The sequence below is a fragment of the Xyrauchen texanus genome, chromosome 5 (assembly GCF_025860055.1).
Source record: "Xyrauchen texanus isolate HMW12.3.18 chromosome 5, RBS_HiC_50CHRs, whole genome shotgun sequence".
Taxonomy (NCBI): domain Eukaryota; kingdom Metazoa; phylum Chordata; class Actinopteri; order Cypriniformes; family Catostomidae; genus Xyrauchen; species Xyrauchen texanus.
The window spans coordinates 21,873,843-22,162,200 of record NC_068280.1 but is presented as its reverse complement, the minus strand read 5'-3'; the positions used below and the strand labels follow the sequence as shown (position 1 = coordinate 22,162,200).

The following is a 288,358-nucleotide window of genomic DNA, read 5'->3' as shown; positions in this document are numbered from 1 at the left end:
TTATCATGTTAAGAGATTGTGCGGGGGAAGAAGCGAGAGTGTGAGGATCCAATTGCACTAATTTAATAATGAAAAAAAGAACAAAATATAATGAAGGTGGTGAACATATGAAGAAGGTAACTTAAACTACACAGCAGTATGCTGGCTAGTAACACTATATACAGACATATGAACAAGAACTGATGAAGAATAAGGGAAACATAAGGGCTATATATACACATGAAGACTAATGACTAAACAAGAATCAGCTGGAAAAAAATAGGGATGAAATCAGGAACACAGGCTTGACGAGGAAGACCAAAATACATTTAAACATAAGAGTCCTTGGAACATTTCAACATAAGAGTCCTTGGACACAGAAGGATGACAAAAAGAGGTTCACACTGTGACAGAACCCCCATCCCCCCAAAAGGGCGATTCCTGGTGCCCAATGACGGATGGAAATGAGGGCAGGACCAAGCAGAACAGGAAGGATCCAGAGGATGATTATGAAGCCAGGAGCAATGGGAGGAATCTGCAGATGATCAGAAGGACAGGGGAGGAGTCTGAGGACGATCATGAGGTCAGGGAGGAGTTTCCAGGAAGGGAGCGAGGTCCGGAGGTTTGGGAGGCAGCTCCAGGAAGGGTATGGGTCTGGCGGTTTGGGAGATGGCACCAGGAAGGCAACTGGCTAAGGTTCAGGACACCGGAATGGAACTGGCAGAGCCACAGGTGGCGGAGCCACAGTTGGTTCAGGGAGATGAGTCTCAGGAAGAGGGGCCGGAGGTGGAGATGCTGGAAGTGGAATCACAGGAGGAGCAGACGGAACCAATGGAGAAGTCTCTGGGGGAGCCTCAGGGGGAGCGGACGGGAACAGGTGGAGTCTCTGGAGGAGCAGGCAGAGTTGTGGACGTCTCTGAGGGTTGAGTTGTGGAAGACACTGAGGGTGGGTCACCATGGTCAGAAGCGCTGGCAGCAATTGCCCTTGTGGCAGGGAGAGCTGGCAGTGACTGGGAAACGGCCTCTGTGGTCGTTAGCACAGACAGTGATAGGGGAACGGCCTCCATTGCTGTGAACAATGGTAGTGACAGGGGAATGACCTCCGTGGTTCTGAGCACAGGTGGTGATATGGGAATGGCCTCTATGGTCATGAACACTGGCAGTGACAGGGGAATGACCAACGTGGTTGTAAGCACAGGCGGTAATAGGGGAACCTCGTCCATGCCCATGAACAATGGCAGTGACAGGGGAACAACCTCTGTGGCTGTGAGTGCTGGCAGTGACTGGGAATAGGAGCCCTTCTTCTCCACCTCCTCTTCCAGACAGCTGTGAGAACTGCTTTTGGAGACTCTGAAGGTGGAGCAATTGGAGGCTTGGAAGGCAGAGCCATGGGAGGCTCAGAAAGCAGAGCCGTGGGAGGCTCAGAAGGCAGTGCCGTGGGAGGTGGAGCTGTGAGAGGCTCAAAAGTAAGGCGGAGCTGTGAGATGCTCGGAAGGAAGGCGGAGCTATGGAAGGCTCGAGGGGCAGAGCCATGGGAGGCTTGATGAAGGAAGGCGGAGCTGTGGAAGGCTTGGTGAAGGAGATATCAAGGACTACAGAGGCTGGGGAGAAAGTTGTCTCCATTGAAGGGAGCTTGGAGACCACTAGAACCAGAATACACCCCTCCCCAAAAAAATTCCTCTAGGGCTGGAGCATGTGTGAAAACTGGTTCTGGGATGGACATAGATTCAAACGCTGGCTCTGGGATGGACGAGGCTTGCAACGCTAGCTCTGGGACGGATGATGCTTCAAACGTTGGCTCAGGAACTAGCTTGTTCACTGTAGTCTACAGATCTAGCCTACAGTAGGAGCGATGGAGGAAGATGCCCATGCCTGTCACGGTCAACGAGCCAATGCCCACACCTGCCACGGTCAATGAGCCAACGTACATGCATGCCACGGTGAACAAGCTAGTTCCTGAGCCAACGTTTGAAGCCTCATCCATCCCAGAGCTTGCGTTGCCAGCCTCGGCCATCCCAGAGACAGCATTTGAAGCCATGTCCATCCCAGAACCAGCTTTCATGCCTGTAGTGTTACAAGCCAGCATATTGCTGTGGAGATTTTTTAGTGGCTGATCCATTAAATATCAATGCTAGCTCCATAAATTGGACCAAGATCCAGGGGCTTTTGCCACATGCATAAGGGACTTCATTCATTCCAATTTTGAAAATGGCTTAACAGCCCACATCATTAAAGTTCACCTCATTAGACACCTCACAGAATTCGCTCACATAATCCTCCAGCGAGTGATTACCCTGACGCACCCGGAAGAGTTTTACCGCTGGATCCATGTTTTGGTCTGTTCTTCTGTTAAGAGTTTGTGCAAGGAAGAGGCGAGAGTGTGATGATCAAATTGCAGTAATTTAATAATGAAAAAAAGAAGAACATACAATGAAGGCGGTGAACATACAAAAAAGGTAACTTAAACACCACTATATACAGACATATGAACAAGAACCAACGAAGACTAAGGGAAACATGAGGGCTATATATACACAAACTAATGACTAAATGAGAGATAGCTGGAAACAATGAGGTCTGAGATCAGGAACACAGGCTTTACGAGGAAGATCAAAATACATTTCAACATAAGAGTCCTTGGACACAGAAGGACGAAAAAAAAAAGGGATTCACTCTGTATTATATCATCAACTGTGAATAAATCTGCTCAAAATTGCTATATTTGACCTTGTTTCGATCCATTTTGAGAGAGCCAATTTTGGTCTGAACATTTAACACAGGAAGCTAATAACATACTGAGCCTGCAGAGACACCTGATCTTGTAGAAAACCTCATATACCACTTGCTCCTAAAATGTCATTCTGTGACAACTTCCCTTTTTTCCACCAAGACTGAAAAGATGGTATCTTTCTCTGTTCGGAACTCTGGGTCTCCATTTCTCCTGCTCATATGGTGCACTTCCGACTCTCTTCTGCTGGTTATATTTAATTGAAATCCTGATTAAAATTTAAAGACTCCATTTGGCACAATCCAAGAATCTCTTTTTGTTTGAAGCATCGAGATATGCGTCTTTGAAGGCTGGGTCTACCTAGAGGTGATGTTGATATATGCTGATATATGCTGATATATGCTGTTTCGGTTTTAACTTCATCTGAATGTAATTTTTCAAGGTGTAAGGGAGAGTGGGTAAGATAAGCCTTGGGGTCAGTTGACCCAGCCCCTGTATGTAGGTAATTGTATAATTTTTTCTGTATAAATCATTTATATCAAGTTGGGATACGTACAAGCATGTGGGAAAATAGTTAGATAATGTTGTTATACAAATAATTATTTAACATTTTAAGCATTACACATCACGTGTGTTAGTGTATATCCAGTGTATAAGTTCCCAAATTTGATAAGCACAATTTTAGCCCTGAATAACTAAGTTACAGTATGTGCTTTTTTCCAAAATGGTCACAATGGGGCAAAATGAGTAAATGAGTAAAACGAAGAGGCTGGGGAAAGTTGAGCCACTGTTTGTTTACTGAACCAAATTTTTTCTAATAATCGTTTTGGTGTATAATGTCTGTAATTAAAAGAGGACCTATATTAGTGTTTTTTTCTGCCAAACATTTAAGTGAAACTATAAGTTTATATCAAAACTAATTTGTTCTAATAACTGCTCTGTGTATAATGTTTGGAGTTAAAAGAAGATCTAAGGAAGTGAGTTTTCATTTTCTGGCAAAACCTTTAAGTATTTACTGTAGGATATGCTTAGTGATTTATCCAAATCTTTCCATAATTTAATGCAATGGCAGCCTCAGTGTTAAAGGAAACTTATAATTGATAAAGAATAGATTATAAATTATAGATAACAAATTATGTTTAATTTTATAAAAAACAATTTCACTGGAAAAATTAATTTGGTCAATTTATCCCACATGTATGTTGGATTAAATAGATATGCAGAAGAATTGCAGTGACATGATTTGAATCTAAGAATACCCAACCTTTGCAATCCCGAAATTCTTCACCGTCATAAATTAAGCAACTCAAGCATCGAGCTTAGTCTGAAAGGCCCCTCAGCGTGACCTTCTGAACTTCCACAAAGAGTTAAACCAGACTTTCCTTTGTAAGGCATCCAAAAGTCCATCAGATTTGCACGACTCGAATACTAAGACATTTCATCTCAATCCAGGAACATTTTACACAAAGTCACAGTACTTTACCGGATTAACCTTCTAAAATTTACAGAATGCATTTAAATCCAAGATTTATACAATACCTAGTCTTGCTAGGTAATTCTGACAATTGCTTTGAACTGTGGTAACATTTGGACCCGACAAAAAACAGTATAGACTGATGGAACTCTTTCAAATGTGTGCAATCACCTAATATTGATAAATATAATCTTTAATTCTGTATGATTTATCTCATTCTACAAAGAATGGTAATTATAAGGTTTAACTTGATAAAATGCAATGATGTGTAAAGCCAATATGATTTTGTAACCAGAGATTTTCATGTTTTATTACCTACACGTATAACATACATAAAAACATGTCATGTCATCAAAATCTGATGACAAAGATTATCAGGTATCTTGTACCATTCTCGAGATATGAGAGTTCATGATTAAGTATGCACTATTTTTGAGCGGGAGATTTGTAAGACTCCGAAACAAAGTGTCACAAATCAGCTGTCGAAAAGGACAGCCCAGTCGACCACGTGACTCTGAAAAGTCAGTTCTGATTGGCGCAGGACACCCTTGGGGGATGCTCCAATACTCAGTTCAAATAGTTCCAAACAGGAAGAACTCGCTCTTCTTGGCTCTTGGTTTTCCTGTTGCTCTTGTCTCCTCTGCTCTGCTGACTTCTCAGACGTTGTGCTGACTCCATGCCATGTGAGGCCCACGGAAACTCAGAACTTGACGTCCCGAGAAGGAGTGAGAAGGCCTCGCTTCACAGCTAACATCATTAATACCAGACAAAAAACTTCGACCATACAGAAGTCACAACATCGACAGAATGAACATTCGACCAAAAACCGAGCAACATAAAGGATGCCAGGACACGCAAGTAACACCTCCAGTTTGTGCTCAAAGGGCTGGTGTATTGATTAAATATTTTGAGTAATCCGATAATCAAATTGATGTACACTCAAATGAGGATAAATGGTTTTTAAGGCATTGTCGATAGACTCCATAAAGTTCACTGTATTGATCATCTGTTTCACATTCTGTCACTACTCACCAACCTGTCTCATGTATATTTATGTTAGATTAGATTTATGTTTAGAATAGCAATAAAGTTTGTCTGTATTCAAAGATGATTTGACTGGTATTTTATGATAAAATAATCTTGTCACTGTTTCTGAAAAGTTTCAGCTTCAACGCTGTACCTGAATACGTGTGATATTATACTCATTAAGCCATGAGAATAATATTGTTCCAATAAGTTAATTAATCATAATTCCCTTATCAAAGCTAATTCCTTACAGTAGAAAATGTGAGCAGATAAAACTAGACTTATTATTTGAAATCGTTATATTACGGTTTCAATGGTGGAGAATCTTAAATGACAAATAATCTAGTTACACGTCTGCATCTTTCATATATATGTAATAACCCTAAATATTTACCTTCTGACCAGGAGCAACGTATCCCTAACTTGTGGCAAGTTGAGCCAATGGATAAACATTTTTAAAGATCATATGTTTGTGGTGTTTTGTCACATAATTATTTTTTTTTATACCAAGTGATAGCAGACACCTTGCAATAAAAGTAGCTCTATTTATTTTACCCTTGTCTATTTTTTATATAGGAGACAACATATGTAAAATCGGCTCATCTTATCCCATTCTGCCCTACAATGAAAGGCACTGCACCGATCTCAGGTCAGTATTAAAATTTGATAAAAAAACTAATTAAAGTGAGTGGATGCAAAATGCACAATTACAAATATCTGGTCTCCTGTCTCAAGCTAGTACTTAATTATTAGTAATTAGTAAGTATTAATAAATATTTTTTGTGACCAAACGTCATAGCATTACATTATATGATTTACATTTTAACATAATAAAAAATGTAGTATAATCTTAACATATTGTACATCTTGGTTTGGGTTAGTGGTTACACTTTGGAAAAAAGTATTAACATTTTAAGTTTGTTCGTTTATTTTGTCGTGTCTTTTAGCGATTATCTTCAATTTCACTATCTCATAAAATCCAGGGCCGATTTCTCTTCCCAGTCCACCCCTGGTCACAAGCTTAAGAATGAGTTGTTTTTGCAGCTTAGTTTCAATAAATGCTATTGTTGGACAGGGGAGGAAGTTTTGAGTTTTGCAAGTAACAGTGTGTTTTCGTAGTACGTCAAGCTCTTTTATCCCAAAATATCAAGGACAATTTGATTCCTCATGACATGACCCATTTAAAGACCAAACAGAAACTACTGTATATGTTTCTCTTCTTATAACCACATTTTAAAGTAAAACATTCTGGTCATTGTTTAAACATCTTACCAAATTAATCTCATATTTAACAGTTCCATTTAAATATTTTTTTAAATAATGAAAGAATGTGCACAACTAACCCCCTTTAGCCCAATTTGCAGAATTATTTGCAATCACAGAGTCCAGTGGGGAGTAATTAGTACCTACTGTATGATAGCAAACATCTCCCTACATTCCTGTGTGCACAGTTTTTTATCAATTTGCACAAATGAATTGCTTCCTGTCTCTGTAAAGAACCCTATCTCCCCCAACATCTCACTATATGTTAACTCGCTGCTACTTTGAATTGGAAACCTGACAAATAAATGCTGTCATACATGAATTTGTCTCATCTGGAGCTAAAGATTTTATGTACATGACATTCTAAGTACAGTTATTAGCTAGAGAGTCTGCTTGCAGTTCCTCACCACACGCAGCCTGTATGGTCAGGCAAGGCAACGTGCTCCGCAGAGAGAGGATCAGATCCTGCAGGCACAGAAAGCATCAAAGCCTCGACTGGTCGACCCTAGAGTTTCCCTCTGTGCCCCTGAGTCAAAGATAAGAAAGACTTAATAACAACAGCAAATCACAAGTCTTGGAGAGAGGATAGGGATGGTGAAAGTCCTAAAAATATACTGGTTTATGTAAACTCAAAGACATAAGAGCATGGAGAAGGGGGCAAAGAGTTTGATCCATGATGCATTAAGATTAAGATTCTGATTATTAAGTGGGGTAAAATTCTCCTTGATTGAGAATTTACCAGTGTGTTTGTATTTTAAATGTATTTTAATTTAGAAATTTCTATATGCGACTATGATAAATATGAAATATGTGAGAATGTGAAATTAACATGTTAATGGGTACTCAGTATCATATATGCCAAAGAGATAGGAATTTATTTAAAAGATGCTAAGGGTTTATATTTACACATACTTTGCTGAAGCTGTAGAAAACATATAAAAGAGAAGAAAAAAGCTCCAAAAAGGGATGGGAGCTACAAACCAAAGATATACAGTAGGGATCCCCTAACCTAACCCTTTACCTAACCAGGTGTGGAAGTGATGCCCCCTTTTGGAGTTGGCACAACATCCTTTTTAAGATTAAGATTAAGATTAAGATATACTTTATTGTCCCCGAAGGGAAATTTGTTTTGGACACTGTCCATTCCGTAGCTTTACAGAGACAACACAAGACAGTTCACAACATTTCCTCAACACATACTTCTCCCGAACGTTCTCTCATATACATTTAGTAGGTACATATGTATAGTAGTAAACACATTAACCCTTCCATTGGCACAAGGCCCATAAAATGCGCAATTGGCATACTGCACACTCTATAGTCCCCATAAAATACACAACTGATATATTCCACATGGCCTATATGACACACAATTGTCATACTGCACACTATTAGCACCCCTAATATACACAACTTATGTGTTGCACACTCTATCTAGCCTACAAAATACACAATTTACATATTACTCACACTACATATTAGCGTTAATAAGCTTAATGGACAAAGGTACGAAATAATTTTTATAACGGTTTAACCTACATTTAGGAACTCTAAATCTTCTGCCAGAGTGTAAAAGCTGAAATTCTAGATATGAGTCGAGTCAGAAACTATTTTTTGTGCCTGTCTGATAACCGGCTGCTCATAGATTTTCTGGAGGGGCAGATAGTTTTTAACCCCCATAATCTTCATAGCTGTCTTTACTTGACGAGCGATCTGTGATTTTGATTGTACTGTCAGGTTACCATACCAGCTTATAATACCGTACTTTAAAATAGTCTCTAATATTGCGTGATAGAATAACAACATACATTTTTGTTCTACTCCATACAATCTGAGTCTTCGTAAAAAATGCATCCTCTGCTGGAGTCTGGAGCAGACAGTATTTACATGGTCCTTCCAGGTCAGTGCATTATCAATATGTACACCCAGGTACTTATAAGAGCTAACCTGAGTAATGGGTACACTATTAATTACTACAGGCCTGGTGTCACCTATAGTTTTTGGGTCAAACACCATCTCCTCAGTCTTAGTTACGTTTAGCATAAGATAATTATCATCGCACCACAGAACAAATTCCTCAATTTCTGTATGATACGCAGCTGGACTTTTAGCTTTATGCATGAGGCCAAGGATTGCTGTATCATCAGAAAATTTTATAATATAATTATCAATATGGTGTCTGAGGCAATCGTTAGTATATAATGTAAAAAGGGCTGGTGAACTGACGCAGCCCTGCGGGACACCAGTGCTGATTGGCCTGGGTTCCGCAAGAGCATCATTCACTTTAACCTGTTGAGTACGGTTTGTTAAAAATGAAAAATACCAGTTAAGAATAAAATGGTTAACATTCATATGTTTCAGTTTCTGAATAAGCATGTGAGGCTGTATAGTGTTAAAAGCCGAACTAAAATCAACAAATAAAATACGTGCATAGGCTTTGGTGTCTTCAAGATGTTTACTGACCAGATGTGAAATGCTACTAATAGCATCATCTGTGCCACGCCCCTGCCTGTAAGCAAACTGAAACGGATCTAAAAACGCAACAACATCTTTTTTAAGAAATGACACCATTATCTTCTCAAAACATTTCATAACAATAGAAGTTAGCGCCACAGGCCTAAAATCATTATTCACCTTTGGGCATGGTTTTTTAGCTACCGGTGTAATTACTGATTTCTTCCACAGAGTGGGTATGACATGCGAGTCTACTGATTTTTGGAAGATTGGAAACCATGCAGGTGTCAGCTCATCTGCACATGTCTTTAACAAAAATGCTGATATTCCATCCGGTCCCATTGCCTTCTTAGTACATAAGTTTTTAAAATGCAGTCTTACCACCTTGGGTTCTACCACCAACCTTACATCCTGCTCTGTGACTAAAATTGTCTCTAAAATATTCTTCCCTTCAAAAGAGAAGTCCTGAGTTTCAAATCTCAGATAAAAGTCATTCAATTCTTTAGCTCTTTGCAGGTCATTTGAAGTGCTGATACGTTTTTGAGCCGGTGTCATATTCGTGATTGCCATCATCGTGTCCCATAGGTTTTTTGATTTCTTTTCTCTAAAATTTTGTTCGATTAGTTCTTTATGTCTCTTCCTGGCTTCCCTGAGCAATTGATTAAGCTCGGCTTGCACTATTTTCAGTTGTGCTCTATCGTGGTTCTTAAATGCCAATTTCTTGCGGTTGATACAGTCTTTAACCTCCTTAGTTATATATGGTTTGTTGTTAGGATACATAATTATTTCTTTTTGAGGTATAACATTCCACACAAAATTTTATGTAATCCGTAACCGTCTCTGCTGCTTTATCCACGTCCAGTTCATGAAAAATACTCCACTCTGTCAAGAGAAAACAGCCTTTAAGGGACTCTATGCTGTCACTCGTCCGTATCTTCACAGTCTTGGTGTATGGTTTACTGCTTTTAAGGACAGTTTTGTAAGTAGGAATGAGATGTACTACATTGTGGTCCGAATTTGCTAACGGGGGTTTAACCCTGCTCATATAAGCATTCTTCACATTACAATAACACTTATCAAGGATTCTATTCTCTCTTGTACCACATTTAACGTACTGTGAGAATCCCGGGAGTGACAATTCCAATTTGCAGTGATTAAAATCCCCTAAAATCACAACCGCAGCCTCCGGAGTGCGCAGTAACTGTTGATGTACGCAGTCAGTAATGTGTCCTGCAGCTTTTGCAGCGTTCCCACTTGGAGGGACATACACACTGCAGAGGATGATATTGCCAAACTCTCTGGGCAGATACAGAGGTCTTAGGCTCAAGCACATTAATTCGACGTCGGGATTGCAAATACTTTTCCGCAATGTATGTTGCCTGCACCATTTATCATTAATAAAGACACAAATACCTCCGCCTCTGTCTTTACCTGACGTCTCACTCCTATCGGAGCGAATGAAAGAGAAACCCTCCACCTCACACAGTGAGTCAGGAACATCAGGACGCAGCCATGTCTCCGTGAACACCATTATAGATGACTCGCGGTAATCATAACAGGCTGAAGCGTTAATCCGTAACTCATCCATTTTCCTTTTCAAAGATCTCACATTACTGAGGATCATGGAGGGTAACGGTGGCCTGTTACCTCTCCTTCGGAGACGCTGTCGAATACCTCCTCTCTTCCCTCTTCTCCGGGTTCGTCTCCTCGGGTCCGAGGACCGTATATCCTCAATGAGGTCGGGCGGTAGATGGTCTCCCACAGCGCGAAGGGTCAGCAGCTCAACTCTGGTGTATGACAGCGCCAGACTGTTTCCTTTGGTTTGGCATGGCCGGAGGAGTTCCGCAATAAAAAGTACCAGTAAAAGTTTTTCCAAGGTCGTCATTGTGTCGACTTTACATACACTACATATACACACTTCCACGGAGATTTTTTAAACGTACAGTCTTACACAAAATAAAAACAAAACAACCAAGCTACAGTGTGAAACAAGAGTCCGTGTCGCAGCAGTACCGCGCCACCGGATATCAAATATTATAACTTTTGGAGTGACTCTGCCTATTCTGGAGTAACCCTGTAATCTTTGGGGATTTCACCCCCATTTGGAGATTTCAGGTCAGCAGCTATGTCTACTTGTGGTTCCCCTTCTGTCGCTCTCTCTACGTTGTGTCAGAGAAGCGACACTAGGGGTCTCTCTTGAGCGCCGATATATGCCTCTGTTCTATGAAAACAGGCCAATGAGAAGTTGGCAGACGGTATTTGCATATCCCGCCCCCGGACATACGGGTATTTAAGCGGGGCAAATATGGAAGTTCATTCAGAAAATTTATTCGGAGCCGATGGTCGTGTATGCAGTTTGCTGCGAGTTACAAACCAGTTCCTGCTATTCCTCTGATGCTCTGCATGCTGTTGGATCTGACAGCACACAACAGCGGCTTTCTCCTTTGTGCACGGCTGTGCATTCTTGCCCCTGGGCGCTTCGACAGCGCAGACAAACTCAGAAAGAGTTTTACAAAAAAGAGTGATTATATTAAAAGAGTAATTTCCTCTAAAAGAGCAAAACACAGCGCCGTTGAACGTACTTTTCTGGACGCGTCTTTCTCAAGATGCCTTTCTGCCCCTGTGTTGTTCCTGGATGCGGTAGAGTGCTCTCCGCTTCAGACAGCCACATGCGTTGTCTCGTGTGTTTGGGCAGCGATCACACCGAGGCTGCGTTTGTGGATGGTTCATGTTCTCATTGCGAGAACATGACAATGACAACGTTGCAGTCGCGGCTTGCTTTCAACAGAAAGCAAGCCACTCCAGCCACCCCCCTCATTGCTCCTTCTTCTCACGGGATTGAGGACGATGCGGTTGGCGATTTGGGGATGGCAGCGGGTGCAGCTCCGCCGGGTACGCCCCCTCGGACCACCCGCCCCCCGGCATGCTCGTTGACTCCCAGCATTGTATCTGACGCGGAGGACTCCCCTGGGCTGCTGCTTTCGGGCCTGCACGCCCAGGCTGAGGACGATGCGCAGATGACCGACATGCTTTCCTGGGCCGCCGCTAGCGTGGGCTTGGATTGGAACCTTCCATCCTCCCCACAGCCATCACGGCTGGACGACTGCTTCCTGGGGTCCGGGCGCTGCTCACAGCCTCACCTCCCCCAGTCCCGTTTTTCCCGAAAGTGCATGATGAGCTGACGTCATCGTGGAGAGCTCTCCACTCCTCACACCTCCATTTGCTCATCCGCTCTCGCCACCCTCGACCGTGGAGCGCGCCACGGATACACGCTGATTCCCCAGGTGGATAGGGCAGTTGCGCTTCGCCTATGCCCCGGAAACCCTACCACCTGGCGGGGCCGCCCTGTACTCCCCTTCCGGCCCTGTAGGGCAACATCCTCGCTGACAGCGAAGGCCTACAGCGCTGCTGGACGCGCCGCTTCCGCCCTGCATGCCATGGCCCTCCTGCAAGTCCACCAGGCCAAGGCACTCAGAAATATGCATGGGGTGGCCCTGATCCCGACACGCTGCAGGAACTGAGAGAACCGACCTTGCCCTGAGAGCGACGAAGGTCACAGCACGTCCAGGAACGTCAACTGTGGCTGAACCTGGTCGAGATGCGTGAAGCCGACAAGACTCGCTTCCTCAGCACCCCAGTCTCCCAGTTTGGCCTCTTCGGCGACACCGTCGAGGACTTCACCCAACAGTTCTCCACGGTGAAGAAGCAGACAGAGGCCATCTCTCACATCATGCCCACGCCACAAACCTGCCACCCCGGGCCATGCCCCGTCTGCTCACTGAGGGCGTCCCCCTGCGGCTAAGAGACACTCTGCTCCGCCTCAACCTGGGCCCAGCTCTCAGCCCCAGCATCGAGCACTCCGCGGGAAGCGCACGACCCCTGTCTCCCGGACCCCCTCGAGGACCCGGAAGGCTCCCAGGCGCTCCTGAGACAGCCGACCCAGAGTCCAAGACGTTAGCTCTGGAGGTGGTAAGACCGCTCCGTCCCCGGTGGAGGGCCGGGAGGAGAATATTGTGCTTTTTCATTTGCCTAACAAGGGCTGCGGTACCCAAATTCTCAATAAAAGAGCTATTTCCTTTGTCTCTGGGTCACCTGGCCCGCAAATGCCATTCTCAAGGCACTTTGCTTCCAGATCTCAACAGTCCCGGCTTCCTGAATGCGGTACCCCCGCCCTCAGCCCCACGACTGTTCCCCGGCCGGCCGGTTCAGATGAGTCCAGAGGACGCCAACATCAGACCTCCTCCTCAGTCACGAACCCGCCCCCTGCCGGGTGCGCGGAGCAAGGTAAGTGCTTCGAGTTTGTTCTCAGCACCAAAGCCTTGGGATGCACCACTGCCTCCCGACGCCATATTACCTGTTCCGCCCCGCTGCAAAGCCCCACCGGGTATGTCCAAAATACTCGTCCCCTTGGTGCCCCTAGCACGGAGTTTAGAGGCGTGGCTTTCACTGCCCAACCCGTCACGCTGGCTGGCCAGGACATTCGACTCGGTTACGCAATTCAGTTTGCCAGGCCTCCGCCCCAATTCGCGGGCGTCCGTTTTTTCCGCAGTATACGGCGAACATGCCAAATCCCTGCACAGTTTTGCCATGGATTCAGCTGGACTCAGGGCCCTCTCTCTCAAAACGGCCCTGCTGATCGCGCTCCATCAAGAGGGTCGGGGACCTGCAAGTGATCTCTGTCAGCGACACTGGCCTGGAGTTCAGTCCGGTAGACATATACGTGATCCTAAGACCGCGACCGGGCTACGTGCCCAAGGTTCCTACCACATTCTTCAGAGATCAGGTAGTGCAAGCGCTGCCCCGGGAGGAGGCAGACCCAGCCCTTTCGTTGCTGTGTCCAGTACGTGCTTTGCGTATCTATCTGGACTGCACACAGAGCTCTAGACGTTCTGAGCAGCTCTTTGTCTGCTTCGGGGGACAGCAGAAAGGGAATGCTGTCTCCAAACAGAGGCTTGTCCACTGGGTTGTCGATGCCATTTCATTGCCTTATCACACCCAGGCCATGCCCCTTGCGGGTTCGAGCACACTCAACCAGAAGTGTTGTGTCCTTGTGGGCACTGGTCAGGGGCACCTCCCTAGCAGACATCTGTAGAGCAGCAGGGTGGGCAACACCTAACACTTTCGCGAGATTCTACAATCTCCGAGTTGAGTCAGTATCGTCCCGTGTTTTCTGAGCCCGTAGAACTTGGTAAAACGCTGACGAACTGGCCGGGTGAATCGCTTGCACCTAGCGCCCTTCCCCCTAACCAGGGGAAACAGTGCGCCTTCGTTCCCAGGAGATCTCAGGTTTGGGACACTGGTCGATTCCTCCCTAGCCCTCGTGGGTCGCAGTTCAGCGGAGGAACTTGCTGACCCAAGCCACTGCGTTTACCGCAAGCTACCCTGTACTGGTATAGGTGCTCCGCAGGTAAGGCCTCCTTCGGACTCCCCCTGTGTGTAACACCACGGTTCTGTCCCCTCTGGCGAGATGACTCCCGTGTTTCCCTTAGGCAGTCATGGCTGCCTCAGCTGCCGTGCTGTATGTTCCCCCCTCTATGAGGCTGGATCCACCACCGCACCGACTTTTCCACATAGGCCCTAAGCAGGCCTCTTTTGCCACTTAAACTTGCCTCCCCTCTCGGGTAGGCGTGGCCTCCGCAGGGTCTGCCTCCTCCCGGGGCAGCGCTTGCAGGTTCACCACCTGATCCCTGAAGGGCGTGGTAGGAACCTTGGGCACATAGCCCGGTCGCGGTCTTAGGATCACGAAAGTATCTGCCGGACCGAACTCCAGGCAAGCGTCGCTAACAGAGAACGCATGCAGGTCCCCGATCCTCTTGATGGAAGCGAGTACAATCAGCAGGGCAGTCTTGAGAGAGAGGGCCCTGAGTCCAGCTGAGTCAAGCGGCTCGAAGGGGGGGTCTCTGGAGTCCCGTAAGGATGACCGAGAGATCCCAGGAGGGGAACAGGTTAGGCCGGGAGGGAGTTATCCACTGGGCACCTTTTAGGAACCTGACGATTAAGTCGTGCTTACCAAGAGACTTGCCGTCTACCATGTCGTGGTGGGCCGCGATAGTGGCGACATACACCTTGAGGGTGGAGGGGGACAGCCTCCTCTCCAACCTCTCCTGAAGAAACACAAGCACTGACCTAACTGCGCACTTCTGCGGGTCTTCGGCTCAGGAAGAACACCAGTCCGCAAACAGATGCCACTTTAGAGCATAGAGATGCCTGGTAGAGGGGGCTCTGGCTTGATTGATTGTATCTATGACGGTCGGTGGTAGGCCGGCTAGATCTTCCGCATCCCGTCAGGGGCCAGATGTGGGGGTTCCAGAGGTCTGGGTGCGGGTGCCAGAGCGTGCCCCGTCCCTGAGAAAGAAGGTCCTTCCTCAGGGGAATTCGCCAGGGAGGGGCTGTCGTGAGGAGCGTGAGGTCCGAAAACCAAGTCCGGGTGGGCCAGTAAGGGGCTACCAGAATGGCTTGCTCCTCGTCCTCCCTGACCTTGCATAGCACCTGTGCAAGAAGGCTCACTGGGGGAAATGCGTACTTTCGCAGCCCCGCCGGCAAGCTGTGTGCCAACGCATCTGCCCCGAGGGGAGCCTCTGTCCGGGCATAAAGCTTGCCTGAGGACTGCTGGGTGAAGTTGTCAATTGGTGTCGCCGAATGGACGGAGCTGGGAGACGGGGGCGTTTGAGAAATCGTGCTTTGTCTGCCTCCCGTACTGCCTGTCTATCGTTGCGTTTCTGGACCACGGAGTGGCCATCGCCTGTTTGAGTGCAGTTCCTGCAGCACGTCAAGAACAGGACTACCCAAGTGCAGATTTGAAGTGCCCTGGCCCGGTGGACTTGCAGGAGGGGGCCATGGCGTGCAGGGGGAGCGGTCTGGGACCGTTCTACCACCGAGGGTAGCGAGAGCGGAGGAGCGAGGAAGCTGGGCTTGCTCAGCTCGTCATGCACATCCGGGAAGGAATCCGGGGGGGGTGCGCGGCTGTGAGCGGCGCACATGCCCGCGGAACCAATTAAGCCCGGGAAGCATAGCAGACCTTCTTGCGCCAGGCTCAGACTGGGCGGAGACCGAAGGTGGCGGCCCAGGCGAAGTTATTCGCGATTCGGCGCCACTGTTACGCTCTCCGATGCAGCGTTGATGTCATCATCCAATGCCGGGAGCTCGAGGACCGGGCGGTAGGCTGTTAAGCGGACCGCACTAATCCCGAGCTCGGGGAAGCAGGCAAGCATGCCGGGAGGCGGGAGGTTTTGAGGGATTTACCCGGCTAAAGCGTCCCGTTATTCTCCCCAGATCGTTCTCCATCGCCAGCGGCGCCTGCCTCAATCCCGTAGGAAGGAGGCGAGGTACGGGGGGCGGCTGAAATGGCTCTCTCTCACTACAAGAGAAAGCAGAGATCGCAACGCTGCCGCAGTTATGTTCTCACTCTGAAAACATAACCCATTGGAGAGAATGCTCATCCCGAGCTCGGACGGAAACAAGCAAGCATGCCTGGGAGGCGAGGGGTTTCGAGGGGGTTCACCTGGCGAAACGGAGCCCGTCACTGTCCCCAGATCGTTTTCATCGCCCGCGGCGCCTGCCTTAATCCCGCAGGAAGGAGGCGAGGCGCGGGGGGCGGCTGAAGCGGCTTTTTCTCACTACAAGAAAAAGCCTATGACCGCAATGCTGTCATGGCTATGTTCTCGTACTGAAAACATAGACCATTCATAAAAACGCTGCCTGTGTGTGATCGCAACCCAGGAATGCAAGGCAGTTTTTATGGCCGTCAGAGGTGGGGAGAATCAACGCAGCCAGAAACTACACAGAGGCGAAAATCGTCTTTAAAAAGACGCTGCCCTGAGAAGGACGCTCAACGCCGCTGTGTTTTGCTCTTTAGAGCTAAATTCACTCTTTTAGAATAACTCTTTCGAAGTTGTCTGCGCTGTCGGCGTCCAGGGGCAAGAATGCAGAGCCGTGCACGAATGAGAAAGCCGCTGTTGTGCGCCGTCAGATCCAACAGCATGCAGAGCGTCAGAGGATTAAACAGGAACTTGGTGTGTAACTGCATGCACGACCATCGGCTCCGAAGAAATTTTCTGAATGAACTCCTGTATTTGCGCCGCTTAAATACCCGTATGTCCGGGGGCGGGACATGCAAATACTGGTTGCCAACTCTCATTAGCCTTTTTTCATAGTCCAGAGGTGAATATCGGCGCTCAAGAGAGACCCCTAGTGTCGCTTCTCTGACACAACGTGGAGAGAGCGACAGAAGGGCAACATGCATTTAATGACAGCAAGGACTTCTTGGCTTATGATATTATTCCTAAAGGTTGTGCACTTTGAATTGTGTTCTATTACTGAAATAATGTTCTGAGATTACAGCATTCGAATAAGAATTATATGTGATGCGCAATTTACTCTAAATGACGTGGACAGACACATTCAGTAGTCAAATGTACCATTGGGTGTTGCTTGCCCCTTTTAATCCACCGCCGAATCAACATGATAACCCAGTTTGTGGTCTTATATATTTTGTTATGAATAATACAACTGTCTTTTTGCAGTTTTTTTGAACGATAAGTCGAATATAAAACAAAATTTAAGCTCTCAATTGCACATTTTAGTTTTCAGAATCAGAATCAGAAGATTCTCAATTGCACATTTTAGTTTTAAAATGTAAATAAAAGATCTGATCCAATGTATCAAAGAGTGTTTTACTGTGGAACACTCCAAAATATTTAGATTTTTTAGTCTATATATTCAAATTAATCCTGGTAAATATATCCAGTAAAAATATATATTTAAAGATTTGTATAAACATCCTTAATTTATTTTTCTTTACAATTACATGGGAAGCATAAATTGTGTTAGTTGTATGCTGTGAACACTAAAAATGTATTTCCCACTTACATTCAAAATATATCTGAAAGTATGTCTTTGGGATTTACAGTTACATTTATGCAATTGGTAGACACGACATACGCTGGCCACCAAAATTTTGGAATAATGTACAGATTTTGCTCTTATGGAAAGAAATTGGTACAATAATTCACCAAAGTTGCAATCAACTGATCACAGTGTATAGTCAGGACATTAATAACGTGAAAAAATTACTATTACAATTAGAAAAAAGAGTTCAGAACTTCTTAAACTACTTGAAAGAGTTCTCTTCAAAAAATTCTCCATGTGCAGCAATGACAGCTTTGCATTTCCTTGGCATTCTAGCTGTCAGTTTGTCCAGATACTCAGGTGACATTTCACTCCACTTCCTGTAGCAATTGCCATAGATGTGTCTTGTCGGGCACTTCTCACGCACCTTCGGTCTAGCTGATCCCATAAATGTTCAATGGTGTTAAGATCCATAACACTCTTTTCCAATAATCTGTTGTCCAATGTCTGTTTCTTTGCCCACTCTAACCTTTTCTTTTAGACTTTCTTTTTCAAAAGTGGCTTTTTATTTGCATTTCTTCCCATAAGGCCTGCACCCTTGAGTTTTATCTTTACTGTTCTACATGAAACTGGTGTTGAGTCGGTAGAATTCAATAAAGCTGTTTTGAGCCATCTATTTCTCAAACTAAAGATTCTGATGTACTTATTGTCTTGGTTAGTTGTATCTGGGCCTTCCACATCTCTTTCTGTCCTTGTTAGAGCCAGTTGTCCTTTGTCTTTGAAGAATGTAGTGTACACCTTTGTATGAAATCTTCAGTTTTTTGGCAATTTCAAGCATCATATAGCCTTCATTCCTCAAAACAATGACAAGTTTCTAGAGAAAGCTGTTTAATTTTTGCTATTGTTTACCTAATATTGACCTTAAGACATGCCAGTCTATTGCATACTGTGGCAACTCAAACTTCATTTAATGAGCCAAATTGTTTTCAGCAGTGTTTGATATAATGGCAAGTGATTTTCTAGTACCAAATTAATAATTTACCATGACTATTCAAGGATAAGGAGTTGGAGTGATGGCTGCTGAAAATGGGGCCTGTCTAGATTTGATCAAAAATATAATTCAGAAGTCCAATACATTTTTCAATTTGACTCATGCCTTTTTCTGAGGGCATACGATAAGGTTTGGTGAGAAACAAACCGAAATTGAATTGATTATTAAGTGGAAATCTTGACCAATTGTTTGCTTTTCTGCACTTAAAAAAGTGATAACCTACTTGATTTAAACCATAACAAATTATTTTTTCAGATTAAATATAAATATAATATAAAATTTGTATGCAGAGAAAAGTTAATTTAGATGTTACCGCATAAAGCAAATTTTTAGGTTAACTCAAAAAACTTCTATGTTACAGATGTAACCTCCGTTCCCTGATGTTGTGTCGAAGTTTCGACACTAGGGGTCTCTCTTGAGAGCCTTTTGCATCTCTGATCTATGAGAAAAGACCAATGAGAAATTGGCAGACAGAATTTGCATATCCTGCCCCCGGACATACGGGTATAAAGGGAGGGAAATTTGTCTGTTTCATTCAGGATTTTTCTGAGGAGCCGGCAATGAGGTTCAGCCGCAACAGTGGCTCGGTTCAGCGACGTGGCCGGGAGGACACAATGTCTCGTTCCCTCCATCAGGGAACGGAGGTTACATCCATAACCTAGACGTTCCCCGTCTGTCGGTCACTTCGACATTGTGTCGAAGAAGCGACACTAGGGGTCAAATTTAAATCACGCCATGCACTGAACCGTGTACGTGTACTGTTGACACAGGAGCAGACTTTTCATACTTTTCTTTCTGAGCCTATCCACACCACATTACATAAGACCTCAGAATATGCTGCAGTGTGCCTATGGCTAGACAGAAGTAATGCTAATCTGACTGCCATGCACAGGAATAGCCAGAGGGTTGAGTCTTTATTGTCATTTATATAATGCCATATCTGTCCTACTCAAGAGAATTCCTTAAATATTCACATACTGTATGTCTCAGCAAAAGCTAGCATCAAGTCATGCAATCAGTTCAAATTGGGCTTAACAAGGGCTGAATGAGTTAAAACAGTCTTTACAGGTTTTATCTTTTTATCTTACATTTCAGGTAAAAATGACCTACAAGATGAGTCTTACATTTGAAATGCATTATTTAAGGCCATTCTGCCTACTTTACAACTCACATCTCTGGTTGCAGACAAGATTGAAGGCCACAATTACTTGAGAACAAATTCTCACAGTGGCTGGCACATTTTAACTGCCTTGGCAAAACAGCTGCATGTTATTGTATGTCCTTTTGATTGCCAGACCCTCAATGTCCATATAAAAAAAATGTGTAGACCCCTGTTAACTGTCATTTATCAAATAATTAGCTCTTAAGCTCACATTTGATATTGCCAGCAGACATCTCACCCTGTATCTCAAGACTTGTTGCCTACTGAATCTAAGCAGGGCTGAGCCTGGACAATACCTGGATGGGAGACCTTCTGTGCTAAGTTTGCTGCTGGATGAGATATTAGAGAGTCCAGCAGGGGGGTGCTCACCCTGTGTAGGTCCAAATGTCCTAGTATAGTGATGGGTACACTATACTGTTAAAATGTCTTTTGGATGAGATGTTAAACTGAGGTCCTGGCTCTCCATGGTCATTAAAAATCCCAGGACACTTCTTGAAAGGAGTATGGGGTGTAACAGTGTAACCCTGGTGTCCTTGTTGAATTATCATTTGCCTTTATCAGTCATGGCTTCCTAATAATCCCCATCTGTTAATTGGCTCTATCAATCCACTTTCTCCTCTCCTCCAATAGCTGGTGTGTGGTGAGCGTACTGGTGCACTATGGTTGCTGTTGCATCATCAAGGTGGATGCTGCACACTGGTGGTGGTTAAGGAGAGTCCAATTGTCACTGTGTAAAGTGCTTTGAGTGTAGTGTCAGAAAAGCGCTATACATATGTATCTCAAACAAATTGAATATTGTGGGAAAGTTTTTTTTTCCATAATTTAATTCAAAAAGTGGAACATTCATATATTCTAGATTCATTACACATCAAGTGAAATATTTCAAGCCTTTTTTTTGTAATCTTGATGATTACATCTTACAGCTCATGGAAATCAAAAATCCAGTATCTCAAAATATTACAATATAGAATTTATATTACAGAGATTTTGACATTCTGAAAAGTATGTTAATTTTTGCACTCAATATTTGGTCTGGGCTCCTTTTGCATGATTACTGCAAATAAATATTGCTCAGAGGTCCAAAGTCCTCTTTTCAGGTGAAAGTAAATTTTGCATTTAATTTGGAAATCAAGGTCCCGGAGTCTGGAGGAAGAGTGGAGAGGCACAGAATCCAAGTTGCTTGAAGTCGAGTGTGAAGTTTCCACAGCCAGTGATGATTTAGGGTGACATGTCATCTGCTGGTGTTGGTCCACTCTGTTTTCTCAAGTCCAGAGTCAATGCAGCTGTCTACCAGGAGATTTTAGATTACTAAATGCTTCCATCTGCTGACAAGCTTTATGCAGATGCTGATTTCCTATTCCAGCAGGACTTGGCACCTGCCCACAGTGCCAAAACTACTAGTAACTGGTTTGCTGACCAAGTGTGAACTGAAACACATATTTACACCTCTAAAATGCTCGGCTACGCCACCCCAAAGGCAACATTACCAGGGAATCGCCTTTCAGGATGATTTAAAGCACACAAGTTCGGTTACGGCTGAGTCAGGATCAGAAACAGAGGCGTAGTACAAAAAATATAATTTTATTAACAACCATTGAACAGCATGTACCAGTAGTCAAGTAAAAAAGGGATATCACACACACACACTGCTACACCTGCTCCAGGGCTGGGAACCACTCGCCTATCCTCAAGAAACCATGGCAACCACACGTGCACTCACACTGCACCCCAAATGTGAACCACCGCACGCGGAAGAGGAGACCGCCACCAAGCAGAGAGGAAGGCTCGTCCACACACACACACACACATGGATCTGGGTCCCCGACCCCCTGGAGAGAGAGCAAATGTACCAGTTAAACATACACACGTATTCTCCTAAAACTTGGTACTCAAAAGAAAAGAACATGCAATCATAATTCACAACTGAGTAAATGCACAAACTGGGTCAAAGAGAAATTACTTAATGACTGATTTAAAATACTGGGTAAGCAATTAACCAGATCACAAAAAAACTCAAATAACCCACGAGAAAATAATAAGAATAATAATTATAATACATAACCATGTTGACAAAAGAAAATACAAAAAAAAAGAAAATCCACATTCAAGGCCAACCAAACTCAGGATGTTAAATAGACAGATTCACAGAAACGTGGCTAGCACAAATAATAAAGAAAATAGATGCACAAGAATGAATCATCAACCATTTAAATTGTACCAGATCTCATTCATAGATATCATAAAGAAACAAAATAAAGGAATAAACCAATTAAAAGGAAACATTAAAACACAAAAGACTTTCCATCTTGACATTGGCTAGTGAATGGTCAAACCGTTTCGTGGATTTGTGGAGGAAGAGAGAGAGCGAGTTACGTTGCAGAATCTGCGACACACCAGGCGGCCACCCCAGCAGACGTTTAAAAGTGTCCAGCTTCGGAACTCACACGTAGTATCGGCAAACGCCACACAACAGCACGCGAGCACTGATCACAGGCAAGGCGCAGTCGATCTGACGATCTACAGCACACTGCTGAGTGAGATTCAGCACGCTTCAAGCGTCGTCATGCGAGGATGCATCTGCCCAAATCCCAACAATAAGAACAGCAACAAAGAAAGCAGCACTAACGACAGAGAACAGCAAACAGAAAGCAGCACTAACGACAGAGAACAGCAAACAGAAAGCCCACTGCAACGTCTCGCACTCTGTCATATCACGGAAAGATAAGGAAAAGATTAATTAACCCACCCCATAATAACACGAGTAATAATAAAACCAACCTACCGGTTTGAACTTGCGGTACACCAGTGATTCAACTCAGGACACTAAAACATCCTATTGCAACGCACGTCGCTATACTGTGTCACCGGAGTCCTCAGTCCACACTATAGGGGAAAGGAGCCAGATAAGTAAATAAAAACTTTACTCAATATCAACCCGTAGAAGTACAGCCACAACTGCAGCTCCTTACCAGACAAAACACTTCTGTAACACGCCGGAAATGGATAACGTCACTCGTGACGATGGGACGCACATCCCAAAGACGCTACCGCGCTGCTTTTATAGTCCAACTAAATCATGCGAAATAGACCTGCCCTGTCATTATGCCAACGGCAATTACTAACAACGGCTACAATCTACCCCCCCTATTGTCGTCGTCGTCCCGACGAGGATCCAACCTTCCAAGTGTACCATCTGATGACAAATCTAACACCAAGGCCTAAATACGGCTCCGATGGAGTTGGATGCTGATGCAAGAGAACTACTAGATCTTGCCTCCATTCCTACCGCTTGCGGCAAGTGATGCACATTAGAATGTCGTCCTGCCCCCATTCGTCTTGTTCTACGCAGGGTTACCTCAGGCTGGTCATCTGGACCTCCTTCGGTAGGTCCAGGTACCGGTAAAGGACTCATGCCACCATCACTGACCTCAACCTCTGCTGAATCAACTGTACCGGAAACGGGAACATCTACCAGCCTCAAAGGAGACCTACTCAAAGTAACCCCCTGATCTACTGTGGGAACTCCTGATACCACATAAACCAGGTCTCCTTCTATTGGCTCCTCCGCCTCGACTGCAACCGCAACTGGCGATTCAACCTGAACCTCAGGGAGGTCGGGTGCCACCTCTCCCTGGGCTCTGGGTTTCAAAGATGAACGATGGACGTGCCGTACCTTCTCCCGATCCTGCTCTGGAGCTATCGTATACACAGATCCACCCACCGGTGGTGCCTTAACAACCCGATATAAAGTGGAACTCCACAGATCATGTATCTTATGACGACTCCGGACCCTGTGATCACGCAGGTAAACCAACTGACCCTCATACAACGGCAGTTCCTTGACCCGCCGATCATGTTTAACCTTACGCCGGTTTGCGGCCACCTGCAGCCTATCTCGTGCACCCTCAAAAGCAACCCTTAAACGTGCCTGGTGCTCCTCAACCCACTGATGCACTCTACCTGCAACTGGCTCTTGTACTCTACCGAGCAAAAAGTCGATGGGCAACCTGGTCTCCTGCCCAAACATGAGAAAATATGGGGACTCTCTCGTGGCCTGATGCGGAGTAGTATTATAACAAAACAGAACTTGCAGTAAACATGATGCCCAATTTCTCTTTCTCTCAGGGGACAAAGTTCGCAGCAAGTTGAGTAATGTTCGTTTGAACCTCTCACATTGACCATTGCCGGCCGGATGATAGGGAGTGCTGCGAGACTTACTCATCTGAGACTACACAACTGCTGTATTAACTGAGATTCAAAGTTGCGGCCCTGGTCGGAATGAATCCGGCCAGGGACCCCAAATCTGAAAAACCACTCGTTTACCAGAACACGGGCCACGGTCTCAGCCTGCTGGTCCTTAGTGGGCACAGCCACAGTGAATTTACTGAACACATCAGTCATCACCATCACATTCTCTTGTCCTGAACGAGACGGCTCTAAGATGGTAAAATCAATAGCCACAATCTCGTTCGGCCGGGAAGCCAACAGATGCCCCATGTAATTCCTTGCAATCAGTGCCACATCCTTGGCCAGTTGACACCGCTCACACTCAACCCAACGAGCTACATCGGCCGACATACTGGGCCAGTAGCACCGCTGCCGCACCAGCTCAAGGGTGCATTCCGTCCCCTGATGACCATGGTGTTGGTGCAACTGAACCAGCACTTCTGATTGCAGTGCCACTGGCAACACCAATTGGAATATTACCTCCATCTGGACGGAAAATTTTACGATGTAATAGACCCTCCTGCTCACTCAGTCGGTCCCATTGTCGAAGCAGCATCATGACAGGTTTAGCCAACTGTCGCCACTCTCTAGGCTCTGGACGTTGCCCTCGCTGCCAGAACCTCCTCACTTCCCCGATAACTGGGTCTGCCGCCTGCAAAGCAATAAGATCGGATATGGAACGGCTAAGCCATGCCTGTATAGCCCCCTGCGTTGCGGCCCCTCCTGACTCTAAGACCGCAACTCGCCTTAACAGCTCTGGAAAGTCAGACCCCAATGAGTAGCTACCTTTTCCTTCCGATCCAACCCCACGTAACCGAGAAAGAGCATCGGCATTCTGATTGGTCTTACCTGACCGGTAGTGAATCTCAAAATCGAATGCTGCTAACTCAGCGGCCCACCTTTTCTCGGTGGCCCCAAGCTTAGCTGTCGCCAGGTGACTAAGCGGGTTGTTGTCAGTACGTACCAGGCACTTATGGCCGAGCAAATACTCCCTGAACTTCTCACCCATAGCCCACTTAAGGGCCAAAAACTCCAAACGCATGGAACTGTAAGTAGCGGAATTACGCTCAGATGGCCTGAGGCTTCGGCTCGCATAAGCGACGGGTCTAACTTTACCATCAAATTCCTGTGAGAGTACCGCTCCCAGTCCCACGTGACTGGCATCGACCTCTAAGATAAAGGGCCGGGTAAAATCTGCATAAGCCAACACTGGTGCTGTAGTGAGAACCTGTTTCAAAGCTTGGAATGCTTCCTCGCACTGCTCTGACCACACTGCGGTTATTTACTGGCCTCGCTTACTGGACTTACCTCCCGTTAACATAGCCACCACTTTGTGTAACGGGGCTGCCAACTTGACAAACCCCTCTACGAAACGCCTGTAATAGCTGACAAAACCCAAAAATGTTCGTAGCTCTAACACGGTCATAGGATGAGGCCACTGGGATACAGCTTCAATCTTCTTTGGGTCTGTTGCCACCCCACGAGAAGAAATCACATGACCTAAGTAACTCACTTTCTCTTGAAAGAATGCGCATTTCTCCAACTTTACCTTAAGTCCCTCTGCTTTCAACCGACCCAACACTACCCTGAGTCGCTGCAGATGTTGCTGCACGGACGATGAGAATACGATAATGTCATCAAGATATAACAAAACCGACTGATGCCTTTGGTCCCCAAAAAGTCGTTCCATCAAACGCTGGAACGTACTGGGCGCATTGCATAGGCCAAACGGCATTCGATTCCATTCAAAGAGCCCGAATAGTGTACAAAAGGCAGTCTTAGGACGATCAAGCTCGGACACTGGAACCTGGTTGTAACCGCTGGTCAGGTCTAACGTAGAAAACCAACGGGCACCGGCTAAGGAGTCCAACGTTTCTTCAATCCGAGGTAACGGGAAAGCATCTTTGCGGGTCTTGGCGTTAAGTTGGCAGTAGTCAACACACATACGGAGGCTGCCGTCCTTTTTCCTAACTAGTACGATTGGAGAGGCGTAGGGGCTGCAACTCTCCCGAAAAATCTGTGCATCGTGCAACTGACTAATATGCATTTTTACCAGCTCATATTCTGATGGTGGAATATGCCTGTACCGCTGTTGGACCGGAATATCATCGCTAAGAGGGATCTCATGTGACAAGAGATTAGTACAACCTACCTCCTTCATGGGTAGAAAACACATCTTGAAACTCCCGGAGTAATGCTCTGACCTGCTCTCGTTCCTCTGCAGTTAATGCACCCAACTCAACAGATTCAATCTGTTCTGGTATTACTGTGGCGGAGACACTACACGATGCTGCCTGGGTGCTCGCTATAGGAACCTCCGTTAACCCATCGGGTAGGTCCACCAAATACACCTCTCGCAGTGTACCTACTATAGTAGAGGGGTAAAGCACTACATCAACAGTCCCCACGTTCACCACCGGTACATAAACGGTACCCCCAGTTATTCGCACCAGCGAAGAAAAGGCCAATAAGCCTGCAGGCAAGCCTATCTCTGGAGGCTCAAAAAGTACTGTACTACCCGTATACTGGGTAGAACATGTAGCTGCTACGAATTTGATAGTGCCAGCTGTAATACAACATGTACAACTTCCTCGTACTCTCACCTTACTGCCCTGTTCAGCAGTGCGAATGACCTGTTGGCATTCTTGGAAGGCATGGATAATCTTAGCATCCTGCATTACTGATGGTAGGGTATATAACATCGACCCATAGTGTCCGAAAAGGCCCTGGTAACAACGACTAAGCACATTCATTCCTAGAATACCCGGGGTATCGGAGCTACCCCCGGGGGGATCTCAGACCACTAGCACGCCGCATCCCTGGACAAGATTACCGCAGAGTTCAACATCCACCTCCCAGTAGCCAATATAGGGAATCTCCAGCCCATTAGCTGCTATGAGCTGCAGCCAATGGCACGACTGTAAACGATCCTGGCCCCATGGTTCAAACCTAAGCCGAAAACAGCTCTCGGTAATGGTTGACACCATGGACCCAGTATCGATCAGACAAGGCACAGGAATTCCCCCAACCTTAACAACTAAGTGTGGACATGAGGACACCAAACGGGACACAAGTTGCTTATCATTAAAAACATGCAAGCCACGAGTTTCCCCTTCCGGACTGTGGCTTCGCAGCCCGGTGGGAATTAGTTTTCCAGCGGCTGAGTGCTGGACGCTGGCCTAAATCCACCAGAATCAGAAGCAAATGCCGGTGGCAGAGGGCGAGGGGGATGTCGTTCACCATCACAATTTCAGGCAATATGACCGGATCGTTGGCATCTCCTACAAATTACGGTAGTTGAACGAGGCACATTTTGATTATGGGACACAGCTCGAGTGAGTTGATCAATCTGACGTTGCTGCTCACGCAGCAATTCCCGCAGTTCGGCAAACTCACCCGACCGAACCCCATGATCCAAATCGGACCCTCCCCGAACACCATACTGAATGCCACTTATCAACGGTACTGATACCTCGCATATCCAACAACGTTGCAGTGGGCTGTCGTCAAACCAATTGTTTCAGTTCCCGACGGAGTGTATTATCAGACACATATTCAACAAATTGATCACGTACGACGATATCAGCATTGGGAATGGCATGTGGAGCTTGACTTTTCACTTTATCCAACAAGCTCATCAGGCCCAGGGAGAACTCTAGTAATGTTTCTCCCTCACGTTGCCGGCGAGAAAAGAACGCCTCCAGCAACGCAACGTATGAATCCGCACACCCATACACTTCGTGAAGAGCAGAAATGATCTTGTCAGGATCACTCCTGTCTGCAAGAGAACGATACTTAATTTCGTCACGGGCCTCTCCTTCCAGATTATCATATATGAAGAAGGCCTGTTCGGTACGTGACATATTACGAGTGCGCATGCACGCTTGGACCTCTTCGACCCACTCATCGATGCTAACACCAGTCCTACCATTAAATCTTGGACAGCGCCGTTCTCTTGGAACAAACACGAATCGTTCTGATGCGCTGTCACTCCTATCAGCCAACTGAGGCGTAACCGGTTGTGTCACACTAGTAGAGGCAGCGCCAGGATCACGGGAATCAATCGAAACTCGCTCCTGCCGCAGCCTCTCATTATCTGCCCATAATTGAGCCACTAAATCTTGCATTTCCCGCAGCTCATCCTCCATGATGAAACAACACAAAAAGATTACTTACCCAAACGGATTGACCAATAAAACAGCCACCACTGTTCTGAAGAGAGGGGAATGAAAAAAAAAGAGAAAGAGGGAGAAAAAAAACACCAATGTCTCAATCTCCTAAACAACAGCCGTATCCTGCCGCCCTACGCCAGATTGTGGCAGCTCTATGGTTTGACAGGGGGAGTGTAAACTGAAACACAGATTTACACCTCTAAAATGCTCGACTACGCCACCCCAGAGGCAACATTACCAGGGAATCGCCTTTCAGGATGATTTAAAGCACACAAGTTCAGGATCAGAAACAGGCGTAGTACAAAAAATATAATTTTATTAACAACCATTGAACAGCATGTACCAATAGTCAAGTAAAAAAGGGATATCACACGGCAACCACACGTGCACTCACACTGCACCCCAAATGTGATCCACCGCACACAGAAGTGGAGACCGCCACCAAACAGAGAGGAAGGCTCGTCCACACACACACACACACGGATCTGGGTCCCCGACCCCCTGGAGAGAGAGCAAATGTACCAGTTAAACATACACACGTATTCTCCTAAAACTTGGTACTCAAAAGAAAAGAACATGCAATCATAATTCACAACTGAGTAAATGCACAAACTGGGTCAAAGAGAAATTACTTAATGACTGATTTAAAATACTGGGTAAGCAATTAACCAGATCACAAAAAAATTCAAATAACCCACGAGAAAATAATAATAATAATAATAATAATAATACACAACCGTGTTGACAAAAGAAAATACAAAAAAAAGAAAATCCTCATTCAAGGCCAACCAAACTCAGGATGTTAAATAGACAGATTCACAGAAACTTGGCTAGCACAAATAATAAAGAAAATAGATGCACAAGAATGAATCATCAACCATTTAAATTGTACCAGATCTCATTCTTAGATATCATAAAGAAACAAAATAAAGGAATAAACCAATTAAAAGGAGCGAGTTACGTTGCAGAATCTGCGACACACCAGGCGGCCACCCCAGCAGACGTTTAAAAGTGTCCAGCTTCGGAACTCACACGTAGTATCAGCAAACGCCACGCAACAGCACGCGAGCACTGATCACAGGCAAGGCGCAGTCGATCTGACGATCTACAGCACCCTGCTGAGTGAGATTCAGCACGCTTCAAGCGTCGTAATGCGAGGATGCATCCGCCCAAATCTCAACAATAAGAACAGCAACAAAGAAAGCAGCACTAACAACAGAGAACAGCAAACAGAATGCCCACTGCAACGTCTCGCACTCTGTCATATCACGGAAAGATAAGGAAAAGATTAATTAACCCATCCCATAATAACACGAGTAATAATAAAACCAACCTACCGGTTTGAACTTGCGGTACACCGGTGATTCAACTCAGGACACTAAAACATCCTATTGCAACGCACGTCGCTATACTGTGTCACCAGAGTCCTCAGTCCACACTATAGGGGAAAGGAGCCAGGTAAGTAAATAAAAACTTTACTCAATATCAACCCGTAGAAGTACAGCCACAACTGCAGCTCCTTACCAGACAAAACACTTCCGTAACACGCCGGAAATGGATAACGTCACTCGTGACGATGGGACGCACATCCCAAAGACGCTACCGCGCTGCTTTTATAGTCCAACTAAATCATGCGAAATAGACCTGACCTGTCATTATGCCAACGGCAATTACTAACAATGGCTACACATGGTATTACTGTGCTTGATTGGCCAGCCAACTCGCCTGATCTGAACCTATGAGAATCTATGGGGTATTGTCAAGAGGAAAATGAGAGACACCAGACCCAACAATACAGACAAGCTGAAGGCTGCTATCAAAGCAACCTGGGCTTCGATAACACCTCAGCAGTGCCACAGGCTGATTGCCTTCATGCCATGCTAAATTGATGCAGTAATTCGTGCAAAAGAAGCCCAGACCAAGAATTGAGTGCATAAATTAACATACTTTTCAGAAGGTTGACATTTCTGTATTATAAATGCTATATTCTAATATTTTGAGATACTGGATTTTGGATTGCCATGAGCTGTAAGCCGAAATCATCAAGATTACAACAAAAAAGGCTTGAAATATTTCACTTTATGTGGAATGAAAGTTCCACTTTTTGAATAAAATTTAACTTTTCCACAATATAATTTTTTTTTGAGATGCACCTGTATAAATGTAAAGATCATTCATTAATTCATTAAACAGCCTTGCCGATGAAGCAATGCAAGATAATACAGCACTAAAGAGCAGTTAAACTCTGTGAACTGCAGCCTTACTGCTTTGTACAAAGCATTTATACATTGAATATCTTCACAACAGCTTCATTTCCAATGCTCTTCAGGCCATAGATGTGGGTGTTTGTAATGGCTTTAGTTGAAGGATGATTTACAGGTGAATGCAGTGCAGTCTGAATACTGTATACTTCTCTAAAGGTCAGCGGGATTGTGAGAGAATAGGAGTAGCACTCTGAGTCATATCATGCTGCCTGTTCCTCTGGGTTGAGCTTGTCCTTTTAAGCTGATTTAGGATCGGTGTTCTCATGAGTAGATTTTACCTTCATGGTGAGTGGAGAACACGCACAACAGTTTTTGGATCAGTGTTAATGAGAAATCCCAACCGACTCCTTTCATGTGCATTCAGAGCACCTGCCTGATTTTGTGTGACTGCAGAAATAAAAAGGCATCACAACGGGAAGACAGCTAGCATAAAGAACACAAAAGTCATCACACAAGACACTGAGCATGCAGCTTCTCTGCCTGCCATCCATGCATACTAAATACACTCCCAGTATTGAAGAGATGTACATGCTATCTTTGTAAGAAAGGGTCTGAATGCTGATCTCTGTTAGTGTGAAATTGGAGGTAGATCTGCAAAAATGTACTAATAGAAATTCTGACATTTGTGTCCCACAAACTCATTCTCCATGTGTGGAGATTTGTTAAGATTCCATAGGGCATTCTCAAAATGTAGAACAGAAAGCCCATTTGTGTTCATTAAGCCTGACAGAGAATAACTCTACTTGAAAATCCCCATTGGATTATTTAAATTGCAAGGGCAACATTGAAATAAGGAAGAGCAGGGTGGCTCTACTTGAATTCAGTACTCTTTAGGGGAAAGTCTTTTTAATTAATAATAGTTTCTGCACCATTTGTGAAGGACTAATCTCGATGAAGTCTGTGCTTGAACATGGTGTAATAAGCACTTATTCGGGTAATGTGCCGCCCCATTACAGTATGCCTGCTTGTACTTCATCAATTAACCCAACATGCTTTTAGCATTAGGACTAAGTTCTAGTTTGAATTAGCCAGCACAGGAGGATCTGAACACACTCACAAGTGGTGTGCGCTTAAACAACAGTGGAAGAATTTACACATGGGCAGATTCACTAAACAGTTGCACCACGTTTGCGCATGATATTCAGCGCAAATAACTATGTCTAATTCACTAACCACCTGCAATCACGTTCAGCGGCGCAATCAGCATTGAAATTGCGCTTTGTCTTCCATATTTAAATTAAGTCATTGTCATTCCTTTCCCTGCAAACACGCCTCCTTTTAATGTAAATTAGGCTCATTAAAGATTGCACTTCATTCACAAAACTGCGCAATTTACATCACGCTATTACCACCAAATAAAAGTAGGCGGTAAAATTGTGAGATGTTTGTGAACATTTTCAAATGATAATTTCAGCAGTAATTAATCAAATTATAACCTGGCATATATCCAGATGTGCGGTGTCATCAAGCACACGTTCTGCATTTTTAAGTGATACTGTTCAGTCCCGGCAGGGTGGGTCATATACGGTGGTCTGTGGCATCCTTGGCTATATTGCGCTAAGAATCAGTCCGCAAGATCAGAATTGCATGTGCAAATTGCATTCAGCAGCAATTTTGTGGGTGCGTTTTCACCGTTGCCTGATCTGTATAATTCCTTTAGTGAATCTGGTTTTTAATGGGCACAGTTAGTGCGTGCAAAAAAATGCCACTTTTAGCGGTCACAGTTCATTCTTAGTGAATCTGCCTCACAGAATAGAATGTTAACATTTGTTCCCCATCTGTCGCTCACGTCGACGTTGTGTCGAAGAAGCGACACTAGGGGTTTCTCTTGAGAGCCTTTCGCATCTCTGTTCTATGAGAAAAGGCCAATGAGAAACTGGCAGACAGAATTTGCATGTCCCGCCCCCTGACAAACGGGTATAAAGGGAGGGAAATGCATCTGTTTCATTCAGAAATTTTCTTCTGAGCCGACTGGTTGTGTATGCAGCGAGCTGCGAGTCACAGTCTGTTTCCTTCCATCTCTAAGCGATTGCTGTTGGATCTACGGCGCAAATCAGCAGCTTTCTCCCTTCTCTGCACGGCAGTGCAGCTTTCCCCTGGGCGCTTCGACAGCGCAGTAAAAGAGTTTATTTCTCTAAAAGAATTATTTTCTCTAAAAGGGCATATACACTGCTGGCGTTGAACGTCCTTTTCAGGACGCGTCTTTAAAAAGATGCCCTTCCGCCCCTGTGTAGTTCCTGGATGCGGTAGAGTGCTCTCCACTCCTGACGGCCACAGGCGCTGTCTCATATGTCTGGGCAGTGATCGTACCGAGGCAGCATTTGTGGATGGCTCATATTCTCACTGCGAGAACATGACCATGGCAACGTTGTGGTTGCATCTTTCCTTCCTCAGAAGGAACGCAAATCCAGCACCCCCGCATCACTCCTTCTTCCCATGGGATTGAGGATGACCCGGCTGGTGATGGAGGCGATTTGGAGATGGCAGTAGGCTGGGTTTCGCCTGGTACGTCCCCGCGAAGCACCCGCCCCCAGACACACTCGACACACTTTTCGGCAACACCATCAAGGACATCGCCCAGCAGTTCTCAGCAGTGGAGGCCATATCTCACATCATGCCCGGGCCATGCCCCGTCTGCCTGCCGAGGGCATCCTCCTGCAGCACCTAAGAAACACACAGCTCCGCCTCAACCCGGGCCCAGCTCTCAGCCCCAGCGTCGAGTACCCCGTAGGAGGCGCATGCCCCCTGTCTCACGAACCCCTTCGAGGACCCGGAAGGCTCCCAAGCGTTCCTGAGACGGACAACCCAGGGACCAAGACATTTGCTCCGGAGCTAGTAAGCAGACCACTCCGTCCCCCGTTGGAAGGCCGGGAGGGGAATCTTCAGTTTATTTACTTTGCCGCACCCCCTTCGGGCTGCGGTACCCACATTCTCAATAAAAGAGCAATTCCCTTTGTCTCTGGGTCACCCGGCCCACAAATGCCATTCTCACAGCACTCTTCCACCACACCTCACCAGTCCCGCCAAATTGGACGCAGACCTCTAGCCTCCAGCCCCACGACTGTTGTCCCCCGGCCGGCCAGTTCTGACGAGTCTAGAGGACGCCTCCGCGGAACCTACTCCTCCCGGCCAATCCTGTTCCCCTCCTGGGATCTCTCAGTAGTCCTCTCGGGCCTTCAGAGACCCCCCTTCAAACCGCTAGAATCATTTGGACTCAGGGCCCTCTCCTTGAAGACGGCCCTCCTGATCACGCTTGCTTCCATCAAAAGGGTCGGGGACCTGCAAGTGTTCTCTCTCAGCGACACCTGCCTGGAGTTCGGTCCGACAGACACACACGTGATCCTAAGACCGCGACCAGGCTACGTGCCCAAGGTTCCTATCACTCCTTTCAGGGACCAGGTAGTGAACCAGCAAGCGCTGCCCCGGGAGGAGGCTGCATAGCAATATAGAATATAGAATATAGAATAGCATGAAGCCACCACATGTGCTGTCTCTGCGGTAACGCTCTACAAGCCACGTCATAAAGAGGTTCACATTAAGAGGTCAGTATGAACAGGAACGATTGGGAAATACAGAATGGATTTCCCAATTTATCGACAATTTACAGGAACAGTAATTAATTCCATTATGTGTGATAATAGTATATATCCTCAGGGCACAAGGTATACACAGGACAATAATCCTGGTGATCGGTTTAACAGCTTGACAGTATAAATGTCATTTCTGGCAAATTACACCACAAAGTTTAATGTAATTTTAGTGCTGATTTGTGAATAGTAGCAAAATGGATACAAAACGGAAAGCCCTTGCATGTGTGAAGAGCAGATGTGGTACATTTATTAGAAAATGTCTTTAGCAATATTACTGCTTCATGTGTGAAAGTGGCTACTGAGTCGAAATCAAATGAAAACTAAATTAAATTGAAAGGACCAATTAAAAAATAAAACTAGAATAAAAAATTCTAAACTATAATAACCCTAGCTCGCCATAGGGAAAATTAGCACTTAATCACAAATCAGTTAATCACTATTACAACAATAAGATTGTATGCAAATAAACTCAGCAAAATACGAAATACGTCCTCTCACTTTCAACTGCTTTTATTTTCAGCACACTTAACATGTGTAAATATTTGTATGAACATAAAAAGATTCAACAACTAAGATGTAAACTGAACAAGTTTCACAGACAAGTGACTAACAGAAATGGAATAATGTGTCCCTGAACAAAGGGGGGGCCAAATTAAAAGTAATAGTCAGTATCTGGTGTGGCCACCAGCTGCATTAAGTACTGCAGCACACCTCCTCCTCATGGACTGCACCAGATTTGCCAGTTCTTGCTGTGAGATGTTACCCCACTCTTCCACCAAGGCACTTGCGAGTTCCCAATCATTTTATTGAGGGAATGGTCCTAGCCCTCACCCTCTGATCAAACAGGTCCCAGACGTGCTCAATTGTATTGAGATCCAGGCTCTTCGCTGGCCATGGCAGAACACTGACATTCCTCTCTTGCAGGAAATCACACACAGAACGAGCTGTATGGCTTGTGGCATTGTCATGCTGGAGGGTCATGTCAGAATGAGCCTGCAGGAAGAGTACCACATGATGGAGAAGATGTATTCCCTGTAATGCACAGTGTTGAGATTGCCTGCAGTGACAACAAGCTCATTCCGATGATGCTGTGACACACCGCCCCAGACCATGATGGACCCTCCACCTTCAAATTGATCCCGCTCGAGAGTACAGGCCTCGGTGTAACGCTCATTTCTTCAACGATAACGCATGTCAGACCATCAGACCTGGAGAAACAAAACCATGACTCATCATTGAAGAGCACGTTTTGCCAGTCCTGTCTGGTCCAGCGAAGGTGGGTTTTTGCCCATAGGCGGCGTTGTTGCTGGTGATGTCTAGTAAGGGCCTGCCTTACAAAAGGCCAACAAGCCCTCAGTCCAGCCTCTCTCAGCCTATTGCGGACAGTCTGAGCACTGATGTGGATTCCTGGTGTGACTCGGGCAGTTGTTGTTGCCATCCTGTACCTGTCCAGCAGGTGTGATATTCAGATGTACTGATCCTGTGCAGGTGTTATTACACATGGTCTGCCACTGTGAGGACGATCAGCTGTCCTTCCTGTTTCCCTGTAGCACTGTCTTAGGCGTCTCACAGTACGGACATTGCAATTTATTGTCCTGGCCACATCTGCAGTCCTCATGCCTCCATGCAGCATGCCTAATGCACTTTCTTGCAGATGAGCAGGGACCCTGGGCATTTTTCATTTGGTGTTTTTCAGAGTCAGTAGAAAAGTCTCTTTAGTGTCCAAAGTTTTTAGAACTGTGACCTCAATTGCCTACCCTCTGTAAGCTGTTAGTGTTTTAACGACAATTCCACAGGTAAATGTTCATTAATTGTTTATTGAACAAGCATGGAAAACTTTGTTTAAACCCTTTACAATAAAGATCTGTAAAGTTATTTGGATTTTTACAAAATTATCTTTAAAATACTGTGTCCCGAAAAAGGGGCGTTTCTTTTTTGCTGAGTTTATAAACAGTGAAAGGAACTGGAGCAATATGCTGCACTATAGTGCTGGCTTAACCAATTTCTTCACATGTGCATAATTCATAAATACACAGTCCAAAGAGGCACGGACAGCAATTACACCTAGGCGAGTAAATGGTCTTGAACTTAATTACATGTGCAAAGCACGAATATCACTGTCAGTCTTTTATCATTGAAGTGTCGGGACATAGCGACAGCTTCTGGGCCAGTGACATCCACTCTTGTGGAGCCTTGAAAATGTCATTCACATCCTGGAATGTGGCTCTGATGTGTCACCATGGCAAAGCCTTTGGCTTTTTTTTTTTATAATTTTTTTTATCAGCACCTTCCAAAGCCAAGGACTCTAAAGCATAGAAAAATGAAAAAATGTTAGCAGGGGATTTAAAATGACATGGTGCTTTATGAATGTAATACATATTTCTATATACTTACTCTCTCTTTCTCGCTCACTTTCTCTCTTTGACAGGCCTTCAAACATTTACAAACATTACAGTCCATTTACAACTTATTTTGAGCCAATTTACACTGCGGCTGTCTGATGCTATAAATCAATTTCTCACTGGAAATAGAAAATAAGTTCAACTCAGTCTGAATCTGTTGATGCTATTGAGTACTGTCTTGACATAGTATGCACAAGGTTGCAGCTGCCAGCGTGAAGTTTCTTGGTTAAGTATCACTGCATAAAACAGGCTAAAGTCTGTTTGAAGATGCTGTTTACACAAACTGATAAGTCAGACTTATGAGGACAGAAGGCAAAGATGGAAGACCAAAACCACAGTAGTGTCAGGGGACACATGAGACAGTTTCACATCATAAGGCAGATTGTTTTCATAATTGAATTTCAAGAGTTAATGCTACACCAAACAAATATGGTTGTTAGTTTATGTAAATTGAGGGTTGCTGGCTGAAGGCTGAATGCAAGCTGCAGGAATTAATTTCCAAACTACAGGGTGGCACATGATCAACAGCAATCAAATTTCAATTAGATTTTACCACAGTACATACAGCTTGGTTAACCATGGCAGTATTGAATGTCGCATATTTTAATAAGGCAGTTTGCCTAAATAAATATGCAAACAGAGTAAGAGCAAAATAGAATGAAACATAAAATGCTTAAATAAAATAAACCTATAGAAGGGATGTAAAATTTTGTTTGTGTTCTTGTTTAACAACTATATTGTAATGTTTGCAGGAACGAGGTGAGAGAAGGATGATCTATGTGCAGGCTTTTTAATAAAAGCTCAGAGAAATAAACAAAGAACTCAAAACACAACCACAGAACAAACCATTACATCCATGAAGGAAAATAAATGAAAAAGACAAAGGTAACATGAGGCTATTATCACACAAGACTTAACAAGGGTGACAAGACACAGCTGGCATTAGTCATGGTGAACATAGACACAACCAAAACCCAAAACCAAACTTCAAACTAAACGTCATAGTCCTCCTAGCAACCTCTAGTGCCGCAAGGGCAAATGTCTCAAGTGTTAAAGAGCCTCCCATCTTAGGAGCAGGAAGGCGGAAACTCAGGGGCAGAACCTCAGGAGGTGGAAACTCAGAGGCGGAGCCGCAGGAGGCAGAGGCTCAGGAGATGGAGCCACAGGAGGCAAGGGTTTATGAAGCAGAGCCGCAGGAGGATCAAGCAAGGCAGTAAAACTTGGAACAGGATAGTGAGCGCTGGAGAGGGGTCACACTGGAAGTGTGTGGGTGACTGGTGTCTGAAAGGTGCTGGTTGAACTGAGCAACAGCCTGGTGGTCTGTGTCTGACAGGTGCTGGCAACAATATTGAGTAAAGTGCTGGTCAACAGCTGCTATGGACTGGAAAGGATAGTGGACATGACAGGGGACTGAACAGACTTGTCAACAGCCTCAGGAAAATGGACAGCCTGAGGAAACTGGACAAACTCGTCGACATCCTCTTGGAACTATTCTTGACAGCCTCAGGGAACTGGACAGGCTCGTCGACAGCCTCAAGGAACTGGACAGGCTCTGGGATCTGGATAGAGTCAGGGAACTTGACATCCTCATCGACAGCCTCAGGGAACGGGACAGGCTCATCAACAGCCTCAGGGAATGGGACAGGCTCGTCTAGAGCCTCCATGGCCAGGAGCGCTGACAGAGACTGGGGAACTGCCTTTTTGGTCGGGAGCATTGGCAGCAACTGGGAAATGGCCTCTGTGGCCAGGAGCGCTGGCAGCGACTGGCGAACAGCCTCAGTGGCTGGGAGTGCTGGTAGCGACTGGCAAACAGTCTCTATGGACGGGATTGCTGGCAGCGACAGGGGAATGGCCTCCATTACTGGGAGTGCTGGCAGCGACTAGAGAACAGCCTCCATGGCCGGGAGTTTTGGCAGAGACTTGGTAACAACCTCTGTGACTGGGACACTGGCAGCGATGGGGAATGGCCTCCGAGGCTGGGAGCACTGGCAGTGACATCAGGTGCTGGCTTTGGGACAGCCCGAGGCTTCAGCTGCTGGCTCTGGGACATACAAGGCTTCAGGAACTGGCTCATTGACTGTGGTAGGCTTGGGTGCTGGCTCATAGACCGCGGCAAGCGTGGGCACTGGCTCATTGTCCATGGCAGGGCGCGGGCGCTGGCTTGTTGACCGTGACAGGTTTAGACGCTGGCTCTTTGTCCATGGCAGGCGCAGGTGCTGGCTCATTGACCGTGATAGGCTTAGACGCTGGCTCGTTGACCGTGACAGGCGTGGGCGCTGGCTCGTTGATCGTGACAGGCGTGGGGTCTAGCAGCATCATGGGATTATCATGCCAAACCCCACAGTGTAGAGGAAGAATGTGAACTTCAAATCGCAATCAATGAAGTCCACCAAGAGAAGCTCATAGCTGCCTCCTGGATTTCACAGGCTCATTAAGTCTGAACTGATAGCAGTCCTTGAGTTCAATATCTCCCCAATTGAGAACTTGGGTGAGACCGCAAAACTGCTCGGTATATTGCTCGATGGTCCCCTCTCCTTGTTTGAGAGAAAACAGTTGAAAAGCTGGTAGATCCATAGTCTTGGTCAGTTCTTCTGTAACGTTTGCAGGAATGAAACGAGAAGAGGATCTACTTGCAGGCTTTTTAATAAAACTCAATGAAAAAACATAGAACTCAAAACACAACCACAGAACAAACCGTTACATCCATGAAGGAAAATAAGTGACAAAGACAAAGGTAACATGAGGGCATTATATACACAAGAACAAGGGTAACAAGACACAGCTGGGATTAATCATGGGTAACACAGAGAACAGAGACACAACCAAATCCCAAAACCAACCTTCAAACTAAAAGTCTTAGTCCTCCTAGCAACCTCTTGTGGCCGTTAGGGCAAATGTCCCAAGTGTTACATATATACTGTAATTTATAAGGGAAGAGTTACTTAAACTGGAAACATCAAAACAAGAGAAATGTAAAAGAAAGGTCATTATTTTGTCATTACAAAATTTTACAATTCCATACAGAACGACTTAATTCCAAAATCTACACTGGCATTCCTCTGACTTATAAAGAAATTCGGACTGGCACCAGCAAGTCTGAGTTTGTCGAATCTGGCAAACCTTAACTGTGAGGAAAGCACAGTGAAACTCCTTGATCTTTGATGTTAATCAGATAAACCCCCAAATCATCACATGACTGATAAATTGAGGGACTCTTCTTTGGACTCAAGATGGTGCCGAGTATGGCTGCTGTGTTGCGAGCTATGACAAAACATTGCAGTTTTTTGTTTGTTTTGTTTACAGTTTTTTGTTTTTTTGTCTTGGATGTTGTCTGCCTTATTGTGTACGACAGACAAACGCTTTTGGACATTGGTTCTGCAACTGTACACCTAAAACCGGACTTCAAATTCCTCAATGCGGACACTCTGTTTACAAACACGCCAGCGGAGCCCTTTGTCTGGGCTGCCCGGCTGCAGAAATGCATAAGGAAAAGGGGAAAAATAGCCAGCGTTCTCATCAGAGTAAGACGTCGCGCAAATCGACCCCCTCTACACAGTATTCTACTGGCAAATGTTCAGTCTCTGGACAACAAGATCTGCGAGCTAAGAGCGTGGAGCTCTTTCCAACGAGAGATGAGGGACTGCTGCATTATCTGCCTTACAGAAACTTGGATGCAAGACTCGGCCATCGATCCCGCGGGGTTCTCCGTACAAAGAGCGGACAGAGCAAAAGACCTCTCAAGTAAAAGCAGAGGTGGTGGTGTATGTTTTATGATCAACAAATCCTGGTGTGATCAGAGGAACGTAGATTTTATCAAGTCTTTCTACACTCATGATCTGGAATTTCTCATGCTTCTGTGTCGACCATTCTGGCTACCGAAGGAATTCACAGTAGTCATTATCACCCCCCACAAGCCGACACAGACCGGGCACTCAAGGAACTGTATGGGAGTATTAGTGAGCAGGAAACCACGCACCCAGAGGCCGCGTTCATTGTGACCGGGGACTTTAACAAAGACAATCTGAAAACAATCGCACCAAAATACCACCAACAAATCCTGGCTCAAACTCTGACCCATTGCAGTTTGCATACCTCAACAATCGCTCCACTGTTGATGCCATTGCATCTACACTACACACTGCTCTCTCCCACCTAGAAAAAAATAACACATATGTGAGAATGCTGTTTGTAGGCTACAGCTCAGCATTCAACACCATAGTGCCCTCCAAGCTTGATGTGAAACTCCGGGTTCTGGGCCTAAACAGCTCGCTGTGCAGCTGGATCACGGGCTTCCTGTCAGGCAGAGGTCAGGTGGTTAGAATGGGCAGCAACATCTCCTCATCACTGACCCTCAACACTGGAGCCCCACAGGGTTTTTTCTCAGCACACTCCTGTATTCACTGTACACACATGACTGTGTGACAACACATCACGAGCCAGCGCCCATGCCCGCCCCGGCCAACGAGCCAGCGCCCATGTCCGTTTCTCGAGCCTCCCAGAGCTCTACCTCCCAAGCCCCCCAGGGTTCTGCCTTTCAAGTCTCTCGAGCCTCCCAGAGCTCTACCCCTCGAGCCTCCCAGAGCTCCGCCTCTCAAGCCTCCCAGGGCTTCTCCTCTCGAGTCTTTCAGGGCTCCCTCTCCTTCCAAGCCTCTCAGGGCTTCTCCTCTCGAGTCTTTCAGGGCTCCACCCCTCAAGCCTCTCACGGCTTCGCCTATCGAGTCTTTCATGGCTCCACCCCTCAAGCCTCTCACGGCTTTGCCTCTCGAGTCTCTCAGGGCTCCTCCCCCTCCCAAGCCTCTCAGGGCTTCCCCTCTCGAGTCTTTCAGGGCTCCTCCTCCCCTCGAGCCTCTCAGGGCTCCGTCCCTCGAGTCTTTCATGGATCCACCCCTCAAGCCTCTCACGGCTTCGCCTCTCGAGTCTCTCAGGGCTCCTCCCCCTCTCAAGCCTCTCAGGGCTTCCCCTCTCGAGTCTTTCAGGGCTCCTCCTCCCCTCGAGCCTCTCAGGGCTCCTCCTCCCCTCGAGCCTCTCAGGGCTCCGCCCCTCGAGTCTTTCATGGCTCCACCCCTCAAGCCTCTCACGGCTTCGTCTCTCGAGTCTCTCAGGGCTCCTCCTCCTCTCGAGCCTCTCAGGGCTCCACCCCCAAGCCTCTCGAGCCTTCCAGGACTCTGCCACTAGAGCCTCCTACGGCTTCGCCTCTCAGGCCTCCTACGGCTCCCCCTCTCGAGCCTCTCACGGCTCTGCTCCCAAAGACTCCAGAGCTTTCTATGGCTCTGCCTCTCGAGCCTCCTACGGCTCCGCCTCTCGGGCCTCCTATGGCTCTACCCCCCGAGACTACAGAGCCTGCCAGGTTGTCGCCTCGGGGACCTCCCACGGCGCCACCTCCCTTGGCTCCACCTCCAGAGCATTCCAGGCCTACCACACTAGAGCCTCCCACGGCGCCACCGTCATTGGCTCCACCTCCTGAGCCTTCCAGACCTACCCCCCTAAAGCCTCCCTTGGCTCCACCTCAAGAGCCTTCCAGGCCTTCGCTCCTAAAGCCTCCTTCGGCTCCACCTCCAGAGCCTTCCAGGCCTTCGCCCCTAAAGCCTCCTTCGGCTCCACCTCCAGAGCCTTCCAGAACCCCACCTCCAGAGCCACCTACAGTGCCGCCTCTGACGGCACCGCCTTTCACGGCTCAGCCCGGACTTTCTGACCCCCTTCCTGTCCTGTGGCCTCTTCCCTGGCCTCCGGACCCTATTCCTGTCCGGTGGTCACCTTCCAGACCCCCGGACCCAGTCCCTGTCCTCCAGTCGCCTTCCAGACCCCTTGACCCAGTCTCTGCCCTATGGCTGCCCCCTAGATCTCCCGACCACCCGCCTGTCTGCTATGTCCCCCTTGACCTTGCCATGAAACTGCCCATTGACCCCATGGACTGTCTCATTTCCCTCTGTGCCCCTTGGACTGCCCTCAATTTTGTTTGTGTTTTGTGGGTTGTCTGTTCAGGGGTTTTTTGTTTGTTGGGATTGTCCAGCACCACTTCCCAGAGGTCGCACTCCTCGCAACCGAGCGCGGCCGTCAGGAGCCGTCCGTTTTAGTACTCCCCTTGGGGGAGTACTTTCACAAACCCCGCTCCCTCGCTCCGCCCCCTCGAGCTTCCACGCTCGTTCCGCCCCCTCGAGCTCGCATGCTCGTTTTGCTCTCTCGAGCTCGCATGCTCGTTTTGCTCCCTCGAGCTTCCACGCTCATTTTGCTCATACGAGCTCTCATGCTTGTTAGCTGGTCTCCCTCCTCGGGCTCACATGCCCACTCTCCTATCACCAGTATTAGTTTCACCCGCACTCGTCCCAATCACTAGATCATCAGTTTCACCTGTACTCGTCTTATCACCCCTAACTTAAATAGTTCCCCCATTTATATCACAGCACATTCGTTTTACACCCGTTGGTTATTGTATTTAGTTTCCCGTGTCTTTGCCCCCCCGCTAGTCTCGTCTAGTTTTGAACTCCTCTTGTCCTCCTCTTAGCTTGCCAGCTCCCCTTGTTCCCCTGTCTTTTGCTCCCCACTAGTCCCGTCTTGTTATTCTTATTCTTATTACCCCGGCTTTGAACCCCTACGCTCTTGTTGACCACTCTCTCCCGGATTTGCCCCTCCATTCTATTCTGATTCCCCGGCTCCGACATCACGCTCCCCTTTGACGCCTCTTCACTGGATTTGCCCTGTTTGTACTGTTGCCTGCCTTTGTTGGAATAAAGCAGTTTTCTCCGACATTGTGACTGTCTCGTCTTGTGTTTGTGTGTGCGGGTTACATTAATACAACTTGCATTTTTTAAGATTTATACATTTTATTTGGTTAAAGATTAGGCAATTCAGTTAGATGGAAATTTGTTATTAAATTGAAATGGATACATCTTAAAAATAGCTTAAAATATTTTTTTGGGTGTTACTGTAATTTAATAAGAAAGTACAAGTGTTTGGTACATATTATACTTTTAAATTACAGAGTGATGTTGTGAAGTCTGTTGGGGTTATTTGTAGTTAGTTCTCTTATGAAATTCATGATTAAAATGTTTTGAGCGGGAAACTCACAAACCTTAGAACAATAGGTTGTAAATTAATTATCTTGAGGGGAGAACAGAAATGACCATGTGACTTAGCAAAAGACACTTCTGATTGGCTCAAGACACCTTTGGGATGCGGTCACCCTCAACACAATAGAATTTCCCCGCCTAGGATGAGCTCTTTCTTTTCTTTTTCTTGCACACACATGATGGGGAGTCGCAAGTCTCCCTTGCGGAAAGCCTCAATTCCAGGCTCCGCTTGGTCATTCCATCACCCATCCGGCATCCACGATCGATGCAACAAAGGTTTTTTATGGACCCAGCCAAAGAACCAAGGCAGCGCATCACAATGAAACTTCACTGAAAGTTCTGGTGTTTTATTAGATAACTGGGTAACCCAATCTAAATCGAGGCATACTAAATTAAGTAATGTTGATTCTCAAGGCATGGTCTGTAGACTCCATAAAGTTAATTTTTCTGTTACAGATTATTTACAATTTATATTTTGTCAAAGCTCACTTACCAACCCACATTTATGTTTGTCTGTGTGTTAGAATAGTTGTATGTTAGTTATGTTGTAGATTAGTTATTAAAGTGTTGTTTGTATTCAAAGATAATTTGACTTTGTATCTAATAAAATCATATCAGTCCCTAGAAATCTGTCGATCTTAACCCATTTAATCCCACCGGTCACAATAGTGACCGTAAATGTTTTTTTCATTTCTAAGTCTATAAAAATGTTACTGAATGATCTATCAATGCATTTCCAGCAGATATTAAAATAATAAAGGGTCTCAATGAAATATGTGCAGTGTCGCATGTTTACTGTAAATTGTCACATGACCAGAGCTGTTTACTTCCTGTTTGTGCCAAGAGAAGAGGATGGCAGCAAGAAAGCTCCCAAAGAAAAGGTTAGTAAAGTATGTTAACATAAAGATAGGACATAGATTTTTGGTACACATCATGTTTAAGGTGTCTAGTATTGATATATGCATTTGCAATTACTCAACTTTGTTTAATGTGCTCATAGAACTCACAAACATGTCACCGGCAACAATAGTGACCGGTGGGATAACCCATTGTATATACATGCTAATACACATAGCCTAACTGTTCTACCTTACTTTCTGCTGCTATCTAACTTTCTACCTAATTTTACACACAGAAACACACACACACACACACACACACACACACACACACACACACACACACACGGACCCAAGGAAGACTAGCTAGCTAGCTAATTCTGCTGCTACCTAGCTACCTACCTACTGCAACTTTCACACACACACACACACACACACACACACACACACACACACACACACACACAGACTAGCTAACTAATTCTACCTAACTTTCCACACACGCACGCGCACACACACGCAATTACAGGTAGGCACGCACGCCACACACACACACACACGGACCCCAGGAAGACTAACTAGCTAACTACCAAACTTTCTGCTGTGTTTTCTTTTAGACTTACTTTGAGTCAAGTTCTTGATTTGTTGGATCAAGATGAGTTCCCAGACAAGGCATGCTGCAATTATCCCTCAAAATGAAAAAGATGCTGTACTCAGTGATTGTGACAGTGATGGGTCTGACATGGACTATGAGGGGGAAACAGGCCATTTGCCAGCAAGGCTGTTGAATGCATATGCAGAAGTTATGCAAATAGAGCATGATTGGAATGATGACCTCCCCTTCACCACACCCCCTTCCCCTCCCCAACCTCCTTCCCCCTTCCCCTGTTCCAGCTCCCCCACCTCCTGCCATAAAAATGAAGGCCAGCTAGAAGACCCAAGGGCCTCTAAGCACCAGAGGGGCCAGCCAGAAGACCCAAGGACCTCTAAGCACCAGAGGGGCCAGCCAGAAGACCCAAGGGCCTCTAAGCACCAGAGGGGCCAGCCAGAAGACCCAAGGGCCTCTAAGCACCAGAGGGGCCAGCCAGAAGACCCAAGGGCCTCTAAGCACCAGAGGGGCCAGCCAGAAGACCCAAGGACCTCTAAGCAGCACCAGAGGGGCCAGCCAGAAGACCCAAGGGCCTCTAAGCAGCACCAGAGGGGCCAGCCAGAAGACCAAAGGGCCTCTAAGCACCAGAGGGGCCAGCCAGAAGACCCAAGGGCCTCTAAGCAACAGAGGGGCCAGCCAGAAGACCCAAGGGCCTCTAAGCAGCACCAGAGGGGCCAGCCAGAAGACCAAAGGGCCTCTAAGCGCCAGAGGGGCCAGCCAGAAGACGCAAGGGCCTCTAAGCGCCAAAGGATTCAGCCAAGTCAGCCAGAAGAACCAAGGGCAAAACTGCAAGTGGTCAAAAATAAAGATTGAGTATTTAAGCGATCCAAGAGGCCTTCTACTGCGGCAATGTTGGAACTTTTAAAAGTGATAATAACTAGCCTTTGATATAAGGAATTTATACACTCTTATACACACACACAAAAAAAACATCCCCCATTTAGCCTTAACAGACTGTAGGGGCAAGTGCTGTTAGCGAGCACCTATGAAGGCCGGAACAGTACACAAGGGGGTGGGTGGCCAGCACCACGCCCGACCGCCATTGTGTCCCCAAGTGGTGATGTTTACACACCACACCAGGTACTCATTTTAGGCTGAGTCGACCTAGGGCAGGCCCAGGACCGGTTCAGATAATTGTCACTGGTGTTGGCCATGAGCAGGAATGGAACTCAGTTCGCCAGGTTCGTAGCGCAGCGCGCTAACTGCTACACTACCGCTCCACACACACACACACACACACACACACACACACACACACACACACACACACACACACACACACACACACACACACACACACACACACACACACACACACACACACACACACACACACACACACACACACACACACACACACACACAGAGGTCAAATAGACCTATATTCAGTCTGTCCAATGGTTGATACAACACCGTATCCCACCGGTCACAATTGTGACCGATCATAAAACACACTTTTTCACACACTTTTCCATGAAAATTTGTAAAAATGATGATTGATTGTTTCAAAGGGATACTAATGACACATGATTTGGATATGTTTGTGTCTGGGAAAAATTTGGGATTAAATGGGTTAAAAAGCTGCATTGCTCATAAACAGTATTTCAATCTATTTGTGAAATAATTTTTAATGGCCATGAAAGTAGTATTACTGTAAGAATTAGTCTTATTGCTTGCCAAAGACTTTGATTGGACCTAAACATTAATTATTTGAATATTCCCCAAATCAGTCGTTAATCCCCATATTGAGCTAAATCCTTGCTTAAATTGTTGGAAAATGACACAGACATAAACTTAAAGCCATACGCTAACCATTATTCAAATTTCCTACATTTAATTGATGGAACTAAATTTCAAAACTAATTACATATAGCAAGTTGCTACATATATTTGTGGATTGAATACTGGTAGATTCTGAAAACAAATTATTTATTTGTTTTATCCTACATATAATTGATGATGAATGCTGGCAGTTGAAAATATACCCTGTCACAAAGTTGCTAAGTCTTTACCAAGTACAACTGAACTCAGTGTTTTAGTTCAGTAATGGAAATAGAAATGATAATTTAATTACATGTGATAATTCACCCCAAAAATGCAAATTATCTCATCACAAAGATTATTAGAAGACTATTTCAGCTCTGTAGATCCATACAATGCAAGTGAATGGTGACCAGACATTTAAAGCTCCAAAAATCACAAAGGCAGCAGAAAAGTAATCCATAAGACTCCAGTGGTTTAATATATGTCCTCAAAAGCGATATGATGTGGGGTGTGGGTGAGAAACAGATCAATATTTAAGTCCTTTTTCCCTATAAATCTCCACTTTCACATTCTGAAAATAAAAGTAGAAAAAAGTAGTTTTTGTGATGGAACAGCTGAACGACCTCTTTGCTTTGGGGAGAGTTGTATTTGCTGTAAACAAACAAACAAACAAGCAATGGTACATTCTGTTATTAAAGCTGCCAGGAGACGTCATAGAATTAGTGCAATAGCTCACATAATGAGGGCTCAAATGGCTATTCCCATTCGCCGACAGCCTCCATATACCTAGGAGCGCCCGAGCTTAAAACAGTTCTGGTGGATTGTGAGGACCCACTTTAATGACGATCTGTGGTTAAAGCAGTTTTGACTAACCAGGGCTATGTTTGAAGAATTGTGCACCATGGTCTGGCTTTTCATTGAGCCAGTCACGTCAAGCTCTCGCACACCTTTACCACCCGACGAGCACATTGCCATCACCTTAATGTGACCTAGATTTGCAGAATTCTTGCTAGAAATCAAGCACATAATAAGTGTAATGAAATACATTAGCGATAAAACAAAATGCATTTCTTTTCTCACTATGATGAGATCTATCATGCCCAATGGATGATGTGAATGTGATTTATTTTCATCTAATTTATTTTATTTGTTTTGTTATTTTATTGTTTTAAATGGTTTTTTTCTTGTGTACAAGTGATGTAAATTATTATGTTTACAAATATGCAAGCTTTCATTGACACACCTTTATTGTACTATTTCATTTTTATGTATTTTTTCTTCAAATGAAATGTGTAGGCATATAAAAAGTTGGATGGAAACGCAGCTTGTTTATTTCTAAAATAAAAGCAGCTTAACATGAAATATTACACTGTTTTCATCACAATAAATCTTTATTTTTTTCTTTCTTTCTTTGTGTGTGTGTGTGTGTGTGTGTGTGTGTGTGTGTGTGTGTGTGTGTGTGTGTGTATGTGTGAGCGTGTATTTATCACTTTGTGGGGACCAAATGTCCCCATAAGGATAGTAAAACCCGAAATTTTTGACCTTGTGGGGACATTTTGTCGGTCCCCATGAGGAAAACAGCTTATAAATCATACTAAATTATGTTTTTTGAAAAGGTAAAAATGCAGAAAGTTTTTTGTGAGGGTTAGGTTTAGGGGTAGGGTTAGGTTTAGGGGATAGAATATAAAGTTTGTACAGTATAAAAACCATTATGTCTATGGAAAGTCCCCATAAAACATGGAAACACAACATGTGTGTGTGTGTGTGTGTGTGTGTGTGTGTGTGTGAGTGTCAATGTCAATTTTAGAAGCTGCTTTTATCTGCCAGTGAAAGTGTGTAAAAAATTCGTCATAGTGTCGGAAAGAAGGACACAGGAACTGTGGGACTTAAACTCAAAGGTATGACTTTTAATGAAACAAACTAATGAAAGCTTTTCAGCATAACGTTCATCAGCACACAGTTTAACCCAGTCTCTTCCTGACTGGTGCTCTTTATCACTCTCCTCACTGCTTACTGCAACTAGAAACAGGTGTTAGACATTATCAGAATCAGGTGCGTGCGCCCTTACCGCTTTCTCTCTCTTTGGACGGACGCTCGACCACACCCCTGCTGCCACAGAATGATATTAATTGGCTACATACGGGAGATACATTTTGTTACATACGATTGTGTGTATTGACTGAGAACGTGTTGTTGGTAACAGCTGTGTACCCTCTAGTTTTTTAATGGGGTCACTTGTCTGAAATGTATCTCATGATCTTAAAAACCTTTTTATCTGAAGGCGTATGCTTAACTGTTTGAAGTTAGTTTTGTAGACAAAAATATAATTGTGCCAACATATGAATTTATTTAATTACAAAACTAAATGTATATATATAAATAATACTTAAGAAAAGCAGCCACTAAGTGCCCAGCATATAGATGGGAACTCTATATGTTTAAAAAGCATCCCAGGGTGATGCCTCAAGGAGATAGTTGAGAAAATGCCAAGAGTACATTTCTGCAAAATCTAGGCAAAATGCAGCCACTTTGAAGATGATAAAATATAACATAGTTTTGATTTATTTTTGATTTATTTTGAATTCCCATATTTCCATTACTATTATTCTAAAAATAAATAAATAAAGAATGAGCAAGTGACCCTATACTTTTGAATGGTAGTGTATTTTATCTGATTGAATGACTGAATTACATACCAAGTATGTTAAATGGAAATTAGACAAAACTATACAAATTGTGAATTTTTTATGTAATTGTTTACTTGAAAATAATTTATGGTTGCCATAAAGCATATATGTTTTATCCAACTCACATATCTTGTATAGTAATATTAAACAATAGAAGGGTACCGTAGTAGTCAAATGTATTATATTATATTACTGAATGATAGTAATGAATAAGCCTTACAAATACTTCCTTGCCTCTGCATGCCCATGGTTGTTATACACGTTTCAAGCCAATTTAAATTAGTCTGTGGAGACATACAGTGGACTAAAATAAACAGTGTTTCCTCATACCAGTGAAATCACAACCCTGCTGTGGATTGCACACCCTCACCAACCAGCATATTCACAATTATAATTATAGTGTGTGTGTGTGAGGGTGGGTTTGGGTGGTTTATAAAAATGTTTAGGTTACAAACTGGTAATGACAAGGGTATTATGCTATAATGGCAGTATATGAGGACATTTCTAGTGTAGGCTACCCATAATTCAAATACCGTAATTTCCGGACTATTGAGCGCACCTGAATATAAGCCGCACCCACTGATTTTTAAATAAAATATTATTTTGAACATAAATAAGCCGCACCTGTCTATAAGCCGCAGGTGCCTACCGGTACATTGAAACAAATGAACTTTACTCAGGCTTTAACGAAACTCGGTGTGGCAGCGGGGGCGTGGTCAAGCGCCCGTCCGGGAGAGAAAAGCGGTAAGGGCGCTTACACCTGAGCTAAATTATGTCTAACACCGGTGTCTAAAACATTTGCAGTAAACAGTAGCCTACCAATAAAGTAATTGGTCACTATCTTCCTCGTCCTGTGCACTGAAACCACTGAAGTCATCTCCTTCGGTGTCGGAGTTGAATAGCCTCAGATTTAGTTGTCTTTTTGCACTGAGTCAATTCCTCACGCTGCTGTTTCCAATGTCTTATCATCGACTCATTAAGACCAAGCTCCCGTGCAGCAGCTCTATTTCCTTTTCCAACAGCCAGATCAATCGCCTTCAACTTGAAAGCAGCATCATATGCGTTTCTCCATGTCTTTGCCATGGTGAGGGTGACAAAATTACTACCATAATCAGAATGACGGGAAGTTTGAGCGTGCTCGATTTAATCTAAACAGTAAACAAAAAAAGTTGTTTTGACCTTAACCCGTTCGGCAATTTCATTGGTCTAATGAAAGCTTCACTCCGCCAAAAAACTGAGCACATCACAGAATGTTTTTTTTTTTTTTTTTTTATAAAATTTGAAAGCGGGAAAAATCCATATATTAGCCGCGTCATTGTATAAGCCGCGAGGTTCAAAGCGTGGGAAAAAAGTTGCAGCTTATAGACCGGAAATTACAGTATCTTAAAAATCACTTTTTTTATGTAAAAATGCAGAAGATATTTTGTCAGTGTTAGGGTTAGGGGATAGAATCTATAGTTCATACATTGTAAAAATCATTACGTCAATAGAGAGTCCTCATAAGGATAGCCGCACCAACATGTAAGTGTGTGTGTGTGTGTGTGTGTGTGTGTGTGTGTGTGTGTGTGTGTGTGTGTGTGTGTTTTTGTGATTTACGAGGACAATTTTGTAAGTTACAAATTAGTAATTACAAGGGTATTATGCTATAAATGTGATTTATGAGGACATTTCTAGTGTCCCCATAATTCAAATCGCTTATAAATCATACTAAACAATGTTTTATTGAAAATGTAAAAATGCAGAAAGTTTTCTGTGATGATTAGGTTTAGGGGTTGTGTTAGGTTTAGAGGATAGAATCTATAGTTTGTACAGTATAAAAGTCATTATGTCTATGGAAAGTCCTCATAATGATAGGTAGACCAACATGTGTGTGTGTGTGTGTGTGTGTGTGTGTGTGAGCGTGTATTTATCACTTTGTGGGGACCAAATGTCCCCATAAGGATAGAAAAACCCGAAATTTTTGACCTTGTGGGGACATTTTGTCGGTCCCATGAGGAAAACAGCTTATAAATCATACTAAATTATGTTTTTTGAAAATGTAAAAATGCAGAAAGTTTTCTGTGAGGTTTAGGTTTAGGGGTAGGGTTAGGTTTAGGGGATAGAATATAAAGTTTGTACAGTATAAAAACCATTATGTCCATGGAAAGTCCCCATAAAACCTGGAAACACTACATGCGTGTGTGTGTGTGTGTGTGTGTGTGCCTGCATGTTTATGCATGTTTATCCTACATGCATTAAACATGCATGTTTAGCCTACTCTTTTATAAACCAACACACAGGTGACAAGGAAATAAAGGAGTAAATGAGACAAAAGGCTGCAAAATATAAGGATTATTAAACTATGATTGAGTTCCTTTTTATCACATGACAATAACTACAATTTAAAATCAACTATTCATTTATGTCAGTTATAAATATCCACATAGGCTTATACAATTTTTCAAATGTTGCTAAGACAACATGATTAGTGTAGCTCCAATAGGTTTCACACTAAAATCCAAGATGCTGCCACAAGTGCTGTTATAAAACATGGAAATTATTACTTATGTAAGAATACAATTATAGTTTCTATGTCCTTCTACACTTATTTTGGTTAAATCATCAGAATATTTTTACAATTATTCGGGCGTATTCATCATATTTTCCTAAAAATGTGTTCAGCTTCAGGAACACTAATAGACTCATACACATCAGGATTTATCTCTATTTAGCAGTTAATCACAGCATCACAAAGCCAACAGAGCTGATTTTGTTCCACTTAAAGCAATGGGCATGAGCACCTAGAAGATTCTACAGCATTGTGCAAAAGACAGACTACTCCAGAAACCAGACCCAGATATAGAAAAAAAGGGCAATCATTTAAACAATGATTTTTTTTTTCTTGCCAAAGTCTAGCCTACTTTTGGCTCCCACTGAAAATATGATTCCACTTAACTTTAACTGAAAGATGAAAATTCAGTTTCAGTTAATGTAATCCTGCTTGGAGGATAGTGTAAAATATTTGTGGCTCACTGTCCTGGGTGAAGGGCTCAAGGCTTGACCTGAGAATGAATAACCACCAAAAGATGCCAGAAAATGGGACAGCGAGCTGTTGTCTACGGAGTCTTGTATTTGAGATGAGACTAAGTACTTTACAGTGCCTCTTGTACCCCCAAAAATTAGTGTGAAATTTTGAAATGTATTTCAGGGAGGGGGAGGCACTTGCTGAGGCCAGTGAGAGGTGGGCAGAGGTGCCAAAGTATGATAGAACATGCGGGGGCTGCTAGTGGAGGGAGCCTCGCACTAGGGTCCATGCGGGGGATAGGAACCTGGGAGGTGCAGAATGGGTATAGATGGAGAATGAAAATAGGTGGAAGCACTAAAGAGACAGTGGCAGTTAGGGCCACATATAAATGAGCTCTGAGATCTGAAAAGCACTGGAAGGATCATTATCACCGAACGGGTGGGCCGCCCCTGCATGTCCTGGACGGAGGTGTGAATCCTAGCCACCCAGACTGAACAATTAATTCTCCCTCCAGGCTTGGTGAGTTTGAAGGATTGACTCCTGCAGTTATCGGGCAAACCTAGAGGGACGGAGCACTGCTTCGCTCGAGCTGGAAAGCCCAACCTGCGATTGAATGGGGAATGAGCTCTGTGAGAGCTGAAAAGTGCTGGAGGGATCATTATGCCTGAACTCTGGGGCCCATGATACAAATAAACGTGATTTAGCCCGCACTGCATTCGACCGGGAGAACCCCAACTGTGATTTGCATGGGAGAGCCCTTGAGTGCTTAAGACAGGCAAGTCCTGCATTGTGGGATGGGGGGCTACCGGACCGGGGTGGACCCAAGCTGCGTCAGGACGGTGGGCGGCCTATTGGGAAGTTAAGGATGAAGCAAGTATTCCCCTTACCCTGAATGTGTATGTTTGCGTTTAGCTAATTAGGGCTTGATGTGCTGTTGTAGCCAAGATATGCGTCAGATGACCAGTGGCCCAGTAATCATATTTGGTGTTCAGGCAGGCCTTTATGGGCTGCTGTGGTTGTGGCGCTGATGCGACAGCAATGGCTTGAGTATAGTTTATCTGAGGTGCCGGAATGTTGAAAATGAAAATTGGGTTCCCTGTTTTGGTTTGGTCTGATTTGCTTTGATTTATGAAGTATCTGATGTGTCGTTGTCTAGGATGTGGAGGTCTGAAATGGTGGGATGGATTATTGGGTCGAATTTTGTCATGGTGGTGAGTTCAGAGCAATGGAGGAAAGGCAAGGATGAACATGGTGTCCAATGTTTTTGAGGTGCTTAGATAAATGTAGCCCTGTTTTAGAGTGTTTAGGCAATGAGATAGTAGATCGATAGTAAGTAGTTTTTTGGTTTTGTTGGGGTGTGAGGCTAAAGAGGATACAGAGATGGAAATGGCAGATTGTAATTTAGTTGGAAATCTTTGAAGCATTTCCAAGCTGTCTGATATGTTTTTAGTGTGAGGGGGCAAATGGATTGAAGATTGGAGTCCTGGGGGGCTTGGAGAAGTAGTCTGAGAGGGTGATTTCTAAGAATTTCAGTTCTGAATGAGGAGAAATTGGGGTTGGTGTCGGGTTCGCTTCTAGTGCCAAGGATCTCTGAAAGAAAAAATTTGAAAGAGTCAGCAACACGTTTTTTTGAGCCTGGAATGTGTTCTACTGTAATTATGGTTAGCTGAGGAGGGATTTGTGGCAAAGTTTGCTTGCAGAGGCAGCCTCGTGCAGGGAAAGGTTCTGGAGTAGGAGATGTTAAAATGTTAGAAGGGAGGGGGTTAACGCGATGAGGGGAATGGACCTGGAGCGGGTTTCCCATCAGAGGAAGCTTTGTTTGGGAATCTGCTCTAGTGGCCCATGGATAGGAAGTGGTAGAGGGATGGATGTTGGCAGAGAGAATAGGTTGCTTGGAAAAACTAAGGCTTCTGGAACATATGAGTCAATGTCAGGATACATGCTTGCATGGACATTTGTGATATGAACAGGATGAATCCTTGAGCATGGGACCACACAGCGTTTAATGGTTGTGCATACGATTTATGTGAAAATGTTTATGATGAATTTACTGAGCTCGCTCCAAGCTGCGAGCAGCTGGATCCGCTGACATGGGCCCACACGGCATACATTGGTAGGATAAATGGGATGAATCCTAGAGCATGGACTCACACTGCATTTAACAGGAAGACCCCATGTTTTCGTCTGAAAAGTTTATGCTGCATATGAGCAAGAATTCACTTAGAATTCACTGTGCTACAAATGGGTTGAGTGTGGAATTTGACATGAGGGCATATGGTAGGCTATTTTCTAATTCAATTGATTGATGCAGAGATGCAGACTTATGGTGAACTGTTCAGGGAAGACCTGAAACAGCCTGATTGTTGTCAATTGATAGGTGGGTGATGGTTCATTTGGTATGAGTGGCATAATATGGGTTACGGAGCCATGGAAGCTGAGACACATGGTCTGAAAGATGTGCCGTGGTTGTGGCACGTGAACGGTTGTGGTGCTTGGACAGCGTGTTTGCGTTTACGTAAACATAGCGTCTGCGGATACCTGAATGTGAATGTTTGCTAGATTAAATGTCAGGAACATGTGTGAAACAATGGCAGGAAACTTGCTTGCATGTGCACAGGAATGACATTAATTAGAGTTGATTTGTCATGAAATTGGAAGGCACCTTAAACTGAGTGCCCAGATGAATACCGTAGTTTGATGTTTGTTAACTTAAGTACATGGTTTGGAGCTTATTCATCTATTTCCGATGTAATTGAGTCATTTGATGACTCTGTATTAGTGGCTCAGGTTGACACATCTCGTTTGATGAGGACGTATGAAATCGTAAGAGTTTGTGCCTGAGAGTTTGATTTATAGATACTATATAGAGCAAAGTTTACAGTAGTGTGGTGAATACAATGATTTGTTTAAACTGATGACTTGCAATAAATTCTACAGAAAAGCTGAAATATTGGAATATTAAGCAAGGCTCTAAGCTGAGTCATTCAGTGTTGATTTAAACCTGTTACTTTAAACTTGGGTGGAGCGTAAAATTATGACAGATTATGGAATGCTTTTAAGATCATGCAGCAGTTAAATTGTATGGCCAAGCTTGTATATAAAATGTGTAATCCAGTGATTTGGTTAAACGTAGAGAAGACTGTAAAATAAAATAATAGACTGATTTGACCTGAGTGAAGCGATTGTTATAACGGGAGGTAGGAAAGTCATGTTATAGTGTAAAGATGAGTGAAAGTTTGTAGCAGCGCTTGCTTCATGTTATCGGGGCTATGTGGCAAGCTCGAATGCTGAGAGTAGAAAAGGCGAGTTTGCGTAATGATTATGAACGAGTTGGGATGTGGCGTGTGATCTGCATCTTGCGGAGCCAAATTCGGCTTGTGTCTGTTTTTTAGACAGAGGCTGTGTATAACTGCACTTTGCTGTGGAATCGTCAGAGTGAGTGCTGCATTGCAGCGAGCTCATGCTAAAATTTCTGCGTTGGTTAGAAAAGAAGTTGTAATTAGAGTATCGGTCGTTTGGAAGGAGTTCGCTGTTGAATGATTGCCCCTGTGTTTCCAATTGGATAAATCATACTCCGAAGGGCACTTTGAAGGGAGAACGATCGTGATATTCATGTTAGAAGCTGACAAACAGAATCACTGAATGAATTTCACTCTAAACAATCTGCGCTGCAAGGAAATGAGGCTGAAAGAATCAGCTGTGCAGGAGAACCAGATTGAAACGCTGGGGAGCGTTAGAATGATGATTAAATTAAATAGTTAATCTTTGTTTCCGTCGCATTCAAATGAAGCTGTAATAGGGCTCATGTAGAATGAAGCCAGCGAAGTGCCCATTTACGGAGGCATGGACCGATCCGGGTGGAAAGTTTCGATAAGAGAACATATGAGCAGTCGTAGAGAGCTGTTTGACATGTATACAGAGCCGAAGCAGCCAGTTTGTGGAAGCAACTTCACGCTATAGACTGCTTCAGCAAATGGAGCATAAACAGAAAGACACTAATATAACACTTAACATGGTAGCGGTCAATATTGCAAAAAAACAAAAACAAATGGGGCAGCTTCTGTAGAATAACGAGATTGTTTGGATGGAAGAGATGCTCTAATGAAGGCGAATGCTTTGCAGCGAAGTTGCATCAGATGATCGAATCACTGCCTGGGTCTGTTTGTGGGCAATGGGCGGGGCAGAATGCCGGTAGACCTGACGCCATGCAGAAGTAAGCAGCTGTTTATATATGCTTAATTTACCAATGTGATTGGACAGATTAAATTACCTTGCTCCTCCAGAAACTTGTTTATAAAACTCAATTTTGAATTTAAAAAAGTGTTACAATGGAAACTTAAAAAATTAGTTCACATTTCAGAGCACTTAAAGGTACATTTAGACTATGTCACCGAGAGAACAAATACTGTCACTGGCTTTTCCTATCCTTCAGAAGACTAAGATGAGCAGAGGAGCTGGTATTTGACCTGAAATAGATTTTTATTTGTTATTTATGCAACTGCTGCAGGTCTCACAGCACGGACTGTCAGGAAATAGATGATATTAGCCTGGAGGTGTTAGATAACTAATTTAACCCCAGACATTAATGCTGAGTCTGACAGATCAATCAAGAATATGCTACATTTTCTGAAGCTTATGATATTCTCTGGTTCTGTCAGCCTGGTCCATCAAATGGAACTGACAACATTAGTTGACTCAATCAAGCTTCAAAAGTTATTGATGTTAATTATAGCGGATTATTCTGAATTTAAGTCTACTTTACATTTTCCTATAGTGTCCAAGTTTTTGTTAAATACGATTCCATACATAAGATACCGGCTCAGGTCAGTATTACATAAAATGGGAGAATGTAATTTTAGGAAAATATTTATGATAGAAGAGAGGTTGATTGTGGAGTCATGTATTGACTCACTAACCCAGGCTAGTTTGTTGGGATATTTTTGAATTGTGGGATATTGCATAAAAAATGCTTGATGGAAACATGATGTGAAAAAAAGGTTCCAAATTGCACATACAATCTAATACACTCACTTGAGGGTGAAGCATTTTTTATTAGTTAAGAACACAAGTGCATGAACTACAATGGAAACACATTAATTTAATTAATTCCTATATCATTTATATAGAAATATAGTTGCACATAAAAAAATATGTCTTTTCCTCAACAGCAATGTGAATACATAATTCACTCAGCAAATAACATCAATATCATTGCATAGTAACTCAAATGTTTCTATTTTGAGCCAGTTTCCCTAGAAGTGATTATTTTATTCTCTTAAACACACAGGATTGAAACATGGCTTCATTTGCATCTTTTTGCGATATTCTAATTTTTGCTTTAATTAAATTTGCAACTTGGATGGAAAGATCCAAGTTGTCAGTGCTAGTGTCAGTCAAGAAAGAGCATAGACTGAGTGACTTGCCTTATAATACAACTGTTTAACAATAAGGAGTTTAAAGTTTTAATTCCTCCATCACGTAAGAAACGTATGAAATTGCCTGCCAGACCAGCTCTGTTTAAAATTTTTGAGTGCAGATTTCCTTGTTTGTTGAATGTTTAGATTTTATGTGTCAGTTTCAGTTGAATGAAATTCAAGTTATAGTGTTATGTGGACTGCAGAAAGCTTACTGTACATTAGCACTCTAATCAAGAGAAATACTTGCTTTTTTGCTTTTTTTTTTTGAAGTCTACTTGCTTTTTTTTTTAAGTCTTCAGGATGTTTGTTTCTCCTGGTTAAGTTAAGTTTGTATGTTATCCTTGCATATTGGCTAAAATATGATTCAGTAAAGAGCGCAACACTTGGGTTCCATAAGTAAAGATCCCATTTTTAATTATAGCTTATAAACCTTTAAAGACAGACCTACAGTACCATGAGCTCTGAGGTTGTTCATCAATAGTATATGCCACTGTTGAAGCAGCCAGTCCCCGTTACTTCAGGTTCATTGTTTAAAAATTATGTTTAATAGAAGAATTTCTGGTGAACAACAATCAATGGTCCAGCAGAGAAAGATCCACCAATCAGAAAACCACGGCCAACAAAGCCCACCAAACTAGCCAAGAAGAGACAGTCCATCCATCCATCTTCAACCGCTTATCCGAAGTCGGGTCGCGGGGGCAGCTGCTCCAGCAGGGGGTCCCAAACTTCCCTATCCCGAGCCACATTAACCAGCTCTGACTGGGGGACCCCGAGGCGTTCCCAGGCCAGTTTGGAGATGTAATCTCTCCACCTAATCCTGGGTCTTCCCCGAGGCCTCCTCCCAGCTGGACGTGCCTGAAACACCTCCCTAGGGAGGCGGCCAGGGGGCATCCTTACCAGATGCCCAAACCACCTCAACTGACTCCTTTCGACGCAAAGGAGCAGCGGCTCTACTCCGAGCTCCTCACGGATGACTGAGCTCCTCACCCTATCTCTAAGGGAGAAGCCCGCCACCCTTCTGAGGAAGCCCATTTCGGCCGCTTGTACTGCATGACCTAGTTCTTTCGGTCATGACCCAGCCTTCATGACCATAGGTGAGGGTAGGAACAAAAATTGACCGGTAGATCGAGAGCTTTGCCTTTCGGCTCAGCTCTCTTTTCGTGACAACGGTGCGATAGAGCGAGTGCAATACGGCCCCCGCTGCCCTGATTCTCCGGCCAACCTCCCGCTCCATTGTCCCCTCACTCGTGAACAAGACCCCGAGGTACTTGAACTCCTTCACTTGGGGCAATACCTCCTTCCCTACCTGGAGTACGCACTCCATCGGTTTCCGAAGAGACAGTGAATGACACAATTGAATCGGTCTCACTTCACCATCAAACTACTTATATATTTGTATATATCTAAATGTTTTTTTGATAAATGTAAAATATACTGTTTCTGTTTCTATACTGATAATGATAAACCTAAATCAATAGTTTTATAAATATCCATAGTTTTTTATTTATGTCAATTGCAATGCTTTATTGGATTGATAGATTGTGTCTATCCATTGTCTTTTTGACAGATTTTCAAATACTTGTTAACTTTAAATCAAAGTTTATAATGTTGTGATACACCTTGGAGCTGGTTGGTTTGGTTTATGGCTTAGAACTCTTTTATGAAGTATTTTATGTAAAGCCTATGGAAAAAATACTTTCTGAATCCATAAGGTGGAAAAGTGGGTGGGCACTGTTACGCTCTATTGAGAGGGTCACTATGGAGACAGCAATGATATCAGCCCAGCAAAAGGTCTATATTTCTGAAATTCATTCAAATGTAATTAAATATTTGTTAATACTACACATTTTACAAGAGGCACATGATCAACCCATGACCTTGCTCTTGTTCATGCAACGGCTAGCCAGGCTTTACTTTCTATATATCAAGTGCAACAAGGTGTTACAGTGGAAGAGATAATAACTCTCTCTACAACTGAACAAATTCATTATTGGTTGGAAACAAACAAATGAGATAAAATTGCCACAATGAGATACAATAGTTGTTTTGCTGTCTAGAAAAAGGGAGGTTGTTTTCAGTCCTGCTGCGTAGCATGCTGCAATCTGTAAGCACTGATTCGCAAATCGATCAAAGGGCGTGGATATCTTTTTGATTAAGAACCTTAATATGTCTCTCTCACTGTCTATCTATTTATCCTTCTTTCTTTCCATGCATTCTCTTCTTACTTAAATGACCTCTTTCTTTATCCTGCGCTTTCTTTTTCGTTTCTCATTTTCTCTTTAAATCTGCCTACCTAATCTTAATTTCCTTCAGTTAGAGGAAGTTGTCCTTTGCAGAAAAGGAGTATTGCTCTTGTGTGCACTGCTGTCTGGAGAAACTCATGGGTTTGTGATGTAGGGAATGCATTGAGCACGGCGTTACAGATGGGCTGTAGGATGCGTATTGATCGGACCCAAAAACTCATCAAGTCATTCCAAGAAAATGTCCCATGGATTCAGCGGCCTGGACATCAGTCTATAGCAACTGATGAGTCTATCCCATCCTTTTGGAGGCCAAAGCTACAGTCTAACATTCCCCTGATCCATCCTTATCAAATGCTTATATTGTATTTCTGACAGGTTGTTGAATTGTTCTTAGAAAAAAAACCTGAATCATTGGAGGTTGTCAGTGATGAAGTACAAAACATGTGCTTAGAATGTAATAGTTTGTCTTCTACTAATCTATACCCATTTATTCCTGTGTAGTCAGAGCTTTAATAATACAAAACTAGATGACACCTATTATTATGACTCTCCCACTCAAGTTATAGTCACCAAACACCAATGGTATGTGGTGGACGTTTGAAATGAGGAGGCAGAGGGTCATCTCAGTCTTTGTAGTACCATGTAAATTCACATTTCAGTTCCATTTGATGTTTACATAGTTATATATGTACTGTATATCACAATAGTATGTAAAACACATATGATATGTATGTATACAGTATGTATGTATGGTGTTCACTGAAATAAAAGAGTCACGTATTACATGACACATACTACACATGAAACAACATATATTTCAAAACAATACAAAAATGGCTGTTTTCATATATGTAACACTGTGGAGGTGGGGACATGGTGGACGATCCTCCGGAGAGAGAGAAAGTGGTAAGTGTGCACATAACTGAGCACTATATATCTAACACCTGTTTCTGATTGCAGTGAGCAATGGGCAGAGTGAAATACGGAGGTACCCTGCCAGAGACAGAGAGAGAGAGCCATGCTTCAACCACCAAGCTGTCTGTGTTTTTGAATATGCTGAAAAGCTATTTTTGATTAGAATTTTAAAGACTGACCTTTTGAGTTGAAGCCTCATGTTTTCCTGTTTCATCTTTTATCCCACAATGAACCCGTTACAAACAGATATTTTCCCAAATAATAGTGGAATTCTATTATGTAGCCTACGTATGCCAAAAGAGATGAGACGATACACGATACTGAGTTCACGAGAACGAGGCGGTATTTTAACACTATATATATATATATATATATATATATATATATATATATATATATATATATATATATATATATATATATGACTGGTCTTTTATTTGACTTAGGGATGGGCAAACCACTATTTTCTTTTCGATCCGATACCAAGTACTTTTAGGCCAGTATTTTTACAGTAAATTATTAGGCTGCTTTGTTTTCCTTTTAAAAATGAGTTAGTATAAGCGACATATAAAACCTCAAAATTGACCATAGATATAATTATATGGCTACTATTACTAAAACCAAGTTATAATATGGATACTACAGTAATGATGTAGCAAACCCATGGTTAATTTAATCGAAACATTTGTTACTGCCAAAATAAATCAATAAAAAAAACAAAAACATGGTTACTACAGTCGTGGTTACTAGTCATGTTTAATACAATATTACTACATTAAATCCATGGGCAGTTTTCATGAGGGTATCATTTATCAATGAGGATTAAAGATTATCAATGTTTACCAACACCTCTGAATTTAAATAAGCCTATAAAAATGGTCACACAAGCCCATTATAATACATATCATGTCTAGGTTTGTCATTACTTGGTGTAAAATAACTCCAGATGCTGTTTTTCTGTCATTACCTTAGGAAAGCAATGTTCCCTCTTTGAACGAGCTCTATTACTGAAAGTGTGATCACTGTCTGCTGGTGTATTTTAGCATTTCTGCGTGTCAAGATAAGCGGAAGAAAAAATAGGTCAATGATATGAACAAATGTAACAATTTGCTCATATTATTGTTCTTTTCCACTTCGAAGCATATGAGATACATTAATATTCATGTTATCTAAATAATAATATCACTCATTAAAAAAAACCCTTCAGAATCTATATTTGTATGTGAGAATCGATATTCTTGATATCCACCGGGTACCCAAAATGTTGCCACACAAACGATTTAAATGTGGCGGGGGCAACTTCTATCCTAATTTCACCCTAAAATTCCATCATGCTGATATCGCAAGACAGCTTTTCACCTCGACAAGAAATATCATCACGTTGTAAAATTGCAAGGTCTTGTTGCACCTCTACAAAATATATATAAACTATGTTCCCTGTCTGTCGCTCACTTAGACGTTGTGTCGAATAAGCGACACTAGGGGTCTCTCTTGAGAGCGTCACGCATCTCTGAACTTGAGAAAAGGCCAATGATAAATTGGCAGGCAGAATTTGCATGTCCCACCCCTGGACATATGGGTATAAAGGGAGGGTAATGCGTCTGTCTATTCAGAAATTTTCTTCGGAGCCGACCGGTTGTGTGACCATCGAGCTGCTATTCACAAGACTGTTCACTTCATCTCTATGAGCGTATGCTGTTGGACTTACGGCGCATATCAGTGGCTTTCTCCTTCTCTGCACAACAGTGCAGCTTTGCCCCTGGGTATTCTCTATAAGAGCAATACACACCTGCCGTTGAATGTCCTTTTCAGGACGCGTCTTTTTAAAGATGTTTTTCCGCCCCTGTGTAGTTCCTGGATGTGGTTGAATTTCTCTCCACTTCTGACAGTCATAAGAGCTGCCTCGTGTGCGTGGGCAATGATCACACGCAGGCAGTGTTTTATGAATGGTTATGAATGCAGGCCTCAGCAGTGAAGAAACAGATGGAGGCCACATCATGCCCCACCGCCGTTTCAGCGCAGGCCTTGCTCCGTCTGCTCGCCAAGAGCGTCCCCCTGTGGCTTCCAAATGTCAGGCAGCTCCGCTTAAATCTGGCCCCAGCACTCAGCCCCAGCATCGAGTGCCCCACAGGAGACGGACAACCCAGGGAACAAGACATTTGCTCCTGAGCTGGTAAGCTGACCACTCTGTCCCCCGGTGGAGGGACGGGAAGAGAACCTTCAGTTAAAAGTATTTTCTGTGCCACACCCTCTTCGGGCTGCGGTTCTCACATTCTCATTAATAGAGCAATTTCCTCTCTCCCTGGGTCACCTGGCCTGCAAATGTCATCCTCACGGCATCCCAGCGCCACACTTCAGCAGTCCCGGTACCCCTGACGCGGACCCCTCGTTTCTGGACCCACGATGGCTGCCCCCCGGCCGGTCGATTCTGACAAGTCCAGAGGACACCTACATGGGACCTCCTCCTCAGTTACTACCCGCCCCCTGCCGGGTGTGCGGAGAAAGGTACGTGCTTGAGTCTTCTCTCAGCACCAGAGCCTTGGGATGCACTTTTGTCTCCCAACGCCACACTACCAGCACCGCCCCACTGCGAAGCTTCACCAGGTACGTCGAAAACGATTGTCCCCTTAGTGCCCCTCGCACGGAGCTTGGACACGTGGCTTTCATTTCACAAGCCAGGACCATCTGACTTAGCTACGTGATTCATTTCGCCAGGCCCCTGCCCCCTTTTTACCCTGCGTGCGGAGATCACGATCCTTGTGACTTGTGAGTTTTTAAACAGGCCTTGCACAAACTCCTATTCAAAATGCTCACTCAAAGACACATCTTAACTTGCGTCCGGCATCAAGATTGGTTCGCAGCAGTAGACCTGAAGGACATGTACTTCCACGTCTCTATCTTGCCTCGACACCGACCCTCTCTATGGTTCATGTTCAACAGAGGTATCAGTACAAGGTCCTCTCTTTCAGCATGTTCCTGTCCCCTCGCGTCCTCACGAGGGTCACAGATGCAGCCCATGCTCCACCAGAGGAAGTGGGAATTCGCATACTCAACGACCTCGATGACTGGCTCATCCTGGCCCACTCCCGAGAGTTACTATGCACCCACAGGGACCAGGTGCTCAGGCTTCACTAATGAGGGCACGCAGTCAGTGCTGAAATGCCTCACCTTGTTCAAGTCAGTCATGGTGGTTCCTCTAAAACATTTCCAGAGGCTCCTGGGGCATATGGCGTCCTCCGCACTGGCTCCATACTCGAGTCCCGAGATGGGCATGGCGCCGCGGCACACGTGGTGTGTTCACCCCAACCTGCCGGCAGACTTTCATACCCTGGACAGACCTCTATTTCTTGCGGACAGGAGTCCCTTAACAGCAGGTGTGCCGACAGGTTCTGGTTACCACTAATGCCTCCAAACAGGGTTGGGGCACCTTGTGCAATGAGCACAAAGCCGCTGACTCCAGGAAAGGGCCCCTGCTGCGTTGGCACATCAACTGACTGGAGTGGTTCCTTGCACTAATTCGGGGAAAGCACGTCTTGATCTGTTCAGACAACACCGCGACGGTAGCGTACGTAAATCGTCAAGGTGGCTGCTATCACGGCCCACCATGACGCAGTGGACGGCAAGCCCTTGGGTAAGCGCGACTTGATTATCAGGTTCCTTATAGGTGCCGGAAGTTGTATCCTCCCCGGCCAAGCCTGTTCCCCTCCTGGGATCTCTCAGTGGTCCTCTCGGGCCTTCAAAGACCCCCCTTCGAGCCGCTTGGCTCAGTTGAGCTCGAGGTCCTCTCCTTGAAGATGGCCCTCCTGATCGTGCTCGCCTCTATCAAGAGGGTTGGGGTCCAGCAAGCGTTCTCTGCCTGGAGTTCGGTCCGGCAGACACTCACGCCACCCTAAGACCATGACCGGCCTACGTGCCCATGGTTCCTACGGCTCACTTCAGAGACCAGGTAGTGATCCTGCAAGCGAAGCTGCCCTGGGAGGAGAAAGACACAGCCCCTTCGTTGCTGTGTCCGGTATGTGCTTTGCGTATCTATTTGGACCGCACGCAGAGCTTTAGACGTTCTGAGAGGCTCTTTCTCTGCTTTGGTGGACAGCGGAAAGGGAACGCTGTCTCCAAACAGAGGCTTTCCCACTGGGTGGTTGACGCCATAGCATTGGCCTATCACACCCAGGCCATGCCCGCCCCCTTGAGGGTTCGAGCACACTCGACGAGAAGTGTGGCATCCTCGTGTATATGCAGAGCAACTGGTTGGGCAACACCCAATTCCCTTACGAGATTTTACAATCTCAGGGTTGAGTCAGTTTCATCCCGTGTTCTCTCAGGTCCGAGCCGGTAGAACCAGGTAATGCGGTAACAATTGACCGGGTGTACCACTTGCACCTAGCGCTCTTTCCCTCCACTGAGGTAATATCATGCGCTCTTATCCCAGGAGATCCCTCTAACTTGGCCCCAGGAGATCCCTCTAACTTGGCTCACTGGATGACTCCTCCCTAGCCCTCTGGTCCACGAATACAGCGGAGGAATTCCCAGACCAGACCCACAATGAGTACTCAAACTACTCTGTACTGGAATAGGTGCTCCACAGGTCGGGACCCCGTGTTGACGTGTCCCCCTGTGTGTATTTTCTGCGGTACGGTCCCCTTGTGAGGGGACCCGCGTCTCCCTTGGGCAGTCTTCGCTGCCCCCCCGGTCGCCGTGTTTGTTGCAACTCCTCCCTCCCAATGAGGTACGATCTACCACCACGCCATTCTCCACATTCGACCTGAAATCCCATGTGATGTATTTCACCACCCTTTACCTCCCCCAGCCTGGGAAAGTGTGGTCTCCACAGGGTCTTTCCCCCTGAAAGAATAGGAATTTGGCTTCCATTATGCGTGTGATAGCATTAAGATGGCCCCAGCCAATTTAACTCTATGCAAGAAACGTAGAGAGAGAAAAGGCACGGCTGGCGCGGCTTGCTCCCATGCTTGGCACGTCGCCTTGTGGGGAAACAAGGCAACGTGCCAAGCATGGGGGCAAGCATGGGATCAAGCCGCATATCGCGGTGTAGGGAACCAGAAGGTTATGACGATTTTATGGGGCGTTGGGGAAGGGTACATACAGTCTGACATGGCCTGTCGCTTTGGCATGCAACAGCCTGCCAGCATCTGTGTCAGCAGCGCACATACATGGTTCAGCGCATGGCGTGATTAAAATTGGACCCCTAGTGTTGCTTCTTCGACACAACGTCGAAGTCAGCGACAGACGGGGAATGTCCAGGTTACTATTGTAACCTCTGTTCCCTGATGGAGGGAACGAGACGTTGTGTCCTCCCGTACACATTGCTGAACTCTAATTTTTAATTAAGCATATCAGTTTGCATATGACCAAAAATGGTGATGTCAAAGTCGGTTCAAGCAATCTGCGGATACCTGCTGCCAGCATGAGACTAAAGTGGGCATTATTGCATTAACAGAGTGACAGAGTAATGACCAATCAACTAAATGTGTAGACATTGCTTCCTCTTACATGACTTTACACCTGTATTTTGTTGTCACACCCCTCAAATTTATGCCACACAGACCTAAATGAGATCGCAATGAGCTGAGGGAAGGAGTCAGAGACCCCCCCCTAAAAAGCTGTATCTATAAACATAAAAAATTATTCAACTAACCTATTGAGCTTTCCTTCTGATAAACATTCTTTATTATTATAATTTTTATGTATATATAGTATACCCCTGAGATGAGTTCTGAGATCAATTTGGGAAAATATGTTTTCAAAAGGCTGGAATAAACCAAAATATGATAATCATGTTAGAAAATAAAGGACTTGTGCCTTCACTGCCTCAATACGCCCTGACCACAGTTCTGAATCTTGGCTCAGTGTTGTGTGTGTCCACATAGAATATGTGTTTCATATACTATCTCACATACACAAACACTGCCACAGAGATCTTGTCAGCCATGGTTCCAATCACCTCCACATTGTGCGAAGGATGGGGCACATGGAGTGCTGCGTACTGCAATACATACCTTACCCACAAATTTCTGTCCTTCAAAAGACAGTTTAGATGATTCATAGCGTACACATTTGGAATTATTCCTCAACCCCAGAGCCTTCCATGTATGAATCAGAAACCTGGCACAGCCAAGAGTCAAACAAACAAACTCTCAAAACAATATGTCCCCATAGTGACTTTTTACCAGCGCCACCAAAGAGTCATCCTTGGTCTGTTACCTGCATCACCAAAACACCGCCCTTTGTTTATATTTAAAATGACATTCTGATGCCGTATTCAACAAATTTGAAATTTTTATCATTTTTATCAATTTATCAGTTTTTTTTTTTTTTACATTGTTTGTTGGTTATATTGTTGCCATATTGGTGGTTAGGTTTAGGTATATGGGTAGGGTTAGGTGTTTAAAAATATACATTTTATAGTATAATGTAAATAAAATTATTGTGACTACATTTATCTGCCAGTTACATGTTTAATATTTGTATTAAGTAATTTAGTAATATGATAGTATATTGTAACAAAGCTCAAATATTTATAAGTATAATGAAACATACTTCATTTAAAGAAGGGTGATAATCCAAAAATTGCAGAGCATGTGACGGAGTCATCAGTACTAAGGTGAGAACGGAATGACAAGGAAGTTTTTGTGATGCATGAAAAAAGTAGATGTGACATATTCGTCATGAGACTGCCCTGGTCAAGGAAAAACTCATTGCATGTGCAGACATTCAGCAAGCCATGGGCTTTTAATAGGAGTTGTCATTTGTGCTGATCTGAGACCATTGTTTTTTTGTTGTTTTTTGCTGTAACCATTGAATGTGGAATACCCAAAAAAGGAGGAGGGTTGTGATCTTGGGTAAGAAAGAAATGGCAACTTCAACCAAGACCAACAAAAGGCTATGGCCATTTATGAGCATGACTGCAAGGATTAAATGTATTATGTTATGAGAGATCAACATAGATGGAAGCACTACCTTTTCATTTCCACAAGCAGAATTAATTTACTGTACACTTCTATCTGGCTTGACTAGCTAACATAGCGGAAGACCAGTTTAGGTTTTAGACTGTCTGGGTTCTGAAAAGAGAGCATTATTGTATTTGTGGAATTCTGGGTTGGATGCAGTTGTTCAGTGCATGGATTACATCAGAATTGCATTTTAAGTCGGCTTTGACTTGATTTAGTATTATGTATGGATTAAAGTGTTTTTTCAGACAATGCATCTAGGTTTGCCGTTTATTGGTGTAAATATCTGAGATGCTCTTCCTGGTATTTGCTAAAGCTATTATTCCTGCTTGTATGGCATCGCCAAGAGAACACCTGCAGAACAACTTTGTGCTTGAGCTGTCCAATCCTTTCTTGCTGCCCTTTCACTTCCTGCTACTTCTTGAGCTCATTCTTCATTTTGCTTTTATCATTTGGAACTGCCAATATATCACCAGTGTACCTTTGTGTCTTTGTTCATTGTCACAATGTTGGGTTGTTTGAGCAGTACATGCTTATCTGTCTGGATCTGGAAGTTCCACAGGATTTTAGCCTTTGCTTTTATCAATTCCAATGGAGTTTCCCATTTGAACTTGACTTGGAACTTCAGGCTGTGCTCTAAATAATCCAGTATAAAATCGTGTTGACTTTGTTTCTAATCAGTATATGCTGTGATGTTGCATCTTGCTTTTAGGATGTCATTGTCTCTATTTATCTAGTGATGTTTTCTTAAATGTTTTGCACTTCAGGATTGCAGGTTGACACTTTATAAACCCCGTTACCCTCTGTCCAAATTGTAGATACTGGACTTCAGGTGCAATGCTCAGGTGCATTGTAGAGTTTTCCAGTCTAGATGTGGATGGCTTTCATCTCTTCTCTTGTTCAGTTTACAATGGTTTGACTGAAGTGTCATTCCCATTCAAACCAAGTTGATTTTGAATCCAACATATAAATAAAGCATTGTAGGAGAAAAGTCTAGGTTACTGTTGCAACCCTCCATCAGGGAATGAGACGTTGTGTCAAAGAAGTGACACTAGAGGTCTCCCTTGTGAACCTCACGCATCTCTGAACTTGAGAAAAGGCCATAGAGGAATTGGCAGACAGAATTTGCATGTCCCTCCCCTGGACATACGGGTATAAATGGAGGGAAATATGCATTTGTCCATTCAGGTTTGGCACTGAGGAGCCGAGAATGAGGTTCGGCCATAACAGTGTCTCAGTTCAGCATCGTGGCCGGAAGGATATTGTGTCGAAGAAGCGACACTAGGGGTCCATATTCAATCACACATGTGCTGAACCGTGTATGTGCATTGCTGATGCAGGTGCAGGCAGGTAGTGCGTGTACCCTTCCCCAATGCCCCATAAAATCGGCATAAACCTTTTAGGTTCCCAACACCCCAAAGGGGGGAACAAAGCGATGTGCCAAGCATGGGAGCCATCTTAACGCTATCACACACATCAGGGAAGGCATTCTTTTCCAACTCCTATTCTTTCAGGGGGAAAAGAGGTATGAGGAGCGGGGACTGCCCGAGGGAGATGGGGGTCTGCCCATAGGGGGACCGTACTGTATAAAATACACACATTGGGAATAATCCACACAAGGGCCCATCCTGTGGAGCACCTATTCCAGTACACAGTATTTTTAGTACCCGTAGTGGGTCTGGTCGGGGAAGTCCTCTGCTGAATTTGCAGACAAGAGGGCTAGGGTGGAGTCACCCAGGGAGCCGAGTTAGTGGGATCTCCTGGGATAAGAGCGTACGTGATCGCCTCAGTGGAGGGGAAAGGCGCTAGGTGCAATTGGTACACCCGGTCAATTGTTCTGCGTTACTGAGTTCTACCAGCTCGGACCTGAGATTGAAAAATCTTGTAAAGGTATTGGGTGTTGCCCAGCCCGCTGCTCTGCATATGTCTGCTAGGGAGGTGCCTCCTCCCGGGGCAGCTTTGCTTGCAGTTCACTACAGGTGCAGGTCCCTGAAGGGGGTCATAGGAACCTTGGGCATGTAGCCCAGTCTCGGTCATAGGACGACATGGATGTCTGCTGGACCGAACTCCAGGCAGGTGTCACTGAGAAAGAATGCTTGCAGGTCCCCAACCCTCTTGATGGAAGCGAGCGCGATCAGGAGGGCTGTTTTTAAGGAGAGGGCCTTGAGCTCAACTGAGTCAAGCAGCTGGCAGGGGGTCTCTGAAGGCCTGAGAGGACCACTGAGAGATCCCAGGAGGGGAACAGGCTTGGCTGGGGAGGATTCAGCCTACGGGCGCATCTAAGGAACCTGATAATCAAGTCGTGCTTGCCCAAGGATTTTCCATCCACTGCATCGTTGTGGCCGTGATACTGGCTACATACACCTTCAAGGTGGAGGAGGACAGCCTCCCCTCCAACCTCTCTTGCAGGGATGAAAGCACTGACCAAACTGTGCATTTCTGTGGGTCTTCAGACTGGGAAGAACACCAAATTGCGAACAAGTGCCACCTTAGGGAGTAAAGGTGCCTGGTAGAGGGAGTTCTGTCTTAGTTCATCGTGTCTACGACTGCAGGTGGTAGGTCTAGGGGACAGACATGGAGGTTCCAGAGGTCTGGGCGCGGATGCCAGAGGGTGCCCCTTCCCTGAGAAAGCAGGCCCTTCCTCAGGGGAATTTTGCCAGGGAGGTGCTGTCACTAAGGTGACTTGTTCCCCATCCTCCCTGACCTTGCACAGCACCAGTGCAAGAAGGCTCACTGGGGGAAATGCATACCTGCGCAGCCCCCGGGGCCAGCTGTGTGCCAGCGCATCTGTCCCAAGGGGGGCCGCTTGGGGGTGGAGCCTCCACTCTCCACAGAGCGAGACCTGTTGCGACAGCGCATCCGCTGTCGTGTTGAGGTTGCCTGGGACATGAGTGGCGTGCAGCAACATATGTTGCTGCTGACTCCAAAGGAGTGGATGGCGGGCGAGTTGTGACATATGACGAGAGTGCATGCGGCCTTGATAATTTATGTACGCTAACGTTGCGGTGCTGTCTGAATGGATCAAGACGTGCTTCCCCGAATCAGCGGGAGAAACCTGCGCAGGGCAAGGAATACAGCCAGCAACTCTAGGCAGTTCATATGCCAATGCAGCGGGGGTCCTCTCCAGGAGCCAGCTGCTGCGTGCCCATTGCAAACGGCGCTCCAACCTAGTTGAGAGCAGTGATTTTCCTTGTTATTCTCTTCTATCCTCCTAGCAAATATATGTAGTCTCTGTCCCTACCTCTCCTGATATACAGCTTGATGCCATCCATGTGCAATAGGATGCACATTCTCAAGTATAGCTCCAGTCTTCAAACTGTTTCCATATCTCAGTCATAACCTGTCTGAGGGGGTTAAGGTCTATGCAGATCATCAACAAGGATAGCACATTAACTTGGCAGATGCCATGCCTCATGATCACATTTGCAATAGGCCTATGATTTGGCCTTTTAGTGCAGTCCTTGCAAACAGGGACAATATACTATAGCACTTCTGACTTCCTATACATAGTTTAGATGTTGTCCATACTGATTTCCTTATATCAAGTTGTTTGGGGACAGAATTGTTCTGCTATGGTGCAATCAGTGAGATGAGGTCATGACAAACAATGACAGATGGGGAGTCATAGGGAAAAGTTTTTTTTTAATTTGATATAAATAAAAATGTATTCTGCTCAGAACAGTTAAATTATTTTACATGTTTTATATTTTTAAACTAATTCATAACTTGACCTAATATTTAAGCAGAATTTGATAAATATGGCAAGTTATGAATTTATATGATGTGGATTCAATTGACTAACACTAGGAAACAGATTTTGTATAGCACATTTAAATGCGAATCAAAATGTGATAATTTACCTAAATTTAATGAATAATGATAATATGTTTTGAACATAATTTTTTTAAAACAACATTCTATAATTAATTTGTTTACACATTAATTAAAAGTGCCACTGTTCTATAAATAAATAATACAATTACTTTATTGTTGCTTTGCATCACTGGTGACCTAAGGCTTTAAGACATCAGCTGTGTTAAACAGCCACTGAATAATTTTGCAATTCAGCACTGGATGAAGACCTATTTTTACAAAGGTGTGCATTTGTGCTCACACATGCATGCATTCAATGTCTCAATACATGTGAGTGTGTGTGACTTGGATGTACATATTGCCTGTGAGAACATTTATATGAATAATCTCTTTTTATGATTTTTGTTATATGTTTGTCTCTGTTAGTCTCTTTGTGAGGTGTGAGGAGCCAGAATCACCACATCTGAAATCAGATCAGTCTTCTGCAGGTTCCCTTGTGTAAACAAGGAAGATGTCCATACCAACACTAATGATCCACCACCATTTCTAAAGAAAGTGGGACATTCTCTCTTAACCATATAAAAAAACAAATCTAGCAAATACAAACATCTTAGTTTTACAACTGAGGTATGCATTACTTAAATATGTTTTCAACATAATATGCATTTGTTAACTTTTCTTAATTACTTCTATCCTAAATATATCTGGTGACATTCACATTTTAAATGCTACTGCCATAATTTAATAGAACTATATTTCTATCGGGAAGACACGCAGGCTTGAGTGAAGTTTGAGATGCCATTTATTTGATAGATCTAAAATGGGAGGTGATGTCTCTCTCTTTGGCATAGGCCCCATCCGGCAGTCCGAGGGAGTTGTACCCGGAACCGTCATGTCCTGCCGGAGATAGGAGGCAGGGGCGAGGAGCCTACCCCCCCTGCGGGACAGGGCTTAACTGGTGGTGGTGGGGAGGTGGAGGCTGCAGTGTTAGCACACCGAAACAGCAATGTGATAGATTGTGAGCGGACTTATAAAGCATTGGCTTACGTGCGATTGGCTAGGAGTTACCCAGCTAATGATTTGATGATGTACACCTGCTGGTCTTCCCGCTAGAACTACGCTCCACTTCCATTTCTATCGGGAAGACACGTAGGCTTGAGTGAAGTTTGAGATACCATTTATTTGATAGATGTAAAATGGGAGGTGATGTCTCTCTCTTTGGAGTAGGCCCTGTTCGGCAGTCCGAGGGAGTTGTACCCGGAACCGTCATGTCCTGCCGGAGATAGGAGGCAGGGGCGAGGAGCCTACCCCCAAAAGAGATGATCCAGTTTGGTACGAACCAGGTCTTGTGTTGGGTATTCATTCTGGAGGAGGAATTAAGAGATGCGAGCGTCAGAATTTGACATGAAATTTGCAATACCACAGGATTTCATCCCTGTGCATTTCCTCTTTATCCTTGAGTGTGATTTTTGGGCACTCCGTCGAGAGCCCCTGGTTGAGCAGAATCTTTGCTTTAGGCCGGCATTGATGTGCAGTGTCTTTGTTGAAAGATAAACGACATTTGATATGAAAACCCTCCGGCGAGGGAAAGTTGTTTGAGGCATCTTTGCCGAGGGGGACAACATGTGTAGAGCCATACGATAATGTCAACGTTGCGTGCAGTCTCTTCGTTGAAGACATTTGGTATGAAAACCCTCCGGCGAGGGAAAAGTTGTTTGAGGTATCTTTGCCGAATGGGACAACGTGTGTAGAGCCATACGATAATGGCGACGCTGCGTACGGTCCCTTCGTTGAAAGAAAACAACACTGATATGAAAACCCTCCGACGAGGGAAAAGTTGTTTGAGGTATCTTTGCCGAAAAGGTGAGCAACATGCATAAAGCCATATGATTATGGTGATGTTGCGTGCAATCCCTTTGTTGAAAGAAAACATTTGATATGAAAACCCTCCGGCGAGGGAAAGTTGTTTGAGGTATCTTTGCCGAAGGGGACAACGGGTGTAGAGCCATACAATAATGGCGACGTTGTGTGCGGTCCCTTCGTTGAAAGAAAACAACATTGATATGAAAACCCTCCGACGAGGGAAAGTTGTTTGATGGTTATCTTTGCCAGAGTGAACAGCATACGATAATGGCGATGTTTTCGTGCCATACCTTGTTGAAAGCCATCAAAAACCTGGGAATGTGTCTGGCTGGGATGAAGTTACAGAAAATGCTCTGCCATGTCAGACGTGTCATAGGGGACATGATGGTTCGAGGAGGTTCAGACTTTATTGATTGTAGTAACGACTGCGGAATTGTCGCATGACTACGATGCGTTTGAGTTTCTGGAGGGAACCCATATGACGCTGGCCGTGATGATGGGTGTGGAATAAGAAAGGCCTATTTTAAACTTCTTTTGTAGATGTAGCTTGCTGTGTCATCGAGGAATGAGGCTGCAGTGGTTCTGGGAATGTATTTCCTATTTCTGAACTCAAACATACATTTTACCCCATATAGGGTAAAGAACAATTTCAATGGAGGGTAGAGGGGAAGGTTGTTTGCTGGACCGTATGATGAAGTGCTGTACGAATGACGAGGAAGGATTTGAAGCTTGGGTCTTGGTGTCATTTCTTTCTTCCCTCCGCTGAGCCGCATCGAGACTGGGATTGTAGATCGAGAACATTTGTTAAATACATTCAATTATGAAATATCTAGCAATGGAATTACTTCCGAAGAGAGCGTCTGGAGCGTAGGAAGCTATATTGAAGAAGGTATAATTCTGGCCATTCCCCTGTGAACAATGGTCCTAGACGGCAACCCCTGAATCCTATGGAGGGAGCCATGTCGGAGAATAGGGGCGTGTCATCCGGAGATTCTTGCCAGCCATCATCGATTGGTGGGTAGGAGAGGCTGTCTATGGAATGAGCTAGTGTGAGGAGGTGGTAATACGGCGGAGTGGCCTTGAGGAATGATAAGCATGGCAAAATTGAGGTGGCCTAGTAGGGCTGGAGATTGCGTTAGGAGACCCAAACTGACCAGGGAACGACGTGAAAATAGACCTGATCCTGTCATGTTTCTTTAGGAGGGAAGCTTGCATGGTTAGAGAATGTGTGTGATGTCTAGAATTCCAGAGACATGGCTCATTGTGTTTTTTTTTCTCTCTCTCTCTCGCTCTCTCCTCCCTCTTATTACTCGAGCTGGAGCAAATACGATGAGAAGAATAATGTCTCAGCTTCATGAGAGTTTAGTTGTTGGCTGTAAAAGGAACATAAGAGTCTTCATGTACTCCCGGCATAGAGCCCTGAAGCTGCAGTGGACAGTTTAGTTTTTGAAGGAGGTGTGCCCCGAAACATACAAAAATGTGTACATGTTTGTGCAAATCATCTTGCACAAGACTGCTTTGTGAATGTGTGTTGATATGAATCGGGATCTTCAAGAATGTGATTCTCGAGCATGGATCAGTTCCGGCTGTTCATGTCCCACCTTTACGACCTGAAGATGCAGTATCGCACTTTATATTTTGTGAATATTTGCAAATCTCCTTCCGAATGTGCTTGACAGCTGATTCGACGGCTGATGTGCCAAGTTACCATTGTCTCTGACATATTCCGGAGACCAGATACATGCATGCCTAAACATGTATGGCTGAATTCCAGCATTTACGCTGTCGATCATATTGGTTCTGATTACTTGTTGCTGTAGTGGTTTGACCATGATGAGTGAATGATTTGTGAAGACATGCCAACGAATTTCTGCTCTATGATGATGCCTGAATGATAATAAAATGAAAGTATGCCATGAGATGGGAATTACTCGCTGTATGACCTGATCATAGCGAAATGCCTTACGCTGGTGGTAGATAATCTGATGAATAGGGGAAGCAGTGCGGAGCCTACCGCTAGGTGTCAGAGGCGTGCTGCAACAGTGGTGCTAGCGATGAGAACATGGAAGTACGTCTGTAGTAAGAAAATGCTGCGTTTTATGGATCGCGTAAATGCGCCCTTGGAGGTGCTCTGGGAACCTCATTGAATGTTGTACCGAACTAAGTAAATTCTTTCGCAAGGCTTGATGAAGGCTATATTAACCCGTTGATACGTATTTGTTTGCACTCGGGAGTGACAATCACTCTGCTTACGTTTAATATATTTGCATTCTGATATCTGCATGGATGGATATGCGATTAATGTTAATGGATTATATGTCTGTTCGAAGGTCTAAGTGTTCGACGTTGATATCCGATCTCTGTTGCATGATAGCAGTCCTCCAGAAACAGCAATTTGTTTATTTGTGCCGGAAGTGCGGATGACAACATGCAATATCAAAAACGGGACCTCATACCTTATTATGAAATAGCGATCGCCAGATGAATCCAGTTCAGCCTACTTGGGTCAATTGTCCGTGACAGAGTTAATTCTATAACGTCCAGTAGCACTTGTACGTAACTACAAATCTTGATATGTTCTCCATTGTTTACATGAGATCTCACCTGGAAGAATTACACTTCATAGTCGTTCTTCGACAGACTATGAAATCTGAGCAGCATTCCTGTTGTAAAACTGTATATTATCTTATATATGAAGTCTTCTAAACAGAACTAGAAAAAAAGTTTGTCGAGACAAACTTTAAGTTGGCTTGTGAAAGTTTGGACCAGAACGTTTGAAGAAGTTTAAAGTAGTTTGAAGTTTAAATTAGTTTAAAGTAGTTTATAGTTTAAAGTAGTTTATAGTTTAAAGTAGTTTAAAGTTTAAATTAGTTTGTAGTTTAAACTAGTTTAAAGTTTAAAGTAGTTTGTAGTTTAAAGTAGTTTAAAGTTTAACTTAGTTGCTAGATAGATAGATAGAGAGATAGACACTCAGATAGATACATAGATAGATAGACACGTTTTTAGCATGTTTTAGCACTTTGCTAGGCAAAGCTAGCATGTGTTAGCATGATGCTAGCATGTTTTTAGCATGTTTTAACACTTCGCTAGGAGATGCTAGCATGTGTTAGCATGATGCTAGCACGTTTTTAGCATTTTAGCACTTCGCTAGGCGATGCTAGCATGTGTTAACTTGATGCTAGCACGTTTTTAGCATGTTTTAGCACTTCGCTAGGCGATGCTAGCATGTGTTAGCATGATGCTAGCACGTTTTTAGCATGTTTTAACACTTCGCTAGGCGATGCTAGCATGTGTTAGCATGATGCTAGCACGTTTTTAGCATGTTTTAGCACTTCACTAGGCGATGCTAGCATGTGTTAGCATGATGCTAGCACATTTTTATCATGTTTTATCACTTCACTAGGCGATGCTAGCATGTGTTAGCATGATGCTAGCACGTTTTTAGCATGTTTTAGCACCTCGCTAGGCGATGCTAGCATGTGTTAGCATGATGCTAGCACGTTTTTAGCATGTTTTAGCACTTCGCTAGGCGATGCTAGCATGTGTTAGCATGATGCTAGCACATTTTTAGCATTTTTAGCACTTCACTAGGCGATGCTAGCATGTGTTAGCATGATGCTAGCATGTTTTTAGCATGTTTTAGCACTTCGCTAGGCGATGCTAGCATGTGTTAGCATGATGCTAGCACGTTTTTAGCATGATTTAGCACTTCGCTAGGCGATGGCGATGCTAGCATATGTTAGCATGATGCTAGCCCGTTTTTAGCATTTTTTAGCACTTCGCTAGGTGATGCTAGCATGTGTTAGCATGATGCTAGAACGTTTTTAGCATGTTCTAGCACTTCGCTAGGCGATGCTAGCATGTGTTAGCATGATGCTAGCACGTTTTTAGCATTTTTTAGCACTTCGCTAGGCGATGCTAGCACGTTTTTATTATGTTTTAGCACTTCGCTAGGCGATGCTAGCATGTGTGAGCATGATGCTTGCACGTTTTTAGCATGTTTTAACACTTCACTAGGTGATTTTAGCATGATGCTAGCACGTTTTTAGCATGTTTTAGCGTGTGGCTATGAAGATTTTAAGTCATTACTTTTTGGCTGCTTGATAAAATAAATCCTCTAAGGGAGAGAGAGAGGGAGAGATGCAGGACTGACAGGCCCTTTTTGTCTGTGTGTGTGAAAATGTCAGTTTGGATTTAAATTTCTGAACATTCCGCAATGTTAAGTCAATGGGATTTTTCCAGTTTTTGATCATCCGCTGTGGGAAAACTGTAAGTCCGATCAGTTAGAAAAGATATAGCACACTATTCGGGATTAGTCTGAAGGTCTGTGCCGAGTTTGGTGCATGTAGCTTAAAAGCTCTAGGAGGAGTTAGTCTTGGTAATTTTAGTCTCAGAAGAATAATAATAACTAGATAGGTACATTTCCTGAAGAAAATGTGAGTGGTGCTTGCCGTGGCAAAACTCGTCAAATAGCCTGCTTGAAAAGAACAGAAATTGTGGTCATAAATAAATCAACCCAGAAGTCTGTATAATTTTCTGGTGCAGAAATATGTGATTTGTTACTAGGTTGCTAGGGTAAGCCCATGTGGTTGCTATGCAGTTAGCAAGGTAATACAATACATGGCTCCTTTCCATCCTGAGTGAAATAATTCAACCCAAAAATCTGTACTGTTTTCTGGTGCAGAGATATGTGATTTGTTACTCGGTTGCTAGGGTAACCCCATCTGGTTGCTAGGCAGTTACCATAGTGATACTAATCAAGTCTCCTTGCCATCCTGATTGAAATAAGTCAACCCGGAAGTCTCTACGTTTTTCTGATGCAGAGATATGTGATTTGTTACTCGGTTGCTAGGGTAACCCCATCTGGTTGCTAGGCAGTTACCATAGTGATACTAATCAAGTCTCCTTGCCATCCTGATTGAAATAAGTCAACCCGGAAGTCTCTACGTTTTTCTGATGCAGAGATATGTGATTTGTTACTCGGTTGCTAGGGTAACCCCATCTGGTTGCTAGGCAGTTACCATAGTGATACTAATCAAGTCTCCTTGCCATCCTGATTGAAATAAATCAACCCGGAAGTCTGTACTCTTTTCTGGTGCCGAGATATGTGATTTGTTTCTCGGTTGCTAGGGTAACCCCATCTGGTTGCTAGGCAGTTACCATAGTGATAGTAATCAAGTGTCCTTGCCATCCTGATTGAAATAAATCAACCCGGAAGTCTGTACTCTTTTCTGGTGCCGAGATATGTGATTTGTTTCTCGGTTGCTAGGGTAACCCCATCTGGTTGCTAGGCAGTTAACATAGTGATACTTATCAAGTCTCCTTGCCATCCTGATTGAAATAAGTCAACCCGGAAGTCTCTATGTTTTTGTGATGCAGAGATATGTGATTTGTTACTCGGTTGCTAGGGTAAGCCCATCTGGTTGCTAGGCAGATACCATAGTGATACTAATCAAGTGTCCTTGCCATCCTGATTGAAATAAGTCAACCCGGAAGTCTCTACGCTTTTCTGATGCAGAGATATGTGATTTGTTACTCGGTTGCTAGGGTAAGCTCATCTGGTTGCTAGGCAGTTACCATAGTGATACTAATGAAGTGTCCTTGCCATCCTGATTGAAATAAGTCAACCCGGAAGTCTCTATGTTTTTGTGATGCAGAGATATGTGATTTGTTACTCGGTTGCTAGGGTAAGCCCATCTGGTTGCTAGGCAGTTACCATAGTGATACTAATGAAGTGTCCTTTCCATCCTGATTGAAATAAGTCAACCCGGAAGTCTCTACGTTTTTCTGATGCAGAGATATGTGATTTGTTACTCGGTTGCTAGGGTAACCCCATGTGGTTGCTAGGCAGTTACCATAGTGATACTAATCAAGTCTCCTTGCCATCCTGATTGAAATAAATCAACCCAGAAGTCTCTCTGATTTTGTGGTGCAGAGATATAGTTACTGCTAAACGGTTGCTAGGGTACTCTGTTTAGTTGCTAGGGAGTGGCTTGGCAGCTGCCAATCATGAATCTCCAAAGGCTGCTTGTCAGTATGAATGATATAAACCAACTCCCATGCCTCTGTGACATTCAGAATGGAAGATATCCCTCTATGGATTTTGGTTGTTAAGGTGCTCGACAATGGTTGCTAGGGAGGGGCTAGGAAGTGTTGATTTGATGCATGATTGGCTGTTTGCTGTCCCGAGTCAAACGAGACCACCCTTGTGTTTCTATGACACTTCTATCCGGAGATATCCCTTTGATCTGTTTCAATAGAAGTCTATGGGACTTGTTGCTAAGGTGCTCTTAATGGTTGCTAGGGCGTGGCTTGATAGCTTCACAATGATCCTGAGAGACTGATTGGTCGTCTGAGTAAAATGAGCCCACCCCCTCGTCTCTATGACACTGTGATCCAGAGCTATGTTCAATACAAATCCCTATGCCTTTTCATTTCATGGGCCGTCCTACACCATTATAAGTCAATTGGGGCATTTTTGGGCAGCTCCTGCCCCCAGGGGTGCAACTTTTACCCCATATTGAGGTATGCTCTTACAGAGCCTGCCAGCCTCTTCAAATGTGGCAAATCACACGTTTCTGTGAAATCCTCGCTCGGAGCTGTGACGCCTCAAAGTTTGTCACAATGTTAAGTCTATGGGATTTTTCGGCCGCTTTTTTGCCCCTGGGGCAAATACCGTACCCCGATACGCTTATAAAAGTCATAGCACACGTGTCCTCAATAGGCCGTTCGATTTGACACCTCATTTGTGGGTCTACGCCAAACGGTGCGGGACGAGTTAGGTGCCGAAGTTTTGTACGGAGATAGAATAATAATAAAAAGAAGAAAAATAAAAATAAAAATAAGTATGTGAGATTACAATAGTGATGCTTTGCAAGCACCACTAACTAGAAAAAAAAGTTCGTTGAGACAAACTTTAAGTTGGCTTGTGAAAGTTTGGACAAGAAAGTTTGAAGAAGTTTAAAGTAGTTTGAATTTTAAATTTGTTTATAGTTTAAATTAGTTTGAAGTTTAAATTAGTTTGTAGTTTAAATTAGTTTGAAGTTTAAATTAGTTTAAAGTAGTTTATAGTTTAAAGTAGTTTATAGTTTAAATTAGTTTAAAGTAGTTTAAAGTTTAACTTAGTTGCTAGATAGATAGATAGATAGACAGACAGACACTCAGATAGATAGAGAGATAGATAGATATTTACCCTCAGATAGACAGATAGATAGATAGATAGACATTGAGCCTCAGATAGATAGATAGACAACAGACAGACAGAGAGACAGATAGATAGATAGATAGATAGATAGATAGATAGATAGATAGATAGATAGATAGATAGATAGATAGATAGATAGATAGATAGATAGATAGATAGATATTGACCCTCAGATAGATAGATAGATAGATAGATAGATAGATAGATAGATAGATAGATAGATAGATAGATAGATGGATTGATGGATTGATTGACTGATTGATCCTTGCTACCCTGAGTCCCATGAACAAAGCCAGAAGTCTTTATGTTGTTCTGTTGCAGAGATATGTGATTTGTTACTTGGTTGCTAGGGTAACCCCATATGGTTGCTAGGCAGTTACCATAGTGATACTTATCAAGTCTTCTTGCCATCCTGATTGAAATAAATCAACCCAGACGTCTCTACAATTTTCTGTTGCAGAGATATGTGATTTGTTACTCGGTTGCTAGGGTAACCCCATCTGGTTGTTAGGCAGTCACCATAGTGATACTTATCAAGTGTTCTTGACATCCTGATTGAAATAAACCAACCCAGAAGTCTCTACGATTTTCTGGTCCAGAGATATGTGATTTGATACTCGGTTGCTAGGGTAACCCAATGTGGTTGCTAGGCAGTTACCATAGTGATACTTATCAAGTCTCCTTGACATCCTGATTGAAATAAATCAACCCAGAAGTCTCTATGATTTTCTGGTGCATAGATATGTGATTTGTTACTCGGTTGCTAGGGTAACCCCATCTGGTTGCTAGGCAGTTACCATAGTGATACTAATGAAGTGTCCTTGCCATCCTGATTGAAATAAGTCAATCCGGAAGTCTCTACGTTTTCTGATGCAGAGATATGTGATTTGTTACTCGGTTGCTAAGGTAACCCCATGTGGTTGCTAGGCAGTTACCATAGTGATACTTATCAAGTCTCCTTGCCATCCTGATTGAAATAAATCAACCCAGAAGTCTCTCTGATTTTCTGGTGCAGAGATATGTGATTTGTTACTCGGTTGCTAGGGTAACCCCATCTGGTTGCTAGGCAGTTACCATAGTGATACTTATCAAGTCTCCTTGACATCCTGATTGAAATAAACCAACCCAGAAGTCTCTACGATTTTCTGGTGCAGAGATATGTGATTTGTTACTCGGTTGCTAGGGTAACCCAATGTGGTTGCTAGGCAGTTACCATAGTGATATTTATCAAGTCTCCTTGCCATCCTGATTGAAATAAATCAACCCAGAAGTCTCTACGATTTTCTGGTGCAGAGATATGTGATTTGTTACTTGGTTGCTAGGGTAACCCCATATGGTTGCTAGGCAGTTACCATAGTGATACTAATGAAGTCTCCTTGCCATCCTGAGTAAAATAAGTCAACCCGGAAGTCTCTACTGTTTTCTAGTGCAGAGATATGTGATTTGTTACTCGGTTGCTAGGGTAACCCCATCTGGTTGCTAGGCAGTTACCATAGTGATAGTAATCAAGTGTCCTTGCCATCCTGAGTGAAATAAATCAACCCAGAGGTCTGTGATATTTTCTGGTGCAGAGATATGTGATTTGTTACTTGGTTGCTAGGGTAACCCCATCTGGTTGCTAGGCAGTTACCATAGTGATAGTAATAAAGTGTCCTTGCCATCCTGAATGAAATAAATCAACCCAGAGGTCTGTACTATTTTGTGGTGCAGAGATATGTGATTTGTTACTCGGTTGCTAGGGTAACCCCATCTGGTTGCTAGGCAGTTACCATAGTGATACTAATGAAGTGTCCTTGCCAGCCTGATTGAAATAAGTCAACCCGGAAGTCTCTATGTTTTTGTGATGCAGAGATATGTGATTTGTTACTCGGTTGCTAGGGTAAGCCCATCTGGTTGCTAGGCAGTTACCATAGTGATACTAATGAAGTGTCCTTTCCATCCTGATTGAAATAAGTCAACCCGGAAGTCTCTACGTTTTTCTGATGCAGAGATATGTGATTTGTTACTCGGTTGCTAGGGTAACCCCATCTGGTTGCTAGGCAGTTACCATAGTGATACTAATCAAGTCTCCTTGCCATCCTGATTGAAATAAATCAACCCAGAAGTCTCTCTGATTTTCTGGTGCAGAGATATAGTTACTGCTAAACGGTTGCTAGGGTACTCTGTTTAGTTGCTAGGGAGTGGCTTGGCAGCTGCCAATCATGAATCTCCAAAGGCTGCTTGTCAGTATGAATGATATAAACCAACTCCCATGCCTCTGTGACATTCAGAATGGAAGATATCCCTCTATGGATTTTGGTTGTTAAGGTGCTCGACAATGGTTGCTAGGGAGGGGCTAGGAAGTGTTGATTTGATGCATGATTGGCTGTTTGCTGTCCCGAGTCAAACGAGACCACCCTTGTGTTTCTATGACACTTCTATCCGGAGATATCCCTTTGATATGTTTCAATAGAAGTCTATGGGACTTGTTGCTAAGGTGCTCTTAATGGTTGCTAGGGCGTGGCTTGATAGCTTCACAATGATCCTGAGAGACTGATTGGTCGTCTGAGTAAAATGAGCCCACCCCCTCGTCTCTATGACACTGTGATCCAGAGCTATGTTCAATACAAATCCCTATGCCTTTTCATTTCATGGGCCGTCCTACACCATTATAAGTCAATTGGGGCATTTTTGGGCAGCTCCTGCCCCCCAGGGGTGCAACTTTTACCCCATATTGAGGTATGCTCTTACAGAGCCTGCCAGCCTCTTCAAATGTGGCAAATCACACGTTTCTACGAAATCCTCGCTTGGAGCTGTGACGCGTCAAAGTTTGTCTCAATGTTAAGTCTATGTGATTTTTCGGCCGCTTTTTTGCCCCTGGGGCAAATACCGTACCCCCGATCGCTTATAAAAGTCATAGCACACGTGTCCTCAATAGGCCGTTCGATTTGACACCTCATTCGTGGGTCTACGCCAAACGGTGCGGGACGAGTTAGGTGCCGAAGTTTTGTTAAGAGATATAAAAATAAAAATAAAAATAATAAGTATGTGAGATTACAATAGTGATGCTTTGCAAGCACCACTAATAAAAATAACTAGATAGGTACATTTCCTGAAGAAAATGTGAGTGGTGCTTGCCGTGGCAAAACTCGTCAAATAGCCTGCTTGAAAAGAACAGAAATTGTGGTCATAAATAAATCAACCCAGAAGTCTGTATAATGTTCTGGTGCAGAAATATGTGATTTGTTAGTAGGTTGCTAGGGTAACCCCATGTGGTTGCTAGGCAGTTACCATAGTGATACTAATCAAGTGTCCTTGCCATCCTGATTGAAATAAGTCAAACCGGAAGTCTGTATGTTTTTGTGATGCAGAGATATGTGATTTGTTACTCGGTTGCTAGGGTAAGCCCATCTGGTTGCTAGGCAGTTACCATAGTGATACTAATGAAGTCTCCTTTCCATCCTGATTGAAATAAGTCAACCCGGAAGTCTCTACGTTTTTCTGATGCAGAGATATGTGATTTGTTACTCGGTTGCTAGGGTAACCCCATCTGGTTGCTAGGCAGTTACCATAGTGATACTAATCAAGTGTCCTTGCCATCCTGATTGAAATAAATCAACCCAGAAGTCTCTCTGATTTTCTGGTGCAGAGATATAGTTACTGCTAAACGGTTGCTAGGGTACTCTGTTTAGTTGCTAGGGAGTGGCTTGGCAGCTGCCAATCATGAATCTCCAAAGGCTGCTTGTCAGTATGAATGATATAAACCAACTCCCATGCCTCTGTGACATTCAGAATGGAAGATATCCCTCTATGGATTTTGGTTGTTAAGGTGCTCGACAATGGTTGCTAGGGAGGGGCTAGGAAGTGTTGATTTGATGCATGATTGGCTGTTTGCTGTCCCGAGTAAAACGAGACCACCCTTGTGTTTCTATGACACTTCTATCCGGAGATATCCCTTTGATCTGTTTCAATAGAAGTCTATGGGACTTGTTGCTAAGGTGCTCTTAATGGTTGCTAGGGCGTGGCTTGATAGCTTCACAATGATCCTGAGAGACTGATTGGTCGTCTGAGTAAAATGAGCCCACCCCTCGTCTCTATGACACTGTGATCCAGAGCTATGTTCAATACAAATCCCTATGCCTTTTCATTTCAGGGGCCGTCCTACACCATTATAAGTCAATTGGGGCATTTTTGGGCAGCTCCTGCCCCCAGGGGTGCAGCTTTTACCCCATATTGAGGTATGCTCTTACAGAGCCTGCCAGCCTCTTCAAATGTGGCAAATCACACGTTTCTACGAAATCCTCGCTTGGAGCTGTGACGCGTCAAAGTTTGTCTCAATGTTAAGTCTATGGGATTTTTCGGCTGCTTTTTTGCCCCTGGGGCAAGTACCGTACCCCGATCGCTTATAAAAGTCATAGCACACGTGTCCTCAATAGGCCGTTCGATTTGACACCTCATTCGTGGGTCTACGCCAAACGGTGCGGGACGAGTTAGGTGCCGAAGTTTTGTTAAGAGATATAAAAAATAAGAAAATAAAAATAATAAAATAACTAGATGGGTACATTTCCTGAAGAAAATGTGAGTGGTGCTTGCCGTGGCAAAACTCGTCAAACAGCATGTTGTAACTTGAAAATAACAAAAATTATGGTCATAAATAAACCAACCCAGAAATGTGTACGATGTTCTGGTGCAGAAATATGTGATTTGTTACTCGGTTGCTAGGGTAAGCCCGTGTGGTTGCTATGCAGTTACCAAGGTAATACAATACATGGCTCCTTTCCATCCTGAGTGAAATAAGTCAACCCGGAAGTCTGTAGTGTGTTCTGGTGCAGAGATATGTGATATGTTGCTCGGTTGCTAGGGTAACTCCATCTGGTTGCTAGGCAGTTACCATAGTGATACTAATCAAGTCTCCTGGCCATCCTGATTAAAATAAATCAACCCGGAAGTCTCTATGTTTTTGTGATGCAGAGATATGTGATTTTTTACTCGGTTGCTAGGGTAACCCCATCTGGTTGCTAGGCAGATACCATAGTGATACTAATCAAGTGTCCTTGCCATCCTTATTGAAATAAGTCAACCCGGAAGTCTCTACGTTTTTCTGATGCAGAGATATGTGATTTGTTACTCGGTTGCTAGGGTAAGCCCATCTGGTTGCTAGGCAGTTACCATAGTGATACTAATGAAGTCTCCTTGCCATCCTGATTGAAATAAGTCAACCGGAAGTCTCTATGTTTTTGTGATGCAGAGATATGTGATTTTTACTCGGTTGCTAGGGTAACCCCATCTGGTTGCTAGGCAGATACCATAGTGATACTAATCAAGTGTCCTTGCCATCCTTATTGAAATAAGTCAACCGAGTCTCTACGTTTTCTGATGCAGAGATATGTGATTTGTTACTCGGTTGCTAGGGTAAGCCCATCTGGTTGCTAGGCAGTTACCATAGTGATTCTAATGAAGTCTCCTTGCCATCCTGATTGAAGTAAGTCAACCCGGAAGTCTCTATGTTTTTGTGATGCAGAGATATGTGATTTGTTACTCGGTTGCTAGGGTAAGCCCATCTGGTTGCTAGGCAGTTACCATAGTGATACTAATGAAGTGTCCTTGCCATCCTGATTGAAATAAGTCAACCCGGAAGTCTCTACGTTTTTCTGATGCAGAGATATGTGATTTGTTACTCGGTTGCTAGGGTAACCCCATCTGGTTGCTAGGCAGTTAACATAGTGATACTTATCAAGTCTCCTTGCCATCCTGATTGAAATAAATCAACCCAGAAGTCTCTCTGATTTTCTGGTGCAGAGATATAGTTACTGCTAAACGGTTGCTAGGGTACTCTGTGTAGTTGCTAGGGAGTGGCTTGGCAGCTGCCAATCATGAATCTCCAAAGGCTGCTTGTCAGTATGAATGATATAAACCAACTCCCATGCCTCTGTGACATTCAGAATGGAAGATATCCCTCTATGGATTTTGGTTGTTAAGGTGCTCGACAATGGTTGCTAGGGAGGGGCTAGGAAGTGTTGAAGTGATGCATGATTGGCTGTTTGCTGTCCCGAGTCAAACGAGACCACCCTTGTGTTTCTATGACACTTCTATCCGGAGATATCCCTTTGATCTTTTTCAATAGAAGTCTATGGGACTTGTTGCTAAGGTGCTCTTAATGGTTGCTAGGGCGTGGCTTGATAGCTTCACAATGATCCAGAGAGACTGATTGGTTGTCTGAGTAAAATGAGCCCACCCCTCGTCTCTATGACACTGTGATCCAGAGCTATGTTCAATACAAATCCCTATGCCTTTTCATTTCATGGGCCGTCCTACACCATTATAAGTCAATTGGGGCATTTTTGGGCAGCTCCTGCCCCCCAGGGGTGCAACTTTTACCCCATATTGAGGTATGCTCTTACAGAGCCTGCCAGCCTCTTCAAATGTGGCAAATCACACGTTTCTACGAAATCCTCGCTTGGAGCTGTGACGCGTCAAAGTTTGTCTCAATGTTAAGTCTATGGGATTTTTCGGCCGCTTTTTTGCCCCTGGGGCAAATACCGTACCCCGATACGCTTATAAAAGTCATAGCACACGTGTCCTCAATAGGCCGTTCGATTTGATACCTCATTCGTGGGTCTACGCCAAACGGTGCTTGGGACGAGTTAGGTGCCGAAGTTTTGTTAAGAGATATAATAAAAATAAAAATAAAAAGTATAATAAGTATGTGAGATTACAATAGTGATGCTTTGCAAGCACCACTAACTAGATAGGTACATTTCCTGAAGAAAATGTGAGTGGTGCTTGCCGTGGCAAAACTCGATCAAACAGCATGTTATAACTTGAAAAGAACAAAAATTATGGTCATAAATAAATCAACCCAGAAGTCTGTACGATTTTCTGGTGCAGAAATATGTGATTTGTTACTCGGTTGCTAGGGTAAGCCCATGTGGTTGCTATGCAGTTACCAAGGTAATACAATACATGGCTCCTTTCCATCCTGAGTGAAATAAGTCAACCCGGAAGTCTGTAGTGTTTTCTGGTGCAGAGATATGTGATTTGTTGCTCGGTTGCTAGGGTAACCCCATCTGGTTGCTAGGCAGTTACCATAGTGATACTAATGAAGTCTCCTTGCCATCCTGGTTGAAATAAGTCAACCCGGAAGTCTCTACGTTTTTCTGATGCAGAGATATGTGATTTGTTACTCGGTTGCTAGGGTAAGCCCATCTGGTTGCTAGGCAGTTACCATAGTGATACTAATCAATGTCTCCTTGCCATCCTGATTGAAATAAGTCAACCCGGAAGTCTCTACGTTTTTGTGATGCAGAGATATGTGATTTGTTACTCGGTTGCTAGGGTAACCCCATCTGGTTGCTAGGCAGTTACCATAGTGATACTAATCAAGTCTCCTTGCCATCCTGATTGAAATAAGTCAACCCGGAAGTCTCTACGTTTTTCTGATGCAGAGATATGTGATTTGTTACTCGGTTGCTAGGGTAACCCCATCTGGTTGCTAGGCAGTTACCATAGTGATACTAATCAAGTGTCCTTGCCATCCTGATTGAAATAAGTCAACCCGGAAGTCTCTATGTTTTTGTGATGCAGAGATATGTGATTTGTTACTCGGTTGCTAGGGTAAGCCCATCTGGTTGCTAGGCAGTTACCATAGTGATACTAATGAAGTGTCCTTGCCATCCTGATTGAAATAAGTCAACCCGGAAGTCTCTACGTTTTTCTGATGCAGAGATATGTGATTTGTTACTCGGTTGCTAGGGTAACCCCATCTGGTTGCTAGGCAGTTACCATAGTGATACTAATCAAGTCTCCTTGCCATCCTGATTGAAATAAATCAACCCAGAAGTCTCTCTGATTTTCTGGTGCAGAGATATAGTTACTGCTAAGCGGTTGCTAGGGTACTCTGTTTAGTTGCTAGGGAGTGGCTTGGCAGCTGCCAATCATGAATCTCCAAAGGCTGCTTGTCAGTATGAATGATATAAACCAACTCCCATGCCTCTGTGACATTCAGAATGGAAGATATCCCTCTATGGATTTTGGTTGTTAAGGTGCTCGACAATGGTTGCTAGGGAGGGGCTAGGAAGTGTTGAAGTGATGCATGATTGGCTGTTTGCTGTCCCGAGTCAAACGAGACCACCCTTGTGTTTCTATGACACTTCTATCCGGAGATATCCCTTTGATCTGTTTCAATAGAAGTCTATGGGACTTGTTGCTAAGGTGCTCTTAATGGTTGCTAGGGCGTGGCTTGATAGCTTCACAATGATCCTGAGAGACTGATTGGTTGTCTGAGTAAAATGAGCCCACCCCTCGTCTCTATGACACTGTGATCCAGAGCTATGTTCAATACAAATCCCTATGCCTTTTCATTTCATGGGCCGTCCTACACCATTATAAGTCAATTGGGGCATTTTTGGGCAGCTCCTGCCCCCAGGGGTGCAACTTTTACCCCATATTGAGGTATGCTCTTACAGAGCCTGCCAGCCTCTTCAAATGTGGCAAATCACTGCGTTTCTCACGAAATCCTCAGCTTGGAGCTGTGACGCGTCAAAGTTTGTCTCAATGTTAAGTCTATGGGATTTTTAGGCGCTTTTTTGCCCCTGGGGCAAATACCGTACCCGATAAACTTATAAAAGTCATAGCACACGTGTCCTCAATAGGCGTTCGATTTGACACCTCATTAGGTGGGTCTACGCCAAGCGGTGCTTGGGACGAGTTAGGTGCCGAAGTTTTGTTAAGAGATATAAAAATAAAAATAAAAAGTATAATAAGTATGTGAGATTACAGTAGTGATGCTTTGCAAGCACCACTAATAAGTATGTGAGATTACAATAGTGATGCTTTGCAAGCACCACTAATAAGTATGTGAGTTACAATAGTGATGCTTGCAAGTACCACTAATAAGTATGTGAGATTACAATAGTGATGCTTTGCAAGCACCACTAATAATAATAAGTATGTGAGGTTACAATAGTGATGCTTTGCAGAGTATCACTAACTAGATAGGTACATTTCCTGAAGAAAATGTGAGTGGTGCTTGCGTGGCAAAGCTAGTCAAATAGCATGCTATAACTTGATAAAGTATACTAGAAATTCTGGTCATGAAATAAATCAAACCAGAAGTCTGTATGATTTTCTGGTGCAGAGATATGTGATTTGTTACTCGGTTGCTAGGGTAAGCCCATGTGGTTGCTAGGCAGTTACCATAGTGATACTAATGAAGTCTCCTTTCCATCCTGATTGAAATAAGTCAACCCGGAAGTCTCTACGTTTTTCTGATGCAGAGATATGTGATTTGTTACTTTCGGTTGCTAGGGTAACCCCATCTGGTTGCTAGGCAGTTACCATAGTGATACTAATCAAGTGTCCTTGCCATCCTGATTGAAATAAATCAACCCAGAAGTCTCTCTGATTTTCTGGTGCAGAGATATAGTTACTGCTAAGCGGTTGCTAGGGTACTCTGTTTAGTTGCTAGGGAGTGGCTTGGCAGCTGCCAATCATGAATCTCCAAAGGCTGCTTGTCAGTATGAATGATATAAACCAACTCCCATGCCTCTGTGACATTCAGAATGGAAGATATCCCTCTATGGATTTTGGTTGTTAAGGTGCTCGACAATGGTTGCTAGGGAGGGGCTAGGAAGTGTTGATTTGATGCATGATTGGCTGTTTGCTGTCCGAGTCAAGCGAGACCACCCTTGTGTTTCTATGACACTTCTATCCGGAGATATCCCTTTGATCTGTTTCAATAGAAGTCTATGGGACTTGTTGCTAAGGTGCTCTTAATGGTTGCTAGGGCGTGGCTTGATAGCTTCACAATGATCCTGAGAGACTGATTGGTTGTCTGAGTAAAATGAGCCCACCCCTCGTCTCTATGACACTGTGATCCAGAGCTATGTTCAATACAAATCCCTATGCCTTTTCATTTCATGGGCCGTCCTACACCATTATAAGTCAATTGGGGCATTTTTGGGCAGCTCCTGCCCCCAGGGGTGCAACTTTTACCCCATATTGAGGTATGCTCTTACAGAGCCTGCCAGCCTCTTCAAATGTGGCAAATCACTGCGTTTCTCTGAAATCCTAAGCTTGGAGCTGTGGCGTCAAAGTTTGTCTCAATGTTAAGTCTATGGGATTTTTCGGCGCTTTTTTGCCCCTGGGGCAAATACCGTACCCGATAAACTTATAAAAGTCATAGCACACGTGTCCTCAATAGGCCGTTCGATTTGATACCTCATTAGGTGGGTCTCGCTAAGCGGTCTTGGGGACGAGTTAGGTGCGAAGTTTTGTTAAGAGATATAATAAAAATAAAAATAAAAAGTATAATAAGTATGTGAGATTACAATAGTGATGCTTTGCAAGCACCACTAACTAGATGGGTACATTTCCTGAAGAAAATGTGAGTGGTGCTTGCCGTGGCAAAACTAGATCAAACAGCATGTTGTAACTTGAAAATAACAAAAATTATGGTCATAAATAAACCAACCCAGAAATGTATGCGATGTTCTGGTGCAGAAATATGTGATTTGTTACTTTCGGTTGCTAGGGTAAGCCCGTGTGGTTGCTATGCAGTTACCAAGGTAATACAATACATGGCTCCTTTCCATCCTGAGTGAAATAAGTCAACCCGGAAGTCTGTAGTGTGTTCTGGTGCAGAGATATGTGATATGTTGCTTTCGGTTGCTAGGGTAACTCCATCTGGTTGCTAGGCAGTTACCATAGTGATACTAATCAAGTCTCCTGGCCATCCTGATTAAAATAAATCAACCGGAAGTCTCTATGTTTTTGTGATGCAGAGATATGTGATTTTTTACTTTCGGTTGCTAGGGTAACCCCATCTGGTTGCTAGGCAGATACCATAGTGATACTAATCAAGTGTCCTTGCCATCCTTATTGAAATAAGTCAACCCGGAAGTCTCTACGTTTTTCTGATGCAGAGATATGTGATTTGTTACTTTCGGTTGCTAGGGTAAGCCCATCTGGTTGCTAGGCAGTTACCATAGTGATACTAATGAAGTCTCCTTGCCATCCTGATTGAAATAAGTCAACCCGGAAGTCTCTATGTTTTTGTGATGCAGAGATATGTGATTTTTACTCGGTTGCTAGGGTAACCCCATCTGGTTGCTAGGCAGATACCATAGTGATACTAATCAAGTGTCCTTGCCATCCTTATTGAAATAAGTCAACCCGGAAGTCTCTACGTTTTCTGATGCAGAGATATGTGATTTGTTACTTTCGGTTGCTAGGGTAAGCCCATCTGGTTGCTAGGCAGTTACCATAGTGATTCTAATGAAGTCTCCTTGCCATCCTGATTGAAGTAAGTCAACCCGGAAGTCTCTATGTTTTTGTGATGCAGAGATATGTGATTTGTTACTTTCGGTTGCTAGGGTAAGCCCATCTGGTTGCTAGGCAGTTACCATAGTGATACTAATGAAGTGTCCTTGCCATCCTGATTGAAATAAGTCAACCCGGAAGTCTCTCGTTTTTCTGATGCAGAGATATGTGATTTGTTACTTCGGTTGCTAGGGTAACCCCATCTGGTTGCTAGGCAGTTAACATAGTGATACTTATCAAGTCTCCTTGCCATCCTGATTGAAATAAATCAACCCAGAAGTCTCTCTGATTTTCTGGTGCAGAGATATAGTTACTGCTAAGCGGTTGCTAGGGTACTCTGTGTAGTTGCTAGGGAGTGGCTTGGCAGCTGCCAATCATGAATCTCCAAAGGCTGCTTGTCAGTATGAATGATATAAACCAACTCCCATGCCTCTGTGACATTCAGAATGGAAGATATCCCTCTATGGATTTTGGTTGTTAAGGTGCTTCGACAATGGTTGCTAGGGAGGGGCTAGGAAGTGTTGAAGTGATGCATGATTGGCTGTTTGCTGTCCGAGTCAAGCGAGACCACCCTTGTGTTTCTATGACACTTCTATCGGAGATATCCCTTTGATCTTTTTCAATAGAAGTCTATGGGACTTGTTGCTAAGGTGCTCTTAATGGTTGCTAGGGCGTGGCTTGATAGCTTCACAATGATCCAGAGAGACTGATTGGTTGTCTGAGTAAAATGAGCCCACCCCTCGTCTCTATGACACTGTGATCCAGAGCTATGTTCAATACAAATCCCTATGCCTTTTTCATTTCATGGGCAGTCCTACACCATTATAAGTCAATTGGGGCATTTTTGGGCAGCTCCTGCCCCCAGGGGTGCAACTTTTACCCCATATTGAGGTATGCTCTTACAGAGCCTGCCAGCCTCTTCAAATGTGGCAAATCACGCGTTTCTCTGAAATCCTAAGCTTGGAGCTGTGGCCGTCAAAGTTTGTCTCAATGTTAAGTCTATGGGATTTTTAGGCGCTTTTTTGCCCCTGGGGCAAATACCGTACCCGATAAACATAAAAGTCATAGCACACGTGTCCTCAATAGGCCGTTCGATTTGATACCTCATTAGGTGGGTCTCGCCAAGCGGTCTTGGGGCGAGTTAGGTGCGAAGTTTTGTTAAGAGATATAATAAAAATAAAAATAAAAAGTATAATAAGTATGTGAGATTACAATAGTGATGCTTTGCAAGCACCACTAACTAGATAGGTACATTTCCTGAAGAAAATGTGAGTGGTGCTTGCAGTGGCAAAACTAGATCAAACAGCATGTTGTAACTTGAAAAGAACAAAAATTATGGTCATAAATAAATCAACCCAGAAGTCTGTGCGATTTTCTGGTGCAGAAATATGTGATTTGTTACTTTCGGTTGCTAGGGTAAGCCCATGTGGTTGCTATGCAGTTACCAAGGTAATACAATACATGGCTCCTTTCCATCCTGAGTGAAATAAGTCAACCCGGAAGTCTGTAGTGTTTTCTGGTGCAGAGATATGTGATTTGTTGCTCGGTTGCTAGGGTAACCCCATCTGGTTGCTAGGCAGTTACCATAGTGATACTAATGAAGTCTCCTTGCCATCCTGGTTGAAATAAGTCAACCCGGAAGTCTCTACGTTTTTCTGATGCAGAGATATGTGATTTGTTACTCGGTTGCTAGGGTAAGCCCATCTGGTTGCTAGGCAGTTACCATAGTGATACTAATCAAGTCTCCTTGCCATCCTGATTGAAATAAGTCAACCCGGAAGTCTCTACGTTTTTGTGATGCAGAGATATGTGATTTGTTACTTGGTTGCTAGGGTAACCCCATCTGGTTGCTAGGCAGTTACCATAGTGATACTAATCAAGTCTCCTTGCCATCCTGATTGAAATAAGTCAACCCGGAAGTCTCTACGTTTTCTGATGCAGAGATATGTGATTTGTTACTTTCGGTTGCTAGGGTAAGCCCATCTGGTTGCTAGGCAGTTACCATAGTGATACTAATGAAGTGTCCTTGCCATCCTGATTGAAATAAGTCAACCCGGAAGTCTCTATGTTTTTGTGATGCAGAGATATGTGATTTTTACTTTCGGTTGCTAGGGTAACCCCATCTGGTTGCTAGGCAGATACCATAGTGATACTAATCAAGTGTCCTTGCCATCCTTATTGAAATAAGTCAACCCGGAAGTCTCTACGTTTTCTGATGCAGAGATATGTGATTTGTTACTCGGTTGCTAGGGTAAGCCCATCTGGTTGCTAGGCAGTTACCATAGTGATACTAATGAAGTCTCCTTGCCATCCTGATTGAAATAAGTCAACCCGGAAGTCTCTATGTTTTTGTGATGCAGAGATATGTGATTTGTTACTCGGTTGCTAGGGTAAGCCCATCTGGTTGCTAGGCAGTTACCATAGTGATACTAATGAAGTGTCCTTGCCATCCTGATTGAAATAAGTCAACCCGGAAGTCTCTACGTTTTTCTGATGCAGAGATATGTGATTTGTTACTTTCGGTTGCTAGGGTAACCCCATCTGGTTGCTAGGCAGTTACCATAGTGATACTTATCAAGTCTCCTTGCCATCCTGATTGAAATAAATCAACCCAGAAGTCTCTCTGATTTTCTGGTGCAGAGATATAGTTACTGCTAAGCGGTTGCTAGGGTACTCTGTTTAGTTGCTAGGGAGTGGCTTGGCAGCTGCCAATCATGAATCTCCAAAGGCTGCTTGTCAGTATGAATGATATAAACCAACTCCCATGCCTCTGTGACATTCAGAATGGAAGATATCCCTCTATGGATTTTGGTTGTTAAGGTGCTTTCGACAATGGTTGCTAGGGAGGGGCTAGGAAGTGTTGATGTGATGCATGATTGGCTGTTTGCTGTCCGAGTCAAGCGAGACCACCCTTGTGTTTCTATGACACTTCTATCCGGAGATATCCCTTTGATCTGTTTCAATAGAAGTCTATGGGACTTGTTGCTAAGGTGCTCTTAATGGTTGCTAGGGCGTGGCTTGATAGCTTCACAATGATCCTGAGAGACTGATTGGTTGTCTGAGTAAAATGAGCCCACCCCTCGTCTCTATGACACTGTGATCCAGAGCTATGTTCAATACAAATCCCTATGCCTTTTCATTTCATGGGCGTCCTACACCATTATAAGTCAATTGGGGCATTTTTGGGCAGCTCCTGCCCCCAGGGGTGCAACTTTTACCCCATATTGAGGTATGCTCTTACAGAGCCTGCCAGCCTCTTCAAATGTGGCAAATCACTGCGTTTCTCTGAAATCCTAAGCTTGGAGCTGTGGCCGTCAAAGTTTGTCTCAATGTTAAGTCTATGGGATTTTTAGGCGCTTTTTTGCCCCTGGGGCAAATACCGTACCCCGATAAACATAAAAGTCATAGCACACGTGTCCTCAATAGGCCGTTCGATTTGACACCTCATTATGTGGGTCTCACTAAGCGGTGCTTGGGACGAGTTAGGTGCGAAGTTTTGTTAAGAGAATAATAATAAAAATAAAAATAAAAATAAAAGTATAATAATAGTATGTGAGATTACAATAGTGATGCTTTGCAAGCACCACTAACTAGATAGGTACATTTCCTGAAGAAAATGTGAGTGGTGCTTGCCGTGGCAAAACTAGATCAAACAGCATGTTGTAACTTGAAAATAACAAAAATTATGGTCATAAATAAACCAACCCAGAAATGTATGCGATGTTCTGGTGCAGAAATATGTGATTTGTTACTTTCGGTTGCTAGGGTAAGCCCGTGTGGTTGCTATGCAGTTACCAAGGTAATACAATACATGGCTCCTTTCCATCCTGAGTGAAATAAGTCAACCCGGAAGTCTGTAGTGTGTTCTGGTGCAGAGATATGTGATATGTTGCTTTCGGTTGCTAGGGTAACTCCATCTGGTTGCTAGGCAGTTACCATAGTGATACTAATCAAGTCTCCTGGCCATCCTGATTAAAATAAATCAACCCGGAAGTCTCTATGTTTTTGTGATGCAGAGATATGTGATTTTTTACTCGGTTGCTAGGGTAACCCCATCTGGTTGCTAGGCAGATACCATAGTGATACTAATCAAGTGTCCTTGCCATCCTTATTGAAATAAGTCAACCCGGAAGTCTCTACGTTTTCTGATGCAGAGATATGTGATTTGTTACTTTCGGTTGCTAGGGTAAGCCCATCTGGTTGCTAGGCAGTTACCATAGTGATACTAATGAAGTCTCCTTGCCATCCTGATTGAAATAAGTCAACCCGGAAGTCTCTATGTTTTTGTGATGCAGAGATATGTGATTTGTTACTTCGGTTGCTAGGGTAAGCCCATCTGGTTGCTAGGCAGTTACCATAGTGATACTAATGAAGTGTCCTTGCCATCCTGATTGAAATAAGTCAACCCGAAGTCTCTACGTTTTTCTGATGCAGAGATATGTGATTTGTTACTCGGTTGCTAGGGTAACCCCATCTGGTTGCTAGGCAGTTAACATAGTGATACTTATCAAGTCTCCTTGCCATCCTGATTGAAATAAATCAACCCAGAAGTCTCTCTGATTTTCTGGTGCAGAGATATAGTTACTGCTAAGCGGTTGCTAGGGTACTCTGTGTAGTTGCTAGGGAGTGGCTTGGCAGCTGCCAATCATGAATCTCCAAAGGCTGCTTGTCAGTATGAATGATATAAACCAACTCCCATGCCTCTGTGACATTCAGAATGGAAGATATCCCTCTATGGATTTTGGTTGTTAAGGTGCTTCGACAATGGTTGCTAGGGAGGGGCTAGGAAGTGTTGAAGTGATGCATGATTGGCTGTTTGCTGTCCGAGTCAAGCGAGACCACCCTTGTGTTTCTATGACACTTCTATCAGGAGATATCCCTTTGATCTTTTTCAATAGAAGTCTATGGGACTTGTTGCTAAGGTGCTCTTAATGGTTGCTAGGGCGTGGCTTGATAGCTTCACAATGATCCAGAGAGACTGATTGGTTGTCTGAGTAAAATGAGCCCACCCCTCGTCTCTATGACACTGTGATCCAGAGCTATGTTCAATACAAATCCCTATGCCTTTTTCATTTCATGGGCGTCCTACACCATTATAAGTCAATTGGGGCATTTTGGGCAGCTCCTGCCCCCAGAGGTGCAACTTTTACCCCATATTGAGGTATGCTCTTACAGAGCCTGCCAGCCTCTTCAAATGTGGCAAATCACTGCGTTTCTCTGAAATCCTAAGCTTGGAGCTGTGGCCGTCAAAGTTTGTCTCAATGTTAAGTCTATGGGATTTTTAGGCCGCTTTTTTGCCCCTGGGGCAAATACCGTACCCCGATAAACATAAAAGTCATAGCACGCGTGTCCTCAATAGGCCGTTCGATTTGATACCTCATTAGGTGGGTCTACGCCAAGCGGTGCTTGGGGCGAGTTAGGTGCCGAAGTTTTGTTAAGAGATATAATAAAAATAAAAATAAAAAGTATAATAAGTATGTGAGATTACAATAGTGATGCTTTGCAAGCACCACTAATAAAAATAACTAGATAGGTACATTTCCTGAAGAAAATGTGAGTGGTGCTTGCCGTGGCAAAACTAGATCAAACAGCATGTTGTAACTTGAAAAGAACAAAAATTATGGTCATAAATAAATCAGCCCAGAAGTCTGTACGATTTTCTGGTGCAGAAATATGTGATTTGTTACTCGGTTGCTAGGGTAAGCCCATGTGGTTGCTATGCAGTTACCAAGGTAATACAATACATGGCTCCTTTCCATCCTGAGTGAAATAAGTCAACCCGGAAGTCTGTAGTGTTTTCTGGTGCAGAGATATGTGATTTGTTACTCGGTTGCTAGGGTAACCCCATCTGGTTGCTAGGCAGTTACCATATTGATACTAATGAAGTGTCCTTGCCATCCTGGTTGAAATAAATCAACCCGGAAGTCTGTACTCTTTTCTGGTGCCGAGATATGTGATTTGTTTCTCGGTTGCTAGGGTAACCCCATCTGGTTGCTAGGCAGTTACCATAGTGATAGTAATCAAGTGTCCTTGCGATCCTGAGTGAAATAAATCAACCCGGAAGTCTGTACTCTTTTCTGGTGCAGAGATATGTGATTTGTTTCTCGGTTGCTAGGGTAACCCCATCTGGTTGCTAGGCAGTTACCATAGTGATAGTAATCAAGTGTCCTTGCGATCCTGAGTGAAATAAATCAACCGGAAGTCAGTACTATTTTCTGGTGCAGAGATATGTGATTTGTTACTCGGTTGCTAGGGTAACCCCATCTGGTTGCTAGGCAGTTACCATAGTGATAGTAATCAAGTGTCCTTGCCATCCTGATTGAAATAAGTCAACCCAGAAGTATCTACGTTTTCTGATGCAGAGATATGTGATTTGTTACTCGGTTGCTAGGGTAACCCCATGTGGTTGCTAGGCAGTTACCATATTGATACTAATGAAGTGTCCTTGCCATCCTGGTTGAAATAAATCAACCTGGAAGTCTGTACTCTTTTCTGGTGCGAGATATGTGATTTGTTTCTCGGTTGCTAGGGTAACCCCATCTGGTTGCTAGGCAGTTACCATAGTGATAGTAATGAAGTGTCCTTGCCATCCTGAGTGAAATAAATCAACCCGGAAGTCAGTACTATTTTCTGGTGCAGAGATATGTGATTTGTTACTTCGGTTGCTAGGGTAACCCCATCTGGTTGCTAGGCAGTAATCATAGTGATACTAATCAAGTGTCCTTGCCATCCTGATTGAAATAAGTCAACCCGGAAGTCTCTACGTTTTTCTGATGCAGAGATATGTGATTTGTTACTTTCGGTTGCTAGGGTAAGCTCATGTGGTTGCTAGGCAGTTACCATAGTGATACTAATGAAGTGTCCTTGCCATCCTGATTGAAATAAGTCAACCCGGAAGTCTCTATGTTTTCTGATGCAGAGATATGTGATTTGTTACTTTCGGTTGCTAGGGTAACCCCATCTGGTTGCTAGGCAGTTACCATAGTGATACTAATCAAGTCTCCTTGCCATCCTGATTGAAATAAGTCAACCCGGAAGTCTCTATGTTTTTCTGATGCAGAGATATGTGATTTGTTACTTTCGGTTGCTAGGGTAACCCCATCTGGTTGCTAGGCAGTTAACATAGTGATACTTATCAAGTCTCCTTGCCATCCTGATTGAAATAAATCAACCCAGAAGTCTCTCTGATTTTCTGGTGCAGAGATATAGTTACTGCTAAGCGGTTGCTAGGGTACTCTGTTTAGTTGCTAGGGAGTGGCTTGGCAGCTGCCAATCATGAATCTCCAAAGGCTGCTTGTCAGTATGAATGATATAAACCAACTCCCATGCCTCTGTGACATTCAGAATGGAAGATATCCCTCTATGGATTTTGGTTGTTAAGGTGCTCAACAATGGTTGCTAGGGAGGGGCTAGGAAGTGTTGAGGTGATGCATGATTGGCTGTTTGCTGTCCGAGTCAAGCAGAGACCACCCTTGTGTTTCTATGACACTTCTCCCTTTGATCTGTTTCAATAGAAGTCTATGGGACTTGTTGCTAAGGTGCTCTTAATGGTTGCTAGGGCGTGGCTTGATAGCTTCACAATGATCCTGAGAGACTGATTGGTTGTCTGAGTAAAATGAGCCCACCCCTCGTCTCTATGACACTGTGATCCAGAGCTATGTTCAATACAAATCCCTATGCCTTTTCATTTCATGGGCAGTCCTACACCATTATAAGTCAATTGGGGCATTTTTGGGCAGCTCCTGCCCCCAGGAGTGCAACTTTTACCCCATATTGAGGTATGCTCTTACAGAGCCTGCCAGCCTCTTCAAATGTGGCAAATCACTGCGTTTCTCTGAAATCCTAAGCTTGGAGCTGTGGCGCGTCAAAGTTTGTCTCAATGTTAAGTCTATGGGATTTTTAGGCGCTTTTTTGCCCCTGGGGCAAATACAGTACCCGATAAACATAAAAGTCATAGCACACGTGTCCTCAATAGGCGTTCGATTTGACACCTCATTAGGTGGGTCTACGCCAAGCGGTCTTGGGGCGAGTTAGGTGCCGAAGTTTTGTTAAGAGATATAAAAATAAAAATAAAAATAAAATATAATAAGTATGTGAGATTACAATAGTGATGCTTTGCAAGCACCACTAACTAGATAGGTACATTTCCTGAAGAAAATGTGAGTGGTGCTTGCCGTGGCAAAACTAGATCAAATAGCCTGCTTGAAAAGAACAGAAATTGTGGTCATAAATAAATCAACCCAGAAGTCTGTATAATGTTCTGGTGCAGAAATATGTGATTTGTTAGTAGGTTGCTAGGGTAACCCCATGTGGTTGCTAGGCAGTTACCATAGTGATACTAATCAAGTGTCCTTGCCATCCTGATTGAAATAAGTCAAACCGGAAGTCTGTATGTTTTTGTGATGCAGAGATATGTGATTTGTTACTCGGTTGCTAGGGTAAGCCCATCTGGTTGCTAGGCAGTTACCATAGTGATACTAATGAAGTCTCCTTTCCATCCTGATTGAAATAAGTCAACCCGGAAGTCTCTACGTTTTTCTGATGCAGAGATATGTGATTTGTTACTCGGTTGCTAGGGTAACCCCATCTGGTTGCTAGGCAGTTACCATAGTGATACTAATCAAGTGTCCTTGCCATCCTGATTGAAATAAATCAACCCAGAAGTCTCTCTGATTTTCTGGTGCAGAGATATAGTTACTGCTAAGCGGTTGCTAGGGTACTCTGTTTAGTTGCTAGGGAGTGGCTTGGCAGCTGCCAATCATGAATCTCCAAAGGCTGCTTGTCAGTATGAATGATATAAACCAACTCCCATGCCTCTGTGACATTCAGAATGGAAGATATCCCTCTATGGATTTTGGTTGTTAAGGTGCTTTCGACAATGGTTGCTAGGGAGGGGCTAGGAAGTGTTGATTTGATGCATGATTGGCTGTTTGCTGTCCGAGTCAAAGCGAGACCACCCTTGTGTTTCTATGACACTTCTATCCGGAGATATCCCTTTGATCTGTTTCAATAGAAGTCTATGGGACTTGTTGCTAAGGTGCTCTTAATGGTTGCTAGGGCGTGGCTTGATAGCTTCACAATGATCCTGAGAGACTGATTGGTCGTCTGAGTAAAATGAGCCCACCCCTCGTCTCTATGACACTGTGATCCAGAGCTATGTTCAATACAAATCCCTATGCCTTTTCATTTCAGGGGCCGTCCTACACCATTATAAGTCAATTGGGGCATTTTTGGGCAGCTCCTGCCCCCAGGGGTGCAGCTTTTACCCCATATTGAGGTATGCTCTTACAGAGCCTGCCAGCCTCTTCAAATGTGGCAAATCACTGCGTTTCTCACGAAATCCTAAGCTTGGAGCTGTGGCGTCAAAGTTTGTCTCAATGTTAAGTCTATGGGATTTTTAGGCTGCTTTTTTGCCCCTGGGGCAAGTACCGTACCCCGATAAACATAAAAGTCATAGCACCGCGTGTCCTCAATAGGCGTTCGATTTGACACCTCATTAGGTGGGTCTACGCTAAGCGGTCTTGGAGACGAGTTAGGTGCGAAGTTTTGTTAAGAGATATAAAAAATAAGAAAAATAAAAATAACTAGATAGGTACATTTCCTGAAGAAAATGTGAGTGGTGCTTGCAGTGGCAAAACTCGATCAAACAGCATGTTATAACTTGAAAAGAACAAAAATTATGGTCATAAATAAATCAACCCAGAAGTCTGTACGATTTTCTGGTGCAGAAATATGTGATTTGTTACTTCGGTTGCTAGGGTAAGCCCATGTGGTTGCTATGCAGTTACCAAGGTAATACAATACATGGCTCCTTTCCATCCTGAGTGAAATAAGTCAACCCGGAAGTCTGTAGTGTTTTCTGGTGCAGAGATATGTGATTTGTTGCTTTCGGTTGCTAGGGTAACCCCATCTGGTTGCTAGGCAGTTACCATAGTGATACTAATGAAGTCTCCTTGCCATCCTGGTTGAAATAAGTCAACCCGGAAGTCTCTACGTTTTTCTGATGCAGAGATATGTGATTTGTTACTCGGTTGCTAGGGTAAGCCCATCTGGTTGCTAGGCAGTTACCATAGTGATACTAATGAAGTCTCCTTGCCATCCTGATTGAAATAAGTCAACCCGGAAGTCTCTACGTTTTTCTGATGCAGAGATATGTGATTTGTTACTTCGGTTGCTAGGGTAACCCCATCTGGTTGCTAGGCAGTTACCATAGTGATACTAATCAAGTCTCCTTGCCATCCTGATTGAAATAAGTCAACCGGAAGTCTCTACGTTTTTCTGATGCAGAGATATGTGATTTGTTACTCGGTTGCTAGGGTAAGCCCATCTGGTTGCTAGGCAGTTACCATAGTGATACTAATGAAGTGTCCTTGCCATCCTGATTGAAATAAGTCAACCCGGAAGTCTCTATGTTTTTCTGATGCAGAGATATGTGATTTGTTACTTTCGGTTGCTAGGGTAAGCCCATCTGGTTGCTAGGCAGTTACCATAGTGATACTAATCAAGTGTCCTTGCCATCCTGATTGAAATAAGTCAACCCGGAAGTCTCTACGTTTTTCTGATGCAGAGATATGTGATTTGTTACTCGGTTGCTAGGGTAAGCCCATCTGGTTGCTAGGCAGTTACCATAGTGATACTAATGAAGTGTCCTTGCCATCCTGATTGAAATAAGTCAACCCGGAAGTCTCTACGTTTTTCTGATGCAGAGATATGTGATTTGTTACTTCGGTTGCTAGGGTAACCCCATCTGGTTGCTAGGCAGTTAACATAGTGATACTTATCAAGTCTCCTTGCCATCCTGATTGAAATAAATCAACCCAGAAGTCTCTCTGATTTTCTGGTGCAGAGATATAGTTACTGCTAAGCGGTTGCTAGGGTACTCTGTTTAGTTGCTAGGGAGTGGCTTGGCAGCTGCCAATCATGAATCTCCAAAGGCTGCTTGTCAGTATGAATGATATAAACCAACTCCCATGCCTCTGTGACATTCAGAATGGAAGATATCCCTCTATGGATTTTTGGTTGTTAAGGTGCTCGACAATGGTTGCTAGGGAGGGGCTAGGAAGTGTTGAGGTGATGCATGATTGGCTGTTTGCTGTCCGAGTCAAGCGAGACCACCCTTGTGTTTCTATGACACTTCTATCCGGAGATATCCCTTTGATCTGTTTCAATAGAAGTCTATGGGACTTGTTGCTAAGGTGCTCTTAATGGTTGCTAGGGCGTGGCTTGATAGCTTCACAATGATCCTGAGAGACTGATTGGTTGTCTGAGTAAAATGAGCCCACCCCTCGTCTCTATGACACTGTGATCCAGAGCTATGTTCAATACAAATCCCTATGCCTTTTCATTTCATGGGCCGTCCTACACCATTATAAGTCAATTGGGGCATTTTTGGGCAGCTCCTGCCCCCAGGGGTGCAACTTTTACCCCATATTGAGGTATGCTCTTACAGAGCCTGCCAGCCTCTTCAAATGTGGCAAATCACTGCGTTTCTCACGAAATCCTAAGCTTGGAGCTGTGGCGCGTCAAAGTTTGTCTCAATGTTAAGTCTATGGGATTTTTAGGCGCTTTTTTGCCCCTGGGGCAAATACCGTACCCGATAAACATAAAAGTCATAGCACACGTGTCCTCAATAGGCGTTCGATTTGACACCTCATTAGGTGGGTCTACGCCAAGCGGTCTTGGGACGAGTTAGGTGCGAAGTTTTGTTAAGAGATATAAAAATAAAAATAAAAATAAAAATAATAAGTATGTGAGATTACAATAGTGATGCTTTGCAAGCACCACTAACTAGATAGGTACATTTCCTGAAGAAAATGTGAGTGGTGCTTGCAGTGGCAAAACTAGATCAAATAGCCTGCTTGAAAAGAACAGAAATTGTGGTCATAAATAAATCAACCCAGAAGTCTGTATAATGTTCTGGTGCAGAAATATGTGATTTGTTAGTAGGTTGCTAGGGTAACCCCATGTGGTTGCTAGGCAGTTACCATAGTGATACTAATCAAGTGTCCTTGCCATCCTGATTGAAATAAGTCAAACCCGGAAGTCTGTATGTTTTTGTGATGCAGAGATATGTGATTTGTTACTTCGGTTGCTAGGAGTAAGCCCATCTGGTTGCTAGGCAGTTACCATAGTGATACTAATGAAGTCTCCTTTCCATCCTGATTGAAATAAGTCAACCCGGAAGTCTCTACGTTTTTCTGATGCAGAGATATGTGATTTGTTACTTTCGGTTGCTAGGGTAACCCCATCTGGTTGCTAGGCAGTTACCATAGTGATACTAATCAAGTGTCCTTGCCATCCTGATTGAAATAAATCAACCCAGAAGTCTCTCTGATTTTCTGGTGCAGAGATATAGTTACTGCTAAGCGGTTGCTAGGGTACTCTGTTTAGTTGCTAGGGAGTGGCTTGGCAGCTGCCAATCATGAATCTCCAAAGGCTGCTTGTCAGTATGAATGATATAAACCAACTCCCATGCCTCTGTGACATTCAGAATGGAAGATATCCCTCTATGGATTTTGGTTGTTAAGGTGCTCGACAATGGTTGCTAGGGAGGGGCTAGGAAGTGTTGATTTGATGCATGATTGGCTGTTTGCTGTCCGAGTAAAGCGAGACCACCCTTGTGTTTCTATGACACTTCTATCCGGAGATATCCCTTTGATCTGTTTCAATAGAAGTCTATGGGACTTGTTGCTAAGGTGCTCTTAATGGTTGCTAGGGCGTGGCTTGATAGCTTCACAATGATCCTGAGAGACTGATTGGTCGTCTGAGTAAAATGAGCCCACCCCTCGTCTCTATGACACTGTGATCCAGAGCTATGTTCAATACAAATCCCTATGCCTTTTCATTTCAGGGGCCGTCCTACACCATTATAAGTCAATTGGGGCATTTTTGGGCAGCTCCTGCCCCCCAGGGGTGCAGCTTTTACCCCATATTGAGGTATGCTCTTACAGAGCCTGCCAGCCTCTTCAAATGTGGCAAATCACTGCGTTTCTCTGAAATCCTAAGCTTGGAGCTGTGGCGTCAAAGTTTGTCTCAATGTTAAGTCTATGGGATTTTTAGGCTGCTTTTTTGCCCCTGGGGCAAGTACCGTACCCCGATAAACTTATAAAAGTCATAGCACACGTGTCCTCAATAGGCCGTTCGATTTGACACCTCATTAGGTGGGTCTCGCCAAGCGGTCGTGGGACGAGTTAGGTGCGAAGTTTTGTTAAGAGATATAAAAAATAAGAAAAATAAAAATAACTAGATAGGTACATTTCCTGAAGAAAATGTGAGTGGTGCTTGCAGTGGCAAAACTAGATCAAACAGCATGTTATAACTTGAAAAGAACAAAAATTATGGTCATAAATAAATCAACCCAGAAGTCTGTACGATTTTCTGGTGCAGAAATATGTGATTTGTTACTCGGTTGCTAGGGTAAGCCCATGTGGTTGCTATGCAGTTACCAAGGTAATACAATACATGGCTCCTTTCCATCCTGAGTGAAATAAGTCAACCCGGAAGTCTGTAGTGTTTTCTGGTGCAGAGATATGTGATTTGTTGCTCGGTTGCTAGGGTAACCCCATCTGGTTGCTAGGCAGTTACCATAGTGATACTAATGAAGTCTCCTTGCCATCCTGGTTGAAATAAGTCAACCCGGAAGTCTCTACGTTTTTCTGATGCAGAGATATGTGATTTGTTACTCGGTTGCTAGGGTAACCCCATCTGGTTGCTAGGCAGTTACCATAGTGATACTAATGAAGTCTCCTTGCCATCCTGATTGAAATAAGTCAACCCGGAAGTCTCTATGTTTTTGTGATGCAGAGATATGTGATTTGTTACTCGGTTGCTAGGGTAACCCCATCTGGTTGCTAGGCAGTTACCATAGTGATACTAATCAAGTGTCCTTGCCATCCTGATTGAAATAAGTCAACCCGGAAGTCTGTACGTTTTTCTGATGCAGAGATATGTGATTTGTTACTTCGGTTGCTAGGAGTAAGCCCATCTGGTTGCTAGGCAGTTACCATAGTGATACTAATGAAGTCTCCTTGCCATCCTGATTGAAATAAGTCAACCCGGAAGTCTCTATGTTTTTGTGATGCAGAGATATGTGATTTGTTACTCGGTTGCTAGGGTAAGCCCATCTGGTTGCTAGGCAGTTACCATAGTGATACTAATGAAGTGTCCTTGCCATCCTGATTGAAATAAGTCAACCCGGAAGTCTCTACGTTTTTCTGATGCAGAGATATGTGATTTGTTACTCGGTTGCTAGGGTAACCCCATCTGGTTGCTAGGCAGTTAACATAGTGATACTTATCAAGTCTCCTTGCCATCCTGATTGAAATAAATCAACCCAGAAGTCTCTCTGATTTTCTGGTGCAGAGATATAGTTACTGCTAAGCGGTTGCTAGGGTACTCTGTGTAGTTGCTAGGGAGTGGCTTGGCAGCTGCCAATCATGAATCTCCAAAGGCTGCTTGTCAGTATGAATGATATAAACCAACTCCCATGCCTCTGTGACATTCAGAATGGAAGATATCCCTCTATGGATTTTGGTTGTTAAGGTGCTCGACAATGGTTGCTAGGGAGGGGCTAGGAAGTGTTGAAGTGATGCATGATTGGCTGTTTGCTGTCCGAGTCAAGCGAGACCACCCTTGTGTTTCTATGACACTTCTATCCGGAGATATCCCTTTGATCTTTTTCAATAGAAGTCTATGGGACTTGTTGCTAAGGTGCTCTTAATGGTTGCTAGGGCGTGGCTTGATAGCTTCACAATGATCCAGAGAGACTGATTGGTTGTCTGAGTAAAATGAGCCCACCCCTCGTCTCTATGACACTGTGATCCAGAGCTATGTTCAATACAAATCCCTATGCCTTTTCATTTCATGGGCCGTCCTACACCATTATAAGTCAATTGGGGCATTTTTGGGCAGCTCCTGCCCCCAGGGGTGCAACTTTTACCCCATATTGAGGTATGCTCTTACAGAGCCTGCCAGCCTCTTCAAATGTGGCAAATCACTGCGTTTCTACGAAATCCTAAGCTTGGAGCTGTGGCCGTCAAAGTTTGTCTCAATGTTAAGTCTATGGGATTTTTAGGCGCTTTTTTGCCCCTGGGGCAAATACCGTACCCCGATAAACATAAAAGTCATAGCACACGTGTCCTCAATAGGCGTTCGATTTGACACCTCATTAGGTGGGTCTCGCTAAGCGGTCTTGGGGACGAGTTAGGTGCCGAAGTTTTGTTAAGAGATATAAAAATAAAAATAAAAATAAATAAGTAAATAACTAGATAGGTACATTTCCTGAAGAAAATGTGAGTGGTGCTTGCCGTGGCAAAACTAGATCAAACAGCATGTTATAACTTGAAAAGAACAAAAATTATGGTCATAAATAAATCAACCCAGAAGTCTGTACGATTTTCTGGTGCAGAAATATGTGATTTGTTACTCGGTTGCTAGGGTAAGCCCATGTGGTTGCTATGCAGTTACCAAGGTAATACAATACATGGCTCCTTTCCATCCTGAGTGAAATAAGTCAACCCGGAAGTCTGTAGTGTTTTCTGGTGCAGAGATATGTGATTTGTTGCTCGGTTGCTAGGGTAACCCCATCTGGTTGCTAGGCAGTTACCATAGTGATACTAATGAAGTCTCCTTGCCATCCTGGTTGAAATAAGTCAACCCGGAAGTCTCTACGTTTTTCTGATGCAGAGATATGTGATTTGTTACTCGGTTGCTAGGGTAAGCCCATCTGGTTGCTAGGCAGTTACCATAGTGATACTAATGATGTCTCCTTGCCATCCTGATTGAAATAAGTCAACCCGGAAGTCTCTACGTTTTTGTGATGCAGAGATATGTGATTTGTTACTCGGTTGCTAGGGTAACCCCATCTGGTTGCTAGGCAGTTAACATAGTGATACTAATCAAGTCTCCTTGCCATCCTGATTGAAATAAGTCAACCCGGAAGTCTCTACGTTTTTCTGATGCAGAGATATGTGATTTGTTACTCGGTTGCTAGGGTAAGCCCATCTGGTTGCTAGGCAGTTACCATAGTGATACTAATGAAGTCTCCTTGCCATCCTGATTGAAATAAGTCAACCCGGAAGTCTCTATGTTTTTGTGATGCAGAGATATGTGATTTTTTACTGGGTTGCTAGGGTAACCCCATCTGGTTGCTAGGCAGATACCATAGTGATACTAATCAAGTGTCCTTGCCATCCTTATTGAAATAAGTCAACCCGGAAGTCTGTACGTTTTTCTGATGCAGAGATATGTGATTTGTTACTCGGTTGCTAGGGTAAGCCCATCTGGTTGCTAGGCAGTTACCATAGTGATACTAATGAAGTCTCCTTGCCATCCTGATTGAAATAAGTCAACCCGGAAGTCTCTATGTTTTTGTGATGCAGAGATATGTGATTTGTTACTCGGTTGCTAGGGTAAGCCCATCTGGTTGCTAGGCAGTTACCATAGTGATACTAATGAAGTGTCCTTGCCATCCTGATTGAAATAAGTCAACCCGGAAGTCTCTACGTTTTCTGATGCAGAGATATGTGATTTGTTACTCGGTTGCTAGGGTAACCCCATCTGGTTGCTAGGCAGTTACCATAGTGATACTAATCAAGTCTCCTTGCCATCCTGATTGAAATAAATCAACCCAGAAGTCTCTCTGATTTTCTGGTGCAGAGATATAGTTACTGCTAAGCGGTTGCTAGGGTACTCTGTTTAGTTGCTAGGGAGTGGCTTGGCAGCTGCCAATCATGAATCTCCAAAGGCTGCTTGTCAGTATGAATGATATAAACCAACTCCCATGCCTCTGTGACATTCAGAATGGAAGATATCCCTCTATGGATTTTGGTTGTTAAGGTGCTTCGACAATGGTTGCTAGGGAGGGGCTAGGAAGTGTTGAAGTGATGCATGATTGGCTGTTTGCTGTCCCGAGTCAAGCAGAGACCACCCTTGTGTTTCTATGACACTTCTATCCGGAGATATCCCTTTGATCTGTTTCAATAGAAGTCTATGGGACTTGTTGCTAAGGTGCTCTTAATGGTTGCTAGGGCGTGGCTTGATAGCTTCACAATGATCCTGAGAGACTGATTGGTTGTCTGAGTAAAATGAGCCCACCCCTCGTCTCTATGACACTGTGATCCAGAGCTATGTTCAATACAAATCCCTATGCCTTTTCATTTCATGGGCCGTCCTACACCATTATAAGTCAATTGGGGCATTTTTGGGCAGCTCCTGCCCCCAGGGGTGCAACTTTTACCCCATATTGAGGTATGCTCTTACAGAGCCTGCCAGCCTCTTCAAATGTGGCAAATCACACGTTTCTCTGAAATCCTAAGCTTGGAGCTGTGACGCGTCAAAGTTTGTCTCAATGTTAAGTCTATGGGATTTTTCGGCCGCTTTTTTGCCCCTGGGGCAAATACCGTACCCCGATAAACTTATAAAAGTCATAGCACACGTGTCCTCAATAGGCCGTTCGATTTGACACCTCATTAGGTGGGTCTCACGCCAAGCGGTCGTGGGACGAGTTAGGTGCGAAGTTTTGTTAAGAGATATAAAAATAAAAATAAAAAGTATAACTAGATAGGTACATTTCCTGAAGAAAATGTGAGTGGTGCTTGCCGTGGCAAAACTCGATCAAACAGCATGTTGTAACTTGAAAAGAACAAAAATTATGGTCATAAATAAATCAGCCCAGAAGTCTGTACGATTTTCTGGTGCAGAAATATGTGATTTGTTACTCGGTTGCTAGGGTAAGCCCATGTGGTTGCTATGCAGTTACCAAGGTAATACAATACATGGCTCCTTTCCATCCTGAGTGAAATAAGTCAACCCGGAAGTCTGTAGTGTTTTCTGGTGCAGAGATATGTGATTTGTTACTCGGTTGCTAGGGTAACCCCATCTGGTTGCTAGGCAGTTACCATAGTGATACTAATGAAGTGTCCTTGCCATCCTGGTTGAAATAAATCAACCCGGAAGTCTGTACTCTTTTCTGGTGCAGAGATATGTGATTTGTTATCTCGGTTGCTAGGGTAACCCCATCTGGTTGCTAGGCAGTTACCATAGTGATAGTAATCAAGTGTCCTTGCGATCCTGAGTGAAATAAATCAAGCCGGAAGTCTGTACTCTTTTCTGGTGCAGAGATATGTGATTTGTTACTCGGTTGCTAGGGTAACCCCATCTGGTTGCTAGGCAGTTACCATAGTGATAGTAATCAAGTGTCCTTGCGATCCTGAGTGAAATAAATCAACCCGGAAGTCAGTACTATTTTCTGGTGCAGAGATATGTGATTTGTTACTCGGTTGCTAGGGTAACCCCATCTGGTTGCTAGGCAGTTACCATAGTGATAGTAATCAAGTGTCCTTGCCATCCTGATTGAAATAAGTCAACCCAGAAGTATCTACGTTTTTCTGATGCAGAGATATGTGATTTGTTACTCGGTTGCTAGGGTAACCCCATGTGGTTGCTAGGCAGTTACCATATTGATACTAATGAAGTGTCCTTGCCATCCTGGTTGAAATAAATCAACCTGGAAGTCTGTACTCTTTTCTGGTGCCGAGATATGTGATTTGTGTCTCGGTTGCTAGGGTAACCCCATCTGGTTGCTAGGCAGTTACCATAGTGATAGTAATGAAGTGTCCTTGCCATCCTGAGTGAAATAAATCAACCCGGAAGTCAGTAGTATTTTCTGGTGCAGAGATATGTGATTTGTTACTCGGTTGCTAGGGTAACCCCATCTGGTTGCTAGGCAGTAATCATAGTGATACTAATCAAGTGTCCTTGCCATCCTGATTGAAATAAGTCAACCCGGAAGTCTGTACGTTTTTCTGATGCAGAGATATGTGATTTGTTACTCGGTTGCTAGGGTAAGCTCATGTGGTTGCTAGGCAGTTACCATAGTGATACTAATGAAGTGTCCTTGCCATCCTGATTGAAATAAGTCAACCCGGAAGTCTCTACGTTTTTCTGATGCAGAGATATGTGATTTGTTACTCGGTTGCTAGGGTAACCCCATCTGGTTGCTAGGCAGTTAACATAGTGATACTTATCAAGTCTCCTTGCCATCCTGATTGAAATAAGTCAACCCGGAAGTCTCTATGTTTTTGTGATGCAGAGATATGTGATTTGTTACTCGGTTGCTAGGGTAAGCCCATCTGGTTGCTAGGCAGTTACCATAGTGATACTAATGAAGTGTCCTTGCCATCCTGATTGAAATAAGTCAACCCGGAAGTCTCTACGTTTTTCTGATGCAGAGATATGTGATTTGTTACTTGGTTGCTAGGGTAACCCCATCTGGTTGCTAGGCAGTTAACATAGTGATACTTATCAAGTCTCCTTGCCATCCTGATTGAAATAAATCAACCCAGAAGTCTCTCTGATTTTCTGGTGCAGAGATATAGTTACTGCTAAACGGTTGCTAGGGTACTCTGTGTAGTTGCTAGGGAGTGGCTTGGCAGCTGGCAATCATGAATCTCCAAAGGCTGCTTGTCAGTATGAATGATATAAACCAACTCCCATGCCTCTGTGACATTCAGAATGGAAGATATCCCTCTATGGATTTTGGTTGTTAAGGTGCTCGACAATGGTTGCTAGGGAGGGGCTAGGAAGTGTTGAAGTGATGCATGATTGGCTGTTTGCTGTCCCGAGTCAAACGAGACCACCCTTGTGTTTCTATGACACTTCTATCCGGAGATATCCCTTTGATCTTTTTCAATAGAAGTCTATGGGACTTGTTGCTAAGGTGCTCTTAATGGTTGCTAGGGCGTGGCTTGATAGCTTCACAATGATCCAGAGGGACTGATTGGTTGTCTGAGTAAAATGAGCCCACCCCTCGTCTCTATGACACTGTGATCCAGAGCTATGTTCAATACAAATCCCTATGCCTTTTCATTTCATGGGCCGTCCTACACCATTATAAGTCAATTGGGGCATTTTTGGGCAGCTCCTGCCCCCAGGGGTGCAACTTTTACCCCATATTGAGGTATGCTCTTACAGAGCCTGCCAGCCTCTTCAAATGTGGCAAATCACACGTTTCTACTGAAATCCTCGCTTGGAGCTGTGACGCGTCAAAGTTTGTCTCAATGTTAAGTCTATGGGATTTTTCGGCCGCTTTTTTGCCCCTGGGGCAAATACCGTACCCCGATCAGCTTATAAAAGTCATAGCACATGTGTCCTCAATAGGCCGTTCGATTTGACACCTCATTCGTGGGTCTACGCCAAGCGGTGCGGGACGAGTTAGGTGCCGAAGTTTTGTTAAGAGATATAAAAATAAAAATAAAAATAAAAATAATAAGTATGTGAGATTACAATAGTGATGCTTTGCAAGCACCACTAATAAGTATGTGAGATTACAATAGTGATGCTTTGCAAGCACCACTAATAAAATAAAAATAATAAGTATGTGAGATTACAATAGTGATGCTTTGCAAGCACCACTAATAAGTATGTGAGATTACAATAGTGATGCTTTGCAAGCACCACTAATAAGTATGTGAGATTACAATAGTGATGCTTTGCAAGCACCACTAATAATAATAAGTATGTGAGATTACAATAGTGATGCTTTGCAAGCACCACTAATAAGTATGTGAGATTACAATAGTGATGCTTTGCAAGCACCACTAATAATAATAAGTATGTGAGATTACAATAGTGATGCTTTGCAAGCACCACTAATAAGTTTAAGTAGGATTTCAGTAAGTTGGCTCTCACAAGCCAACTTAATGAGCCCATCTCAAAGTCCAAACTTTTATTTTTTTTTTTTTTGAGATTGTAGTTTTTTTGCTTTAAAATAACAACATGTATTAATTCTGAAACTTGAGAAGTGAAGCCCAAAGTGTCTTCTTTCAAAAGATACTACAACTGTGTCCATACTCCAGGGGAGCCAGTAGATACAGCCATTTAAGTTGGGTATGTAATTTGTATGGTTTGTGCTCGGGTAGGGGGGGCACACATCAACAGGTGAAACTGTGATGTCATGCTCCCTCGGAATACTCACATCATGGGCTCGGTCTTCCTAGTGAGTAGGGCATAGGGATGATGAATTGGATTGGAACGCACCCGTTGCGTGATTTGGGCGAAGGCGGCCGCAAAATGGGGGAATCTTACTGAATGAAGTAATGAGAGCCCGTATGATAAGCATTGACTGTACATGATGATATGCCTGAATAATTATCTTAATTCCCCAATGGGGAACGCTCGGGCATGCAGACTGTGAATGACAAGTGAATGAACCTTGACCGAGTTGCCCTCATGAGATTACGCGATTGCCTGCCATACTTTGAGAGTGAATGCGCTGTTGACATGAAATACTGGCATTTGATATTGATGCGAATGCGTTATGATGAACGTGCAGCGTTGCAACTTCGTGATGAACAGGTAGCATGGCAACGGAAGGTCTAGACCAATGACTAGATCTGAATGCATTTGATGGATATGAAAATGACTTCGCTTATTTCTGATGGAAGCCGGCTGCCGCCTGAGCCGATGATTTTGCAGGATTCGTGGGGTGCGCGCTCCTTCCGCGCCGGGTCGTGCAATGCGATTGAGAGAGATCTCCTGAGTGAATGAGATATGGGTGAAGATCCGTGTTTGAAGTTGGCAGAAGTTGAGATGAAGTGACGACGTCGTTGAAAAGGGAAGGCGGGCTTCCAGAGATGTGCTGTGCACTGGTTGTGGCCTGGAGAGTTTGAAATGCATCTAGTTGCAGTGTTAGCACACCGAAACAGCAATGTGATAGATTGTGAGTGGACTTATAAAGCACTGGCTTACGTGCGATTAGCTAGGAGTTACCCAGCTTCCTGCTAGAACTACGCTCCACTTCCATTTCTAAATACATCATGTGCAATGTAATTCATTCTTTGGTTATAACATAGCTAGAAGAGTTCAACACTTTGTTTGTCATCACAGTTAATATATTTGCCTGAAGGCACAAAATTATACACCCAGGTGAAATGGAAGTACTAAATATTTATGTTTTGCTGTAGAAGTGTTAAACAAATATGTTTTATTCATTTTTATCTGATATGCCTGATTGAATTGTGTCACCATATTCACGAGTCAGTGACTAACATTTTTATGTCCAAATTGTCAAACTTGCTAACTATGATACTCAGACAAGCAGGCAGGAAATTAAACGTATACTGAGTATACTGAGAGTCTGTCACATTTTAAATAAAAACTTGTTAAGTGATTAATTAACAGACAGACAGACAGAAGAGGAAAGTGAATGCAAGGATACAATTATGAATACACCATTAGAATGAAAGAGGCACTTCTCAACATAAACAATTTGACTGGTCTATAAATTATTAACGGTTCAGGCCAAACCACATCATCTTTATCCATCAGCATGTTCCATTTTGACATTGATCTTTTTCCCCTTTGCCTTCCATCTCTGTTGCTGCTAAAGGAGAGCAACACCACAGTGCTTATTTTAGCTGCTCTCTCAATATGGAAATCATTCAGTATTAGACCACTCAATCTGTCCATCAACCCCTGTGAGACTGGCAGATGTCATAGAGGATTCATATCAAAGATTGTGTGCGAATGAGTGCATGGATGTGCAACAGTATGTGGAGTGTTTCTGACTGACCTGAGATAGTATGGACCCTGTGGTCAATGTCTGCACAAGTCTGTTGGGTGAGGAATGGGTCACATGCTCTGTGTGTCATTTTGCACCTTGTTTTGCCCTTTTTAACTCCTCACATCCCTGTGAGTGACTGTGAGGTCATGTGAGGAGAGATTGGAACAATTTAACAATAAGAATGGGCCTAAGTCCATGACCAGTGTTAAAGAGTTTAGGCCCAGATGAACTTGTACATATTTGTTTATGCTTTGCAAACATAAACATCATGGCTTTGTATGTAACATTTACATGCAAGTTTGGATAGACGCTCAAACTTACAATCTTTGATTATCGGTAACAATTTACAATAAGGTTTCATTTGTTAACAACATTAGTTAACATTAACTAACAATGAACAATACTTATTAAGCATTTATTAATCTTAGTTAATGTTAATTTCAACATTTACTAATACATTTCTAAAATCAAAAGTAGTATTTGTTAACATTAGTTAATGCACCATGAACTAAGATGAACTAACAATGAACAATTCTATTTTTATTAACTAATATTAACAAAGATTAATAAATTAATTAACAAATATATTGTTAATTGTTATTTCATGATACATAATGCATTAACTAATGTTATTGAATGGAATCTTATTGTGAAGTGTTTCCTGATTATCTAAAATATTATTTTTTATTTTTTATTTTTTTTTACATATTTACAGCTTATAAATGTAAAACAAAAATCTGTCCATTACCGGAAGCCAGTGATTATAGTTTCTAAAGTTATAAATATGGATATTTATTTACAAAAATGCATCGCTTTGCTTTAGAAGGCCCCCCTGGAGCCGTATGGATTACTTTTATGATGGATGGATGCGCTTTTTTGGGCTTCAAAATCTAAGGTACCATTCACTCCCATTATAAAGCTTGGAAGAGCCAGGCTATTTTTTTTATATAACGCTGATTGTGTTTGGCTAAAATAAGAAAGTCATATACACCTAGGATGGCTTGAGGGTGAGTCAATTATGGGATAATTTTCATTTTTGGGTGAACTAACATTTAATGTAAAATGCTAAAGTGTATTACTTAGTTTTGGAGTTAACAGTGGATATTCTGTATCCCTCTTGATTTTGAACATGTCTCAGTTAAGTGTGATGTTGAACATGCATGGATTTTATAAATTGACAGTGTATATTATACATATTATATATAGGAATTACTATACCAATTTAGAGTGCAGCCCTCAAGGCTACATAGGTCCAGCTCCAAAGTTGCGTAGACATTCTCTAGAGTTTAATCAGAATGGTGCCAAAAACAAAAAAACATCCAGTGAGTAGAAGTTCTGCAGAAGGAAATACCTTGTTGACGAGAGAGGTCAACGGAGAATGGCCAGACTAGTGTGGGCCTACAATCTGTGCCCCTCAGCAGAGATTCATCAGACCAGGCTATGTTTTTCCAATCTTAACTGCCAGTTTTGTTGATCCTGTGCCCACTGCTGGCTCAGCTTTCTGATCTTTGCTGACAGAAGTAGAACCCAACGTGGTCTTCAACTGCTGTAGCTCATTTGCCAAGGTTCGACGTTTTGAGCATTCTGAGATGCTTACTTCTCTGAGTTGTTTTCTGAGTTACTGTAGCCTTTCTGTCAGCTCAAACCAGTCTGACCATTCTCCATTGACCTCTCTCATCAGCAAGGCATTTCCGCAGAACTGGCACTCACCGGATGTTTTTGGCACTGCACTGAGTAAACTCTAAAGACTGTTGTGCATAAAAAACCAAGAGATCAGCAGTTACAGAAATAACTAAACCGACCCGTCTGGCACCAAAAATCATACCACGGTCAAAATCACTGAGATCACATATTTTCTCCATTCTGAAGGTTGATATGAACAATAACTGAAGCTGTATGACCAGTATGATTTTATGCATTGCACTGCTTCCACAGGATTGGCTGATTAGATAATCACATGAATAAGTAGTTGTAGAGGTGTACCTAATAAAGTGGTTGGTGAGTGTATTTGTATAATATAATATATATATATATATATATATATATATATATATATATATATATATATATATATATATATATATATATATATATGTTATGTATACCCTGTCTTGTTTCACTGTTGCCCTTTTGTTTGCCATTTTTGTCACTTTTGCATTTCTTAGTTTTCACTTTAGTCCCTTATGTAACTCCATAGTCCCTTTGTTAGCGTTCGTGTTTTCTGTCATTGTTTTCACCTGCCCTCATTAGTTTGCCTTTTGCTTCTGTTAATCACCTTGTTATCTTGTTTGAGTTCTGTTCGTTCATTGGCCCCTTTTTCCCATGTTTATGTATTTATACCGTTCCTTTGTTCAGTCCTTGTCTATCATTGTTTGATGTCAGCCTGGTTGTGTTTCCTTCCCGAGTCCTCTGTTTGTTTACATCGTGTTTAGTTAGCAGTTTTTTTATGTTTGATTTCCCCATTGTGGGTTGTTCCTTTGTGTTTACCTGTTTGTTAATTAAATAAAGTTTAAACTGCGTTTGGATCCGCATCTCCTCGTCTGCCTCGTTGCTCTAAGCGTTACAGAGCGATAGACCACACATGGATCCAGCAGCTATCACGGGCCAAATGCCGGCTGCTCAACTTGCGGCAAGAAGACCAGCCTTTGGTAGACCACGCTCTCTACTTTCTCCTCCTGGCGACCTTCACGGACTTCCGGACTCCGCATTGGTGTTTTTTTAAGGACAGCTTAAATCCCTCGCTGAGGGGCGGGTGCCACAGGCAACACCCGGCTGCACTCTCCGCGACTACCTGGAGACGACCCTACTAGCGTGCAGCTCACCGCTCCCTGTCACACCAGCCTCACCTGTCAGCGAGCAACCCCCCACGCCAGTGGCTTCTCTTGAACCTGCACAGTCCACTTCGTCTGCCTGGAGGAGGAGGAAAAGACAGGCTTCCGCCTCCCGGCCCACACCTGCCCCGGTCTGCAAGCCAGAGCCCACGCGTGTCACAGTGAGCGAGCCAGCGGCCACGCGTGTCACAGTGAGCGAGCCAGCGGCCACGCGTGTCACAGTGAGCGAGCCAGCGGCCACGCGTGTCACAGTGAGCGAACCAGCGCCTACGGCCTCTACCGTCAGCGAGCCTGAGCCCTCGTCAACCACGGTCAGCGAGCCTGAGCCCTCGTCAACCACGGCTAGCGAGCCTGAAGCCACGCTGACCAGGAACAGCATCCCAGCTACGCCAGTCGTATCAGCCCGGAGGAAGAGGAGAAAGGGAGTGGTCTCTGCACTCCAGCCTCCGCCTGCCGCAGCCCCATGCCCTAAACCCCCCTTGGCTCTGCCCTCAGCGCCCGGCGAACCCAAGCCGGCACATACCACGGTAACCAAGCCAGAGCCTGTAGCCTCAGACGTCAGTGTGCCAGTGCCTGTAGCCTCAGATGTCCCTGAGCCAGCGCCTGTAGCCTCGACCGTCCCTGAGCCAGCGCCTGTAGCCTCGACCGTCCCTGAGCCAGCGCCTGTAGCCAGGACCGTCCAAGAGCCAGCGCCAGTGGTCATGCCCGTCCTAGAGCCAGCGCCTCCCGAGCCTTCCAGGGCTCCGCCTCTCGAGCCTACCAGGGCTCCGCCTCCCAAGTCTCTCAAGTCTTCCAGGGCTCCTCCTCCCGAGCTTTCCAGAGCTCTGCCTTCCGAGTTTCCCGAGTTTTCCAGAGCTCCGCCTTCCGAGTTTCCCGAGCTTTCCAGAGCTCCGCCTTCCGAGTTTCCCGAGCTTTCCAGAGCTCCGCCTTCCGAGTTTCCCGAGCTTTCCAGAGCTTCGCCTTCCGAGTTTCCCGACCATTCCAGAGCTCCGCCTTCAGACCTTTCCAGAGCTCCACCTTCTGAGCTTTCCAGAGCTCCGCCTCCTGGGCTTTCCAGAGCCCCGCCTTCCGAGCTTCCTGAGCTTTCCAGAGCTCCGCCTCCCGAGCTTTCCAGAGCTCCGCCCCCGAGCTTCCCAGGACTCCGCCTCTCAAGCCTCTCGAGCCTTCCAGGGCTCCGCCTCTCAAGCTTCTCGAGCCTACCAGGGCTCCGCCTCTCAAGCCTCTCGAGCCTCCCAGGGCTCCGCCTCTCAAGTCTCTCGAGTCTTCCAGGGCTCCGTCTCTCAAGCCTTCCGAGCTTCCCAGAGCTCCACCTCTCAAGCCTCTTGAGCCTTCCAGGGCTCCGCCTCTCAAGCCTTCCAGGGCTCCGCCTCTCAAGCCTCTCAATATATATATATATATATTGTAACGCTTGAGCAACGAGGCAGACGAGGAGATCTATAAAATATATATATATTCATCTTTTATAGATGTTTAAGATCCCTTAACCCCACTCTACCCTTAAACCTAACCCCTTTCAACAATATAGAAAACACAACAGACAGATACATGTATAGGGACAATCATTTTAATATCAGCATACTGTTAAATAGACATTTTTGAGATGCTAACTACACCCCTACCCCTAACCCAACCCTAACCATTTCCTAACATTATAAAATAACAACAACAACAACAATGACAATATTTGACTGTTCTGGATGCTATTGCAGATTAGGGCTGGGCGATATGGCAAAAAATCTCACAATATTCTTTTTCATATCATTCGATATCGATATTTATCACGATATTCAATCACATTTGCACATTGCATATTTTTTGGAATTTCCAAAAAAAGAAGAAAAAACAAAATCCTAAACAGTCTAAATAGTCTTTAAAAACTGCGTTGGGGCCCAGACACAGCCAATGCAGTGGTGTCTGAGGGATCTTCTATGAAAATATTACAATATTTTATAGAGTTTATCAATTGAGTGCAGTTGGATATGAATGTTATAAGATGATCTGTTCATTTTGAATCATAATATAAGGTGTATATATATATATATTTTTTTTTCTTTTTCTTAACATTAAAATTATTTTCATATTTCTTTACATACAGATATCCAAGTATGGGGGCATAGAAGCCCTTGTGACTGAGGAATGATACTGTTTGGGTGTTCAGGGATATCTTCAGAGAGAAACATTTGAAAATGTAAAAATCTGAAAGGACCATTTTTCTATTTTCATTAAAGTGAGAAAGACTAGGCTACAAACTAGTAATTGTTTTGTCTTTCATCCTTGTTAGAGATGATGAAATCTGAATAATTTCACAAAATTAGAACAGAAATCTATTTGTTTATTATTAAAGGCTTGGAACATGCTGATTAATAAAACTAAATTTAGAAAGAAAAAACGTTATGGTCTAAACTTAAAGGCACTCTGGAAACACGCACCTCATGTTTACTCACACATGGGGAAAAAAGGAAGTGGGTGCGGACGGGCATCAGTGAAGAGTGTTTCAGTGCTAGAGAAAAATATTCAAGAATACAGCGCAGAAAGATCAGTCATGATGTAACCGGCACTGTTGTTTTGTCGCGCATTCACTAGAGAGGATGAGAGGGTGTAACCCTCGTCACTCACATTCGCTCAGCACGTGGCAGTGGAAACATACGGCGAAAGCCAAACTGCTAGCATTTTTAGAAACACGCATGTCTAAATGTAGAACGCAGGCTAAATATAGAAAATTACTCAAAAGCTTATCGTCGATATCATGGAGATTTTTATTAATATTGATATCGTTTTATCGCCCAGCCCTATTGCAGATGGAGATGAAGATCATAGAATGAAGACTTAAATTCGATCAAATGGTAAGTCGGAATGTTGCCTCCAAATGTTCTGGTAATCGGCCCCATTATGCTGAGTTACTGACAAACAGCGTCTCCCATCAGACATTTGTACATTGATTCCAGCATGTTTACCTACTCCTGAAGTGTGTTGCATCAGCTGGGTGGGAGACCCGGGTTCTCCTCCTGCATTGAAACAAGGAAGTAATCGTGTTCACATAAACTGTGATGAACACAATGCGGAGGTTACATTTTTCCCTCTAAAAATTTATTTTTAATCCACTTAGGTTCCGGTTTGGGGTAGAGTTAAAGGAATAGTCCACCCAAAAATGAAAATGTGTTCATTATTTACTAACTCTCATGTTGTTTGAATTCAATATGACTTTTTAACTTTTTTGGTTCACAAAGGAGACATTTAAAAAAATAATCTGTTTAGTGATGTCATACAAAGGCACAATGGTGACCAACTCTTCAAGCTTCATAAAGGACACAGACGAATTATTTGGAAGTCTTATAAATAACTGTATATGACTCATGTCTTGTTCTTAAGGGATACAATAAGGTTTGGTGGAAAACAAATTGATTATATAATTGATTATAGTGAAAATCTTGACTGACCATTGCTTTCATGGGCACATTCATAAGAGTGCATGAGAGAAACGGTTATACTGCCCCCACTTGCTAAATGGGGCATTCAAGCAAAAACTTGCTTGTCTGGTACAATCGAAAGAAGACCACCACAGAGATATGAACAACAAAAAACAAAACACAGCTGCAAAAAAACAGAGAACGAAACTTACAAAGCATGTCTGAAGAGTTTGATGTCAGAGAATAGATACTTTTATATGCCAAGCCTTATTTGTTTGAACCAAAGTTTTTGGAAATCGAACTGAGAGAGATTGAAGAGCCAATCTTAAACAAAGAAGCCACAGTCAGACAGAGGGTCCAGGAGCCCACAGTGTTTCCGAGGTTTTGGATGTTTTGGCTTACCAAATGTGAACTGGAAGAATTGGAAACAAAGGCAGAGGCAGCTGCAAGTGTCATGTCTTCTTGATTTGGAACAGGTGTATGTGTGACAAAACTCATCAAGCTGTTTTTTGACAGAAAGTGATATGTTGGCTTCAATATATTGTTATGACTAGACACTCAGTATTTTCACTATCCAAAATCCCCCATCCCACAAAAAGTAATAAAGGTAACTGGAGACTGTACTGCATGCATTTGTTTGGACATTTTATTTGAACAAGAGTGATATGGATTTAAGTCACCTTTTATAATATCTGATGGCAAACATGGCCAGTTAGCACAGGAGTAGGACAGAACAGGTGGACAAATTTGTAAATAATTTGTCCACTTGTCCATGGAAGCACATATTTTAACCCCTTCAACCATTCTTACTTGTACTTGCCCAAATTAAAGTTTACCAATGTTCTTTCATTGTTTAACAGTGGCATTTGTAATGATAAGGACAGGTTAGACCATGGATGGCTCACAGTACTGTGGTTAGGCTAATGTAGATAGTCTATAAATTATAGTATTTGTTATGATTAAACTCAGTAACAATTTACTTTCATTGCACCTTTTTCTATAAATAAAAAAATACATGAATCTTTTTACCATTCATTTTAGAAAGAAAGTCCCAAGGGTTTGGATCAAGACAAAGGTTGAAAAATATAGTGTTTCCCACAGGATTTTGTGAGAATATAGGGGGTGGACCTTATGTATGGGGAAGGGGGGTCCGGGGGCATGCTTCCCCATAATTTTTTTTTGTACATTTTAAAGTTAAATTCTTCCATCTGGTGCACTTTGAGAGTAAAATTATGAGGCTAGTGTTGTGCTCTTGTAAACAGTTCCCTTCTATCACTCATTAAACATTGTGTTGATGAAGTGACACTAGAGGTCGATCTTGAGAGCCAGAAGCACCTTCAGATCTTTGAGAAAAGGCCAATGAGAATTGGCGAGTTGACTTTGCATGCCACTCCCCCGACATACAGGTATAAAGGGAGGCCAGCAGGCAAATTCATTCAGATTTTTTCTTCGGAGACGAGTGGTCGCACTATAGCAAGCTGAAGTCGTCTGCTCATTTTACCTTCTCTCTCTATGGTGCTTTCCAGCGGTCTCTCTCCATTCTGCACTCCACTGCAGACTACACCCCTGGGCGCTTCGACAGCGCTTTGAAAAGAGTTTATTTTCTCTAAAAGAGTTGTGCACAGTGACGGTGAAATTGTATTTTAAAGATGCAACTTTTTTAAGATGTCGTTCCTTCTTTGTGCAGTTCCTGAGAGATCCGAGAACCAAGTCTGAGTGGGCCAGTAGGGGGCCACAAGAGTGACTTGTTCCTCGTCCTCCCTGACCTTGCACAGCACCCGTGCTAGAAGGTTTATTTGTTCTATCTAGACTCCACTGCCGTTTTGAGGTTGCCCAGGATGTGAGAGGCACAGAGCGATCTGAGTCGCTGCTGGCTCCAAAGGAGGAGATGGCGGATGAGTTGTGACATATGATGGATTTATATATTATGAATTAGCGGGAGAAACCTCTGTAGGGCAAGAAATACAGCCAGCAACCCTAGGCAGCTGATGTGCCAAAGCAGTGGGGGCCTTTTCCAGGAGCCAGTGGCTGTGTGCCTGTTGAACACGGTGCCCCAACCCTGTTTGGAGGCATCTGTGTTAACCTGAATGCGTCGGGACACCTGCTGTAAGGGGACTCAGAGGTCTGTCCAGGGATTGAATGTCTGGGGCAGGTTGGGGTGATGAACACACGGCACTATGCCCATATCGGGACTCAAGTCTGGAGCCAGTGCTGAAGCAGTCTCATATGCATCAACCCCAGTGGCACGACCGCTCTGTCCGCCTGGGAGACCACCGAGTACCTGTGGGCCACTCCGCCATTGAGGGTATTGAGAGCGGTTGAGCGAGGAGGTCGGTTGCAGGCAGTGAAAGGTGCCCTCTACGACCTCGTCTGCTCATCATGCAACCTTGGGGGGTGGGTGCATTGCTGTGAGTGGCACCCAGACCCGAGGAACCAGTCATCTAGCCGTGAATGCTGTGGGCAGGACTGAAGGTTCCAGTCGAACTCCTCGCTGACGGCAGCCCAGTCAAGCATGTCGGCCATCTGGGCGTCAGCCTCAGACTGGGTGTACAGATCTGAGGGCAGCAGCCTAATCACCAATTCAGACGCCAGAACACTCCCCAATGCAGCAGTGAGCTCATCATCCAGTTCGGGGGCTCAAGGGGATAAGCAGACTAATCTCAAGACATCAACCAGGAAGTTAAAGCTTGGTCGCGCAAATGGGTCTTCCAAATGGACAATGAGAGGCATGAATGACTAGACTAGACTTGACATAAGCAAAACATGACTAGAATAAAGCTTGACTATGACTTGACTATAGCTTGACCAAAACAACAGAGTTACATTAACAATACTCCACAATGGACAATGGCAACGTGAGGGGTTAAATATATGACATGGGGAACATAAACCAATGAACAAACTGAACTCTAAACAAGATAATTAAACAATAAACCAATGAAAATAAGACACATGATCATGGAGGGAAAAACAGGTCATCACATGACTAGGGGAACACATGACATGAACAGGAACTAAACGTTTCAAAATAAAAGACATGGAATCAAGACATGAACAAAAACACATCTAAATATGACATACCACCCCAGGGGCGGCTCCAGACATCCCAAAACAAAAACACAGTGCTCAAGAGGTAACAGGAGGTATATGGGGAGGGGTGGGGGGCTCTGGCAACTTGACGTAGCAGGGTATGGAGCATGGGATCAAGGTGGAGTCTGGGGGGGCTGGGGGGGGCATGAGAGGCTCAAGGTGCAGAAACAATGGGGCTGCAGACCAAGGTGGAGTTGTAGGGATGGAGGTCCCCTGTGGAGCAGAGGCAGGCCTGGACCGTGGAGCAGAGGTGGGCTTGGACCGTGGAGCAGAGGCTTGCTTATGACATGCATGGAGCAGTCTGGGGCTTGGCTGTGACATGACATGGAGCAGACTGAAGTTTGGCTGTTACATGGCATGGAGAAGTCTGGGGCTTGGCTGTGACATGACATGGAGCAGACTGAAGTTCGGCTATTACATGGCATGGAGAAATCTGGGGCTTGGCTGTCACATGGCATGGAGCAATCTGGGGCTTGGCTGTGACATGGCATGGAGCAGACTGAGATTTGTCTGTGACATAGCATGGAGTAGTCTTAGGTTCGGCTGTGACATGGCATAGAGAAGTCTGGGGCTTGGCTGTGACATAGCATAGAGCAGTCTTTGGCTTGGCTGTGACATGGTATGGAGCTGACTCTGGCGTGGCTGTGACATGACATGGAGCAGGCTGAGGCTGTGACATGGCATGGAGCAGGCTGAGGCTGTGACATGGCATGGAGCAGACTCAGACGTGGCTGTGACACGGCATGGAACAGACCGAGGCATTGCTGTGACATGGCATGGAGCGGACTCTGGCGTGGCTGTGACGAGCCCTGGAATGGACTCTGGCGTGGCTGTGACATGGCCTGGAGTGGACTCTGGCGTGGCTGTGACATTGCCTGGAGTGGACTCTGGCGTGGCTGTGACATTGCCTGGAGCGGACTCTGGCATGGCATGACCTTATATAAAATACATTTGTACTATAACGCTGACTCCTCCTCTTCAGAATCTACCACCATAACAGGGATCAACAGTAAGGATTTTTTTTTATTTTTATTTTTTATTGCTGACTGAGACCCGGGAACGACTTCTGTGGTTGTGGGTGTGAACATAGTCTCGGCAGCAAACTCTGTGGTCATGGGCATGGACAGAATATTGGGAATGACCTGTGGTCATGAACACAGGCTGAGACTCAGAGACTAAATCCCATCTCCTCCTCCTCCTCTGTGAGGTCGAAGTTGGCGGTGCAGGCTATGGGACAGACGAGGCTGGCAACGTTGGGCAGACATGGGCGTTGGCTCATTGGACATGGCTGGCATGGGCTCATAGGCAATGATGTGGGCTTTGGCTTGGAGGCCATGACGTGAAACTCTGGCTTTGGGGCCCTGACGTGAAACTCTTGCTTGGCGGACATGACGTGAAACTCTGGCTCGGTGTTTCACATCATGACAGTTTTAGAGTGGCCATCACAAAGCCCTGACCTCAATCTGACAGAAAATGTGTGTGCATAACTGAAAAAGCATTGTGCGAGCAAGGAGGCCTACAAACCTAACTCAGAAACACCAGTTCTGTTTGGAGGAATGGGCCAAAATTCCAGCAACTTATTGTGAGAAGCTTGAGGAAGGCTACCCAAAACATTTGACCCAAGTTAAATAATGTAAAGGTAATGCTACAAAATACTAACACACTAGGGATGTACTGAAAGAAATAAAAGCTGAAATAAATAATTCTCTCTACTATTATTCTGACATTTCACATTCTTAAAATAAAGTAGTGATCCTAACAGACCTAAGACAGAGAATATTTTGTACGATTAAATATCAGAAATTGTGAAGAGTTTAAATATATTTGGCTAAGGTCTATGTATATTGTATATTTTATTTGTATTCGTGTATTGACGCTGACTACCACCCCTGGAGTCGCAAGTTCGAATCCAGGGCATGTTGAGTGACTCCAGCCAAGTCTCCTAAGCAGTCAAATTGGCTTGGTTGCTAGGGAGGGTAGAGTCACATGGTGAGTCACAACGCCACCATGAGGACTTAGAGCGCACTGGGAATTGGGCGTTCCAAATTGGGGAGAAAAAATAAAAAATAAAAATAAAAATATATATATATAAATATATTTATGTATACAGTGTTTCCATGGCACCTATAAAAATATATTGCTAAAAACAACATTTGTATGTATTTATTTATTTATTTTGGTATGGTGAATAAAATGTTTGCTGGGTAAGTAAAATTCTGAACTACTGGCCTGATTGGGCCAGCAATAAAAAGAAAACATTGAGCCCTGTTACGGTGGTAGATTCTGAAGAAGACGAGTCAGTGTTATAGTACAAATGTAATCCTTCATAATAAGGCTGTGATGTTTCAACAAATTACTTTCTCCTATGTCTAATTTTACAGCAGGGATTTTCAAACTTAAAAAAATTATCTCATCAACACATGTCACTGACACGTCACTTGGTTTTTACAATTTACATCTAGTTAAATTTATAAAGAAAATTGTTGGGGAATTAATTCAAGGAAGAAAAAATTAGTATTAGGTCAGAGGGCATTAATAAATGATTATTTATTCATACATATATTAATATTTAACCAGCACATTAATATTTATTGAGACTAAAAAATCCATATTTATCATACAAAGTAGATGCATTACAGATATGGTAGTCATTTTTCTCTGAATCTATTCACACAGATTATCTAGCGCATGCTTAATTTCATCTCTCACTCAAATATCTTGAAAAATAGAAATGGAAACAAAAAAGAAAGAATACATATAAAATATGAATTACAATTCAAGTCTGTTCACAAAAGCTTAATTATTTAGACATATGTTATCGTTTAGGCCCCATTAAAAAAAAAAAGACTTGTCAATATGGAACAAGTGAAAATTGCTCTGCAACGATTTATCCGGTATTATTGTTATTTCTCAGGTATATTTGTACACCTATTTGTATTTAAGCTTTCACCCCAAAAGTTGAACCTTTCGTCATGGTTTGATGCACTTAAACAGTGCACCTTTTTACTGGACTGTACTGCTACCAAATGTAATGTAAAACATCAAATCAATACATATAGAGCTATGCCAAATCCTGAACATTAAATATTAAAGAGCATTCTGCTCAGTCGCTCTCTCATTCATTCTGACAGGCACACTTCAGGTGTTAAAGCTGATATGCTATTCCATACTGGCCGTAGCACTTGGCCAGCTCTCAGCAGCTATTGATGTGGGTGTCATGTCTGATACATCATGGGCTTTCCACTAGAGATGTAGCAATTGTTACATGGCTGCGGGACGCAGCCAGATTAAATGTGCAACTACATTTGGGGTCAGCAAGCACTAGACAGATCCCTGATATTAGACTGGGAGGTGGTAGACAGTGAGGGGAAATGAGACTCAGTTGCAGCGCTAGAAGTGAAAGAATCTGAGAGATGAGAGATGTGGTAAAGTTTCTCAGGAGGAAAAAGGGAAAATGCTGTTATTGGCTGATTTAAATGAAATAGTCAAAGAGGTAGAAGAATGGGCTGCACTCTCAGCTCTGATTTGGGGACTAGGGAGTACACTTTATCATTATAAAAAAAAGATTTATCCAACACTAAAGACCAAACATAATCTGTACCATGTAGTGTATTGTGTAAACTGATTATTATATTGCCACGTCTCTTTAAAAATACTTTTTTCAGTTTTAGTCAGAAGGTGGAAATATTTATGTCCTCAGGCTTTTGCTGGGGAGATAAAACAATAAAGCATCCAGCATATGATTACCTTTTAAAAGTACTACTTTGTAACAGATAAGAATAGGGAGTAAACAGTGGCAGGGATCTACTCACATCACACTCGCATGGGCCCACGGCTGCCATATGAATCCATTTGCTGCCCTGAGGCAACAAAGTTCATCCGCGGTGGGAGTTTGAACGCCTGGAGAAATGAGCGCCCCTGGTCTTTGATCTAAGTCTTATGCGTGATTGTATCAATGTGATTTGAAGCACTTAGGCACGCTCAGTAATTTCCACTATAGCCACAGCAGCTAGTGCATCAGCCACTGTTTATTGTGCCATCCAAGCCGCACAAAATTCATAATGGCTCCCATTTTTAATCTAAACATTACAACTGTAAAGATTAAAACAAACTGGTTAATACATGTTAATGTGCTTTTATAATAGAGAGAAAAGCCTTGGCAAGTCAAAGTTCCTTGTCATTCCAAAAGTCTAATGCTGACCTCATAATGTGAAGTCTCACTGATCTCAGTAATTCTGGGAAGTTTGTGTATGTTTTGGGATTGGAGAGTTTCTGAAACATAGTTGAATGCAGGGGCGTCATGCACTTTGTTTTTGAGGGGGGCACCAATGTCAACCCCATCAACAAAACCCACTTTTTTAATAAAACAAATACATGTTAATATCGTTCATGGTTGCATTTGGTTACATTTTATGAGAAGTGCACGTCTGATATTGCCAGTCAGTTTTACTTCACTTTATTTGCCATTTTTCATACAGAGCACAAGTTGGTGCAGAAGGCACAACTGCTTTAGCTCCAGTGGTTAAACCAATGTCTTCAGAAGCAATACAATAGGTGTAGGTAAGAAACAGATCAATATTTAAGTCCTTTTTTTACTATAAATTCTTCTCCTTACCCAGTAGGTGGCAACATGCATTAAGAATGTGAATTGCCAAAAACTAAAAAAAAAAGAATGTAAAGGTGAAAGTGGAGATTTATAGTAAAATAAGACTTAAATATTGATCTGTTTGCTTTTGAAGGCATGGATTTAACCCCTCATGTCTTATGGTTTACTTTTATGCTGCATTTATTTCCTTTTGGGGCTTCAACAAGTTTCATTCATTTGCATAGTGAGTACCTACAGAGCTACAGAGCTAGCAGCTGGTGCCAGCCAAACATCATTTCAGTCTATTATGATGGACTTCAGAGGATGAACTGATGCCAACTCCAACCATAAGACATGGGATTCATCATATGCAATTGCCTGAACCTTGGACTTAGGATAGACCTCACCAAAATTACTGATCTCTGCCTGCATCACCTCGGTCTAATGACAGACTACACTCCATCCATCCATCCATCCATCCATCGTCAACCGCTTATCCTGTGTACAGGGTCGCGGGGGGCTGGAGCCTATCCCAGCTAACATTGGGCGAAAGGCGGGGGACACCCTGGACAGGTCGCCAGTCCATCGCAGGGCCACACATAGACAGACATACACTCACACTCACCTCCACATCCACATCCACATCCGACAGCATCAGATACCACGCCCTCCGATGCCGCGGCAAGCTCATCTGCTTCCATCGCAAGAGGGTCGGCAGACTGGCTGTGAGGCGAGTCGCCGCCACCTCGAGCACGGATGGGAATCAACGAGCGTGCTGGGGTGCGGGTGGTCCAAGGGGGCGTACCCGGCGGAGCTGCACCCGCTGCCATCCCCAAATCGCCTCCATCGCCAGCCGCATCGTCCTCAATCCCGTGGGAAGAAGGAGCAACACGGGGGGCGGCTGGAGTGGCTTGCTCACGGTTGTAAGCAAGCCGCGACCGCAACGTTGTTATGGTCATGTTCTCGCAGTGAGAACATAAACCATCCACAAACGCAGCCTCTGTGTGATCGCTACCCAGACACACAAGACAACGCCTGTGGCCATCGGAAGCGGAGAGCACTCTACCGCATCCAGAAACAACACAGGGGCGGAAAGGCATCTTTATAAAGACGGCGTCCTTAAAAGGGCGTTCAACGCCGCTGTGTTTTGCTCTTTTAGAGGAAATTACTCTTTTAAATAAAATCACTCTTTTATGAAAAAAACTCGTGAGAGTTTTTTAATCTGCGCTGTCGAAGCGCCCAGGGGCAGGAAGTGCACAGCCGTGCAACAGGAGAAAGCCGCTGTTGTGTGCCGTAGAATCCAACAGCATGCAGCAGAGGGATAGCAGGAACTCGGTGTGTATACCCAGCAGTTGCAGACACGACCATCGGATCCGAAGAAATGTTCTGAATGAACTACCGTATTTGCGCCGCTTAAATACCCGTATGTCCGGGGGCGGTACATGCAAATACTGGTTGCCAACTCTCATTGGCCTTTTTTCATAGTTCAGAGATGAATATTGGCGCTCAAGAGAGACCCCTAGTGTTGCTTCTCTGACACAACGTGGAGAAAGCGACAGAAGGGGAACTGATTGACTGTTCCACAGAGATCAGACATAGATCAGACAACTGCACTGAAGTTGATACAATTAATTAATTGTTATTACATAACACTTTCTCTGAAATGCTCCTTTCACAGAAACGCTATCTCCGAAGCAGCCACGGGACGCCGCTTTTAGCGGAATATGTGATTTGTCTGGACTTACAAAATTTAGACATGTGAATAAAGAGTTTTGACACAGACATTAATTCTAACATGCAATAATAATTTAATGTAATTATTCAAGGTACAAATACGTTTTTGGAATTTCCAAAAATCCACACAAAATCCTCTTGTCTCAAAATCTAAGGGGGCATATGCCCCCTCAGACTGAATGGGCACAATGCCTCTGGTTAAATGAAGTGATTATTGGCATTTCTGTGTATAAAAGACATACTAGGCATATATGTTTTTATTATGTTCACTACAGAAACATCTTTACCACAAACACCTTGCAATTATAAAAGTTAATTCCAGCTGGCTAAGGGTGATAGAATAAATGCGGCAATCTATTGGCTGTAGGCTTTGTAAATGTCACACAGTGCAGTCCAATGGCAAGTGGAGAGAGAGAGAGAGAGAGAGAGAGAGAGAGAGAGAGAGAGAGAGAGAGAGAGAGAGAGAGAGCGCCTGGTACAGCCACAGTCTCTCTCCCTTTAATCTCTTTTTTTTTTTACCAGACCTTGCTGCATCTTTCTCTTTCTATGGAGACATTCAGAATCTCTACAATGAACTGTTTCTCCGCAGTGATTTCAATGAATTATCTAAATCTATGTGGGTCATTTACATCAGATATGTTACCGTGTCCCCGGTGTGCCACCTCTCTCGGAAGGCAGCATCACGTTGGATTTTAACAGGGGTAGAACGCAGTTTGATTTTTTTACCTTGTGTGGCACATACATTTTTACCAAACCGCAGGAAGTCGGGGCGGCAGGACAGAAGCCGTACTACCGCAAAGGTAAGACATACTAGCTACCGTGGAAGTCGAAGTATCTCTATTTTGTGCTTACACGGAGGTGTACGGTTTGCCTGATGTCGCGTACACGTTTATTTGCAGGAGGCTCCAAGGCTTTAGTCACTGTCTCTCTGAAAGCACTGCTTAATCCGGACGAACGATAAATGTTTACTTTGTGCATTTAATTCGGACTACACGCGCCTGTAAAAGGGCAGACCATATATGTTTAACAAAATGTACATGTACACTTCTCCCCATCGAAATAATTATTGAACCTGATATTCTACCCTCTATTATTTGTATCCCTTTACGTTTAGATATGAAGCGCAAGTACACTGCATGGAAGAGCCGGCTGTCTTTCATATGAGTCATTGTAAATTCATGTACGCAGTTGGAGACTCGTAGTCTCGTAGGGTGCTTTGGCAAGGGGACCTTGTGGCAGCAGTATTTTAGAAGAACGTTACTTACCTGTGGCTAACCAAAGCTACGTCGCACTGACGATATCTCTCCGGACGGAGAGAAATGTTGTATGATTGTTGTCTCGTAGCTCTTTTAATGCACATCCATATGTGTAACATTTTGTCATTTCGATCTTACAGATGTGGTGGAGGCAATTTTTCATAATTTCATTGCTCGAGAGCAAAATAGTTGCTCGGCCCCTGGCAAAGGTTTGATAAATGTGTGGTTACAGTATGTTACTTCAAATACAGAGCAAATAAAAATGCAATTTGAGGTAAAGTACCGTTGCAGTTTTTGGCGGGAAACTAATGTTTCCCTCAGATTTAAGATTTGGTTTGGGGATATGGCGTGTTTTGTTTTTTGTTTTTGTTTTTTTGTAAGTTTATACACCTAGTTTTGGCTTTGCTAAGAGACGCAATAGATTCTCAAAAGATGCGGTGAGGACTTTCATCACAAGCATCACTGTTTCAACACAAGCTGTCCCTCTAGTACAGCTGTGAGCCACAAGGTGGTACTGTGTGGACATCTCCTGCATGTCCGTGTTTTTTTGGGATGGAGTGAAAAATGAGCTACCTCTCGAACATTCGCACTATACCGCATTTTAACCTTCACTTCGTTTGGGACTGCACGAGCAGTAGGAATAGCTCTTTAAACATGTGATGTGGTTCTCGAATCACGTATGAATAAAGTGCAACTTGAAAATCCCTGGACTAGACTGATTGGGAGTTTTATTATTGTGTCTATCTATAACAGAGGCTCAAATAAATTATGTGTCTCAGCCTCAGGAAATTAGAAATCGGGCAGTTAAATTGATAACTTTGTTGTAGGTTTTGGGGGATAGGAATCACTGTTTACTAAAATATGCCACAAACATATTTTAATAAGTGTGATGGAGCTCCATGTTTTATATATTGCCATTAAAAATGGTGCTTTAATGAACAATATTAATTCTGGTATCGCTGCAATTTATAGGTGCAGACCAGAATGGAATTAATCTCTCTTTCTTGCTCTCTCACTTGCTCTTTGGATCAGTGGTTAGCTGTCAGTGTGTTCAGTTCTGTCACCTTTGATATATATTTACTCTCTTTATTTTCTGGGGTTCCTTTCCTCATTCAGTCAACTGACAGAAAGATGGAGTGAGAGAATATGGCTCAGATAAAACTAATTTGCCAGCCCAGACCATGTTGAATAAGTCATAGCAGGTGCATTTGCAGCGTAATCACACCACATTTATACAAAGTTCACCCAAAGGTCACGACGGTTTCTATACTTTATCTGTTGTTCAGACAAAATGTCTGTTGGTTTGAGTGATTCGATACTGTCTCATCTGTGTTGCAAGTCACTTTTGAACTGTGCTATTGTTAGAACCTCCTTGAAGCAGGTCATTTATTATAATTAACATGCAGAGGAAGACCCAGCACCCTCATTTACATTTGTGTGCATTATCTTCGGTGATCACACAGGCAGTGAATGTTATTTTCTCTCGTTTTATTCTCATCTCTCCCTATTTGTGTCACGGTATGGGACGCATTTAAATGAAGTGTGTGAGGTGTATTTAAGATAAAAAAAAATAAACTACCCCACTTTATTTTGCTAAATATATTTGAGATAAGCCCAGCAGCCATTTTGTTTGTCTGGGAAAGTGCCCAGACCAGGATATAATATTGTAAAACACTAACAATTTATTTTCATACACATTAAGCTTGTTTTCCCACATTGTTATTCACAATCTAACGTCTTGGGCTCTGGGTGCGTTGTCCCATGTAATTACTGAATGGCATAGAGGTGTTAGTTAGGGCAAGTTTCTTTTGGACAACTAGAGACAAATTATTCTGTGTTTGTCTTTGTATTAAGGTGTTTCGTCAGAAAGTGCCTCCATATTAATGCTGCCTTCACGTGCTCTCGATATTATCGTAAATACTTTCCCACTCAGGAATTTACCGTAAAGTTTTCCACTCGGAATTTGCTCATGAACGACCCCTCAAGTTGTGGTTACAACTGGGAAACTTGGTGATAGACAAATTTTTATACCAGATTTTCCTAGTTGAGAGGAGATGTTTTTAATTCAAGTTTTAAGCATAGGTTTTATTCATTTTTCTAAATATAGCTAATTGTTAGTGTCGTTTCGGTCATAAAAATGTATTTATGTCAGCAACCATTTGATGCATGTTGTAAATTTTCACACTGTGAAAATTGCTTGTATGTGACCAAAATTCCATTATTATACTGTATACTACTAACTGAGTAATATGTATTATTATGTAAATTATGTCAAAATAAACGTTCCTAAAAAAATGTGTGAATGAACCTGGTATCGTCTATGTTTCCCATTCTTTCCGACTACAAAGCACTTGATTGTGACATATTCGTAATTACCACTTCAGAAGCGGGAAGTAGGATAATTTCGATAGCACATAAAGGTAGCATAAGCCTCTTCTTGAAGTTAAACATTGCTTGAACATGTAGCAATATTGGGTTAAATTTACTGAATAAATCCCTCTTGGCTGGTCTATCGACACTAGAAGCAGATTACATGGATGCTGGTGGATGTATAGCCTTCTTTTATGCATTGGAAATTAAATTGCCTGCCATACATTCAGGCCCATCTGCCTCAGAGGATATAAATGTACTTGAGGGAGACTGTGAAATGCCCATTCCAAATATACTATATTTATGATATAGGTAAAGAAAGTGAGCTAATGGAAACTTAGAGCTAAAAAAAAGTACCTATTAGATCACTGTGAACCTTTTGATGGATAGAGCTGTCTTCCTTCTTAATTTTTTACCAAGTCCATTAAAATCTGATTCATTTTAAGTTTTCTCAAGCTTTTTGTTTGTAGCCCTTCATAAAGCACCCATTGTGGAGTGCTTACAGCTCTGTACAAGCCTTGATATCAGGGCTAAATTATGGTCTTAATTTAAAAATAGAAAGGAGTTAAAAACCCAAGGGTTTCACTAGATAGGCATTTCTCAGACCACCAATAAAGATTTCAAAACTTGTCGTATGTAGGGACTTGAGACTTGTAAAAATCTTACTCCTTCATTATATGCAGTCTTAAAGGAGTATCACATTTCAAATACTTTTAAATCCCTGTAAATATTTATCAGAATAACGGTTCGCAGTGTATCAAGGGATGTTGTCTGCATTGCTGAGTATAGAATACAATGTTTTCATGTTTTGTTTTCTCTGGTGACTCTCAGTGCTTAAAAGATTGTATTATTGTATAGCATTTTGTTATAGGGAGGAAAAGAGGATATAACCCTAATCCTTGTGTAATTTAGCATTCCTCAACACCAAGTAAGGTTAATGTAACTGTCTCAGTCTATTATAGTGTCATTGCTGTGTTCGCACAGTTACATTTTCATGAATTATTTCATCTACATCCTGATTTCTTCTAAAATTGCTTGGCGATGTACAGAAATTTAAAATTATTTCAATTAATCTTAGATTCTTGAAAGATTATTTAGAAAGACTCTGAAACAGAAAATGGCAGTGTAGATGCAGGGGCGAAAATTTCATCAAAATGTTGGGGGGACAATAAACATCATTTTAAGAATATATCATTATATTATTTACAATACACATATTTTAATGATATTTTAGGGGGGGGGGGGGACAACCCTCAGATGGGGGGGGCTGACCCCAACCCGTGATTTCCCCCGACCCCCCCGCGATTTCCGCCTATGTGTAGATGTTGAAATAATCCTGATAAATGTAATGTGTTTATGCTCTTGTATAAACAAACTTTGAATTTTAGATACTTATCCAAGAATAGTGCTTGTAGGAAGCTTCGCCATTCTCTTTTACTGACAGTGCTATTAATGAAGAGATCAGAGAGAATGAGAGAGTTCATAGCGATTAGATTTACTCATGGCACAGTCATTAAAATGGCTTTCCAGTGTCTCCAACAAGTCAAGTTCACTAATTTGTGACATGCGTGCTTGATCAATGCACATGATTAACTTGAACCTTATATGAAGTTAAACAAATTCAAGCAATGGTTTTGTGTTGCTGATCTGTGATCGAAGTCCAAGTGTATCAAAAGCACCAAGTGAATATTACATTAGGATCTTCTTGATCCTCCCTCCTTATTTTCACACCCACTCCTCTCCTCTTTTTGTCTGTCTCTCTTCCTGCCCTTCATTCTTATGGAGGAAAAGCATGGAGCAGTAGTTATTCAAATTCTCACTCAGGGTAGCAATTCTTCTGCATAATCTGCTCTCAGCTTTGTGTGGTTCTTCTGTTTGTTCATACAGGTGGAAAGATTATAATTTGTTAAGATACTAAATGTGATGCAGACATGTGGTTTTACTATTCACATATATTTAAATTTGAGGCAAATTTGTATTAATGTCTAGTCCAATAAACTGTATGTCTCAAAGGAAATGTTTGTTGAATGCTTTTGATTTATTCCGGAGGATATTCCTAGAAAGATTCCTGGAAATACTATGGCCTTTAACGTTGCCACAGTAAGAGGCATTTTAGAACCAATGTCTTTTATATATTCGTGACATTCAGTCTTTCATAATTACATATAATATTTTCTTGTTGCTAAATTCCTAAAATTGTAATTGAGCAACAGACCACGATGGACAGATCCAATTTAGATCTATGTAGTGATGTGATGAAATCTTCACATACTCTCCAAAGAACATACTGTACATCCAGAGTTCAGAGAGAGAGAGAGAGAGAGAGAGAGAGGGGAATAGATATTATATAGAGAGGATTCAATTATTGCTCTGAATCCAACATAACTGCCCAATCATTGAGGCTGTATCAGTCATAGATAGACAGTTCCAAGGCAAATAGATATATAAACGTTCTGAGCAACCTTATCCAGTTGAATTAACCTCGAAAATGGATATACTATATCTCTGTATACAATGCAACATTATGTACACAGTTATATGAGCCTATCAATTTACCAGACCACTTATAAACCATAGACCAGTCAATGTGAACATAGAGTTATATTTCATATTTGCCCATTCTTTTAGGTTTTCTCCATTCAGCACAAGGTTACCTTGGTGTTGCAAATGCATAATAAAGAGAAGTAGAATTCCTATGTTTGTGTATATAATAATGAATGTGAATTTAAACAGGCTGTTATTTCTTTCCTGCAGGCAAACCAATAAAGGAGGAATGGAAAGGAGGGAGTAGTTACAGCCGAAGACAGTTTAGGGGAAACATCTACATTTTGTTTTTTGTCTAAAGGATATTATTTAAAGAACAGTGAAAAAATAAATAAATTGAGATTATAAATGCCCTCATGGCATTGGGGAATGCCATGATCGTTGATCTGATTGGTGGGTGTGCTATCCATCATCGTTTAATTACAGCCTGAGGGTGGGCTTTAACTTGGCAGTGGGAGAAGGGAGGTGTGGAAGACTGTGAATTCATCCAACTCTGCCAACCGCAGCTGGACCATGTCACGGCTTGGAAGAACCCCATGGATACCTCTAATCATGGTGCATCCACTGGCCACCCTTCGCTTTTTTACATGGATTGTGCTTGCAGATGCTTGGCTAGCCATAGCACAGGCACAGCAGCACCCTATTGTCACAACAAACTATGGCAAACTGAGAGGCTTGAAAACAGCTCTACCCAATGAGATTCTTGGGCCTGTGGAACAGTATCTGGGAATTCCCTATGCCCTTCCACCCACAAGGGAGAGAAGGTTTCAGCCCCCTGAGCCCCCAATATCATGGCCAGGGATTCGAAATGCCACACAATTTGCTCCGGTTTGTCCTCAGTTTCTGGAAGACCGTTTTTTACTTAATGATATGTTACCAGTATGGTTCACGGCCAACTTGGATACTGTGGTTTCCTACGTTCAAGATCAAAGTGAAGACTGCCTGTTCCTAAACATTTATGTACCCACCGAGGATGGTATGTTATTTATTTACTCAGAAAATTTGTTATGTTGTGTATGTTTTCCATGTTTTCTACTTGGCAACTTTTATTATCCTAGTTTGTTTGTTGTTATATCTTCAGATAGATCATGTTGTTTGCTTCAGCAAAACCTGCTTAATTACCATCAACATCCCTCAGGATCAGAACTTGATATAGAACTATGAAGACTTTCTGAGTTCAGTATATTTTGAATTCCCAGAGGGCTTTTAGTCATATTGTTGAAAACAAGATATTGTTGACATTCTTAAAATAGGTTCAAGTTTTTTTTCACAATTAGTTAATGGATAAATCTAAAGGTCACCATCTCTAAAATGGTACAGGGAAAGTAAATATTTTGCCATTTAAAATATATTGATTAAAGCTCATCTAAGGGTTTAAGTTTATAATTTTCACTTTTTAATGATTTTGTCTATGGATGTTTTGGCTATTTCCTCATACTTGTTTTAACTCATAGCAATTTAAATGTAAAGCTTCAATCAGCGGCATTCCAGAATGTTCTTTTCACTAAGTCAAAAATAATCAAAGTTGTAACCCTGTAATAATTCTCAGATAGCTATATATGGTAATCAGTGGTTTGCGATTTTCCTTTACTGTAGTCTCAAACTGAAAGACAGTGTGCTAAATTAAGCTTGGCCTCTAGATTGACAGAATAAAGAAGAGAAAAAAGGGATTAACTTTTAACACAATTGAAAATAGGGGTGCATGCTATAACTTATCTTGTGCAATAACAAGAGTCTTGATTATTCTGCTATTTGCTAAGAAATTCTAGAGAAATAGAGAATCTACACATTTTGCTGCAAAGTACACAATGCCCTGCAACTTTATATAGTAATATAACTAATAATAAATGTAGTTGAACTACACATTAAAATAGCTCATTAATAATTTTGAATCAACTGCTGAGTTTGAGCCACAAGTCACCACAGGTGCTGACTTAAAATCCAAGTTAAAATGCAGTCTAAATGGTGGTGTTTCCATGTCCATGTGCAATAAATATATTTTTAAATTAAACAGATTGTGCCAGAATATTTCAGCTGCTTAAAGTTTTGCTTAAAGTCCCTCCTGTGTTATTGAAATGCAGTTCTCTTTATGCCATACTGAAGACAATCATCCTGTTAGCTTTCAAACTCTAACTGCCCATCATACCTTGGCCCTCCAAATTGCCCTTTTCAAAATCCTGTGTAGTATGGGAACATCCTGCCATTTTACTGAAAGAGAGACTTACTCTGCAGTTGTCTCTCTCTCTCTCTTGAAACAGGATGACAGATAAAAAAATCCCTTTAGTGCAAATATCAAATCAAAAGCATGATCTTCAAGGCTAGAATTGAAAACCGGGATCAACTCTATCTGATCTTTAGTTGACTTTGGGAAAAAAACAGGTTTGAGATGGATAAATTCTCTTTTTGTTTAAGTGGCCAGCATCTTTTGTTAGCTAAGCACACAAAAGAGACTGCAGTGATGGAGTCAGCTTTATCTCTCTATGCAGTAACAAGGAAAGGCTGTGGAGGTTGCATCCTGTTTTGCTGTGAATTGGTCATAATGAATGCCTCAGCTTAAAGGAAGGTCTGGGTAAAGAGACAATGCATGCTTCCCTCCACTCTTTAATTGGTAAAGCTCACCACTTTTGTTTCCATTGGACTATTCAAAAAACCTATTTAGAGACAAAGAAAGAGATTGAAAAAAGGAAGTCATGACAAATCAGTGCTTGTTATCCTCATTGTCTGTTTCAGTGGTCTTCTTTAACCTAACATCTGCAATCCTGTCTTCTTTTAAAGGTAAATGAGATTTACAGGTGTTAAATTGGGCTTAGAAAAAAACGAATTCCTGGCCATTCCATTTCTTATGTGCTCCAGCCCAGCTTTTGTATGGTTCAATCCACTCACTGAACTTAATATAAAAAGCCTGTAAAGCTGTTTAATTTTTTATAATTTAGTCACTAGTGACTGAACTGGTTTGCCATTTTTGCCTCATTGAAGTCAATACATGTTCTGTTTTTTGGGGGTAGTGCAAACACTGGTTTACCTAGGTGTGTACTGTACATGTTTTTTTCTTCTTTTTTTTTACTACTAAATTAAACCAATGACTGCTTGTAATGGAGGTGCTTGTTGCAGAAAATGTGCTAGTGCATGCCAGGGCCAGTTGCATTCCCACTGTCACATCATTGGGGCCAACGGCCAAGCACCATTGGCCTGCCAATTACCCTTGGGCCTTCCCTACAAAGGAGGAAGCGGGAGCCAGGTGAACAGTTCACGGAAGACTTTAATTAGACACTTTCACTTGGATACAACATAAACCTGCATTTCAGCACACACTTGACAGCACACACACACACAGCTCCGTGTGCCCCTCACACTGTTGGCCTTCCCGGCCCAACTTATAGTGCACACGTTAATCAGCGGCATGTGTCTCTCTCTGTCGCTCTCTTTAACTGGTATCTCCAGCTCCTCTTTATCCCTCTCCTGGCTGACTTGGGTAAATCAGTGCCAAGAGTCCATCCTTACCGTTTTGTCTGTCCCGGTCTCACTCTCTGCAAACGTCACTTGGCCTTTGAGGACACCCCCATCACCACAAAGGCCAACTGGGGATTAAGGTGGGGTCAAAATCAAAGGCAGAATTTAGCTGAGTAAAGACTCGCTATTCACTGACCAAAATAAGCAAACAAACAGCAACTTCAGTCACCACCATGGTAATTTCGAGGGCTAGCTAGTCTCCAGAGTCCGATAATCAGTATGAGTTTCCCTCTAGCTTGTGAAATTGGCTGGGTATTTGACGATGGCACGAGGGTGATATAGTAAGGGTGGTTTTAGGGCAATGCTGCAGGGCATTAAAGATAGATTTTGGTCTCATGGCTCCAGATACAAAGCTATAGGCCCAGGCTGACCAGTTGATAGCCCTAGCTCTCAGTGGCTCGATAGTGGCACAGCTTGTGATACTCAAAGTCCGGCCCGCAGGCCAAATCCATGACATAGCTTTATGACATCAAATAGCATTGCATTGCATATGTCAGTGCTTGTTCTGGAAGAGAGACTCAGCTACTGTTAATGATGGTGAGAATAACATCAGGAATTTAAGCACAAAAGGACAATATAGTACAGGTTTAGTTAAAACGCTTAATGTGATTTTTGTACATTTTCCTTATGAAAACACTATTTAATGTAAAAACGACAACACTGTAATCCAAGAAGATATTCTTCATATGCTGTCTATGAACTGATTTGCTCAATTTGAATGGCAAGCTAGTTCGTTGAGCTTTAAAAATGGAAAAGGCTCACTCTTAATTATGGGGAAGAAACACTTGACAGGAAATATTGTCTTTCTCTATTGATTGCAGCTTTGTTATTTTGGCAAAAAGAAGTGTTTATTAAAAGTGAATTGTGATTGAAATTTGGTTCTCCATAGGCAAAATGGAGAACAACTCCATAGTTTTTCATTTCATTTCATCTGGGCCACTCGTAACGAATACGCAACATTTTTGCATCCATCAGTGCCGTTTTCAAATTGTTTTCCTTTCTAAACAAGCTCTAGGTGGAGCTCTTTAATCAGTGTCTCACAACGGAACCCTGCTGGAAAATTAAAAACAATGTCCCTATTTGGCCGAGAGAAAGTTGGCCACCCTATGTCTCTCGAGTATGAAGAGAATGGTGGGAAAAAAATTCAGTGAGCTGCAGTACTGTGGGTGAAATGCCTTGTTAATGAGAAGGGTCAGAGGAGAATGGCCTGTCTGGCTCAAGCTGACAGGAAAGGGACAGTAACTAAAATAACCATGCATCAGAAAAGCATCTCAGAATTCACCACGTGTCAAACCTTTGAGTGTTTGAGCTACATCAACAAATGAGCACTTTAAGTTCACTTCTCTCAGATAAGAACAGTAAGCTGAGGCTACAGTTGGCACACACTCACCAAAACTGGGCCACAATGGAAAAACATCACCTTGTCTGATGAATCTCGATTTACATGTAGCTGGTAGTGTAAGAATTTTGTGCAAATAACATTAATACATTGGTTTATCCTGCCTTGTTTTTGTGGTTCAGGTTTGTGTGTAGGGTGTGTAAATGGTGTAGTGAATATTTTCTTGGCACACACCAGGCCCATTAATAACAACTGAGCATTGTTTAAATACAACAGCCAACCTGAGTATTTTTTATGACCATGTGCATCTCTTTATGTCCATAGTCTACTTGTCGCTCTGATAGCTACTTCCAGCAGGGTAATGAGGCATATCACAAAGCTCGTCACCTCAAACTGGTTCCATGAACATTACATGAAGTTTGGTGTATTCCAGTGGTCTTTTGGGAACATCAGATTTGCTGCATGAATGTGCAGCCGACAAATCTGATGTTACTTTGTGTTGCTATCATGTCTACATTGGACCTGAATCTAAAAAGAATGTTCCTAGCATCTTGTAAAATCCATGCCATAAATAGTTCAGGCTGTTTGTGGGGCAAAGAGGTGTCCTACTCAGTTGTACCTTAAAAAGTGGCCATTGAGTGTATATTTGCAATTAATTCTTCAGCTTTAAAAGCATCAATATAATCAGGTTTGGCAACATGCTTTACATGAGGTGAATCTTTGATCTTGTACAGTCACATACTTTATGAAAATCTGTAATTTGACTTTTAATTAGTTGCTGTCAATCACCGGCTTGAACAATTGGCTATTTCTCTGGGTGTTTTGTGTTAAATAATTAGAGGAATGGGAACAGTATCGACTGTTGGGTAGTGAGATGTCCTTTGAAGCTCAGCCAAAAAGGTATTCAAAGCTAGTGTAACTTTGTTCCTCATATTCTTGAGGTTGAATTATTAATGAATATAATTTAATGAGTTCCTGAACCAAGGAATTATTAAATGTGCCTCATACTTGCAAAAAATACAGATTCAACCTGTTTTGAGACAGTGGTACTCAGAATAGGAAGTAGATCAGTATGCATGCTACCACGGTAACTAGATTTTTTGTCTCAAGGACTAACAGTCCATTTTTCAAAAGGAATGGCACAACCATCCTTGTCTGAAATAATGATAGGAATACCAGTAGCTCCTTAAGATGTTGTTTATTGCATGCAAAAGAGAGAAAATATAATTGCTACAGTCTTATAGTTGGTGGATATCGTATTAGTGTCAGTGTGTTTTCTTTCTATTTTATCCAGTTTCCCCAAATATAAAAGACAATCACGTACAAACATTATACATTTTCACCCAGCTTTTGACCATATAATTAAATAAAAAATGAAACCGGGCTGTCCATTGTTTCTTTGGAAATAATGTAATAATAGAGATGGTGTCATGTGTATTTGTTTCATGTTTTTCATGTCTATTTTTGAAATTCTATTTCCTGTTTCATGTCATGTGGTTCCCTTGTCATGTTATTTCATATTTCCCTCCATGTTCATGTGTCTTGTTTTCATTGATTTATTGTCTTGTTATCCTGGTTCCACCTCTGTCTTCTGATCCCCCAGCTCCCCCTTGCTCCTCTGAGCCTCTGGCACCGTCTTGGTCCTCCCTGCCTCCAGCTCCACCCTGGCCCTTCGAGTCTTCGGCTACTCTCCGGGTATCCAGTTCTCCATGGCCCCACCCCTCGAGTCTCTCACGGCTCCGCCTATCATGGATCCGCCCCTCGAGCCTCTCATGGCTCCACCCCCCATAGGCTCTGCCCTGATCCCATGTTCCACGCCCGGCCAAGCCATGCCTCAAGACTTTTTTTTAATTATAGTTCCTGTTTCATGTCATGTGGATCCCTTGTCATGTGATTTCATGATCCCTCCATGTTCATGTCTTTTGTATTCATTGGTTTATTGTCTTGTTATCATGTTATCAGTTCTGTCTGTTCATTGGTTCCCTCTTCATTGTTTTACCCCTTGTCCGTGTATTTAAGCCCTCATGTTGTCTTTTGTCAGGTATTGTGTGTTTGGTAACGTTGTCAGTTTATGTCAATTCAAGTTTATAGTTAGGGTTTTTGGGATTTCACGTTTGTTGATAAATTGCACTTGGGTTCTTCAATTCATCGTCTGCCTGCCATTGCCAGCAACGTTACAGATGGTTACAAGCTAAACAAATATATGCATTACTGTGCTAAGAAATCAGTACATATTAAAGATTGTGTGATGAGCAGGGCCATAACCACAATATACATTGAGGGGGACAAGTCCCCCCCAATAATCAGATATGGCCAGATTGTACACCCCAATAATTTATATCCTATTTGCTGTTCTACTGCAGTTCATTATGCACCGCTTTGTAATTATCATTAAGTTGTTGCAGGAATAACATGATGGTTTAAAAAAAGTTACATTTTTAGCATGCTCAGTTGTCTAACACCACTCGTCAATGTTATTTGAGACTGTCACAAATTGATGAAGGCAGGACAAAAATGTCAGAAGCTAAGTGGGAACCTTGCGGATTATTTCAGTGCCACACATCAGAAAGCAGTTCAGGTTAAGAGTGTTAGTGTAATGTAAGATATAACTAAAATAAAAATTTTAAAAATTGCCCTCTATTTTAGGATTGAAATGTTGTAAAGTTTAGCAAAATTTGTTTAGCAAAATTTGCATGTACAGTATGTGATTTGTATGTCATTCACAATTGTGATTGTGAAAACATTAATGGAGTACTTTTCAGCATATCAGGCTCAAGACAAAGAGTGAATGTGTATATTGTAAAGGAATTTAATGAATCTGGCAGGCTTTTGAAGTAGCTTTTTAGAAACTTCTCTTGACATTGTCTAAGAAAATGATATGTAAAACACAAAGTAGAGCGTTATCACTCTCAGATTAGAAAAAGAATATGGTAAGACTTGTGACCTTTTTGTGTTTTTAGGACAGTGTCACATATTTTTAATGCAAAAAGTATTAGTTAATAATTTAAAATAAATGTAAGATTTTCTAAATAATTTCTTTCGGCCTTAAATTAATTCTGAATTTTGAACAGCATCTCCAAAGAGTCTTCTTTTAAAATAGACCATTTTATTTTGAATATGGCCTTGTCAGGTCTGTGAAGTGTTTTTGTATGGAAAAGAGCAGCACTATGGTTCTTGAAGAAAAGATTTTGTTAAAGTTTTACTTGGGGAAAAAACACAATGAGGGATGTTCAACTTGAGGGTAGTAAATAATTGTGTATTTTCTTTTTGCTAACCAGCTGACATTGTCCTGACATTTTACAGATACATCTTTGATGAAAAGAAGTTCAAATTCTATTAATCTTTTCTTTGAGACAGCACAAAAAGAAAGAAAAGATTACTGAAACAGGAAAATTACTATGCAGATACAGCATTTGTCTTGTACTGCGTTAACTTAAAAAAAAAAATAAAAGTATCTTTTAAAAACAAAAATTATTACATTTTGGGATTTTGCGCAGTTAAAGCCTTTTTTCAGAAAATTGTTGCATTCAGTGCCTTAACAATTTGAAAGGACCAAAGAGGACCTTTATTTGTGACCTCAACACCCACAATCCCGCACCCCCAAAATGGTTTGGCCTTGGTGTTCTCTGTGCTTACGGATTTTACGTAAACATGCAAAGATGAATGTCGTATGTCTGTGATTTCAAGCCAAATCCGACCCTTCATTTAAAAATAAAAACAATTATTTTAGGATTACCATAGTGAATCGGGTTAAGGACAGGATTTTTAACACTTTGTATTTTTTTATGTACCCGCTCAATAATGGACTTTTGTTAATTTTAACCAACAAAACTCTTATGTTGTTCAGCTTTATGTTATCATCATTAACCCACTCCTTCCTGTTATAGCTCCTAAATAAAATATAATATCACATTTTGGTCTATTCATCTCACAATGTGATCGTTTGACTACACAAGACTTTGAATATAGTGCATGAGTCATATTGTTTCCTTTTACTATGGTTTTATGTTTTGTTTTGTTTCATTTTTTTTTTTTTTGTCCTATTTTAAGCTTTAAAGCCCAGAGTCATTATTCACTTTTTAATTATGTATAAAAAAAGCTGTGTGAACTAGTCCTTAATCAACACATTTCATCAAATAATTATAAACATAAAAAATCATAACATAGATACCTAAGACCATAAAATATAATTCCACATTCAAGTGCTTTACTACTGTATGTAATAAAGTATTTATTAGTGCATTCGACAACAGGGAGCAGGCTGATTTGCTGAAAGACATTCTAGAATGAAAGTATCAACAAATCAACTTGTACTGTCAAAGAAATGTAAGCGCAATGTAGTTCTAGCAGGAAGACTCACAACTGTACATCATTGCACCATTAGCTTGGTAACTCCTAGCAGGTCAGATGTCAATCATTGCTTTTTAAGTCTGCTTACAATCTATCACATTGCTGTTTCAGTGTGCCAACACACCACCAGTTTAGTTCCATCTTGCATGGGGTAGGCTCCTCGCCTTTGCCTCCTATCTCTGGCAGGATCTGACAGATCGAGTATATCTTCGTCTGACTGCCAGACGGGGCTTACACCAAAGAGAGAAATTACATTCCTGTTTCTTAATCATCAAATAAATGTCCTCTTAAACTTACTCTAGTCTGCGAGTCTTCCTGATAGAAACAGCTTCTCTGCAGTGTAATTCTTTGAGAATCACAAACAATACCACAGATTGTAGCCAGTAGGACTTTCAGGATATGACATTTGAGTCATTGAGTCTAACAGCTGAAACCGGGATATACAATTGTCAGAACACAGTTACACATTTTGTGAAACTAGGATTACCCTGGGTAATCTGGGACATCCGGTCACCTTAACTTTATTAAAGTGTTCTTGAGTTTTACTTGTGTTTTCAGTTTTCTTTAATGTGTTTTTATTTTTAGACAGAACACTGGATTTCAGCATTCTTGCTCAGATAGAAAGATTTAAAACAATGTACAGTTTTATATAGATGCCATTGGCTTGTTTTTTCCCCATTTTCAGATTAGGCTCACCATTTGAATATGAAATTAATTTATATTTAGCATATTTAGAAAATTCTTCAAAATCTCATATACAAACTTTTAGCAATTAAAATTATTCTTGCAGACTTGAATGAACAATGAGTGAATGAAATATAATTAAATTATTCTCATTTTAATTAATTAAATATTGTAAGCACATTATGCTAATCTGTTTAAGCCAAAATAACCATAACATCACTTATGTAAAACTAAAGCTAATACTAAAAGTCTCTAGGATAGAGAATAAACATTTATGTGTTAGTTCATGTACTTTAAGCTACACTAGTCAGAGGCACCCATGGGAACTTTGCAGTGCACCTTGAATTACTTATTTATTTATTTAAAAACTTATTTATTTAATTACTTATTTATTTTATTTAATTTACTTATTTTATTCAGTCGTTATTATGCTGTGTTCCGTTCAAGTCGTATGTGAGATATTCTTCTTGATATCTCTGATCTCCGACCATAAAGGCATTCATTTGCCAGATGTTTGGAAGATGACGTTTAATTAAATAAAACTGCTGTTCTCCCGTTAGCTTAGCAGGTGTTTGATTGTCACCAGATACGTCTCCTTGCAGCCCAATTGAAAAACAATCCTGCAGTGTTAGCATTGTATGATTATAAAAAGAGAGTATAATTTACAATCTTTTGAACACCTGTCTCTGCAAATGTTTGTTAAAAAAGCTTTAAAATCATGTAATGTAGGAACATTAACTTATTGATCAATATTATTTAATAAAAGTATCATGAACTTTGCATATCTCCCTGGATACTGACATGTTTGTGTGACGTCACACACCTGCATCTCAAAATTTCTGCAAAAATGTCCAAGTTGGAATTCCGACTTCAAGTGGCATTCCACTGCAATTTTCCCTAGTAGGAAGACTTTCCATGTTGAATGTAATGCAGCATTAAACCTATTATGACATGAATTAGCTCATGGGACAGCAGCATAATGAATTATAAAGTTTATTTTGTGAAGTTAATTCCTTCAGCCATCTTTAAATTATTAGCTGAAACTGCCCACTGTATAGTAAACTAGGTTCATTTTATACATTAAAAGGTCTACACTGTAAAAATAAAAATATACTTGAGACACTGTTACGTCCCTGTGTGACGTTAATGGATTTCTTTTGGAGTTTTTTTTTCCTCTCCCTTTCTCCTCTCGGTTTCTGTCTTAACCTTTTTGCAGAATCTGGTTGGTTTACTCTACTGCCAATCATCCGAGTTGATAACATCACCGTGATGCCTACGCCCATAACCGGAAGCCCGCGATCATTTAAAAGGGCACGCAGATGCCAACCCAGGGAGCTCGCGCCGCATTCAGATTCTTCCGAATGCTTTTTTAATGTCTCTCTTGATGTTTCGATTGACTGTGAGTTTTGACCGGGTAAACGTATTTTTGGACAGTTTCAATGTGCTTGTGCTGGCTGGGTGGAAAAGGGAGTAGGTAAGTTCTGTCACATGATATAAATTTTTGCTCACGTAGAATGAATTACTGTATAATCACACAAGGTTAGGGGCAAGTGCCACCCGCTGTATTTCTATTTCGGTCAGTTAGTATAGTATAGATATAACGTCACGGACGTTGAAGATTTTTGTTTCAACCTTTTCTTTTTCTGCGTTAGGTAGGCTTACTAAACTAAAAGATTAGGAAGATTGGATGTTTTGTTTTTATTCATTTCTTTGATTTGGCACTATCCAGTTCCCTTTTTCCTCCCCACCTGCAGTGTTTGATGTGCACAGTGAAATATAGTAAAACATAACCATTCTTTCTGAATGGCTTCATATTGTAAATGGTACAAGGTTGGTATTGTAATAAATCTGTGAATATACTTTTACTACACTGTTTCCGTCTACCTCATTCACCCTCTCCCACTGTATAAATGGTGTGTTTTGTGCTTTCGGTGGGACAATGTCGCTCTCCCCACTACCTAGACAACGATAAACAGGGGAGGGACGTAACAGACACCATTTGGGTTTCCTCAGATCCCCATTTGAGAATCTCTAAGCACTCTTTCAAAAAGGGCATTTCCTTCAAAATAGAGCCCATAAGTTAATATAAGAACTCTAAAAGCTGTCAAAGGTTCCCACAGTAACCCCATCATAAAGCAAAGGTTTTAAGACACTTGAAATAATACATTATAATATTTGAGTCTCCTTCAAAAGGGTGCTTGGAGATTCTGCCGAGGGTTCTGCCAGTACATTTTTATTTTTGTTACGGTGTTGTTGACATGCACAGCTTGAGTTCTATAACTCTACACTCACCTGACCACTTTATTAGGAACACCTGAACACCTACTTATTCATGTAATTATCTAATCAGCCAATTGTGTGGCAGCAGTGCAATGCATAAAATCATGCAGATACAGGTTAGGAGCTTCAGTTACTGTTCATATCAACCATCAGAATTGGGAAAAATGTGTTCTCAGTGATTTCGACCATGGCATGATTGTTGGTGTCAGACGGGCTGGTTTGAGTATTTTTGTAAATGCTGCTCTCTTGGGATTTTCACACACAACAGCCTCTAGAGTTTACTCAGAATGGTGCCAAAAACATCCAGTGAGTGGCAGTTCTGTGGATGGAAACACCTTGTTTATGAGAGATGTCAGACTGAAAGCTGAGGCTGCAGTGGGCCTACCATCTGTGTAACTCAGCTAAAATCGAAATTCATCAGAAGTTTTTCCAGTGTTTAACTGTCCAGTTTTGGTGAGCCTGAGCCCACTGCAGCCTCAGCTTTCTGTTCCTAGCTGACAGAAGTGGAACCCGAATGGTCTTCTGCTGTTGTGTCCCATCCACCTCAAGATTCAACATGTTGTCCATTCTGAGATGCTATTCTGCTCACTACAATTGCACAGAGGGGTTATCTGAGTTACCGTAGCCTGTCTGTCAGCTTTTTGGCACATTCTGAGTAAACTTTAGAGACTGTTGTGTGTAAAAATTCCAGGAGATCAGCAGTTACAAAAATACTGAAACAAGTCCATCTAGCACCAAAATCCTGCCACAGTCGAAATCACTTTTTGTGGACCATTTTGATAGTCTATGTGAACATTAACTGAAGCCCTTGACCCATGTCTGCATAATTGTATGCATTGCACTGCTGCCACATGATTGACCGATTGGATAATAGCATGAATAAGTAGGTGTACAGGTGTACATACATAATAAAGTGGTTGGTGAGTGTAGATCAGTGGTTCTCAACCCAACTCTGCACATTTTGTAGATATGCCTTTTCAGACACACCCAATTCAGGTTTTGTAGTCACCATCAATGATGAGCTGAATCAGGTGTGTTTCATTAGGGAGATATCTAAAATGTGCAGTGTTGGGGGGCCTCCAGGAACTGATTAAAGGTGAAGTGTGTATTTTCTTATATGCAAATACATTCAATCTTAGCATAATGTACAGAGATGTCTATATGGATATTTGTATGCTTACATACTAAAAAGTATACAAACTTTGCAGCTTTCAAGATATTGCTGTGTTTGTTTTAGCGGTCCAACATGTCACCTTGTGTTTCAACCAATGGCTTTAGTTTTGAGCTACCCAAAACTACCCATTTTTCTGAGCAATAATAGGGGTCAATGGGGTAGTAGGAGTTTTTGGAAAACCTATTTAGAAATAGGGCTGGGTATTGATACAGAGTTCTCGATTCGATTCAGATATAAGCTTTTGATTCAATTTGATTCTAATTTAGATTTTATTAGATTAGATTACAATTAATTTGGGTATATTTTAGAAAATATAAATTTTACACATCATTACATCATTTGTTTTTTGGTAACATTTCAGCTTTTTAAAAATGTACACATTTTATGTATTCCATCAATAAACATGAAATTGCATGTATTATATTGCATATATATATTTATGTGTGTGTGTGTGTTGGGGGGGGTTATGTGGTTTACGTAGACAATTCTTTTAGGTTACAAACTGGTAATTACAAGGGTATTATGCTATAAATGTAGTTTATGTGGACATTTCTTGTGTCCCCATAATTTAAATATCTTAAAACATATTAAACAATGTTTTATTGAAAATTAAAAAACACAGAACGTTTTTTGTGAGGGTTAGGCTTAGGGGTTGTGTTAGGTTTAGGGGATAGAATATATAGTTTGTACAGTATAAAAATCATTATGTCTATGGAAAGTCCTCATAATGATAGGTAGACCAACATGTGTTTGTGTGTGTGTGTGTGTGTGTGTGTGTGTGTGTGTGTGTGTGTGTGTGTGTGTGTGTGTGTGTATTGTTTACATGCGTAATTTGTACATTGACTTTACACTGATGTTGCTGTCTCTTTAAGAATACTGGCAGTTCAGCGAGCATCAGTGTTTTTTGGTTGAGCACATATTATGGATTGGAGTCACACAGTCTCTTTACAGCATCCATGCTACGTTTGATGAGAATTAAATGTTTCTATTTTTGTCGTTTTTTACAAATGCGTTGCGTGGATCTTGTCTTTGGACACATTACATGGAAAGAGTCAAAACAAACATTTACTCTCAACCAGTGACGTGCGGTGATGTCTTAAAGAGGCTAGGCACTGAGTTATGAAAGCCAGATTACCTGATTTATTGTTTAAGATAATACGTAATAACAGTGAACGTTACGCACAAGCGCGGCATATCAAGAAATGTACAAATCAGGATGTTTATCGTGTGTACTCTCTCTCTCTCTCTCTCTCTCACACACACACACACACACACTCACACACACGCGTAAACAGTGAACGTTACGCACAAGCGCGGCATATCATCGGCAATATCCCGCTGAAGTCCAAACAGTCTGACTGGTTGAAAAAAAGCAGGCAGGGATAGCAGTACAGCCGCTGATTGTTAGCACAGCCACATAGCCAATCTTTTCTTACATACCAATCAGTTTGAAATGATCGGATACTTTTTGGGCCCTTTTGCTGTACTAGTCCATATAAGGCTGGTGTAGACCTCCCTCTTGCAATTAACTCATATTTTGAATTAAAATCGAGCTTGGAAAAATTTCTTAATTCCGTGATTACGGCCGGTGCTGTCATTTTGATTTTGAATTTGGCGGGGATTAGGCATGTACGCTAGCTGTGGTGTAATGACGTTAGCTACGCAAATGTCCAGGAATATCTCGATTTTAATTGGTCCATGTCTGATACGTAACGGAGATGATTACGGGCATAACATATTTACGTCAAAAGGCACAGCAGATTTGTGCTTTTTGCCGTACATGTTAAAGAATACAGGATCGAAGTACGCATGCACAACATGGGTTTTCCGCTTGTCGTCCGCTTGTACCCAACCCTATTTGGGAACAATCATTACATTCAGCAGTTTTCTCAGAAAATACACACTTTACTAATCTTAAACCTCTTCAGTTTGGCTGTGGAGATCATGTTAATGTAAAAGATATATGTGGATGGTACCTTGGTTTCCCAGGTTTTCCTAAGAGCACACAACGGCATTAGATGCTGGAATATGTCTGAGTGATTGCACAGCAGTGTGTAGTGTGTAGACCACTGGATTTTCTCCCTCTGTTAGATAGGCAGTGAAATGTGTGGAAAACCAGGGGTAAGTGTCTGTGGAACAGGTCAACTATAGAAAGCAAATAGAAAGTCTCAGAACTGCACTACTGGGGGACACAACACGTGGGGCCATGGACACACACACACACACACACACACACACACACATTCAATTACACGTGTACACATACACCTACGGACATACACATAATCATGTGTATGGGACCACACACATTCCTACATGCTGCAACCTGTTAGAGTATCCCTTGCCCTTCACAGATAAGTGAACTGCAAAAGACTTTACATAGCAGTAGCGATATGAGTGCATTTATAATGTCTGTATTACGCATTTACATGCAAATAGGTTGAACCGGGGGTCAAGGTTGGGCTGGTTAGAATGGGCAGTTAGGGCTCTTAAAAGCGTTATATGGGCTTTTGCCCATCCGCTGCATATTATGCTAGTGAAAGACTTGAGTCTGCGTGTTCTTGTGGTGCCATCAGCCAGTCAGCCTTGTTATCATGTCAGGATGTTATTTTCCTGTAGCTCCAGTGTGATTAGTCACATGGCATTTATGGTTTAGTTGACTGGCTCAAAACGTGTTGTGCCCAGAACTGAGAGCCCATGAGCAAAGATGGCAACATGCAGGTTGTGTACTTAATTAAATAGCCTGAGGGCCTTTTTTGTTCGCAATGTTGTGATACATATCAGTGTTAAAATAAATCAGATTCAAAGAGTGATACTTCAACTGATGATACTTAGACAAATACTACAATATTATTTTATAACACTTCATAATATCTGCCAAAAATAAGCAAATCTAATCTATAAGTCTAATCAGATGTAATCTATAGGCTTTTACTTTTACTTAATCTGTGTTGACTCTGACAACAGTAAAAGTGACATTTAATATTTTACATGTTTGCCATTTACTATGACAAGGAGGAGGGCGTGGCTGGGCTGTGATAGTGCATGGCCGGTGCTGAATCAGCTGATCAGTGGGAGATCGAAATAAGGGCCGGACGGAGACGCTGGTTTGGGAGAGGGACGCACACGGTCTCGTTGCATGTGTGTCTGTTCGGTTATGTTTTAAGTTGTGTTTTATCATTAAAAGTTTATGTTGATTGTTCAGCCGGATCCTGCCTCCTCCTTGACCATCCTATGTGGTGTGGTGGTGTCCACGCCGCTGCCATCTGCCTGGGAACGGAGGGTTCGCTGCCATCTGCAGTGAAGGGGAGGAGCGGTTCCATCCACCAGGGGCCGGAGGACTGGTTGCGCCCCGGGCTGAATCGGGCGGGGGAGGAGTGTGACGAGGAGGAGGGTGTGGCTGGGCCGTGATGGAGCTGATCAGCGGGAGAGCGCGATAAGGGGCGGCTAGAGACACCGGTTTGGGAGAGAGAGATGCACACAGCTGCATTGTGTGTGTCTGTTTGTGTTATGGTTTAAGTTTGTTTTATGTAAGTCAGCCGGTTCCCACCTCCTCCATGCCCATCCTTATGCTGTTACATCTACTTCATGATTTTCAATTTCTTGATTGTAGTCTATATTCTGCAGACATTTGGCAGCTCTGCATTCAAATCATGAGCCAAGAAGTCCAAAAAAAAAGAACATTTTGTAATCAAACAAGTTCTAATATTTCATATCAGGCACTGATAGTGACTTTCAAAATTATTCAGACCCTCTACACATTTTCTCATTGTACTGAATAACAAAAGCACTGAAAAGAGAATATTTCCTATAATTTCAAGTTTAATAACCTAAACTTGAAATTATGTTAATGTATCATTGATTATTTTAGGTTACACATTATTCTCAAACCTTCAATCTCAGAAAAATCCCAGTAAACTCACTTTACTCTTATATCATTATTAACCTTTCACTTATAGAGCTAAAAGCATTTGAAAGAAATGCAAATCTGGGAATGTAGATGTAATTGGAGATGTAATTAGCTACAGGACAGACAAGGATACAACAACTATGCTACTTTTTACGTATCATATTTGATGCTACGCCTGATCAAACAAAAAAAAAGGGGGCATGTATATATAATCATGATAAACTATGAGTGTGTAATGTTTAATTAGCACATTGTTCACGAATACACTATCTGTCGCTTAATCACCTTTTGGCAAGGTTATTAAATGTTGTTTTTTCAGTCCAACCTCATAATCCCTGTAGTGTAGTGCTTATGGCCCAGCTGGGTAGGTGCACTGTTCACACTCTAGTGATTTACATACTACTTGCTTTTGTTTGTACAGCTTGACATCTCACAATCCTGTTAACTGAGTGAATATTGGAACCAGCATGCTCTCTCAGTGTGAGCCAATGTTAACACACAGTGCCGTATATTTTACGAGCCATGGTCATTTACAGAAATACTATTATACTCCTTTCTCATTTGCTAAAATAAATAATTTTCCTTTATTCATTTATTTTTTATTGGTCTAGACACCTTTTTTGATTTTATAATGAGAAATATGATTTACATTTTTATATTATCTATCTATCTATCTATCTATCTATCTATCTATCTATCTATCTATCTATCTATCTATCTATCTATCTATCTATGTATGTATGTATGTATGTATGTATGTATGTATGTATATATATATATATATATATATATATATATATATATATATATATATATATATATATATATACTAATGATACTACTATTCAACTATCTACTTTTCCCTTGCCCAAATAACAAATGAATGATTCCTATTGTTTATCATTATGGTGTTAGAACAGTTATGTTCTCACCAGATTTTCTTGAATTTCAAACAAATCATTTTTGAAATAATGACTTTTTTGTAAGCTGCTGTTTTGTAAAATCTTTTCCCACCTTTATCCTCTTTACTTTTCCCCTGTTTTTGACAGTAGGAGCCAAAACAGTCAAAGGAGATGATTTCATCAATAATGAGGGTGGTGAGCATAAAGGTATTTTTTATGTCTTTTCCCATTTTTCCTTGAGACAAAGAGAGTGACCAGCCTGATACTTCTGCATGAAAGCGAAACCTATCAATTTGTCCTTTAATTGATTTTTATAATTTTTTTTATTTTTGGCCATCAAAGTGCACCATAATTAAGCACATCTTGGACCCCCTTTTTGACACCTCTTTCTTCTTTGGAGTTTCCTAGCACATTGTTGAAGGAGTGTGTGAAAAGCTAATGTTGGCTGAAGAACATTCCTAAAATAACAGGTTCTCACATAGACATTACCTTCTCCCAGTGCTGCAAAGTGAAAGACGGTCGACTAAAAATATGCATGCTATTTTTTTTTCCCACTAGAAGTAATTATTAAACAGTCATATTCCCCTTATTTTCCCCCTCTGTTTTTTCTTCATTGCCCGGTGAAGCATGAGCACTAACCTGTATTGTTTTGACAGTAAAAATCTGTTCATTTGTAACTCCTGTCAGATGCAGTGTAGTAGCAACTCTTCTCACTGTAATATTAATGGCTTGCTCCTTTGCATGCCATTATACTTGGACAAATAGCATTTGTAAGACATGATGCATTTTAAGGCACTGAGAAAGTGTAGAGCGGGATGAATGAAAGCAAAATTAGTATTTTGTAGTTCTCTAGGCAGCACAGAGGCAAGGTCAGTGATACCCGTACATGTCTGGTAATGTCATTGATTTATATTGGGTAAATGACTTAAAGGTTTTTTCATGTTGTGTTTGACACGTTTGATGAATTTTTGTAGTGGATTCCGCTGTGGTTTGTGAAGTTGCTGTTGGGGAGTCAGCTGTCATGATCTGTGAGTGATATATGTGGTCATTGATTGGTGCCTTCCAGGCATGCTTTACAGTTTGATTGTCCTCTGTACTTTTGCTGGGAGAGCCACTACAGGTAGCATTTTTACCACTCGTTCTCACTTCCATGGTGTCATATAATGCCACTTGTGCATCACTATATAAACTCCAAAAGCGCCTCTCAGCATTGTTTATTCCAGGCCAGTCACAACTTCAAACTTTGGATATTATTGCATTTTTTTAACTGCAATATATTTTTATGTATCATATAAAGGAAAAAAAATGGTGAAGTTACATTATAATACCATATCTATATTTTAGATCTTCTAACATTAAACCTAACCTCTCAATGATATAAAACATGTAAGACTAAAGTACAGTTACAATAATTATAGCACTATAAAACTCAGAGTCTTCTGAAGCCAAAAAATAGCTACAGTATATGTGAGGAACAGAGTAAAACTTAAGGTTGTACAATAATCACTGACAATCTTACCCTTCGTGAAGGATATCACATTCACATCCAAACGTTAGCATGTTACAATCGGTCATAAGACATGTGAGCCAATAGCATTTCACAATACTTATGTCAAACCTGTTTCGGAAAGTTTCTTGAAGCGGCAGTTGTTTAATGTTTAAATAAGTGCAGGATTTTTTATGGTGGCTAGGGACCATGATCATTGAATAAAGATTATTTTTTTCTAAAGATGTGGGCCTGTTTCCCGCACAAATCAATCATATGGCTTTGTAAGACTCTAAGAACATACAGTACCTGGAAAGAAACACTTAAACTCAGCAAAGTGAAATGTGCACAGAATACACATTACCCACAGCAAACAAATAAATGAGTTCAAATTGAAAATCATACCCCATAATATCATGCCATGATGACAAAATTCTGATGCCTTTTACATCAGTCTATTGATAGTTTGGGATTGAAAGGTTTCTCATTGAAAACCATCGGTTTACTGACTACAGCTAATTTGTGACTCTTTTACTACAGTCAATGGCATTGCGAAAAATCTGAGCACAGAGCAATTGTGCTTTTGGTGAATTGTATGTCACTCATACTGTGAAGCGATCAGAAACGTCGACATGCAAAGTATACTTTGGCCTTTACTTTGACAATTTTGAGATATAATAAAAAGCACATTCCTCCCACTGTTTAAAAAAGTTTGTCTTTTTTTGAGGTAAGATCTAAATTAAATGGTCGTATTCTAATCAGAAACATGATTTAATTAATGAAACAATTGGACTGAATTGGATTGCATCAATACAAATTTTTTTATGGATTTGATAAGGTAGAAATAGACTTACCGTACATGTCCACTAGAATATTTAGAGCAGAGCTGAGTGGGCAATTTCTATACATTCCTATGGGAGTTGAGCACCGCTCTCATGCAGAGGCGACAGCCAATAACTATGAGCTGAAGCTGTGACGCCTGTCATAAGCGCTTTTAAATATACCTTTAATGCTCGAGTTTCTCCTGGATTCAGTGATTTAATTAGACTTCACATTTTTTTCATTGCAACAATACTGTGGTTGGGTAAGCAAAAGTGTAATCATTCAACACTGTTTTTATACAGCACTGGTGGCGTCTTTCAACTTGAAATTGTGCATTTATATGATGATGATTTAATTGGTTGTGTTCTGAAAACAATGTTAGACAATACACACTTGTACATATTACAAACACGCCCCAAAGCAGCAACTCTCGAGCATTGTGAGCAAGGCTGAGTGGATTTCTTCTGCTCCAGTGAACATGTACCGTTAAGGTAAACAAAAATAAATTGTAACAATTTCTTTACAGTGTACCTGTAGTTTGAGTCAAACTCTCATATACTGTATTTTTGTGCCTTACAATCTAAAAACGTAGCATTAGTTTAGATTAAGAGAAAAATGTGCATGTTTTTCCATCAGTTGCCAAGATGTTAAATATAAAATAAAATACATAAGCTAAATCCCTTTTGACTGAATACAGAAGTCATTCAGATGTTATCATAATATTTAACAAGAGGTGAAAATGCCTGTTTAATCTCTGAGTTTAAATAGGGCTAGTTTAAAAGCAAACAGTCATATGTCTCTTTAAGTACATCTACCAAGCGCTCCTTGTGCTGAAGAGACGTGATGGTGTTTTCAGGAGGGCAGGATCGATGCACTCTGTCTGTGTGAACATCTGCAGTGGCAATGAATTACTCTCCCTGGCTCCCTTGAGGTTGTACCTATGCCATAAGACTCCCCAGGCAAAATCACCCTACAGCAATGCAGCAGCCTCTGCAATTTCCTTCCACCTTTAAATCTAACTCAGAAAGACCTTTGAAATGTATAGATATGAAAAGGAGAACTGTTCTCTTCCTCTGTAGTCCCTTTGAAAGGATGATGCTCTTAAGACTTGAGCCTGTACAGAGAGAGAAAGATCTTTCATTTGGAAACTAACGAATGAAAGAATATCACTTGTCAACCATGCCTTAATTGTTTAACATGGGTTCTGAATGGGGAACTACGGCATTTCTGTAACAGCTTTATTAAAGGTTGATGTTGAATGCTTACATATAAGTCCCAGTAGCAGTACATGTACAGCTTGTATCCAGAAGCCGCATTTGACTTCGTCTTGATGTTGGGCTTAAGTCTGACTAATAATCGTCATGCAATTGCCCTTAATTATGTATTATAGCCATGTTTTGGCAACGCTGCATTACTATGAATAACAATCTGTGTTACAGCTGAACAGATCAGCTGAGCAGCTCAGCAATGTACAGAGGAAACATGTCAAGTGCACTGCATGGTCATTAACGTCTTCCTCCCCTACTAACACTTTATAAGATCTGTTGAGTCTAATGAAGAATTCAGATCTTTTACTCTCTCTCTCTCTCTCTCTCTCTCTCTCTCTCTCTCTCTCTTCCTTGCTCTGTATAAAGATGAGTAATGTGTGCTGTGCTGTGCAGCACATGAAGGAATATATTATCCTCCTCGGCCTGTCCTGGCAATGATGAATGTCCAGGGTGTGTGCGCACTGCAGAGTCACCCCAACTCACTCGCTCTTGCTTTCCTTTCTCTCTCCCTTCCCTTTCTCTCTATATCTTTGACACTCTTGCTCTCTATCTATCTTTTCGTTTCACTTTCTTTCTGTCTCTCATGTTCTCATCCTCTTTTCCTATCTCTCCTTTTCACAGCGCAATGCCACAGACAAAACGAGAAATGGACCATTTAAGCTGCTGATGCTCTGGCGACTTACAGGATGGGGATAGAGTGGACATCTGACTCTGGCCCCTTTAGCATTGCCCAAGAGCCAAAATGTTTGCCAGTGCAATTCAAACTGAGATTTGGCACACTCAGAATACAATGTGTGGATGTTCTGCCATTTTGTAAATGATTACGCTCACACTGCAGTTAAATGTGTCCCAAATTAGTTTTTTGTTTTTTCATACACGTGAAAAATCTGATCTGAGACACTTTCATATGTGGAAATAAATTGAATAGTCCTACATATATGATTTTTTCCAGTGTGCATTTAGTGTGAACAACCAGATCTCTTTGGAATTGGCAAGATCAGTCTAATTCAACATTTATCATTTGTACACATTATTTCCAGCATATGTGCTATTTTTTTAAACTTGAAATTGTTAGTCATATATTTTCTAGTTAATGAATTAATTTGTTTCTTAAAGAAAGAAAATACAATTATAGGCTCTGCCGATGGGTACAGCGATTCATTTGGAAAGATTGTAAAAAAAAAAATATGCATGAAAGGATACAGAGATGAATTTATGTAACAGTGGTCTTTGCTCGTGTCATTCACACAGAAAACACAGTTTTTATATTTCTCAAACTGTATCAAAATGTGAATACAAGCAAGTTAATGGAAGTCTGAAATAATTATTTATAACAACTCTTCTTACCTTACATAAACAGTATATTATGCTGTTTTTTCTGCTTTCCTTCGATTTTATAGTGTGTTTCACTCTTAAGTAATATTAAAGTCTGATAATTAAATTGCACAATATGAAGGCAAATTACTTTATTTGAAAATACTTTATCCATCAAGATGGTTCATGGGTCAGTTTGCTGTTCAGACCAGTATCTGATACGGGCTACATTTAAAATGTCATGTGAACAACCTTACAAAAAACAAAATCAGATTTGTGCAGAAAATAAGATTTGGGTCACATTAAGCTGCAATGTGAACGTAGCCTATGTCTGTGGGTTTTGCTGTGATGAGCCTAGAAATGTGCATCTGCATCTGCATCGAAGCTTGACACATTCATGACACTATTCTATTCTCTTAATGTGTTTCTGGAAAGTTCCACTCCCTTCCAAAGTAAAACGCAGTAACTAAACCAACACTGAAACTGAGAAACATGGCTGACTGAGAGCTGAGAAATGTTTAAGGATGAATATTGTAGTTACTTCCATATTCACATTCTGTTATCTTGAATTTGAGCATAGTTGACCAAACCTATTTGTCACAGGGCAAATCATAAGTCACTTTCACACATGAAACACATTAAATAGTAAAATGCAGTAAAAATTTCTTGATTTCCAATTCTGGTTAATGTGCCACATCTGCTATTCACACATGCTAAAGCTTACCGCCTTGTATCCTTTTTGCTACCATTCAAACATCAGAACCAAAATGCCCATTACATTCTGTGATCATCTGGCTTTTGGTCCTGTCTACACCTCATTCCCAAAGGAAGCTACTTATTTTGTCATTAGTAACTAAATTACTATTTCCTGTAGCCTAAGCACTATCTGTCCAGTTTGATAAAAAAGTAAATAACATTTGCTAGTCACAGGCATTAAACAGCCCAGAGTAATTGTATCATCTCCATAAGAAATTTGTGATTGGCTCAAAGCAGACTTCTTATGTCAGCCTGCCCCAACCTTGTACATGCTCATACAGTTTTGTTCACTCATAGCATCAAAACAGTAATGTTACTACTTCTCATTACAGGAAATTGCCAGAGCTGATTTACCGGTATTTCCCAATGGGTCCTGTTCACACATGACCTCTAAATGTAAAAATGGCATTCATTTATCGGAAAAGGCTGTATATGTGAAAGTGACTATATTCAAAAAGACACGATTTGAGTCATAACTCAGTTTTGACTAAATGTGTATTTACTTGGTTTTTGCCTTTGCAAAGCTTTTAAATATTAAACCATTTAATCTCACCAGTATCAGTATGTAACTAGTGCCTACTGGGTAATCATGTTGTATGAAGATTTTATTGTCAGTGTGGTAGTAATGGTAGTTAATTTTGGGTCAGCAAAGCTCATCCTAGACCAGTTTAAAGGAGTGAAACATCAGCCCAAAGCTTGTGTAACATCTCTACTAAGCCAGAAGCCCTTGTGCAGCTATTAGTTTAGCTGGCTGAGAGGCGGAGTGTTGGACAGGAGGTTGTGGCCTTGCTGACGGTCCAGTGCAATAAAAGCTGTGCGACGCTGAAAGTTGTACACCAGCAAAGAGCTGCAAAAAAGATGCATTCACATTAGTGCGCTGCCTGGCACCCACTCAGAACCCGACCGAGATTAATCACCTGTCACGTCGGGTTGTTTTCTACTTCTCCCTCTCTTTCTTTTTCTCTCTCACTCTCTCCCTCTCTCTCTCCCTTTGTTTCACTCTCTCCCCTTCACTCTGTTTTCTTTTGCGGGGGAGGACGATACACAGACTTGCCTTTAATTCTGCTCGCCTGCCCACAGGCGCTGGAGGATTATGCCAACTCTGCAGCAGACCATTCTGTGTGTGAGGATGTGTGTGTGTGTTTGTGTGTGTGTTTATGAGCCACCTCACTGCTGTTAATGAAGGCACATGCAACAGAAACTAATAATCAAAGTACAGTGATGTGAAAACCAATTATTCAGGGTCTCATGCCGTCCCCCTGCTGAACTCCACTCCAGACTGAGAAGCCAGCAAGGGCATTTCTAATGAAGACATACCACTTCAACTGAGAAGAAACTGTTTACAGTGAATATGCTCACAGAGATAAACACAAAGACAGACAGACACACTCATACATGCTGAATGTCATAATCCCTGCTATAAGCTCTCATTCAATCAGACATTTTGAAGAAGCTTGATGAAATATTAGTATATATTCCCCCCATTTCACCATCATTGCAATCCATAAAGTACAAACACTTACCTGGTTGACAGGAAATAGCTGATCTACTGCATGGGATGCTGAAGTGCTGGTGTCCCCATGGGGCATCTCAACTATTTACATTTACATTTTACATTTATGCATTTGGCAGACGCTTTTTATACAAAGCAACTTACAGTGCACTTATTACAGGGACAATCCCCCCAGAGCAACCTGGAGTTAAGTGCCTTGCTCAAGGACACAATGTTGGTGGCTATGGGGCTTGAACCAGGGTCCTTCTGATTACCAGATTACCAGTTATGTGCTTAGACCACTACACCACCACCACTCCAGATTTTTTAATCGGCAACTCTCCCTTGGTTTATTTATTGTTGTTCATCATTTTTTGCATTTTTTCAGCACCAAACCAGCAATAAACAGTATAAACCATGGAGACGCATGCTGTTCTAAGATGGACTTTTCAGCAGGGCAATTAAGGATTATTGAAGGATTATTCACCCTAGAAAAAAAGCCTCTTTGTTAAAGATGTCTGTAACTTGATATGTTCGTGTACATTCGCTGTTCAACCTAAGTAGTAAGAGCAGTCATCTAGAGATGCTGAATACAATTGTGATTTAACACAGGGGCCCTATATGCATCTACATTAGCTGTCCTGTTCAGGACCATTTGATGTCTTATTTGTACAATCTATAGTCTGTTAAGCCTGTCTGTAAATTGTGAAATGCTCTCAAAGATTCTTCCCATCCTATGGCTCCATGTCTCTTGTTTTTTAATCAGCCTCCTACACATTTACAAATCAGGGGCTTTGATCAGAACACGAGAGCCCTACAAATAACCATCTCATCTTGTACAACAACTATGTACTTCCTCTTGCATTAGTTACATCTTAAGGTGGATCTATGTGAGGTGGGCATGGTAACTAGCATGGTAATAGTGTAAATGAGCAATTTAAATTCAGATAGTGCCCTGGTTTTCTTCTTTGAGTGGGGCATAATATCCTCTACTGATGTGTATTTATAGAGAACATCCACCAGAACTTTTGACAGGTTATTATGAGTTTTAAGAAATAAATTACTTGTAATATCATCCAATGGAAATCAAGGGCCATATGCTGTGATCAAGGACCATCAGTTTCCTGTATGTTCAGTTAATTGTTGCTTTTTCTTTCTACAGACATCCATGATGAAAACGGGCTGAGGCCTGTTATGGTATACATCCACGGTGGGTCCTACATGGAAGGTACAGGCAACATGATTGACGGCAGCATTCTGGCCAGCTACGGAAACGTCATTGTGGTGACCCTGAACTACAGGCTGGGGGTGCTGGGTAAGTCACTATTTTTCATTGAATGGTATGCTGGATGGTTTTGATAACAGGGAGATCTTAATGACCTCATAATTTATGTCTAGCCTACTACTGATGCAATAAACATGCACACATTTACTAAAGGGACTCATGATCTTGCAATGGCTGAAGGAGGAACGAGTCGTATTGTTAAAGGTCACAGGATTTAAAATGACGATGTTGCTCTGAATGAAACAAAGAAGAGCTGGAATTTCATGTAATACATTTATCATTGTCAGTCCTGGTTAAATTGAAACCCCAAAAAATTTTATAAATGTGAATATGACTCAGTACTAAATGTCTGTTGCCAAGGATACACTCATATGGTATACTATTCGAAAGCTCTAAACGTTCTAGTTAAATCAGTTGATCTAGTTTGAACCATATATATATTATACAGTATATATTAAAAACTTGCAAAATGTTACCAATATACTGTATATACACACATATATGTATATACTGTATGTATGCAAACATTGGTAAAGGGGCATTTGCCAAAGTGGTATTACCATTTGCACATCATGAAAAAACTACATCATAAGCAGTCGTTTTACAATTTCCTTTTCTTCATAATGTGGCCAAGTTTACTACTTAAAAAAAAATCAAATATAATGATTGTGTACCAAAAACTGAGGTGGCAATTTTAGAAATTTCTTACAAGTTTTTAATAAAAGTTGCTACAACCCTGGATTTGTGCTCTCTAATAACCTTTTACAGTTTACCTTGACTTACATAAACCATTCTATCACCGTTCATTTTGGTAAAGTTATGCCTCAATTTGATGTACAATTCATTTCAGTTTAAATTTCTCAGTGTATTACTTTTTTGGTTGGCTACCATGGGTAAATATTAAAATTACATCTTAGTTTTATTCAGTCTTCCACTTCTGCTGCTCTTACCATTCATTATCGGCTACTGCACGCTGTGAAGCTGGCTATATTTAGGAGTGTATGAGCCAGGGGGAAAAGGTAAACTGGAAAAGTGTGCATTGCGGGTAAAAGACTGGAGTTGGAGGGAGGAAGGAGATTGGCAGAGAGAGCAACAGCGAGAGAGGACACACAAGGATAGAGGCCTTTGTTAATGTGTTTCTGCTTCTCAGCCTGACAGCACGAAGGATATGGAGATAGTATAAACTGTATGGTTGTCTTCAATTCGCCTAGTCTTTACAGAGAACTGTTTGAAGCACGGTGGCAGTGAAAAGTGCTGCCCTAAATGGAGAGTAAAGTGTGATTGGGACACATTCCCATGTATATTAAATTGCAGGATTGTGTTCCCTTTGTGCCCCCTCCCCAGAAAATGAGAGCTCTTTCTCCACCATAAAATAATTTTTTTACACCTCAGAGGTATCTTAGTGACAGCATTTGTGTATGTGTTTGTGAACACTGCACAGGTTGCTGTTGAGTTGGCCCATGCCCAGTCATCCACCAGTTAGACAGATTTTCTTCTCGGCTGTTTTTAAACATGGTGTTGTAATGGCTTTATCAAGCTTTTGATAAACATGGTCACTGATTTGCGGAGTAAGAGGAGCATTCTGGTGTGAAAATACCATTCACAGAAAATGATGGATTTCTCTTTGGAATTGGCTAGTTAAAGAGGAAAAAATAGTGGCTGACGTACAAAGATTCAGTTGAGATAGATACAGTGATAATGTGGCATAGATAACATGGTTGTTAGTGTGATAACCTATTGCGATTAAGATTACATGGGTGTTCCATAATAATAATGTTCAATGGGTGTATTGTATTGGCTACATGGGCCTGTGTGTGTGTATGAAATTAGTGTAAGAGAAATGTGTTTTTCTGTTTGAATGTATGTCACTGTGTGTGTGTGTGTGTGTGTGTGTGTGTGTGTGTGTGTGTGTGTGTGTGTGTGTGTGTGTGTGTGTATTCCATGCTTTCATAGTAATTGCACCATCTGCAGTGAGACACATGTGGCCTGCCGATGATACGTTGGAAGCTGTTAGAATGAACTGAGATGTGTTACTGGCACATGACTCTCTCTCTCTCTCTCTCTCTCTCTCTCTCGCTATCTGTCTTGTGCTGTGAGCAGACTACTGATGCACTTTATAATACAGAAGCATGTGTCCATTTCTTCATTTATATTATGCAGGCTCCATACTGCATATATATATACTGTATATATACTGTATATATATATATATATATATATATATATATGGTCTCCATTGTTGTATTACAATAACTTAATCTATGCTATGTATGAACAATAGTTAATAGGGCAAGTACAAATAGAATCAGGAGCTTTGAAACCTGGACTTTCATTAAATATGGACCAAGCTATTAATTTTCCTCCTGTGTAAAGTCTGTTCTGTTCTATAGTTCTAAAAACAATTATCTCCTGTGATTGAATAAAAAATTATTATAAAACAATCCCTGCCTTTGATTGACTTTAGAAATACCAACAGTACTGTGCTTCAATAATTAAAAGCCTGATGAAAGAAAAAGAGTCGGTCTCAGTTTAACTACTCTCTGAATATTTTTATTTAGCCCAATATAAATTTGGTTTAAGTTGCAACATTTACAACTGCATGTTCTCAATATTGCTTTCAAATGTGCATTTCTTTTGGGTAAAATATGCAATTTTATTGTTAATTACATGAATTGGTGCAATACATTAATAAAATCAGTTTTGTTAATGGTTTCTTACTGTAAATCTTGAATTTTAAAGGCCCCTCTAACCAGGTCTCATTACAAGTTGTAATAATAATCTCTAAACCTAACCACGATATCAATAGGAAAAAGTAATTTTTTTGTGCAAGCTGCATTGTACAATAACTTACGATTCGCCTTCTTGTACAAATTATTACTAGTTGTCATGAGACTATGTTGGCACCTCACCCTCACTGGTGCTACCAAATTAGATGCTGGTCCCAGCATCTGTAGAACTTGCTCTCATATGTTCGTCTGGAGCCCTGTTATGTGGTATTTATGCGATCAGATCTATGCACTTTGTATTACTGATCTCAGGTTGCATTAAAGAGAACCTCAGGGCAAACACACCACAAAGCTGCTTCTCGGAGTCTGTAACCATAAAATGTAACCACACAAGTCTTGCAGAATCAGAACACACTGGCTTTTATCAAACATGGCATATAAAAACCTCCTCAAATCACCCTCTCAGTCATCAGTGGATTAAGCTAATAGACCCCTATGCAGTTGGCAAATCTCATCTAAGTCTTTATCCTGTTCACTTCTGACTCTGTCAGTATTTGTCTCACGCCACAGCCTGGAAGGCACCTTTGGTCTCCCATAAGCCTGAGAGTGGAAGCTTCATAGCAGGGCAAAAAACATGCTCAGCCCAGGGGAGGAAGGCAGAATGGGCTTCATGGAGAAAAGGAAACGTCTCAGTAACTGTTGTAACCTCTGTTCCCTTATAGAGGGAATGAGAAGTTGTGTCGATGTAGTGACACTAGGGGTCGCTCTTGAGAGCCCCAAACACCTCTAATTTTTGAGAAAAGGCCAATTAGAATTGGCGAGTGGAATTTACATTCCACTCCCCCGGACATACGGGTATAAAAGGAGCTGGAATGCGGCCACTCATTCAGGTTTTGTGCTGAGGAGCCGAGACAAGGTCCCGGCCAATTCAGCGGCTAGTACAGCATTGTGGCAAGAGGGAGACAACGTCTCGCACCATCCATCAGGGAGAGACATTCCCCTTCTATCATTCACTCAACATTGTGTCAATGTAGTGACACTAGGGATCCCTATAGAAAAGCACCTCAACATCTGAACCGTGTTTCCTGAACTGCCGATGCAGGTGCAAGAAAGCTGCTGCATGCAAAATATTATCAGTCTGCACATAACCTCCACCAATGCCTCAAAAGATGTCATGTAGTTTGTCACAACCTGAGGGTTCCTCATCCTCCCTGACCTCGCACAATGGGGGGAACGTGTATTTGTGCAGCCCCCTGGCCCAGATATGTGCCAGCACGTCTGTCCCGAGGGGGGCTCCTGCCAGGGAATACCAGAGCAGGCAGTGGAAGGATTCCCAGGAAGCAAACAGGTCCACCTGTGCTTTGCTGAATTGACTCCAAATCAGCTGGACCACCTGGGTGTGTAGTCTCCACTCTCCGCTGAGCGTCACCTGCTGCGACAGCACGTCTGCTGTGGCGTTGAGACTGGCCGGGTTGTGAGTGGCCTGCAGCAACCTCAGCCGCTGCTGACTCCAGAGGAAGAGATGACGGGCGAGGTGCGACATGCGAGGACACATGCTTGCCCCAGATCAACAGCAATAGTCTCTGTAGGGTGAGCAGTACAGCCAGCAACTCTAGGCAGTTGATGTGCCAACACAGCCATGGTCCTGTCCAGGAGACAGCAAATGCATGCCCGTTGCACACAGAGCCCCAGCCCATCTTGGAGGCATCTGTGGTGATCACGACGCATCTAGACACCTGCTGTAGGGGGACTCCTGCCCGCAAAAAATGAGGTCTGTCCAAGGGCTGAATAAGTGGTGGCAGACTGGTGTGATAACTACACGGTTTGTGCCACGGCGCCATGCCCATCTCGGGACTTGAGTCTGAAGCCAGTGCTGAAGCGGTCTCTTATGCATCGAACTGAGTGGCGTGACTGCTGCCGAGGATACCATATGCCCCAGGAGCCTCTGAAAGTGTTTCAGTGGAACCGCTGTCCTCAGCCTGAATGACTTCAGGCAGTTCAGCACCGACTGCACATAGTTGCTTGTGAGGCACGATATCATGGATATTGACATAGGCGAGAAAAGAGATGATCTGAACCTGGAAGAGCTTGCTCTTTTCCCAGTTGACCCAAAGCCCTAGATGGCTGAGGTGCGTTAGCACCAGGTCCCTGTGTGCACACAACAACTCTCGCTTTGACCAGCGCTTGGCGAACTGAATCATGTAGCTGAGTCGAATGGTCCTTGCCAGCCACCGCAGCGGGTTGGAAAGCACTAGCCACACGTCCAAGCTCCGGGTGAAAGGCACTAAGGGGACGATCGCATCTGACGTTCCTGGGGGTGGGGCCTCGCGGAGGGGGGAGCAGGTAACACCATGTCAAGGACCGTTGCTTTGTCCCGAGGTGGCTGCGCTGAGGGGAACATCAAAGCACTTACCTTGCTCCGCGTACCCGGCATAGGGCGGGTTAGCAACTGAGGAGGAGGGCCTCTTGGGTTGTCCTCGAGACTCGTCACAACCGGCTGGCCATTGTTGTGGGTGTGGCACAGCCGGGCACGTGAAGGCTAGTGCTCGGTGTCTGGCCACCGTGACAACGGCTGTCATAAACACCGATTATATGACCCACTGAGTGAGGAAACCGCTCTTTTTTTAGATAATGTGGGTACTGCAGCCCGTTCGGGGTGTGACAAAACAAAACAAAAAGGAAACAAAGGATTTTCCTCCTGGCCCTCCACCATGAGATGGAGTGGTCTGGGTACCAGCTCCATGGACGTAGTTGTCCATCTCAGGGGCACTTAGGAGCCTTTAAGGACCTTGTAGGGGCATCAGATTCCTTGGACTGGTGTACTTGCAGGAGGGCTATGGCATGCAGGGTGGAGGTGGCCTCTCCAGCAGCACTGTAGGCTTTGGTTGCCAGAAACTACATAGTGATACTGACCCTGGAGGGGAGCGCCGGACGATCCTGCCGGGCGTCTGCATTATCCAACTGAGGGACCTCCGCGTACCCGTGGGCCATCCCACCATCGAGGGTAGTGAGAGCGGAAAGTCGGTTTCGTGCAGCAAATGGTGAACTCCACAATCTCATCAGTTCGTCGTGCACTTCCGGGATGAAAGGGACCAGGATGGCGTGGCCGTGAGCGGCGCCCCGAACCCAGGAACCATTCATCTAGCCGCAAGGGCTCAGGGGAGAATGGAGGGTTCTCGTCCAATCCAACACTCACGGCAGCCCGGGCAATCATGGCGGTCAGCTCTGCATCAGCTTCAGACTGGGTGGGCAGACCAGAAGGTGTCAGCCCAATTGAGTCCTAAGAATCTGACAGCACCAGTGATCGAGGACTCATCCTGCTCGCAAGCCCTGAAAGAGATGTTAAGCTGGCCGGGAGGTGAGCTGGTCTCATCTCGGAACTCGATTGGGGCAGACGGGTGTGCTGGGGTACGGGAGGTCCGCGGGGAATAATGTGGAGAGACCACGCATATTGAAGTCCCCAAATAGCCTCCAGTGTGAGCTGAGCCAGCGTCATACCAGTAGGTAGAAGGTGCAGTGCGGGGGGCTGATGGAGTGGCTTTCCCCCGGAAGATGGATAGCCACAACTGCAACGTTGTCATGGTTATGTTCTCGCAATGAGAACACGAACCATCCACGAATGCCGCCTCAGTGTGATCGGCAAGATAACGATCGCATCCAGGAATCACACAAAGACGGAAAGGCATCTTCAAAAAGACGTTCACATCAATATGCTGCTCTAATAGAGGAAAATATACTCTTTGCAGAAATATATACTCTCTTAGTAGTGCTTTCTAAGCACTTTATATATATAAAAGAGGGCTCTTTTGGGTTTTAAGCAATGGACCCTTTCTGGAAATTTGGAAGTTAACAATAGCAGGGGTGACAGTATATCTGGCATATCCAGGTAAAGGAGAGACCATAGCATTTAATTTAGCTAAATATAGCAATTAAAACACAGAATCATACTGACCCTCATAATTGAAGAGATATCCTAATTAAAAATAAAACGTTAAAACAATTACCCTTTTGGCTTTTAATTTTTATGGAATTTATATTTGATCAATAATCATGGGGATGATACTAAAGCCAATTCAGGTAATGATGTTTAGTGAGGCCATAAACTCCATTGTACCAGTGTTGACTAGTTTGCTGTATTTGTGTGTATTTGTTTAATTTGTATTAATGCCATATAAAACAAAGTTTAGTGATATACAAGTGCATTAACTAATGTACATTAACAGAGAAAGAAAATTGTTAGATTTACTCTCGTCTAAATGAAAATATATATGTCATCGAACTCTGGGAAAAAAGGGTCCAGCTGAGCATTATTATGGTGCAATAATAACAGTGAGAATGTTTTTTGATGTCTGTGGGTATGTGCGTGTTGTGCTCAGCAGCCAAAAGGCAGAGTTGTTTGTTGTTGTCTCATGGTAGTTCTAATGACTTTTCATTCTTTCACACAAAAAGAGAGAAAGGAGAGGTGATGTTGGGTAAAGGCAGGAGGCAGGCAGACAGGCAGGCAGGCAGGCAGGCAGGCAGGCAGGCAGACAGACAGACAGACAGACAGACAGACAGACAGACAGACAGACAGACAGACAGATAGATAGATAGATAGATAGATAGATAGATAGATAGATAGATAGATAGATAGATAGATACTTAAATAGTTACATAGATAGATAGTAGGCATGTCATAATATATTAGGGATATGCATCTCCATAACTGAGGTCGATGCGATACGCATCTCGATGCATAGCCAACGATGCGATACAATAAAGATACATATGAAGCAGCTACCGATGCGATACGATACGATTCACCCCTATTACAATGCAGCGCAATCCAATTTTGATTCGATTCAACACAATGCGATGCAATGGGAAAAATATGATGCTATGTAATTCAATATGGTAGGCTACAGAGAGTTTGCTTTTATTTCTTTGGTTCAGATAGACAGCAATTCATAAATTAACTTAAGTGTCTTCTGACTTCTAATGCATGGACCTTTCACAAAAAGGCCTTTGTAGTGCAAAAATAAAAATAAAAAGATTAAATAAAACCAGACGTTAATTTCCTGTTCTGACTGTTGAACTACTTCAAGAATGAAAGCGGTGTTGATGAGTTTGCAGGTTAGTGTATGAAACTTGTTTAACTGCACAAACTGAATGAATTGAAGTTATTATGAAGTTTCTCTGTATGTACCTTTGAAGAGGTTTCACTCAAGCTGTAAAACCACAAAAAGACATACTTGTAACTGAAATATACACAATATGTCATACACTGATGTCTATAGTTAATAATCGTTGTCCTTTGATAATGATTTGTGTCAGATTGAATGGAAAACTATGAGTTTCACTCCGAGGCAATTTTTTTGAGCAGCCTAGAGAGACATCAAAGCTGCACTGTGTATGTATCTTCATAGGAAGTTATTGGTTTTAAGTTTTAGAATATACTATGTCGTCCTCCAGACATGTCTGTTGTGCGACCCTCTTCAATTGACCCTGTGTTGAGAAAAGACAAAGACTACTGTGCAACGGGTTGCCCTATTTATATCTGAAAAACAATCGATAATCATCTGATGTCATGTCACCATACTTGTAATCCATGGTACTTAGAAAGAGCCAGTCCTGTTCCTTCTACCAAACATTTCCTGTCATCTCTCTAATGGCAAAAGTCCCAAAAAATATTTTTAGACATGAGAAGAACAGGCTGGATACATAAGGATGAAAGTGAGGTTTAGGGTGAGTAGTTGAGGTGACTGCCTGAGGGGTCTTAATAGCGTGACACATGAAGCACACACAGCGCTGTGCGATTAACGTCTTCCTATTACAATCAGAACACACAAACAAAAAGCAAACAAGCTTCCTCTGTTGGCACTGTTTCCCAAGGCGGGGTGAAAAAGACTAAAAACAAAGCCTAATTAAAGACAGATAAAGTCCCCATTGATATTTCCTTTTAACATGTGCACACACACCTCTGATGGCTTTTAGAAACAAAAACCTCTAGGATTTATATAAATGAGCAAAATCCTTTCTGGATGATGCTAGCCATCTTGTAGCATTTATTCAGACATTTTGAATCATTGTGGCCCTGTGAGAGTGTCTGCCAGCTCTGATAAGGAAGGCTACCTTAAGAGCCACATGTTGAAATTCCTTCATTTTGTAATTTATTACCTTGAAGCATGTAAATATTTCCAACATAAAATAAGTTTGCTGCAAATTTGTTTTAATTATTGCTGAAAACTGATAAAAATTATACTATATTAATTAAATGCAGCTTTTGGTTTTAGTCACAGCTGATAAACGTTTAGCTTTTACAATAGTTTTTGTCTCGAGGACCTTTAAAAAATACAGACTGTAATATTCGTCCCAATTCTGCCCTTTTAAAGTTCTGTTAAAGCTGGTTATGTTTAGTTCATCTTGTAAAGGTCACCATTGTCAAAATACTCTTTAGGCCATTGTTTTAATGGGTGGAGAAATGTTTCTTTAATCATGTTTCATCTATTTGTGGAAAGGAAAAAAATATATACATAGTTCAAAAGCTAACAAAAGATCAGAGCATCAAGATACTATTAACTTTATAATTCCTACTTCAACAATCTTATTTTTCAGAAATGTTTGGCTTAAATCCTTTTTTATCCCAAGTACACAGTGTTTTTTTAAAGGTTTATATCTTACAGATATACAAATGATGAAGAACGGTACACATAACTGACAACAGACAAAGACAATAAATATCAGGAACTGCATGAAAAAAAAGGAAAAAGGAAATCCTGCTGTGCAAAAAGCTGTAACATTCATTTTAGGCTGTAATCAGTTACTTGGGGTTTCTTAATTGGGTTTCTTGGACTATGATCTGTCCTGTGACTGGTTTTGCTCAACTATGCTCTGTCAGATTCCAGAAAATAGAGAGAACTAATGCAAATGTACATTTATTTGAGGTAAGACAAAGGCAGACCAAAGTATCTGCATTGTTGGGGTCATGCATCAAATAATTTGTCACTGTTTAGGTATAAAAATTACTTCCTGTGCATCTAATCAGTACATTATCAAGTATGTATGAACAACTCATTTGGCTATAAAAGCAGAAAGCTATTTTTCTCAGGTTTGGTTTTGACTTAGATACTGTGTTTTGCCATTGTAGTGCAGCTATGTTTACAAACCTGCAGCTATCAGAAAACATACCTCCTCCTGTCATCTAACTCATATCTCAAATATGCACTGTCTGGCACCATCATATCTCCAGAACAGAATGATGAAGCTCAATTTGACCGCAGAGTTGAACTTGTTCATGAACCAGGTTTACTGGAAAGATCTATCCTTGTTTTCTCCATAACTGCAGATGGTCTGATCCCTGTGAGAAAAGGATACTTCAATGTGTTGATTGGTTAATCTTATGAACACTGTCTGAAATGCTATGGATGACAGCTTGTCACTCCGGGATACAGTGTGCTGGGGTACAGGAGGGCAAAGGGTTAATATGGATCTGGCTGATGGCACTCCGGCTGGTTCAGGGCCTGTATACACTCATACTTACCCCATTTTGTGCTGCTTTGCCAGGGGAGTGCGGAAGTCTTTACCCTGCACTCATTGTGCAGATGCTAATGTTGTTTATACTGCTTGTTTTTGTTTTGAACCATGGTGTAGCAGTGACACGGAATGGGGTATGTAATTGCATAGAGCATTAAATCTTGAAATTTCAATTGCATCGAGAGAGATCAAAGGAAAAATTCAAGAGGAAGAAAGATAGTGAGACATAAGAGGGAAAGACATGCAACAAGCAACAACATGACCTTGACATGAGCAATTTAGGGAAGCTTAATTGTTTTATTTTCATCATTTGTTGCAAGTGCACTGTTATTGGTTTAAGTGCACTGGAACTTGTGGGTGTTGTTAATGGGAGCTCTTACATGCAAGCAGTCCCGCCGCTCCCTAATTCTGCGTATTGCACCAACTCCCTAGGGGGGGCCTCATGCTTGCACTTTCACAGCGCGCCTCACCACAGTGAGACGATCGCGGAGCATCAAATTGGCCAGCAACGGCCCTGCCTGCAAACTACATCCAGCTAGTTACAAAAAATATTTTTTTGTTATTTTCCCATAAACTAATATGTTTGTTTAGGTGGTCAAACATCCAATAGTGTGGTTTCAAAGGCGTTATCTATACAGTCTATAATATAAAACTTAGCCATAAAAAATATCATGCTCTCTGTGTACTGTCGCACCATCTTTGAAACATATTTCTTAACACGCCTTTGGTAAAGTGAATGTGGCGGGGTTAAAGGGGGTACCACACCGGACGCATCTGGCAGATGTCATGACACGATCCAAAATTCATAACAATTAGAGATGCCTGATACTATATCGCAGCCAATATATTACTGGCCGATAACCAGGAAAATGTAAATAATATTATCTTGCCCATAATGAAATACAGTTACAGTATATTTGCTTGCGGCTGAGAATATCTGATTGCCTGTGGCTTCTTTCCTTGTGGCAGGGACTCGGACAGCCTCAAGCAGCAGTGTGCGTGAACTTACACAGTTTGTGCCAGTTACAGCTAGACTAGTTTTGCAAATAAATCTTGTGTCTCTCTCTATGAGGATTATTCTAAACCTTGTTACGTTATTTTGGAGCTGGTTTTATTCGAGATTATCTTCTGTAAGTAACGACATGCCATCTGTTTGTGTTTCATGAAGAAAACACGACAATATCATGTTTGTATGTTATCATTATTGCTTATTATTTCATGAAACAAACAGAGAGCAAACAAACAGCATAAAACTTAAAGTAATCCTCACTGCGGTAAAGTTGGTTTCATATTCACATATTCAGATTTCTTCTCTCGATAGTTTTCTAACGGTGGGTGCAAGAAGATGGTATAGTAAATTATTCATATTGTCTCTTGAAATCAATGTTTTTTTTTAAAGTGGACAAAAGCATTGATCTCTATGGGGCAATGATCTCTAAGGGACCATCTACAAATTACAGATTATATTTTACGTCAACCAGCACCAGCTTCTGAGCTGAACATCTCTGCTTGACTTGGTCTGTTAAGGTTCCAAAACAAGTTGTAGAACATCTTTAAAAAATATAGAAACACATTTTAAAAAACATATCTCTTGATGTAAATTTAACTTTTGCTCTGCATATGTTTGTCCATGTCAATCATTATAGAGCAAATGAAAACCACATCTGAATAACTGTCCATATTCATGTGATATACAATAGAAACATTCAGAACATGTTTGCCTTCAACAGCTTTGATTTTGGTAATTAAAATATATTTAATTTAAGTCCAAACTTTAACTCTCAGTTTGTGCAGTTGAACATTCTGTTGAGTTCTGTTGCCTTTTTAGTAAGGCAGGTTTAAGATTTTTTGTATATATATATATATATATAGATATCCTAATCAATGTGGGTACTGCTATTTTATGGTTGACAAGATTACTCTTTAACAAATTGAAAAACCCAATCTATACCCCACAGCACATAGTAATGCTTGCAGCGGTCCAACCTTGGCGAGTTTTGGTTTTCCACCTTGGTTTAATATTGGTAATGTTTATTGTCCATTAAAAAATGCTAATAACTTACCACTATTTGAACTGATTGGTCAAACATTGGTAAGTGTTGGTAAATGTTACACGCCCTCTTGCGCCAACTTTTTGTATCACAACTTTCACCTAAAAATGTCAATAAGTTTTCTGTGCTTGCACAGATCACCCCAAAACAACTTCAAGATTATCAAGCACCATCTATAGGACATACTACACCTCAGAGTCTGGCTTTTGTCAAATCCATTTTGTTCCTTTGACTTTCTAATGTGGCAACACATACTGTAGAGCTCTATAGATTCTACAAAGTAGAACAGATTGTTCTAAAGCAAGGTGGAAATCCATACATGAAACAACCATTTTAAAGTTACCAGAGCTTAATAGTGATGTTCATTTGAATCAAGACATATATTCACTGTCCATGTACATGGTGCACACATTTCCACCATGTTCCAGTGCATGATGGATTTGCTCTATTTGTTGTTGTTGTTGTTGTTTGTTTTTTGGGGGGGACTTTTGGATTAAATAACACACCGGTTTCAATATGATTTGAGTGGATAAATGAATTGCTTAAAAAAAATGGTAAAACCTTTTATGCAAACTAAAGGACATGCTACAGTTTCACCTTGCAATTTCAATACCTTGTTTTTAGTGGTTGAACAGATTGCCCTTAAACAACTTCAACAATATAAAGCACCCTCTAAAAGACATACTAAACCTCATAGTTTGGGTATTGTCATATCTACTGAGTTCTGTTGACTTTGTAATGCAGCAACATATTGAGCATATTGTGAATGTATCTGTTTAATTTGTGAACATTATTAATTCTTTTTGACTAGACTATATAGTAAATGTGAATACATTTATGCAAAGTGACATCAGTTCTGGGGGCTGGGTGCATGCACATCAACAGGTTAAGTCAACACTACTCAATGCTTCTAGGCATTGGAAATCTGAGGCAGAAACTGTGAAACAAAAAGATGTAGCATGTGTTGCGGGTTGCTCAAATGGTTTTCCAACTTGTTTTGGAACAATTTGATAATTCAATCAAAAACTATTGAGATCTGTATCTTACCTTATTAAAGGTTAAATTACTTTTGCAGATATTACAATAGACAAACTTTGATTTGTAGTATGTTCTTTAGAGGGTGCTTGATAATGTTAATGTTTTAGAATTATCCCTCAAACCATTTTAACGTTATTGAACTTTAGAATTGAGATCAGTGTAATTACTGCTGAATTACTACTGAAAGTTTTCAGTTTTGTTTTAAACTCAAGTAATAGAAAAATGTAATAACCCTGATCTGTACCCTTGGGGTAAATATAAGGGTTCCCAACTAGTTTTGGAGCAGTCTGTCCCTCCTTTCAACATCTATTGAACTGTATCTAGTGCCATTAAGCAAGTCAACACTACAGAATGCTTCTAAACATCGAAGATTTGAAACAAATGTTGTGTAATGAAGAGATGTAGCATGTCTTTTAGGTTACCCAGCAGGTTTTCCAGCTTGTTTTAGAGTAATTGGTTCAACCATTTAGAAAGTAGTACATCCTTGGAAAACTCTGCGGTGCTTAGTAGACATTGCTATTACCAAACTTAAGTGTGTAGTATATCCTGTAGAAGGTCCTTAAAATTGTTTAATTTGTTGTGAAGAACTGTGTCCAACCATTAAAAATTTATTTAAATTTTAGGGTGACTGGTGCTAAATAAAAGTTGTAGGAACCTATGCTCTGAAGGAAACATTAATAATTTGACCATTCTCTAGTAACATTTTCAAAATGTCATAATATCTTAACAGACACAGCTGACAAAAGGTGTACTTTGTCCTTAAACGGGTGTTTCAGGCCAAATAGAGTATTTTTCAACACTGTCTAACCACTTAATAAAGTATTGAAATTATAATTATACAGAAGTTTGTTTAAATATGCAAACTTTTTGAAGAATATAATGAGGTTTTTATATATATATTAGTATCAGTAGCCATTATCCATTTAGCTAGTAATACAATGGTAGAAATAAACAAAAAGTGCATTAAGGTTGGATGAAAAGCATGTTTTAATATACACAGTATACGTATGTTACAAGAAAAGAAATGTACCGACTGTCAGTACAGGAAAGGCATATGATAAAGTAATAATAACGCAAGCTGTTCAGTGTTCGTAATCAAATGAAGGTGGTTTCCTCACATACTGATTGCAAACAAATAACAAAAATTGCACACTTTATAGATGGTCCCTAACTTCTCTGACACACATTCTTTGGAGATTCTGAGAAAATATGACAAAATCGATGATCCAGTATTTTGTTTGATTAAATTAGCTGATTGTCATCAATGCCAGTTATTATAATTTACAAACAATTATTGTACTGCATCAATTTTAGAAAACTATTGACAAAAGAAGTCAGAATGTGTGAATATGAAACCAACTTTACTACAGTGTAATCCTCACAGAGCGACTTGATGGCTAAAAATTCTAGTTTGTGACTGAAACTAATATGCTTGTTGTATTTTACGAGTTGAGACTTTTCTAAAGATATAACTCGATCAATATTCGATTTGTATGATGATTTTATCTATTTACATTATGATTGTGATCACATTAAGTTCTACAATGAAACTGCCACAAATGAGCGCTTTAATAAGCATCTTTGAATGAGACACACGTAACGCACCATATTACACACATACATAATACACACAAACCAGCGCTATTATAAATATTACACCATGTACACAGAGACTAGAGCCTTGTATTGTGTGGTTTGTTGTTTAATGTTTGTTACATGTTGTTAATCACCTCATTTTGGTTTAATATATTACTACTATCTACTAATATCTCTTAGAAGTTCATTATTATGTCTCTAAGGAGCAATTCATCAGGATTACCGTAAAGACTCATATATGGGCACCAAATACGTGTATTGTCAATGATCTCTCATTCAAATCAGCATGCATCTGCAATATTGGCACATTTCTGGTTCATGGAGCACCTTAAATAGCAGCAATTAAGAGTTTCCAAACCTTTAAATTACACCTGTTTTTCAAATGAGTAGCTTTTTATTAATTAGCTAGCAGTTCCAGGTTAAAAGATAAAAAAAACAAAGCTATAAAAAAAAATGCAACAGTTATTTTCTATAAAGGTACACACATACTGCTAATGCTCAATTCTGCAGTGCCACTAAGCACAACTTTTAGTGCAATTTTTACATTAAATTTAACCCAAATCATTATCAAAGGACAAATATTATTTACTCTAGCCATCACTGGATGATATATTGTTTATTTATATATGAAAGTATTTTCATATATAGCTTACACGATGTACTGTATTTTCAGTTTCAAATATGTTATTTTGTGGTTTGACAGCTATTCAAGGCAACATACAGAGAAATTGCATATTAAACATTGCAATTTCTAATTGTTCAGTTTGCACAATTACACCAGCTTCATACAGTAACCTGCAGTCATCAACATCACTTTGCTAATTTTTGAAGTACAAAAACCTTCTTAACTTCAGACTGCATTCTGCTGCGCTGTATCAACTCATCCTCTGTGTGTGATTCTGGTGCTTTTCCTACCCGCAACCCGGCTTCAGTAAATGTAATATCACCCTCTTGTGGTCTCCCAATGCTATTACGCCACAATATTAAACAGAAGGCCAATTGAGGTAATTGGAATGGATGCAAATTAGGTTTCTAATTTAATTGTTGGCTAATTTTAATATATATGAACAGTGCACTCAAGATACACATCATGGTAACACTAACCTCCAGTTATAAAGGTAAATAAATTAATACAGTGTAAGAATCTATATATATGCTCAAAGTAAACATTATGTTAGGCTTCTAAATATAAAGCCATGCTTTAGGTGTTATAAAACTGACATATAAATACAACATGAAAGAGACTTAGGAAACAGGGTGACAGGATTTCAACTTACTTTGAGCAACAGGAAACTACATGCAACACAGTTCAGATCATCTTGTCAGATATTATGTGGTGTATCATGCCTGATGCTGTCATAAGTAACCACCCCAATATCAATACATACAGGGTTTTATGTCTCTGGCTCGGTACAAAACATCTACATCAGTATGCAGAAAATGTAGTGTATGACAGCAACAGCAAAGGAAGGGAGCAGAAACAATTTGACTGAAGGAAAAGCAATTCTGAGTTTGTGCCCTTGCGATGATGAAAATGTTACTGTCTTGGCAGTGGTGTTTCTCTGCTCAGCAGTGTTGTAATGCTAATCCTTAAACTTTTCTAGCTTTACTTGAGCCAGAAAACAGAGACAGTCCTCTATATCTATGCATGTCTGGTTATGAGAATCTCTTTTCCTCACTTTCTTTTCAATATACCTGTAAAACAATGTGAATTTATCAAGCACAGAGCTTGAAAAGCTTGCCAAACAAGCAGTGCTAATAGCTACTAAAGTTTGCCAAGTGTTAAATAAACTGCATTTGGCTGGTTATGTGAAAACAGATACTCATTGTTTTCCCAAAGAAGGAGGGACAATAGCAACACAGGGATGTAGTGCCAAATGTACAGTTATTTCTAATTTTACCTCCCCATGACAGTAAAAGCTTAGTGATTTGACTATTGTAAAACCAAAATGCAACACTTCACACCTTCTTTGGCTCATTTTTGTCTTTTCTTTGTTCCCAAACTTCTAAATTCTCACTTCATTTATTTTTGAATGAGGACCAGCATGTGTTAAGAGCCTCATCTTTCCACAGGATATCTTGCATAGCTTTAAATGGCTACCACTTTTACATCAAAGGTTATTGCCTAGATCCAGTCCAGTCACATAAGCTGCTGTCAAAGGACATTACTTAAACATTCTTCATGAGAAGTTATCACATCTGGAAAAAGGTGTTATGGAAATGAAGGTAGAGGGAGAATTATTTGGGCGCAGCTGGACTTGGCTACTGTATGGTCATGTGATCATGCCATGAACTGAACATATGCAATTTCGCGAGTGATGGGAATTTCTAATGAATGCATAGGAACAATGTGACTTTTTGTTTTTACTTAAAAAATTACCACTGTAATATTGCCATATAAATTTTATAGAAACTAGTACATCTAGAAAAACAAAACACTGGAGAAGACTTCAAAAAGAATAAATATTTAACAATTTTGAAGGATTTTGAGTGTATGAGTGTACTATTGTTACATAACAAAGATTAATAAAATTAAATGGTTTGGTTTGATTTAATGCAGGTTCAATTACAATGCAATAACAGAGATGTACCGAGGTATAGAAGATATTAAGTTTTCATGTTTTAATATGCTTGAATGTCTTATTTGACCTATGAATTTACTTATTTTTTTATATACATTAACAAACAAAACACAGACATATAAGGATTCTTATAGTCTTTACAATGTTACAAGTAAAGCTTTGATTTTTTTGAAGGAAGTAAAATGTCAAATTAGTTACTGAGGTTATACTGCTGTTTTTATAAATCTCTAATTAGAAACATTGTCATGGTTTTCCTCTTTGACATCACTTCCCATGTCAATATAATTATAATGTTAACCCTTTATTTATTTTTATTCATTTTCTGCCCCACCTTGTGTTTTGTTTTTTTTTAATTTATTTTTGTTGTTCTGATTAATTTTTGTGTGGTCTGATTCTAATTCATGAATAAGGTTTTAAATATGCTGTTAACAGACATATAAAAGAACATTAATGGCTTGACACTAATTACTGTTTGATCCCTGCTGAGAACATTTTAATTACACAAGCTTGTATCCGATTAGGACCTAAACTTTAAGTCGATATTCAGAATGTCAACATAAGCAGTGCATACATTATAAGCTCCTTATATACCAAATTTACTTCAACTATATGTGCAATTTAGTGTTATTAAACTTCACTTTACAGATTATAGAGTGGTTCTGAGGTTACTGAATGAACAGATAAAAAAAGAAAATAAATAAAAAGCCTCTTAATTTAGTGATGCTTTACGTGGATTTCCCCAATGTTCTGTGTAATTGTGCACACCTGTCTGTTGATGTAGCTTACAGTGTTTTGTAGGTGACAGATCAAAGATATTATGAATGTTTAAAAACTATGCTTAAAAGTTAATTTAGGACTTGAATTTATTCAAACCGTTGTACTCAAAAATAAATCTTGATTAAGTATTTTACATTAGAGTTGCACCAAAAACCATGTGTTAAATTAATGCTTATGTCTGTCTGTAATTGTACGAGTGAGCTGATTCTCTGACACAGCTGTCCTCAGGATGATGTTTAGGGCTAAAGAAATCCCGTATTGGCATGTCTTTCCCTATTTTCGGCTTCATCCAATGATACACATGAATACACCATGCTGTGATGAAAGACAAGAGATCTAATTTAGAAACGATGAGATTTCTTTCACATGGACAATGCTTGTGTTTACACTATATCTCATTTCAGTACAGTCTTTAGTCAATCCATCTGCTGGTTGTTTTTTAGGCCATGGGCACTGTGTTGATACTTCAGAATGAATGCTTGAATAACAGTTGATACCAAACTGTTCACTGAGGAAGGTATCTGCCCGATGAGCTGCTCATTGTTTCAGCTCATCTGCCCGATGAGCTGAAACGAAACCTGTCAGAGCAGAAGGCTTCCATCTATTGCATATCTTAGATAAAGATGGAAAAAACTGAATATAGTAAAATGTGAAGGTTTCCAACAACTCAAGCTGAAAGAGAGCAGGATCTAAACTGTAACATTGTTGCTGGCAGCTGGCAAAGACAAAGACGATAAAGATGGAATGAAGAACCCAAGCGCAAATTTATTAATAAATGTGAAAACCAAAAACCCTAACTACAAACAAGAAAAATAAACATGAACTTGACTTCATTTAAAACTTGACTTGACATAAACATGGCTTGACATGAACACGTTACCAAATACACAATACCTGACAACCAACAATGGAAAACATGAGGGCTGAAATACTTGGACATGGGAGAACATAAACCAATGAAAAAATAAGACACATGAACATGGAGGGAAAAAAGTACATGGTACATGACCAGGAACACATGACATGTAACAGGAACTAAACTTTTCAAAATAAAAGACATAAAAAACATGAATCACCAAAATACACGACATATGGGTCATGACGTGGGTCTCTTGCTCAGCAGCCATGACATGGGACTCTGGCTTGGCGGCCATGAAGTGGAACTCTGTCTCGCCAGCCATGACATGGGACTCTGGCTCGGCAGCCATGAAGTGGAACTCTGGCTCACCAGCCATGACGTGGAACTCTGGCTCAACAGCCATGATGTGGAACTCTGGCTCAGCAGCCATGATGTGGAACTTTGGCTCGGCGGCCATGACGTGGAACTCTTGCTCATCGGCCATGTTGTGGAACTCTGGCTTGGCGGCCATGTTGTGGAACTCTGGCTCAGCATCCACCTCCCCCACAGTGAATGTGGAACAAATAATCTGCAGGGCGAGGTCGATATATTGAGCCAGGCTGTGGGTACTCCGTCTGGCATCAGTGAAGAAATTTGCTCATTTAATCCAAAACAGAAAATGTCTTTGAGGGCAATCTCATTAAAATCCACCTGGTATGCCAGAGCACAAAAATCCTTCATGGGATGATACCCCTGACATGGCGGCGGAGCTGGATTGCTGGGTTCATATTTGTCGGTCAGGTATTCTGTAACATTGTTGCTGGCAAAGACAAAGATGATGACGATGGAATGCAGAACCTAAGTGCAAATTTATTATTAAACATGAAAACCAAAAAACCCTAACTACAATGAGAAACATAAACATGAACTTGACTTGACTTAAAACTTGACTTGACATAAACATGGCTTGACATGAACACGTTGCCAAACACACAATACCTGACAAACAACAATGGAAAACATGAAGGCCTAAATACTTGGACATGGCAGAACATAAACTAATGATCAAACAGAACTCTAAACAAGATAATCAAACAATGAACCAATGACACATGCACATAAATCCTCTGTGTCATAAATCTTTTGCTCTCTAGCTAGATTTTTAAACATTTTTCTGATGTAAACTTGAAGAACATAGCACAATGCCATGGTCAAATGGGTTTGATTCCAGGGAACACACACACATGTACAGAATAATTACTGTACAATTCATAATCTGTAAATCATTTTGGATAAAAGCATTTGCCAAAAGCATAAATGGAAATGTAATGTTGTATTTGAACATCACACTGAAATGAGGACTTTATAACAATCAAAGGGTTTTATTCATGTTACCTGCTGCAACAACCTTGGATAAAAATAATAATAATTACAGTATGTGTAGACATACATGTTTAGTCATGCCACACATAAATGTACTCTTTGTCTTTGAGAAAGTTTTCAGTCAGCAGTAACTGGACATTGACATTTAGCAGCCTTCTGCCTTACATTAATGCCATTTTATGGTTGTTCTGATATCTCAGAAAATCGGTTGAGGCAAAGATCAGTTAGGTTTATGTTGATGTACAGTGACAAGTGGTACAATTAAAGTTATTTGAAGTGTTCAGTCGGTCCCCGCTTCCTCCTTCCATAGAAACACAGAGGGCCTGCCACACAGTTCTTTTGCATGTCTCTTCTTAGGAATGGTTTCTTCCCAAAGATTAAAGCTGATTAAAGATAAATGTCACTCTGCGACTAGAGGGTATTGAGCAAGACAGCAAATCTTTCACCCATCATAACGACAAAGGTCCTCACCCTTATGCAAGACACACAGGAGAGAAGCTGTTTATACTTCAGCTAATTAACAAGAGGAAATGTGAATTGTTGTGATATAGCTTTAAATTCCCCCTAGTAACTTTACTATGAATGGGAATTTACAAATGAACGTCAAAGTAAACAGCTGTATGGGACTTTAATGTAGAATTATGATCGTCATCTGCAGGATTAGTAATACATTTATTATCATATATTTTCTATTCTGTGATTACTCAGTTAATTTTTTTAATCTAATTAATGATGGTCTCAGATAAAATTGAAAGGAGAACCAAAGGACAAGTATGTTCTTTGTAATGCCACAGATCACACATAAAATAGATCATATTGCAACAGTACTTGCTAGGAGAAGAAATTATAAATATAGTGAGCAATTTCAAGTTCTGGTCAGGTTTGGGCTTGTAATCTGATGGTATTGTTCAGGCCGGGTAGGGTCGGACCACATGGTCTCGGGTACGGGTCGGGTCCGGGCTTCATTTTAAGACCCGTGCAGACTTCTATGGTAGCATAGTTTATTCACACAAATGTTCTGTGCTACTTTAGTGTCTGATTCTTTGAAGGAATTATGCACACAAAAAAAATGTTCTCATTGCAACTTTGTATGGTGCAGGATGCTACAGGGATGGTACAGTGCTCCACCACTGTGATCCAGATACTTGAATTGGCAGTCACTACAATGCTGTCTTTTCCATTATTTTATGAACAACTGCTGCCATTATTAATAGAAAAGGTACACAAACATCTCTTTTTTGGCCTGCGATTTCTAAAAACAAGCTTTCCTTAACATTGTGTTTACAGTAGTTACTGTAGTTGTCTTAATTGCAATTCAGTCATGCATTAAGTGAGTTTGATAGCAGCCGGATCTACAGTATGTTAATCTATAGGGACTGAGTCTTGTAAAAAAATGCTGCTGTATGAATAATATATAAAAATATATCTATATTGCATGGCCACCTAATTGAAAACAGTATGGTTGATGACTTAGCCATTAAGAAGTTTAATACAAAGATAGTAGACAATAAAATCTGTTTTAGAGTATTAAATTCCAAACATGATACTGCTTTTGCTACCTTTACATGCTATCTGAATTATCCTCCATCCCACTTCTGAAATTGTAATTACGAGTATGTCATGTTTGATGGCTTTGTTGTTGAGAGAATAGGAAACATGGAGGACGGCACTCTTATTTTGACACTGCAATACCTGTTAGCCAGTTTGCTGATGATAATGGAATTTTGGTCAAATACATGCTATTTTTATTTTTTAATGCACAATATACATAAACTGGTTAGATATCAGATATCAGAAGTCAACCTACAAATGAATTACTTATAGTTATTTCGACATATTAAGTTAGGGTAGTGAGAGTATCAAGAAACCATTGGGAAGAGAGATGGGGAATCAGATACACTGCAAGCTGGACTTAAACCTGCATTGCTCATGTTGGCACCACAGCTCAAGAACACATGCTCTAACAGCTTCACTACAGCTCCAACATGTAATCAATCTCAATCCTAAAACCCACTAAGAATATCCAAACAGCATTTAAACTTCAGACATACTCACCTCACTTCATCATGCAATGCTTCAAGGAGTGAGAGTAAACATTCCTCAGCAGTTTAGTGGCAACCACACAGATCCATGATGAAGTCTGCTGTACCTTGCAGGCCACTATCTCTCACTCACAAGATAAACATCATGCCTGGGAAATGCTTTCCTGGCAGTGTGGATGATGAATGTCAAAGTCTGCTGCACTCATTAAGACAGGAAATCTTCACCACAAGGTTCAGGAGAACTCAAGGACCATGTATGCTTTTCTCCTTCACCTTTGACATGAAGTATTATTTATCATGCAGTGACATGAGGCATGGTTATATTTAAGTTACATAACATGCTAACTCGTCATACTACTTGCAAACTGCATTAGAGGTCGTTAATAGCTAGACCCTTACCAAAAAAAAAAAACATGATTATCAAAGTTTCTGCCAAAATACTATAGTTACCACTGGAATATGGGATATACCCTAAGCGGGAGCCCCCTTACAGCATTTTGATCCAATTATATTATTGTTATATTCGCCTATCTAGAGCTGATTTACATTACATAGAAACCACATCTAATATGGAAAAGTACCACATGCTTACACAAATGCACAGAGGCGGAATACATGTTATTAATAAATGTATTTAGACAGATTCAGACAATTGTGGGGAAACGGTGGATCATTCGCAAGCTTTAATTGTTGATTTTTGTGCACAATGGACATAAAGTAAGATACACATGGATTGCCAGAGCAGAGCTTCTGCAGTTCATTAGTGAAAAGAAATTGTAGGGGCAGCAGATTTTGCCAAGTCAACTGCCTTCCTTTGATCTCAAGGATGCATTATAGATGCTCCATTCTAGAACTTTTGCTGCAGAAACTTCAAAGTTATTTTGTATTATGTATCTGGGTTATAATTAACAGCTGGCTTTACATTGTTTTACACAGAAATTCAAGTTTTATTTTTTCAACCAAAATCAAACTAAAGAGAAACTTTAATGGCCCAATACGGATCCACTAATATGAAAGATGGCAGCAATTAGCAATGGCATTTAGCCTAATTTTCTTTCGAATTCATTTGTCTGGCAGAAAGTTAGGTCCTTGGTGTTGTTTGTTCTTTGTAGAAAGTACTTGGGTGCTAAGACTCTTTATTGTATCATTGAGCTGTTTATGCAGCACTGGGAGCGGAGTGGAGAGGACACATTAGGGATGGATCTATACTAAGCAAATACATAACCATGTCAAAACACAAATAAATCCTCTTCATCAACAAGAGCTGGAGTTTTTTTTTTTTTTTTTTACAAAGGCCAAGACCCACAAGAAAACTCTAAACTTTACAAATGAGGCAAACAAGTCATAAGTCAAACAAAACAGCCATGACAATTGGTAAAAATGTGCCTATACAGGGTAAAATGTAACTCCCCCTGCCCATGTTCTCCAGGTGCAGATTCACTGATGTGTGTGTTTGTGTAAAGGGGGATATGTGGTGGGGGTGTATGTATGTGATGATAGGAAGGCTGTCTATGCACATGCAGCCTTTCTTTATTCATTCAAACACTGATCTGGACCAGGTCATTAGAGAATTTTCCTTTTTGAGTGAACTATTATGGAGTTAGAATCATGCCAAAACCTCACACACACACACACACACACACACACACACACACACACACACACACACACACACAAAACGTGTTTTACTCACACTCAACGATTCACAAACAAACTCAGTGTGGTTTGCAAATACAAAACATCACTCACAAACTAATGCATTTTGTTCTGCAAATAAAAAACGTACCTATCAAACAAATACAGTATGTTTTACATATACATAGAAACGTATTTCTTCAATGACAAAAATATCCTCCAAGTACAAACTAAAATCTTTCAAGTACAAAAAAAAATTCTACAAGTACAAAGCAAAATTCTACAAGTACAAAACAAAATCCTTCAAGAACAAAACAAAATTCTACAAGTACAAAAACAAATCTACAAGTACAAAACAAAATTCTACAAGTACGAAAAACTGTCACGTGACTTTTGGCACTAATTTTCCGCCTTGCTGATCCACACACAAATGCCTTAAGATCCACACACATGCTAGTAAATTGTCATGTAATTCGCACTCCACAACATCAGGTGGCGCTGTTACCGATTTGCTTGGCGCCGCCACGGACATGGAAAGAGAAGAGAAGAAGAAACGTTAGCGTGGGTAGGGTGTTTTGAACACGTTGAGTGGCCAACAGGTGAGTTTGCAGTCGTTGCTGGTGAAAAATCAAATGTTAACTAACTAAACTCCAGAATGCAGCCAGTTTGGTTCTCTTTAATCTTTTTTTTGTCGTCTTTTTGACACCTTCAAAACCTTTTATTTCAACATTGTCTCCTGGGTTGTTTGTTGTCAGTTAAACAAAGTTATTGTATTTTTTTGGTTGTTCCAACCCCCCAGATGTTTTAAGATTGTATTCACACTACAATAAAAATAATACAATCTACATGTCTTTGGTTTGAACATTCATTATGATATTAAGAGAGCTGAAAGTCCGCTGCTAGCACTGCTTGAGGAAAGCTATGCTTCCTGCTGGTCTGATTTGATTAAACAGAGAAAAATCAAACATGAGACAACCTCACTGATTCTGAAATATTTATTTGGTTTTAGTGTGAAAAGAAATGATAGGCCTATACTGTAACATCTCTTACAAACCAGTTATTAGCAAAGGCACTATTCTGTAAATAAGTGTTCTTTTTGTTACCCAAATGTATGTAGAGAATGTGAGAGTGTATTTGTGCTACAATTGCATCGAATCAGGTCCTTTGCTGAGTACGTTTTACTGTAAGCCTAGTAAGTGCTGGACATACTGCACAGTAAGTAGGTAGATGTCTGAGCCATGTGATTGGGAGTGTCCTAGGGGATTTATGGCTGCCCTTAGTGCTGCTATTTGCTCATCACTCAGTACATCGCCCATCTCAGGAACAGTGACACCATGGTGTGGCTCATCAGGCAGACCACTGTCCTCCCAGTCCAAATGTGGTAGGTACAATCCCTGAAAAGACATGTAAAGTGTTTATGTAGAGCAGTGGTTTTCAAACATTTTTACATCAAGGACCCAGACCACATTTGATAACATTTTGAAACAAACTCCAGAAATACACAATATTTATTCTGAGACTGAATAACATTACTTTCTGTCAATGTATGTTCAAATTAATGTCAATGGGATGCATTTTTGGTGAAATTTATAAAGAAATTTGTGGAAAAAGTCTATTTCTAGAAAAAGTCAGAATTAAAAAGTTGTGTGTGTATATATATATATATATAAATATAAAAGACCCCCTTGAACCTCCCTCAAGTTTATTCTCAAAACTGATTGAATATACTTTAATTCAATTAAAATCTTCGCACATACTTAGTGCACTGTGGCTGATTCTGCTTACACTTTAACCTCCTGTAGTATTTATAACTGTTCCGTGAACATATTAGCACCAAATATCTCCACATCTTTTCACGTGAATTAGCGCGAGCAGCGTCGCTAAAAAAGTTTGCGCTTAATGACATTTCAACTCCTATAAACTCTTCACAATTAAAGCCTCCCGTTACTTTGTTATTTCAGTGACTTAACATGACTCCTCAGATGGTGCTTAAACAAATGTGTGTGGCCTGAGGTGGTCTTCACTTCAAAATTCGCCTTAAGACCAAGACGTATCAAGTGTAACATTATATGTGACCATAGAATAGTTTAATTTAGTTAAGTTAGAAACAAAATGAAAAATTAGCCTAATCGGTGTAAGCTAGGTTAGCTCCTGCGGTACCATAAGCTACACACATATAAATATGTATATGTATATATATCTCACCCTACCCATGACAGACATTCCTGGAGTTTAGTTAGTTAACATTTGATTTTTCACCAGCAACGACTGCAAACTCACCTGTTGGCCACTCATCGTGTTCAAAACACCCTACCCACGCTAACGTTTCTTCTTCTCTTCTCTTTCCATGTCCGTGGCGGCGCTAAGCAAATCGGTAACAGCGCCACCTGATGTTGTGGAGTGCGAATTACATGACAATTTACTAGCATGTGTGTGGATCTTAAGGCATTTGTGTGTGGATCAGCAAGGCGGAAAATTAGTGCCAAAAGTCACGTGACAGTTTTTCGTACTTGTAGAATTTTGTTTTGTACTTGAAGGATTTTGTTTTGTACTTGTAGAATTTTGTTTTGTACTTGTAGAATTTTTTTTTTACTTGAAAGATTTTAGTTTGTACTTGGAGGATATTTTTGTCATTGAAGAAATACATTTCTATGTATATGTAAAACATACTGTATTTGTTTGATAGGTACGTTTTTTATTTGCAGAACAAAATGCATTAGTTTGTGAGTGATGTTTTGTATTTGCAAACCACACTGAGTTTGTTTGTGAATCGTTGGGTGTGAGTAAAACACGTTTTGTGTGTGTGTGTGTGTGTGTGTGTGTGTGTGTGTGAGGTTTTGGCATGATTCTAACTCCATAAACTATGACTTTAATAACATTGCTGTAGCTACTAGTTAGACATTTTCAAAAAAATTAGTTTTTTTCTGAGGTTTATCAGTTGTAATAATAAAGTAACCTACAATATAAATGTATTGCAATTCACATTACTATGACCTTACTCTAGATGCTGATCAACCAATCAGAATTGATCTTAGGCAACATTTTGTTAACACGCATGTGATTAAAAGAAGCAGTGATGAGAATTTAACACTGGTGTCAAATGGTGTGTGTGTGTTTGCATTGTGGCAGTGTAATCTCATAATTTTAAGTGTATGTAACCATGAAACCAAGCATCCAACATAATTTTTTTACAATGTGGCTCTAGCTAACAAAAGAAATCTGTCAGCTCGGCTGCATCAGAGATATTAAGCCTGAAACGGAGCACTTGTATTCAAATAAATTGGAGAAATTGGAATACCCAATAAGGTGGCTGTAGAAAAGGAAGTCCCACATTACATGTAAAAGAGCCAATAGAGAAAAAAAAAATGTTTTTTAGACTGAACTAAGTTAAAGAAGCACAATTTATGATGGCATTTTACTGCTGATTTTAAATATGTTATTTGATCGTAATCTTGACCAACTGTTTTAGATATTTCGGTCTATCCCAATTCAAGAAGATAGGAGCTGTACTTTTATGCCAGATGTATCCTTAAAAAATAGCTGTCTGGGAGCATTCCCAAGATGGCTGCCAAGTAGAATGACTTGCCTTGAAATAGACATCAGCTGCATGGCTAAGATAGAGCACCACAGGGTAAATACTCTTAAAGTACTGCACATCACTGTGAACATTACCTGGGAATCCTACAAATTGTTTACTTCCTTTAATGCATCCAGACAATTAGGACAAAGGCTGAATTCCACTTTTACGGAGTGTGGCTAAATAGATAGAAATGTATGTTTTCATGACAAAGTATATAGCTGTCAGAAGTGCATTTTCTGAAGTACATTTAAATAAGTTTCTTTTGTACAGAGTCAGATAAAACAGCATAAATGACTAATTTCTGGTATGAAACTCTGAATGGTGCAAGTTGACAGGTTCTTTGAACTTGTTATCTGTTCGCCAATCAGCTTGCTCACATGTGATATGTCAAGGCAAACGGCTCACAAGGTATAAGCTGATATGTCCTTTGAGGTGTAATTGGGTAGCCAATAAACTTGTGTACTCTCTCTTTGCCTAACATTTAAAATTACTCAGTTTGCCAGTAAGCCGGTCTCACTGCAGCACGCTGCAAGAGATTTCTCTGAAAATGCCATTTGCTTAGGTGGTTGCTGGGGCTTTTTCAGATTGCACGGTAAGATCAGCTTTTTGCCATGACACATAGAAGCAGGTATTTATCAAGATAAGCCGTAGCCAAATCAGGCACTGGCACACTCACTATCTTAGGTAATTAGTTAATTAGTTAAAAATTTGACACATATCTAGGCTAAGTCACTAGTTAAATAAGCACTGGGCTTTTCTGATCCAGATACACATTATGAGCCAGGTCATTAACTGTTTAAGCCTTTCGGCCAAGCAGGCCCAGCCACACATAGAGATTTAGTTCATTGGCATTATGGCATTTGGCCAAGCAGGCTAAGGCACCTAGCTAGCTTACACTCTGTGCACATGGCTCTTTGGAGCAGCACAAGTACACAAGTCTTGGTGGTAAATCTACTTGTTTAAGGGGTTGTTTTTTTTGTTGTGTTTTTTGCAGCTTCCCTGCTTTTTTGGGGGATTGTATTTATATCTAATTGCGCTGCCACATGTCATATATGCTTGATGCAGCATGTCTTGTGTTTTTCCAATTGTGCAGCAGCAGCATATCCACATGTTTTAATCTGTATGTCTGTGTATGTTCTAGCAGCAGCAAGTCTCTGTAATTTTCCTGCAGTAGTAGCAGCAGCAGCAGCAACAGATCTATATAGCCAAGTCCAATATCCTATCAATATGCCATACACATATTAACATGCTACTGCTAGTGCTAACTCTTTCTTCGAGTTGTCATGCTGTTCTCTGTGTGCAGAGAGGGAAGAATCTGCCCTGTAGTATGCCAGCTCTTGCAGAGAATTGGGTGGTAGTAAGAGAGAGCTCAGTGTATTTGTCAGATGGCATGGACACGTGGATTTAGCTGCCCTGCGGATAGCGACCTGGGAGACCCTGATGGATCTGATTGGCATGCTTTTGGAGGACAGATGGCTTGTGTTGAGGTGATGCATGTGTATGTGTGGACTCGCAACAGGGGGATTTAATTTTCTCTGACCCTGATCACGGTTAAGCAGTCTCCATGTTTTGCCCTGTCCGAGGTTGTTGGAATCCTGAGGATGACACAGTTTTTTTCTGCTGTGATATATGTTTTCTTTTTTCTTCTCTCTTCAATCCCAGAGTATTTATGGAGGCCTCTGTTCTTCCCTGCAGCCACTGGTCAAGGGCAAATTCACATTTTATTTTACACATGACATGAATACTAAAATAAAATCCTTCTCATGTGCTTTGGTAAATCAGTCTTTACTGAAGAGTTTCAATTCTAGTTATCTTTACTCAGAGATACTGATGAAACCCAGGTAAAAGGTTTGATCAGAATTTTAATTCCTGTCTTGGGAAAACATGTTGTACAGGCCATGTTTTATTTATTTGCAGGAATCCGTCTCACTTCTCAGTTTCTGATCAAGTGCATGACTAGCACTGAAGGCAGTGGTGTACTGCAAATCTTGGTGGTCGCTCTGTAAACAATGAAATGGGGTCAGGCCCACAAGAAGTGACGTCATAGACAAGCATTTATTGGCAATGAAATGGAATCTCTAATGGAGATATCAATGGTGTTTTAGGTGATTTAGCCCTTTCTGCATTAATGTTCTCTATTTAGCATTTTCTGTGCTAAAATTTTACATACTTTGTCTAGATTTCAGTCATTTAGGTATTTTATGGGCAAGTCTACAGTGGGTTAGCAATAGGGCTGGGCGATATGATGATGTAATCAGATATTCTTCGGTATCTGACAAATACCCAGATTTTGACCGTCCCAGACAGACGATGATCGACAATATCAGGAAATTACAAACCATGGAGCTGGGAAGTTGCCAAATATACAGTCACTGAGCACTTTGTTAGGAATACCTGTACATCAACATATTCATGCAATTATCTAATCAGCCAATCATGTGGCAGCAGTGCAATGCATAAGATCATGCAGATACAGGTCAAGAGCTTCAGTAAATGTTCACATAAACCAATCAGAATGTGGAAAAAATGTGATCTCCAGTGATTTTGACCATGGCAGGATTGTTGGTGCCAGGCGGGTAGGCTTGAGTATTACTGATCTCCTGGAATTTTCGTGCACAACATGCAGTCTCTAGAGTTTACTCAGAATGGTGTTAAAAACTAAAAAAACATCCAGCAAGCGGCAGTTCTGCAAATGGAAACTTGTTGATTAGGGAGGTGAACGGAGAATGACCAGACTGATTTGAGTTGACAGAAAGGCTATGGTAACTCAGATAATCACTCAATTAATGGTCAATTGAAGTGAACAGAATAGCATCTCAGAAAGCACAACACGTTGAACTTTGAAGCGGATGGGCTACAACAGCAGAAGACAATGTCGGGCACTGTATTAGGATCAAAGTGTTCCTTATAAAGTGCTAAGTGAGTGTACATGTAGATGAATACAGGTATCTTTCACTAAAAAGATTTTTGACCGGACAAGTTAATGTTGGGCCAGAGCACCTAAGAACAATTGTAACCCCTTGCAATTTAGCATTATTAAGCAGCATGTTACCAGCCTTTCATAATAAACAAAATGGAAAGTTTGTAATATGAAATTAATTCAGAAATGGCCTCATCTCTGGCATGGAAAGGGAAGGCAACCAATACTTTAAAACTACTAATTGAGGCCTATAGAGTTATTATATAGTTGTCAGCTATTTATAATAAGCAGAGATGCTTTAATTATTTGACAGTCAGCTCGTTTAATATTTTTCATCTCCGGGGATGACCCATGCAGTAACTTTTTTTTTTTTTTCTCAACCACAAGGCCTCCTGTACGTTCCATACATTATCTAAATGTAAAAATATAGTGTCTGAACAGTCAAAACAAATCCACTCAAACTCAACTACAGAACTGCCCTTTCAGCTTCAAAACCAACAGTTGATCTTCTTATAATATTTTTATTGAAAGAAAAGGCACATTGCTTGTATGATTTCATATCCGTACATGCCATATTAGCTACTGAAATGATATGTTATGATTTTCTGAAACTGTGCTGTGAAGGAAATTAAACCATTGGAACCCATGATGCAGAATCAGAATTAATGTCCGATATGGGGTAGCGCTTGTCAGTAATTCGGCAGAATGTGGTTGATTTCAGGATACTTGATCATTTGGAAGCAACATATCAATGTACCATGTGATTATGTTGCTGTGGGGGTATCCTGTGTGGGAGGGAAAGTATTTTGAGCTGGCTAATAGTTAACTTTGGTATAAACCTCAATCTTTTTCCAGACATAGATGTATGCTCGTACTACCTGACTACCTCCCCCATTCCTCTCAGTCAATGTCTCATGCCTGTTCTTCAGCTGAGCTGTCACTCTTTAGTGATAAGCTGTCTCTGTGGACACACACACTGGTGTCCTTCACCTGAGTGACCTGTCATTCTGAATACTCTCCCTCAGACACAGCCTTGATTCCCATGACACTTTAACCATATGTCAGAATGGGAAAGACCTTCATGAGCAGATAGTGTCTGGACTTCATCACCCAACGGAGCCCTCATCAGTCTTCCACTCACTACTGATCCTTGTCCAGTCAAACTGAGTAGACTGGACACCTGTCTTAGTATGAAGTATGAGACAGACAGAGGAAGAGACAAGTCTGCGGATGATAGTTAGGGGCCTATGGGTAAAGAGATGCTGTTTAACTATCTCAGAAGATGAAATATGAGCAGAGAAAGTGAGAGAGACCAAGGAGGGAGAACAAGATGATAGGAAAACCGTAAATCTTTAGGGAAATCTTAACAATTGTAGAGCATTTCTAGAATACATAACTTATACGGAACGTATCAATAATTTAAATTCAATTGTAAATATATTTCAGATTAATCTTTGTGAGGTATAAACTATTACCAAGGGAGAGTGTTTTCTCCACTTTAATCCCATAAGTCCCATGGGACGTTTTGGTTCACATGACACATGCAGAACCTGCTGTGACTGTCTGCATGTGGCCATTAAAATCATAATAATTTCTGTGTCCTTGAGAGCAGTTTTGATTCATAAAGAGTGTCTATCTAGGAGACCCACTGATGCAATGAGCTATCGCTCCTGTAAGCAGAGTATGATGTGTGAGCTTTTTCAAAGCTCTGTTCAAAAACCAGGGAACTGCCTACCTACTGTAGACCATATATTTTGGCATAACATGTGCTCTCTAGACCAGTGGTGGGCCTTGCATTTCAAGTCTAGGCCTTCAGTGTGATTCATGCCATTAAGAAAACACAGTTTCACAATTAATAAGACCCCCTTAGCTTTTGGGCATGATGCTTTATGTCACAGCTAACTAATAATACCAATTGATATTTTAAAAACACATCCACGCACAAAAGCCAGAACTTGAAACGACACTTAAGGCTAAAGCTAGCCTAATTTTAACTGCAGCATAACTATTTGTCAAATGAACGTCTCACAAACAGACATTAAAAAATCATAATTTTTCATATGAATCTAACAAGGAGGTCTATAATACCTGGAAAAATCGATCTAATAATATTTGCGATTTAAATGTTGATTGCAATAAATTTCATTTTGTCAGGGTACACGGTTATGCTGCGTTCCATTCAAGTTGGATGTGAGATATTCCTACTTGATATCACTGACCATAAATGCATTCCATTCCCTGATATTCAGAAGATTATGTTTAAGGAAACAAATCTGCAACACTCCCGTTAGCTTAGCAGGGGTTTGACTCTCATTAGAGATGTCTCCTAGCAACCCAACTGATAAACAATGTTGCAGCGCTAGCACGTGTGCTTCAGGTGTACGATTATCAAAAAAAGATTATAACATTTTATACACCTGTTTCTGCAAGCATTTGTTAATCAAGCTTTAATATCATGTAATGTGGAACAAACTCATTTATCAATATTACTTAATAAAGTGAATGTTTATCACATACTTTGTATATCTCCCTGTGTGTCAACATGTTTGTGTGACATCATGCCCCTACATTTCTTTGAAATTGGAGTTGAGAATGTCTGCACAAGCCTACATGTTGTTATTTTGACTTCAAGATGCATTCCATTGCACTTTTCCTAGTAGTAAGTTGTAAAATATGACTTTCCGAGTTTGAACACAGCACTACTTTTCAAAACCTGATCTGACACTGAATGCTCAAGCAACCTAATTTACCCTTAGAAAAATCCTGATGTTGCTATAACAATGCAAAAACCACTTAACAATTTGCTTCAAGTGAAAATCAGTCCTCCTTTCCTGTTTAATAAATTAAGCAATCACACTGTCATGCAGAACATCTTGTGTTTTTAAATCTATAAGGATCTCTTTCCCAACAGCAATACCAGCAGTGATGAAAGCCGATCTATCGCTCTTCACTTTTAAATTACGTACATCACTTAAAGCGTGATCGCATTACTGAAGGCCAGCTAGGAGGCCTGGACTGGGACATATCCTGAAGATCACACCAACCAAGAACAAATAGATCAATCTGATTGGCTGTAGAATCTGACAGTCTGACATTAGATGCACATTCATTTGCAATGTTCATTTGCAAAGGACTGACAGGGTGGAGCTCTTGAAACAGTTGTCACACTTTGTAAGCATCAAAGAATAAATTCTGACTCGGTGAACTTTTATTTTTTCTGTATTTGTTTGTAGATTAATTAAATGTGGAAAGTGACTAATAATACATAGGCAAAAAGGTGATTGAGAATGAAAGGATGACAAATATTAATTTGTTAGGCCAGCAGAGAAGGCTTTGCTGACCCTTAGAATTCGCCACTGCTCTAGACACAACAGTTGTTTTAAACAGTAGGCAGCAATAATATCCTGCCTTATGTGACTTAATTTTGTGCACAATCTTTGCAGTATTGTGTACTTCGCATATAAGAATCTTTAAAGATTTTTAAATATATATATATATATTTCAGTACTGCAAACAATAATTTTATGTGCATTTAGCGTTGTTTGCTTATTATGTATCAGATCTTAAGATTGGCATCATAATTGGGTTGCAATTTTGGAATTAACTGTGATCACAAGTCAAACCTCCTGAGGATTTCACATGAGGAGCAATATATAGATTGTGCGTCATTTTGTGACCATTAATGAGTTTGCTTCCCATGAAGAGCATTTCAGATTAGTCACTTCTGAGTGTCCATTTGTGTTAAGATTCTGCCTTAAAAATTTGCTGCCTATGTAGACATTTGACAGTCCATACTTTTACATGTGCAGTTATAATCAAACTTCAATGGGTTTTTGCATAGTCGAGCTACATTATTTATCTGTCAGACAATACGTAATCAGATATTTGAAGGAAAGATGTAAGCTGATGAAGTGTTGGTAATATATGTTGCACGTCACTTATGTCTTTCAGAACATGAGCACAATGCCGAGGCAATTTGTGGCCCAATTTACATGTATACATTCTAGATGAAGCCGAGCTACAATTGCAAAAATCTGACGATTTCACTTGGACTAAAGCATTAGCATGAGATTTACATACCTGCTCTTTTTTTTTTTTTTTTTTTTGGGGAAATTTTTGTTAATATACAGTCAGTGTGGTCCACAAGTTAAAATGCTTCAATTGTACACTCATTTATATTTTAATAGAACTTTTGTCATTAAAATTATACTTTCAACATAACAATTTGATTAAAAAGTTGAAAATGTACATATAATGCAGAAATTCAGAAATTCATGTAAATTATATTCTGATAAAATATTTAGATAAAATCATTTCTGAATTTTATTTTAATCCAAATTCACACCTGAATCTTAAAGAAATGTAACTTTTAAACATGCATATAAACAAGCTGAGGGAACTGTGTGGGTGTAGTAATTTTTCCTCTCCCAGAGACGAGAGAGAAACAAGGGTCAAAATGGTTGCCATCAGGCCACTCATAATCATAAAGCAGAATAAAAGTCCAGCCTAGGGGACATACAAGAACCAATAAGATTTACTTGGATTCATGCATGATTTTACATCATCTATGGTATGGTTATGCTCAAAAATCAGTAACAAGGACCTTGGAAATTCATACAGGCATACATACAGAAACACCCACACATTTTTCTTTCAGGGCGTGGAGTTTCCATTGACAATCTTACACACAAACGTTTGTGCATTTTTACATTTTCATTTGAGATTATTTAGTATTTTATTAAAGCTGAAGTATGTAACTTTTTCAGTGTAAAAATATTTTCTCCTATCCCAGCTTAATATGCAGATACAACTATATGACATTCATAGATACATTTTCTATTTGACACTATAAAATACTGTGTTTGTTTTTAATGATCCGCTTAGACCCCAACCAACAATGTTACTCAATCAATGGCATGATGACTGTTTGAACAATTGCAAATAAGGGGCCAATAACAATTGCAAATTTCACTGTTTTTAAAACGGCGTGTATTTTTGCAATTCCATTTGGTGGTGCTCATATCACAGAAAATACTTCAGCTTTACATGTTTAATCTCCTATAAAAAAGTTGGATGGCTCCCCAATGTGGGTGATTTTATTCTTGCAGAGGCATTTGGTCCACACAATGTACGTAGGCAAAACCTGACCCACATAAATATACACACAGACCCATATACTATTTCTTGGTAGTGAGACTTACCATAAACAGACTAGTGGGAGCAACAGAGTGAAGGAGACAAAACAAGAGTACATTGAGAACATATCATGATCCAAAAAAAGCCATCATCCATCAAAATATGTCCATCTGACAACAGCAGAATGGCAGCAAGTAGAGCAGAAAGAGGACTCCATCAATTACTGATGAGGTTCTTTGCTGATTGATGGGAATGTTTTGACCTTAACAACACCATGCCCCTGAAGCTTATCCACTGCTCTTAAACAATGCTGCCAGGACTTAGTTTAATAGAGTCATACATTAAAGACTTGGTTATTTGTGCCTCAGGGGCCAAAGATAAAACACCTGCCTGCAAGGGCTAAAGAGGAAACATCTCACTTTGGCAAATTTTGTAAGCGTCTATGGAAATTAATTCATAAATGTATGAATCCAATTACATTCACACCACAAATTGGTCCAACTGAGTGCAGCCTGAGGTCTAGCCAAATCTTAACTCAGACGTGCACACACAAAATAATAAACTTCATCCTGAACTTGCGTGTGAACTTATTAAGAGTTATGCACTGTACTTTCCCTCAGCTTTAGGGCTATTTTTTACTGTATGATCCTGCAAGCCTTGCAGTCCTTCTCGTAGGGGTGTCAAATAGATTCTAATTACCTCAGCAGCATTAAATGAACATATGCTAATGGATCATGGGAGGCATAGCCTGGCTCCAAGGATGTGTAACCAATTGCACTCTTCATGGTTCAGAGGGACTTGAGGGGCTGTAGAATTAATTTAGCTCTTCTCTGGGGACTAGACCTCCTATATGTATTACCTCTCTATATCCATTTAAACTCAATGAGAGTTGAATGAGTTTAAAAGGATTTCAATCACAAAGAGAAAGGGAAAGGAGGAGAAAGATTTAGAGGCATATGCCATATGTATTTACAGCATGTGGTATATTGTCACTTTATTTTGATGGTCCCAAGAAGATATTTAACTGACTTTAAGTGACTATATAACTGACTATAAGTGAATTATCAGCTGGCTTGCTATAGCTAGTAAACAATGTTTCAACAAACATTCAGTAGACTTTCAGTAGCCTACATATAGATCTTTATTAATGACCTTTGTGGCGGAATGATCCACCCCTCCGGCTCGTCATCATCGCCCCGCCTATTAGGGCCGCCCTTCAGCCAGGCTCACGACAGGAGTTGGGCAGGAGAGCGAAAAGAGGTGGATGATTAATAAGCCATGTTTGGTCAGTGGTAAATGAAGCACACCTGTTGGGATAATGCTTCATCACCGCTGTCTTTAAAACGCAGAGAGTACCTCTTCTCGGGGAGCCGGCTTCAAATCTCCATGTGTGCACACACTGGCATCCTTGCAAGCCCAGGACCAGAGCTGTGAATGTTCAGAGCTGGACGTGATGGTGTGCTGCCGGACCCGTTCTTTGGACCCCCGGATGCGTTAATGTGTTACCGGGGGTGAACAGCTCACGTAGCCGCCGACGGGATAGATGCTGGGCCGCCTTCCCTGATGTTACCGCCCCTCGTGTCATTTGGCCGACTGACTGACCAAGCCCGTGCCTGGGCTATCCTATGGACACTACCCTGCCCCATTTATTATGAACACTATTCCCCCTTGGACACTTTACTACCACTTTTGGACATTTTACTGTTATTATTATTTCCAATAAATGCCTCTCCGAAGCTTGATGCCATACCTGCTGTGTCTGTCTCTTGCTCACCCTGCCACACCTTTTAATGAACTGATGTTCTCAACAATAATGTAAGTAGGTCATTAATAGAGATCTATGTACAGGCTACTGAAAGTCTACTGAATGTTTATTGAAACACCGTTTACTAGCTATGTAATTTTCCTCTGGTAAGAACTAAATGGCATCTGACTAAACAATTAACTCTATAGTTAAAAGAGAAGATATGAACTCTCATGCAACTCTCCCTGCAATTGTGAGAGTTGAGGTCTGCACAAAATGGTGCCTACTATTTATGAGAGAAAAAGAGAGATACAAAGAAAGGTGGAGAGACATTATAGACAGCTTGAGAGAGGATGGAGTCATACCTCAGTTATATAGACCTTGAATGACTTCAGAAGGGCAGCCATTCAAGTGTGCTCATCTAAAATGCATGCAGTCCACAATATGGTGCTTTGACTATGAATAATGTAATTTGATCACTGAACTCAACTTTATTTTCATGGCACTTTTCACAGAATGATAACCATCACAAAAATACCATGATATTACAGAATCCTGGTATTTAGGTATATTGCTAAATTTATTTGCAGGTGAATTAGTTATAGCTAAATTTAGACAAAGAAATGCATGTTCCTTACTGTAATTTAATTGTATGTCATACTTTCAAAAATAATTTTAATTATTATTTTTAGAATTATGAAAATAAAGTTAGAAACAACTAAAAACAAACCTAATCATTTGTAATGATTTCTGCCAAAGTTAACAGAACATAAATGCATTTGATTCAGGAATAGATTGCTATTGTATTTTAGTTTGATTGTAAACAATACCCACTAAAATAAATGATTATTCATTTGTAGTTTATATATTGTTTTTCCAGTACTGTCTATTTACTGCTACAGAACTGTTCATTTCCTTCATGCCTAAAACATTTTGTAAACCCTATTTAGTGTTTTACAATAATAAAAAAAACACATTATAATTATTAGTATCAAACACATGTTGTGCTGCACTTAGGCAAAAAATGCAGTCGGCCCATCTTAATATTGCATATAGGCACTTAATATGTTTGCAGCGTAAGTATTACATAAGCTTTAGCTTATCTTTGAACCTAATAAGTCATTACAAATCACGTAAAACTGTTTTGTCTCTGTATTAAGATTTATTTTATCTTGTCAGGTTTGAATGTTGTCTTAATTAAAGGGACATGAACCCCCTGTTTCAGCAAAACTTGAGTTCTCACCACAGTTTAAAAGAAATGATAGATAAAGTGGGCATGGTCATCAGTGGAGTGTTGAAGGCAGGAGAGAACACAACATCGGTCAGTCTGATCCACTCATTTATTTATTTCTCTAATGCAGTTAACAGCATCAAATATTCTAATGACTAGGGCTGTAGCTTGTGTGGTGAAAGGTGGAAATGATTCTAGGGGCGCACATGTCCAGAAGGTCCCCACCAAAAAATCTAAACAGTATTTTTTTATAGGAAAAGGGCCCAGAGCAATATTCAGTCAGAATACATTACTATGGCCATGTTCAAGACTGCTCATAATAAAATGCACAAATATATATTTTACCCTGTATTGTAAGCTCACAATACATTACACAGAAACACACTGGTGATTTTATATGTGTAATTTTATGCACCTATAAATGCCAAGTCGTTATTTATTTTATTTACAGGCGCCTTTCACGACACTCAAGGTCACCTTACTAACAGAACACAAAAAAGTAATCATCAGCAATCACAACATTATGCAAACAATACTATGATATTCAATAAAACATTGGAAGAAACAAAGTATGAACTCAAAGCATGCACATTCATAAAAAAGCCTGTTTAAAAAGGTGAGTTAAGACGAGATTTAAAAGTATGAAGACTTTCACTGTTACGAAAATCCAGTATGGAGGCCCAAACCTGCATAAATAATAAATAAATAACTCTGCGCAACTCTCTAGATATATGTGAAGCGTCAGCTATAGTTTTTTTTTATATAATTTATTTTTATTGCAGAACTTATATAAACATACATACATAAACGATCAGGGAAATTAAGCATGGTTGTATCTTTTACAATAAACAATCATAACAACAGAAAACAATATTACGGGTTTGCGGACATCAAAATATGAAGTTATATACACAGAAAAAAAAGAAAAGCATAAGGTTAAATCATATAATTTATGAAACTTGCTCATTTTGTGGATTTGTTGAAGAAACAGCTCCCCATTTATTTTGTGATTGTAGTATAACCAATAAATCTTGGATTGACTTAAGCTCTTATGTTTTTAGCCCCACAAATAGCTATAGTATACACAATATGGCTATGACCTAACGTCACATCAAAACAAGTCAAGAGTAATCGAGCGCATGCTTCAATCTACGATAAACCAATGGTGAGCAGGACCCGCCCACATAATTATCATACAAGAGACAGAAATGTAAGAATAAATACAAAAATAAATAAATGTGGGAATATGTAAATATAGAAATAAATACATGTGGGAATAAATAAATATAAAAATAAATGAATGCATAAATAAATAATAATAAAAAAAAATGAAAGAATAAAAAAAGTTTTAAAGAATACAAATAAAAAGAGAAAATAATAAATAAAAAGAGAAAATAATAAATAAAGGAAAAAAGTTTTTCCTTTTTTGCATGTTTTGTCCTCCATAATCCAGAGGTAAGTGAGGGGCAGTATAACTAAAGGCTCTAGACCCCATAGTGTTCAGACGAATACGTGGCATGACAAAAAGAGTTGACTAGGAAGATCTAAGGGTAAGAGTAGGTGTATAGGTATGAAAAAGATCAGAGAGGTATGAGGGAGTAAGATTATTTAAGGCCCTGTATGTAAGAAGCAAGATTTTGAAATTAATTCGGCCAATGCAAATGTTGAAGAACAGGTGAAATGTGTTCAATAGAGGGGGTTCTAGAAATTATTCATGCAGCTCAGTTCAGGACCAGCTGATGTTTATGAAGATGTTTGGAAGGCAGACCAGATAGGAGAGCATTGCAGTAATCAATACGTGATGTAACCAGTGCATGAATAAAAATGGCAGTGCTTTTCAATGTGAGAGAGGGACAAAGACGATTAATATTACATAAATGAAAGTATGCAGAGCAATTTAAGTTATTAACATGGGCTTCAAAGTATAAGGTGCTATAAAGGAAGACACCCAGACTCTTAACCTGTGATAAAGGAGAAGCAGTGGACTGATCGATAGTCACAGAAAAATCAGTTTTTGCCAAAACAGATTTGGTGCCTATATGGAGAATTGACACCATGTTTCCTAAATATATGACCAAGGGGCAGTAAATAAATTATAAATGGAAGAGGGCCCAAAACTGAGCCTTGTGGAACGCCAGTGATAACTTGTGATGATTTAGATCTAAAATGTTTGAGTTGTATGAACTGAGTGCGACCAGAAAGTTACGATCGAAACCAAGACAGGGGGGTGCCCGTAATTCCAACTGAGACCAGCCTGTCTAGGAGGATGTTATGTGAGATCATTTCAAAGGCCGCACTCACATCAAGAAGAAAAAGTATAGACAGCTGACCAGGATCCACAGCCAACAGCAGATCATTAGTAATTTTGACAAGAGTGGTTTCTGTACTATGATGTGGATAGAAACCCGATTTAAATTGTTCAAGCAAAGTATTGGCTGAAAGATAATCATAAATCTGAACTGCCCCTGGTTTCTTGAGTTTTGGTGTTATTGAAGCATCTTTAAATTATATAGGAACCAAGACAGAGGACAGAATGAACGATATCAGTGATTAAAGAAGACATAGAAGGTAAACATGCTTTAACTAAATACGTTGGAAGAGGATCAAGCTGACAGGTGGTGGGTTTGGATTTCCGAATAATAGAGGATATCTCATCTATAACTGGAATTTTAAAGATAGAAAATGCAGAAAGAGGTAGTTCAAAAGAAATAGTCTGATGTGACACAGCCATCATTATTTAAAAGTATTTGCTGGTGAATATTTTCAATTTTGAAATTAAAATAATCCATAAAAATGTTACATACAGTAGTAGAATACATATGTGATGGTAGAGACTCTAGTATATTGTTTACAATGGAAAAAGAGATCTAGTGTTCCCTTAACCTGTCCTAATTAAATTAGTATATAATTCAGATTTCACTTTAGAGATAGCATCCTTATAATTTTGCATATGATGAGCATTCAATTCTTTATGAAATGTAAGACCAGTTTTGACATACAAACACTCCAGCCGACGGCCTTTAGTTTTAAGTTGGCGTAATTCAGGAGTATACCAATGAGTGAGTAAAAGAAACAGTTTGGGTTTTCAAAGGGGCAAAACGCCTAAGATCTCATGAAGTCCATCGTTATAATAGGATACCATGTCATCCATAGTCAATAAATCAACTTTGCTAGAGAAGGTTTCAAGTTCATCAGCAAAGACAGATATATCAATAGTTTTGATATTGCGAAATGTGACGGATCGACATATGTGTATCTTAAATACTGTAAGGTTGGCATTAAAAGACAGCAACTGATGATCAGATATGGACAAATCTGAGACTGTACAGTTATGAGGAGTTACAGTCAGGTCCATAAATATTGGGACATCGACACAATTCTAATCTTTTTGGCTCTATACACCACCACAATGGATTTGAAATGAAACGAACAAGATGTGCTTTAACTGCAGACTTTCAGCTTTAATTTGAGGGTATTTACATCCAAATCAGGTGAACAGTGTAGGAATTACAACAGTTTGTATATGTGCCTCCCACTTTTTAAGGGACCAAAAGTAATGGGACAATTGGCTTCTCAGCTGTTCCATGGCCAGGTGTGTGTTATTCCCTCATTATCCCATTTACAAGGAGCAGATAAAAGGTCCAGAGTTCATTTCAAGTGTGCTATTTGCATTTGGAATCTGTTGCTGTCAACTCTCAATATGAGATCCAAAGAGCTGTCACTATCAGTGAAGCAAGCCATCATTAGGCTGAAAAATCAAAACAAACCCATCAGAGAGATAGCAAAAACATTAGGTGTGGCCAAATCAACTGTTTGGAACATTCTTAAAAACAAAGAAGGTTTATACACAATATCCAGATGGAGATGTAAGGCATATGGAGGTTCTGAGAGACAAGAGAGCAAGCTAAACAAGTCCACCTCCGTATAATGCAGAATCGACACCACTGGATAGTAAATAGAAGAGAGGATGATCCAAATTAATACAGTCTGTACAAACAGTTCATTAATCTTCATTGTTTTGCCGAACCCAGAGCCTCAGAGTGAATGTTCAGAGTTAATAAATCCAGGTAGACCCTTGGAAGCACCAAACCTCCTGGTATCAAGCAGGCAAGTCACCTTATAATGTCATCCAGTATTAGATTGCTCTGCGTAGATAAGAACAACTATAACACAGTTTAAGAGCTTTCTTAGAAACCCTGACTCAACATATATAAAAAAGCAAACAACTTAATAATAATGGCTTCACAGAGAGGTAGCAGCAGCTAGTTGCGCAACCAGCTGCGCCAGCGTTTACCTCCTGACTACTTCCATGTATGGTGTGCATTATTGAAACATAAATGAATGTAATAATGTACTGATGATTGAAAACACAGTCCTGGGTGCAGTGAGGTGAGTGACGATGATGGCAGTGATGAACTGGGACACTCAGATGAGGAATGGAGGTGAGAATGATAACAGCGATGTGGTGAGTAATCCACAGAGCATAGATGCCTGTGATGAGTGGAGACACCTGGGTGAGGAAAAGCAGTGAGGATGATAACGCCGATGAGGTACATTTTCAACAGAGTTGTAATGGCTGTAGTGAGCTGAGACACCCAGACAAGGAGTGGCGGAGCGGATGACAAAGTGATGAGGTGAGTGTGACAAGGAGGAGGACAGAGCGGGCCGTGACTATGCATGCCCAGCGCCCAATCAGGCTAATCAGCCAAGGAGAGAGCCACATACAGCTTCCATGTGTGTGTTTGTGTTGTGTGTGTGTGTCTTTTTGTTTGCATTAAACATTATTTTGAAGGTTCAGCCAGTTCCCGCCTCCTCCTTTCCTAACCTTAACCTTGTTACAGTAAGTAACACACAGAGCAGTAACAGTTTAGAGCAATTATCAACACAGATTCCAACAGGTGAAACCAGGAGCGGTAACCACCGAATCCACAGTGGAAAATACTGAGAGAAACAAAGGTGAAAACAGACAGACAGGAAGGAAATACTGCACACAAAAAACAAATTGGAACAATCTGGTGACTAGATGAGGCAAGAGAGGAAAATAAATACACAGCCATAATGACAAAGAAGTGGAGGTGATACCTTGTGAGCGTCTCCAAGGAAACGCTGACTGCTCCACTCCTGTGGCAAAGGAAATCACACGAGATGAACAAAAACACACAGACACACAAAAGGAACCAAGACAGTACCCCTCATCTAGAGACGCCTTTTGGCATCCCCTGAAGGTCCACCATGACAATGATGGAATTCGATGATGAGGGCACGGTCCAAGTCCAGCATCTCTCCTCTGGACCATAGCCGTCCCAGTCTACTAAATACTGATATCATCTGCCCCTCCACTGCACATCAAGAAGATGTCCAACAGTGTAAGCCAGAGCCCCATCTATTAGATGAAGAGACGGGGGAACAGAGGAGTCTGGCTGAAAGGGGGGAGCGGATCAGGATAATTTGGAACACCAAGCCAATGGTTCCCAAGACACAGCACAGGATCCTCTCCAAATCCTGATTAGCCGCTCGGCCTGCCAGCTGGTCTGGGGATGGAACCCAGGCGACAAGTTAAAAGTTGCCCCCAGCTGTCGGACCTGGGGCGATACAAGATTGTAAAATCAAATCTACCAAAAGGAAAGTGCCCAGCAAGCAAGCCTGGAATTTAGTCGTTTCATAGTGTGGATGTACTCAAGGTTTCTGCGGTACACCCAACGCTAATCTGACAGCCAGTAACTCCCTATTCCTGATATCTTAGTTACATTTAACAGGGGTAAGGCAATGAGAAAATAATGTGCAGGGGTGTATCCTCCCATCCAACGGAGACCTTTGGGACAAAATAGCCCCTACTTCCAAACTGACAAGACAGGTCAGGATTTTCCAGAATGGGAGCTGAAACAAAGCAGCTCTATAGCTTTTGGAAAGCAGACTGAGCCTGCTGGGACCAACAGAATGGGAGCTGAAACAAAGCAGCTCTATAGCTTTTGGAAAGCAGACTGAGCCTGCTGGGACCAACAGAATGGGAGCTGAAACAAAGCAGCTCTATAGCTTTTGAAAAGCAGACTGAGTCTGCTGGGACCAACAGAAACAAGTTTTGGTGGAATTTAGGTTCGTCAGAGAGGCAGCGATCTGACTGAAATTCTGGATGAATTATCGGTAAAAATGGGCAAATCCCCAAATCCGTTGGACAACTTTGCGAGAATCTGGTACTGGCCAATCCACAACTGCCTTTACCTTTGCCAGGTCCATCCGGATACCATCGGAAGAGAGGACGAACCCCAGATATGGAACTGACCGTACATGAAGCTGGATGGAAGAGACCATTTAGCCACTGGATTGGCATTCATCAAGTTGCCCTCTGCTCCAGAGTCTACCAGAACCAAGATGGAGTGACAGATGTTGTTGCTCTGCAACCAGGCCGGTAGGAGGGTTCTATTGCCAGGGAATTTATCCAAAGTGGTAACACTCACCAGTAACCCCTTGCCACAATGCAGAGAGGGTAATGATGATGGTTGTAAAGCAAATATCAGAGAACACTGGGACAGAATAGATCAATGGATCTTAGGCTCACCGGAATATGGTGCTGGAGGATTTCACCAGGGCCCGGAGGATCTTGATGTCGTTGAGACCGCAGTGGGTGGAGGTTTGGCTTCGGCAGATGTACCGGTTTTGGGGGAGAGAGGATGCTGTTCAATCCTGGATGTTAGTTTGGCTATCTGTCTCACCATCTCCTAAACAGCTTGATTGTTGGATTTTAGTTGCTCCTGTTGATGACCGAGGGGTGCTGTCTGTTGTGAAATAATGTTAACCAGAGATGTTCCCTTTGCGGGTCCATGTTTAGCCAGATGATTCTGTCAGGTGTGGTTTAAGGAAGGAACCTAATGCAGAGGGAATGAAAATGAAAACAGTTTTCATTATAAACACAAATGAATGTAATAATGACCTGATGACTGAAAACCTGGTCCTGGTTGCAGAGAGGTGAGTGACAATAATGGCAGTGATGAACTGGGACACCCGAACGAGGACTGGTGGTGAGGATGATAACAGAGATGAGGTGAGTGTGTGTATATATATATATATATATATATATATATATATATATATATATATATATATTTAAGCAAGTTGGATCTACTTTATTACGTGACGAATCAGAATCTGCTGTTGCTGGTTCAAAACAAATGATGCGTCCAAGCCTCCGTTATTAATTCAAAATGTTCACTTCAGAAATAGTATCACGGCTTGTGCTGTTTCTAATAAGTCATTGGATAAACAAGGATAGACGGATGGATGTGTGTGTTTGTCTGTGTGTGAAAGAGAGAGAGAGAGAGAGATATGAAGCGTGTGCGTTAACCTGTTGTCACACCCAATCAGAGATGCTTACAGCTTTCTGAAGGTCAGTTTTCTCAGTGGAATATAGACGTCCAAGCGGGCTGTTCCTCACAATATTTCGGGGTAGCCAGTGCGCAAATGTCTATAGAAACAGTGATGTCCTCCGCCATTTTAAGCAGTATGTATCCAATGTGGAAACTCACAGTGTGCTGTTCTATGTAAACGGATTCACTTTACGTCACCAAAAGGCTCATATTACACACAAAAATGATCTTTTGCGACCACCTGCTGGCTAACATATGTAATTTAAAAAATAATTTAACTCCTAACACCTAGCACTACACTTACACTTTATTTTAGAACAGCACAAACACAAGCGGAGTGATACACAGAGGGAAGCGTCTTAGTGCTTATGCTGTCACACCATCAGTGCTCATGGAACGTCTCTCGTCCAATCAGATTCGAGGACCGAGGAACTGTGGTATATATATATATATATATATATATATATATATATATATATATATATATATATTACACACACACAGGGACCTGCACAGACATTTTGTGGGGCAGGGCTCAAGTGGAAAAAAATGGCACTTCTCATAATTATTTAAAAAATGTTTTAAACAAAATGTTAAATATATTAACACAACTCTGACATCCTTACCAATTTATTTTAATTCCCTCACACTCACGCAATTGTTTCATACTCAACAGATTTCTACAAAATAATCAGTTCACACAGAGACCATGGTCTTCTTTAGTATTCACTAGGTTTATCACAAGACCAGGCAGCAGCAAAGGAAACACAATGTGCATGGTTTCTATGCTACTAGATTCAAATTTAGAATAAATGACTGCACCAAGGAGAGGGATATAGTTTCACTAATTCTTTGTTTATTTTGCACAAGGCAATAAATCATTTTTATTCTTTTGTGTTATTAGAATACATAAAACTTCAATGTATGGGTTAGATATGGGTCAGGAGCTTCAGTTAATGTTCACATCAGAATGGGGAAAAAATGGGATCTCAGTGATTTAGACCGTGGCATTATTGCTGGTGCCAGATGGGCTAGTTTGAGGATTTCTGTAACTGCTGAGCTCCCAACTGAAGCTCCTGACCCATATCTGACCCATACATTGAAGTTTTATGTATTCTCCTGGGATTTTCATGTGCAACAGTCTCTAGTCTAGAGTGTATAGAGAATGGATTGAAAAACAAAAAAACTACCAGTGAGTGGCAGTTCTGTGGATGAAAATGCCTTGATGAGAGAGGTCAACGGAGAATGGCCAGACTGGTTCGAGCTGGCAGAAATACTACAGTAACTCTGATATCTTCTCTTTACAATTGTAATTAGCAGAATGCACAACATGTTTGGAATTTGAGACAGATGGGCTACAACAGCAGAAGATCAGATTGGGTTCCACTTTTGTCAGCCAAGAACAGAAAACTTAGGCTGCATTGGGCTTACCATTTGTGTACCACAGCAGAAATCCAGATTTGTCAGACCAGATGATTTCCAATTGTCTACTGTCCAGATTTGGTGAGCCAGAGCCCACTGCAGCCTTCTGCTGCTGTAACACATCCACATCAATGTTCGACGTGCTGTGTGTTCAGAAATGCTTTTCTGTATAGCACTGTTGTAGTGTGTATTTATATGGGTTACTGTCACCATCCTGTCAGCTTGGACCAGTCTGGCAATTCTCCTCTGACTTCTGTCATTAAGAAGCCGTTTTTTGCCAACAGAACTGCCACTCGCTGGATGTTTTTTTTTTTTCGTACCATTTTCCTTTATTGGAAAGCACAGGAGTTACAGAAATACTAAAACCAGCCCGTCTGGCACCAACACTCATGCCACGGTCTAAATCACTGAGATCACATTTTTCCCCATTCTGATGGTTGATGTGAACATTTACTGAAGCTCCTGACCCATATCTGCATGATTTTATACATTACACTGCTGCCACATGATTGGCTGATTAGATAAATGCATGAATAAGTAGATGTACAGGTGTACCTAATAAAGTGGCCAGTGAGTGTATATGTGTGTGTGTGTGTGTGTGTGTGTGTGTGTGTGTGTGTGTGTATATATATATTATACAGTATATACAGTATATAGGACTACATAAACACAATCACTGGGGTTATTAACTCTTTCCCCGCCAGCGTTTAAAAAAAAAAAAAGTTGCCAGCCACCGCCAGGGTTTTTGACGATTTTCGCAAAACTTTAATGGCCCATAGAATATTTAATTCCATGAATATATGAAGATGCTATATATCAAAATAAAGATCTGAGCCTCTGCTTTTAGGCAAATAAAAAACGATTTTATTTTATCTTCATTTGTTATTTTTAATGCCATTAAGGCATTAAAGGTAGGCTTTGTCAAAAACAACATTTCGGACAAAAAGCTGAGAAAAAGGCATTTCTATCTACATTTTGAGCTACATTCTCAAAACTCCACTTACGCTTAAGACGATCGCAGTCTGTTTCTTTGATCAAAGAGTTGCGTACTCTTTCAAAACATGCGTCTGGGTCTTTCTTATCAGTATTCCACCTAAAACACGGATACCAGGAAAATTCCGTGTTTGGCGGAAGCTTTTTCATAAAACCCGGAAAATTCCGTGTTTGGAAGGGAAAGAGTTAATATAATTATCATTTAATTATTTTTAAACCATTAAAATCAAATTTTGTCTAAATTACACAATGATGATTAATCGACTTTATGGACGTTGCAGTTTTTGTCGTCTGTTAATGCTGATGTTCTGTGAAGCTGCTTTGAAACGATGTGTGTTGTGAAAGGCGCTATACAAATAAAATTGAATTGAATTGAATTGAATTGAAAACACACATACAACAATCAGTCACAACATTAAAACCACCTGCCTAATATTGTGTAGGCCCACCTCGTGCCACCAAATCAAAGTCAACCTGCATTCTGAGATGGTATTCTTCTCACCACAATTTTACAGAGTGGTTATCTGAATTACCATAGACTTTGTCAGTTTAAACCATTTTGACCATTCTCTGTTGACCTCTCTCATCAACATGGCGTTTCCGTCCACAGAACTGCAACTCAGTGGATGTTTTTTTATATTTGGCACAAAACAGAGTACATTTTTGAGACTGTTGTGCATGAAAATCCCAGGAGATCAGCAGTTACAGAAATACTCAAAACAGCCTGTCTGTCACCAATAATCATGCCACAGTTCAAATAAATTAGATCACATGTGTTCACCATTATGATGTTTGATGTGAACATTAATTGAAGCTCCTAACTGAAGACGGGCTGGTTTGAGTATTTCTGCAACTGCTAATCTCCTGGAATTTTCACACACAACAGCCTCTAAAATTTACTCAGAATGGTGACAAAAACAAAAAAATCCAGTGAGCTGCAGTTCTGCGAACGGAAATGCCTTGTTGATGAGAGAGGTCAACAGAGAATGGCCAGACAGGTTTGAACTGAAAAAGTCTACAGGAGCTCAGATAACGGCTCTGTACAATTGTGGTGAGAATGCTGTTCTGTAATGCAGGTTTGCGCTGTTTTGTTGGCACGAGGGGAACCTACAGAATATTAGGCAGGTTGTTTTAATGTTGTGGCTGATCGTGTGTGTGTGTGTGTGTGTGTGTATGTATATATATATATATATATATATATATATATATATATATATATATATATATATATATATATGTATGTACTATTTGTATAAGTCCAAGTCACGAGTCCAATTTGAATAAACTTGAACATGTCACAAACTTGTTTACATTTTTACTCTGACTTGACTCGGATTCGAGCCTTTGGGATTTTTTTCAGAGTTCAGCCGAGTCCATGGCATCTGTGATGCAATGAAAGCTAAAAAATAAAACAAAAATAACGAAATCAAAATAAATGAACACATCTCTGCCTGCATGAAGCTGTAGCAGCCCCTGATGTTTATAGAAGTAGCTAGAGTTTTGATTCACCGTGTTAATCAAACATACTCGCACACACACACATACGCACGCACACAGCCACACTCATCAGTCAATCAATATGCTTGAATGTTACTCCAGAGACTACTGAACAACATCGATTACCAAGGTTGCTGGCACGACAAAAACATAAAGACAGGTATGTAGCCAATGTACTAGAACCTGACAACTGGTAAAATCCAACACGTCGTATGTGCAGCCAAGACAGTGCTTGCATCACGTTTTATCATGGTTAAGACTTTCAAATCAGGAACTTCACTGAGTCAAGTCACCCACATCATGTCTCTCACAGTTTACTAAAAACAACTTATCCAAATAAAAATTCAGAAAAATGTTATTAATATTGGGTGTAATGTAGCCACACATATAGGCTTCTGTAAACTCTTGTGTTCCCTTTCGATTCACTTCACTTGACATTGCTGTAAGCACTATGGGGAGTGTCCTTCACACTACCTTGTTGACACACTTATACAATCATATAAATCCCGCCCCTTTAGGCGAGCAGTCGGCCTATATAAGTGAGCGCTCAGTCACCATTTCTTCAGAATTTTATTCTTTCAAGACTACGAACTTCATCTTCTTAGAACACTTTCTGCTTCGCCATCGATATACACTTACAGCGGACAGGAATTCTCAGCAAGACACGAACAGGATGACTCCTCGCCTGTGCTCAGCACTTGTGCTCAGCGCCTGCACCGAGAGGCTCTCTGCTCCCTGTGTGTTCCAGTGAATATTTCTCCACATCGGCATCGAAGACACTCTCGGTGAAGGGGTTCTTCGCTTCAGACACTCATAATTGATCAACGCGGTGCGTCAGAGAAATACCTACCTGCTTCCTACAGTGCTCCGGCTGGAGTTACTGTAACCATATATATATATATATAAGAAGATTAATTAAAGAACCACTTGCGAGAAACTGGTCTTTTTAAAGATTTCGTTCCGCAAGTGTTCCATATGTGAACAGCACATCCTGCCGATGAGCATGAGAGCTGTGTTCACTGCCTGGGCCTTGCCCACGTACAAGCAGCTCTCGTGGAGACAGACTGCCCTCCCAGGGAATGAGGAAATTAATTTCCTGACGTTGCGCTCTAGGATCAACCTCGTTCTGAGAGATCCAGTCTCACATGCCCTTCCACCAGCCTCTTCTGTGTTAAGTTCTTATGGACCACATAAGGAGGTACGGTGGGGCAGTGAGGTTGAGATGGAAGAATGAGAGGAGGATCTTGTGACGTGTCCTCATGAGAGTGGTTGAAGAGGTTGGTCTTGAGTGGTCCCCTCCAGAAAAGCTAGACAAGTCTCACCAGGATGAATTGTTTTTGCAAACCAGCCATTGGCTACAGACCGCGGTCCGGAGGACTGCAGCATTCTTCCCTGAGGTCCATGCAGAGCACTTTTCGTGCATACAGGTCGGAGGTGCTGCTGTCCTCACTAAAGTGGACCACGCAGAGGAAAAAGGTTACTCAAAGCTTTCCCCGTTGGAACAGGTAGTCACAGCTCACCTTGCCATAATACTGCCATGAGATGGAAATCCCACCCCGCCCACCAGACTGACGGTGCTCAATGTTTTATAAGCTAAGCTCCTTAAACAAATAGATGAGCGAGGCCGATGCATCCAACACAGGTTGAGGAACGGTGTGCGTTGGATGCCCTACTTTCGGAACCTTGACAGGTGCAAAACGGGCATGGCACATCAACAACCTAGAACTACTGACTGTTTTTTAGCTTTGAGAGCTTTTCATTCCAACATTGTGAATCACCACATTCTGAATCGTTAGGACAACACAAGAGTAAAGGCATGCATAAATCGACATGGCGGACTCCGATCACCACAATTAGTGAGCATGACACAACGCCTCCTCCAATGAAATCATCTCCTCTCATTGCTTGCGACACATGTCTCAGCCCATCTGAATTTTGGAGTGGATCTGTTTTGGAGGGAGCATTACCAGGGGAATGGAGACTTCATCCTCAGACAGTGATGAGGATTTGGGAAATATTCGGAAAAGCAGAAGGCGACCTATTCACTTCCACGGAGAACAGCCACTGTCTCCTTTGATACTCCATGTACCAAGCCCCGCTGGCCATGGATGCTCTGGCCCACAAATGGCTGGCAAATGCAAGTGTGCATTTCCCATGGTGCGCCTCCTTCATTATGTTATCAGCAAAGTCCAAGTGGACATGGAAAAGGTCCAAAATTACCCAATCAGTCTTGGTTTCCAAAGATGATAGAAATACTAGACGGCCGTCAATGGGAAAAAGCTGAATACATTTTCTCTCAAGCACAAGGCACAATTTGGCATCCCAGCCAGAACTGTGAAACCTAGATGTGTGGCCCCTCAGTGGAGCGCATGGATGAGCCAGAATTGGCTCAGTCGTTGATGAACACCAATTTACAGGCTAGAGCACTATCCATGAGATGCCTCTATGCACTTAAATGGCATGTGTTTGCAAATTGGGGCTCTTCACCTGGTAAAGACCCAGTGAATTGCCCCAATGCGGAGATTTTGACATTCCTTCAAGAGCAGTTGGACGCTGGTCTTACCCGTCAATGCTCAAGATTTATGCAGTGACTATCTCAGCATACCACACCCTGTAAGCTGGCTTGTCGATAGGCAAACGTAATCTAGTCATAATGTTCCTTAGGGGAAAGCGTTTGAACCTGCTATGGAGCTGATTTGGAAATTAAATCTGGTGCTTGAGACATTGGAATCTTTTGAGCTGTGGGTGCTTTCCTTTAAGACTGCACTCCTATTGGCTTCGTCCTCATTTAAACGGGTGGGTGACACGCAGGCACTGTCAACTGACAGCTCATTCCTAGAGTTTTGGTCCAGATCTGTCAAAAGCCACCATTAAACCTAGAAAAGACGTGCCTAAGGTTTTATCAATGGCCTTCAGGGCTCAGGTGGTTCGTTTGTAAGCCTTCTTTTCCCCACCATTTAATTTAGATGAAGAGCAATCTATTCATACAAATGTTGAGGGCACCCATCTGTTTAGGCTGTCAGATCAGCTCTTTGTTATGGAGGACTCATAAAAGGAATGTCTATTCCAAACAAAGGCTCTCTCACTTGATCGTTGATGTCCTCGCTTACGAATCATAGGGTGCGAATTGCCATTATGGAGTCAAAGCTCATTCAACTAGAGGCAAGGCCTCTTCATGGGCATGGACAAATGGTGTGTCCTTACAGGACATATGTTTGGCAGTAGGATGGTGCTCACAAAACACATTCATGAGATTTTATAACCTGGACGTGGCTTTCATCTCCTCACAAGTCCACTCTGTATATAGCACGTCTTCATTCAAGCGGGTGAGCCCAAGCCCTTGTTATGGGTGGGCTACCAACTATAATCAATACAGCCACTAAAAGTATATGCTGTTGAACTGCTTTTTTAAATGTTATAAGCACTCTCACAAGAAATAAAACCTACTTTTCCAACCTTGTTGTGAGAACGTTATTAATACATACGGTGCATATCTATATATTTTATATAGATCCCAGACTACATACATTTTAATCTGGCGTCCACCACATGGGACTATTCATATACTCTTTAATATAACCTATAAGTCATCAGTCTGTGGCCCTTGACTCCTTATGTAACTCCTCTATTTAGTGTTATAACTCTGGGAGTGTAATATCACGTAGTGCGGCGTGATGGGATATCGTTCCGAACTGAATCTAAAGGGAACTTCTCTGGTTACACATGCAACATTGGTTCCCTGAGATGAAGAGAACAAGACTACTAGCCGTACTGCTATTTCAGAATTTCAGAATACGAAGGACTATCGATTGCGGTGATTGAGCGCTTACAGACATATTGCTTACAGAAATGTCTCATTCCCTTCATCTCGGGGAACTGAGGTTACATGAGTAACTGGAAACAGTCTCTGCAGCGTTGTCAGCTTGAACTATTCCATAATTGCTTGATGAATGAACTGTATATCTTTTTAAGTTGTTGAAATTTTTTTTTATTGCTGAATCAGACAGCAACTCTAAACAGATAAACAGCAAGGTTGGCATTTAAAGATTTCAAAATGATTGCAGCACAACGTGGCTGCCGCTCAAGAAAATATCAAAAATTGCGGCCGCAGCTGCTGTGAAACTCACACGGACACATCGCCATATGTTTCCACTGGCATGAAAAAACTAAGCTCATCAGACAACTACTGCTTTGGGGCATGTTTGTAATATGCAAAGCAGTTGTGCATTGTCTCTCATTGTTTTCTGTACACAAGCAATAATATAATTTTATACGTGCACGATTACAATTGGAAATATGCTATCTTAATTTCTGAATGCCCATATTGTACAAACAGTGTTAATTTTTAAACTTTTGCTTACCCAGCCGCAATGAATGCATGTGATCATTATTTGAAGTGTCTTTCAAGTCAGAAATAAACATAATGATGTGATTAAAGCACTAGATCCAGCATAATCTTCAGCATAAAAGGCATAATTTAAAGTGCTTATGACAGGCGTCACTACTTCAGCTCATAGTGATTGGCTGCCGCCCCGGAGTTTTTCGTTCCTCATTTGCATAAAGCAGCTTAATTTCTAAACATTTTATGCTCTCGACCCCCCTCAATGCTTTCTCTGCGCTGCTGTCAATCTCATAATCAACATTGAGAGCGTGGCGCTCAACTTTCTAATGCATTAATTGAAACCTTTCGCTCACCTTTGCTCACAATGTGCCATTGGGAATGTACGGTCAGGGTTTTGGTGCATGAGCTGCGTGCAGAACTTTCCTGTATTGTGCTGTTTTCCGCTAATTAACTAGACAATCATGTCCATGTTAAATGGCCCTAATTAAAGAGCAAGGCTCTTTTTAGGGAAAAATGAATTGAAAATGAAGTAGAAATAAAACCTACGTATTGCTTATTTATACTGTAGTTGTCTCTGCAGATTTAACTTAAATAGTAGAAAATATACTTGTATCACCTTTAAATTCATAACAGGTCTGGAGCAATTTCCCTTCAAAATGTTAACCTTTAATACAGCAGATAGCAGCACTGAAGTAGGAGATGCTCTCTGAAATGCACATTTCTCACTAAATAAAGAACAGATGGTGCTTTCACCACACATTAGACAGACTCCCTGATAATTAAACATGCTCTTTTTAAACACTGTGGTTTAGGATTTGAAGATTGCATTCTTACATTTTGCACACATACTTTGTGTTTAGAAAACAATTATGTTTTGCAGACAAATCTTTATGCTTTATGCTGTGGGTTTGTAGGTTACGTGGTCCATATTTGCTAGACTTTACATTGTCTCTGATGGTCATGATATAAGACTCATGTCAGTATAGATATTTCTAGTCTTGGAGGAGCATTGTGACTCAAGAGTTTGACTAAGTTGCTGCATCTGAGCCCTGGAAAGATGGTCCGCTGAAATACTGAAATGTAAATAACAAAAATAAAGGCTCTGAGACACTTACGGCTAGATAATTACCATAAGTACCATCATTCCTTATGAAATAAAATTGTATTTCTTTCAAAAATATTAAGTACAAATATTGTACTTAATGTTGTACTTTTTAGTCAAGGCTTACTTAAGTAGCAATTTAGCAGACACTTTTATTCATGACAATTTACAATACTCTTATTATACAGTAGGTACTTTCCCTTGGAGCAACTTTGGGTGAAGTCCCTTGTTTAAAGGCACAAATGGGATCGTTCCAGTTCCTTACAGTTGCCAGCCCTGAGCTTTAGCCACTATGATGGACCATCCCTCCCCTGCACAATTTTGCAATAATTTACCCAAAGGGAATTCATACAGACTGTGTATCATCATATAGAGATGAAATCTAGCCTAAACTGAGATTGGGGTCTTGTGTGAATGTGATGATAGAAGTCGATGGACTGAGGTTAATTTCCCATCAGCTCTGATGGTGGTCATAATAACCAGCACCTGCAACTTTCAGACACCAGGCTTCATTACCGCTCTGCAGACATCATTCTGAAACAAAGACATAGACCTATAACATCTCTATTAAACTTCTCAGAATTGTGTGTGTCTGTGACCTGACCTCATTGAGCTAATCCAGAATGTTCCTCTCACGTCGCTACCTTTGAAAATTAACATTGCATCTGGGAGCCGAAGGGATTATCTTCCTGACAGTGAGCACAGTTAGGAACTATTACCGTCAGCCTGTCAGAATTGCATTCATTTTTTTAATTCATCCTTTCGCTCTCTCCTTCTTTGCATATTTTGATTAAAAACATTAGTTAATGACAGCTAAATGTATGCATTGAAGACAAAAGAAGGATTTGACATTAATGACAATTTTGTTAATTGTAAGCCTGTTACTATGCAGTTATGAAATTAGAGAGTGTCATCACAAAGAAATGCAATCAATATGTTCATTCTTTCCCTGTGCACAGTTATACTCTTGGATCTGACATAGTTATTACTTTATATACCAATCGTTTTGTAGTGTTTTTTAAGTATGTCCACCATTTAATGGTTATGCCGTATTCTTTCCGAACCTATGTTTATGGAACTAATTGATACATCTTCTAGATGTGCCTGGTCTTAAACAAGTCACAATCCCAATTGAGTCATTGCATATCTCAACTTTACAAGAAATGAAGGAAAATCCTGAACTATTGAGGCTTTTATGAGTTTTGGATATATATATAAACAATACAGAGATTAGATACTTCACCAGTTGGAAATGTGCATGTTTTGATCTGATATCTGGTATGTATATCCCATATCAGAAAACAAATACTATTTAATACATTCAGAGACCATAATGTGAAACTTTTTGTGATGAGGCTGGTCCGTGAGTGTGCATCAGCTGAGGAGAGGGATAAAGACGAGCCATTTCCCACCTCTTCCTTGCCCATTGTGGAAAAATGGAAATGGAGTCAATATGTGTCAAACACATTTTAAACGACATAAACTCAGCAAGAAAAGAAACGTCCTCTCACTGTCAACTGCTTTTATTTTCAGCAAATTTAACATGTGTAAATATTTGTATGAACATAAAAAGATTCAAGAACTAAGACATAAACTTAACAAGTTTCAAAGACATGTGACTAACATAAATGGAATTATGTGTCCCTGAACAAAGGGGGAGGGGGACAAAATCAAAAGTAACAGTCAGTATCTCTTGCTGAAGTGGGTACTGCAGTGCACCTCCTCCTCATGGACAGCACCATATTTGCCAGTTCTTGCTGTGAGAGGTTACCGCACTCTTTCACCAAGGCACTTGCAAGTTCCCAGACATTTCTCGGGGGAAAGCCCTAGCCCTCACCCTCCGATCCAACAGGTCCCAGACATGCTCAATGGGATTGAGATCCGGACTCTTTGCTGGCCATGGCAAAACACTGACATTCCTGTCTTGCATAAAATCAGGCACAGAACGAGCAGTATGGTTTGTGGCATTGTCATGCTGGAAGGTCATGTCAGGATGAGCCTGCAGGAAGGGTACCACATGAGGTAGGAGGATGTCTTCCCTGTAACGCACAGTGTTGAGATTGCCTGCAATGTCAACAAGCTCAGTCCGATGATGCCGTGACACGCCACCCTAGACCATGACACACCCTCAACCTTCAAATCGATCCTGCTTCAGAGTTCAGGCCTCAGTGGAATGCTTATTCCTTCATGACAAACACGAGTCCAACCATCACCCCTGGTGAGACAAAACCGTGAATCGTCATTGAAGATAACTTTTTCCAGTCCTGTCTGGTCCAGCGAAGGTGGGTTTGTGCCCATAGACGATATTGTTGCTGGTGAAATCTGGTAAGGACCAACATGCTTACAAGCCCTCAGTCCAGCCTCTTTCAGCCTATTGCGGACAGTCTGAGCACTGATGGAGGGATTGTGTGCTCCTGGTGTAACTTGGGCAGTTGTTGTTTCCATCCTGTACCATTCCCTCAAGTGTGGTATTCGGATGTACCGATCATGTTCATGTGTTGAAACAAGTTGTCTGCCACTGCAAGGACAATCAGCTGTCCTTCCTGTCTCCCTGTAGCGCTGTCTTAAGCGTCTCACACTATGGACATTGCAATTTATTGCACTGGCCACATCTGCAGTCCTCATGCCGCCATGCAGCATGCATAAGGTACATTCACGCAGATGAGGAGGGACCATAGGCATCTTTCCTTTAGTGTTTTTCAGAGTCAGTAGAAAGGTCTCTTTAGTGTCCTAAGTTTTTATAACTGTGACCTTAATTGTCTTCCGTCTGTAAGCTGTTATTGTATTAATGACCGTTCCACAGCTGCATGTCAATAAATGTCTTATAGTTCATTGAACAAGCATGGAAAATATTGTTTAAACCCTTTACAATAAATATCTGTAAAGTTATTTGGACCTTTAAAATACATTGTCCTGAAAAAGGGATGTTCCTTTTTCTGAGTTTATAACACATAAGCTAAACATATGCATAAGCTATGCATATGTATTTTCTTAGGCACTTATTGTGTCTAAATAGACCAAAATGGCAATGGCTGTAGCATACTGTTCATGTGTTGTACTGTTCACTGATAGACTAGTCATTTGTATGAATAAAGTACTTATTGTAATAAACAAAGAAATAGATATCCAGTGATAGTACACTTATATTGATATGAAACCCTATATACTTTTTGTAATTAAACAATTAGAAAAAAGTATTTTTGCAGTTTTGTGCACTTTTTTGTATTATTATTATTAGACTACTGTTTGAGCTATCCTAAAGATATGGGGGCATAACTTAAAAACATGTATGACATAAAAAGGGGTGGAATGATATCCCATGTCACTGATGATCCGAGGCATGTATTTAAGAATTATATATATTTGTTTGACCACCTATACATGCATCATTTAATGAGAATGTAAGCACACAAAGCCATTGCCCAGCAAGACCACTGATGGGATTACATACAATATGAACGCATTCATCCCCTGACTAATTTGTACGCCTTAATGTATCTCTCCCTCTTTTAGCTGATGAATCTTAATGATTGTCTCTACTTAATAATGTAAGAGTACAGGCTAATGGCAAGAGAAGCCTTTATTCCTAAAGAGTGACATTACTGTATCTCTTCAGTTATACCTGTCATTAGTGTGCAGTTTTCAACAGTAAGCCAGTCATTTTAAAGACAGAGGACAGGAAGAGGGGGGAACAAATGTTGAACCGTAAAAAAAAAAGTTGTTTGTTGAAGATATCAGATTAATAGATCTACAAGTGTGATTTATATTCCACCTCAACAAATCTACAGCTTTTTTGTCTATATTAAAATGAACCTGATCTTCCATTGTAAAAGGAAAAAAAAGCTCCTAAACCATATTTTAAAAACCATCTTGCCAAGTAAACAGTCATGTCATGTTTTTAGGTTTCCTGTTTATTTTACTGCTTCCCATGAAATCATCACTGTCAGTCTAGACCTATTTGGGGGATTTCAGTTTGAGTATAATTGTGCTGCTCACACCATAGTGTCGACATCAGCACGAGCGCCCTCTCCATCCCACCACCCTGCTGAGGTGTGTTAGTGATACAGTTGGAAGTGTTTCAGTGACAGATGCTAGCTGTGAGGCTGGCTAGATCTTTTTGTCACTGTCGCTCAGCCTTCTGATCCCTCCATAGTATTTGGAGGAGTGACCTACATTTGCGTGCAGCTCTTGCTGACTTCACCATTTAATACAGCAAAGGATTAGTGAGGGTCTTACTTTGAGCAACATACCGGGAACTACATCAATCCTTGTTGAATGTCCCAGAGTGCCTATCCTAACACTAATGCAAAACTGTCCAGAACATGTGGATAAGTATTAATGTAATTCTTTACTCTGTAAAGGGACACAAAGAATAAGCCCCAGACTCTCTCATGCCTGTGATGTTCGAAGATAAAGACACAGATGAAGATATGGAAAGATTATGAAAACATAGGCCTATTTCTAATATCATAAAAAATGTGGATGTCAACACAATGAGTGCAGAACTTGGCTGTTGACTGTCCCACCAGTATTGCCAGTGTTTTTAAATTACAGTTTCACATACTGTTACGTTGCTAAATAAAAAAAAAATATTCACCTCAAATGCCATTAGCAAATGTTACAACTGTTGTTCTTAAGAATTGTACATGTCATGTTTATGCAGAGATGAGGACCCAAACGAAGAGTTAAAAACCAAAAATACTTTATTACAAACTCAATCTCCCATGAGGGGGAAAACAACAAAATATGTACCATAGGGGAAAAAGGAATCGAGGCTGGGGCAGAGGTGAAACAGTGAACATGACCAATCAGACCAAACTGGAACCAGGAAGGTGATCAGGACTGACAAGAACACTAGGAGACACAAACAGAACCAACTTGATAGCAAGACGAACTAGCACTGGATAGCACACACAAGGAGACTAAAATAGGGAGAAAAATAAAGTGGGTTAATATAGGGCAGGTGCTACTAATGAAACAATAATGACCAAACAAGAGGCGGGTTGTGACGTAAGACAGAGAAGTGCTCAGCGATACAGAAACAAGAACAAAGCCGTGTGTTCTCACAAGAAGGCATAACATCCGAATGGCATGAGAGCACATCACCAAGATAATGCTCTCATGCCAATCGACAAACAAGACGAGACAGGACACTTGTGTGAGATTTCGGACACACATACATCCAATACCTTAATGAAGTGACCGAAACTCAGCACAACATGAAGACAGCTCGCAACCCGTGCACGTGACACAATGTGAATGCAACGCGCTCCAGTGGAAACGAGAGACAGACCGAAGAGCGCACAGCAGGGAATATAACCGAAACCGCACGCTCACACAAAACCCAGACTGGGTGACAGGACCGTGACAGGACATGCCTCCTTTTGGTCAATGATTCACAAAAATAATGAGAAAATAATTTGGACATTTTTCTCCTTGCTTCCTCTCTAAACCCTCTCCTTTTTATCACAAAAACTGATAATGTCATTATGCTCTGTTCGCTGACTTTGTAAGAACTGTATCAGCACACAAATCAAGCAAAGTTTTATCTGGACTATCTCAGAGCTGTGCAAGCAATGCAAAGTTTTTCTCAGTCAGTTTGTGTAGACATTATTGTGTGGTTGAACTGCTAGATTATCTCTGCTAGATTTTTGTCTGGCCTATGTAATTTCCCACTTCCCCTTATTACAATAACAGCTTCTCTGCAAAGTCTGCATTATTAATGTGATGAGTTTCACAAAACAATACTGGAAAAGTACAAACTTAATTGTTAATGGTTGTAGCATGTGTCCTAAAGGTGCACACAGTAATTGTTTTCCTTAATAAAAAAAAAAAAACTCTTAAAAACAATCTCTCTAAAATAAATGAATTTTAAATTTGAAACATATGTATAAAATCATTATCACTTGCATGAGATTAAGACTCTAGTCATATCAGTAGCCTTATAAAAAGCTGTTTTTTCTACATGGAGAGGGTCTCCATACTACTTGCTTAATCCCAGTAACTAAGATGTTATTGGATAGTTACTAAACTGTTATTGGAAACATTCACTCAAGATTAAATTAATCATGGCTGACAGTGAATAGTAGTAAGTGCCACTTCCCATTAGACATGTTTGCATCAGTTCAAATGTGTTAACCTTTTCCTTTAGTGTGATGGTGCATTGCTTCTCTTCTTGTCCCGCATTTAAAACAGAAAGTAATTGTGTTCACATACTGTATTCAGTGATTTTGTGGTTGCTATGATTACATCTTTACACCACTGATGGTTAGGTTTAGGGTTTGGATTTGGGGAGTTAATAAAATAAATGCATTCATCTTCATTGTATTATAACTTAAAACATCTCGCAACTTGATTTAAGTGCTCATCTGTGGACATTTCACCTGAACACTAGAGCTCACATGTGCCAATACATTTAAAAGCACTTCCCACTTTGACCACTGGGTGAATTGTTTTACAAATTAAATTCAGAGGGAATGCAGAGGTTATATTTAAGGGTAAAATTGTCTATCTTGGCTTGTCCATATTTTTTCCCACCTTCCTCCTCTTCTACAAACTCCTTTCTTTCAGACCCCCAAGGGTGCTCTCACCCGCACCAAAATGTATAACGTTGGCCGCAATCACTTTGGAGAGCAAAGAGCAGACTTCCACTTGATTGGTGAATGTTCCTAAGGGCAGCCTAAAGCTCTCTACTTTGCACTCCACTTACAACACAGTGAACCTTGTTATATTCAATATGTGTTTGATCTCATCTCAACTTTATTTATGTATCACTTTTAACAAAGTAGACAAGTGTTGTACATAGATAAAAAAACATTACTTAGTAAAACATGAGCAGAAAATTACACATAAAACATTTATAAAAATAAGTAATCAAAAGCCAAAGAGAATAAATAAGACTTAAGACCACTTCTAAACATGTCAAGAGTGCAGAACGATTAAAGGTACAAAGATAAGTCATTCCACAGTCTCAGTGCCACAACCAAAAAGGTGTGATTTTTACACTTCAGAAAAGAGCGGGGGACAGAGAGAAACAGATGATCAGTTGAAGGAAGAGATCCTTGTCATTGGGAAACACTGATTAAATCTGTGATGTACTTCATAACCAGACCATGAACATCTTTAAAAACAAATAGGAGCACTTGGAATTGAATTATGTATTTTATAGGTATCCAGTATAATCACACTAAAACAGGTGAAATAGCCCTTTTTTGTGTTTGTCAGAAGCCTCGCAGCAGGATTTTGTACAAGCTGCAAGTGAGATAAAGAGGACCCAATATAATGCACTGCAGTAGTCCAAACGAGAAGAAATTAATGCATGCATAACCTTCTCCAAATCACAAGAGAGGATAGTTTTCAACTTTGCAATATTTCTTAGGAGATTTTTTTCCCACAACAGCACTGATTTGTCGATCCCATTTTTAGTAAACTATGACACACACATTTTTGACATGAGAGTGTTTCTGACCAGTCAGTGATCCAAAACTGTCAGTAACATCCTAACCGCACCCATTATGGCCACAAATTATGAACTCTGTCTTGTCCTCTGTAAAGGGATTAAAGGGAAAAGAGGAGGCGAGAACAGGCTAGACAATATAAATAATAGTTTAATATAAAACTGAACTAAAAAGACAAACACACACGCAGGTCTCAGACAGCTGCCCATAAATCTCTCTCTCTCTTTTGCACTGCCATCTTCGGTCGGCCTTTATCCCTCTCGAGGGTTAATTAGCCTGATTAGGGGCCGGGTGTGTGGAATGACGACCCGGCCCCGCCCTCCGCCCTGCCACACCTCGTTATACTGGAGAAATATATTTGCCAACCAACACTTGACCTCAACTAAACACTCATGATGAAGAGTATTTCTCAATCGGAAACGTTCTTAGTTGGGATTGAGAAATACTCTTCAGTGTTTTATTTTCATTATTCATGCAAAGAATCAATATTTACAGTGTTGACCCTTGTTCTTCATAACCTCTGCAATTCGCTCTGGCATGCTGGATATCAGCTTCTGGGCCAAATCCTGACTGATGGTGATCCATTCTTGACTTATTAGTGCTCGTATTTGATCACAATTTGTGGGCTTCTGTTTGTCCACTTGCCTTTTGAGGATTGACCACAGGTTCTCTATGGGATTAAGATCCGAGGAGTTGCCTGGCAACAGATCCAAAATTTCAATGAAATGATCTCCGAGCCACTTCATTAACAAGTGTGACATGGTGCTCCATCATGCTGGAAAATGCACGAATCATCACCAAATTGCTCCTGGATCGTTGGGAGAAGTTGCTCTTGCAGGGCGTTTTGATACCATTCTTTATTCATGGCAGTGTTTTTGGGCAAAATTGTAAGAGAGCCCTCTCCCTTGGATGAAAAGCAACCCCACACATGGATGGTCTCAAGATGCTTCACTGTTGGCACGACACAGGAATCATGGTATCGTTCACCTTATCTTTTCTGGACTATCGATTTTCCAGATGTCCCAAACAGTCGGAAGGGGGCTTCATCAGAGATTATATTGTTGCACTAGTCTTCTGCTGTCCAGTCCTTTTACTTCCAGAATTTCAGTCTGTCCTTGAAGTTTTTCTTGGAGAGAAGTGGCTTCTTTGCTGCCCTTCTTGACACCAGGCCATTGTCCAAAAGTCTTCGCCTCACTGTGCGTGCAGATGCACTCACACCAACCTGCTGCCAATATTGTAAGTTACAGAGGCAAGCAACACTACATTTCATCACTTCAAATATGGGCAGGACTCTCACGTAGCACTTATAGCTCATATTCGTTTGTCCATATTAATTGCAGCTTTGGGATTTCCACAAAAAAAAAATATCAATGTTCCATGAACACTCTTAAAGGAATGGCCCGGGTTCAATACAAGTGAAGCTCAATCAGAGGCATTTATGGTATAATGTTGATGACCACTACAATTTATTTCAACTTGTTCCTCCTTTTCTTAAAAAAAAAAGGCAGAAATCCAGTGAGGCACTTACAATGGAATTGAATGGGGGCCAATTTATTTACATGAAAATACGTTTTCAAAAGTATAACCACAAGACAAAAAGGATATGTGTATAAACATGACTTTAGTGTGATAAAATCACTTACAAACTTTTTCTGTGTAAAGGTATAGCCAAAACTTTGTTACCATGATGATGTAATGTAAATGTGGAGGAATATACATGGTTGAGCCTTCATCCGCAGAGAGAGAGAGATAGAGAGTGCTGTAAGGGTTCACACCTGAGAGCACTCTTGATGATTAACAGCTGTATCTCATTGCAGAAATGCTGGTGAGAGCTATAAACAGGGAGAGAGAGAGAGAGAGAGAGACTGGCCAGAATGTCATGTGTGTGTTGATGTGTTAATGTGTTTGGGAAGATTGTGCTGAAAAGCAGTATATATCTACTTAGTGCGAAAATAAAACTGCTTGTTTGAGTTGAAGTTTCTGTCCTCTGCTTCCTCCTTGACAACATATATAGAACCTTGTTAAACTGGTGCTGAAACCCGGGGTTTTTGGAGGAAGTGCATGCTGATACGGAGTCCTCGCCTTGGGTCGGAGTCATCCAATCCCTTGCCATCATGCAGCATACCCAACATCAAGCCCTGCGTGAGCTTTATAAAGATCAGGATCGTCACTTCCATGAGAATCTCGAAGCTCAAGAAGAGGACCGACAGGCAATCCAGAACTTACTATGCCAGGAGAAAGCCCCGACCACGTCCCCGGACAGAGCTGCCACTGTGCCTCCGGTTGCCCTCATGAAAATGCCTTTCTGGACTTCTTTCTCAAAAAGACTCCTGAGATCTGGAAGTGGCCAGTAGACAGCCAGTCTCCTTCCACTGTTGTCCAGGGAAGCTTGACTCGCTTGGAGTATGACGGATCAACACCGGCAACAGTTTTGCTTGACTTGCATGGCCGATCATTTGCATTTGCTCAATAGCTCCGTCGGAAATTGCTGTTGGCTGAGGAAAATGATGCCTAGCAAGTCATCATTCTAGTGGTACTGGAGCAGTTAATCCATCCATCATGTCCAGTGCCACTGCCTGGCATCGCTGGAGGAGGCCGTCCAACTGGCTAAGGACCATATATCGGCATACCGAAAGGAAGAAGATCCCACACAATCTCAATCTCTCTCTCACTCTCCCTCTTGCTCTGTCCCTTTTTCCATCCTACCCCTTCCTTTCACCCTATTCCTGTGCCCCAAAAAAGTGGAATTCCAACCTGGCACCAGGGGTCTGCCCAACTTCTACTAACCCCTCTCTATCTCTAAGCTCTCCCACCCAGTTTGTCGAATCCCTCTGCCACGAGTACAGGTGTAATATCTGGGCTGGCCTGCCAGAGACGCAGGAACCCTGGGCAATTCCACGACCAATGTCCAATAATGAGCTGGAAATGTTGGTCCAGGTTCCTGACTTGCTGCAGACTGCCCGCAATCAAGCAAGAGCATACAAAATACCTGCAAGTATCAATCATTGGTGGATTCTGGTTGTAATAAAACCACAATTCACCAACGTTTGATTCAAAACAAGGCATTAGGCACAAATATGAGGGTACAGGAAAGGTATGTGTGGGATTTTCATGATTATTTTTGATTACCCATATCATTAAATTCCAGGGGGGAAAGCATAGAGTTGAGGCTGCGTATAGTATTGGCTGGCATTTACTTCTTTATTGAGGGGTTTGTGTGGATGGATCCTGTAACAAAGTGTCTTGGTGAGTGGTTTGTGATTCACTGGCTGAGGAGGTGGTGCCAGGGCCATCTACATCAGCTCCACATTAGGATGACGCAAGGGAGGGGACAGTGCCGGCTTCTGCATACCCAGAGGATTCCCTATATGGGATTTCCCTCTGTAGCAGTCGTGAGACGAGACCCTTAGGCATGCCTTTGATTAGGTGAAAGTGATGGTCAATGCCTCCAGCTAGACATTGCACTCACATTTTGCAATCATTAAGGATCAGTTGTTTGAGTGACACAGGAAAATATAACCCAGTTGTTAGTTCCATGTTAGGAAATGTTATTCCAGGCGACTCATTATAAACCGATGGCAAGACACTTGGTACAGGGAAAAACACTAAACTATAATAGCCCATTTCTTCCCGCTGACCAATTTCACAAAAACCCAGAGTCCAGTCGAGTCCCTTTGCAAAAAAAATACACAGTTAAAGCTTCGAATTCTATGACAAATATTTTTGACTGACAATATCAGAGATCTTGATGTTTGTCCCACATTTCAGCCTGCTGTGTAGAATCACAACTAGCGATGCCCAGTTCACAAATAAATAATTCTATCGAGTCGGTTCTTTTCAGCGAATTGGAAAAATGGTTTAACAAAAAGGTCTGAATTGATAGGCTATTCAGTCTGATTAGTTTGGACTGCAACTTCTCACTCATTAAAACAGCATCAGGATATTTTAGAAAATGGAAAACAAACCAATCGTTGTATAAAGTGGATACCTACAGTCAACAAAGGACTGCATTTCGGACGTAAATTTGAGAAACTTCCATTTGTGCTGTGTCTTGTTAATAAGGGGCTGTTCACACCAAATGCGTTCGGTTCCACCCATGCTGTTATTTTTCTACATGCTAAACATACGTCTTTGACCATTGCATTAGGTATCACTGTGTTTTTGCCATCTTGTGCAGGAGTGCCACCATTTTTTTAAGTTCTTTTGTCAAGTTAAAAAGAACATCAGCTGCCTTGAGACACCTGTGTTATACTCTATTCCCTGATAGCATACGTACAATACCTAGACGTCTATTTGATGTGTGTGTTCATATCTGGAAGACATCTACTTTATGTTGTTTGCTCATTTGCAATACATCTATTAGACGTATGTCAATAAGTATGTCTCAGATGTCAATAAGACATTCACCAAATGTCTTTGAGACAATAATGATTTAGAATGATTTTAAATATGATCTTTTAAAGATGTTAAGCAGATGTTAGATGCTTTCCAGATGAAAAGATCTAAAAGAGACATGTACGTGTTATCTGGGTTCATTGCACTGTGTTGGTCTGAAAGGCCTTTAGTCTTTTAGAAATGCTTTAGCCATTAGTTACATGAATGCTTTTCACACTGAAGAAAATGTAAAAATACTTCTCTTAATGTCATCAGAATTGAATGGTTTCTGAAAAAACTAAAACAATTCTGTGCAAAAGAGGCAGTGCAAAAAGTTAAGTAAAACAGTTTGAACAAGCAAACTATGAGCATAATAAACACTGTGCAATGATGTTATGATCCATTATTCTCATAAATGTTCTTAATTCTTTGTCTACATAGTTGGTAACACTTTACAAAAAGGTTCATTTTGTTAACATTAGTTAGCAACATTCGTTAAAATGAACTAACAATGAACAATAATTTTACAACATAATGTTAATTTCTACTACGAAATTACATGAACTAACAATAAAAATGTTTTTTTCTACATGTAGAAAAGTCTACATCTCTAGTATGTTTTTTAGAATACTTGCCCACAGTCCCTCCTCTAATACCAAGTTAAAATCTCTCTCCCATAATCTCTTGAGAGAAGTTGAAGCTCCATACCACAGACCCTGAATTAGCAGGAAGTACTATACTGATACCTCATGACCTTTTCCAAAAGCAGTAATCACCACTTCTAGAGTATCTGCCCCTTTAGGGGGGGTGTATGCTACTCCCAAAAATAGTACAGAATAGGTGGCGCAACTGTAAGTACCTAAATATCTGAGATCTAGGAATCCTGAAATGTTGGACCAAATTTTCAAATGATCTCAACAATCCACTCTCAATAAGTCACAGAGCGTATTAACCTCCATCACAATCCACTCTGACCAGCAGAAAGGGGACATATTAATACGTAATTTTGGGTTAAGCCATATGCTTGAGGCAACATTTGTCTGAATTAAACACTCTGGACACTTTTGTTCATACCGCATGCAAATGCAAGATAACAGGGTGCAACTTTACTTCTCCGGTTAGTTTAATAGAAATGCTTTGCAATGGCAAAATAGGGGCAAGAAATTCCTGTTCAATACCAAACCAGGGAGTGGCTCTCTCAGGTGGATGTGACCAATGAGCAAAATGTCTAAGACAGAATGCATAATAATAAAACAAGATATTGGGTAGGTCTAGCCCACCTTTGTCAACTGTCTTATGTAATTTATAGAAATGCAATCTGGGATGCTTACCATTCAAAATGAAGGACTTCGCTATGCTATCAAACTGCTTGAAATAAGAGAGGGTGACATCTACAGGGAGAGACTGTAGCAGGTAGTTGAATTTTGGAATACAATTCATTTTACTAACATTAACCTTCCCAATCATTGATAAATTTAATGAAGCCCACCTGCCCACATCACTCAAAAACCTTTTTCTTAAGGGGTCAAAATGAACTAAATCACACAAATTTGCTAGGAATAAATTGGCCAAATATGTAATGCCCTGTTTGGGCCACTGGAATGCGCCCAGCTGAAAAGGGCTGTACTCTGTCAGAGCCATCCATTTGTTTGGACCGCCACTACCGGGTGTCTATAAAGTAAATTATTCCATCCAATAAAAGTGTTCCAGAACCTGTATATTTCAAGCATCTTAAAAAGATAATCCCATTCTACCATTTCAAATGCCTTTGCAGTGTCAAGTGAGATGGCAGCGACCGGAATCTGATCATTCGCCACTGACCACATAATCTGTTTAAGATTTGAATTGTAGATGTTTACTTATCAATGTAATGACTCCCCTTATCTTACTTGAGTCAGCACTAAAGAAAACATGTCCACCCCATATCTTCAAAAAAATTTCAGCATCTTGTGGGGAATTATATATTTTTTATTTTTTTGAAGAAACACCATATACAATTTCTTACGTTTAAGAAAATAAATATCCTTTCTTTTTATGGGGTGCCCCAACCCATTCACATTCTACGTGGACTGAGACAATCCACTCATATTAACATTTGACATTTTGACATATATTTAAAAATAGATTGTTTGACAATTTTTTTTTTTTTTTTTTTTTTTATAAAGACCACATTATAACATTAGTGCAACAGTCAGACTCCGAACTTGGGAACAAGAAAATGCTGTAATTTTTCAATGAAAACTTTCCTTTGCTCCTCGCCTCATGCAACACAAGATCTTTATCAGATGATCTCAGGAATTTGGCCAGAATTGATCAGGCCTGTCTCCTTCAGCAAATCTCTGAGCCAGGACTCTGTGAGCTCGCTCGATTTCCAGCTTGTGGCCTGTTATGTCGAGCAGACTTGGGAAGAGCTCGTTCAGGAATTTCACCATATCTCTGCCTTCATCATGCTCAGGAATTTCAACTATTTGTACGTTGATTTGGTGTGGTTATTGAAGCCTAATTCTATGAAATGGTCATATATTATTTGTGAAACCTTCTTTCTCATGTCTCGGCTTGCTGAAGGGGTGTTGATGATTGGATTGAGGAAAGTTTCTTCACCACAATCTGAATGCTGAAATATGTGACAATACTTTTTAAAATTGGCATTCTTAATCAGAGTATAAAGGTTCACAAATGCACACAGACTCCAAGAATTCCTGTCTTTTCTCAAGGATGAGTCATGATGATGCTCTAAACATGACCATGGCCTTATCCAGTTTGGCTAGTGATGCTGTCTGGGTCTTTGTAATCCTTCTCACATAGCAAGACCCAACTGTGTAGGCATGATGAATTGGATCAAATGGCCACAGTGGTTACTCCTTTCATTGCTTCTCATCCTATTTGTCCAGAGCTGTTTGGTCTAAAACCAGCTCCCAAGTGAGTGTACCAGGAAAGTACCTTTGCAGCCAAAATCTGAGTTTGGGCAAGGAAACAGAATTGACACCCCTGAGGCTTTTCCGAGTCTTGCTAATGGGTTTAAGACAGTCGGTTAATTTGTCAACCAGTTTGTGATTTTGTGCACATTGACAAGCCTGTTAAAGGATGTAGGCATACACACACACACACACACACACACACACACACCATAAGCTTATCAGAACAATGGGGTTTTACTTTAAGGTCTTCAAGGAAATATATGTTGCTGTATGTTGTCACTTTGATGTACTACTGTATTGTCTCTTCAAATAAGAAAGGACTTAACAAATCCTAAAGACAAATCACAATTTAATGAGAAAGGACTGCCATCCTTCAGCAATTGAAATGTTAATTTTGATTAATATCTAACTTTTTTAACTACACAAAGACCCCACAAAAGTAGCTGTCAAGCCAAAATGTTCATGTATTTTGACTGAATTACCATTAACCCAAGGGAAATATGGGCACTTCGATATCTGAATGAGTATCTAAACGACATCAATTAACATGGAGGTAACCTCAGCCTTTTCCATAAAGACAGTCGAATAACCCTAATTAAGTCTAAAATGCAACCTTGAACTAACCTTTATGCCTTTACAGCATGTCTCTTGCACCTGAAAGACAATTAAAATAAAAACATGTTTGGCTTAATCAGAATAATAAAAATACTCAGAGTGCATCTGACGAAGAAGATTTTTAGATGTGTTTGCACATTGAGATACTCTATTTTTCAGACGTGCAACCCATAGCTTAAATGTTTGTTAACTAAATCAATGCAGCTTTGCATTGTATCAAACTCAAGTCTTAAATTTGTTCTTGTTCTTGTTGGTTAAAAATTATAAACAGATGGTTTTAAGAAATATAACAGATATTATACAGATAGTAGATACTGACATGCTTTGCTTTTGTGCACATCCTCTAAAGCTTCCCCACAAAGATTTTCTTTAAACTTTTGTTAATGTTTGTTGTGTCACTAGGATTCCTGAGCACAGGTGACCAGGCAGCCAAAGGGAATTATGGGCTGTTGGACCAGATCCAAGCACTCCGGTGGATCAAAGAGAACATCCAGGCTTTCAAAGGTGACCCGAAGAGGGTGACTATATTTGGTTCAGGAGCTGGGGCGTCCTGTGTAAGCTTGCTGACCCTGTCGCACTATTCAGAAGGTACAAAGAATTTAATAATTAACTGTCAGTTAGTTGTGGAGAATTTTATCACACCATTGCACTCACATGGACACTCGTTTTCAGAGCTTACGCTCAAAATGAATGATTGTACTAAATATTATTACACAATGAAAATAGCGAGATAAATATATCCCTGCGATTAACACAAAAGCAAATGTGCTGTTTGTCTGAATATCAATGAAGCTGTGACTTGGCTGTAGGTAATCTAGCCGTGTTGATAATCAGACCAACCACTTGATTGTGAATGTGATATTCTTTTTATAATGTTGAACACTTTTACAGTTTAACATAATATTCATAAACTTATGTTTCAGACAAAAATGCTTAGTTCATGCATTTCTTCTCTGCCAGACTCAACTTTGAACAAGCTCGCTGAACTGCTCTCAGACTAGTTGTTTCATTCATAAACGTAGCAGATTTTGAACTAGTATTTGTAGTGAACATGTTTATACGACTTATGTTCTTTGTAGTGCTGTCAGTCGATAAAATGTTTTAATTGCGATTAATCGGATATTTGTTTTTTTTTGTTATTCGCGATTAGTCTTGCTGAAAAGTGCTGAAATTTGACACTATACATACTTATTTTCTTGTCAATATGCATTCATTTCCATCTTAGGAAAGAATGCATTCATTTCCATCTTAGGAAACAATGCATTATTAACATTTTCCAAACAAAGCCTTCCACAATATAAAAGATAGAAATGCTATAAAATGTCTCCAATTCAAGTAACAGTTAACATTTCACAAAGTCTAAGTGGGAGTTTGACAAATCGATAGAACTAGTCCCCACATAGGTTGCATATTCATTGCAATGGGCATTAAATCCTTTAAACTCTCTTCCTCCACAATATTAATCTGCCGGTGGACTGTGGCTATCCACTTTGTTACAGCAACCGTGAAGCTGCTTTTATGATTCACATCAGAGCGTCATTGCCAGTGTCGAGTGGCACTTTGAACTCACCTTGGATTCTATCACAAGTCCCATCTGGGCTTGTTTTGTACAGCTCCTTTCTTCATCATTTTATCACTGACAGGGAAGCGCTGTCAGAGATTATTTTATTTACTGGGATAACAACCTCCGCTCTATCATAGGAGAGAGTGTAACAGTCAACTAGCATGTTATGACAGTACTGCCCATAGAATGTCTATGGGACAGCCATGTTATGCTGTTTTATGCAAAGTTTTTTTGTGGCGTGTGCATCAGTGTTTATGCTGTATTAATGGTAAATTCGTTAATTGCTATTTAGAAAAATGCTTTACCGCATTAATTCTGACAGTTCTAGTTCTTTGACTAAATCTGTTGAGTCAGTTACTCATTTATAACATAACCTGCATCATAATATGCTCATTTGTTTCCACCTACTGGCATAAAGATGTAATCTATTGAAATGATCACTGAGCAAATCAGTAAATCAAAATTAATAATACATTTAAAAACCCGGGAACACAAAGTAGTGGAGTGCTATAAATTGTAAAGCACCCAAGTCCTTTTGGACAGTAAACCAGCACTCTTGGAAAGCTGCTCATCAAATCAGATTTGAGGACGGAAAATAACTGTTGTATGAACAAATAAAAAAAGTACACCATTTCCTTTATAAATCCTTAAACATGTCTCTGAAAGTCCACAGTACAAATTATGACACCACCCACATACACACTTTACCTCGACTAATATGCCAAAAGGTCTTCTAAGTCCTTGCTCTTTGTCTGATGGGCTGCATCTAATTTTTATTTGCAACAACAAACCCTACAAGGCATTCAGCTGGAACTCAATTGTTCCACCATAAAAAATTGATTTTACATTCAATGTCCAGCCTGGCTAGATAGCAGACGGAATCTAGTAATGGATCAAATGACCTCTGGCAACAGTTCCTCTAACGCTAACACAACGCCAAATAAGGAATTGCCATCTTTGATCACAGTATCATGGGCAAGATGTTCGGTTCCCTCCTGGTGGTCCTGTCTAAAAAGTTTGCCATGATTTATGAATGAATTACACCATGTAAATCACAAAATGCGGGAAGGCATATCATTTCACTTTGTCGGATATATGTCAGTCTAGGCTAAAGCATATTATGGTGTATGAGTGCCTTAAGCTATATGTTTTGCCATACATACAACATGCATATGCTACAGTTTATAATTTCATGTTGTTTGTAATGCAAACAGACTTTTAGTTGGGAATATAAATGCGGTCCATTTTCTATTTTTTCCTCAACATTTATTGGAATCTAGACTTGACTAAAGGCTATTTCACTCCAAGGCAGTGCATCAGAAACCTCTGTTCAGCCTAGGGAGATCTTTACCTCGAGGTATTTTCAATCTGTGTCAGCGTGTTATAACCACGCCTGGCTGAGCTAACAAAGGTAAAGCATCAAGGCATATGCATATTAGTTGGCATTTATGTCAGACACTGACTGATATTATCTGTCCACAACAGTATGGAAGGAAAAAATACACTTTAACCAACTAGAAATGGAAAAGAGTCCTTTATGTGCTTTTGGCAAGGTTTGTCAACTGAAGTCATCAATGATCAACATGTTATAACCCCCCTTTGATTCTTTAATTGTATTGTTGTAATACATCTTGCTCATTGTTGCCCCTCAGTTCTCACACCAATCAGTCTGTTAATTACAGTAGGCTTCTTGCAAGGCAGCACCGTATTGATCTCCCTCAAACATTCTGATGATAATTTTTTTTTATCCTTAAAAGTAAGTATAAAACTTCCATCCATCCATCCATCCATCGTCAACCGCTTATCCTGTGTACAGGGTCGCGGGGGGCTGGAGCCTATCCCAGCTAACATTGGGCGAAAGGCGGGGGACACCCTGGACAGGTCGCCAGTCCATCGCAGAGCCACACATAGACAGACATATACTCACACTCACCTCCACATCCACATCCACACCTAGGGCAATTTTTTTGGAAAGTATAAAACTTATTCAATTAATTTAGTCTGAACAGAATACAAACTCCATTCACAGTTTAATTTGAAGATTTTCATTCAATTTAATTTAATTTATGGGAGCTTTTTGTTTTTGTCTGTTTGTTAATGATCTATTTGTGTTATATATCTTAAAAACTTTATACTTTTTAAGAAATTTAAACAAAAACCTAAGCCAACCTAAACTTTAACACAATTCTTATGATTCCTCCAAGCCCTGATATTTCCTTCAGGAAATTAAAATCTAGTATTAATTGCTGTTTCTTTCTTTTTTTCTTTTTTTTTTTTGTTGTTGTCAGATTTGTTTCAGAAAGCCATCATCCAGAGTGGGACTGCTTTGTCAAGCTGGGCTGTCAATTACCAGCCAGCCAAATACACACGCATACTAGCTGAGAAGGTGGGCTGCAATATGCTTGATACTATAGATCTAGTGGAATGTCTACAGAACAAAAACTATAAAGAGCTAACTGAGCAGTACATCACACAGGCCAAGTACCACATTGCCTTTGGGCCAGTTATTGATGGGGACGTCATCCCTGATGACCCACAAATTCTGATGGAACAGGGAGAGTTCCTCAACTATGACATTATGCTTGGCGTCAACCAGGGTGAGGGTTTTAAATTTGTAGATGGCATTGTGGACAGTGAGGATGGCGTCTCTGCAAATGACTTTGACTTCGCTGTGTCTGATTTTGTGGACCACCTTTATGGATATCCAGAGGGAAAGGATACACTTCGAGAGACCATCAAGTTCATGTATACTGACTGGGCTGACAAGGAGAACCCGGAGACAAGGCGAAAGACTTTAGTTGCACTTTTTACTGATCACCAGTGGGTGGCACCAGCAGTAGCTACAGCGGATCTGCATGCACAATACGGATCTCCAACTTACTTCTACGCTTTCTACCACCATTGTCAGAGTGAAATGAAACCTAGTTGGGCAGATTCGGCACATGGAGATGAGGTGCCTTATGTGTTTGGGATTCCCATGATTGGCCCCACTGATCTCTTTAACTGCAATTTCTCCAAGAATGATGTCATGCTCTCTGCAGTGGTAATGACTTATTGGACGAATTTCGCTAAAACAGGGTAGGTTGAAATTTGTAAACCTTTTTATTTTTTCTATTAAATACATATAAACACTGTATGACTCTATGAACTAAAACAAAATTGAAGTCATCATTTGCAAGAGGAGACACTTTGAAAGAATGGTGATGCTGCTTTTTTTGCTGTTGTTGATGTTGTTGCATGCAATCAAAGTAAATGGGGACTTAAGCTATCTTAGATCCCTAACATTCTGCCATCTCATGTTGTGTTCCATACAAGAAAGAACGGTTTACAGGTTTGGAACAACATAAGGGTGAGTGAATGATGACATAATTTTATTTTTGGGTGAACTACCCCTTTAAAATACTTCACTTGTTATTAAGCATTTAAATGTAGCATCTAAGCTATATCCATTCAGTTCTCTCTGCTACCCTACAAAGAATGACTGTTGTTAACTGCCTCAGACCACACAATGTGGAACATCACTTTCTATTTAAGGAACTTGTCCTTAATGAGTCATGGTTTTGATTAAACAAAACAACCTTCAGTGGCATTTGCTGTTTCCTCACATATCAGAACTTGAAGACTCAACCTTGTCTCTCAGACCATCCATTTAAAGATATACTCAGTAATGTTTTCCTCATTAAAAAGGTTTTACTAATAAAAAAATGAATAGTAATTTTGAAACATATGAATAAAATCATAACTCCTGTCATATCAGTAGCCTAATAAAAGCTGACCAGCACATGGCCGCATGACCAGCCAAATACAACTCGTGTAATCTCAGTAACCATTCAGTTATTGGACACTTTCTCTCATGGATTAAATTAATCATGACTATAAATACATTGGTAATTGAAAACTATTGCATTTGAATAATGCTGCATCCCTAATCGACAACAACATACAGTACACAAAAAAAATGACTGAGTGCACATTTAATGGTACCAGACCAGCTCTTAAACGTTTCGCACGCGAGTTTCTCTTGTACTGATGGACCCCCAGAGTGAGCTCTTTAATGCACACTCAGGGCCCCTGCTGTTCAAATTGATGCCCTACACAGAGTTCAAGGTGTGTAATATGAGCGTGAAGCGATCGTCTGTGTTCCCCAACTGCTTTCGGGTCCTTGAATAACATATAACGTGTGAGTAAGGGCAGCCTGTGGACTTTCTGGTGCCCTCCAAGGGTAAGATGGTGCCCTACGCAGACTGCGTAGTATGCGTGTAGGGAGCGGCGGTACTGTGCTCATTGTAATAATAATAAAAAAAATCTTATCTTACACATAACAGCAGGTGCATTGAAGGTCAGATCATATACAAGCAAACATATAATGTGTTTTTTAGATGTTTATAATGATTGATTATGATAGATAAGATGCGATTATGAATGCACTTGCCGGCTATGCTTCATATTGTTTACATTCAATGCAGCATTCTGAGTTCACTATATAAGATTCTAAAAACCTAGCCCTTTCACTTTCCCAGCACAGGAATTGGTTATAATGAGTGATGGATGGAATGGGAGAAGGCTTGATTGAACTGACTAGTTTGTATATTCTTTGTTTGACGTCAGAAAACATGGCTGCATCGCTGCATTGAAACAGTGCGCACCGATGGTAACGACTTTAAACTTTAGTGATTGTTAGAATGTTTGTAACATAACAATAAAGATAATGTGAAGTTGAAAAGACTAGTTGAGCAGTTGACTAGTTGAACAGCAGCACAAATGCAGATCGCACCAGTTTGATTATACACGTCTGAGCCTACAAACTGGTCTCTTAGATTACAGCGTTTTCTCCATCCCTTGCCTCCTACTGTACTTCTCCATGCATTGCATTACTTGGGGCAGGCCCAAGGGGGTAAAAAGTCCTCCTTCAGACTTAAGTGGCTAGGGGCCACTCACACTTTCGGGGCTATATTCACACCACATGGACTGTTTATAGGCAGACCGGGTTCTGCTGTTTGGCTCCACTTCAACTGATACCAGTGTGTCAGGAGATAGATTGGCAGGCTCATCAGCACCTCACGTCAGGCTCCTCTCCCTCCTCTGGCTAAGTGTTTCTCACTCAGTGCGAGTATTTTAAAATAGAGCAGGAAAAATGAAAGCAATTTCAGCAGCACTTGGAGAATGCTCGCTTTACAGGAGAGTCACTCCTTCCTCTGGTAAACACTCCAGTGGTGATATCAGAGTGTCTCCAGTAAAATGGGATGAATAAATTGTGTGGGGGGTATGCATACAACATATTGTCTTTTGTAGCCCTTTTTGTTACAATGAAGCCTGGGTGCACAGACTTGAGGAAGCATTTTGGAACATTTGCTCTTGGAATGTTTGTTTCTCAAATATTCACAATATACAGTATTTAACATGATTTTGTTGCTAATATACAATCTAGCAACATTGTGAATGTTGCAATGAGTTTTTATTTAGTCGTTACATTTTCTAAATATCATTTTGATTGTGTGAAATACTAGTTTCATGATCCTTGTCTGGCAACTTGAAAAGTATGAGAACGTTAAAGGTGTAGTTCACCCAAAAATGAAAATTCTCTCATAATTTACTCACCCTCATGCCATCCCAGATATGTATGACTTTCTTTCTTCTGCAGAACACACATTAAAAGTAATCCATATGACTCCAGTGGTTAAATCTATATCTCCAGAAGTGATATGATAGATGTCATTGAGAAACAGATCAATATATGTCAATTTTTGCTAGAAATTCTTCTCCTTGCCCAGTTGGGGCCATATGCATGAAGAATGTGAATCACCAAAAACACAAAAAGAATAATGTGAAAGTTAAAGTGAAGCTTTATTGGACAGGGTGGAACATTTATAGTAAAAAATGACTTAAACATTGATCTTTTTCTCACCCACACCTATTAAATCGCTTCTGAGGACAATGATTTGACCACTAGAGCCGTATAGGTTACTTTTATGATGACCTATGTGATTTTAGGAGCTTCGATATTTTGGCAACCATTCCATATGACTCCAGTGGTTAAACCTATATCTTCAGAAGCAATATGATTGATATGGGTGAGAAACAGATCAATATTTACAGTTGAAGTAACAATTTTACATACATTTTATCCAAATATATTTAAACTCAGTTTTTCACAAGTCCTGACATATAAACATAGCAAACATTGCCTATCTTAGGTCAGTTAGGATCACTACTTTATTTTAAGAATGTGAAATGTCAGGATAATAGTAGAGAGAATAATTTATTTCAGCTTTTACTTTTTTAATCACATTCCCAGTGGGTCAGAAGTTTACATACATTTTGTTAGTATTTGATAGCATTGTGTGTAGGCCTCCTTGCTCGCACACGCTTTTTAAGTTCTCCCCACAAATTTTCTATCGGACTGAGGTCAAGGCTTTGTGATGGCCACTCCAATACCTGGACTTTCTTGTCTTTCTTAAGCCATTTTGACACATCTGGAGGTATGCTTGGGGTCATTGTCCATTTGGAAGACCCATTTGCAACCAAGCTTTAACTTCCTGGCTGATGTCTTGAGATTTTGCTTCAATATATCCATATCATTTTCCTTCCTCGTTATCTCATCTATTTTGTGTAGTGCACCAGTCCCTTCTGCATCAAAGCACCCCATAACATGATGCGGCCAACCCCATCCTTCACGGTTGGGATGGTGTTCTTCGGCTTGCAAGCCTCACCCTTTTTCCTCCAAACATAACTATAGTCATTATGGCAAAAAAAAAATAATAATTTGTTTCATTAGACCAGAGGACATTTATCCAAAAAGTAAGATCTTTGTCCCCATGTGCACTTGCAAACTGTAGTCTGTATTTTTTAAGACGGTTTTGGAGCAGTGGCTTCTTCCTTGCTGAGCACCCTTTCAGGTAATGTCGATATAGGACATGATTTACTGTGGATATAGATCTATGTCTACCTGTTTCCTCTAGCATCTTCACAAGGTCCTTTGTTGTTGTTCTGGGATTGATTTTCACTTTTTCAAACTACATAAAACTACATTCATCTCTAGGAGACAGAATGTGTCTTGTTCCTGAGTGGTATGATGGCTGTGTGGTCCCATGGTGTTTATATTTGCATACTATTGTTTGTACAGATGACCGTGGTACATTCAGGCATTTGGAAATTGTTCCCAAGGATGAACCAGACATGTGGAGGTCCACAATGTTTTTTTCTGAGGTATTGGCTAATTTCTTTTGATTTTCACATGATAATCAGGTACACATCCTATTCAGTACACCTCCTATCAGAAACTAATTGGCTAATTGTCTAAAGGCTTGACCTCATTTCCTGCAATTTTTAAAGCTGCCTAAAGACAGAGTTAACTTATTGTATGTAAACTTCTGACCCAATGGAATTGTGTTATAGTCAATTAAAAGTGAAGTAATACAAAATAAAAAGTCTGTAAACAATTGTTGGAAAAATGACTTGTGTCATGCACATCACTTGTGTTTGGCAACAACTTGCCAAAACTATAGTTTGCTAATATTAAACCTGTGGAGTGGTTAAAAAATTTGTTTTAATGACTTCAACCTAAGTGTATGTAAACATCTGACTTCAACTGTATGTACAAATTCAAATCTGTTAAATACAGATGCAAGGGTATGTATGGCAGAAGAGGAAGGATATGTTGGATGAATATAAATAGACTAAGCTGTGTATTGCTCATAATTATTGCTCAATGGGGCAGGTTTATCTGTTCATGAGCTGGATAGTCCGAGGGAAAATGTTTTTCCTGTGCCTGACAGTTCTGGTGCTCAGTGGTCTGTAGCGCCTTCCAGACGGCAACAGTTCAAAAAGGATGTGGGCTGGGTGAGTGGGGTCCAGATTGATTTTTCCAGTTCTTGAAGGAAGGGCAGGGGGCAACCAATAATTCACTCAGCAGTCTGAACTGTGCTTTCTAGTCTTCTGATGTCCGATTTCATAGCTTAACCAAACCAGAGAGTTATTGAAGTGCAGAGGACAGACTCAATGACTGCTGAGTAGAAATGTATCAGCAGCTGCAGTGGCAGGTTGATCTTCCTTAGCTGGCAAAGGAAGTACAACCTCTGCTGGGCCTTTTTCACAATGGAGTCAATGTGGGTGTCCCACTTCAGGTCCTATGAGATGGTAGTGCCCAGGAACCTGAGTGACTTCACTGCTGCCACAGTGCTGATTAGAATGGTGAGTGGGGTCAATGTTGGGGTGTTCCTCCTAAAGTCCAATATAATCTCCAGTGTTTTGAGTGTGTTGAGCTCCATGTTATTTTGACTGCACCAGTGAGCCAGCCGTTCAACCTCCCTTCTGTATACAGACTCATCGTCATCTTGGATGAGGCCAATGACTGTAGCATCTTCTGAAAACTTCAGGAGCTTGACAGAGGGGCCTTGGCGGTGTAGTCATTTGTGTACAGGGAGAAGAGTAGTGTAGAGAGCATGCATCCCTGGGGGCACCAGTGCTGATCATACAGGTGCTGTAAGTGAATTCTTCCAGTCTCACTAGCTGCTGCCTGTCTGCAGAAAGCTGGTGATCCACTGACAGATATATGTGGGAAAAGAGATTTGGTGTAATTTAGTCTGGATGATAGCTGGGATGATGGTGTTGAAAGCCAAACTGAATTCCATAAAAAGGATCCTTGCATATGTCCCTGGTCCGTCCATATGATGCAATCATTTGTTGACTCCATTATCCACATAACTGTTTGCTCGATAGGCAAATTGAAGGGGATCTAGAAAGGGTCAAGTTATGTCCTTCAGGTGGGCCAACACCAATCTCTCAAATTACATTATGTTCACAGACGTCAGAGCGAAAGGTCTGTAGTCATTGAGTCCTGTGATTTTGGGTTTCTCTGGGAGATGAATGATGGTGGAGCATTTGAAACAGCAGGGAACTTCACACTGCTCCAGTAATTTATTGAAGATCTGTGTGAAGATAGGGGGTCAGCTGGTTAGCACAGGATTTGATACAAGTGGTTGAAACACCATCTGGGCCCTGTGCTTTCCTTGTCTTTTGTTTCTGGAAGACACAACACACCTCCCTTTAACTCCGTAATGCGATCCGCTCTGAACATCTGAAAGCCCAGCAGATGTAACTCACTGTCCGGAATGGCTTCACTCAGCCAGGATTCTGTGAAGCACCAGGCAGCATAGTTTTAAAAGTCCTTGTTTGAATGGGTGAGATGTAATTTGTCCATTTTGTTAGGAAGAGAGTGTAGATTTGCCAGATGAATACTCGGTAGCGCTGTTTGAAAGCTGCATTGATGTAGCCTGACCAGTGCGCCAGCTCGTTTCCCTCGCCTGCATCTCATTGCGCGTTTAAACAACACAGCTGCGCCTCTAACTACAGTGTCCAGCAAAATGTTTGAATTGTCAAAAACCAGGATAAGATTGTCTGGTATGTGCTGCCAAATGTTCAGCAGTTTGTCCATGGGAAAACTGATTTGAAAAAAAATACTAATCACAGGACAAACAAACCAAAAAAAAAAATAGGTCCTTTCAATGCAAGTGAATGGTGGCCAGACATTTGAAGCTCCAAAAAGCTCACATAAAGGCAGTATAAAAGTAATTCATATGACTCCAGTGGTTTAATATACACTCACTGTACACTTTATTAGGTACACTTGTACATCTACTTATTCATGTGATTATCAAATCAGCTAATCATGTGGCAGTAGTGTAATGCATATAATCATGCAGATAAGGGCCAGGAGCTTCAGTTAATGTTCAAAGTGATTTAGACCATGGCATGATTGTTGGTGCCAGATGGGCTGGTTTCAGTATTTCTGTAACTGCTGGTCTATGGCATGATTGTTGGTGCCAGATGGGCTGGTTTGAGTATTTCTGTAACTGCTGGTGTCCTGGGATTTTTTACTTGCATCATTCTCTAGAGTGTATAGAGAATGGTGCAAACAACAAAAAACAACCAGTGAGCGACAGTTCTGTGGGTGAAAATGGCTTTTTGATGAGAGAGGTCAACAGAGAATGGCCAGACTGGTTCAAGTTGACAGAAAGGCTATGATAACTCAGATAACCACTCTGTACAATTGTAGTGAGCAGAATAGCATTTCAGATTGCACAATTTGTCGAACCTTGAGGTGGATGGGCTACAACAGCAGCAGACCATTTTGGGTTCCACTTCTGCAGTGGGACTACCATTTGTGTACTTCAGCAGAAATCCAGATTTTTCAGACCAGGCTATGTTTTTCCAATTGTCTACTGTCCTGTTTTGGTGAGCCTGTGCCCACTGCAGCCTCAGTTTCCTGTTCTAGTCTGATAGTACTGGTCACCCTAGAGACTGGTGTGCATGAATATCCCAGGAGATCAGCAGTTACAGAAATACTCAAACAAGCCTGTCTGGCACCAACAATCATGCCACGGTCTATAAATCTCTACTTTCACTTCTACAAAAATCTTCTCAGGCCACCATACTTCATCAGACAACTGCAATTTCAACCATTTTTACAAGCTAGAGAGAAACTTAGAGTGTATGAAATATACATAATGTTGTGGGCAATGTAGAATAGTAGACATATTAGAAATATAATCTATTGTATTAAGTTATGACCATTCTAGTGAGTAGTGGGAAAACAGAATAAAACAAATATTTAGAATGTTAAGATACATTTAACATGACCACTCCTCAAATAGTCATTTTGAGCACCTGTAATAATAAATTGAGATTGCATCTGAAATTGAAGGACACAAACACTGAATTATAAATTTTATGTGTTCAATAAAACACACACTTTATTTAATTTGAACATTAGAATTAAACACAAATTACACAGCAAAACATACAAAATCAAACTTTCAAAATATCTACAGTAAATACATTTTTAATAAAGAGTGCAGGAACAGAATATATATAAATTTATAAATACTCAACAACTGCAACACCTGTGGAGAGAAGAGAAGGAGAAAAAAGAGGAGGACGACAACACCAGTAAACACATCCCAACCTAGGCCTCTTCGCGAAACTGGTCACACTCAGCTGAGTGCCAAGACTGAAAACAGTTCCTATCACGAACCAAGCAAGGTATTTTGCCATTACATTCCGGCATGCAAAAATCTATTTTAGTTTTATAGCACAGCCAACCTCTCTTGGATGACTCTTAAAATTTTGGGACATTGGCTGTGTGGAATGATGACGAAGGAGGGACTACAGGCTTTAGTCTATGCAAAGGGAAACTTACGTGAATATCGAGACCTCCCAGCGGACGAGCCATGTTTTCTCTGAAATCTATTTGTGTTAAGTTCACCTGTCTACACTCATCCCCTGGTGCTGCATGAATGTGTTGCCATTCCTTAAACAATATGAATCTATTGACGATGGCAATTTCTATGAAGTGAAAAAAGAGTTTTTTGTAGGACGTCGTAAGATTCTAAATTTGGTCTGACCAATCAACACCACCTAAGTTTTTTTTTATCATCGCTGATGACAGTGGACTGGAGGGCTACTTCTTTGGTCCAGTCACCATAATTTTTTACAAACCTAGTAATTTCAGTTGAGCCATTCGCATTGTGGAAATTGGAGAGGCATGTAACTGCACGCGTATAAGTATATTCCCCTCAATCCTACACCATCTCATATCACCATAAGCTGTCTTGCGTTCCCATCTTTTGATGTCTTAAAATTCTTCAGGAAACAGTTTACGATTCACCCTGCATGTCTCACAGGCATTAGTTCCTATTTCTAATGACTTAACCATAAGAGCTGGGGACGTATAAAAGACCAAACATTGTGGCCCTGGTCTGTGGCCAAGTCAGTTACACACCCATCATGACTACCTGTGTAAACATTAAAGTCAAGAGTATTCCCTGAGTCTGATGTTGCAATTTCCCATAATTTAAAACCCCACCCACAGTTGATGGTCTTGGCAAGGGCTGCCTCTGCGTCCAAGGAGACAGGGACAGGCCGAAGGGGAGGACCTTGAACTGATACGCCTGGCCATCAAACACGAACCGTAGGAACGGTCAGTGTCGAGGCAACATGGAGACGTGAAAGTACGCGTCCTTTAGGTCTACCGGTGCGAACCAATCTAGCTGTTGAACGCAGGGTAGAATTTGTTTCTGCGTGAGCATTTTGAACAGGATTTTGTGTAAGGCCCGGTTGAGAACACGCAAGTCCAAGATTGGTCGCATCCCGCCACATTTTTTGGGTACAATGATGTAAGGGCTGTAGAAACACTTCTTCATCTCGGCTGGAGGGATGGGCTCTATCGCGTCCTTAAGAAGCAGAGTCGTGAGCTCTACCCGTAAAGCGGTGGCTTTCTCTCCGTGTACGGAGGTGTAGCGTATACCGCTGAAATGAGGCGGGAGCCGGGCGAACTGAATCGTGCAGCCGAGCCGGATGGTCCTGGCCAACCAGCGTGACCAAACTCCCGCGAGGGGCACTAGAGGGACGATCGCTTCTGACATACCAGGTGGGGCTTCGCAGTGGGGGGAGCAGGTAATAGTGCATCGGGAGGCAGAAGAGCATCCCGATGCTTGGGTGCTGAGAAAAGACTCAAAGCACTTACCTCCCTCCTGGCACCCAGCAGTGGGCGGATTAAAGACTGAGGAAGAGGTCCTGGAAAGGTGTTTTTGGAACTCGTCAGTGCTGGCCTGCCGGGGCTGAACAGCTGTAGGTCCGGAGGCAAGGAAGCTGCCTCCGGGGATACGGAACTGTAGAGTTTCGGAGCCGGGGTGCCATGAGATTGGCACGCACAGGCTGGATGACCCAGGAAGTGAGGAAATTGCTCTTTTATTGAGAATATGGGTACTGCAGCCCAAAGGTGGTCCGGCAAATAAAACAAGGATTCTCCTCACGGCCCTCCACCGGGGGATGGAGTGATCCAGAGTGAATGTCTGACTGTCTGGGTCGCCCGTCTCAGGAGCGCTTCGGAGCTTTCCTGGTCCTGGAAGGGGTCCTGGAGACAGGGTGCGTGCACCGCCTTTGAGGTGCTCGATGCTGGGGCTGAGAGCTGGGCCCAGGTTGAGGCAGAGCTGCCTGTTGTTTGGGAGACAGGGCTTTGAGACAGCGTGCCTTGTCAATGTTGCGCATCTCGACCATGTTCAGCCAAAGGTTGCGCTCCTCGAACAAGAGGGTTGCCATCGCCCCCCCCCCCGAGTGCCTGCGCTGTGACCTTCGTCACTCTGAGCTCGAGGTCGATAGCAGAGTGCAGTTCCTGCAGCACGTCGGGGTTGGGATTACCCAGGTGCAGATCTTTAAGTGCCTTGGCTTGGTGGATCTGCGGGAGAGCAATGGCATGTAGAGCGGAGTCGGCCTGTCCGGTGGCGCTTTAGGCTTTGGAGGTCAGTGATGACGTCATCCTACAGGTTCTGGAGAGGAGTACCGGGCGGTACCGCCAGGTGGCGGCATTCTCGGGACACAGGTGTATTGCAACCGCTCTGTCCACCTGGGGGACCTCCGTGTACCGCCCCACCATCCAGGGTAGTGAGAGCGTAGGTCGGGATGAGCAGAGGGGTTGGTTCCGGGCAGTAAAAGGTGCCGACCGCGTCAGCTCGTCATGCACTTCTGGGAAGAAAGGGGGGGTGCATGGCTATGAGCGCTGCCCCGACCCAAGGAACCGATCGAGTAGCCATGAGGGGGGGACGGAAGTTGCCAGTAGAGGTGAGTGGAACAGTGCTGAACTCAGCTTGCTGTTGCACAACCACTCGGCTCCGAAGAAAAACAGATGGACAGACGCACGCCCACTTCCCTTTATACCCGTATGACGGGACATGCAAATTCTGTCTGCCAAATTCACATTGGCCTTTTCTCAAGTTCAGAGGTACGCGAGCCTTTCAAGGAAGACCCCTTGTGTCACTTCATTCAACACAACGTCGAGTGAGAGACAGATGGGGAACTTGTCTTACCTCGAAAGACCGCCTCAGTTTTCAATTTGAAGCAGTAAGTCTAACACTGGAGGTAATCTCCCAGGGCATCCTCTCTGGCTCCGCCCAGGCAAATGGAGGATGACGATAATGATGATAAATGTATTATTTACGCCCAGCAACCCCTTAACCAATCATATGTGCTTTTAGCTTATATTGTCATGAGTATCTGGCAGTTTTCAGAAATAAAATCGATGATTGGAAACCGGAGATATTGAGACAGGAACCATGGGGAATAATTGTTCCCAAATTTGAATGCCTAACTGGTAAGGGTTAATCTAACGGCGAATTGACACAATGTTATTTCTGACCAGAGTTGTAGTAAACAGCTCACTCATTCGCGGACACACACACACACACACACACACACACACACACACAAAAGCACAACACATTTTCAATAATTCAGTGGTCCTTTGTCAATTATTCCTTACATATATATAAAACAACAATCATCCATATGATTATCTAATCTACCAAACATGTGGCAGCAGTGCATTGCAAACCATCATGCTGATACGGGTCAGGAGCGTCAGTTAATGTTCACATCAACCATCAGAATGGGGAAAAAATGTAATCTAAGTGATTTGGACCGTAGCATGATTGTTGGTGCCAGATGGGCTGGTTTGAGTATTTCTGTAACTGCTGATCTCCTGGGATTTTCACGCACAACAGTCTCTAGAATTTACTCTAAGTGTCAGTTCTTTGGACAGAAATGTATTTTTGATGAGAGAGGTCAACAGAGATTTGCCAGACTGGTTCAAACTGACAAAGTCTATGGTAACTCAGATAACCGCTCGTTAAAATTGTAGTGAGAAGAATAGCATCTCAGAATGGTATTCTTAGATGCGGGTTGGCACTGTTTTGCCGGCACGAGAGGGACCTACACAAAATTAGGCAGGTGGTTTTAATGTTGTGGCTGATCGGTGTGTATAATATATATATACACACACACACATATATACATACATACCTATATATATATACACAGGTACTACAAGGTTAATGCAAAAAAATTAAATGCCATTGATTCTCTCTTATGGTTGCTTGTGGCTACATTAGTTTGTTCATTCTCCACTGTGAATGTTTGCAGTGAGACTGTGCCATTTTCAGAATGTCATTTGTGGAAAGGAAAAACATTGTAAGTCCCTGTGAGCCATAAATAAACAATACTAATACAGTCAAACCATGAAGTAAATTACAAATTCACCATCATATCCCTTCCATTTGATATCAGTAACACACAGACATTGTTTCTATGACGCTATGGGCTCAGGTCCCAGACATCACATGGCATCGCTGCCACAGCCCTTTACATACTGACAAACAAACAGACCAAGCATTGTTTTCTAAACATAGCAGTAGCTGTGTTATTTCCTGGTATATAACATTTTCAAACAAAATAATGTATTGAAAAAATAGCCCTTTGAGGTGTAGCATCTTATTTTCAAGGGGGTCCTAAAGACACATGATAGAAAATTATAAAACACATACAATCAAAACAGCATTACATAAACTAGACTACAAATACACAAATACAGACAGCTTGCACGCCCTCTTCCACCCACACCTACAGACCTCATCTATTGTACAAGCAACTTAGCTACAAAGATCCAACTTATACATCAGTTACATCAACATAATCACCAATTGAAGCAGTTTATCTTCAGGCTTTTTGTGATACAAATAAACAAAAAATAAAAAAGACGCATAAATTAAAAACATAAACAGGTCTTAAAATGAAAAAATAAAGATGTACTGAAGCAACAAAAAGAAGTAGTATATCTAAAAAAAAAAAAAAAAGAGGAAGATTATTCCAATCAGAAGGAGCTGTGTACTGAAATTACTTGTGACTGACTTTGAAAATTCTAGGAACAAAGAAAAAGGGATATTGCATATCTGAGTGGTATAAGAGATATATACCAACAATTCATCCCTGACACACGTCAACATCTGGTCATGAAATAACTGTAAGATTAATAAATTAAGTGCCTTGTCCTACAAATATGCTACTTGCTTATTTAATAAGGAGCTATTTATTTGTTCTTACATACTTATATTCTCACAAAGAATACACTATAAAGATACATTTATGCATATAGGTTTGAGCTAATGCATTGAAACCCATTTGTAAATTCTTTTTAACCACAGCAAAGCCAAATTGTTATTTTTTTCCTCATTTGAAAACTATTTACTGTCAACCTATTTTCTCTGCAAAGCTTTGTAAAAAAAAAAAAAAACTGGTGACAAAAGAACATAAACAAACACATTTTGAGCAAAATCTGTGGAGGAGTGGAGCTATTGCTCCAGCAACAAACCTTGACTGTGCTAATGCTCTGAGAGAAACACTAGCTCATTTTTACCACCTCGTCTCCATATTTAGAAACCTTTTATGCCCAGATAGGTTGTCTGCTATTCCCAGACTGAATAATGTGTAGGAGTGGTAAATTGGCTTTTCTGTTGAAAACCTTGATCACCAGGTAGGTTATTTTGTGGCTGGGAAAGCTTTACCAGTAATGGCTGTTCAAATACAGATTCACGTTGTATTTTTGAATTCAAGCATGTCAGTTATGAAATGGTACTGAGGAGCATTACTGAGCAGCACTGGGTCTGTATGAAATTAAATGAAAAGATGGATAGGCATTATCTCTTATTGACTGTCCACTGTGAGGTCATTAAACGTATAGGTTACGAATGTAACCTCCGTTCCCCGATGGAGGGAACGAGACGTTGTGTCGGAGAAGCGACACTAGGGGTCTCTCTTGAGCACCAAATATACCTCTGATCTATGAATAAAGGCCAATGAGAAGTTGGCCGCTAGTATTTGCTTACCCCACCCCCAGACATATGGGTACAAAGGCGAGGAAAATAATAGAGTTCTTTCAGGATTTTTCTGAGGAGCCGGAAATGGTCCGCCCACTACAGCGGCTTGGCTCAGCGATGTGGCCAAATAGGACACAACGTCTTGTTCCCATTCGTAACCTAGACGTTCCCCTTCTGCCGCTCTCTCAACGTTGTATCGGAGAAGCGACACTAGGGGTCCAATTTTAATCACGCCATGCGCTGAGCCGTGTACGTGGTCTGACACAGGAGCAGGCAGGTGTTTTACGTGCCAGATGACTGGCTGTATCAGACTGCACGTATCCTTCCCCAATGCCCCACCAAAGTCGTCGGAATCCTTTTGGTTACCCTGACAGCGGAACAAGGCGACGCTTGCCAACCTGGGAATGGGCCAAGCCTGGCTGGGCCTCTTTTCTCTCTATGTTTCTCGCATAGAGCAATAGACAGCCGGGGGCCCTTACATGCACTGAGGGAAGGGGGTCTTACCCAATTTCCTATTCTATCAGGGGGAAAAGACCCTGCGGAGACCACCCCTACCCAGCTGGGGAGGTAAGGTGGTGAATACATCACATGTGTTTTTAGGCGACACGTGGGAGTGGCGCGGTGGTAGATCCAGCGTCAGCGAGGGGGAGTTGCTACAACACGGCGACCGGAGGACAGCCGGAACTGCCTAAGGAAAACACGGGTCCGCTCGTAAGGGGACCATATCGCAGAGAATACACACAGGGGGAGTCTGCGTAGGAGTTCTCACCCTGTGGAGCACCTATTCCAGTACAGGGTAGATTTGAGTACTCGCAGTGGATTGGGTCGGCAAGTTCCTTGGCCCGGTGGACTGGCAGGAGGGGGCCATGACATGCAGGGAGGCGCTCTCACTACCCTCTACCGCCGAGGGTAGTGAGAGCAGGGGAGCAAGGAAGCTTGGCTTGCTCAGCTTGTCATGCACGTCCGGGAAGAAAGGAACCGGGGGGTGCGGCTGTGAGTGGCGCACATGCCCGTGGAACCAATCAAGTAGCCGGTAGGGGGAGGGGGACAGGATTTTCCGGTCCAACCTCACGCTCGCAGTACCCGGGGAAGCATAGCGGACCTCTGTGCATGAGGCTCAGACTGGGCGCGCAGACCTGAAGGTGGCGGCGCAGACGAGCCATCAACATCAGATGCCGCTGTAACGCTCTCCGATGCAGCGGTGATTATCGTCATCCAATTCCGGGAGCTCAAGGGACCGGCAGGCCAGCCGCAAAGCAGGCCGCACTCATTCCGAGCTCAGATGGTAGCAAGCAAGCGTGCCGGGGAGGCGGGTGGTTCGCGGGCGAACACAGCCTGTCATTGTCCCCAAATTGCCTTCATCAGCCACGGCACCTGCCCCAATCCCTTGGGAAAGAGGCGAGGTGCGGGGGGTGGCTGAAGTGGCTTTCTATCTTGATAAAAGAAAGCCTGCTACCGCAATGCTGTCATGGCTATGTTCTCTCCCTGAAAACATAGACCATCCATAAAAATGCTGCCTGCGTGTAATCGCAGCCCAGGTGCGCCAGGCAGCTTTTATGACCGTCGGAGGTGGGGAGAAATCAACCGCATCCACAAACTACACAGAGGCGGAAACACGTCTTTAAAAAGACACGTCCTGAAAAGGACGTTCAACGGCGCTGTGTATATCTCTTTTAGAGAAAATCACTCTTTTAAACAACTCTCTTAGAGTTTGGGTTTCTGCACTGTCCCCACTGTAATGCGCCATCAATCCAACAGCATGCAGAGCGTCAGAGGAATACTGAAACTGGTGTGATCTCACGCGAACAGCATGCACAACCATCGGCTCCAAAGAATATTTCTGAATGAACTCTAGTATCCGGGGCGGGTATGCAAATACTAGCTGCCAACTTCTCATTGGCCTTTTTTCATAGATCAGAGGTATATTCGGTGCTCAAGAGAGACCCCTAGTGTCGCTTCTCCAACACAAAGTGGAGAGAGCGACAGAAGGGGAACTGTGTATATGGTAGGCAACTTAATTGAAATTTAATGTGCCATAAATGTCCTAAGTTTGAATACTTTAATGTTCAGCTATTTCAGGGCTGTACACCTACTTTTTTAGGTGTTAGCACTGGTTTTAGTGAAAAAAAAAACACACATTAGCACAAATTGCATTTTATTAGCATATATTATGTATTGCTATTTAAATTTCTTTCAACTACTACTACAAATCCGATACAATGACATATGTTTAATGACTAATTTGAAATAATACTATATCTTTATTATTACAAATATTCCTCACACAATCAAGCCATGGTGCTGCAACACCCTTGTAATTTTCATGGACGATGCATTTGCCCCTACCACCTCAAAATATGTATTTGATTTTTTATATATTTTTTATAGAATAAACAACTGAAAAGCCATATCCATCGACCACTAATCAGAATAGCCTATAAGCAGAATGTATCCCAACATGTTGTATTAAGAGTTTCTAAGTCAAAAGCAACACTGTTTAAGCTCATCCTCTGGAAATTGAGCAACTAGATTCTTACAAACTTAGAGGGTAAACAGAAAAATATCTTGCGTTTTTATTTATCGCATCAGATTTTGCCAGTCTCTTTTTGCTCACAGACTGATGTGCGACTCTTAAATGCAGTTGTGCAACTAGCACACAGCTTAAGGAACATTACCATGACCCAACAGGGCTTACACGGCAACCCGCTAAGGTTTGAGTACACAAGATTAGGCAATAGCAATGCTGACATCAAACTCATTGTATATGTTCATTGTTGCAATGCTCTTAGGCATACTTTTATCTTATTGCACAAGTTAAAATGGGATAACATTTTTCATTGCACATTATTGTTGTTATATAGCAAATGTGAGCAAAACTTTCATACAGTACAGCCCTGAACCACTAACATTTTGTACAGTATGTATGTTCTTTGTATGGGACTGAGTGTGTAGGCTTGTTCTATAATACTCTTTTGCCTATATGTATTTTTTACAGATTTTGGGCAAACATTGATAATCTTTTCTTCTCACTTTAGGGATCCGAATCAGCCAGTTCCACAGGACACCAAATTCATCCATACGAAGCCTAACCGCTTTGAGGAAGTGGCCTGGTCGAAATACAACCCCAAAGACCAGCTCTACTTACACATTGGGCTGAAGCCAAGGGTGAGAGATCACTATCGTGCGACTAAGGTTGCCTTTTGGTTGGAGCTAGTACCTCATCTTCATAACATCAATGAACTATTTCAGTATGTCTCAACCACGACTAAGATACCTCCTCAGGATACCACTCCATTCCCTTACACTAAGAGACTTGGTAAAACATGGCCATCCACCACACGTCATCCTGGAGTTCCTCCTGCCAACACCAAACAAACAACAGACCACCGCAAAGGAAACGATCAGGGAGATGACTCAGCAGTGGTGATTGAGACAAAGCGAGATTACTCCACCGAGCTCAGTGTGACCATCGCAGTGGGTGCCTCCCTCCTCTTCCTCAACATTCTGGCCTTTGCTGCCCTCTACTACAAAAAGGATAAGCGTCGTCATGAGTCCAACCGACGAGGGCCCAGTCCGCAGCGTAACTCTGCACCGGCTAATGCTGCAGCTAACGCTAATGACATAGCACATCTGCAGAGTGAGGAGCTGATGTCACTCCAAATGAAACAGCAGCAAATGGAGCATGAGCACCATCATGAGTGTGATTCTCTTCAAGCTCATGATACGCTTCGTCTTACCTGCCCAGCGGATTATACGCTCACTCTACGACGTTCACCTGATGACATCCCACTTATGACGCCAAGTACCATAACAATGATTCCTAACTCACTGGCCGGAATGCAGCCCCTGCACAATTTTAACACATTTGGAGGTAGTCAGAACAGTACCAACCTGCCCCATGGTCACTCCACCACCAGGGTATAGCTTTGTGCAGTGGACTTCAGGACATGGTCTGCAAAGACACAGGGTTAAGGAACTTTTTATGTCATGGCGAACTGTGCTGACTTTGTTCCACACTGAGACTTGTCTTAGTGGAAGAGATTCACTTGCTATTTTCCTATGAAGCCTTCTTGCAGAATATCAAAGTCAAATATGACCTACTTGTAAAAAAAAGAAAAAAGAATGTTACTAAAGTAATGCTTTATTTGGAGCCAAGCTTGTTAAGGGTAGGGGACTTTACACAAAAAGACAAGAAGAACTTATTTTCTGAGGGACAATTTTGCATGCATAGAGAACATGTACACAAAGAAGAGAGAGTGTTATAAAGGATATGATAAAGCTTTGTATGTGCCATAACTTATGTCATATACCAAGAGCAACAGAGGGCAATGTTATTATGTGAGAACTGTATTTCAGACAAACACGTTAATATTATTTGAGTGTTGTTAAATACCAAACATCTGGACTGAATTCCCAGCCTGAAATGTAATTATAAAAAAAAATTGTAAAGATGAACAAATGTTAAATACTTGTGTCAAATACAAATATTAATTAAAAAGCTTTTATTGTTGTTTAGTTCAAAATATGACTATGACTGAGCTAACGCTTTCGTTAAAGTTCATGTAAATATACCAATCATTATTTCTTTTTCTTTTTAAATCCTGTGCTAAGCAGCTTTTACACATGAAAAATAAATTAAGGTAGAGGCATTCTTATTCCAAATCCTCTAAATATATATTTCAATCATCTGAGTGTTCCTTTGTCCCAATTTTTGAAAGATATTGCATGTTTGATTGCTGCTTTACATTTGATGACCCAATACAGTGACCCCACTCAGATCTTAAAAATGAAAGATTGCTACCAATTACATTACAGTGCTGGGTGAAGCTGTTCAGCATTATGCTTAATGTTGGGGTTTGGATGGAGAAGTGTGGTCACAAATAAGAGCAACTTCTACCCACAACCAACTCACTTTACCTGCTCAAACCTCTCCATTTTTTAAGACTTTTTGTTTTAATCTGAATCATCACTGCCTGAGCTTCATATGTGACCAGCATTGTATAATTAAAAATATCTATAAATAACACAGGCAGTGGATTTGGGTATCTATATTAGTTGGATATGTTTGTAAAAAAAGTATATGTTAGATATTTCTATTTGTAACATGCTAGCAATATGTAAAGTATTGTGCCAGGCTTGTGATATTTTGGGTTAAAACGTGAGTGAATGAGTGTAAATAAAAATAACGATGATTACTATAAATTAATATAAACAAACAAAAAAATACCCCTGATATTTTTTAGTTCTGCATACTATAACAAAATATGTTGAAAGTGCAAGAAATGATTTAAAAAAGTAAATTCATTGGAGTTTATAAAGTTACATTTGTATATTAAATAAGTCATTTTTATCCCTTGGTTCTTTAACTGTCAGTACCATAAGGGTACAGTGTAGGATTCTAAATAATAGTTTGTCTTAAATTGTTTGCAGTTTTTGCCTTAAGTGATAGATGATATTTCTGGCTGGACACCTGTAAAAAAAAAATATACCGCATTTCTAATAAAATATCACATTATTTTCTAAAATTGTCTTCAGATTGATTTCATTTTACAACTTTAATGGAACATGTTATGATTTGCACACAGGATGATGGAGATATCAACGGGAGGTTTGTTTCTTTATCAATAATCAATAATAGCATTTTTATTTGTATTTTTTTGCTTTTCATTCCATTCTAAATGAATGATACATCATTTTGTCAACTAGCATACACTTGCAAAGGTCATTAAAAGTAGGTATTGTGGCAGCTGGTGCTTTTCAAGAGTGGAGAAGCACAGACTATTTTTTTGGGTGTGTACAATGTTGCTCCAGGCCAGGTTCTACGTGGGTGCTAACTACCCTCAAACAAACTTTAGAGTTCTCTCAATTCAATAATGTGTAATGGCAAATCTGATTTCCCTGAATCCTGGTGAAAACACACATACAAAACTCCTCCATCAAAACTAGTAAATGTACTAGTGTAAAAACTATATGTCTCTTTATTCACAGTCGCAGCATTCTTCTTTCCTGCCCCCAACATACACGTATGTATTTTTAAGACTGCCACTAACACATAGAGATTTGTATCAGAATTATTTCACTCAATCTATCACCTATTGATTGCATTTACTGCTCCGGAATAAAGTGGCCCATAACTGCAGGTTCAGGATCAGTTTCTAAAAGCCAAATCCAAACCTTTACTATTAGTGGAACACGTTCGTTTAATAAACATTTTTTTAAACAAAGGCAGTGCTATTTGCAAATATACATATATATACAAGGGGGCCTCGGGTGACTGTGCCCCCTCACTTGGACCACATTTCAAACCCCAATGTTTTAGCGCAGTGGGTGGACTGGTCAGACAGTCTCTCACGTACCTGAGTCAAGTCAAGTCATTTTTATTTGTATCACACTTTTCATAACACACATCGTTTCAAAGCAGCTTTAAAGAAAATCATGCATTAACAGAAAATAAAACTGTAATATCTATAAAGTTTTAGACAGTAATATCTATAAAGTGTAGTTTTATGAAATATAGGGCTGCCCCTGTCCAAAGATTTTCCTAGTTGGCTAGTAGTCATTAATTTAAGCCATTAGTTGACTAGTCGTCGCACGTTTATGATATTAATTGAATTGCTTATATGTTGGGAGCATTAGAAAATGGTTTGATTTCCAGGGCTGAGAAAGAATGTTATACGTAACATTGCTAACACTGTTCTACATTACAGAGAAATACTAAACCATAATAATGATTTTTACATTTTACAAGCGCACACATAAAGTAAGCCGCAGCAACACCGGCAAAAGTTTAGTGATCCTGAATGTGTCGGGAAAACCAGCAAGAGACTGTCTGAACATTTAGTAAATTTATAGAGAGAAATTAACATTAGGGTTGTGCCAAAAGATGATGATCTCGGGGATTGGTGATGGTCAGAGTGATCACCAATAGCTAATAACTTTGACGATATCAAGTTGATATTTAGTTCGTTTTCACATTAATCTATACTGTACAATTATTATTATTAAACTATTATTATTATAAAATTAATATTGCAAATAATTTCCCCATAGACATAAAGACACATGCTTGAAGAAACACTCTTTATTATATTATTAAGTATATATGACAGAAAAGTGGATACAGAGGCTATAAACTGTTTCTGTCTTCCAAATTATAATTTTTTTTATGACTGCTGCAAATGACCTCTCAGCTCAGGAGGTGGTTTGAGTTCAGTTCACTTTATTTCCACAGAGTAGTTAATTGTGAACACAACTCTGCAGCCTGTAAAATAATACAACGCGTTCAACTCGAATCATGATTTATATTTCAGTGATCATTATCATCACTAAAATTATTATTTTTACATTTATAATTGTTTTTATGTCTTCATTTGTGTAAGTAATTTTCCACCTGCAGACAGATACTTGCCTGACGGTAAATGGAAATGTGGTGAATTTACTATATATATATATATATATATATATATATACATTATTATTATTTTATCAATTTATTATTTATTTATATGCTTTTTAAGTTTTTCGTTTTTTAAATAAATTATTTAATTTTAAATGCAAAATCACTAAAGCAAGAATATTCACTAATCCCTCAGCCCAGAGGTTTCCGATGTAATTGTGTATATATATATATATATATATATATATATATATATATATATATATATATATATATATATAAGTGCAACCGGAAAGTATTCACAGTGCTTTTATGTTACAGCCTTATTCCAAAATGGATTAAATTCATTATTTTACTCAAAATTCTTCAAACAATATTCCATAATAACTATGTGAAAGAAGTTTGTTTGAAATCTTTGCAAATTTATTAAAAATAAAAACAGAAAAAATCACATGTACATAAGTATTCACAGCCTTTGCCATGACACTCAAAATTGAGCTCAGGTGCATCCTGTTTGCACTGATAATCCTTGAGATGTTTTTACAACTTGATTGGAGTCTACCTGTGGTAAATTCAGTTGATTGGACATGATTTGGAAAAACACACACCTGTCTATATAAGGTCCCACAGTTAACAGTGCATGTCAGAGCACAAACCAAGCCATGTAGTCCAAGGTATTGTCTGTAAACCTCTGAGACAGGATTTTATCGTGGCACAGATCTGGGGAAGGGTACAGAAAAATTTCTGCAGCATTGAAGGTCCCATTGAGCACAGTGGCCTCCATCGTCCGTAAATGGGATAAGTTTGGAACCACCAGGACCCTTCCTAGACCTGGCCGCCCGGCCAAACTGAGTGATCGGGGGAGAAGGGCCTTAGTCAGGGAGGTGACCAAGAACCCGATGGTCACTCTGACAGAGCTCCAGCATTTCTCTGTGGAGAGAGGAGTACCTTCCAGAAGAACAACCATCTCTGCAGCATTCCACCAATCAGGCCTGTATGGTAGAGTGGCCAGACGGAAGCCACTCCTCATTAAAAGTCACATGACAGCCCACCTGGAGTTTTCCAAAAGGTACCTGAAGGACTCTCAGACCATGAGAAAGAAAATTCTCTGGTCTGATGAAAAAAAGATTGAACTCTTTGGCCTGAATGGCAGGCGTCATGTCTGGAAGAAATGTCTAGGTTACGGATGTAACCTCCGTTCCCTAATGGAGGGAACGAGACGTTGTGTCGAACAAGCTTGGGGTCTCTCTTGAGCACCTTTTACATATCTATGAGAAAAGGCCAATGAGAAATTGCCAGACAGAATTTGCATGTCCCGCCCCCAGACATATGGGTATACAGGGAGGGAAATTATTCTGTTTCATTCAGGATTTTTCTGAGGAGCCGACAATGAGGTCCGGCCGCCACAGTGGCTCGGTTCAGCGATGTAGCCGGGAGGACATGACGTCTTGTTCCCTCCATCAGAGACTTAGACTTTCCCCGTCTGTTGCTAACTTTGACGTTATGTCGAAGAAGCGACACTAGGGGTCCAATTTATATTACGCCATGCACTGAGCCGTGTATGTGTACTGCTGAAACAGGAGCGGGCAAGTATTTTACGTGCTAAAGCGACCAGGTGTGCCAGTCTGCCCGTAACCTTCCTCAATGCCCCATAAAATCATCAAAGCCTTCTGGTACTTTACACCCGACAGGGGGGAACAAGGCGACGTGCCAAGCATAGGAGCAGGCCACGCCAGCTGCTCCTTTTCTCTCTCTATGTTTCTCGTATAGAGCCAGTGCCCATGAGGACATAACACTTCTAGTTGAATGTGCTCTGACCCGCAACTATGGAAAATACATCACAGGAGGTTACCGGAGTAATCAGTACCTGTGGAGCACCTGTTCCAGTACAGGCAACCCGGTGCCTGCAGTGAGTCTGGCTGCGAACTCCTCAGCTGAATTCGGAGCCAGAGGGCTAGGGAGGAAGGACATCCAAGGTCCATGACTTGTGGACTTAACTGGGGGAGTAGAGCACACGTCTTCGCCTCGGGAGAGGGGAAAGGAGATATGCGCAAGCAATACACTCAACCAGCTGTTCTGTATTACCTAATTCTACATGTTCCTACCTGACAAAACACAGGATGAGACCGGCTCAACCCGGTGATTGTAAAATCTTGCAAAGGTAATGGGTGTTGCCCAGCCCGCCGCTCTGCAGATGTCTGCTAGAGAGGTGCCAGTGCCCACGAGGATGCCACACTACCCACGAGGTGCTCATACCCGCAAGTCTCTCCTGCAGGAATGAGAGCACTGACCTGACCGCGCACCTCTGTGGGTCTTTAGACCGGGAAGAACACCAATTTGCAAATAAGTGCCACTTTAGGGCATAAAACTGCCTCGTGTAGGGAGCTCTGGCTTGAGTGATCGTGTGTACGAAGGCTGGTAGTAGACCTCTAAGTTCTTATGCATCCCATCCAAGGGCCAGATGTGGAGGTTCCAGAGGTCTGAGGACAGATGCCAGAGGGTGCCCCGTCCCTGAGAAAGAAAGTCCCAGACGAATCCCCCAGGAAGGTGCTGTCACGAGGAGTGTGAGATCCGAGAACCAAGTCCGAGTAGGCCAGAAAGGGGCCACGAGAGTGACTTGTTCCTCGTCCTCCCTGACCTTGAAGAGGACTTGTGCAAGTATGCTCACTGGGGGAAATGCATACTTGCGCAGCCCCCGGGGCCAGCTGTGTGCCAGCGCATCTGTGTTGAGGGGGACTTCTGTCAGAGAGTACCAGAGCAGGCACTCTCTGCTGAGCGCTACACTCCGTGACAGCACATCTGCTGTGGCGTTGAGGTTTCCCGGAAAATGATTGCCGCACAGCGACCTCAGCCACTGCTGACTCCAAAGGAGGTGATGGCGGGCGAGTTGCGACATGCGATGAGCGCGAACGCCGCCTTGGTGATTTATATATGCTTTATACATATGTGTCAACCCAGCCACAGCCCTATCCAGGAGCCAGTGGCTGCGTACCCGTTGCACACGGCGCCCCAGCCTGACTGGGAGGCGTCTGTAATAACTATGATGCATCTGAACACCTGCTGTAGGGGGACTACTGTCTGTAGAAAATAGAGGTCTGTCCAATGGCTGAATAAGTGACAGCAGTAAGGGGTGAGGCTCACACGGTTTGTGCCGTGGCACCATGCCCATCTCGGGACTCGAGTCTGAAGCCAGTACTGAAGCGATCTCATATGCATTAACCCGAGCGGCGCGACCGCCGCTGAGGATGCTATATGCCCCAGGAGCCTCTGAAATTGTTTCAGTGGAACCGCTGTGCCCGGTCTGAATGTACTCAGGCATTTCAGCACCGACTGCGTGCACTTGCTTGTGAGGTGCTCTGTCATTGAGACCGAGTCTAACCCCATGCCGAGAAAAGAGATACCTGAACCGGGGAGAGCTTGCTCTTTTCCCAGTTGACCCAAAGCCCTAAACAGATGAGGTGCCAGAGCACCAGGTCCCTGTGTGCACCGAGCAACAGTTGAGAGTGTGTTAGGACTAGCCAGTCGTCAAGGTAGTTGAGTATGCGAATGCCCACTTCCCTTAACTCTCTGTGGTCTGAGGGTGTTTTGGGCCCTGGAGAAGTTTTGACATGCCTTGACATTTGTGCTTTTTTCAGTTGCTTAAAAACATATTAATGGCTAAAGTCTGATAACACTGTATTCAGCACAAACTGGGCTACAATAATTTGAGAGCAACATGTGTGTATATGTTTGTATTTTTGAAAATAAGGCCATATAACACATACTAAACATTTGTCCACAAGACGTTTGAGAACTGGATCTTGTAGCCTAGAGTTTTTGCTACAAAATGATGTGAAAACCATCCTGATCACTCATTCATACAAAATAATTTAGTCTTTTAACTTTTGTAAGACACCTCTTAGTGTAAGAATGTTCATATGAGAGGAGTCTAGAATTATCATGAATATTGATGTAATTCACAATTGATGAGACAAAGACCCTCCACTGGGCCTATAACTGAGGAATGTGACAGAGAGAGAATGAATGTAAGGAGACTTAATGATCAAAATCAAGTTTTAAGTTAAAAGAAGTAATCTGACTATACATTTTCTTTACATAAAGACTTTTAGACCTACACTACCATTTAAAAGAAGTCTCTTCTGCTCACCAAGGCTGCTTTTATTTGATCCAAAATACAGTAAAACAGTGATATTCTGAACTCTTTTTACAATTTAAAAGAACAGATTTCTATTTGAATGTCACATGTTCCATCAGAAATCATAATATGCAGATTTTCTAATATGGGCAAATTTACAGTGCATTTTACTCATTTACACCCGAACACATATTTGCAAGCACAAGCTTCGTTGATGATAATGAGGCAGCATAAACACTAGTTACAATATAATCTAAGCATATTATTTTTATATTATATTACATATCATATTTATATCATATAGCATACAATTTAAATGCCTGCTTTAGCCAAAATAGCATTTCAATCTAACTAAAACTTGCCTATTAGGACATATTTCAATTTTCAATACTCTGAATCCTGGCTAGAAAGAGTCCCACTACTAAAATATGTACATGTTTATATAAAATAGCATGTCAACTAATGACTTTCTCGTCCGAAATTGTATCCTCAGCTGGATCAAGTCTTTCTTCAAAATAAAAACATTCATCGGAGTCCCGCCCTTCATCTGAGGAAAATTGTAACTCTTCATCACTATCCAGGAGTTTTCTCACTTGTGTGTCGTGCTGTCTTTCAAACGTGCAGAAAAGTGAATGACTTTGTTTTTAAGGCACAGTTGGGGTCGTTTACCATTTGATTTGATCGTCTCAGCACATTAGCGTATGAATGGCGCGCTCTGCTGGTGGGTGTGATGGAGTGGTCTGAACACCAGCTCTGTGGCAGATGTCTCTCTCCCTGGGTTGCCCGTCTCAGGAGCACTTGGGAGTCTTTCAGGTCCGTGAGGTGGTTCGTGAGCGGCGCCCCAAACCCAGGAACCAATCATCTAGCCATGAGGGGAGGACGGAGAGTTCTAGTCCAGCTCAACACTTGTGGTGGCCTAGGCAAGCATAGCTTGGCAGTCCACTATGCTTGAGAACATGTGAGAATTATTAGTTCTATTAGTGAGAACATGAACCATCCACAAACGCTGCCTCAGTGTGATTGCTGCCCAGTCACGTGAGGCAGCACCCATGGCCGACAGAAGTGGAGAGGTAACGACCGCATCCAGGAATGACACAAAGACTGAAGGGCGTCTTGAGAAAGATGCGTCTTTAAAAAGACATTCAACGTCAGTGTGTTTACTCTTTTAGGAGGGCTGGCGTGTAGAAGAAGATTAAAGCCACTGAAAATGCGGCATATCTCCAACAGAATATGCTCGGTAGAGTAAGTGGAACAGCAGTGGGTTTACTCAGCTTGCTGAAACACAACCGCTTGGCTCAGAAGAAAAATCTGTCTGAACAGACGCACACTTCCCTCATTTTATACCCGTATGTCCGTGGAAGGTACATGCAAATTCTGTTCACCAATTCTCATTGGCCTTTTCTCAAAGATAAGAGATCACCGAGGCTCTCAAGAGAGACCCAAGTGTCACTACATCAACACAAATTTGTGAATGACAGAAGGGGAACGAATTTATTCACACACATGATGTATTTTCACAGATAACGAAATACCCGACCGGTAGAGAATGCACAGATAAAGCTTCTTTGCCAGAGAGATGTTGTCAACTGTTGTAGAGCCATCTTTCAAAAGTTGAACAACACACATTTTAAATGCACTTATTTTTAGTTATTGTAGTTAAAATAAATAAAATAAAAAGTTCAAAATTTGAAATCAATGTGTCATAACCCTAACCCTACTTAACGAAAATGATCCCATAGTACCACCTAACGTCCAAGCAGTGGCAATCCGTGTTCGTCGTTTTCCTGTAGTTGTATTTTTTTTTACCAACCAACCAATCCAAACTCCTCACACAGGAAACAGAAATTATTAGTTCACCTCTCGAGTGTTCATGTACAAGTTGTTCGTTCTTTTGTCACGTGGCAGCTGTATAAACTATGCATTGCTCACACAGGTACCAAAAATTATTTGTTCACCTCTCGACTCATCTGGTCTGAGTTATTCATTCTTTTGTCATGTGACAGCCGTGTATGCTATGCACTGCATAGTGTATTCGTCTGTCATGTGACAAAAGAACGAATGTCTTGGACAAGAAGATTCCAGAGGTGAACTAAACATTCAGTTTCTCATAATTTGTTATTGACTGCATTATAATTTTTTCCTTATTGGGACTATAATCAAAGTTCCCCGTCTGTCGCTCACTTTGACGTTGTGTCGAAGAAACGAAACTAGGGGTCTCTCTTGAGAACCTCGCGCATCTACTTTTCTCAAGTTCAGAGATGCGCGAGACATATGTTTCATGTTTGTGTGATAAGTATTTGCGGTGTTTCAGAATTATGCTCACAAACACAGAGACAGCTGAAAGTGCACCCTTTTTATTTTCTTTATTTTACAAAAGCACAAGATTTTGTTGTTATTGTGAGTGTACACATATAAAAGTAGACCCTCTAATGTTGTCTTACAATTACCTATATGCCCCAAAATTACGGAGTATTTTACATTGTTTCCGCTGTATTGACGGAAAAATGCCGCTTTGTGTCGCTTCTTCGAAACAACGTCTCGTTCCCTCCATCAGGGAACGGAGGTTACAATAGTAACCTAGACATTTGCGTAAGTAGATGTGTTGGAGGGGATTTGGCGCTTGAAAATTTTACAGTTTAATTTAATTACATTTAATTTACAGTTAATTTAATAAATTCTGTAATTTAATAAATAAAAGTTAATTTAATAAATTAACTAAATGACTTGAATAAGGATTCGTTCGTTTTGCTGAATGAGACTCAAAGAGTCAGTAAAATGATCTGATCTTCCCATTTCCACACCAAACTGACTGACGCAACAAGGGGGCGGAGCTTAGACAGTAACATCTTTGATTGGTTGACAAATGTCAATCTCTTAAAGAACACACACACACACACACACAACTCTAAAATATATGAAATAAAATACATTGAATCCAGATGCGTTATCTGGGTTACACCCTCTCCTGTAAAACTATTCACGTCCTGTTGCATATTCTTTACAATCACCAATTTATTGATCCAATAGCTCATGTGATTCAGCATAGTCACAACTATCCATTGATTTAGTGACAGCTTTGAAAGCTTTGAAACAGGGATTGCACTACATAAACTAAAGGGTTCCCCAACTCTGGGTAATGAAATTTAAGGGATGGTCTATGATTTCTGTTTGATCATCTAACAGTATTCTCTGTTTCAGTTTCTGGGCATGTTTGCCATGGTCCGATTCCAAGTGCTATTGTTCCCGGTGCCCAACACAGCGTTGGTCTGATTTCACACTCACTTTATTCTATCGAACCATTCGAAATCCATTCCAGCCATTTGAGCTCGTCTTACGTCATCACAAACAAGCATGGAGAACACAATTCTTAAAAAATTGTTATTTTGGTGCCATTATGCACAGCAAAGTGAAAGACAACTGCGTATATATGCGCTTCATGGTGTAACTCATCAGATATCCAGGGGAAGTTCGCAAAAGGCATTTTTTGAGGAGGCTGATTGCATGGAATTAATTTGCATCTTTCATTTGCATCTGTCATTGTGGTGTCATTACATTTTCTGGGATTTTCAGGAATGTGTGGATTCAACCACGGTCATCTGTGTGGTGGGAGGAAATAAGTGCCCATTGGACAGACACTTCACCTCTCATGGCTACTGAACTTCAGGATGAGAAAGATCACATTCCATCATTTATGTGACATACTTAGTCCCTTTCTCAGTCAACAGGTCACAAGACTCAGAGCAACAATCACTGTGGAACATCATGTAGCAATTTGCCTGTGGCGGCTTGCTACAAACCTTGAGTGCCGGTACATATCACATTTGTTTGGAATTGCCTTACGTACTGTTTGTAAAATCACACACAAAGTCACGAGTATTATTACCAACCATATGCTACCACAGTGCATTAAAACCTCAAATGAGAGAGAGTTTCAGGACATTGATCAAGGCTTCAGGGAACATTGGGGATTGGCGCAATGTGCAGGTGCTATAGATAGCACCCACACTGACATTATTGCCCCGTCAGATAACCCTGCAGAGTACTACAACCGAAAGGGGTCAGACTCCATCATTCTTCAGGGTGTTGTTGATGACAAATTGAAATTCTGGGACATAAATGTAGGCTGGCCAGGGAGAGTGCATGACGCCCGTGTATTCACAAATTCCTCCCTTTACCGGAGAAGTCAGAGTGGTACGCTCTTTCCCACCTCTACAGAGACAATGGAGGTGATAGATGGAGATTCAGCATACCCTTTGCTACCATGGCTAATGAAGCCCTTCCAAGAAAGAGCTGGATTATCTCCCATTAAGCACAATTTCATGGTTGTGGAGCGAGCTTTTGGGCACCTTAAGAGAAGGTGGCGGTGTCTTCATAAGAGGTGTGATAACCACATTTAATTTATAAGCAGTATTGTATCATTATGTTGTGTGCTTCAACATTTTTATGAAGATCATGGGGGAAGATTACCAGGAGATGGAAGCACAAGATGAGGAGCATGGAATGCACCATCATATACATGTGGACCACAGTAGAAATGCCATTTGAGATGCACTGGCATATTATTTCTCAAGGCATTAGTCAAAGACATGTTGAAAACCAGAAGTAGCACATTCAGTGATTCCAGTAGTGATTTCATTTTGTTCATGTTTATGCATACACAAGCTTGCACTCTGTGAGATATTCCAGTAATTATTTTTGTGTAATATGCAACCTAATAGGTACACTTTTTTCTTTATTACTGATTGTTACATGTTCTTTACCAATAATGTGATAAGATGGTACAGCTGCTTTGTAATCACTCCCTGTGAGAAAAGGTACTGGCAACATTACTTTCAATTGCATTTTATGTTGTTTATCCATGTCACTTTTTTAATATCAAGAACTGTGTATGTTCAGATATATAGTCAGAAACATATTGGCGTAACAACATTTATTGTTTGATTCAGTTTGTATTTTCTGAGACAACACATACACTTTCTGTATGAAGGAAGCTTACCATGAAAATGTGTCGTGTTTACAAAACAAAAATGTTAATAAAGAATTTAAATGTGAAAAAAAAAACTTGACAAATTCTCAATATACGTATGAAACAATACGTCTAGGTTACGTATGTGACGTATGTAACGAGACGTTGTGTCAAATAAGTGACACTAGGGGTCACCCAGGGGCAAACTGTACTGCGGTGAAGAAGGAGAAAGCCACAGAAGTGCGCCGTAGATGCAACAGCAGGCAAGCGTCAGAGGAACAGGAACGGGTGTGTAACTCGCAGCTGACTGCATACATGACCATCGGCTCCGAAGAAAATTTCTGAATGAACTCGACATATTTCTCCACTTTTATACCTGTATATCCAGGGGTGGGGTATGCAAATACTGTCTGCCTAATTCTCATTGGCCTTTTTTCATAGATCAGAGGCATATTCGGCACTCAAGAGAGACCCCTAGTGTCGCTTCTTTGACACAACGTCGAAGTGAGCGACAGACGGGGAAATATAAGTATCACTAAAGAAAATCTCATAAAATTACAAACGGCAGCTTAAACATGCTAGTGCCAAAGTAATATTAAACTGCATTGAACATTCCAGTTAAAAATATTAAATTCATATTGGCTAAAAATCCCGAAAAGTTTTCTCTTCATCTGCATTGGTTTTACCAAATTATGGTGTACTTTCAATCCCCTTGTTCGCAACACATAGCTGATGTTGGTTGGCCAGGATGCAGTTCATAAGTGTCACAAACATCTGAGTGGTAGCTTACTGTTGTTCATGCACAGCGATGTAGCGGCGCTCATCTGACTCCTGTTGTGCTTTCATATATTGTTCCATTGTTGCACATTCATGCTAGGCACTTGCCTGTTCTGCCTGACTGAATTCTTCATACTGGACTTTTTGAAGATCCATAAAGGAAGTTAGAGCATGTACCATGTGCTCTGCCTTTCTCTTTCTTTGATGTCTTCTGGGAATTGGTGTGTCCAGGTGCTGCCCCTCTTCCTTCTCATGCTGGCTGGTTGTTTTGATCACTCACCTCATCAGCAAAACAAACACAAAACACACTCAACTGCAATTATCAGGGTCAACTAAATGAAACCATTTTATGTTTGACATTGATGTAACCATAACATTTTGCAGGGCCTACCTTAATAACACATTGCAAATGTTAAGGAATACAACAATATTGTAAAGAGCAACCCCTACCTTTATCTGATAGCTCCAAATCAGATGTACAGGAGATGTTCCTGTTGCTGCTGCTGCTATTATCATCAACGATGTCTTCCTCGGAATGTGGGTTGTGTTGCTGAGAGGCAGGTGTGCTTGTCCGATGGGACTCAACAATATGAGACGGATCGCTTGTGGGTTTTGTGCCGGGAGTTGCATCAAGTTCGTCGAACCACATTAACTTCTTTTCTACATCATGGGATCTGCCTGTTTTATGCAACTCATCTAAAATTTTCAAGTATTGCTGACAAAGCTTTTTACTTTGAAACGACATTGCCAACTGATTCTGTTGAACCCAGAATTTTGAAACAAAATGTCAAAAACATCTGCATTTTTGTGAGTTTTCTTTAACTGCTCCTGTATGTTTTCTTCTCCCCATATCTGAATGATATGGGGAGAAGAAAATAATCTAACACAAATATACATGAGACAGGTTGGTGAAAAGTGACAGAATGTGAAATAAATGATCAGTATAGTGAAAATGTACTTTATGGAGTCTGTTGACAATACCTTAAGAACAATGTTAGATAATTTTGTCATCCAATGTATTTAATTTATTTTGTTGATCTGCAATCCCCGTCTCGATACGGCTCAGCTGAGGAAAGAAAGAAATGACACAGACACCCAATGCTATCAGATCCTGCTTCAAAGTTTATTGTTCAGCACTTTGTTATATGGTCCAGCAAAACCACATTCCACTGGACCCCCACCAATGAAATAGTTATTTACCTTATATGGGGTGACATACATGTTTGAGCTACATGTGAAATGTGAGAATAGAGAAAGGAAACATGTCCCTATAGAAAACATCCTTCGAACAGGGAGCAGCTGCAGCTGCAGCTACCCCAACAAAAGAAGTTTAAAAGAGGCCTTCATTATTCCACATTGCCCACTTTGATCCTGAAAGGACCCGGGATGTATGTACAGCATTTGTCTCCAAACATTTTACATACTCCTCCTCCATCTTTAGCCAAGAGGTAATCCAAACATTTAATACCTCTTGGCTGGCCAACACTGTCTAGATATACTTTAGGGTCACTTGAGGCATCACCTTCTAGGTACCTTCATTTCCGGGTGTTTACCCGTACCTTCCCAACAGAAACATCTTCCTGTAACATTACCACAAAACATAAACCATCATACATTATTTCTAGAAATTGGAATTACACTTGTGACACCTTGCTGTTGTGTTGATACTGAACGGTCATAAGCAAGCACGACCGCCTGCCATATGCAGAGTGTCAGTAGAAATGTCTTCATTTTGACTGTTCCGGGTCCCTCCTCTGGTCCTCCTAATTTGCAGATTCCCGGTTGGGCACTGGCACTGCGTGTTCAGCTTCTCCAGTGCTTTCACCGTTCACCTTGACTCAGTAAGGCCCTCCTCTGGAGCAAGCGGCACATGGCTTGCATGGATCCACTGTGGTTAAAGGTCAGTTAGCACCCCTGTTCTGGTCAGAGGCAGTACAGTAGTTGGGCCCACTTTGGTTCACCTAACTTCGTTGGTTTCAGACACTTCACCAGAACCTGCTGATTTGGAACAAATGGATGAGTAGGGCTTTCTCATCTGAAGCCAGCCTTCGCTAATACATTGCACACAACAGTTGAAGCGGCTGTGAATGACTTGATGTCCGGGCCGGAAAGCAGGATGTCGTCAGCATATTGCAATAGACAGGTGGCAGCTTGGTGTTCTTCAATGTAGCTTGCACTACAGCAGAGAACACAGCAGGCGAGTCTCTAAATTCCTAGGGCATTCTGTTACTGTTGGCCTCCATATGTGAATGCAAACAATGGCTGCGTAACAGGCATGACTGACACTGAAGAATGCAGAACACAAATTAATAATAGTAAAATGAGTACGGTCTGCTGGAATTTAGTTAATAGTCGTGCACACATCTGGCACCACTGGTGACAATGGCATAAATTTTTTTCAACTCTTGCGTTAATCGCCATGTATTATAGAGTCAAGTCAAGTCAATTTTATTTGTATAGCACCTTTCACAACACACATCGTTTCACATCGTTTCAAAGCAGCTTTACAGAATATCAGCATTAACAGACGATAAAACTTTAATGTCTATAAAGTCGATGAATCATTATTTAGTACTTAGATAAAATATGATTCTTAATCATGTTTAAAAATAATTAAATAATAATTGTATTAATAACCCCAGTGAGCAAGCTGTAGGCGACTGTAGCAAGGAACACAAAACTCCATAAGATGTAGATTAATGGAGAAAAATAACCTTGGGAGAAACCAGACTCACTGTGGGGGCCAGTTCCCCTCTGGCTAACATCATGAATATAATGTAAATATTACTTATGTATAGTTAAAGTCATGGTTTAAAACTATTAAATTAAGTAAGTGTTAAGTGTAACCTGTGTCGTGGCAAGAGTACAACCCTCACTCTCATCAGTAAGAGATACAGAGGAGCGTGAAGGAAGGCACTCCTTTGATATATGGACCAGCGATCAGAAGACTAAAATTCGCTCAGGAGACTGTGTCAGCAACAAGAAAAGTACAGTGACAACACTGGTTGCGTTGGGAACAGGTAAGATATATTTAGAGGAATAACAAGTGAATAAAGGAAAAGAAAATATGTAGAAGACAATGAAATCGAATTATCACCACATCACATATAAGAAAATAAACCAGAAATTAATAAAGTCTTGTTCCAAAAATCCAAGTATAACTCCTTTTTTCCTTTTATCTATTATAAATGTATGTCCCCTATTTAGTTTAAATCTAATTGCACCTGATTAACTTTTAATTTAATACAATTATGAGATCAAATTTTCTTATTTATTCAAGTTATTCCTAATTGACCTATTTAAATAATAATAAAAAATCCTTTTCTCCCTTAATTTGATTTAAATATAGTTCTTCCAACTTTAACCTTTTAAATTACTCCTTGTTTTCAACTCTCGTTTTTCAGAAATAGAAAAGATGAAACACTTAATCAATAAATCAAAAGAAATAATCACAATGGAATTCGAAACAGAACAACAACAATAAAGAAAATAAATTCACAATCAAATTAGTTCAATGCTCACAGTAATCTCAATGTGATTTGAGATTTTACCAGTTCTCAGTTCCAATTCACTGTTCTTTCGCGAGATCCTTCTTCCGCAAAATCAGCTCTGCTTAACAGTTCAGTAAGAAAAGAAAAAAACATGTGCTCAGTCCTACCACACTGTTCACTCTTTGATCCACAGTTCAATCCTTATATGGGCATGGCTCGCCAGTTCCTGCTTGCCACAGTTTCTCGTTCTTTCGATGTGAAGCAGGGACAATACACGTGCAAACTTCTCCAACTCGTCCAATTGTTCCGGAATGCAGCATCCAACTCAGAAATTAGAAAAAATAACAGACAAAGACCCAAAAGAAAACCCAAGAAAAGGAATAAAGGGGAGAGAAAAAAAAACCCCAACCTTGAAAAAGACAAGGCCAGAAATACAATTAGACACTCTCCTACAAAATACACATTACTACAACACTTAATCTGAATATAAACAACACATAACATTTATAACTTCACTTTTCTTATAACATTAACACATTAACTTCACATACATATACAAAGAGCAAGTTTTCAAATGACGCGCTAGGCCTCATCTGCTCAAATTACATGTGCGTCACACTCGACCGTTTGCTCAAGCTCAATTTACACGACGAAAACTATTAAATTTACATCTCATTAACTGTTCAAAATAAATGTTAACTTTAAAACATCACTTATTTAACACATTTATGCAGTATTTTTTCTTATTTATTTATTTTTTACCGGAAAATTGACTCTTACACGGCTTTTTCTCTCTTACATACATTCAACTGCATATAACACACATATTTGATGCTTGAACATCTCTTACCAAACATTTACACAAAAAATACTACTAGTTTGTTCACTCTAATTCAACTTTTCTCTTCTCTTCCAGGATCGCTCTCGCTGCTTCTTCCTCTCACAAGGGACATTGCATCATCTCTCTATTCTGCTGACTCCGCCCACTCAGGCGGGCTAACTCTCATTCGTCTATTTAGACCAATCATTGCTTTATTAGGTTAAACCACTCTTTTTTTCTAATTTATGTATTCCTATTTTTTTTCTCTTCACAGATAACTGTTCATACGTTCATGAGTGTTAGTCTCTTTCTTTTCTTTACTTCAGCAAAATCTCTTTTAAGTAACCTGGGTTACACCAGGGTGAGTGTTTAAACATCGATTGTGTTTGAACTGTAAGATTAATGACAAATGTCTTTTAAGTCCATCCTTGATTAATTCCTGAAGTTCACTTATATGCAATTGTAAAGCCAAATATGAAAAGGATCTACCTCCTTTTGTGGATTTTGATATTCTAGGAACTATTAACAGGCCAGAATTTTGCAATCTTAATGAACGTGTTGGAATATAGCATGGTAGAAGATCACTTAAGTACTGCGGACCTAGACCATTCAAAGCTTTGTATGTAGTTAACAGAATTTTTTAATTAATACGGAATTTAACAGGTAGCCAATGTAACAATGATAAAATGGGGCTAATATGATCATATTTCTTGGTTCTTGTTAGCACTCTGGCTGCTGTATTTTGAACCAATTGAATTTTATTTATTGTTCTTGCTGGACATCCTCCCAGTAATACATTACAATAATCTAGTTTTGAGGTCATGAATGCATGAATTCGTTTTTCGGCATCAGCAACATAGAGCATATGCCTTAATTTAGCAATATTTCTTAGGTGGAAGAATGCTGTTCTACAAACATTTGTAATTTGTTTTTGAAAGGACAGATTGGTATGAAATATAACACCTAAGTTCTTCGCTGTTGAAGACGATGTAACAACCTAAATCCTGTTTGAAATTCTTCATATATACTATTTCTCTGTAGAACATATTTGGAAGGATTCTACCTTTTCTAGTATTTTTGACATAAACGAGAGATTTGAAATCGGTCTATAATTAGCAAGTTCTCCTGGATCAAGTTGTGGCTTCTTAATAAGCAGTTTGATAATTGCCATTTTAAAGTTTCTTGGGACATGTCCTAAGCATAGCGAGGAGTTAATAATATTAAGAAGAGGTTCTGCAATTACAGGAAATACCTCTTTTAAGAGCTTAGTTGGTATAGGATCGAACAAACCAGTTGTGGCTTTTGATGTTTCGATACGTTTTGTTAGCTCTTAATGACATATGACAGAGAAAGATTGAAGTTGTATGTGGGGAAAATTATTAGGCTCTGTTTTCTGAGGTGCGATGACAGATGATTGCATAATTCCAATTTTATTTCTGATTATTTCAATTTTGTCTGTAAAGAAATTCATGAAGTCATTGCTCTTGAGCTGTGACGTAATATCTGGTTCTGTTGAGGCTTTATTCCTAACCAATTTAGCCACGGTACTGAATAAACATCAGAGTGGAGCAGAGTTTGGTGATATATGGTCTTACATCAATAAGGCCTGCCTCATCTTTGTGGGCGGCCCATAGAGCTGGGTCGATGTTGAGCATTTCCTGATTTGCTGCAGAATTGTTGACAGATGTTGAGCTACAAACTTCTCTAAAATGTCCTGTATACACAGACTGACAATATACTGAGGGAAACAGCAATTGTAATGAGTTAGAATCAAAAGTTATTTTTGCCCCAGTTTTCTGCATCGGATCACAGACCTGTAGGCAGAACGGAGAGTCAGGCAAAATTTAAAAATCATGCATTTTAAACAAGTTTGTGTTATCTGGAGATGTTACAGGTAATTTTGGTGTCATATGACACTTCACAGGAATGCCGTTAATTTCCACAGAGTTTAGAGTGCGTCCCATAATAGAGCCCTCATAGCAATGCGCTGTTAATGAACTTTAAAATGCGCCAGTTTCGATGATAAAGGTATGCGGTTTATTTATGGTAATTCTTTGCATATAGCCAGCATCTCTGACAATGTTAGTGAAACGATTTTATATCCGTCTGGGCACTTGATACAAGGAAATGCTGATGTTGTTCCCTCGCTCGTATCTTTCTTTGAATCTGAATCGAGTACTTCCGTGGCTGCAGCGAATGAGTTGCCCTCAAATTGTGTCATATCGGGATACAGTGCGCCTGGTGTCTTTGAGAGGTTAGGGGTTAAAGCTTTGATCACGACAATATCATATTTAGGCGGCTTGTTTTGAAACCGAGACTGCTGCGTGCATTTGATTAGTCTCTTGGCATTCAGGACCTTTGTCCCAGAAAGGTTTTATTTTCTTCCACACCTCGTATGACTCTTTTATGTATTCATAATCCCACTGAGGGTCCTTTCACCCTTTTTAACCATAGATTTGGATTTACTCATGAATCGATCAATAAATGAGCCATCTCTAGGATATGGATCTAATTGTGTTTTTCCTTCTGACCATCCAGCCAGATTACTAATATAAGGTTCAGTATTGAAACCCTGATTATTGTGAAACATCCACTGTTTTGGTGTTTCGTTCGATAACGGGTGACTTATATCCTGTCCCATAATGAGACCCTTTTAATAATAATAATTATACAAACAATTTCCCGATCGACACGGTTCATGCAGAACAATAATCAGATCAAATTCTCTCAGTCTTTTCCTTAGGACAATTTCTGTACTCTTCTTATTCATACCAGAATAAGGATATCTTTTAAACTAATGCTGCGGTCGTGGGGTTTTTCCTATTTATAAAATAGCAAAAACCTTCCTTCCTATTTATAATAGGACAAAACCATCCCTCAGAAGAGGCCCCCGAGCAGAGTTATTAACGGAGTTAATATAGAGCCAAATTAAATGACGTTTTATTCAATCTCTCATCAGATTATTCAATCTCTCATCAGACAGGTTAATACTTGATAATTAAATCAGTCTTACCTGTCCAGAGAGATCCAGACGAGCCCCCAAACTGTTAATTATAAACTGATAATTTTGTCATCCAATGTATTTAATTTATTTTGATGATCTGCAATCCCTGTCTCGATACGGATCAGCTGAGGGAAGAAATTAATGACACAGACACCCAATGCTATCAGATCCTTCTTCACAGTTTATTGTTCAGCACTTTGTTATATGGTCCAGAAAAATCACATTTCACTGGACCCCCACCAATGAAATAGTTCTTTACCTTATATGGGGGTGAAATACATGTTTGAGCTACATGTGAAACGTGAGAGTAGAGACAGGAAACACATTCCTATAGAAAACATCCTTTGAACAGAGAGCAGCTGCAGCTACCCCAACAAAATAATTTTAAAAGAGGCCTTCATTATTCCACAAACCATTTATCCTTCTTTGAGTCTACATCGATTTGTTATCGGATTACCCAAATTATTTAATTAATACACCAGCACTTTGAGCACAAGTCTTGGAGATGTACTTGCATGTTGTTGCATTTCCTTGCGTTGCATTCTTTATGTTGCTGGGTTCTTTGGCTCTTTGTCAAAAGTTTGTTCCGTCGATGTTTTGGACTGTTACGATTGTGGATATTTATTGTCTGGTTGAAGCGAGACCTTCTGCAAGGAGGACTTGGGACTCCCGTTGGGTATGTGAACCGTAGAGCAGAGAGTGAAAGGCTTCCTAGGGACTTTGTGTTGTAACACTCTCCAATATTAAAGTTGAGTTTACACAATTAGGGGATCGACCGTACTGTTTCTAATGATAGGTTGAGTGGAGAAAATAAATAGCAACACTGATGAAAAATCAATAAACCCAAGTGTATTAACAATACCAATAATATTTACAATAATAACAAACAAGGTGTATATACAAGTAAAAGTGAAGTCCAGAGTGCACAGAGTTATTTACAGTGTCCAGATCAGCCTCACCGGGTGTTTGTATTGTCCGTGAGCACGACCAAGTGATGAAGTGATGAATGACCAAATGTCCTCTGATAAAAGGTAATCCTGGCTGCGGGCCAAACGAATAACCTCCAGGAGGAACGGCGTTTCAGCGCTCCCAGGTCAGTCACCAGCGTAATCCAATTGAATGAGTGAGTTAGTAAATGTGCGTACTCGCAAATGAGCGCTGACAACCGGCATAGCGGTTCTTTAAATAGAAAGCGAAAGTTACTTCCTGTTTACGTGGCAGGAAAACATGTAAGACGAAACATGTATAGTTGTCTGTCTTTCAACTATATTATATGAGGTTTGGTCAGGAGTGGGGTTTTTGAAGATTAACCTCTCTAGTGGACCATGTAGCTGTCTGCCCATCATTAATTCAGCAGGTGCTCAACCTGTAGTTTCTTGATGTGCTGTGTTGATGGCGAACCTTTGTTCAGGCAACCACTGGTCCCATCTCTCATGATGTTGTCCCACATATGACGCAATCATTGTTTTTAACGTCCTGTTAACTCTTTCCGTCAGGTTTGTCTGAGGGTGATAGCTGGTAGTAAGTTTTTGAATACTTCCCCAGGATTTGCAGAGCTCTGCGAGCACATTGGAGGTGAATTGGGCTCCCCGGTTGGAAATGAGGTACTTTGGCACTCCCCATCGGGTAAAGATCTCTTCCCTGAGAATTTTGACAATCTTAGGGGTCTTACTATCTCGAAGGGGGAACAACTCTACCCATTTGGTGTAATAATCAACTAACACCAGTAAGTAAGCGTTTTGTTTCTTACTGGTCGGGAAGGGTCCCATGAAATTCATCCCCCAAGTGTGACCTGGTTCAGTAACTTGCGTATGTTGTAAAAATCCGCTTGGCTTGGTATTTTCATGTTTGTATCTTTGACATGTTTCACATCCTTTGACGTACTGCCAGACATCTTTACGGACAGTGGGCCACCACGCCACCTCCAAGAGCCTCAGTAAGGTTTTCAGCTGTCCCAGATGTCCTCCCAGTGGGTTATCGTGTACGTAGTGCAAGAAACCAGGAATTAATGCCTGAGGAACAACCAGTTGGAATTTATTTCCATTGTTCTTTACAGGAACCCGGCGATATAACACCCCCTGGTGGACCTCAAAGGTAATTTGGTTATCCTGAACCTTTCTGGTTTTTTGGGCCAGTTGGAGGAGAGACACCGTATTGTCATGTCTTTGTGCTTGTGAGATTTCCTCTAACGTGTGGGGTATGTCAGAGGCACATTTTGATGTTGTTTTGGCCATACAGTGCACACTTTCACTTTCTTGAGATTCACAGGCTCGTGACAAGGCATCTGGTCCCAGGTTCAGACATCCTCTTCTGTGATGTACTTGGAAGATGAATTGCTGTAACCTAAGAGTCCACCGGGTCAGCCGAGAGGAGGTTTTAGGGCTATCGAAGGCCCAAGTTAAGGCAGCATGGTCACTATAGATGTCGAACTGTCTTCCTTCCAGGTAATGTCTCCATTTTTCCACCGCCCAGACCACCGCCAGACACTCTTTTTCAGCCGTTGAATAATTCAGTTCAGGTCCATGCAATGTTCGTGATGCGTAAGCTATTACCCGTTCCCCCTCAGGAGTTTGCTGGGTAATGATGGCTCCTAAGCCCAAATCACTGGCGTCTGTATGGACCTGGAAAGGTTGATTGAGGTCAGGTTGCATCAATACTGGGGGGTTCTGTAATATTTGTTTTATATTCTCCTATAGTCCACACAGAACCTGTAGGAACCATCAGGTTTGGGGACCAGGACTACAGGTGATGACCAGGGAGAGAAAGAAGGCTCGATGATATGGTCTCGTAGCATTTGTTCCACTTGTGCATCAATAATCTTCTTCTTGAATGGGGAGACCCTATAAGCTCTGGATCTCATGGGCATTTCATCGGACAGTGTAATTTTGTGCTGTTCCACAGATGTTTTTCCCAGGACTTGAGAGGTGGTATGAGGCCAGTTTTCCATCAGCTTTCTCAATTCCTCCTGATTGTCGGAGTCCCAGCTGGGAACAACTTGAGTGGGTAAGTCATATGTGGGTGGATTCCAGGTTGGAGGTAATGCATAATATAGACTCACCGCAGCGGTCGTACCTATGTTTTCACCCATCGGATGTGAAGACAGCATCGGATTTATAAGTGCAGTTAGGAATGGATGATAAACATATCCTTTGCCCATTTTCAGACCATATCTCCAGTGTCCCACGTGCACTATGGCTTTAGCGGCTCTCAGGAAGTTCAGACCAGCTATAAGGGGAAAGGCCAGGTGAGCATCCTTCATAACATAGGTGTCCAACCTGCATATCTTGTCATGCCACTCATAACAGACTGTCAGAAGAAAGGCCTGGAGTGTCAGGTTTTGTTTCCCCTCCTAATTGTCTCCACAGGCTTTCCTGAATAAGGGTGTATGTGCTCCCTGTATCTAGCACCGCCTTCACCTCTTGTCCTTTTATTATTATTGGCACTACTAGAAGGGATGTCATTGGGTAGGGTTGAGCAATTGATACTCCTGCTAGACTTTTTGAGGTATGGCGTTCAGGTGGTCTTTTATTTGTTGTTTCTTTGCTGTTCAATTTACCCACTTTCTGCCAGTAATCTTTTGCTCCCATCCAGTCCTTCTCCACCATAGATCCCACCTTCACTAGCTGTTCCACTGATTTCACCGTCCCTCTCAGACAGCCCGCAACCCTTGGGTTGATGTTATTGAGAATACGGCTCACCATCTCCTCTTCGGTGATAGCTGGCTTCCATTTGAGGCAGAGGGCTCGGTAATCATAGGCGAAATCTCTCAAACGCTGATTGGGTTGCAGCACCAGTGATCTTAACTTGTCCTCCACTTCAGTGAGGTAATCCTCTGGAAGAAAAGCAGACATGAAAGCATCTTTGAAGGATTGCCAATCTGTTACTTTGTTCCTTTCTGCCTTCCACCAGCTTAAAGTGGGTCCTTTGAGCACTGTACTCAGGGTGCCAACGAGCTCCACACTAGGTAGGGGTCTAATGGCCAGATAATTTTCGACCTGTTCGACGAAATGGAGTACGTCAGATGTCTCGCTAGACTCACCGAAGGAAGGAAATTCCAAACGGATAGGGGGTTTCCCACAGAAAGATGACATACTGGGCATACATGAAGGGTGAGCCAGGTTAGATACTTGTGCTCCAGCAGTGACGTCATAGGTAGCGTTACCTCTGTTAACCGGGGGGACTTTATGTCTTGTAGCTGGTACGGAAGTTTTCAAAGCATTGGCTGTAGATGGGGAAGGAGCAGGATAAAAAGACTGTATTTGAGATCGAGATGGGGTACTGGTGAATCTTATTTTTTTCATTTGATTTTCCCATCTTGCATCTCTCCGCAGGAAACAATCAACCACCGCTCTCTTCAACTTCTCTATAGACCTCTGGAAATGATCTTCTAAGTCTGCTAAGCTAGCGTCCACTGACTCCCGGAAACTAGTTTCCCTATTAAGGGACCTATCTACAGACTGTTGTAATTCCTGTTCATTATGTTGTCTTTTTGCATTAAGAGCCAATAAATCCACCTTGAGTTTATCAATCTCCATTTGCATTGTTTGTACAACATTTATGTTCACCATTTCTTTTTCAACATTATCATCCTCATCATAATCAGAATTATATAATGAGCTCAAAACAGATGCTATTTCATCTGTCGGGTTACGTCTGGTAACAAACGGGCCCGCAGTGAAATCAGCATCCTCAGTTTGATCAGAGCTACACCTTAACGCATTCACTTCATTCTCAATTTCATCAGTATTTACATTCTGATTAATTCCTCCATTTGCTTGTGTCATGTTTTCCATATTTATGAACACACACAAAAAAAACACTATCAACAAATAGAAACGGCACGTAGTTCCCGTCACGGGCCACCACTATGTAACACTCTCCAATATTAAAGTTGAGTTTACACAATTAGGGGATCGACCGTACTGTTTCTAATGATAGGTTGAGTGGAGAAAATAAATAGCAACACTGATGAAAAATCAATAAACCCAAGTGTATTAACAATACCAATAATATTTACAATAATAACAAACAAGGTGTATATACAAGTAAAAGTGAAGTCCAGAGTGCACAGAGTTATTTACAGTGTCCAGATCAGCCTCACCGCAGTAAATGTGCGTACTCGCAAATGAGCGCTGACAACCGGCATAGCGGTTCTTTAACTAGAAAGCGAAAGTTACTTCCTGTTTACGTGGCAGGAAAACACGTAAGACGAAACCACGCGAAGATCTCGCGTGAACAGAGATGGGGAACAACACACAACAGCTGAGGGATAAACAGGAGTACCGGGGAAAGCAATATAACAAATAAGCATAAATGACCCACATAATTAGTTTAAAGTCATGAACCTTATATAAATAACATCCCCTTATGTGGCCACGCTACAGTGTATTTTAGGACCTAAATATTATATGTATACATATTTGAATTATTATGCATTATTTATATGAATTATCTTTATTTGGGGGCCTCTCTCAGTAAATAATGAAGTAAGCATTTCATTGTGATTAATTGTATTTATTATCCTGAAAAACCATGTGGAAGTCTATAATATTTTTTTTAATAATATTGTCATCATTATTATTATTATCACATTTAATAAAAAAAAAAAATATACAAATTCAACATTCTATAATTTCTATCTATCAATGTCATTATATTGTATATCTAATAATTATATTAGCTGTCATTTGACATTTACATTTATTTGTATAACAACCACTAAAATGGTGCCGTCACTTTAAGACTGCAATGTGCGTCTCACAGTCTTGTATGGTGTTAAGAGAGAGCGCAATTATATTTGTACTATATATGTATGATTAAAATGTATTTTAACTTTTTTATCTGACTCTAAAGAACAGAAAGGATATTAAATGCCAAATTTTTCAATGAAAGTGCAGTGGGATCTCGTCATTGATGGACAGACATTACACTAAAGAAATGGTCCGTTTTAATTGCAAGCACTTTTCAACAAAACAAGTCGTTTTCACAGCATGACAGCCTGACTGACCTTTCTGGTTGAGTTTTCAAATGTCAAATGAAGTTTGCAATAGTTGTGCTAGTGTCTTTGATGTTCATCCCACATGTTTTACATACAGAATTCCATTTATTGGCAGTATATTGAAGGTTTTGAATCAAAAGAGTATGATAAAGGTCAGTTTAGATGATGCCATCATGTCATAAGCGAAGAGATATATATATATATATTTTTTTTATTATTTATTTTTTTTTTTTGCAGACTCAAATTTCCATCTCTGGTGATGAGACTATGAAGATTTATAAACAATGACACCTTTCCAAAAATGGGGTTTTTATTTTCCTTACACAATTTTCTGTATACAGCTCATTTTCTGTATCTGCTGGCCAGAATCCATCTCCTAGAAGCCAATCCATCTCCTAAGAGCATCTCATGACTCAGCAAATTCATATAATTAATTAAGTAATTATTTTCCCTTCACATGGTAACATATGTTTATCTTTGCAGGGGTATCACACAAACAATGCTCACCCTTATTGTAGGGCTCAAACACTTTTCAATTAATTCAATTACACTGGCCAGCAGTGCTTGTTAAGTATAAGCAGTTTATTGACATGATCTGAACAAGTCTTGAGCAGTCACAGACGCTGGGATATTTTCACACAATGTTTGATATTATCTCCACATGATCTTGTAGTGTGAGTGACATTTTATCATGCATCTTTATGTATGACAATTTGGTCATAATTATGTTTTATTGTAATAAACTAATGAGTAACTAATGAGAATTTTTAACAAATAAATATATGGTCTGCACACTCTGCTTAACATTGCTCTGTTATTTAACTCCAATTTGTTTCCCAAAAAAGACACAGACAGCCTGAACACATCTTTCCAAACATTGTTGCTGCACTATATATTTTTATTTTTTGTCTCTTCTTTTGTTTTTGACCAAATAAGTGCACAGACATCTTTTAGACATCAAGCTGATCAACACCAACCATTTCTGAATAAATCTTGTGATCACACTTTATTACTTTATCACTTGATTTATTTGAGAATATGATGTTTTGTGGTTGGTTGGGTTGCCTCTTGGTCAAAGATCTTCAGTAGATCAATGTTCTGTTGTGTAGTATGAGCGCTGCTAAGACAAGAAGACGAAAGATTATGTCAAACCTTATTGTGTAATGTGACCTGTACTGTGATTCAGGTAGTATGACAGTTGGGCAATGAGAGCCTGGCTTAACTGAGCACTGAACTGTGGGACTGGGTTTACGCCAAATTATATAAAATATCTCTACAATCGGATTAATTCCAATCATCCCAAGTCTTTTCTTATAGAAATTGATGTGTAAGTATAGTTCTAGCAGGAAGATATCAGGATGCATTCTTTAAAGCATCTCATCCAATCACAATAAAGCCTCCACTTTATAAGCTGGCAAAGTGTCTCTCATTGTTTGTATGCTTCCATGTTTTCACCCCATAACCCATCACCACCAGTTAAGGTCCCATCCTGGGCAGGGCTAAGCTCCGCTCCACTGCCATCATTGCCTTCAGCAGGATCTGACGGTCCCAGCAAGTAACTAGCATCAAATTTCTATGCCGAATTTGCATTCACATTCGGAGGGTAAAGGAGCTGTACATAAGCGGTACACCCAGCCAGTTGCCCTGCATACTTACCTGTTCATACCTGACAACACACGGGACAAATCCGGCTCAACCCGGAGATTGTAAAATCTTGAAGGTATTGGGTGTTGCCTAGCCCACTGCTCTACAGATGTCCACTAAAGAGGCACCATTTTTCAGGTCCCAGGAGGTCGCCACAATCCTGGTGGAGTGTGTTCGAAGCCCCAAGGGGGGGTGGCACGTCCTGGGCCTGGTATGCCAAAGTGATGGTGTCTACGACCCACTGGGCGATCCTCTGTTTGGAGACACTCCTCCCTTTCCGCTGTCCTCTGAAGCAGACAAAGAGCTGCTCAGAGCATCGAAAGCTAATCCGACAAGGCTGGGTCTGCCTCCTCCTGGGACAGTGCTTGCAGGTTCACCACCTGATCCCTAAATGGGGTCGTGGGAACCTTGGGCACATAGCCCGGTCAGGGTCTCAGGATCACATCCGAAGTGCGAGATCTGTCGCTGAGCGCAGCTCCTGCATCAATCCAGGGCCAGAACTACCCTCGTGCAGTTCTTTCAGTGCCTTGGCCTGGTACACTTGCTGTAGAGCCATTGCGTGCAGGGTGGAGTCGACCTGATCGCCTGAGCTTACAGTCCCTGGATGGGAGTCTCGGATGATTCCGCCAGGTGGCGGTGTTTCACAGGCACATGTGCACCTCAACCGCCTTATCCAACTAGGACATGTTGTGTATCCCCTGGACGTCCCACCATCGAGGGTAATGAGAACAGAGGAGCCGAGTCCGGGCAGCAAAAGGTGCCTGCCACGATTTTGTGAGCTCCTCACGCACCTCCGGGAATAATGTTACCGGGGCGGGGTGCGGCCGTGAGTGGGTCTCTGAGCCCAGGAACCAATCGTCAAGCCGCGAGGGTTCAGGGCAGGGTTGAGGGTTCCACACTAGCCTGATGCTCGAGGCCGCCTGGGCAAGCATGGCCACCAGCTCCATGTTAGCCTCAGACTGGGCGACCACACCTGAAGGTGGGAGCCCAGTCAAGTCCTTCGCATTCGACTGGAGCAGCCCACTCTCCGATGCTGCGATCGAGAGCTCATCCTGTTCCAGAGCCTCGAATGAGATATCAAACTCGCTGTGGGGCGAGTCGCTTGTCTCATCCCAGAACTGGACTGGGCCAAACGAGCATCCTGGCAATGGGAGATCTGTGGGGGATTACCCAGCAGAAGCACTCCCATTGGGGTCCAACAATTACCCCCAGTGCTAACTGATGTGGCCTCATACCCGTAGGTAGAAGGATGGGGGTGGGGAGCAATTGGAGTGGCTTTCTATCTGAAGAAGGAAAGCTGCGACCACAACGTTGCCATGGTTATTTTATCACAATGAGAACATGATCCATCCACTAACACTGATGTGGACCATGCAGGTGAGACAGCAATCGTGGCTGAGGTGGAGAGGCAGCAACCATGAACTAAACACAGGCGTAAAGGCATTTTTAAAAGACGCTCCGTCAGTGCCACAAAATATACTCTTTTATTGCAAGAATATATACTCTTTTAGGCTGTAAAGCACCCAGGGTTGTTCTCTGCACTCAATCCGTGCATGAGGAGAGAAACCGGTGTAGTGCGCTGTAATCCAACAGCATGCAGAGGTGAATGGACCGGCAGTGGAATTCAGCTCTCTGTGAATCTCTCTGTGAATCAACCGCTTGGCAGTTGCGAGCCAGCTGCTTTTATACCCGTATTTCCGGGGGAGCGGCGTGCAAATTACACTTGCCAATTCCCATTGGCCTTTCCTCAAAGATCAGAGGTGACCCCTAGTGTCACTACGTCGACACAACATTGACAGAGATAGGGAACTAAGAATAAGATTGCATTGCTTCAGTGATATCTTCGTTGCATCCATTGCCAATGTATGGAATGTGTAAATGTGTATTCCTGCATTCATCAGAGAGTAAATGTAACGTTAGTAGGTGGAGGCAGACGAAGGCAGACGAGGGGTGAGGATCTAAATGCGGTTTAATTAAAAATAATAGGACAAACAAGACTGGAACAAATAAAACATCCACGATGGGAAAAAAACAAAACAAAAACACGAAAGACATCCAAGGAATACAAAGACAGGATTAACATCAACGGAAAACAAGGGTGACATTCACATACCTCTACATTGAACATCTACAAACAACGATCGACAGAGACTGAACAAACAACTGGGCTTAAATACAGAGGAGTAATGAAGATCAAATAACAAACAGGTGAAAACAATGATGAAAGCTGGCAGTGATGAGGGCCGGGAATTGTGGGAATTGTAGTTCATGAGAGGTGACAGGTGAAACACGGGGCAGACAACAGGGGATTGTGACAGTAAACAATCCATAAAACAATACATTTACACATGAACACAAAAGGAAAAATAATTTCCCCAAATCTAACCATGTTGCTGAATAGGACTTTTACTTTGTATTATGTTTCATATCCTTACTTAATGGTTGTATACACTATATCAAAAACTAAACAAAAAACACTAATGTAATGCGAGCAGGGCAAAGAGAGGAGGTATCAGACTTTCTGCGCTTCATTGAGCTCTCAAATCAGAGTTTATCAACTTTGGCAATCTAGCCATTGGATTGAATTCTAAATTGTTGAGTCAAAGAAACTGACTTGAATGTTTTTTTAATAGCTGGTAGGGGAAAACAAGCCATATCTTTAAAATTGAAATGCACGGTACATTACAAAGTTGGGCCTTTTAGCTTCTTTAGGAGTTAGAATGAACTGCGCCTAGAGTCCCGATACATTGCTTTGAAAATATGCCAATCACTTTCTCTGCCGTTATTGATTTTTCTTAAAATTATGTGAGTAAATTAGCTTTTGACTTAAGACCGAAGTGATGGGAGAAAATCAAAAGCTTAAATAGATATTTGCAATAACTCAGGCATGATAGATATCCCTGGACATTCAACTGGATATGTTTCAGTCTTTCAGCAGATCGAAAGCCATACTTGGCACTTAATGCAGTCTTTGATCTAGTTAGGTTTAAGGGTGCTGCCATATCTCAGCAAACAGATGGGATGGCACTTTGTGCCTTTTTGTTGCAAAATTTTATTTTTAAAAACCACATAAACAACACATCAAGATGCAAACACTTTAGACATATGGCAGTGTCCAAGTTGCAGATATTACAGTTAGAAATATATGTAAATTAGGGCTGTCATTGATAAAATTTTATAGATGAGAAAGGGCCCTGTGATGAGTAGGAGGGCGTGGCTGAGCCGTGAGGGTGCACGACACTGAATCAGATGATCAGGGGGACAGTGAGATAAAGGGGGGCTGGAGACACCAGTTCGAGAGAGAAGCATGTGGCCAAGCTGCATGTGTTTATTTATGTTTGTTTTATGTTGAGTTTGATATAAAAATTTGCATTGACTGTTCAGCTGGTTCCTGCCTTCTCCTTGCCCATCCTTTAACTGTTACACTGGTGCCAAAACCCGGGAGGGAGGAGGGATGCACTGTCATGGAGTCCTTGTCACTGCCATCTGCCATGGGAAATATTGCGGCCGTCTGCCTGGGGATGGAGGGGTCACTGCACTGCACTGCACTGCAGGGCAGGAGGAAACGCTACCGTCCGCTGAGAAGGGGAGGAGCGCTCACTGCTGTCCAACCGGGAGAGGAGCGAGCTGTTATCTGCCAGAGAGCGGAGGAGCGGTTGAGGATCGGGCAA

At 41.4% G+C, this 288,358-nt stretch overlaps 1 protein-coding gene across 1 annotated transcript; it reads left to right on the top strand.

Annotated features, from left to right (window-relative positions):
• The first annotated feature begins 131,115 nt into the window (after positions 1-131,115).
• On the top strand, positions 131,116-257,938 carry nlgn4xa (neuroligin 4 X-linked a). Its single transcript, XM_052127631.1, has 6 exons — positions 131,116-131,375; positions 136,956-137,721; positions 163,195-163,347; positions 234,592-234,777; positions 238,042-238,831; positions 255,492-257,938. The coding sequence occupies exons 2-6, from the start codon at positions 137,259-137,261 to the stop codon at positions 256,378-256,380; spliced, it is 2,481 nt and encodes an 826-aa protein (XP_051983591.1). The 5' UTR covers positions 131,116-131,375; positions 136,956-137,258; the 3' UTR covers positions 256,381-257,938.
• Positions 257,939-288,358: the final 30,420 nt, after the last annotated feature.

Excerpts from the sequence above, each read along its gene's own strand:
- nlgn4xa (XM_052127631.1), top strand. The coding sequence starts at position 137,259 with ATGTCACGGCTTGGAAGAACCCCATGGATACCTCTAATCATGGTGCAT. Across the intron at positions 137,722-163,194 it reads TTATGTACCCACCGAGGATG|ACATCCATGATGAAAACGGG; the intron begins GTATGTTATTTA and ends TTCTTTCTACAG. Across the intron at positions 163,348-234,591 it reads CTACAGGCTGGGGGTGCTGG|GATTCCTGAGCACAGGTGAC; the intron begins GTAAGTCACTAT and ends TTGTGTCACTAG.